Source organism: Lepidochelys kempii, chromosome 1 (assembly GCF_965140285.1).
Source record: "Lepidochelys kempii isolate rLepKem1 chromosome 1, rLepKem1.hap1, whole genome shotgun sequence".
NCBI classification, from domain to species: Eukaryota; Metazoa; Chordata; order Testudines; family Cheloniidae; genus Lepidochelys; species Lepidochelys kempii.
The window spans coordinates 192598268-192886625 of NC_136380.1; the positions used below are offsets into that span (position 1 = coordinate 192598268).

Here is a 288358-nt window from a genome sequence, read left to right on the forward strand (position 1 = left end):
CGTATCAAGCCCCGAGGGCGCAGTGCTTTGGGACACCGAGAAACTTCTCGCTGAGGGCATTGCAGTCGCGTGAGCCAAGAGGCGGGCTGCAATTTGGGCGGGGATGCGCCTCTTTGTGCCCGCCAGCTGCTGGGCTCCTGGCGCCCAGTGACATTAGAGGGGACACAACATGAACCCTTACACTCCCCCCTCCCCCCAGGAAAGTTTGAGGACGCTGCCTATGGAAGTAGCTCCCCGGGGGCTGGGGGGGGGGGGGGTGAGGTGGGGGCGATTTGGAGGTTGTGCAATTTGACCATGAGACATGCTTCATCAAACTTCCAGCGAGATTCAGCCGAGAGCCGCCTGTCGGCGCTTAAATCACAAACAATAAAAATGAGTCAGTTTCCTATCTGAGAGTTGGAGAGAGTTGATTGCTGTGAAAACGCATGGCAGATTTTCTCTGAATTGGGAGTGGAGTCAGACCTACAGGAAAAGGATGTAAGCGCGGCAGCCCGGATTGCACAGGAACCCGGCTTGTGTTTATCTGCCCTGCTTTCCACAGTAACTTGAGGACACTGAGTCAGTCTGTTTTGCATGCACTCAGGCTTCAGAAAAAAGCAGCTTTCCCGATGCTTCAAGAGGCACAGCACTGCTGTAACAGCTGTATAGTCTGCTGCTGCTAGGTTTGGCCAGCTAGGCTACTAACTGGTGGAAAGCTCAGTTGCTTGAACTACTAGCTGGAGAAAACACAAGCCAGGGTCCCAAGTTGAGGCCTCCCCTAAGGTAACATGTACACAAAGTGAGGCTAGTGACTGGATTGTGGCCATTGCCAAAGAAAACTCAGTTGGTACATTGTCAGGTTCACAAGTATCCTAAATTCTGATCTTGGTCCTTGCTGTGCGGCCTTGGCACTTAGCCTTTCACTGTTTGTTCCCCAATGAATAAAGAGGGGATAGTCATATTACCTACCACACATTTTGGCGGGGGGGGGGGGGAGCGGGTAAGGAAAGACTGTGAGGATTAGTGGATTTTTATACAGTATTTTGCAATGTAAAACAGTGTATAAAAGTGCTCACCATTACTATCATTTGCTGGGAATAGTGTTAGTTATGATCTAGCTCATGCCTTGCAATGTACAAAGGATATTTTATTTGGCTAAGACCATTACTATACCATAATATAAACTTTAAAAATCACTCCTAATGCCTTGAGTCTAGACTATGTACAATAGGAATGCCCAACGCACAATCCAAGGAGTCCTAAATGTGGCCCACAGCCATGCTGAAGTTCACTGGAGTTTATATAAAATGTAAGCCTTTTGAGATTGATTTCAACGAGCCAGAGCCCAAATCTGCTATTCCTCTCTGAGGTTTCTGTGAATGCCTGCTGGGTGGTTTTTTTTCCCCCATTGGTGTTGAACTTGGCCAACAGTTTTTGCTTATCTGTCAAACAAGAAAGTAGTATAAGTGATTAAAATAATAAAAACATGCTGTAAGCGGTGCTGCACACTCCATTGTACCCCCTTGTGTCAGGGCATGGCACTGCCTCAGGGCAGAGCAGCCTATGCTGTGAACTCAGTGTACAAATGTGTAAATGGTTGAAAATTAACCAACTCAGAATCCGGCCATTCACATCTTTGAACAAACAAACATAAAAGGCAGCTGTGCTTTGGCCCTGGGTTAGCACTGAGTCACAGACTCTCACCCAGCACGATTTTCTCTTGAAAAGCAGGCAAGGCTTCTTAACTGGCCTGTTGGATCACTACTGGTCAGTGTCATTTCCTGTCCCTTCCAGGCCTCTGGCAGACTAAATTGTGCTCGTATCCCAGCATGAGTGGGTTTTCCTTAAGCAAGGAATGTGCCAATGTCTTCAGCAGGGGGCTAAGATGGCCTGATAGACCCTATCATCATGTAATATGGACAAGGGCATGCAGTCTGCTAGAATCAATACGAATATTAATGTTGTCACATTCACAGGCTAATGCACCTATAGGCTTTCTTTCATTCTCACAAATTGGTTCTTTTTAAAAAAAAAAAAAAAAAAAAGAACCAGAAGTCTGTTTCTCGGTGGCAGAAGAGGGAGACAGTGAAAAATGTATGTTTTTTAAAGTAATGGCTAGTGCTCAGCTACTGTAGCGGAAAAGGCCATCAAAGTGGACAGATAGGTTTTAGGGTCCAGGGGTACATTTTAAAATCAATATTTATTTGGACTTTTAAAAAAAAATCAATAATGAATAAACTAACATAAGTAACAGAGCTTCAAATATTTAATCTAGTTTGAAAAGTGAACCCAAAGTACTGCTGTTTTGAGGAGGGGGAGGAAGGCTTGAATCAGAACTATACATTTAAAGTTCTAAATGGACCCAAGAGTCACTCCAGCTCCTTGTTAATCTCTTACCTGCTTTTGTTTCAGTTGTGATTTGGAAAGTTCTGTCTCAGTGCTGTGTCAACAGCAACATCCTATTCATTACCATGTGCACTCCCACTGTGAGTGCCCGCACACAGGTATTTAAAATCCACTATCCCTGCGTATGCAACTGTTCCCAGTAAAAGTTTACTTTCCATTATAATTCATGCAAGTAAAACTTAAGGGGCTGCAATGTTTGCAGAAAGTGTACACTACAGGGGAGCAAGTATAGCCCAAGTGAGTTTATAGTGAACATTCATGAAAGATGTTTTATTCAGTCATTTCTAACATTCTAGCTCATCTTTCTTCCAAGCATTAAGGAAACTTCTTGATACCTTTGTTGTAAATAAGGGTAATAGAGGGATCACTTACAACCATCTCTGGAGTGAAACACAGCAGCTGTTAACCAATGGAGATTAATAACATACAAGCGCTTAGTTCATGAAACAATGAAAACTGTATATAATGGATACTTCAGGTGGAACTTTGAGGCAAAATATGATTCTTTTATTGGAATTTATCCAAGACACTTGTCTACACTGCCCTGCCATTGGACAATGGAAGTGTGATTATCAGTGTGGACCTAAGTGCTTCTCTATAACTCTCCCATGTGAACTCTGCGGCCGCGAACTAAAATGTCTGTACTCCATGTTAATGGTGTGTTCCTCACACAGGACTATATTAAGGCAAAGTAGGAACCTTTTCATTCTTGCTCACAGCATCCACACTGGAGAGTTGTAGTGCAGCACTGCTAATCACACCAAGATAGTTAGAACTGCGGAGCAGTTTAGACACAGCCTGAGTGCTTGTCTTTGGAGGGACACAACCAGAGATGTGACTGCAGCATGTGTATATTACCTGAGGTAGCTTTGATCTAGCTTGTTACCAGATGGGCCTGTTACTTTGGGGTATGCTCATTTATTCGGGTTACTCTTCGGAAGGGTGCTGTAATTCTATTAATGTGCTGCTTACGTCACTTGTGTGTTCATATGGAGTTCTACTCCTTCCTTCTGCAAGTCCCCTCCCAATGGAGCTATCCTGCAGGCCCTAGGTTCCCCGGGGCTGGGTCCCTCCAGCCCTAGAACTAGATGAACCTACGCATGCACACACCACAAGTCTGAGCAGACTGGGTCAATCAGCACTCTTCAGCTGATCCCCTCATATGTCCTTGTGCTCAGTGAGCTGTGTTAAGCAGCACTTTTCAAGCTGATACCCTTATGTGCTCCTGGTCTCAATGGGCTGAGTTGAGCAGCACTCTCAGCTGCCCCCCCACTTATTGCTCCAATTTTAGCATGTCCCTATCCCACTTTCATGTTATAATTGTACTGATAGTAACCAACTTGATGAGCAAACGCCACAGTATTTTTGGGCACTACAGGGATCTTTTAGCTTAAGTAAAAGAAGCGTTGCTGAAGAGTAAACGGGAGAAGCTAAAGACACAAATGAGTAAAATTCAGAGAGCGAGAGAGAGAGAAACACCCAAATTAACCATAAGGGTTATTTATTGAATAATAATTGTAACCCTTCTGCCCGTCAGAGTTGGCAGCAACAAGGGCCGGGTTCAATATCTAGGGGTTCCATTCCAATAACACAATGCAAACCGGCTCGAGCCCCCACCCAGTGACCTGGGACAAATATATACTACCCCCGCTGGGCGCCTCCAAGAGGCAATACTTCCCCTCTCGCAAGCACATAGTCTGAGTGTAGCAAAAGTCTTTTAATAACAGAGAGAAACAATGTGGCATTATGTTGGGGAAACACCACCAACCGGATTCATAACACAACCCATGAGCAAAAACAACCCCACCCCAGGCAAATTGGGGCATGCCCTTTTCCCTTTGGTTCTTGAGTCCAGCAACCCCAAAAGTCCAATGCCCCAAAAGTCTCTGTCCCTGGTCAGGGCAGCCCCAGAGTTCGAAAGTTTATCGGCGGAGCTTTACCTCCCAACCTGGGTGGAAATGGGACGGGGATAAGAGGCACCTTACGTGATCTGAAGCTGACCGCCCCATAGCTCCATAGCGGCGCTCCGCTCCGCTCCACCAGCCGCCCCACGAACTCCTTCGTTCAGCTGCGCTCCGCTCCGCCAGCCGCCCCACGAACTCCTTCGCTCAGCTGCGCTCCACTCCGCCAGCCGCCCCACGAACTCCTTCACTCAGCTCCACGGCCCACAAGCAGCTCCTGCCATCCACACACTGCTCCGTGTCGAACTGCTTCACCAGCCGTCCCGCAAGCTGCTCCACAATATATCTTCAGGCTCCCCCACTACTTAACACAACACTCAGTGATTTCAGCTCTTAGGTGAATTCAGCTTATAGTAGGGGAGCCCCAGTGCTGGGGCACTGTCAGCCCAAAGTGAGCTCAGCAGCCTATAACTAGACTTCTAATGAAATCAAAATTAGCTCTGATATTCCACAGTGGAGAGAGGAGGAAGTGCAGTCAGCATGTAAGGCCCTCACCAAGGGGCCCATGCCACCAAGTATTAATACTTGTCCCCAGCCTATCTCCATTCACACAGTTTTGGAACCCATGACCCTTGCCTAGCGAGTGCTACTTAGATGATGGTGAATCCCTCCATCGTAACAAAAGGCCACGTACAGTTCCAAGCACAGTTCCCATAATCAGGGTAATAACAATTTATTCTTCCTGCCCCAATAACAGAGACACTGGGGATCCCACAGCAGCCAAAGTGACCATTTGGGCAGCTATGGTCTCATTCTAGGAGTGGTGGGTGTGTCTATGCAAATGAGATCTGCCCCTGAAGTTCTTTTCCACAACTTGCCACACCTCACCACCAGATGTCAGGGTGGAGCTCATCCTGACACTGCTTACATCATGATAACCATACAGGGAGAGACTAAACCAACATAACATCCATTATTAAAGGGTAATACCTGAGGCAGAAAGGAAAATGGAGTGGTGGGGGGGGGGAGATCTCATCACTCCATGAAGCGTGAACTGGTCGGGGTTCCCAGGTGATGGTAGCAGCTCAGGGTCCTGAAGATAGGAGACTGGCAGAGACCCCAGCACGATCAGTCAGGTGATGATGGAGTCCCAGTGGAACAGATGTAGAGTTTGAGTCAGAACCCTGACTGGAGGGTGAGTAGGGATTTTTGTAGAGAAAATACAATGGTTCCAGGGAGAACACTAGATTTGTTTATAGGTAAACTGATGACTCAAGGGTTTTCTTTAGGCTAGACAAAAGGAGCAGATTACTCTTGGCTCTGGGTGTTTTCTTCCAGAGAGCTCACAATGCAACTAGGCTGCTTCAGTATTTTGGATATCAGTTGGGTGTGTGCAGGCATAGGTTCATTAACATCTGGAGCAGAGATTCTCATGATGCAGTGCGTCCTTGCTTTTCTGGTCCAAGAGTTCAGTGCGGTTCTCCGTTCTGAATGCAAATTGAGATGTCTCCCTGTCCCATCTTTCATGCAGATGAGGCTAGGGGAGTTGTCTCTGTTTTCCATTCTGTATGCTAATGGAGATGTCTTAATCTTGTCACCCGTGTCAGGAGAGGTCTAGGTCTGTCTCCCATCCGCTCCTCCTTGCTCTCTGCAAGCTTTTTCTCTGATGGGTTTTGGTTTAAACAGAAGCTGGGGGTGGGGGTGTTTTTCATGAGTCAGACAGGCTGGATACTGCACCCTGGTTCCCCAAGAACACAGAGCTGACTGGTATCAAGCTAGCTCAAGTAACAAATGCCATGAGTGAAGTCATGGCAAGCCAGTCTGGGACCATGGGTATACAGCTTGTCTTGTGTGGTTTCACTGCTATTGTTAGTCGAACTAGCTAGGTCAAAGCTAGCTCAAGCTGCAGTCACACCTCCGATTACAGTGCAGACATATCTGGAAAGTTAAGGTGAATCAACTAAAGGAGTGGTTCTTAAACTATATGGCGGACCTCCTAAGGGAGGGGCAGGAGGAAATGTGTCAAGGGAGGTCCAAGCTGTGTGCTTTTATTAAGATCTGTGGCTGTGAGCCATGGGTGGCTGGGGTTCATGCAGAAGGGCTACATACACCCAGGAGGTGGGGATAAAAGGGAGAGCCAGAGCCTTGCCACCTGGGCTCAGGTTCTCCACGCACACCCACACTCCCTCATGGGGAAGTAGCAGGCTCCAGCTGTCAGCCCCAGGCTAGCAGCAGCAGCGCAAAAGGGTGGCACTCTGCCTTCAGAGCTGGTGGCAGTATAGGTACTTGTAGGGTGGGGGCTTAAATGACTACAAAGAAGGGGCAGGGGCGGGGGGCAGGATCAAATAAGTTTGAGCACCACTGAGCTAAAGTTATGAAGTAAATGCACATAAATAAAAGAGCGTTAACACCACCCCGGATATTTCACACGTGGATGTTTTCATTCAAGAGTAAAGTGGCCTTAGTTCATTGTAACTTAATCCATCTCGAAGGCACAGACTGATAGAGTGACTTGCTGCCTCACAGTCCCCTGCTCACACTCTTAGACAACACGCACACATAGCAAAGCAAAAATCATCCCTAGGACTGCTGTTTTGAAATAGAATTTACACACAGAGAAAGGAAATAAGTGAGTGCATTTACTTGATATTGTAGATCTAAGTAGGGCATCATGTATAGTCAGTCAGAAAAAAAATCTAGCTGTCAACTACTCTCAGATTATACACCTTATAAGTATTCCAGAATGAGAATGTCCACACATGGAATCAATCAGGAATATTTAAATCAGGAATAATTCCTTGTGTAAACAAGCTTTAAGAATCTACTTTTCTTGAAGCATCAAATACCATCAGTCTCTCACCTTTGTAGCTTTTTGCGTCCCATCCTCAGGGTCTCTACACTATGCAGTCAGTCCCATGTAACACTGATGACAAATTCACAAAGTCATGACCCCTTCAGTTAGCACCACACAGGACAGCTGGATTGGAGAGCAAACACTCACTATATACTCTTAGTTACTGAAACACGTTAGAATATTTTACGGCTCTTCATGACTGTTTGCTGAGAAAAAGTCCGCATTCCTTCTCCAGTACTTCAAGTTTGGAGTACCACTGTATTTAATAGGACCTTTCTGCGGACAAAAGCACTCACAAATTACACTGGTCATGGCGAGCTTAATAAAAACACCCAATAATTTATGTCATAATACAACAAAGTTCTACCAAGGAACAAGAAAAACAATCTAAATTTAAGTTCAAATCAATAGATGTGCCCCTGTAACTTGGGCTGAATCTTCCTCAATTTGTTACAAGAAAGCTACTGAAGTAAGTTAAGGGTAATCAAATATCATGCTGCAGGAGTCGAGAAAGGAATTCCATCCACCTCTTCTGGTGCACAGCTTTACACCATTAACTAGGTCTAGGTCCATTCCTGCAAGGTAGGGAGGTGGTATTGTTTTACATTCTGTGAATCATCAGATGTTGGCCACTTCTGGAGATGAATTCTGAACTTGAAGGCCAGTGTGTGGTCGGTTAGGGCAAATCCTACCTTCCACTCACATGAAGTTTTGTTCAGCTTCACAAAGCAATTATAGTGTCAATTCTTCTTCTACCAACTGCTCAGCTGGTAAAGTTTAGCTTTATTACGGAATCATTCTGATAGAGATTTGATTAGTTAACCAGTTAATTCACTTTCTGTCAATACTAAGTGGTTACATCAAAGTGTCTCCATCAAGATAAATAACTCAATTATTTACCACAATGAAATGGTGCCTTTCAGTGATCAAAGGAATTTCTGCTAACATTTAGGCTGGACATTGGTCCTCTTGAGTCACCAGATAGTTGATCCATTAATTTGGATATGGGTATCAGGGTCTCTTAATCAGATTAAGAACTCCATCCCACACCCTCCAGAATGAGCATGCTTCCATGTATGGGAGTGGGCAGATCTTAGGGCTAAGATTTTGTTATGGATATTTTTAGTAAAAGTCATGGACAGGTCACAGGCAATAAAGAAAAATGAATGGAAGCCCGGGACCTGTCCCTCACTTTTACCAAAAATATCCATTACAAAATGGGAAGCCTTTGGGCCGCTGTAGGGTGGCTGGGAGCTTCAGGGTCCCCCCTCCACCCAGATTGGGAGCTCTGGGGGTCCCCCTGCCCCCGACGGAGGGGGTGGGGGAACTGCAGCAATCCTCCTGCTGCCCATGGTGGTGGGGAGCTGCAAGGATCCCCCTGCCGCCTGTGGCAAAGGAGAGCAGCAGGGAGCTGTGGGGGTCCCGTTGCTGCCGTGGCGGCAGGGAGCTACCAGGTACCCATGCAGCCTGCAGGCGGCAAGGAGTTGCAGGGGTCCCCCTGCCTGTCATGGAGCCAGGAGCTGCGGGGTACCCTTGCCGCCGCAGCTCCCTGCCGCCACAGAGGGCAGAAGGACCCTGAAACTCCCAGCCGCCATGGAGGTCTTCCGCATCCTTCCTGACAAAATTGGAGCCTTACTGATGGTTCAATTAATCAAGCTTTGATACTGTACCTAACCTCACTGCAGGGTGTCACTAAGTTTTGTTGTACATGAATATCTTTTAGATATTTGGTAGCATGAACTGCCAGCTTGTAGGCACTCCAGTGACTGGGCTCCACAAACAGGTCTTTGGTCAACAATCACTCATGTCTAGGAGGTATGAATTTTCTTTGCTAGGACCAGCAGAAAAAGAAGTGGTTCAAATGTAGTAATTGGCTCAGAAAGATTAACTCAGTTATTCTTAATTCCAAATCTAATATATGGGCACAAGGTCAACCTTCGTCCCATTGGTAATCTTCTAGTCCATCAATCTACAAGAGTGCAATGAAATATAGGTCCACAGGTCTCACCAGGCCACGTTCAGCCATGTCAGTGGTCTTATTGGAGGTCCCTCTGTACTGTATGTCTGTCCAGCTGTGGCAGTTTTCTGGACCCCTGGCTTGTAACTATCACTATAGTATCAAAGTGCATCACAATCTTTAATGTATTTTATCATCACACTAGGTAGAGAAACACTCCTACGGAGTATCCGAGGCACAGATTAAGTGATTTGCCCAAGGTCACATATGAAGTCTAAGGAGAGCTAGGAGTTGAACCCAGGTGTTTTGAGGATAGGCTACTGTCCTAACCATTTGACCATCATTCCTTTATCAGTTTTGCAACCAGCTCCCAGGTGGCTGCCTCCTCTTCCCCATTCTCTCCCTGTGCCTCATTTTCTCTGGTCCCAAGATCACACTTCTATTTTCTAACCATTTTATGTAACACAGAGCCCTATATTAGGTTAGATACTGATCTGCATTCCTGCCTATGCAGAAATTACTTGTGACTCATTCCTTTCCCTCCCTCCAACTCATTCAGGTGAAATTGGGAGTAAGTTAATCAGTAAGGAGCCAAGAGGCATGACACAATATGCAACATGCCTCCATTGGGAAGCAGAAAAGATCATCACTAAACACTTCATCCTCTTTGTTTTGAGCGTTTTGTGTTTTAATTGAAGTGAAAATAAAAGTCCTCCAGAATGTCTATTGATGATGTGCACCATCCTACAGATCAGCTGAGGTGCTTTTGCTGACAGCCTTTAAATGTGCACTCATGAGGGAGGGTGGGAGATGGTCCCCCAAAGTGAAATTTGTTCCCTCTGGTAATTCAGATTGGTTCACTTTCAGAACATTTTGCAAGATTCTTATTTCAGAAACCCTGAAGTCTGGCAGCATCTAAACCTTGGTGTCATGTTCCAATCTTAGGCATCTTGTTTTTTCCCTGATAGCGGTCATTAAAAACAAAAACAAATACATAAATCAATCACTCACCTCCACCACTCTTGGTGCTTTCACAAACATCCAATGTATTAAAAAGCCAAGGACAAACACCCAGAATACACACAAGTGTCCCATGTAAAACTAAGACTAAAACAACACTCGGCCAAGGTAATAACCACCCACCATCTAATTACCTCACAGGTCTCAGCCCACCTCCTCAACAAAAGCCTGAAACAAATGCAGGCTCTGCCAGACCATATGGGGGAAGAGAGAAAGGAGCAGGAGCATTTCCTGTCAGCTTTCTAACTAGTTAGGGCTGGGGGCGGGGGACGGAGAAGCCAGCTTCTAACCTCTGCCCATTCTTTAACCAATTGAAGGACAAGGCCAACTTCTACAACTGGCATCCTGCTGGTATGTGAAGGGAAGACAATGCATGTAAAGCTCCTTTCCTGAACATACCTGGTCACCAGAGAAACCTAGTGCCAGGCTCAGATGGATCCTGTTCTTCTCTTCCTCTGTTCAGGGCCCTTCCTGCTCTGAGCATGGGGGACACTGAGACCCATTCCAGGTATAATGGGGTTACATAAGAGCCATTTATTTCACTGTTGTGGTTCCCACAATAACCGTGGGAATACAATGCAGTTTCCCATTCAACACTATTATATAAAACACCTTTGTAACATTGTCATGGATGCACCCTGGCTAACTGGTCCTTCCTTTAGCACTACTGCATCACTTGGTTATTGGGAACCCCCATCTGTGAGAGCAACAGGGTGTTCCTAGATACTCATCTTGCACACACAAGGACGAGGTCTGTTATCAAAGGGAAATCAGCGCTTACTGCAGGGTGTGTCAGCTTATTACTAGTGAATATTCTAAGGTACTTACCTCTTACAGACTTACAGAGACTAGCTTTTCTTGCTCTCCACTTTGTTCAATAGTTGAAGCTTTAAGTGGCAACATGTCAGCACACTCTAGTGAATGATCTTCTAGGGTCTACTTGCAGGCTGTGCAGATTGTGTACACAGAAAGTCAGTATATTCTTTCTGATCCAGTTCATACCAAGGGCCATGATTCTACACACTGTAAATGAAATTCTCACCGCCTAACATAGAATTCAGCCTAAAGGAAGCAATAAAATAATCCAGAATATCACAAGAAATTAAGACATGGCAACTTTTAACCAATAAGATTTTTTAATATACACAATGTTGTACAATTTTTACTTTAAAGGACACCGAAACCTGAAAAGGGAAGCGATGAATGGCTTCTCTTCCTTTCTTCGGACCTGGTTGCAAAATTGCATGTATATTTTTCCTAACCTGACGAGTTTTTGTTCCTCGAAACATTAACTCAGCACTCGTGAGCAACCTTACAACACCACAGCCGAGCACCAAGCGTGTGTGCATGCTGGGGGGGGGGGGGGAAGAGGGGAGAGAGCGCAGGGGAGAGAACCATTTCAAACTCCCTGAGGTTTATTCTAAGCAGTGAAAAAACAATTCCTTTGAAAATGATGAGAAATAAATTATCTTTGCAATGCTAAAAGTGTATATATTTTCAGCAGCTATGTGAAATCAGCCCACTAAAAGTAGTAGTTGCCAGTGTAAGCCAAATGATTAGGAAATATAAAAAGGAAAAAGGTCAGTAGTGGATCCATATGGTAACTTTACTTCTGAATTATTTAATTGTTAACTTGCTTTGAGGACTTACAAGTTTAATGGAGGAAAAAAGTGTACATGTACGTCGAATGCCTCAGCTTTACAGCTCTCTTCTTCTCCAAGTGGAAGCTCCAGCCCCCACACACCTCCTTCACTTCTAGATACACTGCCAAGTTTTCTGAAAGTTAAAATGCAGCAAGTTTCTGTTAAACATTACTTCATGCGTCTGGCATTAATGTAATAGAGGTCTGCATTGGGACAAGAGAGAGAAGGAATGAAAGCTGACTTCCTGGCATGCAGTGGAAATCCTGAGAAAATTGAGATCTGCCACTAATTTTAACAGCTGCATGACTGCTTCGCTCTATATAAATACATAGTTATACAGCTCTTTATTATACCAAGAGGAAAACACAGACACTTCAAGAGGCAAAAAAACCTAATTCCTCCAAAGGTTGCTGCTGTAAAGATCCCAGTTTACTACATGGTCCAACTGATGTGGATGCAGTGGCAAAATGAGGCCAGTCACATACATGAAATTAAGCAGCAGGGGGCTGCAACTTTTATTAAACTTTAGCACAGGGGAGAGGGTGCTACTTACCCATCACCCATCCTGTCCTATACCAAGCATTTAATTGGTTCCAGTGCAGGGGTTACAGGGCTCCATGCCAGGGGTGCTGGAACAATTTTTTAGTGGGGGTGTTGAGAGCCATTGAACCAAACTGTAAACCCTGTATATCAGTGATTCTCAAACTTTTGTACTAGTGACCCCTTTTACATAGCAAGTCTGAGTGCGACCCTCCTTATGAATTGAAAACACTTTTTAATGTATTTAACACCATTATAAATGCTGGAGGCAAAGCGGGGTTTGGGGTGGAAGGTGGCAGCTCGCGACCCCCCCATGTAATAACCTCATCACCCCTTGAGGGGTCCCAATCCCCAGTTTGAGAACCTCTGCTGTTTATAATGGGAACCACTTCAAGCCAGCTGGTGCAGCAGCATCCCAAGTTCCAGCACCTATGCTCCTTGCCATACAACCCTTAATTCAGCATGGGTTATTCTCAGTCTACCCCCAGGACTCAGCACTTTCTGAGTCTTAGCAACCTCCCCATATTCCCCCCGCAAGGGGGACAGAGGGTGCTGAGAAGTGAGGACCTTGGCCTGCGACGGCCACAGGATCTGACCTCAACTTGCAAAGGCCACAAGGTCTCACCCTATCCTGTTGGATCATATTAAAGACGTTCTGTATTAAAATCACAAATGAGTTTGATTCCCCATAGTTTAAATTCCAGGGTATGACTAATTAAGAGGTCTCTTGGTTTTCAGTACCATTTCTCTCCCTCTGTGTGTGAAACTTGCAAGCTGCTAATTGTGTGAGTACATTCTACGACAGAGTCTGTTCTCAAAGCAATTCTTTGTAACAACAACTACTCACACAGAGAGAGACTCAAAGCAATACTCTGTAACAACAGAAACAGCACCCAGAGACTCCCCACCCTTTTGTTGTATTCATCTCGCTTTGTTAACAATTGTGATTAAAATAGAGATAGAGGATGTATGTGGACAGATACTTGGTGTGGATAATAACTGAATGATCAGGGAGGTGCCAGCCTAAAAATCCAGTGTCCATCGGCTGAAGAAGGCATCAAGTGGAAATAACCAGAGGACCCCCGGAGGGCAGACTGGAATCCATCCAACAGCCTCAAGGATGGGAGAACCAAAGAACAAGATAACACCTGGCAGCATGGAGCCATCAGGAATGTGCTGTCTGCTGATTGATTCAGCAACAGCATGATGAAGCAATTCCCATAGACTGGCATAGGAAGAAATTCCTATAAAAATGGACTCTAGAAAGTGAGAACTTTGGGGTCTGATTCTGCAAACCAACTTCCAGGAGCATCAGACAAGGCCCTGCTCCCTCCTCATGTCCAGGCCACCTGGCCAGTGGCTTGGCATGAGCAACTCTAAAGGCTGGTAACTATGATAACAACCTTGCAGAACCTATGTGTGTGTGTATGTGTGTGAATAAATATGAAATTGAATGGAATATTATAGCTATAACTAACTGCTTACTATGATTCTTTCTGTATTCACAAAAAATGTGGCATTTTGCCTTTTCTCCTTTAATAAGTTCCTGCTGGTTTTTATTTTATTGGTATAACAATCCTCGGTGCCCAAGGCCCATCACCAAAATCCCAGGTCTTTTACCTCTGGTAACTGTTCATTTTACCCTTTTAACTGCACGGGCAACTGGCCACAAGTTGTGATGAATTAACAACTCAACCCAAGTACCCCAGTTAGGTACAAAGCACGTTCCTACTTAACCCACTGTGACTCAAAGGTGCTGCAAGGAAGATGTAAAACTCCCTGGTCCTCTGCCAATTGGACTATGAAAGAAAAAAAAATCCTTCCTGACCCCACCACAACAGGCTATTGGTTAGACCCACAGCATCTGTCAGGCCAGGTTCTCATTCCTAGTTCAGGGTGGGGCTTCTGGAATGGAGCCGAAAGAGGCTCCACCTGGTTCCCACTGCAGTTTAAATCCTGGGAGCTGGGGAACACTGGCCAATCAGCACCCCCTTCCCCCTAGCTAGTCAATGGGTACCAGAGACTCTGGTGAGAGAGGAGCTACCTGGTGTTCCTCAGTGAGTGTCTCCTTCTCTTGCTGCTGGGACTGTTCCCTTTCATCACTGGCCTAATCAAGTTCCGCCACCTGTTGAGGCATGTGGGTGGCATTTAGCAAAGCTGGAGATGTCAGTACAGGTCATAAGGTTGGGTAAATGCCTAAACAAACTATACTGTATACTCAGTTAAATAAAGCCAAAAAGCCTCTTTCGCACAATTTGCAACCTCTTGTATTCAATTTCTGCGAATGTCATTTGTAGTAATGTTCATGGAAACAGAAAGCAAATATGTATGTGAACAAATATTTACTAAGGAAGTGATACAGTAACCTCTCTGAAAGCTCTAAGTGAGCATGGGAATCATGCAATCAGGGAACAGAAATGATAGTATGTGATTTAGGTCAGGGGTTCTCAACCTTTCCAGAGTACTGTGCCCATTTCAGGAGTCTGATTTGTCTTCACCTTTCTTTCACCTCCACTTAAAAACTACTTGCTTACAAAATCAGACATAAAAATACAAATGTGTCACAGCAGACTAGTACTAAAAAATTGCTTACTTTCTCATTCTCTCTGTATGAAATTTACGTTTTACTGACTTCGCTAGTGTTTTTTATATAGCCTGTTGTGTAAAACTAGGCAAATATCTAGATGAGTTGATGTACCCCCCTGGAAGAGCTCTGTGTACCTTGACGGGTATGCATACCCCTGGTTGAGAACCAGTGATTTAGATGACAACTCACAGCACAAATGACAGATAGTGAATACTTGGAAGTCCCTATGATAGCAAATAGTTCTTTAGCATTTAATAAGAAAATATGGTTCCATAAACCATACATTGAATAATTATCAGTAACACATTTGTAAAGAGCAGAGTCTGTTTGTGAATAAACAAACATTTTAAAAGGCTACATTCACTGAGTGAATTGTTCACTGTGAACAGTTTGCCCAGCACTGCTGCTGACAATGGCTGGTATGACAATGTTCACATACGTCGTTCTTTACTCTAAACGTTAAAAAACAAAACAAACAAAAAAAAACAATTGTTCATTGTTCCCCTCTTTTCTCATTTTATGCCAATCTGTGTTCCCCCTGGTTCTCAGACACCATATGGCCCAAATCAGAAGTCATGTTGCAGTAGCCAAGATTCTTACGTATTGATGCAAAGGAAGGGAAAAATGGTGCTTGTACTTTAGCTTGAACCCTGTTTTTCTGTATAATAGATTATTGGCTGATGTTTCCATAGGGTAACCAATAGGTGCTAGGAAACTCATTTTGGAACCCCAAATTCCGATATTTCTATTTTGGCAAATCATCTGAATCTCCAGAGAGTCTTTCCCAGTCTCAAGGATTGATTGCCTATTGGTGCATTGGACCAACAAAAGCGAAGACAGCAGCTTATTTTCTGTCATGTTATCTTCAGTGAACTATTAGCGGATGTGTTATGCTGGAAAGTGTGAATGGTTGCCATCAGTCACAGACATGGTTAAAGTAGATATGTGTATTAAGTTCCTTTAATTCAGGCTAAATGGAAGGAGCAATTAAATGCCCTTTTATGTCACAATAGCTTAAACAATGGAAGCCACCATCCCTGAAGGCACTAGCCAGCATGGTCAGGCCTCAGCAGAATCTAAGGTATGTGGACTGAAAGGTTTCCCTGGGCACTGACTGCAAATACAGAGACTGGAGCATTGATTGATTACACCTCTGTGTGTCTGTGTGAGAGAAAGAAAGCAACCAGAAAGCAAGGAGAATGCTTCCAGACAGGAAGAGAAACAATTATGAACAAGTCCTTGGAAGGAAAATGAAAGCCAGAGCTACTTCTGGGCACAGTACTTACTGGAAAGGCAGACTTGGATTTCTGGACAAGGAAACTGCTTCCTATGTTTTACGTCTGAGTTCAGGGAAAGGGACTATTTATATGTAAATATAAATGTATATGTAAATTAATGGGATTGCACCAAAAAGAAGACCTGACACCTATCATGAATTTCTCCTCCTAATGGAAACAACCCAGCAGGGCCTTAAATATTGGAGAACTATTTGGGACAAAAAGGGACAATAATATAATTAACTACACTTTTGGCCACACAGTGATTTGCTGCTTTTTAATTACAAAGCCAGGGCCTTTCTTCTATCAGTTATCTCCCACTACTAAGTTCTGCACTTTTTCTACATTTAGTATTAACTTCAATAGGATCAGAGGCTCTGCTTTCAGCTTCTCCTAATTTTCCATTGTAATTGGCTAGACAGGATGTGTATGTATTTAGTATTACAGGAATATAGATTTTAGCATCTTGCATAGATTTTTGAATAAAGCGTGAGCTTCAAGATAGCCAGGTACTGGATGGCTGTGGGGAAAGACCGGTCTTCCCCCTTTGAGAGAATCTCCTTTTTAAAAACAATGGTGTCCCATGATTTTTAGAATATTGACAAATGCTACCAACTTTTTTTCCATATGCCTGACTACATGGAAGCGGAGAGGGGGCTGTGGTTAGGTGTATCTGGACTGGCAAAAAGCCTCAGGAACTGGTTAAGAAAACCGCAAAGCAGTAAATCCAGAGAAGCGTCCTCACATTTTATAATCTTCCTGTCACAAGGCATCTGAGAGGCTGCTACTAGAAAAAAGAAAAGGAGGACTTGTGGCACCTTAGAGACTAACCAATTTATTAGAGCATAAGCTTTCGTGAGCTACAGCTCACTTCTTCAGATGCATATCGTGGAAACTGCAGCAGGCTTTATATATACACAGAGAATATGAAACAATACCTATTCCCACCCCACTGTCCTGCTGGTAATAGCTTATCTAAAGTGATTTCCAGCACAAATCCAGGTTTTCTCACCCTCCACCCCCCCACACAAATTCACTCTCCTGCTGGTGATAGCCCATCCAAAGTGATAACTCTTTACACAATGTGCATGACAATTAAGCTGGGCTATTTCCTGCATAAATCCAGGTTCTCACATCCCCCCCACCCCCATACACACACAAACTCACTCTCCTGCTGGTAATAGCTCATCCAAACTGACCACTCTTCAAGTTAAAATCCAAGTTAAACCAGAACATCTGGGGGGGGGGGGTAGGAAAAAACAAGAGGAAACAGGCTACCTTGCATAATGACTTAGCCACTCCAAGTCTCTATTTAAGCCTAAATTAATAGTATCCAATTTGCAAATGAATTCCAATTCAGCAGTTTCTTGCTGGAGTCTGGATTTGAAGTTTTTTTGTTTTAAGATAGCGACCTTCATGTCTGTGATCGCGTGACCAGAGAGATTGAAGTGTTCTCCGACTGGTTTATGAATGTTATAATTCTTGACATCTGATTTGTGTCCATTTATTCTTTTACGTAGAGACTGTCCAGTTTGACCAATGTACATGGCAGAGGGGCATTGCTGGCACATGATGGCATATATCACATTGGTGGATGTGCAGGTGAACGAGCCTCTGATAGTGTGGCTGATGTTATTAGGCCCTGTGATGGTGTCCCCTGAATAGATATGTGGGCACAGTTGGCAACGGGCTTTGTTGCAAGGATAAGTTCCTGGGTTAGTGGTTCTGTTGTGTGGTATGTGGTTGTTGGTGAGTATTTGCTTCAGGTTGCGGGGCTGTCTGTAGGCAAGGACTGGCCTGTCTCCCAAGACTTGTGAGAGTGTTGGGTCATCCTTTAGGATAGGTTGTAGATCCTTAATAATGCATTGGAGGGGTTTTAGTTGGGGGCTGAAGGTGACGGCTAGTGGCGTTCTGTTATTTTCTTTGTTAGGCCTGTCCTGTAGTAGGTAACTTCTGGGAACTCTTCTGGCTCTATCAATCTGTTTCTTTACTTCTGCAGGTGGGTATTGTAGTTGTAAGAAAGCTTGACAGAGATCTTGTAGGTGTTTGTCTCTGTCTGAGGGGTTGGAGCAAATGCGGTTGTATCGCAGAGCTTGGCTGTAGACGATGGATCGTGTGGTGTGGTCAGGGTGAAAGCTGGAGGCATGCAGGTAGGAATAGCGGTCAGTAGGTTTCCGGTATAGGGTGGTGTTTATGTGACCATTGTTTATTAGCACTGTAGTGTCCAGGAAGTGGATCTCTTGTGTGGACTGGACCAGGCTGAGGTTGGTGGTGGGATGGAAATTGTTGAAATCATGGTGGAATTCCTCAAGGGCTTCTTTTCCATGGGTCCAGATGATGAAGATGTCATCAATATAGCGCAAGTAGAGTAGGGGCTTTAGGGGACGAGAGCTGAGGAAGCGTTGTTCTAAATCAGCCATAAAAATGTTGGCATACTGTGGGGCCATGCGGGTACCCATAGCAGTGCCGCTGATCTGAAGGTATACATTGTCCCCAAATGTGAAGTAGTTATGGGTAAGGACAAAGTCACAAAGTTCAGCCACCAGGTTAGCCGTGACATTATCGGGGATAGTGTTCTTGACGGCTTGTAGTCCATCTTTGTGTGGAATGTTGGTGTAGAGGGCTTCTACATCCATAGTGGCCAGGATGGTGTTATCAGGAAGATCACCGATGGATTGTAGTTTCCTCAGGAAGTCAGTGGTGTCTCGAAGGTAGCTGGGAGTGCTGGTAGCGTAGGGCCTGAGGAGGGAGTCTACATAGCCAGACAATCCTGCTGTCAGGGTGCCAATGCCTGAGATGATGGGGCGCCCAGGATTTCCAGGTTTATGGATCTTGGGTAGTAGATAGAATATCCCAGGTCGGGGTTCCAGGGGTGTGTCTGTGCGGATTTGATCTTGTGCTTTTTCAGGAAGTTTCTTGAGCAAATGCTGTAGTTGCTTTTGGTAACTCTCAGTGGGATCAGAGGGTAATGGCTTGTAGAAACTCATGTTGGAGAGCTGCCGAGCAGCCTCTTGTTCATATTCCGACCTATTCATGACGACAACAGCACCTCCTTTGTCAGCCTTTTTGATTATGATGTCAGAGTTGTTTCTGAGGCTGTGGATGGCATTGCGTTCCGCATGGCTGAGGTTATGGGGCAAGTGATGCTGCTTTTCCACAATTTCAGCCCGTGCACGTCGGCGGAAGCACTCTATGTAGAAGTCCAGTCTGCTGTTTCGACCTTCAGGAGGAGTCCACCTAGAATCCCTCTTTCTGTAGTGTTGGTTGGGAGACCTCTGTGGATTAGTATGCTGTTCAGAGGTATTTTGGAAATATTCCTTGAGTCGGAGACGTCGAAAATAGGATTCTAGGTCACCACAGAACTGTATCATGTTCGTGGGGGTGGAGGGGCAGAAGGAGAGGCCCCGAGATAGAACAGCTCCTTCTGCTGGGCTGAGAGTATAGTTGGATAGGTTAACAATATTGCTAGGTGGGTTGAGGGAACCATTGCTGTGGCCCCTTGTAGCATGTAGTAGTTTAGAAAGTTTAGTGTCCTTTTTCTTTTGTAGAGAAGCAAAGTGTGCGTTGTAAATGGCTTGTCTCGTTTTAGTAAAATCCAGCCACGAGGAAGTTTGTGTGGAAGGTTGGTTTTTTTTGCTTCTCTACAAAAGAAAAAGGACACTAAACTTTCTAAACTACTACATGCTACAAGGGGCCACAGCAATGGTTCCCTCAACCCACCTAGCAATATTGTTAACCTATCCAACTATACTCTCAGCCCAGCAGAAGGAGCTGTTCTATCTCGGGGCCTCTCCTTCTGCCCCTCCACCCCCACGAACATGATACAGTTCTGTGGTGACCTAGAATCCTATTTTCGACGTCTCCGACTCAAGGAATATTTCCAAAATACCTCTGAACAGCATACTAATCCACAGAGGTCTCCCAACCAACACTACAGAAAGAGGGATTCTAGGTGGACTCCTCCTGAAGGTCGAAACAGCAGACTGGACTTCTACATAGAGTGCTTCCGCCGACGTGCACGGGCTGAAATTGTGGAAAAGCAGCATCACTTGCCCCATAACCTCAGCCATGCGGAACGCAATGCCATCCACAGCCTCAGAAACAACTCTGACATCATAATCAAAAAGGCTGACAAAGGAGGTGCTGTTGTCGTCATGAATATGTCGGAATATGAACAAGAGGCTGCTCGGCAGCTCTCCAACACGAGTTTCTACAAGCCATTACCCTCTGATCCCACTGAGAGTTACCAAAAGCAACTACAGCATTTGCTCAAGAAACTTCCTGAAAAAGCACAAGATCAAATCCGCACAGACACACCCCTGGAACCCCGACCTGGGATATTCTATCTACTACCCAAGATCCATAAACCTGGAAATCCTGGGCGCCCCATCATCTCAGGCATTGGCACCCTGACAGCAGGATTGTCTGGCTATGTAGACTCCCTCCTCAGGCCCTACGCTACCAGCACTCCCAGCTACCTTCGAGACACCACTGACTTCCTGAGGAAACTACAATCCATCGGTGATCTTCCTGATAACACCATCCTGGCCACTATGGATGTAGAAGCCCTCTACACCAACATTCCACACAAAGATGGACTACAAGCCGTCAAGAACACTATCCCCGATAATGTCACGGCTAACCTGGTGGCTGAACTTTGTGACTTTGTCCTTACCCATAACTACTTCACATTTGGGGACAATGTATACCTTCAGATCAGCGGCACTGCTATGGGTACCCGCATGGCCCCACAGTATGCCAACATTTTTATGGCTGATTTAGAACAACGCTTCCTCAGCTCTCGTCCCCTAAAGCCCCTACTCTACTTGCGCTATATTGATGACATCTTCATCATCTGGACCCATGGAAAAGAAGCCCTTGAGGAATTCCACCATGATTTCAACAATTTCCATCCCACCACCAACCTCAGCCTGGTCCAGTCCACACAAGAGATCCACTTCCTGGACACTACAGTGCTAATAAACAATGGTCACATAAACACCACCCTATACCGGAAACCTACTGACCGCTATTCCTACCTGCATGCCTCCAGCTTTCACCCTGACCACACCACACGATCCATCGTCTACAGCCAAGCTCTGCGATACAACCGCATTTGCTCCAACCCCTCAGACAGAGACAAACACCTACAAGATCTCTGTCAAGCTTTCTTACAACTACAATACCCACCTGCAGAAGTAAAGAAACAGATTGATAGAGCCAGAAGAGTTCCCAGAAGTTACCTACTACAGGACAGGCCTAACAAAGAAAATAACAGAACGCCACTAGCCGTCACCTTCAGCCCCCAACTAAAACCCCTCCAACGCATTATTAAGGATCTACAACCTATCCTAAAGGATGACCCAACACTCTCACAAATCTTGGGAGACAGGCCAGTCCTTGCCTACAGACAGCCCCGCAACCTGAAGCAAATACTCACCAACAACCACATACCACACAACAGAACCACTAACCCAGGAACTTATCCTTGCAACAAAGCCCGTTGCCAACTGTGCCCACATATCTATTCAGGGGACACCATCACAGGGCCTAATAACATCAGCCACACTATCAGAGGCTCGTTCACCTGCACATCCACCAATGTGATATATGCCATCATGTGCCAGCAATGCCCCTCTGCCATGTACATTGGTCAAACTGGACAGTCTCTACGTAAAAGAATAAATGGACACAAATCAGATGTCAAGAATTATAACATTCATAAACCAGTCGGAGAACACTTCAATCTCTCTGGTCACGCGATCACAGACATGAAGGTCGCTATCTTAAAACAAAAAAACTTCAAATCCAGACTCCAGCGAGAAACTGCTGAATTGGAATTCATTTGCAAATTGGATACTATTAATTTAGGCTTAAATAGAGACTTGGAGTGGCTAAGTCATTATGCAAGGTAGCCTGTTTCCTCTTGTTTTTTCCTACCCCCCCCCCCAGATGTTCTGGTTTAACTTGGATTTTAACTTGAAGAGTGGTCAGTTTGGATGAGCTATTACCAGCAGGAGAGTGAGTTTGTGTGTGTATGGGGGTGGGGGGGATGTGAGAACCTGGATTTATGCAGGAAATAGCCCAGCTTAATTGTCATGCACATTGTGTAAAGAGTTATCACTTTGGATGGGCTATCACCAGCAGGAGAGTGAATTTGTGTGGGGGGGTGGAGGGTGAGAAAACCTGGATTTGTGCTGGAAATCACTTTAGATAAGCTATTACCAGCAGGACAGTGGGGTGGGAATAGGTATTGTTTCATATTCTCTGTGTATATATAAAGCCTGCTGCAGTTTCCACGATATGCATCTGAAGAAGTGAGCTGTAGCTCACGAAAGCTTATGCTCTAATAAATTGGTTAGTCTCTAAGGTGCCACAAGTCCTCCTTTTCTTTTTGCGAATACAGACTAACACGGCTGTTACTCTGAAACCTGCTACTAGAAAGGCCTCTAATTTCAGTTGTTTACAGATTGAATTTTTACTTACTCCATTTCTTACCTTTTTGTGGTCTTTTGTAATTAACCCATCTATACCAATCCTGGTGTGGCCCAAGAACTTCTTAATGCCAATTTACAAGCTGATGTGGAGCTGTACAGGTATCTTCGGATTCTGTTATGTACATTCTGGTTCACCAGAGACTGGCCTGTGAGGTCTCAAATGAAAGCCAGTGTAACACAGGTCATCAATATCATTGTGAAATGTATGTACAGGTAGTATGTAAGAAGTTATGTATCTGTACCAAAAAATGTTGTTCTTGAGCATATAAGGTAAAAGCAGGTCATCAGAAGATGATAGGACTTAGACCACCTCCTCCAGAACAGAGGTCTGAAAATTCTCTCTCTTGTTGGCATGTATATTAATCATTGTAAGCTAACACAATGGTTGCCCAAGGACTTGGGGGTTGGTGTATGCTTGTCGCTACCTACACAGAGAGAGCAAGGCCTGTGGAGGCCTGGAAGGCAGCGTTTTTCCTGCTAGAGGCTGGTGGTTTCAGGCAGCTAAGCCACAGCAGGCAAGACAAGACTCCTTCATGCTAAGGGCAAGTAGTGTTGAGGTGCCCCTCGGGAGCATCTCACATGGTCAGTAGCAGCCTGGTGCTTTTGTGCAGAAATTGAGACCTGGCGGAAGCTTATTTAACATCTGGGGCCTGATTCTGGTCTCACATCAATTAATGGATTTTGTGACAAAGTTCCTCCTCTGCATTGGTGGGTCCTGCACTTATTGGTGGATTTGCTTGCCTCAGAGATTCACCGCCGCCGCCCTCAGTTTGGCTGCTTTTGCTAGTGGCTCAAACCTGCCATTCACTCAGCTAACCTCATCACTGGCCAGCATGGGGAAAGGGAGGAGAACAATCCCCACAGTCTCTGCTGACCCAACGAGTGGGTTGGGGGATAGGCCAGGGACCTTCCCCTCTGATGTGACCCAGGTCACCTCCTCTTGTCTCAAATAGGGAGTTGAGGGGGATGGGGGGAACCCGGGCCCGCCCTCTACTCCGGGTTCCAGCCCAGGGCCCTGTGGATTGCAACTGTCTACAGTGTCTTTTGTAACAGCTGCGTGACAGCTACAACTCCCTGGGCTACTTCCCCATGGCCTCCTCCCAACACCTTCTTTACCCTCACCGCAGGCGCTTCTTCCTGAAGCCTGATCATGTTTGTACTCCTCAGTCCTCCAGCAGCATGCCTTCTCACTCCTTGCACACCCTCCCCTAACTGATGGGAGGTCCTTTTTAAACCAGGTGTCCTGATTAGTCTGCCTGCCATAATTGATTCTAGTATATTCTTAATTGGCTCCAGGTGTCTTAATTAGCTTGCCTGTCTTAATTGGTTCTAGCAGGTTCTTGATTGCTGTAGTGCAGCCCCTGCTCTGGTCACTCAGGGAACAGAAAACTGTTCATCCAGTGGCCAGTATATTTGCCTTCCAACAGACTCCTGTAGGCGCTGTCCGGGGTTCTCTGCTCGGTGTCCCCGTCCGGTTCCCTTCGTTTGACCCTTTGACCGCACTCCCGTCCCTGTTTTTCATTAGTTGTCCCCCGTAATTAGTTGGTTCTCCAGGCCCTGTGGATCTCCCCCTTAGGCTGGGGGGGGATCCTTTTGTAGTGGACGAGCTCTGCCCGCCCACGTCCTGGATTCCCAATAGGACCAGACTCCTGTAGGCGCTGTCCGGGGTTCTCTGCTCGGTGTCCCCGTCCGGTTCCCTTCGTTTGACCCTTTGACCGCACTCCCGTCCCTGTTTTTCATTAGTTGTCCCCCGTAATTAGTTGGCTCTCCAGGCCCTGTGGATCTCCCCCTTAGGCTGGGGGATCCTTTTGTAGTGGACGAGCTCTGCCCGCCCACGTCCTGGATTCCCAATAGGACCAGACTCCTGTAGGCGCTGTCTGGGGTTCTCTGCTCGGTGTCCCCGTCCGGTTCCCTTCGTTTAACCCTTTGACCGCACTCCCGTCCCTGTTTTTCATTAGTTGTCCCCCGTAATTAGTTGGCTCTCCAGGCCCTGTGGATCTCCCCCTTAGGCTGGGGGGGGATCCTTTTGTAGTGGACGAGCTCTGCCCGCCCACGTCCTGGATTCCCAATAGGACCAGACTCCTGTAGGCGCTGTCCGGGGTTCTCTGCTCGGTGTCCCCGTCCGGTTCCCTTCGTTTGACCCTTTGACTGCACTCCCGTCCCTGTTTTTCATTAGTTGTCCCCCGTAATTAGTTGGCTCTCCAGGCCCTGTGGATCTCCCCCTTAGGCTGGGGGGGGGATCCTTTTGTAGTGGACGAGCTCTGCCCACCCACGTCCTGGATTCCCAATAGGACCAGACTCCTGTAGGCGCTGTCCGGGGTTCTCTGCTCGGTGTCCCCGTCCGGTTCCCTTCGTTTGACCCTTTGACCGCACTCCCGTCCCTGTTTTTCATTAGTTGTCCCCCGTAATTAGTTGGCTCTCCAGGCCCTGTGGATCTCCCCCTTAGGCTTGGGGGGGATCCTTTTGTAGTGGACGAGCTCTGCCCGCCCACGTCCTGGATTCCCAATAGGACCAGACTCCTGTAGGCGCTGTCCGGGGTTCTCTGCTCGGTGTCCCCGTCCGGTTCCCTTCGTTTGACCCTTTGACCGCACTCCCGTCCCTGTTTTTCATTAGTTGTCCCCTGTAATTAGTTGGTTCTCCAGGCCCTGTGGATCTCCCCCTTAGGCTGGGGGGGGATCCTTTTGTAGTGGACGAGCTCTGCCCGCCCACATCCTGGATTCCCAATAGGACCAGACTCCTGTAGGCGCTGTCCGGGGTTCTCTGCTCAGTGTCCCCGTCCGGTTCCCTTCGTTTGACCCTTTGACCGCACTCCCGTCCCTGTTTTTCATTAGTTGTCCCCTGTAATTAGTTGGTTCTCCAGGCACTGTGGATCTCCCCCTTAGGCTGGGGGGGGATCCTTTTGTAGTGGACGAGCTCTGCCCGCCCACGTCCTGGATTCCCAATAGGACCAGACTCCTGTAGGCGCTGTCCGGGGTTCTCTGCTCGGTGTCCCCGTCCGGTTCCCTTTGTTTGACCCTTTGACCGTACTCCCGTCCCTGTTTTTCATTAGTTGTCCCCCATAATTAGTTGGTTCTCCAGGCCCTGTGGATCTCCCCCTTAGGCTGGGGGGGGATCCTTTTGTAGTGGACGAGCTCTGCCCGCCCACGTCCTGGATCCCAATAGGACCAGACTCCTGTAGGCGCTGTCCGGTGTTCTCTGCTCGGTGTCCCCGTCCGGTTCCCTTCGTTTGACCCTTTGACCGTACTCCCGTCCCTGTTTTTCATTAGTTGTCCCCCGTAATTAGTTGGCTCTCCAGGCCCTGTGGATCTCCCCCTTAGGCTGGGGGGGGGCTCCTTTCGTAGTGGACGAGCTCCGCCCGCCCACTTCCTGGATCCCAATAGACCAGACTCCTGTATCCCACTGGTCTGGGTCTGTCACAATTTACACTATCCTATAACTAGGTTGTGTGGTAAGAGAATCAAGTCCCTGTTGCTAAACTGAGCCCACAATTGCATCACTGAGTATTTACCAAGATTGATTCCAAGATCAAATGAACAAGACCAGGAATGATAAATGTTTCAAATAATTATCAGGTTTACTTTGACTTGAAATCAAAGAAACAGCAGCCACAAAGCCATGAACACATTTAAGGGCCCTAAAGCAATTTAACACTTATTCTGGCTGCCTGACATACAAAACTTCTAATTATGATTGTTATGTTTATTTTGAGGAGCAGTGCTCAGTATTTTAAAAAATGAAGAACAGTAATGACATTCAACAGGAGACATAACATTAAGTACTATGATTATGTAGCTGAAAATGGGGCTCATTCAATAACTGGACAGGAGTGTGCTGTATTTTAAAACATAACATTTATATTTGTGGCAGGGTTCCCAGGGTGCAATGTGAACTGTGGGACCACTGAGCCTTCCAAACTCACCAGCCTGGGTTGTCCCTCACATTGTGATGCTAATGTAAAGCTACAAGCCCCTGACAAGCACTTACACAGCCATCCACAGGCAGGGACACACCCAACTGAGTTACACAAATGATCTCCCCGCCATGCATGAACCAACAATAGAAAGGCTCCAGCCAGTTCCCTCAAGCTTCAGCCATACACTCCAGAACTGTACCATCTTACCTTGCTCAAGGTTCCCTTGGGCAGCGCAAGTTCATTAATTAGTTCACCACTCCCTCAGTGTGGAATGGACACACACTAGCTTTTGAAACCTGAGCTGAGATTTCCCAAGCACTTCAACTGAAACCACACTGTTTTAGGTAAAATATCAAAACAGATTTATTAACTACAGAAAGATAGATTCTAAGTGATTATAAGTAGCAGGCATAGAGATCAGAGTTGGTTACCTAAGAAATAAAAATAAATTAGCAGTCTAAACTCTTACTTAAACAGACTAAGCAAGATTTGAATCAAACAAACAGTCTTCCACCTTAATACATGGAACAAGCAGTTTACAGTTCCTTAATACAAAGACCGGACCTCCCTCCAGCCTGGGACCAAACTCCCTCATTCAAAGGTTTTGTCTTCCAGAAGATCTTCCAGGTGTTGAGGTGGGGGGAGGGAGGCAACTGATGATGTCCCTGTCTCTTTTTTTTATACCTTCTTCCAGCTGCTAGACAGACCCTTGCTGTGGTGTGGAGGTCAGGCAGTCCACCCGTTGGTCAAGCAGTCTCCATTGCATATGTGCCTTCTCTAAGGAGCCTCTGGGTTAGTGGATTCTTTCTGTTAAGCCATCAATGCCTGTCAGGCCCTCCTTTTTGCAAATGAAAGGCTGGCTGTGAGCATCTTCCAACCTCACAACATATTTCAATAGCACATAAAGCTCTACTTCATTACTTCATATACAATGATAGCACATACAATTCAACAGGAAATTAATGTTCAGCAGATCAAGACTTTTAAAATGATACCTCACAAGGCATTGCATCGTACAAAACACATCATAATCATAGGACAGTGGTGAATATGGGGATTTCAGGGTGCTATTCTGAGGTACAGAATGCCACAATATTCATCTTATTTCTCGTGGCAAATCTCTTCCCTAGCATGAAAATAGGACAATGTAAAGCAAGAGGAAGCTCCTCTTTCTGCTTCTTTTTTAAAATCAGTTCTATGAGGATTTACCTCTTCTCATTTTGGATTTCCTGCCTTGTACTCTGGGGAAGCAATAAGCCATGAGAAATAGCAGATGCTTCCTTGCTAACTTGTTTTCATATCAATAGGCCACATTCAGTCCTGGTGTAACACTGTTTAAGTCAATGTCTCATTCACCTGCCCTCAGCAAGATGTAGTTTTAGACTTGTCACAAGACATTTAATACTCACCCCATTAGTGTAAGTGAAACCCCTTTCACCTGATATTACCGTTCTGGAACAAATTAAAGAGGGTTAGATTAGCCCACGTTTTATTATGGAACTCTTTTTCTAGTTTCTTTAGCCAGGACCCTTGCATCGGGTTTTTCTTTTCAGCGTGACTGGGAAAAGGAGTCAAGAAGTGAAGGGAAGTGGATGACTGTGTTCAGAAAAAATAGGAACTGAGTTGAAACTTTTCCTCAAATTAAAACCAAATCCAAAACATTTTTAGACATTTGAAAACATCTCTCTTTTAAATGTGTTTCTGCACATCCTGCAAGCCAAGACTGGAATAAGAAACAGCACAGTCCACCTTCAGTGACCATTCATGGGACCATCCAAAATCAGTTGCTTAGTAGCTAGGACCATTAACTAAAGGTGGAATGAAATTGTGCTGGAAACCACATTATACCAAGGGGATACGTTAATGTGAGAGGAGCTGTCTATGGAAGGCATGGTTTGATTGTCTTTGTTGAGTTGGAATATTTGGTCAAAAAATGTTACTGCAATTATTGAGACCTAGCCAGCTGCTACTGGAACGCCGTTGAGATCCTCTTTTTAACAAGCTGTACAGAACCTACCTCTCAAATACGTCCAGATTCTGCCCTGACTTATAGTTTAACAACCCTGCTGATCAGGTGAAAGTTAAGGCAGAATTTAGCTAACTGGGGGGAACACTTGTGCCACAATCTGTTGATTTTCTCATGTAAAGAGAGAAAGTGGTGGTAGCATTTAATGAGATAGGGCTCAGTGTAGTGATAAGAGTGTGCAGGAAACTTTGTGAAAAGTAGCTCCCTGGTAATCTAAGAGCGGGGCCGAGATTAGTGGTAGTCAAATTGACTGAGCAACCTGAAAAAAAGGCAAACCTCCAAACCAAAGTATCAAGACTGGCTGTCCCAAATTCAGCCAAGAGAGTAGCACCCACTTCTTGCAAGGCTGGATTGTAGTATTGGGTTTTATCCTGACTAGGCCATTGCATTTAGTTGAAATCAATTTTCCTTTACCTCTTCTGGTGTGAAAAAACTCTGCCTGTGGAAGGCTCACTTGTTGGAATGTGGGTGGAAACAGAAATGCTACCATTACAGCATTGGGGAGAACGATAATATTGTTATCCCTGAGCAGTTAGCAGATGTTCAAGGCCTTGCGGGTCGTTTCTGTTCAGAGGAGAAATTGATGGATGGAGTCAGGTAATTCTTTAATACAATTCAGTTTATTTGGAAAGAATGTACAAAGTACTGTTTTGCTGAACACAGTAGGAATCAAACAACTGGGCACTCTTCCTTTGCTTAAAGTTCAAAGGCTCTTTTTAGCCCGTTCCTTATCCAAAAGCTTGTGCTCTCAACTTTTTCTCAAGGTCACACTACAAGTGCTTCTCTGCCTGTCCTTGAGGTTTCCTTGCTGTTTTACCTAGCCTCCCTGTGTTTGCATTCAGCCACAGTTAAACCCTTCCACTCACATGCCTCACATATCTATCCTGCCTTGCATGTGGCCTGTAGTTTGGGCGGTGGCTTCTAATGTTTCTGCTATCTATTCCATAAAGGGGTTTAATAGCTTTTTACATTCATCTTAAATGAAGGGTGGCTATTGCACTTTCCATCTTCAACAAGTTTTCATTCAACGTGCAGCATGATGTTTAACAAAAATCTATTCCAGACATGCATTTTGGTGTCCAGACAAACAAGTGTGATTATGTACCTTAAAACTGCTTTAACAATGAAGAAACTAACTAATGTCCACAGATTAACAAATTTCCCCCCAAACACAGAAACTGATTCCATATAGTTGATAGCACAACAGAAGAAGTCCATCTGGAGTTGTGACCCCTCCCTCTCTACCTTCATGGAAGAAAGAGGCCCTGCATTGAAAAGCTCCAGGGCCCCGCTTCTTCTGGCAGATTTCCTTTTAAATAGTCCTCTTTTCCTTAAATCTGCTAACAGCCTCTTCTCTCAAATGCCTGACTAGTCCAGGTGTGCACCCCCATGAAGTCCAAACCCCATGTTACACAATCAGCCCAGACTGATACCTAAAATGGTTTGGGGGAAATGGGCTAACAGCTCTCACAAAAACATCCTCCTATTTTGTATTTTTCCTGTGCCGTTTCCAGGCCACAGGGTTTTGGATAAACTTCAGATAAGCAGTTGAACTTTTTGATGCTTATCTAAACTACAGCCAACCCTCCCACAAGTGCTAAGGTTCTCTCATTGTCACTACTTTTCAGGCAGAAAATTAAATGGGGTTCAAGGTGGAACATTGTCCTTTGTGGAGGTAAGCAACAGTTATTCTGAGCACATTAAGAAAAGTGGTTTGCCTGGGTTTGTTTATGGACAGGAAACATCTGCTCTTTAATGGATGGCTCCCCACGAACATTCTGCTCTTTCTGGCAGTCTCACTTCGTTCAGCTTTTCCTGATGCTGCAGAATCTTTATACATATATAGATTTATCATCGTATGATCTAGTTTCAAGATCACTGAGCAATCCTTGTTTACACAAAGATCTGCAAGGAACAATTACAGATATCAGCCTGAACTGGAACAGGGATGACCTTTCATTGACCCATGTGGCATGGCAAACTTGTGGGTTTCTCTACACTTTGAAACATGCATTTGGCAAGCCAGCTGGGGCTTTGCCATGCAAAATAAGGACAGAGACTTGTTTTAATGCTCTCGGCCAAGACTGCTTGTGTGACGGAACAAGTTGTCATTCGATTACATGATGGGGACAGTATCCTCCTGCTTGATGGACTTGCTCCTGTTCTCTGTTGACAGGACATCTCTGCTGTAACCAACTTGGTAATACTGGTTACCCTGTGGCACCACAGGATCTCACAGTTCAGGAGAACTGCACCTGTATTTCCTTGCAGTGGTCCAGCAAGGGCACCTGCTCTCAAGCTTCTAGCTCTTCAGTCGTTGCCTCTCTTTGGTGGAGACCTGTGTCTCACTCAACTCTGACTATGGTATGTCCAGGCTGCACAGTAACTTCTCTTCACTGTGTATTTCCCAGCACAGACTGGCTGCCTAAATCTCTTCATAGATTGATAACAGAGTGATTGCTACAGATATAAGTTACCACACCGTTCTTTCTAAGCAAGCCCATTTTTATTCCTGGGGTAAAAGCACAACAGAGAAAGCATATTTAAAACAATAAAAGAAACTACATGCAGGCTAATAAGCTTACCAAGCTCACCTCCTTCCCATGGGTGTCTTTGTAGTTGAAAGTTCATCAGAGCTTCAGCTTAGAAGGAGCATCCAGTCTTATGAGGCCTCAGGAAGTCAAGTCCTTCGAATCCCCCCCTAAGGAAAGTGGCCCTCTGTGGACCGGGGAGTCCTGTCCATTTCCTGGATCAGAAAGAAGGCCCTGAGTTAGTGTAATCCCTGGTTATTTATCCCAAAGTCCTTTCTTTGTCTCTTGGACCCTGGAGAGCCCAGTCTGAACTAATATATGCAAACATTTCCAGGGGGTAGTTTCAAAGGTTGGCTTTGGAAGGTGAGAATTAGCATTCCTCTGACCACAAGTATTTCCTAAGGAAATCCACTTCACACATATTGTTCCAATAAAACCTTTGAAATTCCCCATAGCTTAGAGAGATTACATTAATCTTGTCTTCCTGCTAAATAAATTCCATGGAATCTCACAATAGTACATAAACATTTGCATTTTCAATACAGTGAACTCCAAAGATGCAGAATTTAATTCAGTAACATTTAACTTAAATCAGTGAGATTTTTCCAGGATGTCACAAAATAGAGTCAGTCTGTCACACAGCGTTTCCAACAGACCTAGGTCAACTGTCCACCCTAGAAAGGAAAATATTGGGGGATTTCAGTACACATGGAGATTGAAACTCTGAAACACAAGACGTGGATCTGTGTCATAATGCATATGCACAAGGGGGCTAAATGAAGCTTGCACAGGCACCTTAATTCTGGCATTTCCTAACTTTTGATTGCTTGCTTTACAACTTTAACTTTCTTCTAACAAGGTTTATTATAATATAATTGACTATTATTTCTTTTTAAAAGAAGTTGAAAAATCAGAAATTTTATCATGTGGAACCATATTGACATGCCACATTAATCATCAAAGTACTCCACTTAGGAAGGAACAATCAGTTGTACACATACCAAATGGGAAATGACTGCCTAGGAAGAAGTATTGCGGAAAGGGATCTGGAGGTCAAAGTGGACAACAAGCTAAATATGAGTCAAGAGTGTAAACACTGGTGCAAAAAAAGTGAACATCATTCTGGGATGTATTAGCAGGAGTATTGTAAGCAAGAAACGAGAAGTAATTCGTCCACTCTTGTCACGGTTCCTCTCCCACTCTGAACTCTAGGGTACAGATGTGGGGACCTGCATGAAAAACCTCCTAAGCTTATCTTTACCAGCTTAGGTCAAAACTTCCCCAAGGTACAAAATATTACCCCCCGTTATCCTTGGACTGGCCGCTACCACCACCAAACTAATACTGGTTACTGGGGAAGAGCTGTTTGGACGCGTCCTTCCCCCCAAAATACTTCCCAAAACCTTGCACCCCACTTCCTGGACAAGGTTTGGTAAAAAGCCTCACCAATTTGCATAGGTGACCACAGACCCAAACCCTTGGATCTGAGAACAATGAAAAAGCATTCAGTGTTTTACAAGAAGACTTTTAATAAAAAATAGAAGTAAATAGAAATAAAGAAATCCCCCCTGTAAAATCAGGATGGTAGATATCTTACAGGGTAATTAGATTCAAAAACATAGAGAACCCCTCTAGGCAAAACCTTAAGTTACAAAAAAGATACACAGACAGAAATAGTTATTCTATTCAGCACAATTCTTTTCTCAGCCATTTAAAGAAATCATAATCTAACACATACCTAGCTAGATTACTTACTAAAAGTTCTAAGACTCCATTCCTGTTCTGTCCCCGGCCAAGACGACTACAGACAGACACAGACCCTTTGTTTCTCTCCCTCCTCCCAGCTTTTGAAAGTATCTTGTCTCCTCATTGGTCATTTTGGTCAGGTGCCAGCGAGGTTACCTTTAGCTTCTTAACCCTTTACAGGTGAGAGGAGCTTTCCCCTGGCCAGGAGGGATTTCAAAGGGGTTTACCCTTCCCTTTATATTTATGACAACTCTATTCCACACTGATTAGGCCTCATCTGGAGTATTGTGTCCAGTTCTGGGTGCCACATTTCAGGAAAGGTGTGGACATATTGGAGAAGGTCCAGAGAAGAGCAACAAACATGATTAAAGGTCTAGAAAACATGACCTATGAGGGAAGATAGAAAAAATTGGGTTTGTTTAGTCTAGAAAAGAGAAGACTGAGAGGGGACAGGACAACAATTTTCAAGTACATAAAAGGTGGTTACAAGGAGGAGGGAGAAAAAATGTGTTTCTTAACCTTTGAGGATAGGACAAGCAATGGGCTTAAATTGCAGCAAGGGTGGTTTAGGTTGGACATTAGGAAAAACTTCTTATCATGGTGGTTAAGCACTGGAATAAATTGCCTAGGGAGGTTGTGGAATCTCTGTCATTGGAGATTTTTAAGAGCAGGTGTTCCTCCTCTGCCTTGGTGGGTCCTGCGCTTATTGGCGGATTTGCTCGCCTCAGAGATTCACAGCATCCCTCAGTCTGACCACTTTTGCTAGTGGCTCAAACCTGCCGTCCACTCAGCTAACCTCATCACTGGCCAGCATGGGAAAAAGGAAGGAGAACAATCTCAGCTGTCTCTGCTGGCCCACCTAGTGGGTCGGGAGACAGGCCAGGGACCTTCCCCTCTGGTAGGACCCACAGTCCAGGTCAACTCCTCCTGTATCCAATAGGGAGTTGGGGGGATGGGGGTTCCAGCCCAGGGCCCTGTGGATCACAGCTGTCTACAGTGTTTCTTGTAACAGCTGTGTGACAGCTACAACTCCCTGGACTACTTCCACATGGCCTCCTCCCAACACCTTCTTTATCCTAACCACAGGACCCTCCTCCTGATGTCTGATAATGCTTGTACTCCTCAGTCCTCCAGCGGTACGCCTTCTTGCTCCCAGTTCCTCGCACGCGCCTAACTGAAGAGAGGTCCTTTTTAAACCAGGTGCCCTGATAAGCCTGCCTGTCCTAATTGATTCTAGTAGCTTCTTAATTGGTTCCAGGTGTCCTAATTAGCCTGCCTGCCATAACTGGTTCCAGTAACTTCCTGATTGTTCTGGAACAGCCCATTATCTTACTCAGGGAAAAGGGACCTGCTTAATCTAGGGCTAATGTATCTTCCTTCTAGCACTCTCCTGTAGCCATCTGGCCTGACCCTGTCACACAGGTTAGACAAATACCTGTCAGGAATGGTCTAGATAATACTTAGTCCTGCCATGAGTGAAGGTAGGCCTGGACTAGATGACCTCTCGAGGTCCCTTCCAGTCCTATGATTCTGTGATCATCAGGGTTGGAACCTTTAGATCATAGCACAGACCGCTACCCACTTGAGCTAATGGAGTAACAGATACCAGTAGCAGGCTGTTATCTTTGACATAGACAACCCACTTGGGGTGATGGTGGTGGAACATACATATTGCTAATGGGTTTCACAGCTACTTTCTAGACAGCAGAGCAATGTTAAGATGCAGAAATCAGAACTCTGTTCCAGATTCTGTCTACTCTTGTTGTTACAACCTGCCAAACCCCCCTCCCCCACCAGTCTCTTTCTGCTCCCAAAACCCTCAAACCCTGCAGTCTGTTTCTCCCTCACCCTACCACCTTACTCCTCATCCCATTGCATTCCAATAAAGCTATTTCCTGAATCTTTAGCACATCTGGCACATAAATATCTTGCAATGCCAGTGCCATGCGAACGCCTGTTCTCACTTTCAGGTGACACTGTAAACAAGAAGCAGACAGCATTATCTCCTGCAAATGTAAACAAACTTGTTTGTCTGAACAATTGTCTGTACATAAAGTAAGACTGAGTGGACTTGCAGGCTCTAAAGTTTTACATTGTTTTATTTTTGAATGCAGTATTTTTTGTACCTAATTCTACATTTGTAGTTTCAACTTTCATGATAAAGAGATTGCACTACAGTACTTGTAATGGGGGAATTGAAAAATACTATTTCTTTTTTTACAGTGCAAATATTTGTAATAAAAAAATAAATCTAAAGTACATTTTGTATTCTATGTTGTAACTGAAATCAATATATTTGAAAATGTAGAAAACACCCAAAAATATTTAAATAAATGGTATTCTATTATTGTTTAACAGTGCAATTAATTGCAATTAATTTTTTTTAATTGCTTGACAGCCCTAATATGAACTCACCTCCCTGTGGGTTATATAGATTCATAGACTTTAAGGCCAGAAGGGACCATCGTGATCATGTAGTCTGACCTCCTGCACATTGAAGGCCACAAAACCTCACCCACCAGCTCTGGTAATAGACCCATAACCTCTGGCTGAGTTACTAAAGTCCTCAAACCATGCTTTAAAGATTTCAAGTTTCAAAAGAATCCACAATTTACTCTAGTTTAAACCAGCATCAAGTAACCCTTTATCAAGAATCCCTGTCCTCAAAATTAACTATTATTTTGTTAGGCCTGACATCAGAGAACCAAAGACTTTATCAATAGAGGTGTCAAGACTGCTTAAGTTCTGGAGTCAAAGCAGAAACTGAAGCCATTGGAAGGTGGAATGATTATACACCAAGTTCCAAGTCACACTGTGGTGGCATGAGTGTATTTGGATGCTTGGCCTCCATCAGCATATAAATGAAACAGTGCTCAAGTCCTAAAAAAAAGAAGTACTAGAACACAGTTCTGGTACTATAAGCAAAAGTACCAGATGTACTGGGACGGTGCTCTAGCTCCCCAGCAAAATGCTGGAATGTCATTCTGGCCCCTCCAAAAGCTGCTGGCACAATTCAAGGCCTGAAATTAAGAGTTACACACAGTTGTGACAATTGCCAGAAAATAAGGCAGAACAGTCTCTCTGACTTGACTGTTCTTGGGTGCACATTGTATGTGAATTAAGAGCTAGGTGCTCCTCTCAAGCTAAGGTGGCTCATTGACAACGCACAGCCAATTGACTTTACATTGGCCACAGGTCTTGAAAAGCAGCAAGCCAAGCCAGCACTTTTACCAACTGTTATATTTAGTTTCTATTGAGGAATAGTGACTTTAAATACTGATTATAAATTCCTATAGAAATGTAGCATTTCAACTATTATATAATCAGTACATGACAAGAACTGTATGATATGTCCAATAAATTTTTTTTTCTTAACATAGTGCTTAATTTTATGCAGAGCAAAAGAAAGGGAGATGAAGTTTTTAGGGAGAAATAGCTTGGGCGGGGGGAGAGATGAGGCTGGCTCCTCTGTATGTTTGTATTCCGAAGTTTTCCTATACTATAGATGTTCGTTAGGGTATAAATAAATCAAGGATTTTTTAAAAAATCACTGCACAAAAATGTACAGAAGAAAGTCCTTGCATCTGTTTGCATAGTGTTTGTCAAGGTTCCTTCCCCACTCTGAACTCTAGGGTACAGATGTGGGGACCTGCATGAAAAACCCCTAAGCTTATTTTTACCAGCTTAGGTTAAAACTTCCCCAAGGTACAAACTATTTTACTTTTTGCCCTTGGACTTTTTTTGCTGCCACCACCAAGTGTCTAACAAATATATAACAGGAAAAGAACTTGCTTGGAAAGGTTTCCAGCCCCCCCCAAAATCCTCCCCAAACCCTACACCTCCTTTCCTGGGGAACGCTTGATAAATCCTCACCAATTTGCATAGGTGAACACAGACCCAAACCCTTGGATCTTAAGAACAATGAAAAAGCAATCAGATTCTTAAAAGAAGAATTTTAATAGAAGAAAAGGTAAAAGAATCACCTCTGTAAAATCAGGATGGTGAATACCTTACAGGGTAATCAGATTCAAAACATAGAGAATCCCCCTAGGCAAAACCTGAAGATACAAAAAGACACAAAAACAGGAATATAAATTCCATTCAGCACAGCTTATTTTATCAGACATTTAAACAAAACAGAATCTAACGCATATCTAGCTAGATTACTTACTAAGTTCTAAGACTCCATTCCTTTTCTGTTCCCAGCAAAAGCATCACACAGACAGAGAGAACCTTTGTTTCTCCCCCCTCCAGCTTTGAAAGTATCTTGTCTCCTCATTGGTCATTTTGGTTAGGTGCCAGCGAGGTTATCCTAGCTTCTTAACCCTTTACAGGTGAAAGAGCTTTTCCTCTGGCCAGGAGGGATTTTAAAGGTGTTTACCCTTCCCTTTATATTTATGACAGTGTTGCAATCCATTTAAGATATTATTTCAATCAAGAGAGAAAAGGAGCCCTAAGTTTTTATGCAAGTGCTTTTAATGTCTACCGCCCTCCCCATACACATACAAACTTTCCTCTTTAAATATTTTTCTTAGTGTCAGGTACTTGACAGACTCATAGAAATCTAAGCACTAAGACAAGGAACTTTTCCCACGAGCATGACATTTGGACAAGGGTCAATTCTGTGGGATGGGGGAAAAAATATCAAGATTTAAGCACAGGTAAAAGGAAAATGACAAAAACTGTGCCAGACTCAAATGATCTAATAATTCCCTTCAAACAATTTAACACTGTTTAAATCTATTGACTTGAAGGGAGTCAGTCCTTATTTACATCAGTGTAACAGATCAGCATCTGGGTCAAGGCTGAATATAGTTGCATCTTCAGCTACTTATCTTGGGCCAACTGCATCTCTAAAGTAACAAACCCTATTGAAACTACATTAGAGATTAACCTGCTTTCCTGATTCCATGAAAGATTCTGTAGGGTAATGATATTAGCACCTGATCTCTTGACCTCAAACCAATTCAAAAATTTTGTCCCAGAAAATAAAGACATCCATGATGCACTGATTAAAAGAAAATATATTTTATTAAATGCTTCTTAGCCAGAAGAGATGCCCAGCACGGAATGTCCCTGGACACTGAACTCTGCTCTGCTATCCCCAGACCAAGGCTGAGGTGGTGTGTGGGAAGCTTGCACTGCTGTGTTATTTCTAGGGAAGAATTAATAGCTTTCAGTCACAAGAGATCTCAGTCCATTAACTTTGAACTGCATTAATTTCAGTCTAAAAATAAAATATATTCAGGAACAGTGGAAAACCAGTTTGAGGCAATTCATGCTCATGGAAGTCACAGTGTTTTGCAGAAATAGACTCCATTTATTGTTCAGAAAAGGAATTCACAGAAGCTGAATTCTAAACGTTTTAAAATGAGCTGTGCTATATGAACATGAGTTTAAGAAATGTTGGGAGGAAGTTAAAAAAGTGACAAAGATTCAAAGGCATAGGATAAATGTAGTGAGAGAAAGAGGATGGAATTGGAAGAGAAACTTTTTAAACCTGCCAAATCACTCATTTGGGATTAGTTTTAGAGCAGGTTTTTTTTTTTTAAATCATCCCAATGTACTGCCCATTCAAATACTACTCCTAAATGTACCTGGGCTTGTTGTTTTCACTGTGTAATCTTTTCTTTGTCCTTCCACTGGCTCCTGCTTCATCTGTGCATCAAACAAATGTCTTGCTTTTTCTTGTAAGATCTAATCTAGCCCTGCCATACCATGCCCTAGAATGCTGCACTGTATAGCCCTATCACCTACTGCCTTCTCTCTGCCAAAGCTCCAGTCCCAGCCTGTATTGCTTGCCAGTCATTTCCTCCCTCCAGCACCTCCAAACTTTGCATGAGAAAAGCTCCCAAAATTGTTTTATAAAGCTAATACCTTGACCGCCAGACAATACTTCCTCAAGACCCACCTCTGCTGTGAAACCTGCAAAATCCTGCTTGGCTAGGCTAGTGAAAGGCTCTGACTGTCCCTATTCTCCTTCCTTCCTCTTACTAACGTCCCCACTCTTGTAAATCCTTCTCACCAATACAAAAACCTAACAAAATCCTTATCAATGACTCAACTGTGCCAGTTCATCACCGTACTCATTTGCTTATAACATTATATCCCCATGCCCAACACTTCGTTTGTTTACCTCTGTTAGGTTGTAAACCTCTAGGGGCTGGATTGTCTCTTATCTGTGTTTGTACAGCATCCAGGCATAAAAGAAAGCTGACTCTTATGTGGAGTGGCTCATTTTGCAGGCATCCCTTCTCTTCCAGAAGAAAGCATACCCAGCACTCTCCTCAGTCAATCCTCTTCAGCAAACAGCATCTTGCTAAGTGCTGCAGTGTTGATACAGTATCTTCAAGCTTTCGAGCATCAGAGTGGTCCACTAGCAGGATGGTCAGTTTGATTTGGACAATCAAGGAATGCATGGACAGTCCATGCCGTAACATTGAGACAAAAGGAAGCCTTTTGAGTCCTGCTTAAGTTTCAACCACGTGAAGGGACACACTTCAGTCTTAGTAAGCGGGTTAGGCTGTATGGGATACACAATTTTTAGCCCCCCTCCTCAGATTGAGGTCTGCTGTGCTGTCCCTGAATAGAGCAGCCAAGTCGGTCAAGATACTGCTGAACTACAGTGTCACCCCAAGTCAACACAGAGCTACCAAAGTCTTGACTCACCTACACATAGATTAATGACTATGAATCCTAGCAGTGTCCATCTCCTGTCATTTTTGCCATTCCCCAATCACCACAGCACTTAGTGGATCATCAAAGGCTGTGCGGGAATTCATTTAAAGTCAACAAGCAGTTGCGCATCAACATGCACACGCTCTCAGACAGCAAAATTTCAAATGGCAGGGTAAAACCAAGACCACTGAAGGACTTGCTGACTGCAGGTTTGTTTCTGTAGTGACCGTCTGTCATAAATATAAAGGGAAGGGTAAACACCTCTAAAATCCCTCCTGGCCAGAGGAAAAACACTTTCACCTGTAAAGGATTAAAAAGCTAGGATAACCTCGCTGGCACCTGACCAAAATGACCAATGAGGAGACAAGATACTTTCAAAAGCTGGGGGGAGGGAGAAACAAAGCCTCTCTCTCTCTCTGTGTGTGTGATGCTTTTGCCGGGAACAGAACAGGAATGGAGTTTTAGAACTTAGTAAGTAATCTAGCTAGATATGCGTTAGATTCTGTTTTGTTTAAATGGCGGATAAAATAAGCTGTGCTGAATGGAATGTATATTCCTGTTTTTGTGTCTTTTTGTAACTTAAGGTTTTGCCTAGGGGGATTCTCTATGTTCTGAATCTGATTACCCTGTAAGGTATTTACCATCCTGATTTTACAGAGGTGATTCTTTTACTTTTTCTTCTATTAAAATTCTTCTTTTAAGAATCTGATTGCTTTTTCATTGTTCTTAAGATCCAAGGGTTTGGGTCTGTGTTCACCTATGCAAATTGGTGAGGATTTTTATCAGACCTTCCCCAGGAAAGGGGGTATAGGGTTTGGGAGGATTTTGGGGGGAAAGACGTTTCCAAACAGGCTCTTTCCTGGTTATATATCTGTTAGACGTTTGGTGGTGTCAGCGATAAAGTACAAGAGCAAAAGGTAAAATAGTTTGTACCTTAGGGAAGTTTTAACCTAAGCTGGTAAAAGTAAGCTTAGGGGGTTTTCATGCAGGTCCCCACATCTGTACCCTAGAGTTCACAGTGGGGAAGGAACCTTGACACCATCTCTTACACCAGTTGCCCTATTACTAGGCTAACAAACCTGGTCTGTCCAGCGAGAGCCCAGTAGCCAGGGTGTTTCAGACAAGATCCCTTCTATAGCAGCCTGAAGAGAATAGCTCACCAAATATACTACATCCTAAAATTTCTCTGCCTCCCACAAGTCCAACCCTCCTCCACATGGTGAGATGGTGGAAACAGGGTGAGTAGCTGATTGCCTTGTAACACCCAGCAAAATGGGTCCGTAAATACTAACTGAGGCCTTTGGGCACTACCATATAAATTACAAACAAGAAAACCTATGTTAGTAGTAGAGATGAACAAACAGTGGATTTTTTAGTTCAGAGGCTGAACAGAAAAATCCAAAAGAAAAGTCTTGTTCAATCTGAAATGAGTTTTTCAGTAAAGTTTTAGGTATTTTTCATCTCAAATTTTAAATTTGGCTACATTTTGAAAAGTAATAGCATTTACTTTCAAAATGTTGAAACATTGCATGTTGAAATTGTTGAAACAAAATTGAAAAATTTAATTTACAACATGCTCAGTAGAGACCTACCAGAGTTGAACAGCTAAAATCCCTGAAACTTCTGTCCTCACTGACCATGCTGCATCCCACAACGCTCCTGCTTGTGACTGTACTACACACGCTCTATCCCTACAGAGCAACTGAGCTCCAGCACAGGATTATGGAGACATACTAGGACTATAATTGCTGCTCCAGGCTGGGGTGGGTCTGGCCACCAGAACTGAGAGCAGGGAGCCTCTCTCTTCTGTGCTCCCCATGCTCCCACCTGTTGGGAGGAAGAAGCCAGACTCAAATGCAAAGGGGGTGAAAGCAGAAGCAGAAGGGAGGAAAAGGAGTAGCCTGGGTGAGGAGCCTGGTGATACCCATGAAGGGATGCGTATGAGAGAGAGAAACCATGCAACTGGCTGGGCAAGGAGACTGGGACAAAGAGCCCACAGGAGAAGGGGACACTGGGATGGAGAGCTGGGGGAGTAGAGAAAGGATGCCTGTACTGGTTAGGCTAGATTCCAGTAAAGACTGGGGGGGGGGGGTAAGGGGGGAGAACGACTTTGACTTATTTGGCTTTGAAGGTAAACAGTGAGATTGGGCAAGGAGCTGCAGGGAGGTGGGAGACTGGAACTAGCTGGAAGTGGCAGCCTGGACTAGGAGCTAGAGGGGGAAACAGATCTGACAAGGAGCTTAGTTGCAGGAAGAGACTTGGGACTGGCTAGGAAAAGAGACTAGGACAAGGAAGCGGGGTGGTGGGGAGAAACTGTGGTTGGATGAGGAGCCCAGGGAAAAAGATGAGAAGTCTAAGCTAGTGCTGGCAGAAGGAAGAGACGGGTCAGATGAGGAGCTGGAGGGGAAACCGGGACTGGCTGGGCAAGGAGAGTAGTACTGGGATTAGAGGCCAAAGTAAGAACTGGGACTGTGTAGACAAAGAGATTGGGAGTGAGACAAGGAGCCAGGAGCGGGACAGGTACAGGTTGGAGAGGAGGGGGCAGAAGGACTCAAGCTTGAGGGAATGGGCAGAACTGACTGTGGCCTCTAGTGTCTGAAATGGAGGCCAAGATTCTTGAATGTCACCACTCCTCTGGTGTCAGCAAATATCTGACTGTCCATCCTGCACACTGAAAGAGGCCTGGCCCTACGGCAAAAATAGTAAGTCATCATGTAATTAAAGACTGGCTCACAATGCATATGCACACAGGGGACTGAATTAAGGTTGCACAAGCAACCTAACTTCTGGCATTTCTTAACTTTGCAACTTTAATAATATTCTTTTAACTTGAGGTGGGCAATTTTTTTTTTTTTTTTTTGGCAAATAGTAAAAATTGCCAAAAAAAAAAAAAGTTTCTGGACAGCAAAACAATTTGTGGATGTGGCTGAAAACTCTCTGGAAATGTCAAAACCTGATGTTCAACATTACATGTAAGGGATATAACTTACATGTAACTAACATGGATGAACTTCCATGAAGAACGGCAAAAGGCATACACCTGACACAAAGGACACCCCTCACTACACCAAATTTCAAGCCCCTGCTCCAAAGGTAGCTGGTGCTAGAGCTGTTCAAAAGAAAGGCTGCCAAAATTTTTAACATGGGTCAAAACAGCATATTTTTATTAGCCTGGTACTTGGAAATGGCTGGGCTGTTTTGGCTGAAGTTTTAATAAAATAATAAAGCATGAGGCAGATACCTGGCATGGAACATTTCAGCCTAAACAATTACAGTTTGGTGAAGTATAAACAACTATAAACAAGGTCTTATAAAAGCAAGTGTCGGGTTCCCCTAATATTAACAAGTGCAATATAGTGCAGCGAAACATTCAGAATCTCAGTTCAGTCTGAAGGCTTTGTACGAATGTTTACAGGAAGCTCAGAAATAGATAATCCTTGACAAGTGTCACTTGTCTATTTTCCTTGACGTTACCCTGGCACCATTCCGGCTGTTGCCCTTGTTAGCTGGGTTCGACAAAGCCAGAATTTTGAGGGTGGATTTTGATTTTGTGCTCTGGAAAATGTCCAGTTCAACTTTCAACAGAAAAAAAAAGTATTTTATTGGGAGGTTGGTGTTCCCAGCTCCCTCACAAAAATGGCTCAAGGACAATGAAGCCAACACAGAATGAAATAATCTGAACACAAAGGGTTGAACTGGAGTTATGTCAATTTATCAGTGCCTCCAAGGTTACCTCTGTTCAAAGTAGAGGACAGGAACAGCTCTGATCTTGTTAGATCTTGAATAATCCAACAATGAGGCCTGAACTGTAGCAGTGACATGATTCTGCATGTGTCTCCAAGGTAACCTTTGTTGCAACCAGAGCCCATGAGCGGTTCTGACAAAAAAACCCTATAGGGATCATGAAATAAAGCCAAGAGGCTCTGTCCTTTTTTCAGACCTCTGAATGAGGCATCGTTCAATTTAAACAAGGGTGAGCCACACTGACAAATATAAATTTATCATGAAGCATGAGAATCTAACAAAAGAGGTCCAGAAAGATTACCTCTATTTAAACGGAGTGTAACTCCCTCCCACTGAAATTGAACTCAGTGAAGCAGTGCCCTGCTTGTAATAATGACAATTATGCAGGAGCTTTTGTATGGTTTTTATTACCTCAGCAGTGCAAGGCCCCCAGCTCTATTCACAGTTTATGCAATAGGAATGTTCAGTTGATCTCCTGCTCTGTTTGGCTGAGCACTTCTCAGTGCTCTATAATAAAGCTAGACCAAGCAAAACAAACATTCCCTTATGGGCATAAGCTACCTGTTTTGAAAGTATTATGTAATAAGCTACAACAGGAAGAGTGTTACTGAGCTATGGGTCCATTATAGAATGTGTGACCAAGGACCTGCATACAGAAATGACCCAGGAATAAACATCCTGCCATGGTTCATTGCTATTACATTATGGCCATACTCCACGCTAGCGTCTCCCTTCTCTTTCGCTCTCTCCTCCCACCCCCTTCATTCCTTTCTTCACCCTACCCCATGAACTGGGAACAGCCTCTAAGTGGGCAAAAGTTGAAGTGAGCTGTTTGCAAACAACCTATAACGTGGAAACTACTTGTCCAAACTATTCATTGGGTTATAATGTATAATAATTACAGTAAGATCATGGGAATGAGTCACTAACCAGAGCAGAGCCCAAATTTTCATTGAATATTAATTTATAATTTTTGAGAAGTTATTCTTGTATACATTGTTTGTGAAAATACTTTGTCAGATTTCAGCATGAAAGGCATAGAAAAGTCCATAAAAGTACAGATAAAGTCCCTTTCTGATTCAACAAGGACCCAATATACAAGACCTGGTTATGGATTTCAAACAAATCAAACATCATGATGTTCAGATCTTGCATTACAAATCTAGGGGGCCAGTTGCAAAATTAAGATCAGGATTAAGGTTACAAATACAATAACTCCTCGCTTAACGTAGTTATGTTCCTGAAAAATGCTACTTTAAGAGAAATGATGTTAAGCGAATCCAATTTCCCCACAAGAATTCATGTAAATGGAGGGGTTAGGTTCCAGGAACATTTTTTTGTCAGACAAAAGACTGCACGCAAACACACACAGTATAAGTTTTAACCAATATAATACTGTACACAGCAGTGATGATTGTCAAGCTTGGTTGAGATGAAGTCAGAGGGTGGGATATTTCCCAGGGAATGTCTTACTGCTAAATGATGAACTAGCACTTGGCTGAGCCCTCAAGGGTTAACACAATTGTTGTTAATGTAGCCTCACATTCTACAAGGCAGCATGAATGGAGGGAGGGGAGACAGCATGGCAGAGAGTGACAGAGACACACACCATGTGTGTGTGAGAGACGCGCATTTCCCCTTTAAGTATGCTGACCCCACTCCAAGTACATTGCCTTTTTAAGTACATCAGCAAGTTGAGACAGCTGCTGCTGCCAGCAAGTTCCCTCTATCCTGAGCCCTGTCCCGTCTCCACAGCTGCTCTGTGGATGGGGTAAAGGAGCGGGGCGGGGAGGGGTGGGGAGGGACACCCTGACATTAGCACCCCTTCCCCCCACCTTGCACAGCAAGCAGGAGGCTCCCAGGAGCAGCTCCAAGGCAGAGGGCAGGAGCAGCACGGGGCAGCGGGGGGCAGGGACAGCTGAACTGCCAGCAATTGATAGCCTGCTGGGCGGCTGCCGCACAGGGAACTTAAAAAGAAAAGGAGTACTTGTGGCACCTTAGAGACTAACCAATTTATTTGAGCATAAGCTTTCGTGAACTACAGCTCACTTCATCGGATGCATACTGTGGAAAGTGTAGAAGATCTTTTTATACACATAAAGCATGAAAAAATACCTCCTCCCACCCCACTCTCCTGCTGGTAATAGCTTATCTAAAGTGACCACTCTCCTTACAATGTGTATGATAATCAAGGTGGGCCATTTCCAGCACAAATCCAGGGTTTAACAAGAACGTCTGGGGGTGGGGGGGGGTAGGCAAAAACAAGGGGAAATAGGTTACCTTGCATAATGACTTAGCCACTCTCAGTCTTTATTCAAGTCTAAGTTAATTGTATCCAATTTGCAAATGAATTCCAATTCAACAGTTTCTCGCTGGAGTTTGGATATGAAGTTTTTTTTATTGTAATATATCAACTTTCATGTCTGTAATCGCGTGACCAGAGAGATTGAAGTGTTCTCCGACTGGTTCATGAATGTTATAATTCTTGACATCTGATTTGTGTCCATTTATTCTTTTACGTAGAGACTGTCCAGTTTGACCAATGTACATGGCAGAGGGGCATTGCTGGCACATGATGGCATATATCACATTGGTGGAAGTGCAGGTGAACGAGCCTCTGATAGTGTGGCTGATGTTATTAGGCCCTGTGATGGTGTCCCCTGAATAGATATGTGGGCACAGTTGGCAAAGGGCTTTGTTGCAAGGATAGGTTCCTGGGTTAGTGGTTCTGTTGTGTGGTATGTGGTTGCTGGTGAGTATTTGCTTCAGGTTGGGGGGCTGTCTGTAGGCAAGGACTGGCCTGTCTCCCAAGATTTGTGAGAGTGTTGGGTCATCCTTCAGGATAGGTTGTAGATCCTTAATAATGCGTTGGAGGGGTTTTAGTTGGGGGCTGAAGGTGACAGCTAGTGGCGTTCTGTTATTTTCTTTGTTAGGCCTGTCCTGTAGTAGGTGACTTCTGGGAACTCTTCTGGCTCTATCAATCTGTTTCTTCACTTCCGCAGGTGGGTATTGTAGTTGTAAGAATGCTTGATAGAGATCTTGTAGGTCTCTGTCTGAGGGGTTGGAGCAAATGCGGTTGTATCGCAGAGCTTGGCTGTAGACGATGGATCGTGTGGTGTGGTCAGGGTGAAAGCTTCAAAAGAAGCTACAGCATTTGCTCAAGAAACTCCCCGAAAAAGCACAAGATCAAATCTGCACAGACACACCCCTGGAACCTCGACCTGGGATATTCTATCTACTACCCAAGATCCATAAACCTGGAAACCCTGGGCGCCCCATCATCTCAGGCATTGGCACCCTGACAGCAGGATTGTCTGGCTATGTAGACTCCCTCCTCAGGCCCTACGCTACCAGGACTCCCAGCTACCTTCGAGACACCACTGACTTCCTGAGGAAACTACAATCCATCGGTGATCTTCCTGATAACACCATCCTGGCCACTATGGATATAGAAGCCCTCTACACCAACATTCCACACAAAGATGGACTACAAGCAGTTAAGAACACTATCCCCGATAATGTCACAGCTAACCTGGTGACTTTGTGACTTTGTCCTTACCCATAACTATTTTACATTTGGGGACAATGTATACCTTCAGATCAGCGGCACTGCTATGGGTACCCGCATGGCCCCACAGTATGCCAACATTTTTATGGCTGACTTAGAACAATGCTTCCTCAGCTCTCGTCCCCTAATGCTCCTACTCTACTTGCGCTACATTGATGACATCTTCATCATCTGGACCCATGGAAAAGAAGCCCTTGAGGAATTCCACCATGATTTCAACAATTTCCATCCCACCATCAACCTCAGCCTAGACTAATCCACACAAGCAGTCCATTTCCTGGACACTACTGTGCTAATAAGCGATGGTCACATAAACACTACCCTATACCGGAAACCTACTGACCGCTATTCCTACCTACATGCCTCCAGCTTTCACCCTGACCACACCACACGATCCATCATCTACAGCCAAGCTCTGCGATACAACCGCAGTTGCTCCAACCCCTCAGACAGAGAAGTGAAGTGAGCTGTAGCTCACAAAAGCTTATGCTCAAATAAATTGGTTAGTCTCTAAGGTGCCACAAGTACTCCTTTTCTTTTTGCGAATACAGACTAACACGGCTGTTACTCTGAAATAGGGAACTTAGGGGAGCTAAGAAGGGGGCTGCCGGTCCACCCTGGTTCCAAGCCTCCCACAGCTAGCTCAACCGGCTGCTCTTCCTGCAAGCAGTGGACAAAGCAGGCAGCTGCCAAACAACATTATAAGGGAGCATCGCACAACTTTACTGATCTATTAGAGAACATGCTTGTTTAATGTAACAATGAAACAAGGTTAACCGGGACGACTTTAAGTGAGCGTTACTGTACCCCAAATTTCCAGACAAGCTGATTTCTATTTCAGTCAAGTTATTTACTCTGCTGGGAAAATGCTATTTCTGAAGCATAAGAAGTGAAGAAGGAAGTCCAATTCATGCTGTCTGGAGAAGCCTCACTTCTGAACTCAGGGCAGTCTGTAAAATTAACATTCCACAACCCCACAATCCTGGAGTGCCTCCAAGGAGCCACACATTTTAACAAAAGATCACATAATTCTACCATAAGAATATGTTCATCTGGTTATTTCAAGTTATTTTCCTGTCCTTAAATGAACACTCCATCTGTTTTTCATTTCCTGACTGGGGGTGGGGAAAAAACACAAAGGTCTAGAAGCTACTGACCAAGGTAAACAGGGTGTTCTATATTTAGCAATAAAATAATAACAACAAAAGGTATAGAGAAAGAGAAAGGAAAAATACTCTCCAGGCTGGAGGAGGCACTGAGCATTAAGAGCTGGAGAACAGATTATTTATAGTGGTAGGGATTAAGAAGGGGTAATTTACTTGCAGCTGTAATTCCTGTGAAGCTTCAGCACAAGGGTTCATATATTAAATTGAAACATTTCCCTTTGCTGCTTGCTGTAGGTGGTGAAAGTGCATAGTGAAGTGAGGGCAGCTCTAATCATAGCAGGCATCTAAATGAAAATATGTGGTATTGATCAGTTTTATCCAGGGCAGAATTTGACGGTTTCTGCCATTCAATGTGACATTGTTGTGAAAACTGGCAAACCTGTGAATTTTATACACATTGGCCTCAATCTGCTATTTGATGAAAAAAATTGCCATTTATTTATTTCAAACAGTTTTGTCTCCCAACAAAGACTAGTTTCACATGAGAATTTGTCTTTCATATTCAGTTGATGTCCCCTCTCTCCCCCACAAAAAATTGTAGGCAAGAACAAAAAAGTTTTTTTTGGGGGGGGGGGAGGTGGGGGGAGAGAAGGGGCGTTAACTGTTTTTCATTAAACTCTCCAGCATATAGTTATTAATTGAATGGTCTGGAAATTAGACTTTTATCCAAATGTGAAGAGGTATCTACAGGTTTTACTGACTAGGAGAACATTCAAATAATTCTCAAACACTCATGGCTCTGAATACAAGCAGATCAAATGATTCCCACACGTCACAACAGTATGGCACAGTTAGGGGTATAATAGAGGTTTTACTCCTTCCTTTATTGGCCCCTTCTGTAGACAAGATCCTGAGCTATATGGGGCACTGGTCTGTGATATTGGACTACATGGACATTAACATGGCAGTTTTTAGGCAATGAAGGCCAGTTCCAGGGTCTTTTTTCTTCTTCTTTGTCTTACTAGATGCAGCGGTAAAATAAAATAATAATAATAATAATTAAATGGAACAACTGCTTTGGATAAACATTTTCTGTAAGTCATTCTGAACTCCAGCCATTTCAAAAGCTAGCCAGGAAAGCAGGCCTAGCCTGCGAATAAACCTGCATTTCTTGTTCAGAAAGCTGCTGGGAGTCATCACACTGTAAATTCTGTGGACGATAGCTAAAATGAAAACTGAAGTTATAAAACTATCAGCAAATACTGGACCTGACAACTCAAAGTGCTGGCCACCCTCTGACCATATTGTAATCTGTTGACTGGGCCCCTACTAATCAAAATGAGGAGGGCTAAAAGGCACTTCCTCCTTTAGTAGCAGCTAGAAGATATTTTGTATTTTAATTCTATTATTTTATTTGCTCTGGACATACTTTGTTTTAAGTAGCATGTTTCTGCTTCTCAGGACCCTATAATGATCTATCAATAAAAGTAAGACTGCTCTAAATAGCCTTATTTTAAAGAACATTCACCTCTCATTGCTGCTGAGAGCAGCAAGCTTTTCTCTCACACAGGAATGTCTGATGTAAATCAGGTCTGCAAAAGCCTTCGACTTTGTATGTTCCAGTATCCAGTATCATTGGCAGAAGAGGTCAAAACACAAACTAAGAGTCCAGATGTCCTGGGGTTTTAAATGACTGTATAAGTGCTGACAAACCTCACTGGGCCATGAAAAAAATCTCTGTTTTTGCTTCCTGACCACCATTCCTTCTTCTGCATTGTTAGGTGATTATTTCAAAAGCCAGATTATCCTCTGACGTGTTTTCCTTCTCTGAAACAAACATGCATAAAGCCACACAGAAGTAATCACACAGATTTATTACTATCGTTACTAAGTTAGAGAATGCAGAACAAGGATCCTTAACATAATTCCTAGCAAGATAATTTGTTACTACTTTGTCACTTTGATCATGTTGTGATTTAGCAGATTCCTTTAAAATTGGATCAAGCTAATATTTAAACCCTAATCTTTTCTCCCCGTGCCTGTGCTTCTTGATTTCTCTCTTTCCCTTGTATGTTATTAGCCTCATGACTGAGTACATTAATCTATTCACCATACAGTTACTTTATCTTCCTGTTTCTGTAATTTATACCATACCACATTGAATCTCCATGTAGACAAGCCCTAAGAAAGATTTTGTTAGATTAAATATTCTCCTCAGGTCTTTCTACCTCAGGACTAGAGCTGACAGATTTTTTTTCCAAGCAAAAAGTAAATGAACTGAAAAACAAATTTTCTGGGGAACCAGAAATATTTGCCAAACCCAATAGCTCAGTTATTTGCTCAGTCCTGCTTGAGACGGCTTGGCCCCAACACAAGATCTCCTTTCCCCAGAAAGCCTCTCCCATCTCCCTACTAACCAGATAAGATAATGTTCTATCTGCCCCAATGAATCCACAAAATCCACTTAATCCTTTCCAAGCAGAATCAACAGCTAATCACAAGATGGATTGTTTCAAACAAACACTGCCAGCCTATTATAAGTGGATAAATAAATAATAATCAACTATGAGGGCATTAGGGAAGACTGAGATGGAGATATAATTACCTGTGGACACTAATTACTCCATGATGCATGAATGTGTTTTCCGGTCACAATGTTTTCTTGCTTGTTAACCACATCATACAATACTACTCGAAGATCATGACTTCTTTTATAATCCATTGATTTATTTACCACCCAGGGTTTCAGAAATGGAGCAGACTAAAATAAGGGCACTTTAAAACTAGTCTTCTATGGGGTTGTTATATTTTGTTCCTGAAATGATCTATTAAGTTAAACTATTGCTTTAGAGGAAGAGCAGTTGCATGCATCATCACCAACCCTGAATTTAACGAAGAAGCCTTTAAGGCCGTTATGGCTGGCTATGTAACAGCCTACTCACACACAGCCCAAAAGTAGAATTCATCCTGAAATGTCTGTCATATGGGGCTAAACAAAGCAACTACTGCATGGTTAGTGGCATTTTTCTTACATGGGAAGATGCTTCAAGTAGTGCTGACCCGCCAAGAAGAACAGAGAGAATCTCCGAGGGGTAAATGAGGAAGAAATCAAGCTGAACACTGTCATACTATAGCAGAAAGAAAAGGGAGTACTTGTGGCACCTTAGAGACTAACCAATTTATTTCAGCATAAGCTGTCATGAGCTACAGCTCACTTCATCGGATGCATACTGTGGAAAGTACTCCACAGTATGCATCCGATGAAGTGAGCTGTAGCTCACGAAAGCTTATGCTCAAATAAATTGGTTAGTCTCTAAGGTGCCACAAGTACTCCTTTTCTTTTTGCGAATACAGACTAACATGGCTGTTACTCTGAATACTATAGCAGGGAAGAGTTAAGGTATATAATTATCTGCCTAACTGTACAATTTGTTCCTTAAATGTAGTAAACCTTTTCCCTGCACTATCTGGGGGGAGAGAGAGAGAGAGAGATCCATCTGCTTAGATTATACATTCCATTCTAGATTCAGCATGAGATATATTATGCTCTTCTACATCAGACATTTCCAAAACACTGTGAAAGCTGTATAAATATCCAAAAGGCTTGGGCAGGGTAAAGTTGCATTTTATTGGCAAATACTCTGAGGCTGAGTTTTCATTCTCGGGTCAGAACAGGGTAGGATCCAGCTGCATCACCCAAAGTATAATTGCTATGGGCTATTAAAAGGTTTAAGCTTGATTAAGAATGCTGTTTGGTTGGAATTTCAAATATTTAACCTTCAATTTTCAAAGCACGGCACAAGCACCAAGTCAACGTTACAGGAAGTTAAGTGACTAAAATCCATGCCCAATGTTGAACCTGTATCTCTCCTTGTCTCCACTCTTAAAAAGTTCCACTTGACTGTTCATTAAGGTTCACTGCCTCCCACCCCAAGAAGTAATGCTGTAAACAAGGAGTTCTCTTATACCTTAGCTCTTGTGAGAATTTAAGAGCTGTCAATTCCTTGAGGCTGAATAAGAGGTTGAGGGCCACATTCCAGCTGCAGGGCTATAATCCAGTATGGCCAGCTGGAGATCTAGAGCTGTGTTGCAGGATCCAAGAGGGTCCAGCTAAAGATCCAAACACCAAAATCCGGAGTTAAGAGATTCAGAGCTGGGGAAGTTCAGCCAGAGTTGCAGCATTAAAAGGCAGGTGTTATGTTACAAGGTGTTAATGGTTGCCATCAAGTGTGTCTATGGGCAATCACAGACCTTATTCAAGCTGAGGAGTGTGCTAGCTCTGACCCTAAGCACCCCTGCATTCACTCCCTACACAGTGTTGTAATCACCTTTGTACACAAAATTGCCTCATGAGGTATCATTTGAAAATTCATACCTTGCTGATCATGATGTGTATATTAATAGTTATAGATATAAGCTGGAATTATGACAAAAATGTGTTTAAACCAGGCATGTCAGGGAGAGTTGGTAAACAGATCTGCCTTGGACAAAGGAATGTGTATTTGATTCTCTGTCCAGCCTGGTCTTCAGGCAAAGACAGTGAAGGTCCATTTTTATGTATTAGGTAAACAAAGCTATTAAGCTATCAAGGGGGAAGAAAAAGCATGGAGCTTCCTTCACCATCAGATTCCATGTCACCTTCCTCACAGCTTGAATAAACTTTACGTCGAGGGCAAACTTGAGAAGAATCCATTCAAAGATTCACTGGACTATAAAAAGAAAGGGGAAGAAAGAACACAAAGAAATCAATACTTTGGGCTCCTGAAGGAGATCCTGCCTGAAGGGAAAGTAAACCATTTTGCTGGAAGACTGTGGGGGATAAAAAGTGTCTTGAACAAAGGCTGTATGTTGCTAGTTTAAGTTTTAGTTGCTAGAAGGCATTTCACTTTAATTTGCTAATAACCATTCTAACTTTATCTCTTATACTTGAACTCACTTAAAATCCTACCTTCTTTGGTTAATAAACCTGTTTCACCTTTCATCAAACAATGTTGTGTTTGAATTAAAGTGAATGTTAACTCCAGTTAATGTGGCAAATTGTTGGGTTTTGTCTCTTTAAAGGCACGAACCGACTGTATTATTTCTCTGAACATTTCAGGAGAGGACATTACAGAGCAGATAGGTTTGGGATGGTTCAGGACTGGGGGTGTGTTGGGGTCACCTAACATTAATCAAGTCTGGGAAAGATAAGAGTGGGTCTGTGATAACTGCTGGCAGGCTACTGTATTTAAAGGGATTGAGTCAGAGCTGTACAGAATACAGAACGTGAGTGCATGCTGGTTGCTGGCTGTGTATGTGTGTGTCCCCAGTTGGGAGCCAGAGCAGCAGAAGCATTTTGAGGCACTCAGAGTTATAATACAAGCAGTGACACAACCTCTTACTGGTCTGAATCGCACCGTGAAGTGTGACACTAACCATCTTCACTCAGACTCAATGGAAGAAATAGTTAAGTTCCTTTGTGGAGTAAGATAGCTGGAGATAACCAAGACCACCATCCAAGACACTGGACTGCATGCTAGGCCAATCAGTAGCTAAGCCACATGGGCTGAGGGTTTCCCCAGGGACTAGGGTTGCAAGTTTTGGTTGGATGTATTTCTGGAATTTTCATCACATGACAATCTTAAATTAAAGATTAATCTTTAATTCATGGGGACTCCAGGACAGTCCTGGAGGGTTGGCAAACCTCCAAGGACTGATTATAAATGGAGGTGCTGGGACATTGATTTGGCTGTAGATGAATGTGAAAAGAAACAGAAAGGAAGAGAAAGCTAAAAAAAGCCAGAGGAGCAGTCATGAGCATGGCCCTGAGAGGGAGCAGAGACAGAACTCCTCAGGGCACGTGACTAGCTGGAAAAGCAGGCTTGGAAACTGTAAGCAAGGCAGAAGAAAATTGCCTTATGTTTGTTCCTACTATTTTCAGAGAAATGGGACTTTGTGTATATTCCTAGTAAATAAACATGATTGCACCAAAGAAATACCTAAAAAACTAAATCAAAGTGGGAAAGGGGAGAGACAATCCCTCACAGCAGGGATTACTTCCTATTCCCAACAGAGTAGCAGACAAGCAAATTAAAAATAATTCACTATACATATTATCAAGCAAAACAAATTGGAAATTTGTCTCCCTCCCCTCCTCCCACTGTCACTGTGGCAGGGACTGTTTAGAGAAGGTGGAAGAGGAAAATATTTGTCTTTATATTCCAAGCACATGCAACAATTGCTGCCAGACCCTTCTACCCATAGTCCTATATTAAACATTAGAACATCATCTTTATGTTAAGGGGAAAATATCTCCACTCAGTCGCTACCACTAATGTTTAAAGGGACACTGCCAAGGTTGACATACTTCAGATATGCACACAAATTCATTAGAGTGTAAAGGGACCTGTACGCTATCTAATCCATCCTTCATTTATTACTGGACATTATTCATACTGCAGTACTGAGTCACTCCAGGTAGGTGGAGTCCCATTGTGCTAGGTGCTGCACACCTGCAAAGTAGAAGACAGCCCCTGCTCCGAAGAGCTCACAGTCTTGTTGAATAACACTTTCAACTTATGATTTAATATAAATGAAACTCTCTAGAGAAAGTAAGTCACTTGGTATAGTTGTGATTGTAGTGCGGGAATTTAGAGACTGTCTATAAGTTAATTGTGATATTTTAAAAAATGAAAGCATCTCATTGGGTTTGAATTCATTTGTAGGATCATATATTTAGTTATTTGCAAATATTTGGACAGCTGCCAGATATTCAGGGAAATGGTTGGGCACCTCAAAAGGTTAAGAACTTTATGCGAAAATTTGTTAAAGTGCATTTTTCACTATCCTCTAATGTTCGTTTTAAAGTATTTGAATAATAGAGTTAGGGAAAAGAAACTCCAGAACATAAATACAAAGCAGTTAAAAGAGAGGCCTTTTCAAACAATCCAAAGGATAAAAATTATTCATCCAAATGATTAAACAACAAATACTTCTGAAGACAATGAAGGTCAGTTTGCAATAATTTGCAAACCAAAACAGGGCTAACTTCATAATGAACATTATTTGTGATAATGAGCTGTAAGAGCACTCAAAAGAGATGACTGTTTTTGAATGATAATTTGTTAGCTGTCGCTGCAGCTCTGCATAATTATTTCCATTATTTCTCTGCATCACATTCCCAAGTCTTACAGAGACATTGCCTAATATGTAAATATAAATTGCTGCTTTTCTTACTGTCTCTTCCTTTTCCAAACCACATATATCTCCTGTACGCAGCATATTATTAAACCTTCTAGGAAGGCAAAAGTTAATAACTAGTTTCTCTATAGGAATACATTTTATTGTACCAGGGGATTTATTATCTGAAGTCAGACAGGCTGCAAAGTTGCGGATGAGAAATAACCCTTCTGTTATAGTAAACTGTTTTGCCAACTGTTAGGCACATGTGACTATAGATTTGAAATAATTTGCACAAAAACCAAATAGTTTTCAAATTAAAAGCTTTATTGGGCTAAAGCCTGCTTTAAATCCCATTAGAGTCAATGCTAAAACTGCCATTAACCTTTGTCATGATTCTCACTGAATTGATGTTTAAAACCATTTTGTTCCTATCTGTGCTTACGATTTAACACTCCCCCCCCCCCATTATAAACATTTCTCCTATTAAAAAGATGACTAATAGGTAATGCAATACTAAGCCTCCACACCACCAGTTTAAAAGCAGCATAGGACACTAATGACTTGCAGTTGTTGACACCAGATGGCTGGCCATTATGAAATGACTTCATTGTTTCAGTCCTCGTGGACACTTTGGTGATCACTACCATAACTAGCAGGCTCAGCAGAGAGGGTAGGGATTCAGTTGGTCCTGAAAAGACGATTGTGCTCACTCCTAGAGCAAGTCCTTGCAGGCCACAGTTGAGAACATTTTGGAGCAAGCACATTCTGTGTATGTTTGGAAATCAATGGAGGATTTCAGTCTTTGCTGCTGGCAAACCAGTTCTAAGACAGATTTGACATTCATCATTTTTAAAAGCTTTAATGAAATCTCACTAGTTAGCCAAGTGTTTGTCCAACTGTCAAGCGCTCAAAGGGATGGGGGGGGGGAAAGAGAAGTTTATGTGTCACCCAATTTTGATTGTGAACTCTATTCCTGCTGAAAGAAGTGCCATTATACAATACAGTACATGAAAAAGTATCAAAAACAAAAACCCAACACAATTTTTAGAGGCTAATTTTTGGTAAGTCCCTGGAGAGGAAAAAATGAAAGGTTTATGCTTTAACGCCGTTGTTTTGTTCCAACTTTATGGCTAGGTGGACAATGTGACAGACTGACAACATCCTGGACAAACCTTATGGAATTAAATATTACTGAATTCAGATTAATACCTTTGGGGTCCATTGTATTAAAAATGCAACTGTGTATGGATTATTGTGAAATTGTATGTAACTCCTCTAGGAAGAGGGAGATGCTAATGTAATTGCTCTGGTTACCAGACCTTGGAAGCCACCCCCTGGAAAGTTTTGCATACATTAGTTCAAATGGGATTCCCCAGGGACCAAAAGACAAAAAGGATTTTTTTGAATAAATAGCCTGATTTGAAATAGGCTCATTCTTCTTCCTGGTCCAGCAAATGGACAGGATCCTTGGTCCATGGAGGGCCACAGTCCTTAGGGAAGCTTTGGAACGACTGGGCGTACTGAGACCCATAAGAATGGGTACTTATTCTGAGTTGAAGCTGTGATGAACTTGAAACCACAAGGCAGCTCTTGGGTGAAGTTTTAATGGATTGCCAGAGCCTACGTTAAAGTTGGGGTGACCTCTGGTAAGGTTATTAGCATGTATGTAGATTCTTTTATTGTTTTAAATGTTTTCTCTGTAGTGCTTTTACCTTAGGAATAAAATAGGCTTGCATAGGAAATGCTGTCTGTACCTTATAACTGTGGGAAATTACCCTGTTATTGGTCTCTGAAGAGAAAGTAAGCAGGCCTGCTTAGGCAGAGTCACTTGCTGGGATATTACAGTATACTCAGAGGACTGTGCGGCCTGGAAGTAAGTCCGGTCAGAAGGGTGTTAGACGCATGTCTCCACTCAAGAGAAGTGACAGCTAGGGGAGACTGAAGCCGAGAAGCCCTGGCTGGACCACACAGAGTACAGGCTCATTTACCCTCAACCATGACACACAGAAACATCATTTTGTGCTCAGCTAGGCAAAAGGAGATCCACACTGAAGGCTAAATCCTAGATTTCTTCCTATGTGAGTTTCCTTGAGCACAGACTGTGTGTAGTGTGACTACAAGTCTCCAAGGTTTGGCCTCCTCTCTGGATTTAATTTGTATGACCTGGCTTGTCGGTGCTTTGTGTGCTGCAGTGTCTACCCATGTCTAGAGGGTGAATTATTAAGCAAGCAGGGTCATAGATTAGTTGGTTTGTTTCCATGAGTTATCTCTCCCTAATTTTCTGAAGCTGTTGGCACCGCACATAACTTTGCAATGATTCTTTTGATCCAGCAGAGCAACTATACCACCACCTGTAAGAAGCTGTAGTGCACAGCCATGAAATTAAGTGAAAGCTTGATGGCACCCCCTAGACTTCAGCTGGCTTTGTTTACATGTATCAACCTGAAACAAATCAAATCAAGTTTGGCATGGTTTGGGGTTTCTTTGTACAATGCTCGCACCGCTCAAATGACCATACTGAATCCAAGAAAAGAGTTACAGATCTTGCCAGCAATGATCTGAGTTTCACAACTGCTTAGATGTCAATTGTCCATGTTAGGAGAACAACAAAGCCAGCCACATTTTCTATTAACTGCCACTGGAATTGTTTCTTGATAAGAGAGCCAGATTTTGCAAGCCAACCCAGAGCTAGCACACACTTGTGTACTTATTTTTGCCTGCACAGTTGTTGCCATTTCATTCAGAAATGGTTTAAAAGAGAGAAGCATTGTGGTCTAGCCAATACGTTACTCTCCCTCTGACCTTTGTCTGTTTAGAACAGGGTCTCTTACAATTTATTTGGATAAACCTAGCACAAAGGGGCTTCTAGGCATACTGTTACACAAATAATACTTATTTTCATGCACCAATTCCTAATGTGAACCTACAGGCCTGCTAAATACTTATGCCAAAGTAGGCACATTTTAAATGTACAAAGACATCAGGCCTCACTATAAAATAATCTTACCTGCTGAATTAAACAGTAGATAAAGGACTTGGCACTGGTCTCCTTGGAGTGTAAGCTGTAGGCACAATCAGGAAGTTAGACATTTGAGGGTTAAAAAGACCTGCAAATGCAAAAATGCCCCTACAGTTATTCACACCTATAATGTTGTACCCACAAATAGCTGAGCTACCCAGTAATGCTGGACTGAAAGTTAGACCTAAAGTATCTGAGGGATTTTACCAATAATGTCTTGGCTCTATATGAAGCCTGACAGCATGTAAGTTAAACATTCATTTTCAGGGTTGTTTTCATCCAAGAATTATTTGACTTCTGGTTTAAGGAAAGTACCGGCGCATCACTCAGTTGGCCTCCATTACAAAGAACTTTGTCCATCCTAGACCTATACTAATCTCTGCTCAATAGAACCCTAGTGTTTTCAACTACTAACATTTAATTTCGGGGGGGAAGAGAGAGGGTTGAAAGAAAGCTGTATTTATGCATATATACATGCAAAAGAAACTTTTTGTGTTTGTGTGTGTGTCCATCTGTCCATCCCTCCTATTGCAGTTTTGTCCCTCATCCGAGCTGCAGCACTGAGTCTTTCCTCAGTGCTCCCTAATTCAAACATTGGACAAGGCTAATCACATTTCATGCTTCATGGTGTAATCCGATCAACAGAGGGGTTGGTAAAGAAACTCTTTCCCCTCTTCCACATGTACAACATCAAGCCATGGGATGGATTCATTAGAGGAGTTTTTCCACTGTTCTCTAAAGATTTGACTGTTAACCACCCCTGGAGGCAGGATTCTGGACTTAGACTCATGTCTAATGTGGTTCAGCAAAGCCTATGTTACTTTATTTCCCCTAGATTTAAGCTGACACAAAAGTACAAACCAATAGGAGAGTTACATTGTCTTGCCTTAAGCTGAACTTGATCAGCCAGAAGTGTATTTAAACTAACAGTTCAGTTCTTTAAAAGAGTGTCTGCTGGTTTTTTGAAAATTAATGACCTCTTGTCACAGATCTAGTTGTGCTCCCCCTCTTGGGCTCTCACCAGACTGCTGTGAGGGGATCCAAACACTGAATTCCCCATGAGCTTCAAGCATTCAGAGTCTGAACAGAGCCCAGGCACTGCACGTGGCTTCCGGTGAAAATGGCAAAAGACCCCACATAGATCCAGGGCCGGCTCCAGCATTTTTGCCGCCGAGCGTGACATGCCGCTACCTTCCTGCTGCCCCAGGCACCTGCTTGGTTCACTGGTGCCTGGAGCCAGCCCTGCATAGATCAGCTCCTGACATTTTATAAACTTCCGGTCCCTCTGTCATGTGACTCCTAGATCAACCTCTGCAGGTGATTCCAGACCCTTGGAAGATGACATCATTGCTATGTGACCTCTTCTTTGCAATCCAGTTCCCCCAGGTGGGAGCCAACCTATTCTCTAGGATGTTTTTATTTGAATGGAGGACCATTCAGATTTAATGATTCTGCTAGCTGTGGATCTCTACCCTCTGGAAGAATATCAATCCAACACCGGAGGTAAAAGGAGAACAGAGAAGGCAAAAGGCTGCATATTCAAAATGAGGCCTGTGATCGACACAAAAAGAGATTTAATAATCTCACATACAATTCAGAAGTTATACGGACAGATTCCCCAAACTGTCTCACCTCCATTGGCCAGAATGCACTAGGAGAGACACTTTGACCACCCTAGGAACTCTTGAAAATGCTTTTCTTGTACATGGATTTTAGAGCATTTCAGATTATGATTTGGCAATCCTTTTAGGACATTTTAGCCTTTGCCCTGTGCTTTTGGATTCAAGTTCCTTCAGCCATTGGCTTTTGACAGATGCACTGTAACATTTTCTCTCCAGAGGCCATTCCACCTCCACCTCCTGCTCCTTTTCTATCACAAGAGTGATTTAGATGCTTTTAAAACTGTTATTGTGGAAACAGAAAGTTCTGTTTTTAGAAACATGACTGTAAAGTGTCCTATACCACCCAAAATACCTGCCATAGCTGCTGGCCCTCGACAGCTCTGACAGACTCTGTGGGTCAGCAGCTCGGGAAGCTCTCTGTTCTGAGGGAGTACTTCCCCATCAATACAGTGTGGAATGTCTCCATGGCTTTAGGAGACTGTGCAACACCCATTCAAAATGGCAATAGCTCTTCAGCTGTTGCCGGTTAGGCTGCAGTTGTAACAATAGCAAAGCATTCTATTAATATGGCAGCTGATGTGAATAATCATATAACATATGCTCATCTATGCCGACATGGAGGGAAGGATTTGGCAGGAAAGTTCAAGCTTAGGCAATTCCTATGTTAGTGCATCACAGAATTGGAAGATGGGAAAGGCCTGTTATGTCATCTAGTCCACCCACCCTGACAGTGCATTATTGGTTCCTGTAATGTAGTCTTCACTGCTCCATCTAGTCCAGTTTTAAATGGTCTCTGACAACAAAGCTGACATAATTTCCCTTGAGCGACCACTCCACAGCCTAGGGCATTCTTCCTGATATCCTACCTAAATAATCTTTTGCTCACTTTCATCCCATTATTGCGAATTATCTCACCTTGAGACTTCCACAAGAACTTCTCTCCAGCTTGTCCTATTCACCCTTCATATCTTCCTCTCCTTCAGTCATAGTTGGTGTTGTGTTTGTTGCTCTTCTCTCACTTTGTTGCAGTTTTTGCCATCTTTCTGTTACCTTTGGAGATAGCACATAAATTCCACACAATAGGATTACCAGGATTCATTCTCCATGAAATTTATGTGCTGCCTCCACAGAGCATATCTAATTTTGCTACTTAAATCCTAGCACATAATTGATTTTCATGCCAAAGTTTCTTGGCCTCAGTGAGCACTTATGCTCTGGAGAGCCCTTTATAACCAAATAACTAAACAAATCACTTCAGATTGCTCTGGTCTGAACAGTCCATTGTTACCACTATTATTCTTTATCTTGAGGTGGCACCCAAAGGCTCCAGTCACGATCAGATTCCCATTGTGATAGATGCTATATGAACACACAGGTAGCTGTGGTCCTGCCCCAATACAGTTTACAATCTAATAAGCCATGACAACAAGTAGACACAACAAACAATAGGAGGGAGGGGAGATGAAGGGGAGGGATGAGGGAGATGTGAAGCAAGTATTAGTGGGAAGATCACATTTGCATTGGCTAGGTACTTCCACAACTTGATGGTTCCAAGTCAACTGAAAGGTGTGTTGCTTGCTGCTCTTTCATAAAAACAAGTGAATACATACACGCTGGCTTCTACCTTCAAGGCGGATGTAAACTACTCAAGTATTGAGAAGAAATGCCCAGTGCTGCCCTGCCAGTAGCAACAACAGAGAGTGGGCATGCTGTAGCATCCTCAGCTAAAGATATTGGGCTTAACAGGCCAGGAATCCTCAGCATGGATAAGGGAGGTGCACTTTGCTGCTCCTCTAAAGAAGAACAAATATGACTCTGTCTGGTTCTTTTGGCTGGTGGCAGATATGGTCTCTAGGTCACCATTAAGTGGACACCCTACCTCACTCACACCTCATGCTCACAGTGTGTCTGATGCACAGGCTGGTCTGTTAGCTGCCAACCATCTAACCTAGAATTCAATATCCTGCCCTACAGGTTGTGTAACTGCTATGCAATTAACTGCCTGGTGGGCAACACTTGACCATGGTGGAAAGAAGTGGTTTATATTCTCCATCCCTCTGCCTTGTGTACCAGGGCAGGATTTAGTCCATAAATTTAAAATAAAGAGCATCCATTTAGATTAAACAGAGTTCTACCTCCTACCGGACAGGCTCAGGTATCTAGCACTCTGCTTGCTTAAGCTCTAAGGAGCCATAATGTTCGTTGTGTTTGTCCTGCACACACTGCATAGGGACCCCCGACAAGAGGGGGCTGAGTTCCGTGCACAGTCTTAGTGGTGACCTCAGCCTATTCCAGCTCCTCCCCAATGTGGCAAAAGTGATGCTATCAGGATGGGGGAATCTCTAGAAGTACAGAGGTGAAAGCTAGATTTTCCCCATAATTCCTAAAAAGGACACAGAATATAAAAGTCATATATATAATTCGTCTCCCCCACCAACCAAGCTGCAGGTACGGCGAGTACCTGGAGAAATGGAAATTGAAACTAAATGTTCTTTTGAGGGTGGGACCACCGGTTACAAAATGCATGGGAGGCAGGTACAGTAGCATATGAGGACTTTGACTGCATTCAAGTGTGTTGGATTTTTTTTTTTTTTAACTGTGTGGTCTCAGCTCACTCCTTCACTGATGCTACCACCTGTTTATATAGCAATCCCCTAGTTTACTAAAAACTCTGATTAAAAATTCATTTTTGTCATTATTGATGGTGTTTGTTTACTTTTTGTATTTCACAGGCAATGAAACCAGGCTAGTCCTTTTGACTCTTGCTTACAGTCTTTTTCACTTTGTGGGTGTGCTGTACAAAGTCAATGTTGATTTGTTTAGGTATCCAGTGTTAAAGGGGTATGTTCAAAAAAGCGGGGGTGGGGCGTGGGAAATGAATAGAAAACCATTTCTAGTCATATGAAGGTTCATAACCCCAAGTCTCCCTTTTTCAAATTAAGCCTCAGTTTTGGACCTATACAGTAATAACTAATGCAAAAACAGAAAGCTGGCACATGTGAAATATGCAATATTGTCTGGCATTCAAGTGGCCAGAGATTGGCTCCAATTCAAGCATTTTTACGCAAGATGAGAATAGAGGGAGGAAAGTAGCTCTCAAACTCCATTGGAGAAATATGCCCTTTCTCAGGCCCTAATGTTTTTTCTCCACACTCAAAATCCCAGAATATTTTTCTAGTCTCCTGGGGGCTGATCCACTGGCAGTTGTGGGTGCTCAGCACCTCTCAGGAACTGGCTCCTAGTGATTATAAAATTAGGTATGTAGTTCAATGAGCTCTGATTCCCACTTCAATTCTCATCTCTCACTATTAATTTCCCAGCAGAAATATGTTAATTATTTAATCTTCTAATCTCCTGATTTTTCCATCCATTAAGACATTCCTCCGGCACCAGTTCACTCATGTTCTACTTGTATTTTAAGCAAGTTGAGCATAAACTGAGGAGGATTGTGAATTAGAAGGAACCATTAATAAAAAAAAAAAAAGATTACATCCATTTTGCCATGGTGCTAATTATTTACTGTTTAAAGGCCAGAGCTTGGAAAATGCCAGTACATGCGTATATGCCACACCAACACCTCTCCATAGCTATTTTTGTTCTCTAGAGTCTCAGCTATCATTTTAAAAAAGTCTCTAGCTGTTAAAGTTGCAAAGAAACACACTCCCTCCCCCATCAAAAAAGGTGAACCAGGTGTCACCAATGTACAGCGGAGCCTGAAGAAACAAGAACTCCGAGAAGAGTGAACTGTTGCCTTTTTCTCAGAGAAAAGTTTATTCCGAGGCCCAGTGATGATTATTTAAATGTTAACATGGCTAACCATTTCATTCCTCATATAGGAAGGGAGGGGGAGGGTCACAGCTCTGCACAATTCACTGTGAGGGACATCTCCATTTGGTTCTGCAAGAGGGTGGTGTGTGTAAGATACCGCCACTTATTTCCTCCCCACCCCAATTCAGAGGTGAAACAAACCTAAGGAGTCTAGAAGAGTCCTTGGGCATATGAATCTCCACTGAGGTGGAACAGAGCCCAAGGAGCCTAGGAGAACCAAGCATCAAGACAGTCCTGTTTTAAATATTGGCACAAGATACAGTGAGCAGCATCAAATTTTCATCACTCAGATGGGCAGAGCACATTCAGTGGGTGGAACTTGGGTAAGTCCCACCGCTATCCCCCACCCCACCTGACCCCATCAAAGGCTAAAAGTGCTTTATCATAAGATTAACGTCACTATCCTTGTCTTCAGACATCTTCTCTGGCTCCCTTAGTATTGCATTTTTTCATGTTTCTTTAGGCAAAATTGCCATGTCTGACCCTTACAATTAAAAAAACCCCAAGACACTGAATGAACTTCTTATATTAGACACCGAGATTCCCTCATAACTAGAGCTGGCCAGAAACCTGTATTTTCATAGAATCATAGAATACCAGGGTTGAAAGGGACCTCAGGAGGTCATCTAGTCCAACCCCCTGCTCAAAACAGGACCAATCCCCAATTTTTGCCCCAGATCCCAAATGAATTGAACTCGCAACCCTGGGTTTAGCAGGCCAATGCTCAAACCACTGAGCTATCCCTCCCCCCATTTGCTTTGGTCCTATCAAAACATCTTGAGTAGATAATGTCAAATAATTTCATTTCAATAAAAATGATGTCATTTTGATAAAGCAAAACATTGTTTCAACATCATTTTGGCTTTTCTGTGATATTCAAATACTATTAAATTTTTTGTTTTAATATAGTAAAAGTCAAGAAATTGACACGACAAAGTCAAAATGAAAGGTTTTACTTTATCAAAATGACATTATTGAAATTAAATATTTTTATCTTAACAAAACAAATTGATCTGACATTATCAAGAAGACTTGAGACCGTGTAAATGAATCATTCTCTTTTCCCGTAAAATATTTCACTGGAAGAGACACTGTCCCATGAACTATTTCAATTTTGACACAACTACACTTTTTTGGACAAATCTGCTCCATCAAACTTTTTTCCGTCAGCTGTAGTTGTAACCATAGTTAATGTGCCATCATTAACTTGGTGTTGCTCCAGTGCCATATTCATAGTTGCCACTTGAGGCCAATGGAGTCGAAGCCAGGTTTGTTTCAGAACCTCAAGCATTGTGAGTTTTGTCCCTTACACTGTAGCTATGTCTACATTACACAGCTTTTAGTGACTTGACTGCATTGCCAGAGCCGGGCTGCTAGAAGTCACGCAGTGTAGCTGCTGTTTGTTGGCTCTCCTGCCGACAAAAAACTTCTACCCCCTGACGAGCAGCGTTTGTGTTGTCGGCAGGAGCGCTCTCCTGCCGACAATGCGCTGTTCACGCTGGCACTTGTTGCTGCAAAACTTTTGTCTTTCGGGGGGTTTCTTTTTTAACACCTCTGAAACACAAAAGTTTTATTGTTCAATTGCCAGTGTAGACATTAGACTATGAGTACAGCTGACTGATGGCTATTGTGTCTGACTAAATATAGCCACAGTCTGATATTCCTAAACCTGTATTATTGTTTCCAAGGAGAAAGCATGTTTCCCCCTCCTTCTGCTCATTTCCTGTGTCCATCTCTCTCAATTTCAAAAATCCCTATAAGGCATTGTCCACATGAAACTATTCTAGAAAAGCTATTCCACTTTAAATTCACACTCTACCATTAATCTGAACTAACTTTTATGCGTAGACAAGCCCTAATTCCCTTCCCTCAATCTACTTCCCACCCTGTAAGACCCCACACTGTAGCAATCCTCCTTCCATCAGATAATTCCTTCAGATTCATTCCAATTGTTTCTCCCATTGTGGTGCTTTCTGCTGTCGCTCTCTGAGGAGCATACTGATAACTCAATCTGGATTGCTTTCTCTCCAGTGTCATCCTTTGGCTGATATCAAGTGGCACTGATGGGCTGTGGGGATGGAACTGCTCCCATCACTCCATTAGATGGAGGGCATGTAGAAGGATAATAGATACAGGATACCTATTAAGACTGCCTATGATTAGCAGCAGTGCTGCTAGAACAAAACACTGAGACTTGACTTGAAGGGATTTGAACCAGGGCTCAGCAAGGATATTTATGTCCAATGATTTTGTATGAAAGCTTCAGTGGTTTTTTGCTAATAAATATATTAAATGACAGCAAAGAAGCTTGCATGTTATAAAGGAACATTGACAAGGTATCATAAAAAACCTCTGGGCTATAGATGAACACCCTTTCCCATTTTCTCCTAAAACAAATGCTTCAAACATAGCTTCTCATCATAGGTCAAATGTTAAAGGGAGGCACATTCCACCCCATAAATATTTTAGCTGTTAAGGCACACGTTTATCAGAGGCAGAGAGGCACTTTGGTCTGCAAGTGCTTTCTCCAAACAAATTCAGAGGAGGAGTGGGTTTGATGGCATGCCTTAAACATTCCAGAAATGAATCCAAGCATTGTCTCACTGCATCTCAATATGTGGGCACAGCCAGGCTGCATGGAGAAAGCCTGGCTAAGTGTCTCCAGATACTGAGAATGTGGGTTGTGCTCACAAACAGAAAAGAGGCAGCACATATGGAGAAACTGAAATTCCAGAGAGCTGGTAACTGAAGTTCACTAAAAGCCCACTGGGATTACAGAGGTGGTTTCATTTCTGATGCACAGTTTGACCCTGTGTGAAGTAATGTATGTGCCACATCCCAGTTGCTTTCCCACTTGTCAGGGTTCCCTCCCTGCTCTGAACTCTAGGGTACAGATGTGGAGACCCACATGAAAGACCCCCTAAAGCTTATTTCTACCAGCTTAGGTAAAAACTTCCCCAAGGCACAAATTCTTTGCCCTTGGATGGTATGCTGCCACCACCAAGTGATTTATCAAAGAATCAGGAAAAGGACCACTTGGCGTTCCTATTCCCCAAAATATCCTCCCAAGCCCTTACATCCCCTTTCCTGGGGAGGCTTGAGAACAATATCCTAACCAATTGGTTACAAAGTGGTCACAGACCCAAACCCCTGGGTCTTAGGACAATAGAGAAATTAGTCAGGTTCTTAAAAGAAGGATTTTATTTTTTAAAAAAAGGTAAAAATCACCTTTGTACAATCAGGTTGGAAAATAACTTTACAGGGTAACAAAGATTCAAAAACAGAGCAGAACTTCCTCTAGGCTTAGTTTCAAAGTTACAAAAAAACCCAGGAATAAACCTCCCTCTAGCAAAGGAAAAATTCACAAACAAAACAAAAGATAATCTAACATGCCTTGCCTGGCTTTTACTTACAATTTTTGTAATATGAGAGACTTAGGATGGTTTATGGGAGAAGGAGTTTTTGGACCTGATGCTTCTCTGCTTCCCAAGAGAACACACACAACAAAGCCTCCCCACAAGATTTGAAAGTATCTTCTTTCCCCATTGGTCCTTTTGGTCAGGTGCCAACCAGGTTATTTGAGCTTCTTAACTCCTTACAGGTAAGAAGGAATTCTAGGCTACCCTTAGGTGTATGGTTATGACACGACCCCTGCAAACATATACACCCCAGAAAGCGTGAGAAGATGTAGAATCGGCCTAAAACGTAAGGTTGTCTCTGGATGGAATGGGTAGTTGGGGGACCAAAAAAAAAGTGAACTTCACAACAGCAGGAGGAAGCCTTTCAGTACTGGATGCATGATGAAAGTTTTAAAGACGAAAATCCAAGGCTCTTTCAAACTGCACACTTAGGGCATTCTCACCTTCAACCATCCAATGCTCTTATCTAAATCTGACACAGGCTAGAACACATATTTCAAGTTAGAAATTGCTGTGGTGTATGGTGACACCTGTCCTAAGCAGCTACCCATTTGTAATAGCAATTTGCCTTCAGATGACAAAAAGAATAATGGGAGCACCAGACACGCCTAAATTTCATGGCAAAAATTTCCAAAAGCAGTCATTGATTCTACATGCACAACTTAAAATGCCTGGAGTATCATTTTTAGCAAGAGCTGAACCATGCATAATTCAATTTGAAATCATTTAGAACTTCAGATGTTCAGCAACCCCTGAAAATAAAGATGTGGCAAAGTGGGGCACCTAAAATCAGTGGCCACTTCTGAAAATGTCTCATTTGCCTGCCAAAGTCAACATATTAGTAATAGAATCATAGAACTGGAAGGGACCTCGAGAGGTCATCTAGTCCAGTCCCCTGCACACATGGCAAGACTAAGTATTATCTAGACCATCCCTGGCAGGTGTTTGTCTAACCTGCTCTTAAAAATCCCCAGTGATGGAGATTCCACAACCTCCCTAGGCAATTTATTCCAGAGTGGTTAAGCACTGGAATAAATTGCCTAGGGAGGTTGTGGAATCTCCATCACTGGGGATTTTTAAGAGCAGGTTAGACAAACACCTCTCAGGTATGGTCTAGATAATACTTAGTCCTGCCTTGAGTGCTGGGGACTGGACTAGATGACCTCTCGAGGTCTCTTCCAGTTCTGTGATTCTATTACTAATTGGTCTCATTTGCATGCCAAAGTCAAAATAGATATTATACAGAGCTTTTCATCTGTATATCTCAAAGCAATTTATAAAGGAGGCTTAGTACCATTAACAGTCAAAATAATAACATCTTTGTAATGCTTTATATTTTCAAAAAAATTTGACATATTTGAATTTAAAAAAGTTCATTTCAAAATGAATTTTTCATTTGGTTTCATTTCTGTTCTTGGAAATATGGGTTCTCTGCCCCAACCCTTTATTTGTTTTTCCTCCCCTTCCTTTTTTCAAAGGAAAAGGTGGGGAAATAATTTTTTAAATGAGAAAGTGAGGAAAAACAAACATTTGATTTGCAAAAATTTCAGAGCTCTCTGTGGAAACTCACTGTTTCCCTCAACTTCTATTTTTCAAACTTAAGTTAGCTGTTTACATTTTAAACATTTAAAAAGTAATATGATCAAAGTAACCAGTTAATAATAAAAGCTTGATTATTTGGTTTGTCCAGTCTAGCTTTAAATCTTCCTTTTATATAATTGTATCAGTCTTAGGCCCAAACCTGGTCTCACTGAAGTCAACCAGAGCTTTGCCATTGATGTGAACGGCATAGTCCCCCCATTTTGATATAATTGCTCTCTGGTTACCTAGTTTGACACAGAAGAGCTGCTGCCTTTCTTAACTTACGAGACATTGGAAAACTGTATGCACCTCTGCCAGAAAAGTGATTCATTTGTTATTAACGCAGCCCATATTTAGCAATGTGTCTAAGACATAGAAAGCATTTACTTTCTTCTCAACACAGCTCAACCCCAGTACAGCTGAATCCCCGGGGATGCTGGATTCCATTTTGTATGTCCAAATAAGGGAAAGCAAGAATTTTAAAAATGCAAACCTGGCCTGAAACGCCCCCAGCTCCAAGAAGCTATTTTTAGATTTTGAAAAACCTTTTGTTGTACATATGAGGATGCTGCAAACCTTTGATTTTATTACTCTCCCCTGCATACCCAACCTCCAATATATACTGTAGCATGTGTGTGAATTTTATCCAGTCTATTGGGATAACAGGGATGGGGATAGGGAACAATAATGAAAATTGTAAGATCATACAAATCAGTGGTGCAACCACCGTACTTGTAACTCAGTTACCATGTTGCATTCTGGTCTCCCTATATTAAATAAATAAATAAATAAATAAATTCAGAGGGACTGGTTCACAGGCAGGTGTTGAGTGATTTGAGGCATAACATCTTTCATATGGAAATAGCTTGAGATGATTAGGAGTGCTTAGCTTAGAAAAAGAGTCAAATCAGAGGGGGACACGACAAAATGTTTATCAGTTGTGTTATCATAGTACCTAGGCACCCTAGTCATGGACCAGGCCACATTGTGCTAGGAGCTGTACAAACAGAACAAAAAGATGGTCCCTACCCCAGGGGACTAACATCCATTTCAGAATTTTATGCTGCTGCCCATCCTAGTATCTTCAGCGCCTCCATGTAAAAATAAATAGCAATTGCCAAGTTCCTAGTGGTCTCCACGGAGTATCCCTTTTGGGGGTAAAAACTCTGTTTGGGATTGGGCTTTTGATTTTTGAGATTTTATTTCATTCTTTTGGTGTGTGGTTATTGGCTAGAAGGCATGATGGGAAGGCTTTCTGGAAGAGAAAGGTTTTGCAGCACTTCCTAAAGACGGTCAGACATTGGATTCACCTGATCTCCTTGGGAAGTTTGTTCCATACCTGGATCCCCTCAACCAAGAGTGGCTTATCCCTAGTTCTCAGGCACTTTGTCCTGGGCTCTGTGATCAGCATTGTCCCAGAGGAGCACAGCTGTCGCAGTGGGTCATAGATCAAAATTTGGTCTTTAATGTAGCTGGGGCTTGAGTCATTTATTGCTTTGAAAATTAGAACCAAGTCCTTAAAATGGCATCAGAAACTCCCTGGCAGCCAATGAAGGGACTCCTGAGCACAAGCCTGATGTGCTCACAGAGGCCCGAGACATGGATGAAGTGAGCAGCTATATTCTATATGAACTGGAGCCTCTGCATTGCCTTGACGTTCAGCTTTAGACACAGTAAATTGCAGTAATCCAGCCTGATGGCGATGAATGTATTGTGACTGTGCCCACGTCTTCATCTGTGAAGAAGGGACCAAGTTTCCAGCAAGCTGGAGGTGAAAGGCACTTTTAGAAACCAGTGCTACCTGGTGGATCTCAAAGCTTCCCACCACTTTCATGGATGGGGGCTATACACTTTCAGTGGGAGAGGGACATAAGGTCTCAACCAATCCTTCAAAGGGTTTCCCCTTTCCAGCCAGCACAACTTGAGTCTTGGGTTCAGTATGAGCCAGCTTTGAGCCACTCTTCATCCAGGATCTAATTTGCTGTACACGTTCTGACATTTTAGTTGTCTCACTTTCTTTCTCTGACTGGTCTCATGTAGTTATTGAAAAGAAGCAGGAATAGTACTGATCCCTGCAGGACCTGGCAGGTGAGGACCTTTGGAGAGAAAGAAAAATTACCCATCTCTGCAATCTCAGTTATGCTGAAAAGGAACAATTGCAGCCATTCTGTAGCATTGGGCCATCCTCTCCTGCTGTGTCCTGGTAGCAGACATGTTAGCCGTACCTTGTGATCCACTTGGTCAATGTGGATGGTACAGGGAAAGAGCATGAGCACTTCTTTTCGACTCTCAAAATAAAGAACAAGTTCAAGTTCAGTGAAAAAGAAGGGTAACAAATTTAAATATGACAGGGAAACAGTCCTTTCCACATAATGCACAATTAGCCTGTGGAACTGTTTGTCACAAGGTATCATTGAGGCCAAGAGTTTAGAAAGCAGTTGGCTAAGTATATGGACAAATTAGAACATCCAGTGTTACAGGGATTCAAAACCCAAACTGAAAAAACTTCAGCCAAAGCCATGAAAGGAACTACACGTTGCTGCTTCATGGCATACGTTCTAACTAATGGGAGTTAGGAAGAAACTTCCCATGTGTGTTCTCTACGGACTCCTGAATTCTGTGGTCTCCCAAATCCAAACATAGTTTTGGATTTGAATGGTGCCAGTGGCACTATAATGAACACAAGAGCTGCCATTCTGAGTCAGACTATGGTCCGCTTGCCCGGTATCCTGTCTGCAGCAGTGGTCCATTTAGGGAAGTGTATTGAACAAGGCAGTTGATTCAACGGGAAGATAGAGGTGGATCACTTCAAGCCGAGTTTTGCACCACCTTCCTGAACTTGGGGAGTGTGATGGGGACTCACATTGCTTGTAGTCATTTCCAAACTCCCACTACTTGCTTTGGTGTGGGGTTCCATCTGACAGACTTTGGGGAGGCAGGAATTCATCCAGAAATCATTCCTTTTTCTGTGAAGAAGTGAGAGCAGTGTTGTGTCCTTGCAGCATCAGCACCAAATGCCCTTTCTGGCAGCCTGCAGTCCCTTCTTGAATTGCAAACCCATTGTCCAGTAGGGAGAACTGGCAGCAGGAAATAGGGGCAGGATTTCCTGTTTGCTTTCTGGCCATCCAGGGATTTAGACAAGTAGAGAGGCCAACTTCTCCTGTCTGCCCATCCCCAGACATTCTCAGGTCTGCTGCTGATCTGTGGAGTGGGAGCTGCACAGGGCAGGTTAAAATACATACCTCCGTGCATGGTTTGTGTCCATTTTTAGCCAAAGGCATAGAAAACATGAGTATTTCATGTAAATTAAAATGCGCAAAACTTAATGTGAAAGGAACAGAACAAGAGGCATCTCCTCCCTTCTGTCCCAAAGCATGTGGATGTGGGGGTGTTTACTAAAGCTGTGATCAGTGTTTGTTTGAAACTAAACTTGAAACTGCACAAAACTCCCCTGGGTTTTGTTACAAAATTTTGAACTCTCATCAAGGTCATGTGAAGATTCATAAGCAGCCTGGTACAATGTATGCCTTTGTATCAAACCTACATGAAACTTAAGGCTTGAATGAAGTTTTGCTTTGTGATTTTAGGTTTGTGTAAGCCCTAACTCAAAGCAAAACTCAGGGGCTGAATTGAAACAGACATTGCTGTGAAATGGGTTTTACACAGCTTTAGTCATTCCAGCCACTGTTATCTGAGTTGTTCTCTTGGTTTTTGAAATTGGGTTGTCTGGGAAGTAGTAAGTCATGCCAATAAGTCTAGCCCACGACTTAAAATTGCCCTGTGTGGCAATTCTGGTCTATATTTAGATTTGATGTGTGAGAACCAGAAGAATTGTAGGGTCCCATCTGTGACCAGCAGGCTCCTCAGCTTCAAAGACCTAAACAGGGTTGGCCCAGGTTACCTGAGGTACCACTTCACCACATGTGATCATGACCTCCCACAGCAGCTGCTTCCTGCATAACAATGCAACTGCTAGTGTAGAGAGAAACCGGCATGGACAGCAGATAGAGCTCTCTCTTCAACTGGCCCAATCTGGAACAGGTAAAGGCAACAGTGACCCTCAGCTCCTTCACAGCAAATTACAAAACCCCTTCTTTGACCTAGATTTCTCATGAGAACACCACAGAACAACATGAATGAACCTCCAAGGAAACCAAACCAAACCCAAAATACAAGAACAACAACAAACCAAACCTAACCCTGCTGGCTGGAGAAAAAGCAGATAAATATATCTTTGTGCACACTTTATAATTTTGGGAGGTGCTCAGATACTACAGTGACACTGGCTATGTCAAAACTTAGAAACAAATAAACCTTTTAAAAACTTGTTATGGCAGAGCCCTAGTCTCGTCGCCCCATGAAGGCCACGAGTGGCAATATTGGTTTATTGGTTTGCAGCCAACAGCTTAAATATGTGTTTAACAGTAAGCAGATGCTTAGGTGCTTCACTGAGTAGGGGTAGGATTAGGTTCCAGTTGAGCATGTGCTGAAGTACCTGAGCATAAAGTGCTTTGACTTTTTGTGAAGTATCACAGTCTGGCAGAGATCTGGCCTTCCTCCAATCACTCATTATATTCAAAAGCAGCACGACATGCTCTTCAGCCATGTCACCAGGGTGAACCAAAACCCCCAGCACATCCCGCTCTCAAATTCTTCATGGATGCACAAAGGGATGCATGCCCTTATCCAGCTTGGCACCATCCATGGGGCTGCCTCAGAGATTAATGGATTCTCAGGACAGAGCCAGAGCTGGAAACTTCATTACATAATGTCTAAGGCAACACCATCAACCATGGTCACTCTGGCTGGCACAATGGCAGCCAATAGACTATGTGTGTTCGATGATGAAGTACTTAGCTAAATCAGAGCCTTGACAAAATTCCCCTCATTAAAATGGCTTATATGCTTGTGCCATCTGTATTCAACTAGGGCCTAAACACAGAATCCAATCCAGCTCTTAAGTTACCCAGAGTCAGAGAGTGATCAGATGTAGGTTTTTGGTTTGAACATTACAGAGGAGATAGTGTCCAAGGTGAACCTCAATATGTTGGAATTGATGACGTTGCTATGGGCCCCTCTCTACTTTGCACATATTTAATGGAGGCTAGTCATCCCCTATCTCTAGACTTGATTCCCTCTAGCTCCTCCCATTCCTTCTCTGCCATATTAAGCCTTCTAGTTTGGAATTTTCACTGGACACTGGGGTAACCTTCCCATTGCTTCCCTTCCCTTGTAGCATAGTCACTATCAGATTCCAGTTCTTAAAAAGAGACAGGGCGTGAGATGAAAGTATCAGTGGAAACCGCTAAAAAAGCATGTAACGTGGGAAAATTCCAACTATATAACATTGTAGTCAAGACACACCAAGAGAAAGGAAATCAGTGAGAGAAACAGGAAAGAAAGAATAGAATAAAACCTAAAGGAGACTGATGTTTAGTTTTATAAAAGGTTTGTTTTTAATGACTTAATGAACGTTTAGTTGTTCCTGGCAAAGAACAGCTCAGAGCTTTTCTAGCTTTGGATTTGGAGGAGATAATAACCCTCTCTCCAAACCTGTATGCCATGGGATGTTACAGATAGATCACACTTGTTCTCTTTTTGAAAAGCTGACAGGTATACTCATTTGCTTCTGTTTACTGAGCCTCCCAGCTTGCTTGCAGCTTAATCAGTACACACTAGCTGTTTGCAAAACATATATATACACACATTTTTATAGTTTCCAACAAAGCTATGACACTTTCAAAAGAACATTTCTGCAGTTTCAACCCATAAAGAATTTTTTTTAAAGTTGCAATTGAGAGCTTCCTCATCCAAGTGTGGTCACTTCTGCCAAGTCAACACAAAATATACAATTTACATTTAAGATATTTTGCACCATAGCTTTGGTTTCAGAATTTTAAAATGAAATGCTGGAGGTTGGATTCAAAATAAGAAAACAAAGCACATTTTCATGGTTAGCTGCAAAGATGAAGGAGAATATTACTTTGCATCTTACCTGAAACTGCCCTACAAAATCATCGGACAGGCATTTTATCAACCACTGAGCAATCTGTTCTCATGGCTTTGGAATGTGCATGAGGGTTGTTGAAATCATTTGTTTGTTCTTACTGCTATATTGAACACTGTAGCACTCTCTTCTGGGATTTGCTGAGATTATGTATAACATTTGTTAGTTTTTCATTCTCAGGATAAATACCACAGTTAAGGAAAAACAAAATTTGAAACAAAGTAGTAATAAATAATGGCATTTACTGAGCTCTCCTAAATGTTTGTAAGGGGAAACTCATTAGTCAAATAAAAATAAAAACACTATATAGCTGGCAAGTGCTGTTATTTATATTCAAACTGCTTTGTGAAGCCTCATCACACCCCTGTGAGGTAAGTACGTACTAAACCCACTTTGAAAATGGCAAACACACAGGTGAAATGACTTGCCCATGACCCCACAGTGAGCCATTGCCAGAGCAGGGATCAGAATCCAAGCTGTCCGGAATCTCTGTGTTCCAACCATTAGATCACATTGACAGTCTCCTAACTCTTTTAGGAGGTATACATTCAAGGGCAGGTGAAAGAAAGGATAACCAGCTAGATCTTGTAAATATCTTCTGGACATACTAATAAAATTCAATGAACTGTGTTACACACAGGGTCAGAGTCTCTAATCATAATGACCCTTCCTGGCCTTAACAACTATCCATCAGTCTTTGACTCTAAGGTCATAATACCAACAAGCACAATGGCCCAAATAACAAAGCCACTTGTAGTTTCTCTATCTCCCCCAGGTGCTTGTCCAGACAATATGGGAGAAGCTTCAGCCTCTAAGATGCAATCAGCCACCTGTCACCAACCGGCACTTAAATCTCTTAACAAAACACCCATTTCCCAAAGCTGTATTTTTTGAAGATGTATGTTTGGATCCCGTTTCAATTAGTTTTTATCCCCTCTATTTTCCCCTCTAAAAGGTTTTATTGGGGCAGATGTAGCCTCCCTATTCAATGGGTGCACTACACACTAAACACTTCTTAAACATGATTTTAAGTTGTCGTCAAGCGGGACACAAACCACCTACAACAGCAACCTCTGCTCCAGCACCGAAACCCTAATCCTGGCCCATGAGGAGGAGAGGCCTTGGGAGGTAGCCCACTACTCACTCATCCCGCCTTGGCAGCTCCTGCCCGATTTGGCTGGTCCCAACTGCCTGCTCTGGGAGCTGCGACTTGGCACATGGAGTTGAAGCACCACTCAAGTTTGGCACCTTTTGTTTCATGATTTCTGCAGGTGAAACTGAATCCATGAGAAAGCCACTTCTGGGTTTTGTGAACCTTTTCTATCCAATTCAGTGCTTAGAAGTTCTTTGGGTCAATACCTGAGTCCCCAACAGCTGTCTGTCTGCTGAGCTACTCTAGAAAATGGCTAACAATGGGCTCCACTGCACCCTTAGGATCAACACATGAAGGGTACCCTCTCTGCAGAATCGTTCTTCTCCATTCTTAGAAGTGGTCACTCTCCACACTCATCAGCAAGCTGTCTAGGGGTCTGGATACCTCCACTGGGAACTGGGTGGGAGGAGTATTCATCTTTCCATCCAGGAGCCAAGAGTTGGTCCAGGTGTAACAGAGGGAAAAATCTGAAGAAAACAAGCATCATGGGGCTAATTTGGGTGATGGGAACACTATTACTGATAAGAATGCATGGGACAGGAATAACCCAGTGGAAGGCCAGCTTGAATTAGCAGGGTTTGCAGTCAATAGATATACACACATTATAAATGTATATCCCTTAAACTAAGCACATTGTACTGAAATCATGGAAAACCCATGAGATTGATTTTTTTTTTTTTACTGACCCTTTTCTGAACTTCATGAGTTTGTTTTTAATTGGAAAAAGCCTTTCTGCCCATAAGTGGAACAAGTTACTCCATACTGCTCCACACCCTGCCCAGCTTTGACCAGGAGAGAACAGTTTTGATGGTGAGAAGAGAATTCTGTCACAATGGGCTTTATAATCCTTGGCTTCCCTGTTTACCCCAACAACAGGGGTGTCTATTATTATGATTAGCACCATTTGTTAAGTTGCTTAGGCATTAAACACTGACTAAGCAAGCCATTCTGCTTTAGGCTGTTGTATAGGAAGCATTATTTTTTTTTAAATGAGCTCATCTTTTAAAGCTTTATAAACTGTCCCAGCTGATCCACTCCTCAAGTGGAGCAAATCCAAGATGGTGGCTTGATTTCAGCCTTCTAAAACCCTTCAAATATGCTCCACTTAGTGGCCCGGCTGCTTCTAAAGCAATCGCACTGAAGTCAACGTGCGGGTGGCAGGGGGATAGTGAACCTCCCACGTGTAACAGAGGGTGCCTCAATGTTCGAAGACATCCTCAGCTTTTCCAAATTGGGTTCAACCAGGCCTCAAAATTACCATCCAAGGCTCAGTTCCTTGCAAAACCTTAACCGCTGCTGCTGCCGCTAAGCCAACATGCTTCAAGTTACTCATCACAAGGAGCATTTAAAATGGAGGATGCTTTTTGTTCCCTGTGCCTGCAATCTTGAATAGCGCTTCAGTGTGCAGGCCAGCTAAGGTATGTCCAAACAAGATAAGCTAATAGCCTAGGGTCACAAATGGAATTTAACAAATATCAACTCTTTTTTTTTTTTATAACAGATTGGAAGATAATGAAAGTCTGGAATATCTGACCTAGGATTGCTAGCAAACCAAATAAGTGGATGTTTGCCCCTCAGGGAAAGTATACTATGAACGGAAAAGTTGTTCAGATGCTGCCTTTTCACTCCCAGGTACTTGTAATAAAAGTAGCATGAGTCTTTGCATTTTCTACCGCCACCCCCCTTTTAAACTGAATTTTAGTGCTGATGAAAGGTGATGGCTTGACATCCCAAGAGACTGAGGTACTCTATCCATAGAAAAGCACAGGGAGCAACAGTGCATATTATGCCCCCAGGTACTCCACCAATGTGCCCCATCTCTAGGAGGAAGCGCCTTAACTTCTGTGAAGCTGCAAAATGGCATCTGAAGTGAACAATCAACAAAACCAAAAATTGGGGGTGGGGTAGGGGGGAGAGAGAGAGAATCTGAAAGTCTGTGGATTCAAATTAAATTCACCTATGCTGTGTCCTGACAAGGCTAATTATTTAGTGGGCTGGTAGAAATGCTTTTGGAACTAATAAACCATTTTATCCATTGGTCCTGGACCAGTGAACAATGAAAAAATAATCAGCCCCTGAAAGATTGTCTCAGTCTGGAGGCCGAACATGTAACTGACTTTATTAGAATGTTCCAGGGAATGTGTCCACACATGCCAGCTTCCCCTGAGATGGGAAAACATCAAGAGCAAAGCAATAATGACCGCCACTGGGCAAAGGAATAGGTAGACACCTCCGGGCTGGTGCTGAGAGACCATCAGCCAGAAACTAAAGGAAAAGGCTAAAGTCCAGCAATTGCTCTGGAATGGGATTATGAACAAGGAAAACCTCCTTCTAGTAAACTTCCTTCTGTCATATCAGGGACAGAATTAGTTTAAACATTCTAGCAAAAAAGAATTAGGTGGGCTGCCTTTGAATGTCGTACATGGCAATAACTCCCAGCAGACAGCATCTTTAACTTACACCTAGGATGCAACGTTCCCCAGCGTGACAATCAGGGTCCAGGCACCTCAAAAGTTTACTGGACTATAAGGAGGGGAAGAGAAACCCTTAGTTATCCATCTGAAACGGGGTCCCTGCAGGGCCCTCCTGGCTCCTGCCCCCACTGGGCTCAAAAAGTCACATAGAGACCTTCTGGTGCAGTGCTCACCTAATGCTTTTATTTACAGGGTGTGTTCCCACCACCTTTCCACCACACACATAGTCCCCTTCTTACATGTAGTCCACTGGCCCGAGAGAGGGGGCCAGCTATCTCTCTCTGCTTCTCCTCACTGCCTTTCCTCTACTGCAGCATCCCTCTTTCCAGCTCCTTCCCCTGGGGCTCTTATCCAGCCCCAGCCTGATGAGACAGCAGCTGTTCCAACTTCCCCAGTCAGTGCCAGGTGATCTACCCAGCTCCATTTTACCTCCCTTAATTGGAGCTGGAGTGACAGATGGTTGGCTAAGCAGTTTTCTGCTTAGCACCTTGTCACAGCATCACTGAGGGGCAGAGGGGAAAGCACCCTTTGAGCCTGTGAAAGTTGGATTCCCTATTCTGGAGGGCTAGAGATACTATAACCTGATGTAAATAAGAAAAGTGCTTAGGCAAAAGGTTGTCACTTGCTAAGATTAAGTTTTAGTCACTGGCAATAGTTTCTAACCATCAGAGGAGTGAAGTTTTGGAATAGTCTTCCAAGGGAAGCAGTGGGGGCAAAAGACCTATCTGGCTTTAAGATTAAACTCGATAAGTTTATGGAGGAGATGGTATGATGGGATAACATGATTTTGGCAATTAATTAATCTTTAAATATTCATTGTAAATAGTCCCAATGGCCTGTGATGGGATGGTAGATGGGGTGGGATCTGAGTTACTACAGAGAATTCTTTCCTGGGTATCTGGCTGGTGAATCTTGCCCATATGCTCAGGGTTTAGCTGATCACCATATCTGGGGTCAGAGGAAATTTTTCGCCTTCCTCTGTAGCATGGGGCATGGGTCACTTGCTGGAGGATTCTCTGCTCCTTGAAGTCTTTAAACTAAGATTTGAGGACTTCAATAGCTCAGACATAGGTGAGAGGTTTTTCGCTGGAGTGGGTGGATGAGATTCTGTGGCCTGTGTTCTGCAGGAGGTCGAACCTTAAATCTATGAAGAGTGTTCTGGTTTGTTTTTGAGTTTTTTTGGTAACCATAACTGTCTCTTTTTCTTTTGCTTATTATCACTTAAATCTCCATGATTTATTAATAATAATAATTTTCATTTATTTATTATTTAACAATAATTATTTGTTTTATTACAAAACCATCTCAGTGCTGTGTCTTAAAATGAAGTGTGAATCTTCAGCTACCCTAGCAGTCTGATCAAATCCACACAGACACACCCCTAGAACCCTGAGCAGGGGTATTCTATCTGCTACCCTAGATCCATAAATCTGGAAATCCTGGATGCCTCATCATCTCAGGCATTGGCACCCTGACAGCAGGATTGTCTGGCTATGTACACTCCCTCCTCAGGCCCTATGCTACCAGCACTCCCAGCTTTCTTCGAGAAACCACTGATTTCCTGAGGAAACTATGATCCATCAGTAATCTTCCTGAAAACACCATCCTAGCCACTATGGATGTAGAAGCCCTCTACACCAGCATTCCACACAAAGTTGGACTACAAGCCATCAGGAACAGTATGCCCGATAATGTCATGGCAAACCTGGTGGCTGAACTTTGTGACTTTGTCCTCACCCATAACTATTTCACATTTGGGGACAATGTATACCTTCAAATCAGCGGCACTGCTATGGATACCCGTATGGCCCCACAGTATGCCAACATTTTTATGGCTGACTTAGAACAATGCTTCCTCAGCTCTCGTCCCCTAACGCCCCTACTCTACTTGCGCTACATTGATGACATCTTCATCATCTGGACCCATGGAAAAGAAGCCCTTGAGGAATTCCACCATGATTTCAACAATTTCCATCCCACCATCAACCTCAGCCTGGACCAGTCCACACAAGAGATCCACTTCCTGGACACTACAGTGCTAATAAACGATGGTCACATAAACACCACCCTATACCAGAAACCTACTGACCGCTATGCCTACCTACATGCCTCTAGCTTTCACCCTGACCACACCACACGATCCATTGTCTACAGCCAAGCCCTACGATACAACCGCATTTGCTCCAACCCCTCAGACAGAGACAAACACCTACAAGATCTCTATCAAACGTTCTTACAACCACAGTACCCACCTGCCGAAGTGAAGAAACAGACTGACAGAGCCAGAAGAGTACCCAGAAGTTACCTACTACAGGACAGGGCCAACAAAGAAAATAACAGAACGCCACTAGCCATCACCTTCAGCCCCCAACTAAAACCTCTCCAGCGCATCATCAAGGATCTACAACCTATCCTGAAGGATGACCCATCACTCTCACAGATCTTGGGAGACAGGCCAGTCCTTGCTTACGGACAGCCCCCCAACCTGAAGCAAATACTCACCAGCAACCACACACCACACACCAAAAACACTAACCCAGGAACCTATCTTTGCAACAAAGCCTGTTGCCAACTGTGTCCACATATCTATTCAGGGGACACCATCATAGGGCCTAATCACATCAGCCACACTATCAGAGGCTCATTCACCTGCGCATCTACCAGTGTGATATATGTCCTCATGTGCCAGCAATGCCCCTCTGCCATGTACATTGGCCAAACTGGACAGTCTCTATGTAAAAGAATAAATGGACACAAATCAGACGTCAATTATAACAACATTCAAAAACCAGTTGGAGAACACTTCAGTCTCTTTGGTCACTTGATTGCAGACCTAAAAGTGGCAATTCTTCAACAAAAAACTTCAAAAACAGACTCCAAGGAGAGACTGCTGAATTGGAATTAATTTGCAAACTGGATAAAATTAACTTAGGCTTGAATAAAGACTTGGAGTGGATGTGTCATTACACAAAGTAAAACTATTTCCCCTTGTTTATTTCTCCCCCTACTGTTCCTCACAGGTTCTTGTCAACTGCTGGAAATGGCCTATCTTGATTATCACTACAAAACGTTTTCCTCCTCCCGCTCCGGGCTCTCCTGCTGGTAACAGCTCACCTTACCTGATCACTCTTGTTACATTGTGTATTGTAACACCCATTGTTTCATGTTCTCTGTGTATATAAAATCTCCCCACTGTATTTTCTACTGCATGAATCTGATGAAGTGAGCTATAGCTCACGAAAGCTTATGCTCAAATAAATTTGTTAGTCTCTAAGGTGCCACTCGTACTCCTTTTCTTTTTGATCTAGGCTCTGTCTCATTTGGAGGTAGCAAACTTGGTGATTCTTTGAGTGTCCAGTGAGAGGGACTTGACACTGCAGGGAGATGTCTCTGGGGAACTTGGGAACTAGGTTCACTGATTGTTACCTGCAAGACAAGGTTTGGACTGTCAGTCTTGAAGAGTTTGCTGGCAAGACAGATGAGCAAGACAGATTAGCAGCAGAAAAGCTCTCATCTAGTGAGGCTGAGTGGGGTAACATGGTGGCTCACGATTTTGGGTACCCCAGGCAGGACGTCACACCCAGAGAGGTGTGTTCCATTTGCATACAGAGAAAGGGTGTGGCAGTGGAAGACCAGACAGCTAAATATTCCTATACCCCTCATCACCATAGTATCTGAGCATCTGTCAAGCATTAACGAACAATAGCCTGGTGAGCTGGGCAAGTAAGTTATCCCCATTTTGTTTTTAACAGACAGGGACCGGGTCAGATGTACCTCTAAACATGACGACACCCTATCTAGCTCAGTTTACAGCGTCAAAATCTTTGCATGGCTGCACATCTCCTCCTCCTTGTCCTTCTCCTGGAAAGAGCAAATCCTGCCTGCCAACTCCACAGGCACAACTAATGTGGTTTCACTGAACTGGTATGAGGGAGGCAGGATGCTGGGAGCACAGGTGGGGGCCTGCACCTTCTGGGACCTTCAGACCATAGGGCTCCTTCTACACCATGCAGGAGTGTAAAGGGCCTAGGGCAGTGCATCTGTGAGCATGTAGATCCACTGGCCTGAAGAGGATGAGCATAGCATAGCAGACTAGCGGAGGGAAGAGGATTTCACGCCCTTCCAGCCTGTGTCTCCTATAGAGCACGCTGCAAACAGCCAGCACTGGGGGCTGAAGTCTTCAGGCTCATCTCTTATGAGCTATCTACATTAGCACTATTTGCAAAAACTTAACACTGGTGTTGCCACTGATTTGGGGCCGTATACCCAATACAAGGCTCTGGCAGCTGCTTGTCAGAAGGTTTAACTAACTCTATGTTAAATAATCACTGGAAGCCAGCGAAGCCTTCTTTGCACAAAGACTCCCATCCACTCTAGAACCAGTGGGAATTTTTGTCTCAGCCTGAGCAGAGTAAATGTCCACTTAGCTGCACGGAATACATTTAGACTTTCACATCACTTCTCAGTAAGCAGAGTTTCGCTATAACAGAGTTCACTATCAACTGGTTTCATGGTGCATAAAGATAATATATTTAACCCACATACATTATCCTTCAACCTTGGAATGGAAACAATCAGCCCCAAGCCAAGTGAAGGAGAGAAATGACAGCAAAAAAACAAAAACAAAACAAAACAAAAAAAAACAAAGACAGACTGAAAAACATAAGATGAGAATCAGTACTGGAGATCATTCCCCTTTTGTATTTAAAGTCTCTAACAAGTACTTTTGAATTGTCTGAATTCCAGAATAAGTTTCCAGATATCCCAAATCACTGTACATGGAATCCTAATTTTACCAAAAATACTCCTTTCAGACACAGTATTGCTAAAGCTATTTCCTGGTGACAGTTTTTTGAATCTGTAAAACCATATCGAATATTGTTAGAGCTCAGTATTGCTTTCACGTGCCTTTTAAAGAGCTGGGAGAACAGTGAGGAAGGAACCCAGGGCATATTGTGGAAATAGTCAGCTATGCGTGTGGAGTGAGGAGAATAGTTTTCCATCTGATCAGAAATGCAGTGGAACTAAAAGGATGTTTTCAGCACACTTAAGCTCAGTTCTGTTTTCACTCTGAAACTTGAAGCTGGGCAAGATTTGCCTGTTTCCAGGTTTGGTTGTCAACATTTCTCACAGCTCTCCAGTGATTATATCCACATGTGCTTATTTGTCCAGCACACCAGGATGAAGGCATCTTCAGAAATAGAAAAACCTGTCACTGCATAAATATGCTTGTGGTGTGATGTTGCAGCTAGTGTGGTGGAAGAGTATGTTTCATTCATTCTCAGACAATCTTGTTACTAATAACTAACTAATCATTTTCTTCCACAATTACTTTTGGAGGCCAAACATGTCAAGTTTTAGCCTACAAGGAATTTATCTTATAGTTGAGAGGCATAAAGTGGCCATTTGAAATCCAAAGTTAGTAGGGCCAGGATAAGTGAGATGGGTCATCCAGTTTGTCTTTTAATTACAGATTGTGCAGAGCAACCCAAAAGCTCATTCCCACTAACCTAGCCTTAGAGCTTCTACTTGAGTCTAACAAAAATTGAAGCTAAATAAATTTACAGCTGTGTGTCTGTGAGTGGTGGCTGAGCAAACTGGATACAATTAACTTAGGCTTGAATAAAGACTGGGAGTGGGTGGGTCATTACACAAAGTAAAACTATTTCCCCATGTTTATTCCCTCCCCCACCCCCACTGTTCCTCACACGTTCTTGTGAACTGCTGGAAATGGCCCACCTTGATTATCACTACAAAAGGTTCTAACCCCCCCCCCCCCCTTGCTGGTAATAGCTCACCTTACCTGATCACTCTTGTTACAGTCTGTATGGTAACACCCATTGTTTCATGTTTTCCGTGTAAATAAAATCTCCCCACTGTATTTTCCACTGCATGCATCCGATGAAGTGAGCTGTAGCTCACGAAAGCTTATGCTCAGATAAATTGGTTAGTCTCTAAGGTGCCACAAGTACTCCTTTTCTTTTTGCGAATACAGACTAAGACGGCTGCTATTCTGAAACCTGCTAATTAAACAGTGGTCACTCATACTGACCAATGTATATTCATAGATTCCAAGGTCCAAAGGGATCATTGTGATCATCTAGTCTGACCTCCTGTTTAACACAGGCCATAGAAATTGCCCCATATCATTCCTCGAGTCTGTGTAGAAGACACCAAGCATGTTTCATATGTATTACTTGAATTTTAAATGTCATGTCAGCGACAGTTGCAAGTCTTTGCACGTACACCTTACCTCTGTACACTAACTCATTCCATGTAGACTTTCTGACTCACTAGACCTGAATCAAAAGGTATGTGCAGTATGTGGCAACAAAGGCACTGGACTCACATATAAGATGAGCCTGTAAATTGGTGTTGTGTTATACAGCAGCCTCTCTTTCACAATCATCATCTGACTAACCACAATCGTCATCTGACTAACCACAATCGTCATAAAAGTTCTTAAGGTGTGTTCATCATTTCTCTTCTTTCACGTACAGACTTCTTGCCTAAGGACAGAAAATAAAAAACAGCCCCAGAGTAGCAATGGAAGAGACACCCTGTATCAGTTCTGTGTTTAAATAGGGTCGAATATTATTTCATTTCATAACAATGTTATTTCAAAACAGTAAGTCAACCAGGCTGGTTGTGTTATTCATCTAATATTTGTTTCATAAAAAGTACTACTGGGTATTAATTCAACATTCAAGTTGATAAATCATGCTCTGAATTTTTAGCAAATGCCCAAGTGTGGTTGAAATTTCCTCCTAATTTAGGAGACCTGGATTCTACTCACAAGTCTTCTATGTGAGTCCATGTGGACAACTCTCCACCTCTCTTCCTCATCTAATAATGGGGATAACAATAATGCCAACACATTTGTGTTAAGTTCTCTTAACTCTATGGATGTAAATGTATAAATACTAATATACCTAGGTATTTACCCAATAATTCATTCTCTCTCACCTGAACACCTTGCATTGTGCTATTGTGCTTCTATCAAGTATCTCCATGTGCTTTATAAGCATTATTCAATTAAACATCATGATACCTTTGGCAGGTACGTACCGTTATCCCCACTTTCAGATGGAGAAAATAAAGTACAGAGAGGGGAAATGACTTGTTTAGGTTACCTAACAAGTGGCAGGTCAGGGGTCAGAAGCCAGGAGTCCTGACTCCCAGTTCTCTGCTCTAACCACACTAACACACAGCTTTACATATAAAGTAAACCTTTTTAATTTCAGAGCATGGGGTAATTAAATTTAAAATCAACCTTTTTTTAGAACAAGTCTGTGAGCCAGTAACTTTTTGACTATCCTGATCATTCTTCTCAACTGTTCCTGAATATAGATACAAGTTCACCTGCACTTGATGCAGACACACTTTGTTACACATAGTGTGGAGCAGAAATGCATGTTCATGAAACTCAGGTAACTGATAAGCATATGCAGGTTTAGATTAGGTAACTAATCCCACATGGTAACATGTAACTAAATCCCATGTGCTTTAATTTTTTTTTTCTTGTGCTGCCCTTCGTTTTGGATTTTGGCAAAATGAGATGTCTGCTCCCAATTACTCCATTTCAGCTCTTGGTTAGGTTTCAATCAAAAAGCACAGTCTCATGTGAATGGTTGACCTCTCACCTGACAGCAACTGGAAGAATCACTAACAGTAAGTGTTACTCAACTTCAGAGATTTCCAATATTTTCCTTACCTCCAGGCTACATGTGGAATGAGAACAGCTGGCAATCACACCCCAGGTTTCAAGTTGGCTTTCCTTCAGACAATGTGAAGTGTGCACCCGCCCCAGCTAAGGCCTGTGTGCTGCAACCTATCTTAAGTGGCAAGTATTTCAGCCATGTGTAATTCAGGAATGTGGTCTTGTTTAAACAGCCAACCACAGGTTTATGGCAACAGCAAAACCTTTTTCCTCAAGGTAAATATAATTTCTTACAGAACAAACAACTTTTTTGTAGATTGGTTATATTTTTAGTAAAGTTTATCTATATTTTTCTGACATGTGTGTGAATTTAGAGCTGCTGAACTGTGTCAATCTGACAGGCACAGAAAGCCATGTCTACTGTCCATCCACAGAAGAAATACAGGCATCTGCAGGGCAAGTTCTTCCCCCCAGTGTGCCTCAAAAACCCATTCTGGAGGAACACCTTTAGGAGTGAAAAGATAATTAGGTTGCCATGGGCTATTCAGTGACTGACCTCTCTGCTTAGAAGTGGCTAATGCGATACATGGCGATCTCACTTGACACGGGCACCCATTCACTGAAAATTAGATTAAGAATGCCCCTCCCCACCAATTTCATTTCAGACAGGCCTCTGTAGCAATCTATTCAGTCACTATTAACCCATCCTGGACTGTAACCACTTACCACAAGGTAATAATGACAGGTTTCAGAGTAACAGCCGTGTTAGTCTGTATTCGCAAAAAGAAAAGGAGTACTTGTGGCACCTTAGAGACTAACCAATTTATTAGAGCATAAGCTTTCGTGAGCTACAGCTCACTTCATCAGATGCATATCGTGGAAACTGCAGCAGACTTTATATATACACAGAGAATATGAAACAATACCTCCTCCCACCCCACTGTCCTGCTGTAATAGCTTATCTAAAGTGATCATCAGGTGGGCCATTTCCAGCACAAATCCAGGTTTTCTCACCCTCCACCCCCCCCCACAAATTCACTCTCCTGCTGGTGATAGCCCATCCAAAGTGACAACTCTTTACACAATGTGCATGACAATCAAGTTGGGCTATTTCCTGCACAAATCCAGGTTTTCTCACATCCCCCCCACCCCCATACACACACAAACTCACTCTCCTGCTGGTAATAGCTCATCCAAACTGACCACTCTTCAAGTTTAAATCCAAGTTAAACCAGAACATCTGGGGGAGGGGGGTTAGGAAAAAACAAGAGGAAACAGGCTACCTTGCATAATGACTTAGCCACTCCCAGTCTCTATTTAAGCCTAAATTAATAGTATCCAATTTGCAAATGAATTCCAATTCAGCAGTTTCTTGCTGGAGTCTGGATTTGAAGTTTTTTTGTTTTAAGATAGCGACCTTCATGTCTGTGATTGCGTGACCAGAGAGATTGAAGTGTTCTCCGACTGGTTTATGAATGTTATAATTCTTGACATCTGATTTGTGTCCATTTATTCTTTTACGTAGAGACTGTCCAGTTTGACCAATGTACATGGCAGAGGGGCATTGCTGGCACATGATGGCATATATCACATTGGTGGATGTGCAAGTGAACGAGCCTCTGATAGTGTGGCTGATGTTATTAGGCCCTGTGATGGTGTCCCCTGAATAGATATGTGGGCACAATTGGCAACGGGCTTTGTTGCAAGGATAAGTTCCTGGGTTAGTGGTTCTGTTGTGTGGTATGTGGTTGTTGGTGAGTATTTGCTTCAGGTTGCGGGGCTGTCTGTAGGCAAGGACTGGCCTGTCTCCCAAGATTTGTGAGAGTGTTGGGTCATCCTTTAGGATAGGTTGTAGATCCTTAATAATGCGTTGGAGGGGTTTTAGTTGGGGGCTGAAGGTGACGGCTAGTGGCGTTCTGTTATTTTCTTTGTTAGGCCTGTCCTGTAGCAGGTAACTTCTGGGAACTCTTCTGGCTCTATCAATCTGTTTCTTTACTTCTGCAGGTGGGTATTGTAGTTGTAAGAAAGCTTGACAGAGATCTTGTAGGTGTTTGTCTCTGTCTGAGGGGTTGGAGCAAATGCGGTTGTATCGCAGAGCTTGGCTGTAGACGATGGATCGTGTGGTGTGGTCAGGGTGAAAGCTGGAGGCATGCAGGTAGGAATAGCGGTCAGTAGGTTTCCGGTATAGGGTGGTGTTTATGTGACCATTGTTTATTAGCACTGTAGTGTCCAGGAAGTGAATCTCTTGTGTGGACTGGACCAGGCTGAGGTTGGTGGTGGGATGGAAATTGTTGAAATCATGGTGGAATTCCTCAAGGGCTAGACAAGCCATTTACAACGCACACTTTGCTTCTCTACAAAAGAAAAAGGACACTAAACTTTCTAAACTACTACATGCTACAAGGGGCCACAGCAATGGTTCCCTCAACCCACCTAGCAATATTGTTAACCTATCCAACTATACTCAGCCCAGCAGAAGCACTCTATGTAGAAGTCCAGTCTGCTGTTTCGACCTTCAGGAGGAGTCCACCTAGAATCCCTCTTTCTGTAGTGTTGGTAGGGAGACCTCTGTGGTTTAGTATGCTGTTCAGAGGTATTTTGGAAATATTCCTTGAGTCGGAGACGTCGAAAATAGGATTCTAGGTCACCACAGAACTGTATCATGTTCGTGGGGGTGGAGGGGCAGAAGGAGAGGCCCCGAGATAGAACAGCTGCTTCTGCTGGGCTGAGTATAGTTGGATAGGTTAACAATTTAACCAGTCATTTAATCCCTTCCCCGCTCTCCATCTTCTGTATACTCAGTTTTATTAAAATCCGGAAACTGCAAGCTACTGGTAAAGTACCTAGAACAGGGGTGGGCAAAATTTTTGGCCTGAGGGCCACATCTGGGTATGGAAATTGTATGGCAGAACATGAATGCTCATGAAATTGGGGGTTGGGGTACAGGAGGGGGTGAGGGCTCCGGCTGGGGGTGTGGGTTCTGGCTTGGGGCTGGAGATGAAGGGTTGGGGGTGCAGGAGGGTGCTCTGGGCTGGGACTAAGGGGTTCAGAGGGCAGGAGGGGTTGGGGCACAGGAGGGGGTCAGGGGTGCAGGTTCTAGGTGGTGCTTACCTCAAGCACCTCCCAGAAGCAGTGGCATGTCCTCACTCTGGCTCCTACATGGAGGCGCAGCCAGGCATGGCCAATGGGAGCTGTGGGGGCAGGGGCAGCATGCAGAGCCCCTTGGCTGCCCCTATGCGTAGGAGCTGGAGGGGGGACATACCACTGCTTCTGGGAGCCATGCAGAATGGGGCAAGGCCCCGACCCCACTTCCCAGCTGGAGCACCAGAATGGGGCAAGCCCTGGACCCCGCTCCCCGGTGGGAGGTCGAGAGCCGAATTAAAACATCTGGAGGGCCGGATGCGGCTCCCGTGACGTAGTTTGCCCACCCCTGACCTAGAACAAAAGAACAGCCATACTGGGTCAGACCAGCAGTCCATCTAGCCCAGTATCCTGTCTTTCAGTAGTGGCCAATGCCAGGTGCTTCAGAAGGAATGAATGGAACAAGCAATCATCAAGTGATCCATCCCATCGTCCACTCCCAGTTCCTGGCAGACACCTGCAGACACTGAAAACAGACTTGTGGGGAAGCTGGCTTATTCCACACACTGAATACCTCCCACAAGTTCAGAATGAGTGAGCAGAATCTAGATCACTAAGGGCTAGTCTACACTGGCAATGCCTGAAGCGCTGCCGTGACAGCTCTTTGACGTGGCTTGTGCAATCATGGCAGAGCTCTCCCAGCGCGCCAAAGAAACCCACCTCCACGAGGGGCGTAGCTCTCAGCGCTGGGGCACTATTTACACTGGCACTTTACAGCGCTGAAACTTGCTGCGCTCAGGGGAGTGTTTTTTCACACCCCTGAGCGAGAAAGTGGCAGCGCTGTAAAGTACCAGCGTAGACAAGCCCTAAGACTATCATGGAGGGTACCAGTAGGGGGCTCCTTCAGATCAACCAGGGCCCAAGTTTCAGAGTCATTATCGTTTCATTTTCAACTGGCGTATGAGCATGGTGTTTTCTTACCCGTGCTCCAGCAGCTGAAGCTACCTGAATCTTCAACCAAGAAGCCGAATGGGAAAAATGATCCTGCTTCAATTCCAAACAGTACCTGGAGTTCATGCATTGGCACACAGTTCTTCCTAAGACCCAAGTTTAATTGAAAATGGTTATTATAAATGTAAGCACATGTTAACTGAAGATTGAGCAGATAAATGCTCACACACCACCCGCAGGCCAGAAGGTATTGTGTTTTCAATAATGACCAGCTAATTACTGGTAGATAATGTGGTACAGCACATCTAATACACAGGCCTCTGAAATCACTTGGGTTGTTTTCTGCTTATCTTACATGAATATTTTATATAAAAGGAAGCTAGGAAACTAAAATCTTTATATCATTTCGTGCAAAAAAAAAAAAAAGCAATCCCAAACAAAACACACCAAACAAAGCAATCAAAACTCAGAAAATTGATTCAAAGCTTGATCTCTTGTGGGTCAACATAATAAACTACACTGGCCACACAGTAAGATTAACAACAAGATGAAGTTGCCAAAGTTTATTTTCAGGGTAAAACCTCCAATCCAACAATGATAATTTTTGAGTAAAATTAAAAAAAAAAAACAAAAACAGCTGTCAGCCCAAAATTTATTTGCTCAGTTAAAATGAGGCATTAGTGGTTTTACAACACACACGATTGAATTAGGCAGATGGGTAAGGTCCATGGTGCCAAAAGAGAAGGAGAAGAGAAATTGCATAAAACAGTCACAGAAGAAAAGAATGAAATAATTATTTTTTTCTTGGAAGATTTAAACAAAATATATTTACAAAAAATGACTAGAAAATGCATTTTACACCAAGCAGAATCCAGGCTCTGCCAAAAGTATCCCTGTTAGACACAAACAATACTTGAATGTTCCATAATATATTGTTTTTAATAAGACAGAAAATGTAGCAGTTCAATTTCAGAGAGATGCAGACAGCAAAGAAATATATCAGAAGGCTGACAATAAATAAGAGAAGCACAATGACAATGGATAAAATACAGTACACAATTTCACTAGATTGTTCTGAAGTTTATGTTACTGGTCTGGTCCCTAAGGTCTATCTATATTTTCTGTCAAAATATGTGAATATGTGTGGATAGCTGAATATGTGTGGATAGCTTAATACGTGTACTTCTCCCTCCCCTCCCCCCCAAATCTCTTCTTTCTCAGCGTGGTAGGGAGTTAAAATAGGGAGCTAATAGGGAGCTAAAACAGGGAGCTAATAGTCCTAGGGCATCACTGAAAGGTATTAAAGTACACAATTCTGTATACTATGCTCTAGATTTATGAGGAAAACCTTCATTTCTGTTTGACTAATCGTATAGCATGTATCATGTTCTGCCGTTTTTTTAAAGTAAATCAGAATTTGCAGGCAGGCCCAGTTGCTCAGTGAATATAGCTGCCCACTTCCTTGACCCTTCATACAGCATCACAGATGCCAGGCTCAGTCTCTGAAGAGAAATACATTTTTCATTGCTCTTACATGCCCCCTAGTGATAACTAATTTGAGACAGAAGTTAACACAACCCTCTTGTCAACAGCCAAATTCTGTAAATAACGACCATGCAACAGAAGGGGGCTTAAATAAGGGGAAATGGAGGCCTGGAAGGAGGCAGGACTAAGTGGTGTAAGCATTTAATAGTCTTATGCACATTTCATTTGTCTGAAAATAGGGCTGGGAATCTCACAAGCACAAAAGTTTCTCAGATTTCCAACACTTTCAGGTTTAGATTGTCAGATTACTGAACAAAGAAAAGGAGGACTTGTGGCACCTTAGAGACTAACAAATTTATTTGAGCATAAGCTTTCGTGAGCTACAGCTCACTTCATTGAATGCTGCAAGTCCTCCTTTTCTTTTTGCGGATACAGACTAATACGGCTGCTATTCTGAAACCAGATTACTGTACAGTATTTCACTTCTCACCCAAACCAGAAAAGACAGAAATGAGAATTTCCTTCTTCTTCTTCCCCTCCCAAAAAAACCCCAACCAAACAAGTTTTAACTGAGTTCAAATTTTGGGTAAAGTTTTAGGTTATTTCTTATTTTGTCCAAATCAGTTCATCTGTTCCTGCTAAAAACTCCACTCAAAATTGCCCTAACTTTTGCCTCGGGGACTGATCCCTTGGTAAAAGTTTTTGGTTGAATTAGGACAAGAAAGAGTAAACTCATATTTCGATACCTGAGGCTCAGTAAAAATAAATAGAAATATACATTCTGTATAGCAAGGTGACAAGTCTGATTCTAATACACCACACAACACACTCTCCTATCAATTTTCATTTGTAGTCTATTACCAAACTAAGTCCTATAGTTACACACTAACAAAAGTGTCTCCTGTTTGTTACAACATGTATAGGCTATCCCTACCTGTAACACACATATGTATAGAAAATAAATACATGACAACACTAGACAGGAAGAAAATCCAACTTTGGATCTAGGCCCAGATCCAGTCTCTATTATGGGCCAAACCAAAATCCTGGATCCAAAACATCCTTTAGCTTTGCTACTCAGGCCCATCTCTAATATGTACACACTCTGACACATTAATAAAGTGCCTGAGGTGTGACATCCCAGGTGCCTATTGTCTGTGACTAACATTGCATCTGTCTTTATGAGTAACCCCTGAGTGACACAGCCACGAATGATTTAGGGCAGTTGTTCCCAAACTGTGGGCCATGGAACATTGGTGGGTCTGCAAGAGCTAGTTAATCCCATGGCGCTAACTCTCCTTGTTTCCACTTGTGGACCCCCTTTCAGAAGAATCTAAAATATATACTTTCATAATATTTCTTTTCCTTATATGTAAATGCTGTCAATGCTTCAGGCATGTTAATAGGGAGGTGGTCTGCGCCATCAGGAAATGCCAGGAGAGAGGTGACCTATGTCTTAAACAAGTTAATAAACTTTGACTTAATAAGTCTCACCTCATGAAGACAGTGATAATAATATGTCTATCTATGTACAAGTGCATTGCTTTTGATGGTTTTGTTACACAGATTCTTATTCTTTAAAAACTGCATTTCATTGAAATATTATACCCCGCACAGCTGCCAGTAACATTCTATGAAACTTTTTATACATAGTTCTGAACAGAAGAATAAGTCAAACACAAAACACTATTCAGTCCCTTTGTGCCGCTGCCTCTCCATTGTTTGCAATGAACTTTCACAACCCAGTTCAGGGCATGAAGTGATTGAAATAATAAGGTAGTTAATGGAAGACTTATGCACAAACATGCACACACAGCCTTGTGGAGCTTCTTTTCTGCGCTCGGCTGCTCCCTGAGCACCCACACTGTCGTCATGGTGGCAGCTTTCGCAGCAGTTCTCTTGTGATCATGCTGATGTTTTACCTTTTTACAAGTGAATGTTAGTGCTTTGTAAAGATGCAGGATTAGAAAAGATGCAGCCCTGTACTTGACAGCTATATACCCACTAAAACACATACACAACACGGGCAACGGGGGTGCAGGCTTCCCTCACACTGCCCCACCAGCATGCCTCAACCCACTTCCAGAGAGGCAGTCTCAGTGTTCAGCCAAGGGTTTACTGTCAGCTGTGATAGTGGGTTTTACCACATGAAGACCTATCCCCTGGAAACCACCCAATCCCTCCACACAGGGCCAAACATCAGCCAGATATTAGTGACATTTCTATCACCATGGATTCAAATAATTTTCCATTTAAAGTTTCTTTTTGCCATGCTACCATCCTTATGCCTACACTCTCAGTAGTGCTTCGTACCCTGTATGTCAACACAGAGCAGCCAATAGCACATAAATCCAAAAGTTTCTTGAATACATTAAAAACAAACAAACAGAACCTTTGGTTCCCACCATCCACTTTTCTATTTAAATAAATACATTAGGAGGGCTAACAACACAGATCCATTACTTTGAATACTCTATAAAAATATTACCTATCTAAGCCTGATAATTCTCTTTTGAGGTAGTTACATACAGTACAACAGATTAGTAGATTAAGAACTAACACAAATACAAGATTATACATATGCTTGTGTGCAGTGCTTAAATTCAGCCAGAGCTGTCCAGACCAGAGCTCTGGTAAGTATTTTGAAACCCCCTTGGAGTTTTTATAGCATGTGGGGAGGGGAATGGGAGTTGGGAAGAGGGGGTGGGGGAGGGGGGGGAGAAGAGCCTCTGGGAAATACTCTGAGAATTTAAACGCTGCCTATATGTAATTCAGTCATTTAGTGATCATGCAAATATTTTCTTCATTCCTGTTTCATTTGCATTCACCCTGCATGAGTTTTGCTTTGAGTTCTGTGCTCAGACAATCTCTATATCTAGAAGTGGGCATAAGCCACAAAGTATAGACCCCAAAGTTTGCTCTGATTGTGGGGTTTTGACTTGATCTACAAGAGAATTTGGGCTAGCTGCAAAATTCAAATCTCTAAGTGAAACTCAGTTGAAGCCATCATTCTGCACATGACTTGGCATTAAAAATAGGGCTGGTCAAAAGACATATTTTCTACAAAACACTTAAAGGAAACAAAATATTTATTTTGTTTGAACTATTTGTGCAATTGTTTTAGCTAAACAAAACCTTAAATTTGTGGATTTTGTTTTAAAAAAAATATTTACGCCATCTTCTCTCACTTTTTTTCCCACTAGAAAATGAGGAAAAAGACATGGTGATAGTGGGCGGCGGGGGAAGACACAAAAAGTCAACCTTTCAGTTTTTCATAAGAAAGGTTTAGCTGGAAAAAACATTTTGAACAGCACTAATTAAAACCATGCAACACAAACAGATAAATCATATTAAAGCTTGTTAAGAACTTGACCAAAGTTCCCATGTGGAAGGTTTGCAAACCTCTAGGTGAACCCAACTCTATGTGGTTTAGGGCATTAAGTATAGAGCCACCACCATGGGAGAAACAGCATGGAAAAAGCTGCAGCTACTATCCGACTGGGTGAGGGAGCCAGAGGTTGAGGGGATGGTCAGGTTGATAATTTTTTCCTAAACTGTTTGTAAAAACAATCACTTTTCTTATAAACAAAATAAACTTAAGTCTTAACACTCGGAAAGACTGTAAGAGTGCATTAGCTTCATGGGATAATCAAAGTGCTGAATTTATTTTGGACATCAGTGCTGCAAAAGAGTAACCTCCTCATGCTATGATGTAACATAATTACACAATGTTTTGAACTGTAGATCAGAGGCTTGAGTCTTAAGCTTTCCAGACTACTGTACCTCTTTCAGGAGTCTGATTTGTCTTGCGTACCCCCAAGTTACACCTCACTTAAAAACTACTTGCTTACAAAATCAGACATAAAAATACAAAAGTGTCACACAGCACACTGCTACTGAAGAATTGCTTGCTTTCTCATTTTTACCATATAATTATAAAATAAATCAATTGGGATATAAATATTGTATTTACATTTCAGGGTATAGTATATAGAGCAGTATAAACAAATCATTGTCTGTATGAAATTTTAGTCTGTACTGACATTGATAGTGCTTTTTATGTAGCCGGTTGTAACACTAGGCAAATATCTAGATGAGTTGATGTGGCCCCTGAAAGACCTCTGTGTACCCCTAGCGGTACATGTACCCCTGTTGAGAACCACTGCTGTAGATTAACATGCCCTGACAATGCAACAATGTGAAGATACAAACTTTGCGATGTACCATCATAGAATCACCCAACCCTCCAGCTGTTTTATTTGTCTGGATTTGTCTTGAAAGCAGCACGTTTTTGTGCATAAGTAGAGTACTACTGTGGCCATAATGAAAGCTTTGCCCGTTGCTACTTAATGCCCAAACCTCAGGGTTTCTAGTCTACTGCCAATGGAAAGTCGTTACTCTTAACATGAAGTGTGCTAACAGAGCCCTCAATGTTCAGTTGAATTGTTCAAAGTTTTCATTACAGAGTGAGCTCGTGAGCCAACACATTTCCCTGTTGCTCTAGAATCTAATCCTTCATTTTCAAATGTCTCTAGCCCTCATGGCTCAAAAGATAACCTTTACATTATGAGCTGAGTGCGAATTTATCCAGTGATGTCTGCCTGACTCAACAGAGGGCCTGAGATGTCTCCTCTCAAATCTGTTAACTTTCCCTAATTCATCAGTGGAGTGTCAATGCTGAAACATAATTTAAAAATAAATATTGGCAACATTTTGCTGCCGATCAAAACAAACAATTAAAAAAACATGTATGATCGTGTAATGAGGATCAGCACAATTTGTGAGTGGCATCTTATTCTGCCATCACAAGTGGGTACAGCTTGAGAGAATTCTATCAGTTATTCCCACCTCTCCACTCCCTGCATCCCAATTTGCCTCGCAGAGGAAACGCAGGTTAGGAACTCAATGTCTCAAGTAAGCTACAAACCTCACAGTGACTTTAGGGTGCATTTTGAGCAAACTTGGGTAGGTTCAAGTTTTTGGGCACAAAATGATGTGAAAAACGACCAGATGCCAAACAAAAAATAGCAATTTTTGCGGCCCCCCCTACCCCCCAATGAAGCCTAGGGAATGAAAAACCAAGTGAATTGAAATTGAGGTAGGAGGTAAGGTCCACACGAATGAAACCACCGAAGTTTTGACTAAACTTCATTTTACAGTTTGCTACACTGTGTCTCAAAGCTACATACAATGAACAAAGCCTGCTGTGTAACTAATGTGCACATAGCAGCCTTTTGTGCAGAGCTTCCTCCCACCCACAACCTTTCAAGAAAACTCAACAGATTTTTTTTCCCCAAACTTAAGTAAAGTGCATCTGCATCCTGCTCTAATGGAAGTCCCTTAAAATAAGAGAGAGACTGAAAACAAAATTTTGGAGTCAAAAGCCCCTGAGAGTTATAAGTTTAAATCCAATCTCCGCACCTCGGGCTCATCTCTATTTAAACCACTGAACACAGTGTAAAAGCTTCCCTCTGAGGTAGCTTCCAGTACGGCATAAGAGATACAATAGCAACTGGTAGCTGAGACCAGCACAGCTCTGAGTTATGTAGCAAAGTGGAGGATCGTTTTTGGCTGGTCTGGTAGAACTGCTCCCGAGGATCAACACCAATTCTTAGCCTGACGCACAAGATGAACACCCACAGGGAGTCTAGTTGCCGGGGAAGACACCGCTGCCAGTTGGTTACATCTGATGTAGCGTCCGGCCTCCTACTGCCAGGCAGACAACAACTTGCTGTACTGCAGCAGATGTGTGCATAACAGAGTCAGCGGCACTCGGACACTGCTTAGTGTTCAGGTCAGATCAATGCAGCAATGGATCCTGATGTGAATGATTTTCAGCACGTTTTCCTCAGAAACTGGGTTTTGTTTTTTAAGAAACAAAACCTAAAACACCTAAATTGAAAGCTGTTGACATGGATGAAAGACTCTAAATCCTCCTCTCAGTGGATGAGCGCTGATCTTAGAGTGATAGAACAGTCAGGATTTAGTCACAACTCGGTGCCCTTCTAAAAGGAGGTCATTTAATGCAATAACAGTGGCAGCAAAGTCAACCAGCTCCACAAAGTCTGATGTAATTATGTTAACGCCCATAACGCCTGGCTTCTGTCTCTTTACCCAGTTCAAAATCATAGGCAGGTTCCTAAAGAAAAAAGAGGGATAAATATGTTAACCAATATAACACACTGGTATGGAAGCACCTTGATTTTGCTCTACATGTAACATTTTGTCTATGAATAGCATGTTTGCACAGTATCTTTTAACCCCAAAGTAGCAAACTAAATATATACTGCATCCTTAAAATGCAACCACCTCTGGGGAGAAGGGTGGCAGAAAACAGCACATTGCACAACCATTTTGGGGCAAATGGTGGGGAATAGAAATATTGGCCAAAATCACCCATGCAAACCACTGCTCTTACAAGACATACTATAGGATTCTTAAAAAGAAAAGGAGTACTTGTGGCACCTTAGAGACTAACAAATTTATTAGAGCATAAGCTTTCGTGAGCTACAGCTCACTTCATCTTATGCGCTAATAAAAATGTTAGTCTCTAAGGTGCCACAAGTACTCCTTTTCTTTTTATGGATACAGACTGACACGGCTGCTACTCTGAAACCTGTCATTATGTATAGGATTCTTCAGGACTTCATTGAACAATTAGGACCTCAGAATTTAAGGTCCTGCAATGGTTTCTTTGTTCTTGTTTTGTCTGAGTATATACCAATCTGGAGGCTTAATTCATAGCAATAGGTTTTGCGTTATTACTTAAATCATAATAATTAGAGATGAATGAAATGATTTGGATTACTAAGAAGTGAAAATATTTCCAGTCATTCCTTGAAAAGAACTTGAACCAAGGGTTTGCAGAAGTTTTTGTTCTCCTCTAACACTACAGCAATGAGGTTTCCACAGGCAAAAGACAGAAGTAACTAATCCTATGAGGGCCATAGTGTGCCTGTTGTTTTACAAGCAGATAGAAAGACAAGCTGTCTGCCCCTTGGCGCTAGCAATCCCGAGAATAAAAATAACAACCCACAAAGGAAGTTATCAGTAAAAAAAAAAAGAAAGAGATAAAGGCAAAAGAGTAGTTATTCTCATGAAAAGCCAGTCATTTGTAAATCATTATTGATTAATTTCAAATGTTTCTTCCCCATTAGTTAGAACTTAATGGTTTAATACTCATGTTTAGAGCCAGCATTATCAGAATCAGAAGGCAGAGGTCCATACAAAGTTGTACAGCCAAATTGAATGTACAGAATAGGCAGTTCCCATTCAACTGTGTCTAAACACTGTGCATGTGGCTGCAAGCAAGCTTTAACTTGTGAAGTATCTGGACTCTGTTTTTAACTGTATATCATTTCAAGCCTTCAGTGTTTAAGCAGAACGTCTCAGTGACTTCCTTAGAAAGTTGTGCTTAAAACCTGATGACACGTTATGGATCTATTTTTGAATTATTGTTGGAACAGATTTTAATATTTGAATTATTGTTGGAAGGCCTCAGGGAAGTAACTAGTTTTAAGGAGGGATTTGCTCCACATGAAACAGACATTATTAAAGCTCCTGGAAATGATTTGAAAATTAACTTACTGATGTTTGTGAAGTGTTTTGAGGATGAGAAGGGTCATGTGAGTTTTGAGACATTCTTATAATATGCACATTTAATATATACTATAGAAGAACCACATTGTATCCATGCGAATTAAACACTCTATTAAGTATCTTCAGTTAAGATTAAGAAACAATTTTAAATTTGTAGAGCTTTATTCCTTAAAACACATGCCTCTCTTAAAAAAGCAAGGTGGGTGAGGTGATATCTTTTCTTGGACCAACTTCTGTTGGTGGGAAAGACAAGCTTTCGCGCTTACACAGAGGGCTTGTCTTGACATACAGCGCTGCAGTGGTGCAGATGTACGGATGCAGCTGCACGGCTGTAGCACGGAGGTTGTCTACACTGTGCACCTTACAATGGCAGCAAAATAAAACCACCTCCGGTCTGCACTGGCACTTTTAGTCGTTAAAACGTTTTACCATTCAGGGCATGTTTTTCCACACCCCTGAGCAACGAAAGTTTTAACGACAAAAGTGCCAGTGTAGACCGGAGGTGGTTTTATTTTGTTGCCTTAGTGAAGACACTACCTATGATGAGGGTGGGGGGTTTTCTCCCATCAGCGCACGTACTCCACCTCCCTGAGAGGTGGCAGCTATGTCACCGGGAGAAGCTCTCATGTTGACATCATTCAATTGAACTGGTGGAGACAGCACGATGTCAACGTGAGAGGGGGACAGTTATACCAACTTTAGTCTGTAGTGTAGACTAAGCCAGAGGTCTTCTTCAGGTCTGGGAAACGTACTCAGAATGTCACAGCTAAATAGAAGATGGAACAGATTGTTTAGCACAAGTAGTTGACGCTCAAGGGACCACTGAAGGTGAAGTGGCTTGTTACCCCTCTAGTCATAGGGAGGCAAAGGAAGGAGAAACAGCTGGGGTGGCGGTGTTTGTTGGTGGGTTATAGGTTGTTGTGATATGATTTTTAGTGTCAAGCAAAGTTATGAATTTAAGCTCCCAGGCTCGTCCTTTTTGTGAAAAGTGTTCACCCATAGGTGATGTGATGTTTTTGTCTTTTATCATTTTCCTGTGCGAGTTCATTCAAGAGACAACACACCTTTCAAGATCCATGGGTCCTACACGTGCCTATCACAATACATGGTGTACCTCATCCAGTGCATGAAATGCCACAGTAGCAAGTACGTGGGTGAAACCTGACAATCACTATGCTCTCATATGTTCCACCTTGTATGTACTTGCGACACTCTGAGTAAGTTTCCCAGACCTGAAGAAGAGCTCTGTGTAAGCTCGAAAACTTTTCTCTCTCACCAACAAAGGTTGGTCCAAGAAAAGATATCACTCACCCAACTTGTTTTTTTAAGTGTCATGTGTTTTCAGGAGTAAAGCTATACAAATTTCAAATTGTTTCTTAATCTTAAAGATATTATCTCACCCACCTTGTCTCTCTAATATCCTGGGTCTGACAGTGCTACACATACTCTTAAAGAAAGCATTTTAGCACCATCTAGTGTTTAATGTACAAAAACCAAACTGCAATCTTGGAAAACAGAGGAGGTTCAAAATATTTGGATCAGATTACTTGTATACTAACATTATTTCATTATTTGGCTTTAGACATTATTCCGTCAGACTAAATTCTGTGGAGAGGCAAGAGACTGGAACTCCACGTCCTAACTTCAACCAAAGGAACTTCAGAATTTCTATTATGTGGATGTTTTAGATTCCACATAATAGAGGAGGGTTTTTAAGAAAAAGCCTTTGAGGAGGGTTTTTAAGAAATAGAATCACAGAATTGTAGGAATGGAAGGGGCCTCAAGAGGTTTTCTAGTCCAGTCCCTTGCACTCAAGGCAGGACTAAGTATTATCTAGACCAGGAGTGGGCAAACTACTTTTTAAGCCAGCCCACAAGCTCCTGCACCCCCAGAGCCCACACCCTCAGACGGAACCTTCACCCCTTCCCGCACCCCTACCCTAGCCCTGATTCCCCTCCCACCCTCTGAACCCCTCGGTCCTAGCCCACAGCACCCTCCTACACCCCAAACTCCTCTTCCCCAACCCCACCCCAGAGCCTGCACCCCCAACCAGAGCCCTTACCCCATCCTGCACCCCAACCCCAATTTTGTGAACATTCATGGCCCACCATACAATTTCTATTCCCCAATGTGGCCTTCAGGCCAAAAAGTTTGCCCACCCCTGATCTAGACCATCCCTGACAGGTGTTTGTCTAACCTATTCTAAAATACTTATAATTATGGAGATTCCACAACCTCCCTGGGCAATTTATTCCAGTGCTTAACCACCCTGATAGCTAGGAAGTTTTTCCTAATGTGCAACCTAAACTTCCCTTGCTGCAATTTAAGCCCATTGCTTCTTGTCCTATCCACAGAGATTAACTAGAATAATTTTTTTCTCTCTCCTCTTTCAAACCACCTTTTATGTACTTGAAAACTGTTAAGTCCCCCCGCAGTCTTCTCTTCCCCAGACTGAACAAAGCCAATTTTTTCAATCTTTCCCGATAGGTCATGTTTTCTAGACCGTTAATCATTTTTGTTGCTCTCCTCTGGACTTTCTCCAATTTGTCCACCTCTTTCCTGAAATGTGGCGTGCAGAACTGGGCACAATACTCCAGTTAAGGCTGTATCAGTGTGGAGTAGAGCAGAGGAATTACTTCCCATGTCTTGCTTACAACACTCCTGCTAATCCATCACAGAATTATGTTTACCTTTTTTTTTCCCCCAACAATGTTACACTGTTGACTATATTTAGTTTGTGATCCATTATGACCCCCAGATCCCTTTCCACAGTACTCCTTCCTAGCAGTCATTTCCCATTTTGTAGGTGCGCAATTGATTGTTCCTTCCCAGACGGAGTACTTTGCATTTGTCCTTACTGAATTTCACCCTATTTACTTCAGACCATTTCTCCAGTTTGTCCAGAGCATTTTGAATTTTAATCCTATCTTCCAAAGCAGTTGCAATCCCACCCAGTTTGGTATCATCTCCGAACTTCATAAGTGTACTCTCAATGTCATTATCTAAATCAGCGTTTCTCAAACAGGTCCGCGAGGGCACTCCAGGGGGTACATGGGCCCTGCTGATCAATATAGGCTACACAATGTTAATATCACACAGCAGAATCATTTGGGTCTGATCCTGGGAGATGAGGGGCCCGGTACCCGCCGTTTAAGTTATTATGAGTTACAAGGGTGCAGCAATTTTCAAGAACAGGCCCTTTATTAGTTATCTTATTTATGGATAAACCATGTAGCCACAATTAAAACTGTATTCATCTCCCTCCTATTATTCATCTCCCTCTTTTTTTTTTGGTCTGGAGAAGCAAGACACATTTAAGGCCAAATCTTGTCCTATGAGTGTGCAAGTGTTATGGAAATCACTGAGGTTGGTATGCATATAACCCAGAGCAGATTTTAGTCCACAGAAAATGAAATCTGATTTTCATGTTAGAGATAAGCTTGTTTTTCCTTCTCACTTTAAATCAAGAAGAGTTGAGGGTACTTATTTTCTCTAGAGACACCACTTCAAATTGCTCTCTGCTCACAAAAGAACATGAATTTGGTCTTGCATTTTGTCAGCCAAATGAATAAAAAGCTTTGCACTTATGCTTGATATATAAATCATGAACCGTTTCCCCAGCATCCTTTGTACTTATGCTAAAATAAATTGTATTAGTAGTGTGTATGAACTCTGTCCTTGGGTGTATGTAGGAGCTGTCAGGAATCAGATGCATGTTTTGTTAAGGCCTACCAAGTTGCACCAGGTGCTGGTACTGAGGAATAAGGATGGTTGATATGAGGTCTGAAAACTAAGTTCAAAACAAGATAAGAAACTGGTCAGAACTGGGTGTACCCTACTTTTGTCGTAAACAAGGGCATTATATGAGCGAAGTGAGTCCATACTTCCGGAGCAGATTGACTGCTGTGAGACACTGCTTCCCAGATTGGATTGGTAAAGTATTAACCCCTTCCCTGGTGTGTTGTGCTGTATGGTCTTCGACTAATAAAGCTGGCTGAGCCTTATTTGATATCTCATCAATCCTCTAAATTTGAACCCTAACAACATGTTCTCTGTGGGTATTTACACATAAAGGGATGGTTTATGTTTTAGCTTAACTGCAGGGAGTGAGATGCTTGCAGTCATCAAATATAAGTAACAATATATCCTGAAAAATCAGCTATTGGTATGGTGTTAATAATTCAAGCACAGGCCTGGTAGTTACTTGCTTATTCATTGTAACTTCAAGGTAAAAGTTTCAAACAACGAGCTGTGGAACCAAGACAACTCCTTACCTGTGAACAAGCGTATTTTTTAGGCCACGGATTAGGTGCCGTGCAATAGTTTTGACCCTGGGTGTGAGAATAGCTTGAGAAACATGAAAAGTTCCATGTTCAGCCCGCTCCCCAAGAGTGGTCTCTAAGAACTGTAATAGCTTGTGCACGTTCGTTGTGTTTGCCCAAGGTGCTGGCATTTTATTCCCTGGCCACAGGAAGGGATATTCCTGATACAGAGGGTAGTGGTAGAAAATGAGAACCTAAATAATGGAGAGAAAGATAGAAAAGGATGCAAATTAAACTGAATCACGATGTTTTGGAACCAAATTTTGCACTTACGTATACCTATGCAGTCCCTTTGAAATCTGAATACACCTGTGTATAATCTGGTGAGAATATGGTCTCCTGTCTTTAAACTAGTACACTAAATACAATTAATTCACTGGAGTGTTGCCATAAAGGATAAAGTCATTTTGATTAGTTGCAAATTCAGGACTGTGTAGCGTTTCAAGTGTCACTAGAGAAAAAGGAGAATTTCCAGTATGAAACTGAAATCACATTCCAAAATGTTTTACTTAAACAACATTCCTCTAATTTTACTCTTAATATTTGTCAGACAGCATTGCCAGAATTACTTTTATCTCAGGAAAAGGATGGTGGCAAGTTAGGAACTAAAATACTGTGTAACTCAATTCAAATTAACTTGCTGTGATATACTGGGCTGGCTCATATACTGGCGTTCCACTGCCATTTACTGGATGGAACACCAAAGACAAAGACCAATCTCATTGTCTGCTATAACCTGCACTGTGCCTTCTGGAGCTGAGATATGTTTTATTCCTGGTGTCATATGAAGTAGCAGTTTATGAGAGTCCTGTGAATATCTGGGAAAGGTCTTCAGATCCAGAGTTAAAAATTACGTTTGGATTCTGCATTCTAGTTCAGGCCAGAAGGGAGTTTCAAGGCAGATACATGCTGTTTGTTTCTATATCTGGATCTGAACATCCTAGAAGTTTATAAAGAAAATGGATCTAGAGCCACCTCTAGCAAATCTGGATACCGAGTGTTACATCCCAGTCTGTTCGTTTCAAAGTGTCACATGATTTATTGAGAGCTAAAACAGAACACCTTTCATTATCTGATTTGATAAGGGGTTCTTTGCCTTAATCAGGTAGAATCCTGGAAGCAGACTGAAGAGGACTTGCCCAGAGGAATTCCTCAAAGCATGACTGCACACACATGACTTTATAGTTTTGGAATTAAATGGAAGCCCTGGGAGCCTTTTGCTTCAAGACTGCACATTAGAGAGCTGCAATTAACAGACACCATAGTCACCAACTAAAGCTCACTCATGCACTAACATGGATAGAACCCAGACTGGTTGCTCCTAAAACACAGATGAGATAAGAGACTATGCATTAGCTTTCTACAGAATTAAAGTTTTTATTGTTTGTGTGGGCTAGTTACTGGAGGACAATGTGTCCTCACAAACACCAAGCCAACACTTTACAAAAGATCAACTACCATATGCAAGCTTGTATCTTTGTTGCTTATTTGTGAATTCCTGCATAATAGAGCCCTGACCACTAGATGCCACCATAATATAAAAAATAAAATACAATAAAATAAATAATAATAATAATATGCTTGGAACCCTAGTCAGACACTCTTTATAATTCAAATTGTAACATTTTGGGCTTAGACTCATTACATGTCCTTTCCCCACCTGCTGACTCTTCTCCCAAAGATATTGCAAGGTCACATTTTCTACATATTCCATTGTGCAAAGTTTTGATCCAAATGCTTCCCGGATCCTGTTAATCAGGTATATGTGGTGCTGGTCTTCCATGGCATAGAAGTGATTGAAATCCAAGAAGATGGCTTCTTTGGGGTGCTGTGTGAGGAAGGTGTTTATCTCCATCAGTCCATCCCATACTTTGATGCCAAACAAGCCATGTATGAAGTAGATCTCCTGTCCCACTTCTCCTGGTTTGGAAGATACACGCAGATCAAAGTAGCGGATCCCACCTTCCAGCTGCTCTTTGAAGGTCAGGTTTTGAGTCACTGACCATTTTTTCATTAGCTTTTTCACCAAAGAAATTTTAGCCAAACGTTTGATTGCCATGGCTTGATCAGGTCCCACAGGAGATTTCTCATCAACCCAGTAGCTGAAAGAATCATGTGATCCTAGAGATAAAAAAAAAAAAAAAAAATTAGTCATTTTAACGTTATAGCATTGAAAATAATATTTCATGTGGCCTATATGGAAAAAAGGTCTGGACAGGGATTCAGGAGATTTGGGGTCATCTCTTGGCTCTGACACAGGACTTCTTGTGTTACCTTGGGCAAGCCACTTCATGTTTAAGTCTCAGTTTCCCCCATCCGTAAAATGGGAAGACCACTTCTTTTATCTTATCTATTCATGTCTGGGAGTTTATGGTTACAACTGTCTCTTAAGATGTGTTTGTACAGTTCCTAGCATAATGCAGTTTAGATGCTAATAGAATGTAAATAATAAATAGCCATAGTAAGGAGACTCCTCTGTCCCATTATCCTCTCCTGTGTTCACACTCCTCTGCCCATCAAAGGAACAAGCAAGCTACCTTCACAATGCTTCCACTGTGCTGGCACAGGGGTTTGAATCTGGTCTTGTGCTTGTTGAAGACAGCACTGAGCACTAGAATGAACCGAGATTCTCTTTTTATTCTCTATTTATTCCTTGCCTTACTATCATAACTCTCTACAGTTACTTAAAATTACACTTGACTGTGGGGAAACAAGCTAAGACACCAGAGCTCTTGGTTAACCTATGGGACAGAGACCTCAGACTGTGGCTGGGTGAAAATCCTTGCAATACACTGCCAATGAGTCTTCGCTCTGACCATGATGAGTCGTTTCCAGGCATCAGATGACTGAACTGTCTCCATGCTCAGCTAGTCCTTGGCCTTTCTGCTAACACTGACAGGGACCAGGTCGTGTCAGTTGTAATGATATTGTTTTGTGTGTGTGGATACCTCTATTCCAGGAACAGGACTGAGAGTAAGTTAATTTCAAACAGGCCACTACACAGGCTTTCTATTAGCAATGACTTTGGGTCACTACTGACCTTGTAATGCAGGAAGGTGACTAAGAAATGAAAGAGTCCCTCTCTCATCATCAATCACCTGACCACCTGAGCCATCATCCTGCTGCCCCGCCCAGTATCTGCCCGAGAGATGGTAATGTGCCTGTGACACAGGATGTCAGCCTTATGGACACATGACGGAACCTGGCAGGGAAGTCATGCACAAAATAATGCTCATGAATAAAGCTCCACCCGTCTAATAAAAAGGTACCAAAAAAGAAGTAGTAAGGAAGAATCAAGAAAAGCCCATTGTGGATTATGTCTCCCTAGTTACTGCTTGCAGGACATACAAGAGAAGAGTAGCTGGGAGCCCCTGAAGAAGTCCTGACTTGATGGCAGTGTGAAGCACCCAAGGGCAGGAAGGATGATCTTAATTGGAGCAGTAACTTTGAAGGGAGGTGGGGCCAAGAATGTAGTCCTTAGAGGAGACCCTGGAGTCCCCAGTCAGAGGCAACATTAAGCAGAACTGGGGATAGAAGTCTGTCTGCTAAGACTCCAGGTTTAGCTAGATTTCCAACATCCATCCCAGGGAGCTCTATCCTGGCCAACATGCTAGAGATTTGCAGACACAATCTTTCCTCGGTAGTCCCATTCCGGAAAACAACTAAGGGGCTCTAGCCTCTCCTCTCCCTGGCTCCTTCTACTTTCCCAATTAACAGCTTGCAGCTTCTCTGCTGGGCTTCACCCACTAGCCATTTTCCTGGAGGAGACAGAAATTCCTACTCTTAGGGCAGGAATTGAAGGAGCAAGCTACATCCAAATAGCCCTGCTCCGACTGCCAGTCTGAATCTCAGGAGATGCTGCCCTACAGTGCTAGCTCCGTCAGCTCCTGCTGTCCATTTTGCTGAAATATAGGGAGCATACGCTGACTCCACCAGACTACATAATATTCTAGCATATTACAGCCAACATCCCCTTACCTCCCATCTCTCCCCTCCCTGAAAATCCAGAAATTCCCCTGCCATCTCCCTGAATACTCCTACACAATCTCCTTGTCTGATTCTTTTTTTCCTTCCTCTCTACCTGTACTCTGTAAAAATTGAATTAAGGTTCGAAATTTGTTTTTACAAAGACCCCTCATGTGCCCTATTTATTAGATAAGCATCCCTTGTGTGTGTGCGTGTACTTACTTGAAGACTAATAGGTTTCCTGTCATGCTGCAGCATCAGAGCTGTAAATGAGATTATGATCTCAACAGGATTACCTTGTTAGGGTTATTAAATCCATGTGGAAGCACATACTGTTCACAAGTCAAACATCAGTTTGCAAGATTCCAATGCACGCCAACAGTAATAAGCGTGAGAGGTTCCCCTGCATTATGTAACTCCACACACAGGTGTGTGTGCAAGAGGGGGAGGAATCTCTCCTCCCCCATCAGCGTGGTGGAATAAGGGAGAAGAGAGGCACGTCATAATTTTGCAGTTTCAAGAAAACAAAGCTATTTTGCTTTGCATCCCCTGAAGAGTGAAAGGTTGTTCCCCACAAGTCTAATCATATATTTTATAGTTACAACACCCTTATCCCATTGCAGATTGCAGTACTTAACAGGATAAATGCAACTAGTGCAAGACAAAGGGGTGTTTCTCATAACTGGAAATAAGTAATGGCATCAGAATTATGTGTTTTTCAGTCTACCTCCATGCATGATGGAGGTGTAAACATGGAGTTGCCTCATGTTTCATAAAGCACAGGAGCATCTAATCCAACCCAATCCAATCCAGTGCAAGCACTCATATACACCTACAAAAACATTACTAAACAAGGAAATTCTGTTGAAGGCTGGCAAGTATGTTCACAATTAAAAAAAATCAGTATAGGAAATATTGAAAACTTTTTTATGATTTTTCCATACGTGCTTCAGAGACTGGATTCTCCCAACAGCTAAGATGGTGAACTGGAGAAGATTTCCCTATAGTAAGAGAAGTTCTTTCATGTCGCTACGTTAAAAGTTCCTATGTCTATGACTTAATGAATGCTAGTAAATGCTTTGAGACTGGATAAAAGACCCTCAAGTATAAATTATTTTATACATAAAAAAATTAAATAGGATAATAATACCTAACCTCAACCTATAGATCTCAAAGTGCTGTACTAAGGAGCTAAGTATTATTATGATCCCCATTTTACAGATGGGAAAAATGAGGCACAAAAAGGACAAGAGACTTGCCCAAAGTCTTTCTGCAGACCAGAAGCATAGTAGAGAACAGAACCCAGGCCTCCTGAAACTCAAATCACTACCCCTCCCCTGTACTGTGCTGGAGAAATACTCTCCTTGTGAGGCATTTTGTGACACCAGATGTTGTTAGTTAGTATTCCGATTACAACAATATTATAACTGCTTTGGTGCTGCAGCTTTAATGAGAGCCTCATTGCCAAATACCCCCTAGATGTCAAGACTTAATTTGGAATCATAGGAATGCATAGGTTATGAAATACAATACTGGAACAAACCATTTAATCATCTTTCTAGTCCAGATTCCCGTCTCTCCACAATCAAAGGTTAGATACGTCAGGGAAAACTATACACCCTCCCCTGTCTGCCTGGGCATTCAAATTCCTTCCTGACACCAGATTGTTACTCTGATAGATAGATAGCACTTGTAATTTTATCCTAGCAAGTGCAACTGTAGAGTCATGAACACTTTTTCACTTCGACTATGCCAATTCCCAAGTTAATTGTGTGTTAAATCTATTGCCTTTATTATCTTTCATTATTCAAGAATGTTTTTGTTCTATTTTCTTTGTTTCAGTTGTTAAGAAGCAGCTTTTTCGCTTCACATCTGGAACTTTTTTCCTTACATTTTTCATGTTCCTTAAAATCGTGGGGTCAAATTACTTAGTCAAATCAAGCGAATGCAGTAACGTTACAAAAATTTGGCATTTTGTCTTCGACTTAATTTTTATTTTCACTGTTTTGTGTGGGTTATCAAGAACTGGACTTTAATTATTCATTTTTCTTGTTACTGCATAAGAGTGATAAGAAGAGAATATTGTAGAACGGTTAGAACGTGGTCTCTGGAAGCAAGAATTCTGGGTCCTATTCTATTAATGACTTCCTGTGTGACCTCAAGCATGTCATTTAACTAATCTGTACTTTACCCTAACAGGGATGTTGTGAAGATTACTGTGTGTGCAAAAGCCTTTGAAATCTTCCAATGTAAAAGTACAAAATATATTGTCAACAAACTGAAAGAGATATAAAATACCCTTCCCTAGACAAAAGCATATCTAACGTCATCCCTACTAATCTAGTTTTCCCGGCAGTGAGATATGTTAGGCTGTGGACCAGTCTAAATAAGTGATGGAAACCCCTTTTCTCAGGACTTTTAGAACTAGGCTGGACTTAAACACCAGACAATACTGAAGGGGAACAGTGCTGCATTTTCAGGTGAGTGGACTGGATCAGCAGAAGGATTTTTCTCATTGCTGACATACAAGGTATGAAAATTAAAGAACTTTATGTGTAACATTTCAATGTGTAGCTGGCTGGGTCCACAAATGGGTCCACCGGCATATTAACAGCATTAAAATGTCAATTGTGGACTCTGGCGTTACACTCCAGGATTACCTTAGCTGCAATGACGCCAAACTTCTTAGAGCAAGATTTTTCTCTCCACCTAAACTACATTTGCCATTTATAATCAAGAAAATATAGATTCAGCACAAAACACAATAAAAAACAAAAGCATCTGGAAATACACCAATCAGGCTTAAAAAGTAACAGGTCTGGGAGCATCATGGAAAAGCTATTCTAGAAGCAGCCAAGGAAAGAACAATATTCCGCTATTTTGCAAGGGCCAGCTCTGCTTTGTGCCGGCCATCACGTATATTGAATGAGACAGAAGCACCCCTGACAAACCCCAAAGGCTTCTGGATACAGGTCATTAACAATCCAGATTTTCTAATCAAAAGATTAGCATCTTAAAACATCTTTACTAATCCACACTGAATAGCACATTTGACTTGCTTATTACCTCCCTCCCCTTCTCTTGCCTGGTAACAACTGCCATCGCCATGATATGATCCATATGAACTATCTAGATAAGCATGTCTGTTTTTGAATAGTATTCTAACAAATTCCTTAGTTAATTGTAATACAGCAATTAAACGGGGAACATACAGTCTAGTAACTTAAAGCTTCCTAGAAATGTGTAATTTCAGTATCAGGCATAAGGTATTATAATTAGGGGGGGGGGAAAGTTGTTGAAGAAATAGTTGTCCAAGACACAATACTGTACGTTAGCTTTCTTTTCTACCACACCAGCTCAAATCCAGTCCATTGTTATTGGCTGTCAGCTGTTGGATGGCCTGTGCCAAATTGATTTGGTGATCCTGGTCTAGTACTTAGTGTATTGCTGTAGTATCACAAAAACCACCACCACAACTGGCTGTCTCAGCAGAGCAGAGCAGGACATGGAGGCTACATGACCTTAAACATGGACTGAGGTTCAGTAGGGAAGTGGTTTGCAAAAAAACACTGTTGTACCCGTTTGGTGAGTGAACAGAGGACTTGAATCTTGGAGTATTTTTGGCCCTGGATTCTCCTTGGAAAACACAGTATCTGTGTCTTGTTAGCCTAGGCCAGAGTTTGAAAAAACTCCACTTGCCTCTCCAGCGTATCAGCTCTTTTCATTGCAAGAGGAGAAAATGGAATATTTGGTACCTGTGTGGTTAATATCTTCCCCTGTTCGTGAACTCTGGGCAGTGCCTTTGCCTGCATGGAACTCAGAAAAAGCTCAGCTTTGTTGCTAGGGAATATTAGGGTCAAGCCATGTCCCTCACTTGTGCCCACCAGCCCAGTTCATTCTATGATTTAGAAATACTTCAGCCAAGCACTAGTAACTTTTAACTCACAACTTTGTCTGTGGGCAGATTGTCTCACAGGTGAAGTTAAGTGAGAAATCCAATAACGTCCTGACTCCCAGTTAGAATAGCGGAAACAGAAATGCCAGGAAACTACAGGATTTCCACACTGGATCGTAACATCTCTCCACACTCCGTGGTGGGAAATAATGAACAGTAAGCACTGAAGTTGGAATGAAAAAGAAGGCGGGGAAGATTAATTTGTGATAGAATTAACCCTTCTCCCTAGGAAATCATCCGATATACTAAAACATTTGCTAGGGAACCACCAGGTAAAGCACTTTCTTACTAAACGGACCCTCCGGGAACAGTCTGCAGTGGTCAGTAACTATGCCGATAGGGGATTAGTTGGCTGCTTTACGTCTTCTGCTTCCTGTAGTCAGAGCTCTTTGTGCCCAAGATGCTTCTAAGCAGTGTGTGGTGCTGGGTTCTTATTCTCTCCAGAGCTTGCTTGTTACATACTTTGGTTATACAGCTTTTTATTTACCGGGTCAGGAATACCTTATGCTGCAAGGTCTGGACCCTACTGAAAAGAAACCAAGATGAATGCTGACTCTCTTTGTTTCAGTGTGTTTCACATAGCATTTAAGGTGCTGTGTGCCCATTTACCTTGCAGTTAAGTCTCTTTTTGGGGTCCTGAGATGCTGAACACAAGGAAGTATTATTTCCAGAGAGACATAGGGAAAGTAGAATTTACTTTCATGAGGAAAGCCTGTAATGTTCTGGGGACAACCTTGTCTTTATATAAATTGCTACAGGACATCTGTACTGAAAGAGCCACCAACTTCTGACACTTGCTTTTGGGATTCCTGAGTGGCACCATCGCCAGGAGTCAGCCAATGGCTCTTGTGACCCATGTTGCCAGCAGAGATTTTGGGCTGGTGGGTTTTTCTGCTTCTGACTACTTATTAAGAGGTGTTAGGTCTTAGAGCAAGGGACCTGATTTTCATCCTAAGACAATGGGTGACCGTGCAATATGTGACCTGCATTTCTATAGAGGCTAAGACACAGTTAAGACCTATTGGGGGTGTGGCCGGGGGGTGGGGGGGGAGGGGAGAAGAAACACTGGACTACTTGGAAGAGGTGTTTTTGCACAGGGGAGATTTTTCAAAGACTTACTTCTGAGCTGGTTGAGGTAGGTTTTCATCCTCTTGTGAGACCCTTTGGTCTGTATTAATTTTGTCCACTGAGTCACCACACTGTTCAGTGGAAAGGGACATGTATGAAGAGATACTGCACTGATCCAACTTTGTGCTCTGACACAGTGAGGGCCAGCAGGCTATGATCAGGCATGGCAGAGTCTGCCCTACCTCAGATACATAACAACACTAAGAAGTTCCACAGTTCCTTCCAGGCAGTTCTGCCACTTTGTGGTAGCCTACAAGGGAGGTACTACACCCCAGGGCCCAGGGAAAACAGCCTCTCCTTGTTTTGATGCTCCACAGAAAGAGAGGAAGAGCTAGTATAACATCTTACCATTGCCCTCCAAAAAGAATAAAGGCAGAGTTGAAAAGTAAGGTGGGAGAAAGCAGAAGCATTGAACTTTTTTTTTTTTGGATTATTATTTCTAGCAGGGGGACTTCTTACACCTGGTGTTTCCTAATAGCAACAATGCTGTCCTCCTGCCTCAGACTTCCAATTAGACCAAAGCAGTGTCCATCACTGACAAGCTGGAGGTGATGTTATGATCCAGAGATCCTCGCTTTCACTGACTACTTTCTCATGAGCACGCATTTTTTGTCAGTTTTTCTATCCTATTTTTCAAGCTTCATGTAATCTGTGTAGCTTAACACACTAATTTATACTCAGTCAGAAAGAGAAAAGGAGTACTTGTGGCACCTTAGAGACTAACCAATTTATTTGAGCATAAGCTTTCGTGGGCTACAGCTCAAGCTTATGCTCAAATAAATTGGTTAGTCTCTAAGGTGCCACAAGTACTCCTTTTCTCTTCGCGAATACAGACTAACACGGCTGCTACTCTGAAATCAGTCAGAAAGGTCTCATCAACATGGGAATTGACACACTGGATCAGACTAATAGCCCCGTTAGTCCAATAACCTGTCTCCAACTGCAGCCAATATTAGCTGCTAATAGAGAAAAGTGCAAGAAACCCCACAGTAAGCAGTTATGGAATACCCTGGCTACTAGGAAAGGCTCTTTTTAAGACCTACTAATCAGAAGCTGGTGTCCAGCATTTCATATCAGGTTTTCATCACTGCTGCGAGATTATTTTCCTCTAATGGATGATGCATCATTGCTTGGTGAATGTCCACTGAGTTGGGCAGGAAGCCAAGGAATGGGGATTTAAGAAGTTAGCCTTACATCCGCTATTTTTAAGTTTTTTTTCGATCTCATATGCTTCACCTGTCACACGAGTCCAAACTTTAACCCAACAGGTGGCCAGCTCAGCTGTCTATGCACTGATTCAATGACATGATCCCCTCAGTCAGCAGCCTATTCCATGAGGACTCCTATAGAGACCCGCTGCAGTTTCAAGTTGCTCCTTCCTTGCATGGGGCCACAAAGTGAAGGCCACCCACTTCTCTTTGGGCGCCAAATTTTCATGGGGCATGAAAGGTCTCATAAATGAAATAGGGAAACTGACAGAGAAAGTGACTTGCCCCAGGTCACAAAGACAGAACCCAAATCACCTGTCTCCAAGTTTTCACCCTAAAAATTTAACCTGGCTTCCTCTTAACTAACACTTTCATTTCACTTAGCCAGTTAAGACACAAGTCACCCAGGCAACTTTTGGTCAGCAATTACACAGGCATCAAAATAATCTTGGCTACACCCACCTTTGGGAGGTGCTGAAATAGTTGTGCACAGTTGCACCCATTTAAGGTATGTCATGCACATCTCATTCTGTGAGCAGCATATGAAACTGTGACCTCTTTTTCATGATTTCATACATTCAGAATTTGAAACTATTTCTCCTTAGCAGCTTCTTGTGTATTCAATAAACCAAAGTACAGCCCTTCATGTTCTGTGTAATAGATACTCACTTTATTATATGTGGGGCTGGTAATATTGCCTATTAAGGTTGCTTGACACTTTCCCCATTGTAAGACCGTTCATAATATTGCCACACTTTAATTGTTGGGGCTCGGTTGTCTATATCAGGTTGAACATTTTTTGGAAAATTTCAGCCAAAATTGTTCAGCCACTTCTAAGAATGCAGCTAGGGAAAAATACATAGTTTTGCGCATGTTAAAAGATTCCAGAAACTTTTTCTTTTAACTTGGGTGCCTCCATGCTTTAGAGTGGGGCCTTGAAATTTGGCAGGAGATGGCCTTTTTGACAGGGATGCGCCTTTTGCCCTCCTTGTGAAAAATCTCCTGAAACTGGGCCAAGTTATAAGCCTTTTAAAAAAAAAATCACATGCTTATTAGAGACAGATTCTAGCAGCTAAAATCTCTCACTGAACATGCTCCATCAGCTCACAACTCCATTGTGTGGGTGGACTGAGCTTGTGCTATTCCCGCAGAACGATTGAGCATGCTTCTTCCAATCCAGGGCTAGTATAGGGGTGGAGTCAGACTGTCCATGCAATGGCTGCTCTAAGTTGGGCCCAGGCACTGGACCTAAGAGCAGGGACCTCTCTCTCTGGTATTCTCAATGATCTCCCTGCAGATATCCAGGCAGCATGGAGGAGGAAATCACATGATTAGAATGCAGAGGAGGCAGGGAGAGTTGGACAGTCTGGTGAGATTGGAATTGGAGATGGGGAGAGAGAGAAACTGACTGAGTAGCTGGGCAAAGAGCCTGGAAATAGGAGCCTGGAGAACAGGGGAGGCTAGAAACTGGTAGGGGATGGACAGAAGGGCTGGGACTGGGTGGGCAAAGAAACTGGCACTTAAAGGCTATCAGAAAGCATACATACACATGAAGGAAGGAGTGCTGGCAAAATAAGGTTGCATAAGCGACCTTAATTCGGCCATCTCCTACCTTTTGAGTGCTTCAGTTTGCAATCTTAGGAATGTTCTTTTAATGTATTTTTGTATGTGTAATTATTTATGTAATGGCGTCTCTCTAAAGATTCCAACCCTGCCTATGGTTCCTAATCAGGAATTGAGATCCGAGTGTGTTAGGTTCTATCCTTGCCCGCTAACCTTAACCTGGCCTCCCACAATACACCTGAAATAAAATTTGGAGGCTACCTTCAGCAATCAAGTTTGACTAAAAGTATTGCTTCTTAGGATCTGTCTCTCTCAGCCCTTTGAACAGCATTCTTTACCAGTCTCCAGGTGCTGCATAAATCCTAGCATCAGTCTTTGGAACAACCCAGTCTGCCACTATGATTAGCACTGAGCCATGTTATGGTTATTTTACATGCTTAGAACCAGGATCTTGCTCCTCTGGTTATCCCTGAATGCATGTACAAGGTAGAGAGGATTGAGACAGGAGGCACACAGTCTTCTCCTCCTAACACAGCGGAAAAACAAAATCCTCATGCTTCTTCACTTCAAGGAGCAGGAGAGTCATAGTGAAGTCCAAGGCGTTACACATACCAAACACTAAATACATGGCTGAGGCACATCGAAGCCTTGCACACCTCCAGCCCATGCACCAGCCATGGCAGGACCATGGCACACCTTCAAAACCAGTAACTGAAGAGCTGCCTTCTCATCTCTAAACACAATGCCTGCCTCAGCATTCTGCAAGCACAATGCCTCCAGCGAGTACTACGTTTAGTTCAATTTACTAATGAGTAGTTTTGGCACGGTAAAGAAAGAAAAGCATGCAGTAGCACTAGAAGTGTGTCAAAATTACAAGACTTAATATTTCCTCTGGGTGGACGAGCCACACCAGGCAGGAGATACACCTCCCAAGACATGGTGCTTGCAGACGTTACATCTTTCCTGGTAGAGATCACGAGAAGTTACTACGTCTGTGAATTCCATGTAGCCAGTGCATTCCAAGCACAGCCCTTCTAGCCAATCCTCTTTCTGCAGCACAATCATGACTACTCCATGCACTTATATGGGAAAGGCTTTGATTTCCCTCTAATACCCCAGTGCATCTGTAATGGGGTGTATTCAGCCTTTGTGAATCCCTGATAAGGCCCTCACAGTCCTACTATACCCCACTGGAAGAAGCAGTGAGGAAAAGAGCAGTAAAGGTCGGTCCTCCAAGTTTGCTGAGAGAGGACTCTCTGGAGAAACCATTTTGGAAGGTAGAGAGACCTGGCCTGCCAAGGGCTAGAGGGACTAGCAACAGCCAATCAGGGCTCTGCTGGCCCAAATAAAAGGAGTTGCCAGGCCTTAGCCACGCAGTTCTTAGCTGGGATCAGGGGCATGAAGAAGAAAGCTCTGGCCAAAGGAGACCAACCATTAGACAGAGTTAATGGTTCGCTGAATTTACACAGCTGTGATTGCAAAGAGACAAGGACCTGAGGAGTCAGCCCTGAGCTAGGGTTGGCGCTAGAAGCACTTGGGAGGAAGAAGCCCACGGAAATAGCAATGAAGGCTTGAGGTGGCTGCCTTGTGCAGAGTCCCTGAGTTGGAACCTGGGAAGTAGGCAGGTCTGGGTTTTGCCCTGCCACAGGTGAAGTGGCAAAAACCCCTAAAAGGGGATAGAGTTTATTTGGGCACCTGAACAAAGGGCCTGAAGACCCTAGCGAGGGAAAATAGCTTGTTTATTTATTGGACTCTTTAATAGCCTGGAAGGGGTTCACTTGGACTTTGTGAGTTGGCCAGAAGGCCAAGCCACTGAAGACCCACAAAGGTTGATCGGCAGCCTGCAGGGAGTACCAGGGGCGAGAGGATGACTGTGGTACTGTCCCCCGTTGCTAGGAGGCACTCAAGAGCATCCCTGCTAGAGAAGCCATAATTTGATTTAGAAAGCAGGTAAATAATTATCAGGAATGTAATTTTTAGGTTAAAATTCTACCAGTGCAATAGAAAAAGATACTGCAGTTAATGATCACAGTGGCATTGGGCTAAGGGCACAGTAGGTCTTTCCCATTTGTAATTTCTATGAAACCAAGTCTACCTGCTAAGAATGTCACTTTTCTGAGCCAAAGCATACTAGCTGGAACACAGTTAATGCCCTAGTGCCTCATTCTCTAGTCTAAGGTATCACTCAAACTCAATGAATCTCCCAATCTAAGGAACGAAACAGTCATCACTTTTGCTCATTACCATGATCCAATGTGTGGAAGGCTGGACGAACCAACTAATCAATAATATTTCAAGTGAAGATCTGCCAGCTTGCTTTGCTGGCTCCTTGAACAATGGGGACAGCAGTTTATCATGATATGAATGAGTGTTTAGGACGGCAGGGGAAGAGAGTAGTGAGCGTCAGGGAATAAACAGAAAGTTCAGCCTGTCCTAATAAAAAGAATTGGGTCAGTCTGATGAAACTGGGAAGCAATGCTATAGCCAGCTAAACCAGGGGTGGGCAAACTGTGGTCCGCGGGCCGGATCCGGCCTCTCAGGGCTTTGGATCCGACCCGCAGGATTGCCCCCCGGGGTGCCGCAGGCCCCGCGTCGCTCTCAAAGGTGGCCGGCACCACATCCCTGTGCCCAAGGGGTGGGGGTTGCAGAGGGTTCCATGCATTGCCCTTGTCTCCAGGCACTGCCCCCCGCAGCTCCCATTGACCAGGAACGGGGAACTGTGGCCAATGTGAGCTTCGGGGGAGGTACCTGGAGGCACAGCAAGGGCAGCACGCGGAGCCCCGTACCCCCCCAGGGGCCACGCAGGGACGTGATGCCAGCCACTTCCCGGAGCAGAGCGGCACGGGGCCAGGGCAGGCAAGGAGCTGCAACCCCTCCTGCACCCTGCCTCCCAACTCCCTGCCTGCACCTTGCACCCCTCCTACACCCCAACTCCCTGCCCTGAGCCCCCTGCCGCACCTCTCCTGCACCCCAACCCCCTGCTCTGAGCCCCGTCCTATACTCCGCACCCCTCCAGCACCCCAACCCCCTCTCCTGAGCCCCCTCATAGACCCCGCACCCTTCCTCTGCTCCAATCCCTTGCCCTGAGCCCGTTCCTGCACACTGAACCCCTCCCACACCCTGCACTCCCTCCCGCACCCCAACCCCATGCCCCGGCCCTGCATACAATTTCCCCACCCAGATGTGGCCTCTGGCCCAAAAAGTTTGCCCACTGCTGAGCTAAACCATTCCACTTATGCCCTGAAGCAACATGGTTAATCCACCTTAAACCTCTTCTATTTTTAAAGATAGTATTTATTGTTAAAACTCCGGATATTTTGTGTTCTGTATAAATGTCTAATCCTTTTTTGAATACTGTCAAGTATCTGAGAATTGAGCTCCACTGTTTAACTGTGTGTAAAAGTATTTATTTTTATACATTCTGAATGTTCCAGTTATCAGTTTAATTAAACATTCCTTTGTTCTTGTCAAAAATTTCCATCTGCCTTCTCTAAAACGCTGAATACAAGCAGTCCCAAAAGCTAGGGTGTTGGGGGGGAAGGAGCAAATGCACTCAAATTAGGTACCCCCTTGATTAAAAAAAAAAAAAAAACATCAATGAATTTCTGGTAGCACGTACTCCATGAAGAGACCTGGACTTTACTGTTTGGCTTGATTTCTTTCTAGAAGTATGCTTGTGAATGTAAATATGACATAACTGGAATATGTTTTATGCTAGATATGCCACGTAACATATCTTTGCAAAGGTTATGATCTACTGAATATATTCATCCTATTTGTATGCACGTATCATTTTTATATCTGAAGTTATGAGCGTTGGCTCTCTGATTATATTTAAAGCATTTACTGTAGGAAGCACATAAGACAGATTTGATCACCATCGTCAGAAGGGGTTATTCAAGTAATTGAGAGTACTTAACTAACAATGGACTTTGAGAGACGCCAATCCAAATCTGAGCTTTCCTGGGAACTTTCAAACTAACATGTAAACAATAACATCGGCCTGCAAAAAGCTGAATCATTCATAGACATGTGACTTACCCAGGTGGCTAGAGGCCCCATCTTGTGGCTGTGATGTTGCACAAGAGAAAGACTATATAAGGCCCTAGAAGCCTCTCCATGTTGTCTTCAGCTGACTCAAAAGATAGCCTCTCCACACCAAAGAGATGCCCGAAAGAAACTGGAACATAGAACAGTAACTATGGGGGTGTGAGTGATTGCTGGACCCAGACTAGGAGGAAGTGTAGTCTGTAAAAGAAGCTTATTGGAACATCTCTGAGGGTGAGATTTACCTGCATTTAGTTTCCTACTGTATTAGGCTTGGACTTGCGTGTTTTATTTTATTTTGCTTGGTAACTTACTTTGTTCTGTCTGTTATTACTTGGAACCACTTAAATACTACTTTTTTATATTTAATAAAATCACATTTACTTATTAATTAACCCAGAGCAAGTAATTTATTCCTGGGGGAGAAAACAGCTGTGCATCTCTCTCTATCAGCGTTATACAGAGCAAACAATTTATGAGTTTACCCTGTATAAGCTTTATACAGAGTAAAATGGATTTATTTGGGGTTTGGATCCCATTGGGAACTGGGTATCTGGGTGCTGGAGACAGGAGCACTTCTTAAGCTGTTTTCAGTTAAGCCTGCAGCTTCTGGGGGACGTGGTTCGGACCTGGGCCTGTGTTTGTAGCAGGCTAGTGTGTCTGGCTCAACAAGGCAAGATACTGAAGTCCCAAACTGCCATGGAAAATGGGCTCAGAGGTAGTCCCAGCACATCAGGTGGCAGTTCACAAGGGGATCTTTATGACCCAACCTGTCACACCCTGTCCCCATCTCTCCAAAAAGAGGAATGGGCAACTGATTTTTCCAGTCAAAGGGGAGTTACTCTTCCAAGGCAGCTATTCCTCAGCAGCAGCACATGGAGCAGAAATATGTATTTCTCATTTAGATTAATAAAGCCCCCCTCAATGTCAATATTAGTCAATATTCCTTAATGAACCCAGTCGTTGCTGTCAACTGCAGGAATGTTGATCCATGAAGTGATCCTTTTCTTACATGCTGCTGTTGACTTGCCTTGGCTCCTTTAAAGATGATTACACCAAAACTCTATTTCACACAAAAGTTTGGTAGGATGGAAATGGAAACAACCATTTGTCAAGTGTTGCTGTCCATTTGCATTTTCAACTCTTCCCTTCCCTTCACACTCCTTCCCAGTCTTCTATATTCACAGGGTACATAACAGGCGACTGTGTCTGTCTATTGACTTTTGCCATCACGAAATCTACAGTGTGAAGGTTGCAAGAAAGACAGAGAGTCTTTCTTATGATCAGGAAACGTACAGCGTGTTGGGATTTCCAAGCTTACCATCATTAACTTTTCTGGTTCCTCTGCTGCAACTACCATGCTGCCAATATCCATTCACTACACTTGACTGAAATTAATAGACAGTTATGACGTATCCGATACACTGATTAGCGCAGCACGTGCACATTCTGCCTGCAACCTTTGGCAGGCACATGTGCCAAACACATCAAAGCAGCATCTTCATTGTCGTTAGTATTATTATCGTGTATTACCACTGCTACAGCTGGTTAAAAATTAGAGTTTCTGTCTCCTGAGAAATTTCTAAATTTGTTTTTGTCACATACTGGGGTGAAAATTTTGGGGAAAAGATTTGTGGAATGGAAAATTCCAGAGAATATGGATTTGGAAGTGTCAAAATATTTTGTTTGGAGGTTTTTGGTAAAATGACACATTTTGGTTCTTGATTGTCACAATGTTTTGTTTTGGGTCAGTTCATCAGTGAACTGCATCTATCTGAGCTGCTCTGGTGCTTCATGGGAGTTGCAGTTAGGTGCCGCATGTCCAAGTGGCTTGAGACTTCATGGGTTTGCATCTCCCAGAGCATACACCAAGGGCTTCCCACGAAAATGTCTAGAACTTCAATGAATTTGCCACAATATACATACTGGAGAAATTATAATAGCTTTACAAGACTATTGCAAGGAACTTGACAGTGCTGCACTTGAGCAGAGTCCAAAAATGAAATATCGTAAGGAAAACCTATACCACTAAAATCTTCACAGCAGATGTTTGCAGGTAATAAATGTGGCTGAAAGGCTCTCCATACTCAGTGCAGCCTAGTGGATAGAGCACTGGACTGTGTCTTAGGGGACTTGGGCTCAATTCCTGGCTCTGCCATTGGCCTGCTGTGTGACCTTGGACAAGTCACTTTCCTTCCTTGAACCTCAGTTTCTCCCTCTGTAAAATGGGGAAATTGATTCTGACCTGCTTTGTAAAGTGCTGTGGCATCTACAGATGAAAGGTGCGATATAAGAGCTGGATTATTAAGTACAATGAGACTGTGCAATTGTAAAATAGGAATAAGAGACGATATTTTAATGGCAACCATTATACTTGAGTCTGCTGAATATAAAAATTGAGCTGACTTACAATTACATTGTGACCTTTGCTCTACAGAACAACATAAGCAGTCTCTACTATAAAGCATTCATATTGAATGACTAATTAATATATGCAGTAGGGATGATTTTTACATTACTCATCAGTATTGCCCATGGCTAAGCACAGCATAAGCATTAATAATTAAGTATCACCCCAGCCTGCTTCCAGCCCTATTTAGTAACATGAGAAATATCTTTCAAAAGTAACATTAAAGGTAAGGGTATGGGAGCAGTAAGGGCAGGCAGTACAGATAAATACCAGTTCTTCCAGAGCTTGTATCTCTGTTTGAAATTCACACCTGTTCCCATATCTGAAACAGATATCAATACTAGAATTCACCTTTACAAAACCTGACTTGATTAAATATTTGGACTCCATTTTAGACATTGCCAGTACTATAAAGGTTTAGTTCCTGAATGTGTTGTTTACTATTATTTCTTTCTCGATTTTTTCCCATCTGTTTTACAAACAGAATCCATCTACAACATCTCTCGCTTGGACTAGAGAAGATGACTAGCTTGGCTAGGAAGATGACAGATGCACTGTTTACATAAACGTCTAAGCACTAGTTCGCTGTGACAGATGGGGTTATATTACTTGTCATTCAGAGGTATTTGCACAGCCACCAAGCATCACTGAAAATATTTTTCAACTCCAGGTTTCATTATTTTTAGCATGAATGATTAATTCATTTGAAAAATACTTCACAAAAGTAAATTATTAGTTGTTCTCTGTTTTAAAAGCTTTCAGATCATTCGGGAACAGAAATACTAACTTGTGACTTGGGCAGCCAAACACACAATATGAATAGTGGAAGCAAATGTTGTATGACCTCACATGTAAGCCTAAAGTTATTTGGACCAAGTGTCTGGCCAGTACTTATGAATGACTGATAAATTTGAAGAAAGCCAGGATTGACTAATGAACTCTTCACAAAACCAGAAGGGACTAAGTTCAGACTGAGATTTCTGAAACAGTTTAAGGGAGCTTGCCCCCTGCCAAATCTCACTGAATTTCCACAGGATCCGAGCACCCAACCAGAGCGCGGCACAGGACTATTTCTTTAAAATCCCATTCCCATCCCGCCCTGCAATACTCACTCCCACCCATGCCCACATTGTTCCTTGCATTTTTATCCTGCACCCTCCTGCAAAAACCTTAGATCCCGCATATCCCACCAGACAGACAGATTCCCCCATGCTACTTTTTAAAAAGTCAGTTAGTGTGTGTGTGTGTATATATATACACAAAAAAACCCACAGGAATTCAGACACAATTTTACAACCAAAAGAAAAAAAATCTTGCTTAAACCATGTAAAAATATAACTCCTGTTATAATAGACATCAAATCTCTTTCTATCCCTTGTTTAAATTTAAGTATTAAAACCTTTATTTAAAACAGAAAAACTTGCTTTACATTGCTGAAATTCTATTTCTGAAAACTGAGGAGAGATTTAGTGTTTTCCTGCAAATTACTGCAGGTTTCCCCCTCAAGCCCACCTGCACATAGTACATTTTACTTGGATAACGAGAACATCCCAGAATTGTCATAATAAATATCAGAACAACAAATGATGTTGCAAGTGATACAAACTCATGCTTCAGGGCATAAACCAACTTCTACCTATTGGGGGGATTGGAGTAAACTTTCTGTGAGGGCATGTTACTATATGATAATCCTCTGAAGCAGGTGGTACTGGCTATGGTCAGCAATAAGTACTAGACTTGATGGCACAGTGGTCTCAACAATTCCTATATAGCGTTCAATCGAAAGACTTAAGTGCTAGACTGCTTCATTCCTGTTTTACTACCTATAGATGAGAAGTAGATCCCAAATTGAATGTTAATTGATCGCAGAGATTTAAGGTTCCTCAGTTCCGGAAGGTGTTCAGACACAGGCATTACCCGAGCAGAACAATGATTCATCTAGTCTAGCACCCTGGCTCCACCAGCGCTGGATGCTTCCCAGGGAAGGTCACTCCCTCTTCAATAATTTACCCTCTTGTGTAATAATACACCATAGAGGTGCGTGGGAGGAGAGAATGTTTCTTGACCTCAGCTGGTGATCAGCTGACCCCGCCTCCCAGCAGAAGATGGTAAATAACCCCGGAAATTAAATTTTACCCTAATCACACACCTTGCAGTCAGTGGCAACCAACGCTGGCAATGGTTGTTTCAAACCAAACAAAATTAAAAAAAAAAAAAAAAACCCAACAAACAGAAACAACCCCAGCCCAGCCTAGGGAAGGTAATTTGGGGGTACTACTCAGATCTCCTAGAGCTGGGTGATGAAAGCAGTGTCACTCGCACAGGGGTTTTGTCTTGGGGTGAGCCCCCCAAAAGAATCGGCTGCCCTCCCGCAACCCGCAGGTGCGTTCACACCGCCCCCTCCCAGCGCCCAGAGGTTTGGAAAATGTTTCTTTTTAACCAAGCAGTGCAGGCGCCCAAACTTGTCCCGAGAGGAACAGCAAACCCCCCGACCCGGAACCCCGTGCGCTGAGCAGTTCCCAGCCAGTCCCGGGCAGGGCACAGCGGGAGGCGAAGAGCCGCTGGCGGGGCGGGGAAGGGGCGCCCCCCTGTGCAGCACCGAGCGCGCCCCAGGGCCGACATCCCTGTCCAAGGGCAGCATCTCCCCCGCAATGCCCCCGGCCCGGGCACGCGTGGCGGGCTGGCTAGCGCGGGACATTGGCACCACACTGACCCGGGGGGGGCTTAACCCGCGCCCTGTCCCGTCCCCCCCCCGGGGCACCTCACGCCCCCGGCTGCAGCGGGGGGCGGCTCATCCCCACGCCGAGCTGCCCTGGCTCCCGGCGGCGGCGGCGCGCAGAGAGGACGCGTTACCTGGGATGGCCAGATGGGCCAGCGGGAAGGTGCTGAGGGCGGGGGCGAGGGAGCCCATCCAGTCCGCGTTGCTGCCCTCTGCCCTCCTCCCGCCGCTTCGCTGGGGCTGCGAGCTCGCCGCCAGCCCGCTGCCCGCCATCAGCGCCCGCCGTGCCGCCCACCCTTCGCCTCTCCCGGGGCGGCCCCCGGCTCCTGCCGCCGCCGCCGCCGCGCTGGCTGCGCGCAACTTCGCCCCGCCCGGCCCCGGAGGAGCCCGGGGACATGCCCTGCCCGCGCCTCCCCGCCGGCAGAGGAATCACGCGGCGGAGGGGCCGGCTCCCGGCTTGTGGGACAGGTGCTCTGCCCCGCGCCGGGGCCAAGTAGAAAGCCGCCGGGCCCGCGGGCAAACATCCTCCAGCTCGGCCCCGCCCCAGCGAGAAGGCGGGAGCAGCCTCGCTGCCCTCGCCCAGATCAGCGTTGCGGGACAAGTTGGCCGGCGATTTGTCAAGGTCGGACTGAACGCCAGGGGGGAGGTTTGCCTCCGCCCCGCGGCTGGAGGGCCTGAGGCGTGGCGGCGGGTCCCCCTGTCTTTTTAAAAGCACCAACCGGTTGTCGATCAACCACCAAGTACAAGCGCGGGCTTTAAGGAAGAAAGGGGGGGAAAAGTGGCTCTGACAGCACAACTTCACATCTAATAAAAACATCTTGGTAAGAAATCTCCAAACCTAGGAGAGAGAACCTGCCCAGGGGAAGACATGAGCAGAGCGGTCCTGGGGGTGGGCGCCAGAAAAATGCTTTATTGGTCAGTGCTGCAACCAGGGGTGTCTGAATGTCTCAATTTCAATCAATCTTTTTCGTTTCTAGGCGGGAGGAAAGGGGAAAAGTTTCTCAGGTAGAGGCTGGCATTTCTGGGAAAAAGAAAGAACCAAAAAAAAAACCCCCTCCCTTCCACACCCCCCAAGAATGAAGAACACCATTTTGCTCTCAGAAATAGTAGGGATTACTCCACTGGTCAATACCCAGTGATTAGAGCACTCACAGGGGGTAGTAGGAGGAAGGATAGAGACTCAAACTCAGTTCTCTGGTGTGAAGCAGGGATTTGAGCCTGGATCTCTAACCTCCCAAATGAGTGGCCTAACCCCTGAGTGATTGGCTATTCAGGGATGGGTTGGTTCTTTCTCCCTCCCTCCCTCATTTTTTTCATTACAAACTTCAAGAGGGCTTTCTTTCATCCCATTGCAGAAAGAAAAAATATTTGGAATCTCAGATTTTTGCAGGATAGGAAATCTTGCCCAGCTCTCCTCATAACAAGGGAAAAGAAATGACATGGTCCCATGTCAAATTGTACTTTCACTGCACAGTTTCAAATAATAAAGTATTAATCCTTCTTTTAAATAGTGAAATAGATGCAGACACATTCAAGGTACAAACTGAAGTGAGCATATCCATCTAGCTCATGGAAGAGCATCTGATACAACTTCACATTCCTTTTGGAATTAAACTTCCCAATCCACAGTGGGCATAGCCACAAGCTGCCATAATGCAAATACCTATTGATACTGACATTAGGATCAGAATCACTTACACGTACTATATGCCAAGGGCCTTTGGTCCATCATTTACCAAAAGCTTCATCCTTTTATTGTCATTCCCCCCCAGGGCAGTAATTATTCTCTGAATATTCAACCGTGAAACCCACTCAACTGTCTGAGGAGTCCAAATACCTAATACAGATGGAATAAATGTGCATAGATCAACGTACAAGGGAGGAAATAGTACATCTAATATAAAATTCAAATGTACTATATTCAGATATCAAACAGGTACATTGGTACATATGTGCAGTAATAGGGCTATTTGGTCTATCATTTTGTAGCTTCAGGAGAATGGGAATGAATGAGGCAAGACCACCCTGTCTTACACACAACAGTTATTTAATGCAGCCATAGCCCTCACACAGCAGTACCTGCATCCTCGAGATCAGAGTTGGCTACAGGCAGCCCCACACTCAATAACATTGCCTTCCACACTTTCCATTTGCAGAGCCTCTCTCAAACCACACTCATCTGCTACACAGCTGGGTGGGGAATGGGAAACCTATAAGAGAAAGCACATAGCAAATCATTTTATAGAATTTCTATAGGCTTGTCCTCAGTACAAAATTTTATATGGTTACAACACAACTGTGCAAAGTTGAATCAACTTGCATGATACTGATCAGGACTCTGATCAGCATAGAGTAGACTAACCTGTGTTTAGTATGATGCAGCACAACTAGCTAACAACACTGTCTACAGTGCCAAAGTCATGGTCAGCATTGTGTTGGCTAACTCAACTCTTCATAATTGTTTACTAACAGCATACATTTTTAATAATGAAAACAAGGCTTATATGGTCACAAAGGCCTCCATGTCCATTTCAAGCCCCACCTCAGCCTCAATAAATCTTTTCAGACTTCAAGAAAGCCTTCATTTCTGTGGGCACAGTAAAACATACCTCCAGAATAACTCGTATCATAGTGGAATCAGTTAAAGCACTGCTAAATTTAAATCCTTAGCAATTTTCTTAGCAGCTGTTAATATGAGTCTGTGTTAAAGAGTATTGTGCTGTATAAGCTGGGTAACAAAGAAATATCTTTCTTGTTAGCCATCCTGCTTGGCTTTCTCATTTTCAGATCCAACTGAGTTATTGCAACATGTCTTAGATACCCTTCCTGGCTGTCCTCCCAGATCATCTTCCAGAGCCTCTCTTGGGCCTGTGATAAAGCAAACTATTTCCAAAACAAGAGGCAAATCCTAAATATTGTATTATTCCTCAATATCCAGGGCATCTAAGTAGACTCTTGCTCTCCCCTCAAGAACTTATCCTTTAGTCAAATTGGAAGCAGCATAGCCTCCAGGGAACAAGCACAGTCTAGAATTCACCAATTGTTGACCCTAATGCCTTTTCTACCATCTCACCGCTGTGTGACCTCAGGCAAGTCACAGTTTTCTGCGCCTGTATCATTGATATAGTGCGTACCTAGCCATTATCATGGGATGGAGTTGAGGTTCACTTAAAAATACTTACATAATGTTTCACATTCTCTATATACCAGACACTCGGCCAATCCTGCAGTTCCTCCACTTAATACTTGTAACTTTTGAGATCTGTCACCATTTCTTCTTCGTAGTCTCTCATGTTGCCACAGAGGCTCCTAAAAAGCCTCATGTAGCCTGAATTCTGAAATCTGATCCCCAAGGATTACATTTTTTTCATTGGTGCTGGTCATGGCATCTTGGAGGTCAGCCAGGTGCCTGTTTTCTGTAGAGTACTTGCACTCTGCTTCATCATCTCTGCCTTTTTATTTATTTATTTATTGCTGTATGCATATTTGGCAAATCTGCGTAGAGATGCACATTTGGCATATCTGACAGATTTAACTCCTCATGCAGCAGGACCCAGACGCTCGATCGAGTATGTTGTAGGACTTCTTTTTCTGAAGGGCACTGTGCAAACAGCAGGAACAAATAGAAGTCAGATCCCACAGTTCAGAGTCCCAAACTCTTCTCCTGCAAAGATGGCTTGTAAAAATGGGCCTAATCAGGCAGCAGTAGAAAGCAGGACCTTTACTTTCTGGATCGAAGTTGCGTTTTGCACAACTTAAACTTGTTTTATATAAGTTTTACAGTGATTGTTACTATTATTTGGTCTCTTAGTAAAGTAGTGCACAACATGCCTGCTTCTCCTTACTGTTTGATTCCTCCTCCCGTCCCAGTGGTAGCGGAGGCCTAAATAAAAAGAAGTCATTCTTCTGTAGTACATTTTAACATCTGCATGTTTTTCTGACCATCCAGCTATTGCAACGTCAATCAGCAAGGGGAACAGTTGCATGCGAAAAAAAGCTGACCCCACACAGCGTTGCCCCACGACTGGTCAAATAATGCCCGGATAGTATAGCAATAGGAATAAGCAACACTTTGGTTCCTCTTTTGCATCGGCTCAGCAACAGAACTGGAACAAGAACCATCATTATCTGGGCATTAGCTGGGCCAAAGAGGGAGTGGTGATCAAATCAGGGAGGATGTCAGCAGAGACAGATGTAATCTTACCCCAATTGGCACCAAATAAGAATTCTAGATTTGCACTGCCATTAAATTTAAAATCTACTGAGCCAACTGTGAACTTCTGCATGCTCCCAAGGCCTGCAATTATCACATTACAGCTTCTTGTATGCTTGCTCATACACCACATACACTGGATTCCATCTGTATCCACAAAAAAGCAATGGCCCTGAATCAGATCTTACTCACACTGTTGTAATTCTATTCAATGGAGTTACCCCAACATACAGCAGAATGACAGCAGAATCAGTCCTTACATTACTGCTGCATTAAGGTTGTGTAGTTAAGCATTCATAAATCAGGAAATGTGAACAGTAAGATTGCAGCTGTCAAGATTGCAGCTGCCCCCTTGTCCACAGACATTACGATGCAGGGTAAAATTTAGGGTACAGCTACATTTCAAGCTAGGTGTATAATTCCCAGCTCAAGGAGAGACATACTCATACTAGCATGATAAAAATAGAGTGTAGCTGTATCAGTGCAAGCAGCAGGAGGGGCTAGCTGCCCCGAGTACAGGCCTAAAGTCTCAGATAGGTATGCAGCCAGGGTGGCTAGCTTCTCACGCTGCTACGACTGCACTCTGTTTCTGGTGTCCTAGCTTGACCAGAGCTAGCACAGGTATTTCTCCTCAAGTTGGAAATCACATCTCCAGGTGTCAGCTAGTCAGTACAACTGTGTAGAAATTGGTGCAGTTTCCACACCAAGGGAGAGTAAAGGAATAACAGTATAAACCAACTAACATGAGAGGCTAAAGAGTAAGGGCATGTCTACACTGGCAGAACTACAGCACTGGGAGTTACCGCGCCGCTCAGAGAGTGCTGATTGGGAACCACTGTTGTGTGTTCACGCTGTCAGCTGCCTGAGCAATAGCATGTTCACACTTGCGACACTTGCAGTGATATTTGGAGTGGTGCACTCTGGGCAGCTATCCCGCAGAGCACCTCTTTCTCTTCTGCTGCTAAGAGTTGTGGGAAGACTGAAGAGGTAGTGGGCCATCCTGGGTCCTGTCCCAATGCCCCGTGATGTATTGCTTCGCATCCCAGCAATCCCTCTACTTCCATCCGCATTTGGCACCATCTTTCAACATTGCGCGCCCTGCCTCTTCAGGCTGCAGGAATAGATCCCGAACTGTTGTTCAGTATGCTGCTCGCTCTGACCAACACGTCACGAGTGGCAGCGGAGTTATTCCTTAAACTACAAAGGCAAGAGGAGTGTGACATTGATCTCGCCATGCGTAGTAACTATGGCACGAGATTGCTTGTGGCATTCACAGAGGTGCTGACCACTGTGGAATGCCGCTTTTGGGCTTGGGAAACAAGCACTGAGTGGTGGGATCACATCGTCATGCATGTCTGGGTTGATGAGCAGTGGCTGCAAAACTTTCGGATGAGGAAAGCCACATTCATGGGACTGTGTGATGAGCTTGCCCCAGCCCTGCGGCGCAAGGACATGAGCATGAAAGCTGCCCTGCCGTTGGAGAAGTGTGGGGTGATTGCACTGGGGAAGCTGGCTACTCCAGACTGCTATCAATCAGTCGCTATTCAGTTCGGAGTGGGAAAGTCGACCGTTGGACTCATGTTGACAGAAGTCTGCAGGGCCATTAATTGCATCTTGTGCCGAAAGACTGACTCTGGGCAACATGTGTGCTTAACGTTGTTGATGGCTTTGCACAAATGGGGTTCCCTAACTGCGGAGGGGCGATAGATGGCATGCACATTCCAATTCTGGCACCAGACCACCTAGCCACCGAGTACATTAATTGCAAGGGGTGTTTCTCAATGGTTCTCCAGGCGCTAGTAGATCACTGTGGGTGTTTCACAGACATTAACGCAGACTGGTCCAGAAAGGTGCATGACACACGCACCTTTCAGAACACGGGTCTGTTTAGGAAGCTGCAAGCAGGGATTTTCTTCCCGACCAGAAGATCACTGTAAGGGAAGTCGAAATGCTCATTGTGATCCTGGGAGACCCCGCCTACCCCTTAATGCCGTGGCTTATGAAGCCATACATGGGGCAACTTGACAGCAGCAAGGAGCGGCTCAACAACAGGCTGAGCAACTGTAGAATGACTGTGGAGTGTGCTTTTGGCCTTTTAAAAGCTCGCTGGCACTGCCTCTATGAGAAGCTGGACCTGGCCGATGACAATATTCCTATGCTTATAGCCACATGCTGTACGCTTCATATTTCTGAAGGGAAGGGTGAAAGTTTCACTCAGGGCTGGACCGCAGAGGCTGAGTTTGACCAGGGCTATTAGAGGGGCGCAGCACGGGGCCATAAGGATCAGGGATGCCTTGGGGCAGCAATTTGAAGTTGAAAGCCTCTAATATTTGTTGCTATGCTCGGGAGGTGCAGTGCTTGTAATGCTAGGAGGTGACTGGTGCAGACGATGCAATACGTGGGTTTAACATAATTGTGTGCTGCTTTACAGGGCTCTTTTTGCTTTCAGTTAATAGAATAAAGATTGCTTTCAAACCAACACAATTCTTTTATTCAAAAAGAACAACTGGAGGAGAGAGTCAAACAAACAAACAAACCAACCAGTAGTGAGGGGGATGGGGGAAGGGAAGGTCCCGGGAGGAGGAGGAGTTCCAGGACAACTAAAGATTTGTGTATGTCCAGGGATCATATCCAGCCTTTTCCTTTGGAGTACAATGCAGCAGATATTGTGCTTCACCAGGGCCAAACTGCAGAGGGATGGGTGTTGAGTGCAGTGGGTAGTGGGAGTCCGCAGGGCTGGACTGTGACAGGGCAGGAGTGGAATGCAACAAGTATAGACTGGAGCCAAGAGGTTGATAAGAGTGTGTTGGCAGTGTCTGGGGGGAGCATGGGAAAGAGTTTTGCGACAGCGGCTGCAGGGGAGGGAAGGCATGGAGCTGCTTGGTTTGAAGAGCTAGTACAGTATTGCCTGGAGCTTGTCTGCTTGGCGCTTCATAATGTTTAAGAGCCGCTCCGTGGCTTTGTTCTGGTGCACTGCATTCTCCTTTTGGTCCCTCTTCTCGCTGTCCCGACACTCCTTCAATTCTTGTTTTTCGGCTGCAGAAAGCATCATGACATCTCACAGACAGTCCTCCTTAGTTCTTGTCACGGTTCCTCCCCCACTCTGAACTCTAGGGTACAGATGTGGGGACCTGCATGAAAAACCTCCTAAGCTTATCTTTACCAGCTTAGGTCAAAACTTCCCCAAGGTACAAAATATTACCCCCGTTATCCTTGGACTGGCCGCTACCACCACCAAACTAATACTGGTTACTGGGGAAGAGCTGTTTGGACGCGTCCTTCCCCCCAAAATACTTCCCAAAACCTTGCACCCCACTTCCTGGACAAGGTTTGGTAAAAAGCCTCACCAATTTGCCTAGGTGACTACAGACCCAGACCCTTGGATCTTAAGAACAATGAACAATCCTCCCAACACTTGCACCCCCCCTTTCCTGGGAAATGTTGGATAAAAAGCCTCACCAATTTGCATAGGTGACCACAGACCCAAACCCTTGGATCTGAGAACAATGAAAAAGCATTCAGTGTTTTACAAGAAGACTTTTAATAAAAAATAGAAGTAAATAGAAATAAAGAAATCTCCCCTGTAAAATCAGGATGGTAGATATCTTACAGGGTAATTAGATTCAAAAACATAGAGAACCCCTCTAGGCAAAACCTTAAGTTACAAAAAAGATACACAGACAGAAATAGTTATTCTATTCAGCACAATTCTTTTCTCAGCCATTTAAAGAAATCATAATCTAACACATACCTAGCTAGATTACTTACTAAAAGTTCTAAGACTCCATTCCTGTTCTGTCCCTGGCCAAGACGACTACAGACAGACACAGACCCTTTGTTTCTCTCCCTCCTCCCAGCTTTTGAAAGTATCTTGTCTCCTCATTGGTCATTTTGGTCAGGTGCCAGCGAGGTTACCTTTAGCTTCTTAACCCTTTACAGGTGAGAGGAGCTTTCCCCTGGCCAGGAGGGATTTCAAAGGGGTTTACCCTTCCCTTTATATTTATGACAGTTCTTCTTGGCCGCTTTCTAATTCTGCGCAGCTGTTCAGCTGGCGATAACAAAGAGGGAAGCTGGGCTCCCAAGGTCATCTCTGTGAAGTTTAAATGCAACATTTTAAAGAAGCAGTATTGTTTGCAAACACAGAGAACACTGATTCAGTGATTTAAAAACACAGCCAGTAGTCTCACACCTGTCACTAACTGGCTGACCCCAGTCAAGCACAAATGAGCCACAAGACCCCCAAAATGGTGAATAGCTGCAGGGGCAGGGGAAATCACTCTTCCCAGTCTCTGCTGTTCACTGGGCACGTGGCTCTTGGGGAGAGCCAGCACTGGGTGGGTGGGTTGGGCGGGTGGATGATAATTATTCCTGTCCCTCCAGTTTTCACAGGATGTGATCATTATGGAAGATATCTTGCTGCTGAGGGTGAGCAGGGAATCAAGGGAGGGTCTTCTCTAAGACTGCGGCTTCCACCCTGGCCTTTATGTGGCTCATCTGTGTGCAGCAATCGCCCCCCCTGCCCGCACGATGGCACAGTGGTGTGGGAAAGTTTCCGTTAATGGGGCAAAAAACAAAGGAGCTCTGCCGAAGAACCTGCGGCAGAGCATTGCCCCGTATCTTCACAAGATTTTTTTGGAGATCTCGGAGGGAGATTCCCATGAACTGAAGGAGTCAATCAACTGCCTGTTCCACCGCTCAGACTAGGCACGCAGTGGGAGACGAGCCGGCTTTCTGCTACCCTCCTGCCCCCCACCAACTAGCTTCAGCGATTCCCCAAATCAAATCCACTTACCAGGGGCCTTCTCTCCTGATTGTGTGTCGCCAACTTCCGACACCTGTGACGGGCTAGGCTCCTCCAGGGTCCAGAAGATCAGCTGCATGCATCTCTGACCTCCGAGTCATCCTCTGCCTCTGGGTCCCCCTCCCCCTCCACATCCTCATCCAAGATTTCCTCCTCTGGGCTCGGTCCACTCTTGACTGGCATGTGAGCCCCCGAAGTATCCACAGGGGTCTTCGTAGTGGAGGTGGGGTCACCTCTGAGTATCGCGTCCAGCTCTTTGTAGAACTGGCAGCTGGTGGGCGCAGCACCGGAGCGGCGGTTTGCCGCCTGCACCCTGTGGTAGGCGTTCTGCAGCTCCTTCACTTTTACCCTGCACTCCAGTGTGTCATGGCCCCTTTCTGTCATGCATTGTGAAATTTGTCCACAGGTATCATAATTCCTATGGCTGGAGTGCAGCTGGGACAGGACAGCCTCCACTCCCCCAATGCTGATGAGGTCCAGCAGCTCAGCATTGCTCCAAGTAGGGGATCTCCTGGTGCGTGGAGCAGGCATGGCCACCTGGAAAGATGCACTGAGACCACTGCACGCATCACCAAGCAAACAGGAAAGGGACTTTCAAAATTCCCAAGGAATTTAAGGGGTGGGGATGACGGTTGGTCATATGAATGCAGGGCAGTAGAGTTCAAGCCAATGACCAGAGAGGCGAGATCAGGCATTGTGGGACACCTCCTGGAGGCCAGTTGCAGCGCTGTAATCGACCAAGGTGTCCACACCTGCACCGCAGCGCTGTAGCCCCTGTGCAGAAAGCTGTACACCTCTCGGCGTGGTTTTTTTTTTTTTTTTTTTTTTTACAGTGCTACAGCTGCGCAGTTTCAGCACACTAAGTGGCTTGGCAGTTTGAACACCTCGGGAGTTACAGCACAGAAAGCTGCTTCACTGTGCAGAAATTTGCCAGTGTAGCCAGGACCTAAGATAGACCACTTTATTTTATCTCTGCATAGTCTGTGGCACTTGCAACATCTTGCCCCTTCCACTTGCTCAAGATGCAAGATTACCAACCTATGTTCACTCATTACTTTAGCACTTACTTCACCTTTGTCTTTGGCTCTAAGAATATGTCTACACTATAGAGACAATAGCAGCATAGCTAGGTCACTGTAGTTACGCCAGCATTGGCCTGTGAAGTAGACTTAACCTATACGAATGGAAGGGGTTTTTCCATTGGTGTTGGAACACCACCTCCCCAAATGACTCATACTTCCATTGTACCATGTAGATATGGTAGTTATGGCTGATGGTATAGACACCACCGACGATGGCAAAGTAGAAGTAAGACTGTGTCAAGTGTCTTCCACTTAGACCATGCACAAGTGGGCAGAGAGATGACCATAGTTCTCAATGGTCAGCGAATAAAGTATGAGTTACACTCGAGCTATCTAGGCCTCATATTGGATGGAACTCTCACCCTCTTACAAAGATAGTGACTAAGGTCAAAACGCGCAACAACCTGCTCGGAAGACTGGCCAGAATGACATGGGGCACCAATGCCCAAATGTTACATACTTCAGCTTTGGCACTCTGTTTTTCAGCAACAGAGTATCGCACCCCAATATGGGCTCACTTGTATCACATAAAGATGATCAACATACAACTTAATTCCACCATGCTTATTATTTTAGGTACAATTAAATCAACTCCTTTACCATGGTTACCAGGTCTCTGCAATATTGCTCTGCTCAGAGTTCAGAGAGAGGTAAGTATAGCAAAACTGATGGCGAAATTGCATGATATGCCACATCTACCGTTAATTAAAGACTTGTTTAATCCCTCATGTTGCCCGTTGTGGTTGTTTACCAGTTGAGGGATTTATGGTAAAGGATGCATGGCAAGTAGGTCAATGTGGGCAGCCACAAACATGACACATATTGTTGAGGACTGCAAAATGACTCAACTTCCTGGAGATCTTTGTACCTTAAACATCATTGATAAGAATTCTGTGGCTTCGCTTGACAAGATTGCATATGCCAAATAAATTAATTTTTCAAGTAGATTGACAAAAATATGATCATTTCTAGGTGTTAAGTATTTAATTGTGTGAAAAAATAATTTACAGCTGTATGTATTCACACAGCAAACTGATCTAAGACTCTCCTGCATCCAGGAGACAACAGAAAGCATGGGTTTAGGATCTAGCTAACTGTGTATTGCAGCCCAGCTTCCCCTCCAGTTGAGGTCAATTAGTATATTTGTCATTGACTTTAAAAGGAGCAAAAGCAGGCCCCAATATCTCAGCACAACCCCTATGCTATTCCAATCACCAATATTTTTCACTGAATTAAGGCCATAGAATTGCAGATGCTATCAAAGCTCTGAACACAGAGAAGATTTTCATGTGGCTGCATCAGCTTGTCCAGTACTTTTCTTGGTAGTTCCGTTCATTTAATTTGAGTTTGTCTTCTGTAATTCATCACTGCCGTTCACCCTCCCATGCCCCTCACTCTTTGGTTTAGCATCTATTTGGCTATCAAATGCAGCTATTTGTTTAAAGTAAATCATTAACTGTGTAACCTGTTTTTTTTTTTTTTCATGACGGAAAGGCTTTCTGGCACCAGAACGGTCTCTTCATGTATCTGTATAGCACTTAGCATAACACAGCTCTCATTCTTATTGGGACATTTGGATGCTACCATAATATCTATGCGATTAAAATAAATAAAAATGGAAAAACGAAATGTGGGTTCCCATGGATTCCACAACTCCATCCTTTGCTGAATAGTTCTGCTCCAGAACCTGTGTTTTCCTTTGTCCAAAAAGGTTGTTTCCAGAACTTACTGTGGCAAAAAATCATTTTATAAATATGAATGAAGTGTAACTGGTGCAGAATCATATCTTTGAGTTTAACAGCCTGAAACAACAGTATTGAGAGGCATGGACTGTCCCATTCATCTCACTAGCATATTCATTTTGAAACCTAAAAGGTGAGACTTTAATGGTCAGCACTAACTGCTTCACTGGTTATCCTTAGCAGAAACACCAAGTGTCATTCTCCCACATCTAAATCACCTCCCGTACGTACCAGATGTCAGAACCCAACGTGACCTATTCCCTTGCCAAAATCGCTAGCTCCCTCTGGCCCAGAAGACTTCTACAATTTATTTGTGTGCGCTCAACACAGAAACTTGCAGCAGTGACATTTATAAATTTAGGCCAGAGTTGAAAAAACTACTCATTATCATCATCTTCCAAGGACCAGTCCCGCAAACACACTTACACATGCTCAACTTGAAGTCAGTGAGACTAAGTATTTAAAGTTAAACTCATGTTTAAGTGTTGGCAGGATTGATGCCTAAACAAACATTACTAGGGATATTGTACTGATTTACACTAGCCATTTTTGCAGAAAGTTCAGTAAAAACTTGTATTTTTTCTTTTTTCTGTAGCTGCTATGGAATTTTCGTTCAGCTGCAGTGTGTGCAACAGAAACCAGGGTGGCCTCCTGACAGAATTTATATCCAGTGTGCCACAGATTATCAGGACTTCAGTGCTTGAATTTAGATGTACACAAAAGGTAAAAAAGGATACCTATCCCCATGGAGCTGGCGACCCTAGACATAGGTTAGTGCCCTCAAAGGGCAGCAGTACAACTCTACATTATCAGCAAGCCAGGCAACTTAAAAACTTAAATCTCCATTCCTCTCTCCTGCTGACAATTCCCCCCAAATGCTTGGTACAAAGATTAGTTTTGCAGCATACCCTGAAGGTCATCAGGCTGGGGCTATTTCAGAGTAAGGGGAATGTATGTTTTTCACCATTGCCTAAACAAAAAAAAGTGAATGGTTTCTATTCAAGTTTTCAGAAATAAAAAAAAATAAAATAAAATGAAGTAAAATTCACTCCCAGGTTGACACCAAGTATGAAAAATTTAAGCCAAAATTATGAAAAATTCAAAGTCTATGAGCTACTGAAAATAGAGGTTTCTAATGGAAGATCTGCTGCAACCCTATCCTCGTTGTTTTCTGTCACACTGACATTATAACACGCATCCCATTACTCAACGAGATGAATAGCTGTTATTAGGGCTTTCAGTCAAAGTGTTTCAAGATGTACATGTTAGTCCTAAATCCACAGCACCATGCTAATTCCAAATCTTTACATGCATTTATCATCAGATAATAGATCAAAATGATTATTCAACTGGCTTCTGCATCATCCCAGTGTTTTAAAGGGACACTGCTACCCTTAAAAAGAAAAAAAAGCAGGATTCAGCAATTTATGTAAGTATACTGAACTCTTCTAAATTGTTCATTACCATTTTCACCACTGAGTGCGATGCAATGGAATTATTATTTCATACTGAAGTATCAGACACCGTCCTTTTTAATGCATAGCAGACACCATTGATTTTTTTAAAATTTGATTCTTCAGTTATAGTAGACCAAGTTACTGTGTTCAGTCCCTTTACATATCAAAACGGAAAAATACTGTGACTATCACAGAAACTCAATTATTTGCAAAGGCAATTGTGAATGACAATGTTTTTTGTATTGGCACTTTTTATTTATTTTTTTGCATTCATGCTCTTCACTTCTATTTATTGCATTGTATAAAGTGCACATCCTTTATTTTCCTTTCTTTCAACCAAAACCTAATGTTTGGGACTCAACTACATGACAGTGCTGTCCCTTTAAATACAGTATTTACGCCAGATGAGAATGTTTCCAGTTATGCTTCATGCTGTGATCAGTTTGCATGGAGAAAGAACTCCCACCAAAAATTAGTAAACCAACAAGACACAAAGAGGATTTTTTTCCACTGGTTAAAATCTTATTAGGATGAGTCTGCCTCGGAGAATCAACAACCAGAGAGAGACACCAGATGATGAGGACTTGTGATTAAAGGGCCTAATCCTATGTTCTTTAAATCAACATAAAGATTGGCATTGGCTTTCAAAGGCTTTGGATCAGTCCCTAAAGGAATAATTTTAAATATGGTGTGATTTTAAAAAAAACTATATTAGAACATATTTCTATAGGATTAAGCTAACAATATTCCTCTGCAGAACTCATAGGCAAACCTGTTCTTGGGTCACTGCCCATAAGACTCTTGGGAGTGCCAAACCTCAATGAGTGAGTCACAGTCCACATTAACTTAAGTATTTTCCCTGACCAAACAACAATTTGATTTCTCTTTTCAATGCCCCTCCTCCTGTGCTTTCTCTACACCTGACTCTTTCTAACGTCTGCTTGCTCGCTCTGATAAATGAAGGCTTAAATTCTGGAAAAGGCCTCATAAGAGACCCAGTACAATGGGCTCTTTAGGATTTGTTTCGCAAAAGCAACTTCTAAACAAGGGCTTAAAGACACTATTGGAACAAGAAAGTGTTAGCTAAAATAGAAAGTTACTTTCTAACTCTGTGTTAAGATGAGCTATTTCTTCAGAAGTTGATGTTCATTAGCAGCAACCATTACACTTATTAATCCAACCCTGGGATTCTTGACCAGACTGCATTCTCCCACAACCTGCTTCCAGGATGTGGGAGAAAAAACACAAGTTACAAGACAGAGAACATGGTACAAATAATAGAGGTGCCTTTTAAAGGAACAATCCAAGTCTAATCTACCTACAGTACAAAAAAGTGCCTTTTAGATGTCACACTGAAAGCCATTTGAGAGGCATATAATTTAGAGTGATACAGAAGGTATTAACAGAGGATTAACACTTGTTGGGATCATTTGAATGTAAAACAATAACCAGATTGTCCTCTAAGCTCTCAGCTGTCTCACATAAAAGCCCCTCTCTGATCTGTGGAAACAACTGAAAGGTTTGGGAAATACATATTTTGTGTGCTCTAAATGACAGAAGGCTGGAAGGCTTGGCTACAGGTGGCTTCCAGTAATTTAATGTGATCAGGGAAAAAATATCTAGTCTTGATAAGCACAGCAATGAGCAATGAGATACAATGGCAGTGGCAACTCTAATGAAGGTCCAGCCGAACCCCAGTAAAGTCTGGAAAGACTCCCACTGGCTTTAGAAGATGCTGGCTGAGGCCCTAAATACTGAAGATAGAATCATCAAAGAACCATAGAAATGTAGGACTGTGGGACTTTGAGAGGTCTTGAAGTCCAGCCCCCTGAGTTGAGCCAGGACCAAGTAAACCTAGACCATCCATGACAGGCATTTGTCCCACCTGTTCTCAAAAGAACCTCCAATGATCCTTATAGGTAAAAAGTTGATCCTAATATCTAACTGAAATCTTCCTTGCTGTAGATTAAGCCCATTACTTTTTGTCCTGCCTTCAGTGGACATGGAGAACAATTAATCAAAGTTATCCTTATAATGGCCCTTAACACATTTGAAGACTTATCAGGTCACCCCCTCAGTCTTTTCTCAAGACTAAACATGCCCAGGTTTTTTAACCTTTCCTCACAGGTCAGGTTTTCTAAAACCTCACCAGCGTCAAGTGGAGCGAGACAACTACCTTCTGTGTCTTACATAGGACACTCCTGGTAATACATCCCAGAGTGATATTTTCTGCAACTGCATCACATTATTGACTCATTATATTTGTGATCCACTGTAACCACCAGATCCTTTTCAGAAGTACCATCACTTAGCCAGTTATTTCCCATTTTGTGGTTGTGCATTTGATTTTTCCTTCCTAAATTAATTATTTTGCACTTATCTTTATTGTCTCTAGCTAAACAGAGAATCTTGTTTTGTTTCTATTCTTCAAACATAGAATTTTTTTATTCTTTTGAACGGAAGTAAACACATACATTAACATAAATACCTAGCTGCATGGCTTCAAAGTACGGTGATCTTAAACCTATGTGGTACACATTTTTTGGAATGACAATATCTAGGGCATGACCTAGATGTACCTAAATCATATACGTACAAAAGTAAATACAGACAAATACAAGCATCAGAGGGGTAGCTGTGTTAGTCTGGATCTGTAAAAGCGGCAAAGAGTCCTGTGGCACCTTATAGACTAACAGACGTATTGGAGCATAAGTTTTCGTGGGTGAATAAGCTTACTGGACGAAGTGGGTATTCGCCCACGAAAGCTCATGCTCTAATACGTCTGTTAGTCTATAAGGTGCCACAGGACCCTTTGCCGCTTAGACAAATACAAGTAGCAAACTGCACCGTCTAATTATCACTGTCTTTGCTGTGCAGGTTGCATTTTATAATGTATTTTTCTTTTTCAAAATGAACTCATTTTAAAGTCTTGTTCAGCTTTTATCCTACAAGTTCCAAGATTTTGCCAAGGAGTGTAATTTTATAATGTAAGTATTATAAATACTTTGCACTTATAAAGCACCTTCTATCTGACAATCACATAGCTGTTTACTAACATTAGGTAAACAAGGCTTAATACTGGAAATGCCAACTCACACTTGCATAAGTTGGAACTGGTCACACGTCCCACTGATTGTGGCATGTGATGCCCGGAGTAAGTGATGTGGCTGGGGCTGGTAATTAGATACTTCCTTTCTCCTTCTCCCCAACCTTCTCCCACCACCCCCACAAATAAAGTATTCCTAACATGATTGGTGACTATGAGCATCCCCCTCCTCCGGAGGGTGCCCTTTGGTGTTCTACTGAAGGAGTGAGAAGCCACAAGCTCTTCCTTCCTGCTATCCCTGCTGCTCAGGTGTGCTGCTGGTGAGAAAGGGGAAAGGAAAAACATCTGCCACAGAGGTTTTTTGTTAAAGTAAATCAAGACCAGAGGAGTTAACTGGTGGACCAAGGGCAATGGCCATGCATGTATCCATTATGCTGCCCCTTGCCCATGTCCTTCCATTGTGATGGCAGGAACAGACCACCTAGATCATCAAGAAGATATTTCAGTGTTAATGCCCATTTGCTCCTTACCTCTCTCAGCTCTGCCTGCAAACATGTCAGTTCTGGTGATGTGGACACTTTTCCACCTAGTAGACTGAGTCTACTCAGGACACTTCACATACGCTACTGAACAGTGATCCTATGGCCACTAACAGCCAAGTCTGAAGTGACAACTGAAACCTAGAAGTGAAATTTATAAATGCCAGAGCTGACCTCTTGAGTCATCCAGTCTCTCAGAGCTATTCTAGCTTTGTGCTAGAATAAAATGGTGATACACAATGAGCTGACTGATCTTATTCAGAAGCCATGTCTTCATTTATGAAGTGAATAGCTGACATTTGTAATTGCCTTCTCTCTCACTAGACTGTATTGGAGAAACATTATATAGTGCAAGGAAGGAGACTCTAGAAAATAACTTTCTTAAAGCTGAAGGACCTATACTGTATATTTATCTGGGTTTTGGACCAAATTTGCATCTTATGAGTTTCATACTCATCAATTATTTATCTGTTTTTGAAGGAAGCTTTGCATCAAATATTTTTCATACTCATCAATACCTTTTCAACAATTATTTCACCTGTGGCCAACAAAAATTTAGTAAGGATGTTCATCATTTTATTGTTATGACTGTACTAACCAAAGAATTAAATTTACAGCTATGGAGCCACCTTCTGGTAGCAAGGGGGCATTACACCCACATAATATTTCTTTTACAACTTCAAGTCAAATAATAAAAAAAAAGCTGTACAGGGTAACAATCAAGATGTGACACAAACCAACCTCATATTATGAGGGAAGGAACTCTATGGGAAAAGACACCAGGGGCATAGGTATATGCATATAAATAGACATATCAGTTTGTGATGGCACTCATTTTTCTCTCTGTGTGGCTGAATAATGAGTCTTGAAAAGAAAATAGATAATGAAAGGGGAAAAAATAGGAAAATACATATTAAGTTTCAGAAAGCCTTATGATTACAATGAACTCATGGGACTGGGTTCTGACACGGGTGTCAACCTGGAGTAATTCCATTTTCTTCTTCTGAGTGTGACCTGGCAACATCTCAAACAGCCCAGGAAGGTTGAACCAGTTCAGGACTTGGACACACTGAATTGCATTCATTGCCTCCAGAGAGGAGTGCTTTAATTCACCCAGTTACAGCAGCATCCAAGTCTTCCTCCATGACTTGCCCAGGCACTTGCATCCTTGGGAAAAAGGTAGCTCACAGTGCCCAGGACAAAGTTCCTGGGAGCTGAAGGCAGAGCATCCTTGGTTTAAGAAGTTTGGCTATTGAAATAGCTACATGAAAAGATTGTCTAAACCAGAGTCTGACCACCTTCAAGGCAGACAACAAGATCCCAAGTCTCTGAGGAAGCTTTTCTACTATAAATGGCAAAATGATGATCAAAACTACAATTACTCCTCAAGCAGAACTTCCTTTAACCGGGGAGGGGAGAAGAGCAGAAGACTGCATGAAGACCAGCACAGATATTGCTAGGCAGATTTATGTCACAGGGAAGCTCTTCTATATGGCAGTGATGGGTGCTATGGAAAACCCTGTAATAGTTAGGATTGGGTCAAAAACCTCCAAGGAAAACCCAGGGAGGTACCAGAAATGAAGTTAGTTACAAAGATGGTATTCTTCCCTCTAAGCCTTGGAGATAACAACATCTTTTGGGATCATTTATTAAAACCAAGGTAGTGACCACTGGCAGCCACGGAAAGTTCCTTGCTAATTTTTTACTAAGCTTGCAGCTGTGTCCCAGCTGCATTCCAACGTGGATTATTTGCCTTTCTATATTTTCCCTAGAGTTGTAAGTGGATGACATTTTTCTTCATTTTTTGTCGTGAACTTTATGTAAATGGTGCTGTGCAGTTAGTTATCTGCTATGTTTTACATTTCAGATGCATTTCAGTGGTGGAAAAGCTGATCCCTATTCTGTGCATGTGAAGTTTGTAAAGTTCTTTGTGAAGAAAAGTGCTTGCTATAACCCTCAGATATTTAACTAAAAATGGACAAACACAATAGCATACTCACGTCTGAGATTTTAAAGGGAACAGTTTCTTAATTTCTTTTTCCTATCAAATAACTCATTCATTTAAAGCTATGAGGAATACAACAGCATTTGTAAACTCCATGACACTCATATACCACTTCTATTGCAGAAAGTGCTGCATATCCCATCACGAAACCAGCACATTATTTTCAACTTTACCATGTCTGAATTTAGCTCTTTGTGAAACACACACTTTATCATGATGGCATTTCCTTACATTAATTGTACTGCTTCCAGTTGAAGCCTGACTTTGTACATGTCTGAAAATTGTTTGCAATATTAAAAGATATTTAGCAAATACAAAAAGTTAAACCAGTTCTCAGCAGGATTCTCCCTGCTCACATTTACAACTGTGGAGTGAAAAATAAAGAACCTTGTTCCTTTTTTCTTTACTGAGATCAATATATTTGATATATAAATATACTTCAGAAAATATTTTTATCTTTGAACAATTGTTATTTTCAATAGCTATTGTCCCTGGAAGCAGTCACTGTTTCTATTATTATCCCCTTGGATTGTTATGCATTTCAGTCCTTAGGTCTCCCATTCAAGACGGCTCACTAGATCACCTGACCTCTCCTTGTTCTGGCAGTTTCAAGATATGCAGCCAGGTCTTCTCAGCAGATCATGTCAGAAGGAAACAGCAGCCTCCTTTCATATCAGCCTTTCCAAGTGAGTCCACGTTGGATGTCAGTGATGATATATGTGGACTATTGCCCTACTATAAATGCTCCTGATCTTTAGGTTTAGCATTGACTAACCTCATTGTAGATCAGTATTTGTATCGTAAGAAAGATTATAGTTTTTTTAAAAAAACCCTGTTCACTCATGTGTCAGAAAGCTTCCAAAGTATTACCAAGACTGTGGAGTAATTATGTCTGCCATATGCTTAAAGTGCTCATCATTATAGGCATACTAAAATAAAATGCTTCAACATTTTTTCTAGGCAGATTAATGAAGTGACACATGCATTAATCTACTCCCATTATTAAGACAGCAAATTCCCAGCTGATCACCCAATCCAAGCTGAGCACCTGTAATCTCCAATGTGCTGCAGTTAGACTTCAGTCTGTCAGATGAATGCATATCTAAATGGATGAGAAAGCATACACAGGAGTGCTTTGCTTCTGACCTTGTCAGTTTAAAATAGTTAGGATTGGGTCAAAAACCTCCAAGAAAAAACCAGGGAGATACCAGACCTTGTCAGTTTAGAAGTTTGACTTTAAATATGGGTCATTTAGACTGAACTCCAGCAATCTGCATTTTAAAAGGCTTACACAGTTATGAGATTTAATATTCTTCAGAGATGGCTCAGGGATAGTCCAAGAAACATTACAAATTTTCCAGTTCATGGCAGGATGGGGTAGTTCCATCAGATTCTAGCATGGATGTGTACTTTATTGGAGGTGGTGGCGGCTTGAAAGATGGAGGCCTGTTCATACTAGAATAAAAAAAAAATCTTTGAAAACACAACAGCTAATGATGTAAAAATCAATATAAAGTTATGAGGGAAAATGGGAAGAGATGTAAGGACAAAAGGTCAGAAATAATTTTGGCCTCATTCTTCTCTAACATTCTGTAGGGCTCATGTCTGTTCTCTCACCTACATATTCTACTCTACAGCTCAAAACCATGTTCTGGCATCGATGCAAGCTCTCTTGTGCACAGAGGTGGGGGGCTGGGGACAACACACATCTTTTACAACTTGAAGTGCTATGGTGAAATCCAAAACCTTTGGATAAATAAAGAAGCAAGCTGTTGCTTGCATTGATATCTGGAGACACATTTACAAAGATTTACAGCTGTGCATGGAGATTTACAGGCCTCCATAAAGTGAAAGCCCTGTCCCAAAATGTTAACAATCCAAGGATAAATATAATCTTACTGCAGTTAACTGCAAGTTCAGAATAACCAGGGTACGTTTTAAAGGGGTTTAGTTTGCTATCCCTATATTTCCCCAAACATTTAATAAGGAACTAAGCTCTCTTATGTGGAATGTTAAATTGAAGCATATTGAGAAGTGAATGGGATTAAGCTTCAATTATGTATTTCACACAACTGTATGTCTGTACTTGTTCATTTCTATCCATGTACACGTACATCTACAAAATAAGGTAATTATCTGAACTTCATTCTGAAACTTTGGGCTGGAATCTACACTAACATCTCTATTTCTGCTCACCATTTTTTATACTAATACTTACATTTCTTTTTGGTACTGACACCACTTTCTGATTCCTAAAATGATTAGAAAAGAACAAAACAGAAGCAAGAGTGCTACAACCGCAGGCCAGGAGAAGCGAGGATTCTCTGGTTTCTCCACGATGCCTGAAAAAGACATAGAAAAAAGCCATAATTCAAACTCCAGTTCACAAGGAAAAGCAACATCCTGCCAAAAAACCCCAAACAAACAAACAAAAAGGAATTTCTATTTGATTTCATTAAGTAGGAAACTCCCTCACCCACACATCTATACAGCAACCCCAACCTGTGTAGGATTGCCAGCATTTTCAAATTTAGATGCATCAGTTTAAGCACATAAATCCTAATTTAGGCACATAATTAAGGGGTTTCATATCATAGCTGCTGAGATTACAACTCCATTCAAAGTCAACTGAAGCTGCAAATACTCAGCACTTATGAAAAACCAGACTACGATTTGAGTGTTTTCTTATAAGCACTTACGTTGAAAAAGTTTGGCCTATACTTTTCCCACTGTGTTTTAGAAATGCTATAAGAATGGGAAACCAACATAAACATGTCACTAGGGCTCCTGTCTGCACCAAAGTGCAGAACACAGATCTAGTTTTCCTAAGTTTGCCACATGCCCATTAGAACTGGTTAAAATATTTTGAATAATTTTTAGGCAGAGATGATGTGCTGAACAGATCCTCCATGATGCTAACCACATAGAGATAGCCCTCAGAGAATCCGCTCCAGGTTCATGCATGTTGTGGGTGTTTTAGTTAATTCTACAAGACTTCCAGTGCTGGTGAGTGCATTCAATGAAGCTCTAACTCTTTAACTTAATACTGAGTCTTACTGAGCTAACTGAAGGCGCCATACAACTTAAGGCAACACTAGCATTGCAGAGTTGCCGCTTGAAGCAAAAATTTGGGCCTGGCTGGGTACAAGTTATGAAGGATGGCAGCTGGAAAAGCCCTCTTTCACTTACTGTGGGCCAGCGTGCGAACGCATTATTCACCTTGTTGAACAGCTGCTTACCGTGCTAGTCCATTTGAGTCAACTCAACTACTCGTGTGACTGACTGCTCATAGAATGTGCGTGGAAAGTTCACAGCCTGGCCTCCCAACTGCTACTGTAACTCAGCGTTCTTTTTCCTTTAGCCAACAGCAGCAGTAGCTCTGCTCACTGTGCTCCGAGTAGAACTGGCAACCCTAATGGAACTTTTCATTTACAATTTTTTGGAGCACTGGTTTGTATGACGGTTACAAGGGTACAGCATCCTGACATTCCTGCCAGAGATATCACAACCACAAGCTCAACATCATCACATTACCACCAACTAATGAAAAGTACCGCATCGTCATGGATTTGAAATAAATCCGTGATATTTTAGCATGGAAACCATGTTGTCAGTCCACTAGTAAGCAAAGGGGGGGTAAACACCAGTAACACACTGATATGTCTGTGGAATTCTATAGGTGTGTCATGTTGTTAAAAGTTGCAATGCATGACATTTCACACATTAACACCATCTTTCGGTTACAGGGGGCTACCCACAAGTAGCATGCTTAGTATGCTCTTTTGCTAAAGATATGCCAGGATAGAAATACCAAAAGCAGCTGTGATTATCTGCATTGCGGAGACATGAATGGCCAATAGACCTCCATATACAGCCCTGATTTGACTGGGGTTTTTTTTTTGGTTTTTGGTTGGTTTTCCATTACCAGTGCAACTACCTGAAGCTCCGAGGATTACTCCCTCAAGTTCTTGCATACCTACAAATATTTATGAAGGAGAGAGTTGTGAATGATGGCTTACCAGTACCATTAATCAATTTCCTTGTAGTTGATAAACCATCAAGTTTCGTAAATAAAGCTGGATCAACCATTGTGCTGGAGGACAGATTGCCTAAAAAGATATAGACAGACAATGTAAACAGTGTATTTGATTTTACTGAGCTTGATGTTTAGAAGTCACTTAACCATATATAAAAAGAAAAGGAGTACTTGTGGCACCTTGGAGACTAACAAATTTATTTGAGCATAAGCTTTCATGAGCATCCGATGAAGTGAGCTGTAGCTCATGAAAGCTTATGCTCAAATAAATTTGTTAGTCTCTAAGGTGCCACAAGTACTCCTTTTCTTTTTGCGGATACAGACTAACACGGCTGCTACTAAGAAACCTAACCATATATAAGGAGGGCTTGTGGTATCTTAGAGACTAACAAATTTATTTGAGCATAAGCTTTCGTGAGCTACAGCTCACTTCATCGGATGCATTCAGTGGAAAATACAGTTGGGAGATTTATATACACAGAGAACATGAAACAATGCTGCCACTCTGAAAATTAACCATATATAGTTCAAGAGAGCCTGAAAGAGCTTAAAATCAACTGCCAGAATCTGAGTGCCCACTTTCATTTAAAGGGACAAAGCCAACTTAAGTTTTGACCTAAGATCTAAATTTGATATAAACAAGGGTTTATACAAGGAGTTACAAATGTTAAAAACCTCCACTAAACATTGACTTTAGTCACACAGAACTTCTGGGAGAGAGGTAACCATTTCACCTTCTCTACAGATGGAGAAATTGAATCCAAGAAATATCCAGTGACTTACCAAAAATCACAAAGTGAGTTTGGTAGCCGAGCCAATAATATAACCCCAAGTACTGTGTCACAACTACAAAATCACCTTTCATTGCCTTGTGAACAGTTACATCCCCTTCCCATCCCTGCTAGTTTAGCCACGCTACACAAATTTGTGATTGGTACTACCTTAGGATTTATTGTCATTTTTCTGGACCTGCCTCCTCAGTTAATCACTATTCCAAAACAATGGATAAACAATTAACCACACAACGGCATGCATTCTAGATCTGCCCAAACACTTACGGTGTGGCAGAGTTACATTCTCCCTGGAGAGCGTTGTATTCACGTTGCTCTGTTGGGCTGCAGTAGTAGGGTCACTCAGTCCTATATAAAAACAATGCATTTTCAGAAGTTACTTTACAAGCCATTACTGCCACATTAGGCTTAGTTGCACTATTTTATGTCCTTTTCTCTTCTGGACTCTGGCAGTAAACAAAATAGCAGACCAGCCTAAAAAACGTAGGTATACTGTCTGGTGCCTAAACCTAATATACTCAAATATAAATTCCATTGTAATACTTAGTTGGCAAAATATGGTTGTTAATTCCACAAGAGCCATATGAACTCCCTGTGGGAGATTAAATAATTGAACAGATAAAAGAAAAAACAATGGCCCTAGCTTTACATGAGACTTCCTGGTTCTCACCAGAACAGAGAAGTCAAAGAATTTTTTTTAATAAGTTAATCAAATAGTGTGCATCTTTTTAAAAATTCAGTTCAAGTTCTAGATGGAAGTTTACACCAGTTCTTATTTTATCCAAACATAGTAAGCGCTTAATTACCATGGGCATGAGCATGATATGAAAAAACAGAGATACACATCTACTGGGAAATCTTAATTGCTCTATATAGCAGCTTGAACAGCATTATATATTTATTCTTATTAGTGTTTTCCATTTATGTTATGGCAGCCCATAGAGAGGACTCAGCTGGGATCATTGTGCTAGACACTATGCAAACTCAGACACTCCCTGCCCTGAAGAGTTGCAATCGAAGTACACAAAAACAAATTAAGAGTAAAAGAATGAAGTATTATTATTAAAATGTCACACACACTATAGATAAACAGATGTGGTTAAAAAGGAAAATATTTGATACAACTTGTTTGCATTTTTGTTTTATTTATCCACGGTTTAGCTAAAGCTTTTGTCGCTAGGGCTTTATCCTACTCAGGTGTCTCATGAACTCATTGCTTCTCTTTGCTTTGTTTGCGTTCTCCACTAATATATTTAATATGTTATAACTACCCTCTCTGCGTTCTGGTTCTGCTCAAGGACCTACCTTAATTTTAACATTATGCTCAACATTATTTGTAAACATCTTTAGTTTCAGTTTTGGTGCTGAGGAAAGTTCCTGCCCTGACAGGCCTGGAGACTCAAGTCCTGCATATAATGACACATATAGCTTAGACAGAAACAGCTTCCTCTCAACTGCCCTGCCAGTGAGCCACAAACCTGACATGAAACCACTGATCACCATTAGTGGTAAAAGCACAGTTCAGACTCCAAGACCCTTTTAGTGTTTGCCCTCTCTGTTAAGGCAAAGCTTGGTCAATTAGTGCCACATGGAGGGCAGGGTGGGGTGGTGGTTTCTGAGATGTGTTGTCCTGTCAACCATAAACTGAAATGTGACTCATTTTGCAAGGCCACCAATGATACCAGATAAGGAAACAATTTATAGTCACAGCTGTCTGGAACTAGATTTAAACCAGTGACTCCACATAGCTTTTGAGACACTCATGCCTTGCCCTTCTGATCCAATACCTCAATACTCCTTATCATCACTACACAGAAACTCTTTAAAATATTAGTTTTAGTCTCTTTTGATGCATATATTTTGTTAGCAAGTAATTTCCCACGTGTGCTGTATGAGACCTTCTTCTTTCATGCTGGTGAAGTCCACAGACACCAACCACAGGAGCTTGAGTTGGGATGTGTAAGGTGGTGGTGGAGAGGACTAGGTAAACATGAGGTTTGAGTATTAACTACAAAGATGATCAACCCAATTCCAACTCTGGACTCCTGCCTGTGGCCTAGCGATTACACTTTGGAGTAGTCACGGCAAGCAGCACAATGTGATGCTACCTGTTTTACAACATAGTTTGCACCCAGCTGCAACATGCATAAGTTCAAATCCATAAACCTGAAGTCAGTGGGCGAGGGAAAGTGTGGGTTCATGTGCCAGCTGTTCACCCAGGTCATTTTTAGACAGAGGTTTTTGTTTTAAGTCTCTTTTTTCTAAGTTGCTAAGTTCTTCTAAAGTGTGTTGAAATAAATCTATTGGTGGAGGGGAAAGCAAAAAAAAAAAAAAAAAAAAAATCAATCGCATGAGGAATTCCTGTCAGGAATACAGCCCCATGTGCGTCCAATATCAGACTTTGCATTATAACACAAAATAACATTCAGGAACATGTGTCAGAAACAGTTTTGGTGTGAGCAATCAATATTAGCTTGTTTGATCCTAATAGTTTTTGTGTGAACCATTACAAACAGAATAACATGCCATTGGGGATTTCTTCTCACGGCTTGTAAGGCAGCACTTATGCCTCAGCCTTGCAAACATTAATACTTGGAGACTGTCTGGCTCAAGAGAATGATTATGAACTAGGAAATCTTTTGAAACCACATCACTGGTCTTTCTCTGACTAATGACTGAAAACCATTACCACTGATGGCCTATGAGAAATAAATTAGGGGAACCAATCTATTTTTATAGGCTCTATATTCTAATATTTATCACCACGAGTGTTGACACTCAGCAAAACAATCAATGGTTTAATGGTCAAATTGAGATTGAGCTATTCTCTGCCATTGGAGAGGATTCCCAGGTCCCTCTAGATTTGAAGCACAATGTTGGATAAAAAGAACAAGGAGTACGTGTGGCACCTTAGAGACTAACAAATTTATTTGAGCATAAGCTTTCGTGGGCTAAAACCCACTTCATTGGATGCATGCAGTGGAAAATACAGTAAGAAGATATATATATACACACACATACATACATATATATACACACACACACACACAGAGAACATGAAAAAATGGGTGTTGCTGTACCAACTATAACAAGAGTAATCAGTTAAGGTGAGCTTATCAGCAGGAGAAAAAAAAAACCTTTTATAGTGTTAATCAGGATGGCCCATTTCCAACAGTTGACAAGAAGGTGTGAGTAACAGTGGGGGAAAAAATAAGCATGGGGAAATAGTTTTACTTTGTGTAATGACCCATCCACTCCCAGTCTTTATTCCTAATTCCTAAGCCTAATTTAATGGTGTCCAGTTTGCAAATTATTCCAATTCAGCAGTTTCTCGTTGGAGTCTGTTTCTGAAGTTTATTTGTTGTACTATTGCGACTTTTAGGTGTGTAATCGAGTGACCAGGGAGATTGAAATTTTCTCCAACTGGTTTTTGAATGTTATAATTCTTGACATCTGATTTGTGTCCATTTATTCTTTTATGTAGAGACTGTCTGGTTTGGCCAATGTACGTGGCAGAGGGGCATTGCTGGCACATGATGGCATATATCACATTGGTAGATGTGCAGGTGAACGAGCCTCTGATAGTGTGGCTGATGTGATTAGGCCCTATGATGGTGTCCCCTGAATAGATATGTGGACAGAGTTGGCAACGGGCTTTATTGCAAGGATAGGTTCCTGGGTTAGTGTTTTTGTTGTGTGGTGTGTGGTTGCTGGTGAGTATTTGCTTCAGGTTGGGGGGGCTGTCTGTAAGCAAGGACTGGCCTGTCTCCCAAGATCTGTGAGCGTGAGGGATCGTCCTTCAGGATAGGTTGTAGATCCTTTGTGATGCGCTGGAGAGGTTTTAGTTGGGGCTGAAGGTGATGGCTAGTGGCGTTCTGTTATTTTCTTTGTTGGCCCTGTCCTGTAGTAGGTGACTTCTGGGCACTCTTCTGGCTCTATCAATCAATCTATCTGTTTCTTCACTTCAGCAGGTGGGTACTGTAGTTGTAAGAATGCTGGATAGAGATCTTGTAGGTGTTTGCCTCTGTCTGAGGGGTTGGAGCGAATGCGGTTGTATCTTAGAGCTTAGCTATAGACAATGGATCGTGTGGTGTGGTCTGGATGAAAGCTAGAGGCATGTAGGTAAGTATAGCGGTCAGTAGGTTTCTGGTATAGGGTGGTGTTTATGTGACCATCTCTTATTAGCACTGTAATGTCCAGGAAGTGGATCTCTTGTGTGGACTGGTCCAGGCTGAGGTTGACGGTGGCATGGAAATTATTGAAATCATGGTGGAATTCCTCAGGGGCTTCTTTTCCAGGGGTCCAGATGATGAAGATGTCATCAATGTAGCTCAAGTAGAATAGGGGCGTTAGGGGACGAGAGCTGAGGAAGCTCTAAGTCAGCCATAAAAATGTTGGCATATTGTGGGGCAATGCGGGTACCCATAACAGTGCCGCTGATTTGAAGGTATACATTGTCCCCAAATGTGAAATAGTTATGGGTGAGGACAAAGTCACAAAGTTCAGCCACCAGGTTTGCCATGACATTATCGGGCATACTGTTCCTGACGGCTTGTGGTCCATCTTTGTGTGGAATGTTGGTGTAGAGGTCTTCTACATCCATAGTGGCCAGGATGGTGTTTTCTGGAAGATCACCAATGGATTGTAGTTTCCTCAGGAAGTCAGTGTTGTCTCAAAGATAGCTAGGAGTGCTTGTAGCGTGGGGCCTGAGGAGGGAGTCTACATGGCCAGACAATCCTGCTGTCAGGATGCCAATGCCTGAGATGATGGGGCATCCAGGATTTCCAGGTTTGATTATGATGTCAGAGTTGTTTCTGAGGCTGTGGATGGCATTGTGTTCTGCATGGGGCAAGTGATGCTACTTTTCCACAATTTCAGCCCATGCATGTCGGTGGAAGCACTCTATGTAGAAGTCCAGTCTGTTGTTGGGTAATTTTGCACTGGTGCTCTAAGCATTCAGTTTCCAGCCTCCTTTATCCAGAATCTTTTATTTAATGAAATCTTACAAAGAAAAATATAATCAGAGAGATAGGTGTCATCTACTTACGCTGTGTTGTTTCACTCTCACTGGAGGCTGTGGTGTTGGTATAGCCTTGAACGTCTGTGGTAGAATCAAACCGGCCTGTTGGAAAACAAACCAACAGTTTGCAAAAGTTGTGCTAGAAAACATTGTTGTACTTACCATTCCTCAGACCCTCCTCCTGGTCTCCTGACTGGATAATGATTAATGTCTGTTTCATCTAATATCAACAGTTTTGGTTAATTCACAGACACACATGATGATAAAGAACTGGATGGGGCTTTCTTTACAAAAAACTAAAGCAAGGTTTGGGGTTTTGTCATCAAGTAGAAACACAGCATGAGTTTAATGAAAGGATGATTCAGGTTTGTAAACATTTCTAAGGAATCTAGTCTGAGTTTTGAGAAAATCTGAACTGATTTATCATTTCAATGGGAAAGCAGTTGAAACTTGGAGGTTTTAATTGAATTTTGGGGCTTGTTCAAACCTGAAGCCAAACATATGTGAATCAAAACTGTGGAAAAAGGTTCTCTGCATGAACACCTATGAAACAAACCCATGTTTTATCCAGCTCTAGCAAGATGATGTTTTGAGGTAGTGCCAATCAGGACCCTCATGAGAGCCAATTCCAATTCTCCATTTAACAGTTCAAAAGGAATCAAGTAAAATGCTGAATAGGCTAGAGCTGAACCAGCTATTTATCAGGCATTGACTCAGGCAGATAGCAAGCAATCCTCACAGATGGCTTATTTCAGACTTGCTAAAAATGTCAATCCTTCCTGACACCTGTCTGATTCTGCAAGAATGGCACTAAGTCATCTGAGAATGTTTGCACGCCTGAGAAGGTGAGACAAAGCTATTACCTAACACTCAGAATGCAAGTGTCTCCATGTGCTGCACACGAGGGATTAACATGAAAGCTAAGCATGGAACAGGCTGCCCTTGCAAGAGCTCCAGTACTGCCCTCTCACAGCCTTCTGATCTATTTGTGTGCACTCTCTGCTTGTATCAATTCCCTTACACCAGCTGTCTCCTGGATTTTCATTAAGAGTGCTGTGAAATAAGAAGTTGAATCAAACAACTTTTATACTAATGAGGATTGAGAGGGCAAATCCTCTGCTCACTAACTCAGCTGCCTCCCGGGGGATCTTTTGAAGAAGCCTATGGTGACATTGGCGTGGAAAGAAGTGTGCGAGTTAGTAGAAAGATTGGAGCAGTGTTATGTAGAGCACTGGGTCACCCAGACCCTGTCTATTGCGCAACTATAATTGAGTCAGGGGAACCAGTTACAACACAGTTGTTCCCTGTTTACAGGAGATAAGACATGCCAAAGTCCTGTTTACACCACAGCTTTTTACCAATGACCTGAGCCAGTTATAACATGTCCGAACTAGGTTGGCAGACTTATTTATATTTGTAGTGTAGCTGAAGCTTTATTTGGGTGGCAGACATTTATATTTCCATATTGCAAAGCAAGCTAAAAGGTTTTCATTTTATTTGAGACAAAAGGAGGGTGAGGTAATATATCTTTTATTGGACTAACTTCCTAAGACAAGCCGGATTTAAAAGAAAAGAAAAACAATCAATCACTTTTGCCCTATGTACTAAGTGCCATCACAGATATGTAGTGTCTGCCCTTCTCTGACGTCTAAGATGACAGAAGGCCAATGCCCACAGTACAGCTGACACTGCGCACTGTCTGTATTGTAATATACAAATATATTTTCATTTGTGAGCCATGACTATGGTGTTGCTCTGAGGAGGAAGATGAGATTAGAGTAGTCTGTTACACTGACTCTTTTCCATGCCCCGGGGGTTGCCATTCTTCACAGCATGTGGTTTATCTTTCGTGTTCTGGGTTGTTTCATTTGTGCATGATTATATTATGTGCCAGTAAGTCTACAGCCTGTTGCTAGCAAGGGGAGAAAGAATGCCTGCCTAATCCTGGATCATACAGGCTGCTGGAGGGAGAGACAGACAACTGGGCCTCATAATGCAAACAATCCTCAAAAAGGGCAGTGTTTCGATTACTAGAGAGGCACTCAGTACTAGGAAGGTCTTTGCTATTCCAAACCATCAGGGCCAAACCACATGCAAGAGGCTCAGACCTTAGTCTGCTTTTGATTCATGGGACTGTCATAGAGTTGTCAGGTGTACACCAGGGACATTTGTTGTGAGCTAATCCCACCAAGGTAGTTTGAGTAAAACCCGGCACTACACTTTCAACTAGAGCTGGGTGAACAACAGATTTTTTTGGTTCAATGGCAATTCCCAAAAAAGAGGGGAGGGGGGCAAAAAGGGGGGGGGGGAGAACAGTTTAGGACCAAACACATTTTTTCAATCTGAAATTAAAAAAATGCTCAAAATCAATACCAAAAAAAATCAGAAAGTTGAAAAGTTAAGTAAAATTCAAGGAATTTTTTAAATGAAAAATAATTTCAAACAAAAAATCGAAATGCTTCATTTTGAAAGTGTAGAAATGAAATCTTTTGAATTTTTTTAGTCTTTTTTACTTAAGCAGTTTGGCAAAATTAACACAAATTCGTGAAATGTTTTGGAGTAACTGATTTTGCTTTTTTTTTTTTTAAACCAAAAAAAGTTGTGAAAAATTTTACCCAGCTCTACTTCCAGCTGAGTCATATTTCATCATGCAAACCCGAGTGTCAGCAAGGCCCACTAAGACTGCCACAGACGGAAGAGGGGAAATCACTAAGTTGAGTCATGCATTGTAAATATTTTATTTCTCTGAGCACTCTGTGTATGCTCTGGTGCTGCAACACTTGGTTTGAGCTTTCGGTATCTGTAATATCATCCCATTTTCAAATATCTTTTTAATTATAAAAACATGTATGCACAGTATTTTTGCTCAATTCGCTTTCTAAAACTGATGCATATTTTCTGAAACAAACACAATACATGCTACTACATCATAACCGTAATTTCTCACATCAGTTTATTCTTAAACTGCCAACTACCAGATTAGAGAGACAAGGTCGGTGAGGTAATACCTTTTATGGGACCGACTACACTGCAAACTACCAGATTGTAACATGGTGTGAAATAGGATTATACCTACGGTGTAAATGTAAGTTAAGTGTATTTTTGCCAAAAAATTGATGTCAGTTATTTAGTGTCCATCTGTATTTAATTTGTTTCTTTAAATTCCTGCAGCAATACAGAAAACATTTCAGAGACAAAAATGAGGCTGAATCTTTCTTACTTTGTGCAGTGGAAACAGATTCAGAGGTTACTGGACTTGTGAAGTTTAGGCAAGTTGAAGATGTAGTTTGAAGTCCTATGTAAAACAAATATTATGTGATAAGACATTTAGTTCATGGCGTGCTTAGTATTAATATTATAGTAGCACCTAGAGGAACTAACCAAAGTCAAGGCTATTGTACTAGGCTGTTGTACTAGGTCTATTGTACTAGACTCTGCTCCAAGTCCATTTAAGTTTAAGAGCAGATGCATTACATAAATGTAGAAAATTAACAGGACAGTCAGAGAAGGAGGCTGTGGATAATAATAGAAATACTCTTTTGAATAGGCTAGCTGAGTGCACTATTTTTAGGTATCTAAGGTTGCTAGGTTTGTGTGTGTTGTGAATGCTGTATGCTCTTTATTCCCACTTTCGGTCTAGTCAAACAAGGTCTTTGCAGTTCTAGTCTTGACATCTTGGATTACCAAGCAGGTCTGATGTTTTCCAAACTCTTCTAAAAGGAGAGGCAGGATACAATAATTGATACCGATGAACATTATACCATTATCTCTAAGCTTGTTTTAGCCCAGGAATGGTGGCATTATTAATTAGACCTACTAGGTGGTCACTACAGAAAGGCTTTCCTTTGTATAACACTATATGTAGTCCATGCTAACATATGTGGATTACATATCCATGAAGTTACAACAATGCAGTCATAATCAATTGAAACTTCTAAGCAAGTATTGATGGATTCCTGTCAATTAAGAACCACACATAAAACTAATTTTACCAACGAACAGTCATGTTGTACCATTTGAGTTAGGGGATGCAGAATTGGACCAAAAGGGAAAGTGAAATTAAGAAACTTGGCAGTGAGGGTAGGAAGTTCATATTTATGACATGTCTGGTGCATACATTAGTATACTGAATATGGAGCACATGGCTCATATTAATAGTGAAGATGTGCAGTTACGATGTTGAGTGCAGGGGTAGTTTTAACTCGTATCAATGATCTGTAGTAGTAATACAATTTTTGTAAAGTATTTTACTTTATTTTTTAATTCAGTAAATGTGTGTAACAATCCTATTCAGTATTCAACACAACATTCTATTTTTTTTTTAACCTCTCAAGTAAAAGTGATTGAGAATTTTTCCAAGATTTGTGTCATGCCTCCTCTGACTTAGCTAAGATCATAGCCAATAGGAGAAGGGCCAGACTGAAAAAAAGCCCTGAGGATTACACCATTTCTCAGTGTGAGCAGGTACTACTAGAGCATGAACACATACTGAACATGATTCTCAGTCTTGCCTCATTGTGAACCTGATGCATAAGCACAGGTCAAGTAAGAATCTATTAGCAGAAAAATAGGATGAAATATTTTACCTGTGGTAGCCATGATTGTTGATGGAAGTGTTGAAATTCCAGGATCTATAAGCAATCAAATCCAACAAGGACTTTTAAATGGCTTTTTCAGTATAGCAATGTTATTTATTATGTTCCTGAAAATAGAGCCACTAAGGCTTCCAAAGGCACAAGGCAATTTACAAAACCTCACACTGATCTGTCAGAGAAATCAATATGATCAGAAGGCGCAGACACACATAAGCAAGGAAAAGCTGAAAGCCCTTCTTCTCTTCATGCCGTTCTAATAGGTGATTATGGGGGAGCATGCTAACAAGTAAACAAATGTGGTCAACCTAAGGGTTGTGTGCAACGTTGCTACAGATATTCAAACCCTCTGACATCAACACTTGTTTTGCAAACCTTAGGCCAGGTTTAAGTATGTGTTCTACAGCTGGGTTGATGCTATTGACCAGGTTCTACAGCCAGAACGAGTCCCCTCTCCTTTCCCCTGTGTATTCTGGGGACACCAGAAGGCCACTCCCCATTGGAGTCTTCCATGCACCCTTGGAGGGGCAGGCCACATCCAGCATAAGGAGAAGCCCAGTGGGAGGGGAGTAGGCCACCAACATTCCCTGGATATGTCCAAAGTAAGCATGATGTCCTTGAAACAGGAGGGGAGGACCAACTGCTGCGAAGGGGAAGAGGATGAGGGTTCTTTTTCTGTATGACAAGAATCTTCAAGCAGGGGCTGTGCTGTTGAAAGCTCCCATCCACAAAACACTGCAGGTTCATGTGCCCACAGTAACTTGGACTCTGTAGGGTTTGTATAATTCTAGTGAATACCACGGAGGGAGGGGAATCATTCAGGCTGCTACAAGGATGCATAACTAGGAGTAAAGCCTTGAAACTGAAATTCTGATATATACTGCACAACGCACTGCACTGTATCTGAAAAAGGCACTATATGTTAGCTAATAGGAGACAACAGGCTTCTCTGCACAGATTGAAGTTTCTTCTTGTTTCATCTGGTACTTTTTTAGCTTCCAAATAAGGAGAGATTAAAAATACTGGGTCTATTCATCTTTGAAAAGAGATGATTGAGGGGGGATATGATAGAAATCTGTAAACTCCTGAATGGTGTGGATAAAGTGTATAAGGACGTGTTATTTACCCTTTCACATAACACAAGAAAAAGGGCTCACTCAATTAAGTTAATAGGCAGCAGGTTTAAAACAAACAAAAGGAAGTACTTCCTCACACAACACTCAGTCAACCCGTGGAACTAATTGCCAGGGGATGTTGTGAAGGCCAAAACTATAACTAGATTTAAAAAAAAAATAAGTTCATGGAAGATAAGTCCATTCATGGCTATTAGCCAGAATGTCCAGGAAGCAACCCCATGCTCTGGGTGTCACTAAGCCTGTGATTGCCAGATGCTGGGACTGGATGACAAGGGATGTATCACCGGATGATTGCCTGGTTCTGTTCATTCCCTTTGAAGAATCTAGCATTGGACACTGATGGAAGACAAGTTATTGAGCTAGATGGACCATTGGTCTGACCTAGTACGGTCGTGCTTATATTTAATATAACCCATACCTGGATTAGACCAATAACTTAAATAGCAGCACTTTTCATGACCATTTAAGTGTTCACTGCCTCTCACGCCATTGGCTTACAAGGGCACTGGACACATCTTTCTCCAAGGTCAATCTGCACTGAGTCTTCTGTATACATACAGACCTACAAAGACACATACATATATACACACATGCAGATCACCCAACAAATCACTGAAATGTAGTCATCTCTGGTGTGGAACACACTGGAGTATTTGCTCCAACAACACTACTCAACAGCAGCTAGGCTCGGGGACATGAAGAATAATCTGTCAGCTGAAACTATCAGCAGAGCTGACAGTGACAGAAAGCAAGAATTTGGTCAAAAAGGACACCTGAATTAACAAGCAGACTGTTGTGAAATATGCCATCAACTCTTTAAAAATCAGAAGTGTATAGGACCTTGGTAGTGTGTCTAATCTGAATGAGGTATTGTTAATAGCACAGTAGCCGCCTAATGTTCTTCTAAGGCATCAGTTCAATACTGAGAGCCACCTATTCAACTGCCAACCCAAACTTCCAGAAGCACCTTCAGTGTTCCTTAAAAGACCTCCCATTCAAAGAGTGACTAGGCTCCCTTCTGCTTAGCTTGTGAGAATTAGCTATGATAGATCACAGCTCAAAATGGTGCAACTATGATGGTAGCACCATGTAATGAGGCCTTCGCCTGCCCTCACAACAAATCAGCCAGAGACCCCCTCTGAGTGCAATCACCAGTGCTTTTTATTTTCAGTGTCATCTCCCACCACCTTCTATTTACAGTCTGCTCCAAACTAGCAACCTGGGGGACAGCTAGCTTCTCCAGCCAGCAGGGATGCACAGCTTTTGGCTCCTCCCTTTCCTTTCTCTTCCCCCCTTTCACTTCCTTCCTGCCAGCTTTATATAGCCCCCTGGCTAATGAGGCCCGCAGGTGCTTCTCTTCTAGCAATTAGGCATAGCATACTCAGCCAGCCCCAATTAATACTTCTTAATTGGAGCTGGGCTAACAGGGGCCTGGCTCAGGACCTCCTGGCCAGCACCCTGTTACACTCCACAATTAAGTCTTTTGTTATTTTCTGAACTTCTGATAATTGCACAAAAGCAGAGTATTCTAACTATGCTGTTCAGTCCATTCAGAAATGCTATGGCAAGTTTGGGTGCCCACTGTTCCAGCAGGAAAACAGAGCATTAGAAACTTGTGCACGTATACGGGCGCACCGGTTGGAAAACAAACAACATGACATTAAATGTAGTGAAGAATAATTTATCTTACCTGTTGTAGCTGTGGTTGTAAAAGCTGGAAATGGCACTTTGTTATATACAGGGCCTGGGAATAGGCAAATAAAATCAGTTCTTAAAGAAGACAATAAACTTGTGTTTATAATAAGATCTTAAAAATAATTCACTTGTGTTGTGCCACAAGGTGAAAGCCCCTCTACACATTGCAGCGATCTCAGTACCACTATGACTTTTCCTTTTTAAAAAACTCATAAGTTTTTGCATAGAGGAGCATTATGTTGGTATTAGTAAATCCTATAGTCAAGTTTGGAAATCCTGGATTTGATTGATTGTTGATACAAATTCATTGTGGGGCTGACGTTGTCAATATTTGGTGTTTGCTAAAAGAAGACTACTTTTAAGATATACATATGACAATCCCTCCACACACTTATTTCCTCTTCAGAAACCATTCAAAATGGCTGAGATTTGAATATTGACACGTAAACATTCTTCACTGGGAAGCACACCCATAACCAAATGTGACCAACTCTGGCTGCAAAGCAGCAAAGTCATTAACATTTTAAAGTTAAGACTGGACATACATAGTAGGAGTGGTCACTAAGGAATGAATCATGTCCCCATTGCAGTGACAAATACAAAGTCTGTGCACTAGGGAGGAACGTGGTTGGCAGAGAAAGAGTGCACATGCATCTGAGTGCCAGTGGACTGCTACCCCTTCCTCAATTATGGAGTGGGAAAAGAGGTGCCCCACAGCCATTAAAGCAGTGGTTCTCAAACTTTTGTACTGGTGACCCCTTTCACATAGCAAGCCACTGAGTGTGACCTTCCCCCCCTTATAAATTAAAAACACTTTTTTATACATTTAACACTATTATAAATGCAGGAGGCAAAGCAGGGCTTGGGGTGGAGGCCGACAGCGCGCGACCCCCCCAAAAAATAACCTTGACCCCCAGTTTGAGAACCCCTGCATTACAGCATCCCCGGGAATGCAGTTACTCTCTAGGCTGCTATGACCCCATGTCCATGAAGGCTTTCAACTACTTAATGCAGGGCAATTTCCCATTCAGCTCCCACAATAGTGGAATACAAGGTACCCATCTGGTGTTAACGGAATGCAGAGAGGGCTCCATGCATCCTACCCATTGGTTTGACTGTCTTCAGAGCCTTTTTCATCCCTTACTCTCACTGCCCATAATAATCTGGCCTTAACTCTGAGAAGTTTGACTTTCCAGACAGCTTCACTGCGCAAATGCATGCCTTTCCCCAGGAGTGCATATTGAAAAATGCTTGTTAATAATAACATACTGGTGCCTTGTAGCTAAGCCAGTGTATACTTAGCTGAAGACTGTAGCAGGCAATGGTGTAACAGTAAATGGAATGAGTTCCCTTCCACATGTGCGGAAGCCAACTTTTTTTTTAAGCTGTTGTAGTTTATATTTGACAGATCCTTAGCGCAGTTAAGGTCTTACCTTGAAACTGTGCACGCAGTATTGCCTGACTCATGCTCACGTAATTTCTATACATACAATCTTGTATTTCCCGGAGCCTCGTATTTTGTTTTTGTTTCTGTTACTTTAAATTACAGAAAGGTCAATGCGTTCTGTGTTCTGAATATTTTAGATTTCAGATGTGTCATAATTAAAGATGACTTACCAGAAGAAATTACTATTTCTCCAGATGAAATATTGCATGTTTTATTCCCCAGGAAGGGAAAACTACACGTACACCAGAAAGTCTGATTAATGGCTGACTGGTTTGTACTTTGTATCTTCAGTATTGATCTCAATTCATAGAAACCTTCACCATCTTTTAGATTTTCAGCTTCAAGAGATATTCCTAAAAGTAAGATGGAAAAGCCATTAGTCCTTCTTTTATGCCCTGTCCAATAAATCAGAGCTGTGTGAAATGCTAGCTCTGAAAAACACACTCATACAGCTTAAGGTTTCTTAACTCAGATCTGGTATAAAGGTTTAATCCGATAAACATGACTGTTCCAAGTTATCATCTCCATGAATGGAATTGCGGTATGGGAGCCATCACTGCTGGTCAGCTGTTCTTCACTGACCGTAAGGATGTTCCTTCTGCACTGAAATGGGTACCCACAACCCTCCACCCAATTGCAGCACCAATTGCTTTTCTTTTGGCTTATAAGAATATTATTTCTGATTAACATTTATTACCTCCAAATTGGTCTTTAAGAATCTCTCCATCTGCATACCAGGTGAGGTTCGGCATGGGAAATGCCTTCCTTACAGTACAGGTAAGACTAGCCTATAGGATAGTAGGAATAAGTCAAGTTACTAGTCAAAACATTTCTGACATGATTTGCGTTAATATTCATTACAAAAATAATAATAAAAAAATTGTATGAACATATTGGCCATTCCCATTTAGTAAGAACCATTTACTTCTCTTTTAGGATGATGATGTTTCTTATCTAGTTCATTCTATTTCTACACTAAAAGGTAAGATTTATCAAGCTCAAAGGACTGCTAAATAGAATGTATAAGCATTTCATCCTCAATATAGATCTTTGAGTGAAAGCTGGGAGGATTGAAATTCATTATCCAATTCTGTTAGTGGCTTGAGAGAGATGAGATGGTGTTCTCAGTACTGTTCCTAGCAGATAGATAGACATCCATATTTTTAAAAAACCACATCATTTGTAATAGTCTGGATTCTCAGGGAAGTTTAGGCACAGCCTCCTTTATTTCAGATATCCTGATAGGTCCTCAGAAAGTCTTCCTGGCAAAGGATGTGTCAAGTACATAGAACTAGCTACCATAGAACTGGGCACACGGATGCCAAAGATTACAGAGACACGCATAAGCCTATGTGTTGCACCCTACGTGGAATAACAAAGGACAGAGCATCCTTACTCCCAAGCATATGACGCATTTACCCCTAACTGGGTTTTGTGGCAGCCAACAAAAGGCAAAGGCTGGGTAGACCTGAAGATCGGACTAACCTCTCTCTAGAGGGGGGGGCCTCCACATTGGGGCACAGACATATCAATGGACAGTGAGCATGTGAAGCCTCACCATGCCAGTGCTGCCTGTGTGTTGCACTAGATTAATTTTGTTTTAACATTTTGAAGTGCTAAAGGAAGCTCAGCTTTCTTCTACTTTAAAAGTAAGAAGTTTGTTTTATTATGGGGTAGTCACACACTACATGTCCATCCCTTCTGAAGAAAGCAAAGCATGTCAGTTGACTCCAAATGCATCACAATGGTTACAAACCACACATTAAGGATGGAGATTGACATATTTTTCTTGTCATAAGTCATCTCTGAAATCATGCTGTAATTGATTTTTTTCCTTCTGTTCTCCCCACAGCCCTTTGTCCTTCCTTTACTATGATCTCATTTATCAGTGCTTCTTAATGGCAAGTCCCAATTTGCTGTGCAGACTGGATTTTATTCCTTTTGGGGGGCTAAAACAGAGGAGGAAGGTGTTCAGATATTTGGATGAGGAGAAGAAGAGTTAAAATCTCTTGAACATAAGCAGAATAGTGCAAATGAGACTGTGGTATTGAAAATTCAGCACTGAAATAGGTCATGGGGGAAATTATGACAGTTCTATGCTCTGTGTCTGATATATGGCTAATCTGAAAGCAGGATGGATGTGGTTTATGTCGCTTTTGTCTGCTGATAGCCTTTCATAGAAAAAACAGACTTCAGATCACAGAACTTATTTCAGGTGTCTACTGATCAAAAGACTAAATTTGGCTGGTCAAAAACTATGCGGACAGATTTCATGACAATGCTGTCACCAGTTGGTCATCAGGCGACTGATCCATTTTATACTAAATATGATCTGAGCTGTAAGATTTGGGTAAAGATTCTGAACATCCATAATTCTGAGTGTATTTCCTCTGCTTTGGGTCCCTCTGCTGATAATGTAAGCCATGTGCCCAAGCTACATTACTGTTGGCAGAGGGTAGTGATAGATGGAGAAATGAGAGGTGTGCCTTAGAAACTCAGCAGGGCTGCCATTAGGCAATGAGTGTGGCAATTTGAGACACAGGATGCACTTTTCAAATAGAGATTGTGCAAAGGTGGTATTGTGTCACCTCTACACGGACACCTCCACCTTAATCTTGGGGGTAGCCAGGGCTGGTCGGAGCCCAAGAGAAGTTAGAGCAGCTAAAGGGCTGTTTCAAGTTGCACTGGCTGGTAAAAAAGCCCCAGGGGGACTGTTACATAACTGGAAACAACTTGAGTGCAAAGTGGAATTTCAGCATTACAGCTCCTTTTAAAATATACTGATTCTACAGCCACTTTTGCCTAGCTGTGCTCAGTGACATGGCAAAAATGCTATTTCATGTCTTTAGGCAGTATTACTCCCAGCAAGCTCGTGCCTGCAGTTCATACAATCAACTGGCTTTCCAGGAATCTATCCATGCGGGAAGACAATCTCCCTGCCTCCTTCCACCGTCAGGTAATAGAAGGAAATGTGATTGGCTAACACAATAATTGAGTTATGAGTTTTCTATAATTGGAACATAGCTGTTGCAAGGACCTACGGTTTGGCTTAAAATCTCGTAGCTGGGGAAAAACAGCAGCCTTATCTCAATCAATCAATCTAGTGACAATTTCATCAGGCAGGCTTGCTGAAATTCTTCTTTGGCCCAACTGGCCCACTAGCAAAGGATTTGGTTGTGCATTTTGTCTATTTTTCACAAGCTTACTGGTTCGGTTATGTCCGATTTTGTTCATGCTCATCTCCCCTTATCCTACGCCCGCAAAGGCCATGCACAATTGTTCCCAACAGTGAACAACAAACTTTGGTATTTTGCCTCATCTCATTTTTACCCTACCAACAATCAGTTTTAATCAACCATTAGTAGCTAATTATTCAAGTGATTTGGGGAGCTTCCACCAGTTCCCCTGTGAGGCTGTTCCACAGCTGAATAGAGCTCTCTGTAAAAACATTTTTCCTGATAAACAGTCTCAATTTTCCTTTGTTCAGTTTCTTATCACCAAAACTGCTAGTAATACCCCCTCGGATCATCCTCAAAAACTCCCTCCTTGATGCATATGAAGGTGCAGTCAAGCATCAACATACTTACTCCTGCAAAAATGTTCTGGGATCTTTTACAATCAGTAGCAGGCAATAGTTGTGCTTGATGTCTAGTTTAAGCACACAGCTCCAAACCAATAAGCTGGTTCATGAATAGCTCAGATGAATGAACATGAATACTGAACTTAAATCACTGATGTGACTTCCTGTGGTCCCTGAGCATTCTGTCAATTTTAAAATCACTCACCTCCTCTATGCTCCCATTGGAACTATTTTGGAGGGCAATGGAGATTTCCGGTTTGGCTGAAAAGCAAATAAAATACATGTTAACAAAACTTACAGCAATCACCAAAGTAATTTAGCTTCTTACAAGAGTCTTAGTATTGTTTTTCCTAAAATTGATACCAAGATCAACATATGCCTTTTTATAATGACATGTGTGGTTAGTACACACTAAATACTGAAGAAGAGGGGAAGAGGCCGACACTTGTAATTGCTACTTCTAGTATATCCTAAGATCTGTATCGTATCTTACTGTTTTTAATTATCCTAGTATCGGAGACATTTGTACCCAAGAAATTAGTTCATAACACCTTATATACAGAATGATGATGGTCATAGCCACAGGAGGAGGAAGACTAGGAGTATTTTCTTGCCGTCAATGTGTTTCATTTGAGTACAGGTGACTATACTAACATGAGCTTGCATATATTTTTAAGCCTGTCTAAATGAATTTTTTTTTCTTCTTAAAACAAGTTGCTGAACGATCATTCAAAAATAAAAGGTGCATTCTGACACCAGTGAATGTTCAGGTCACTAATAATGTCTAAGGACTTATTAGTTTAGTTACCAACCCTTCAGACAGATTGTGGCTAGTGAACAATGAACCTCAAAAGATTTGGACTAAACCCCCCAAAATTAAATGCTTATCTCAACCTTACCTTACTCTCTAGCCCTCTTTTGGCTGCAAAACTGGACTAGAAATCTCAGGTAACCAAGGGTTTCTTCTGAGAATTTCGGTTCTTCCTATTTCCTGCCGACAGCTTTCCAGATTTCAGCTGTGTTGCCTTTGCTCTCTATCACAAAATGTTTGCCCAGGTCACCTCTATAGCACCACGGCACTACTTCACTGAGGAATTCTGCCCACATCTGTCTGTCACATCAGAGTAATGCAAAGCTGTTCTGTTCAGATCAATTCATCCATAACTGTGGCTTTCTTTCGTCACATCTTATTGCTTTTGGAATCTTTGGCATGTGTGTTCAGTTTTGCTGACTTGTTTTACTTGGACTGGCTCAGGTTTTAGTTTCAGGGGTTTGGGTGTTTGCTTGTGTTGTATGTGACATGTTGTGGGTGTTATTTGTGGTTTGTTGGGTTTTTTTGGAGGGGTTCTCGCTATTGTCTCCAGATACTGTACTGGAAAGCTGGTGCTTTCAGATATTCTGCTTCTTACCCAAGCTTTAACTAGGCAGCACAGCGGAATGAACAACAATGGGCTGGGAAGAAAACAGCCACACTTTTTCAAACCTCAGAAATGTTGAATATTGGATGAAGATTAAGCCAGAATTTATTATATCTTAGCCATGTTTGCACACTCCTCTTGTATGTATTTATTTTAAATCACAGCTGGATAATTTTTTCCCCAAGTCCATGTTGGTTTCTGGCCATGCTATTTTCTCCATTTCATGATATGTTTGGTGCACAACTATTCAATCCTGCATCTACGGGAAAAGGAATTGGAAGATCTAAGGTCTTTTCCATCTAACTTCTAAGCTTCTATTAATTGTTTGGCATCCATTTAGCTTTCTAGGATCTTTACAGATGTTTTGGGACCAGGAAGAATTCAGTATCTAGCACAGTGATTTCTGCTGTTGGACTTGTCAATCATTGGCAAGTTGAGACTTGAAAAATAACAGTTCTCACTAACTTAACTCAGCGCACTCAGTTTGAGAAAAGGCATGTTCACTAAGCACATAGTTCCAAAAGTCTTCTGTTAACCCCTGCCTCATAATTGCTTATTGACGTTTTACAGGGGGCTAGAAAAATCCATCAGGTCCCTGACTTTGCTTTTATATCATATCTTACTTGAACTGTAACATAGACCCAATATAACACTTAATTGCTATCACTGACTCTTACACACAGGGTCACAGTCTCTACTATGCCAAGTTAAAACGGGACACAACAGTGAGATAGGGAGGGCTGTTAGGGAGAAAGCTACAGCTCCCTCATTCTCTGTCCAGCTCCAGTGCAGTATCCATAGCGGAGGGTCTGATGCAACCTGAGATGGCTAGTTGTCATCCCCAAGTGACCATATGAGGTCTGAGGACTGCTGAATCGGTGTGCTATGGGCACTCCCCCTGCTTGCCCCTCCCCAGCCCCAGGGGAAAGAGAAGCAAGCTGCAGTCCCTGTGACCTGCACTCTATTTTCCTTCTGAACATGTGTGACTAAGATTTGAGAGACCTCAAGTCATCTTCTGAATCCCCCTCCAACCTTTCTGCTGACTGGGGACCAGGAGGGGAAGAGTGCCCAAGACAGAAGCTATATAAGGCAGTCCAATTGCTAGGGATTGGGCTGAGGCTACTACAGGGCCCTCAAAGAGCATAGCATAGCACAGCAAAAGGTTTTGGTTTGTCTAGTTTGTGCTGAAGTCTGCTCTGCTTCTGCCCCCTCCCATTTCCTGCTAACCATGCTGGTGTACGTGTCTCTGTGCACAGCCACCCCAACACAAGTTTACATGAACAGCGAGCAAAGGATATTAATGTCTAACTTATCATACGCAGAACAAGGGGCTATTCTAATTGCAGTGGTTTCAATACTTTTCAGTGCTCAAGGGTCTATCCAGATTACACTAATTATTTGTCAAACGTCCCTTTTTAAACTTAAAAGCCATTTCTGACTCACACAAGCGCAAGAGGAAATCTCAGACCATCAGCTTCTATTTTTGTGTCTCACCTCAGCGTGTGACAGCCCCAAAGAGTTTCCTTTTTCAAAAAATATTGCTTCCTGCTGAATCTTTGCATTCTGGGCATCAGCCCAGTGTGAGATGTGTTGGAGACTCCTGAGAGCCGGTGGTTATATAATGGATATGTGGACAGCCCCTCCACTCGCTGCTCATTCATTTTAGCAACCCTGGAGTTGTACCTTCCAAGAGTCAGTGGACTATAAGCAGATTAATCACTCTCACAACTCCCCAGGTCTTTGACACAGCAAACAATGCTGTCCACTTGTACTTCAGCAGTTTCCAAGCAGACTTCCTACACTATTTGAAACAGAACAGAGCAAGATTTGATAAAATAGTTATATGGGATGCCTCATTTTGTGGGTGCCCAGTCTGTGACAACTCAAAGGGTTCCGATTTTCAGAGGGTGGGTGGATCAGTAATTTTCTGAGAATCAGGCCCTTTTAATGTGTTTCAGGTGAGGCATAAAAAAAAATGACGCACCCAAAATCACTAGTTACTTACTAAAATCTTCGCCGTGATATATAATTGAACTGATCACAAGCCAGTAAGGGCTACACTTTTATATGATCTCAGTAACAAGGGCACAATGAGCTTGACTGTGAAAGTGCATGAATGCCCAACTGTTACCAAACTTGCACATACAGATGAGCTACTTACACACCTGTTTGCATGTTGACTGTCTATTTGTATACCCAGTAAGGTACTTTCCACAGATGCTTTCCTCAGTGTTGCAGGTGCTGGCACCAGATACTGGAAATTTGGCCTTAAGTGTTTGTTAAGAAATGTGGGTTTATTCTCTGAAGTAATTCACAAGAACAAAATGGCTGTCTGCGTAGCATGAATCAGAAGTCTTTATAATGCAAAAAAGGAAGAGTCGTCATAAACTGCTTACCAAATACTTTCACTTTGGTGATGTTCGTCAGGATTCTTTCAGGATGGTACATCACACGACAAGAGAACACCTTGCCATCGTCAACCATTTTGATTGGGGAAATCTTTAGTGCATTGTCTGGACCTAGCTGAATTCTTTCCTTATACAATAGGCTGTAAGTCTTATTCACATCCTGGTGGTAGAACTCTTTGATAAGAGTTGTTTCTTCACGTCCATATTCCCCCTGTTTAAAACACAGACAGATATTTCTTCCAGTCACAAACTCCTCCCTCCCTCCCTCACAACCATTTCCTTCTCACCTTCTTTGAGTCAAAGCCTCAGGGATCAATCTAGGGTTGCAACATTAAGCTTAGCACTTTTCATATAGCCTTTTCAATTCCTGGATCTCCGAGCGCATCACCGAAATGGTCATGATCTCCATTTTACATATGGAGGAAATAGACACAGAGTAGCTGGTTGACGAGCTTATGATCAAGTCTTCTGAATTGTAGTCCTGAGGCTTAGACAGGAACCATACTGTGTCCTTCCCACCTACAGCTACCCTTCCACACAGTGTTAGGCAACTTTAGCACATTTAAGACTAGAGAAAAATTAGAGACTTCTCTTAATCTTTTGATTTTTTTTTTAAATTTCTAGTTGCACCCGACTAACTGAAAAGCTGAACTTCATCATCTTCTTTTGACTCCTGTTTGCCAGAGCTAGTAGCAATGCCTAGAGTTAAGACTGAGTCCCTTTCTCTGTGCGTTTGTACACATACAATCTCAACATGTGCCATATATTTGCACATTCTGAAATGCAGAACTTTTGCTCTTTTTTTCCAATTCATAGTTTGAATTAACATCACCAAATATAAATTAGCACAATATGCAGACTTGCCCTACAAAATTTCTAAGTTTAGGATAAATGTAGTACAAAGAAGAGGAGATCCAAACTGATAGCCAAAGGGGACAGAGCCACTAGAGAAAATAAAAGTTATGCTTATATTTGAAGGTCAGATTAACAAAGACACTATCAATTCGAGCTTTTCAAGAGTAACAGGTGCCAACAGATATAAACCTCAAAAAGAGCAAACAAGGTACAGAAATTAATGAGCAATGCCAAGGACATAGTTTGCTCATCTTCATCTCTGAACTACTGAAAGTAATTACAAGACAAAGTTGGAAAAAATACAGAGATTCCTGCGAAAAGTAACTGCAATGCAAAAAATAACTTGTTCAGCTCAAAGCCAAGAGCTTCTAAATTTGTTTTGTATGTGGTTTCACATGTCTAAGCAACTGTTTGAGAGCTGTTTTGTTCTCCCCATTTTCAAATTGAAAGTTAGCAGCGAGCAAAAATACCCATATGTAGTCTCACATTCTATTTCTGAAATCACCAGACACATTACTTATCAAACAACCAGGAGCAGTTCAGATAACCCTGAATGATGTTGAACATTTGGTAGTGCTCAAACAAATTAAGAATTTAACAACTTTAAAAAAAATGATGCAGAGGGTTTTTTGGTTTTGTTTTTAATTTGGTCATTCAATTTACCAATTTCACTACCCTTTCCAACACTCTTTTTAGTTTCATTTATTTTGTGAAAAATTAAACCACCATAGCCATGTTTTTTCTTTGTTTTCAAACACACCGTTTCCGGTGAGATGTATGCTGCTTGTCAACTGTGGAGACACTGCATTTCTAGCTTTTCCTCCCTGTTGTCACAGTCTGATGTTTTCTCAGGTACTGAAATTAGCTATACCTTTTGTCTAACAAACCTTTACTTTAACTGTTTGCAGTCCCCTGTGCAAAGTATAACATTTCTATTTGCTATGTTTTTTCCTTACTTTTTAACCAATAATGGAGGGTAGTTATACTTACCATTAGCCATTTCAAAGGATACTTGGACAAATTTACAGAAGTCATGTTCTCAAGGCATGGAATTTCCAGTGTTTCGTTTAATAGCACTTCCACCACCCCATAGTGCTTCTCATCTTTTACAATTGTAGCAAAAAGCAAGAAGAACAAAGAAAATGATTAGCACAATATGTGGTGTGCTCTAAAACAAAACATGCATTGCTCTGCTGTTCCTATGCTATTGATTCCATAGAATAGGCACTATTTAAAAAAAAAATTGGTTAAAATACTTCCAAAGCACAATAATCTTTTTAAGACTTATTTGCTAACTGAAAACCACGGTCCCAATTCTGCAAGCAACCCTATACCTGAAAGTTCCATTGAGTTTAACAGGAATATTGTAATGGAGTACTTGCAAAAGAAATTCCGCTAGTTGTAGAATCAAGATTTACTCTCAGAAGGGAAACTTGGAAAGGAGGGGGAAAAATGAGTTTGTTCCCTTCCTTCTGAGACACGTAAGAGTCTGAAATTTCCAATTTCTTCTACTGGAATAAACCTTAACACTAATTTTCCCATCTTTGGTACTTTTCATCTGAGATGCTCAAGGAGCTTTACAAACATTGACTAAGCTTTGCACCATCTCATGTGAGTGAAGTATACTCCCTGTTTTACTGATGAGGAAGAGACACAGGCATTAAGCGAGTTGATCCAGGTCACACAGACAGTGGCACAGCTGGAAATGGAGCACAAAACTCCTAAAACCCCATCCTTTTTCTACCATTGAGTCTCCTTTTTTGAAACAATCATGCTGGGTTATTTTCCTTCCAATAACGTCTTTGCCCAGGAAAGTTTTGTTTAGTAATCACACAACAAAATTTAGATATGGATGCAACAGTCTGAGCGCACATTCCCTCTCCCGTAACAGCAGTATGCTTCAAATAGTAATAACTAGGGCTGTCAAGCAATTAAAAAATTTAATCGTGATTAATCGCACTGTTAAAGAATAATAGAACACCATTTATTTAAGGTTTTTTTGGATGTTTTCTACATTTTCAAATATATTGATTTCAATTACCACACAGAATACAAAGTATACACTGCTCAATTACTATTTTTTATTACAAATATTTACATGGTAAAAAACAAAAGAAATATTATTTTTCAGTTCACTTAATATAAGTACTGTAGTGCAATCTCTTTACTGTGAAAGTGCAACTTACAAATGTAGAATTATGTACCAAAAAACTGCTAAAAAATAAAACAATGTAAAACTTCAGAGCCTACAAGTCTACTCAGTCTACTTCTTGTTCAGCCCATCGCTCAGACAAAAAAGTGTGTTTACATTTGCAGGAGATAATGCTACCAGCTTCTTATTTACAATGTCACCTGAAAGTGACAACAGTTGTTGCATGGCACTGTTGTAGCTGGCGTCGCCAGATGCGCTCAAGATTCATATATGCCTTCATGTTTCAACCACCATTCCAGAGGACATGTGTCCATGCCGATGACAGGTCCTGCTTGATAACCATCCATAGGAGTGAGGACTGATGCATGTTCATTTTCATCATCTGAGTCAGATGCCACCAGCAAAAGGTTAATTTTTCTTTTTTGGTGGTTCGGCTCTGTCATTTCTGCATTGGAGTGTTGCTCTTTTAAGACTTCTGAAAGCATGCTCCACACCTCGTCCCAATCAGATTTTGGAAGGCAATTCAGATTCTTAAACCTTGGGTTGAGTGCTGTAGCTATCTTTAGAAAGCTCATATTGGTACCTCCTTCACGTTTTGTCAAATATGAGGTGAAAGCGTTCTTAAAACAAACAACATGTGCTGGGTCATCATCTGAGATTCCTGTAACATGAAATATATGGCCAAATGCAGGTAAAACAGAGCAGGAGACATACAATTCTCCCCCAAGGAGTTCAGTCACAAATTTAATAAACACATTTTTTTTTAACGAGCGTCATCATCATGGAAGCATGTCCCCTGGAATGGTGGCCAAAGCATGAAGTGGCATACGAATTATTTAGCATATCTGGCACGTAAATACCTTGCGATGCCAGTTTACAAAAAAGCCATGCAAATGCCTGTTCTCACTTTCAGGTGATATTGTAAATAAGAAGAGGGCAGCATTATCTCCTGTAAATGTAAACAAACTTGTTTGTCTCAGCGATGGGCTGAATAAGAAGTAGGACTGAGTGGACTTGTAGGCTCTCAAGTTTTACATTGTTTTGTTTTTTGAGTCCAGTTATGTAACAATATCTACATTTGTAAGTTGCACTTTCACAAGAAAGAGATTGCACTACAGTACTTTTATGAGGTGTGACAAAGCTCCTCCTCTGCCTTGGTGGGTCCTGCGCTTATTGGCGGATTTGCTCACCTCAGAGGTTCACGGAAGCTCTCAGTTTGGCCACTTTCATGGCTCAAATCTGCAGTTCATTCAGTTAGCCTCATCACTGGCCAGCATGGGGAAAAGGAAGAACAATAATTCCCTGCAGTCTCTGCTGATTCACCTAGTCGATCAGGGAACAGACCAGAGACCTTCCCCTCTGGTGGAACCCACAGTCCAGTTCATCTCCTCCGGTATCAAGTAGGGAGTTGGGGGGATGGAGGGAACCCGGGCCCACCCTCTACTCTGTGTTCCAGCCCAGGGCCCTGTGGATTGCAGCTGTCTACAGTGGCTCCTGTAACAGCTGTGTGACAGCTCCAACTCCCTGGGCTACTTCCCCATGGCCTCCTCCCAACACCTTCATTATTCTCACCACAGGACCTTCCTCCTGATGTCTGATAATGCTTGTACTTCTCAGTCTTCCAGTTGTACACCTTCTCACTCTTAGCTTCTTGTCCTTCTTGCTCCCAGCTCCCCGCACACACACCACAAACTGAAGTGAGCTCCTTTTTAAACTCCAGTGCCCTGATTTGCCAGCCTGTCTTAATTGATTCTGGCAGCTTCTTGATTGGCTGCAGGTGTCCTAATTAGCCTGCCTGCCTGAATTGTTTCCAGAAAGTTCCTGATTGTTCTGGAACCTTCCCTGTTACCTTACCCAGGGAAAAGGGACCTACTTAACCTGTGACTAATATATCTGCCTTCTATCACTCTCCTGTAGCCATTTGTCCTGATCCTTTCACAGAGGTGAATTGAAAAATATTATTTCTTTTATCATTTTTACAATGCAAATATTGGTAATAAAAATAATAATATAAAGTGTGCAGTGTACATTTTGTATTCTGTGTTGTAACTGAAATAAATATATTTGAAAATGTAGAAAAACATCCACAATATTTAATAAATTTCAATTGGTAGTCTATTGTTTAACATTGTGATTAAAAGTGTGATTAATCTCAAATTTTTTAATCACAATTAATTTATTTAATTAAGTTGGGCTGTCGATTAATCACAGTTTAGTAAAAACCAAGTGTCTGCACTCAGCTTCTTTCCCTGCATTAATTTTCCACCCTAGTGTCCCCACTCAAGGCTGAAATACAGGCATTAAAAGGTAGAGCAATTCTATAACTAACTAAATACAAATGTGGATTAAGAAATACCATCAAACACAAGCTGCTTTTTTTTTTTTTTTTTTTTTTTAAAGCTGAAGCTCTGCTCTGATGTACAGAGGTCAGACACCCATGCTGGTTTTATCAGTGTCCTTGGATATAATTCCTGTGTGGTGCTGCTGGATTGTCTGCAGGACCCGGTGGGGTGGATGGGATTGCTGAAGGTTAACTCCATTTGCTCTTCACAAGGAGACCTCAGAAGGTTCTGAAGATTCACTGCTCATCCTTCCTGAGGCTGTGCAATGCAAGGTCATCACACCAGGTGCTATTCTGTTGTCTCTCTTGTTCCCCATGTATCAGGGGCCACTAAGAGGGGACTGACATATTTTAGTCTGCAGTATCAGTGAACAGACTACTGTCAACTCTATTGCTTCTCTTAGATTCTGTTATCTTTGCATTTGGATGAAACCCAGATAGTTTAGGATCAATCCAGGCAATACAAAGGCAATGCTGGTAGACAGGAAAAAGCATATTGTAGAAATGATAGGGATAAATCTGCTCCTTATACTTTGGTATATCATCACAGACTCTTATCTGTTCTGACGACAATGGCCCACTGAATCTTTATGACTAATCACGGGGTTTGCAGTTCTCCATTCTAGTAAGGATTTTGCCCATTTATCCATGCCCTTGTCACCTCCAGGCTGATGAATGATATACAGTTTACTTTGCAATGTCTTTGAAGGCCACCTGGAAATGTTAGCTAGTACAAAATGTGGCCTTCTGCCTTTGCTATGGGAAGGCAATAGTGCACGCTGACTAGAAGCTCTTCAGCTCTAGAACTAGATTCCACTAGTAGATTCATCAAAGCCTACATCTAGCTCACATGATAGTGTGCTAGACTAGTTTTTTGCTTTTCCTCAGTCACAGGTTCTTAATCTACGTGGGCTTTCTGTGGCTGACAGTTGTCGGTAATGACAACACTCAGATCTGGAAGTGAAGCGCAGCGTTACAGGTGGCGAGCAGCCCTTGTCATGAAGGCTCTGATTTGCAACCCTCAGAATATTCTGCGGGAAGCTCAAAAGAGGAAGCAGTTGTATGTATTTCAATGCGGGAAGGATCACTCCAAATGGTAAATGTCACTATCACTGCATTACAAAAGAGCACTGATCAGCTTTGCACAATAGTCCAGAAAGGGGAAATGGAGTGAATCTTTAACTTCTCAAGTACGTAGTACGGCAAAACCTTCTGGGTGAGTCAGCAGATAAGTTACATGTCATGCAGCAGGCTACAGGTGGTGAGGTTTAAGTAAGGTCAGTAGACAAACAGGAGAGCTATTTAAAAGATAAATTCTTGACACAGGAGGTATTTTTGCAGACTGCCTCTCCGCATTCTCACAGTTCTGTGTCAACAGCTCTATTTTCCCTGCAGTTCTTTGATTCAGTTCTCTAGTAACAAACTGTCTGCTACGGTCCTATGTGATCGCCATTCACCCTTTTTGTCTCCCTTAAAATATACATCGGAAATAGGCATATTGATAAATGTAGTAATATGTTTGGTTTGCTCTGGTAGGGGGTAGAGCACCGCTTGCTGGTTTGTGCCATTGCTGCAAAAAGCCAGTTCGAAACTCACTGAACGTGAACAATAGTTGTCCTCAATTTAACCTATGTAGAATGGTAATGCTAATGCTGGGCAGGTCTGCATCAGCAAGGAGAAAGGCTTCATTTCTTTAAGAAGGAGAGAGAAAACCCAGCACAATTAATAAGCTTATAGTCAAATGCTCCTCTAGCGTATTCCCTTCATTTCCTCCACCCAGTGCTCTCCACACTGTCGGGCTGTACCATAGCCATGGCACGGAAGCAGAACTTTCTGTCTCACAAGGGTGTCAGAAGTGCCCCTCGGCTATAGCACAGAGTGCTGTTGCAGTCCTTTTCACAGTGGCTGGTGGATTTATAACCTCTAAGTTTCACTCATTCATTATTAACATTCTTTATAGAGGCTCACTTCTCTTTCCTAGCTTATTTGATCTGTCTTTTACTGTTAGTCAAATGGCAAGAAGATCCCTAAAGAAGAGACTATGCGGTAACTCCAAGGAACCTCCTGCGCCCACGAGTTAAGATGGAATTTTCTTAATGAACCAACATTTGCTATTTCAACCCTAGTATTCATATCTTTGATCCAGAGCAATAGTTTGTCCGTGTTTGTTTCAGCAAGTTCATGAGGATGGGTTTCTTGGGACTGGTCAGCCCAAATGTAAGTCCATGAAAATTAAAAACAAATGCGAGATACTCAAAGCCACATTCTACATATGTAATCATTGTAACAATTCCACGCTGGAGACTCCGAGTTTCAGCTCGCACATCGCAGCGTATGTGCCTTTTTGGTAAAAGATCTAACTTAGGGCCAAATTCTAAAGCTATTGAGTCAACAGTATTTGCCCTTAGGGCTGGTAGGTGGCCCTTAATGCAGCAGCTGCCATTCTGTTTTGTGGCTGTTTTCTATCCTATGCAAGGACAAACATGTCACTATCTTTTACCTTCCCTATACCCTTCAAACACTCCTGAAAGCCTGCATGCACATGAATGCAGTACACAGGAGAACAAGTACAACAAAACACGTAGTGCCCAAGCAATGGCAAATCACTGTCATTTTCCCTGTTTCATTTCTGTAGTTTGTTAAATACTCGAAATCACATATGTCAGTTGTTTTTTTAAGCAACCAAGAAAACCCAGCTGATGTGAACAACTAAATTCCTTCCTAAAATGAAAATAGTGCAGTTCCTCATTTTTTTCACGTTATCTGAAACCAGGCAAAACTAATGTGATTTCTGATTTTCATTCAAATCAAAAATTTGAGCCAGGTTCCATAACCTTCCAGCAAACTGGACCAAATTTCCTAAGCATCATATTCATGCTTCTGGGTGGAAATCAGGTGGAACTCATTAACCTCATATGGCTCAGAGATGAAACTTGGCAAGTTCAGCAGACTTTAGTTTTTGAGCTAGTTCAAACTCAGGAGTGGTATGAATTCATCCAAAGCAAAACTGGAACCTCTGCATACCAAACCTACTGACCTTCAACAAAACACTTCTCAACATGAACTGAACTGCCACTCGCATGCAGTCGGCCAGCCCTGCCTTTGCTTCTACTATTTATTCGCTGTTTCTAGGAAGCCTAGTGCAAGTTTGAGAGCTGGCTCAGAACAAGTTTGAATCCCCACTTCCCAAACCTACCCTTAAACTGAAGAAATTAGCTACCCGTAGACATTGCAGCCTGGTGCTCAAGGACACCCAGCATTAACAACACACACATCAGTCTACGGGAACTGAGGATGTTCAGTCCTTCTATTTATCTGTCTCTTTCCTAATAATTTCAACACACAGAGTATAGTATATTTGAAAGACCGGTGTCCTCCATCCCTAGGATGTTGCATGGCCCAGCCCATTTCCCAGTTACCATTCTCTGCCCAGTATTATCATTGTTGTCCCTAATGAACACACATCATCCTTCCTCCCTGTCACTCACCTGGTTCCTTCCATCAACTTGCTCCAATATTCCTGCCCATAAGTTAAATGGTGCTATGCTCCTCACCAGGCAAACTCTTTACATACGGTAAGGCAAGGCATACCAGGCTGTCAGACAACAGCTAAACCAGAGATAGCAAAGTGTCAAGGCAGCAGCAGTACAATACAAGTGCAAATCTGGAATCACAGAGCAAATTGAGCGTAGCCAGGCAAAAGTATTCACATCATTTACTTGTTCTGTTTTTCCCCCTAAGTGTTACCAAAAAACAATAGGGATCTTAATATCACTTACCTTCTGCCTTGATACTAAGATTAATTTCCGCAGCCTTTGTCCCATATGGGTAGGTAGCAAAGCTACACTCATACTGCCCACTGAGTGAGACACTAACGTTACTCAGGTGTAGACTCCACTGATGGCATTCCACCTGGTTTGCTCTGGCAACATGGGAACTCCAAGTCTTGCTAACGTCTACCCAGCAGTGGTGGGGAGTCTCACTGAAAGCCACTGAATAGTTATAATCAGTCTTAGAAAAAGGTAAGTATTTAATGCCATATATAGGGTGATATACAGCTATTCTACTGGGTGGCGTATCATCAATCTTTGACCATTGTGTTTGTGAGACATGGATCCCATCTCCGCTCAGAATGCTGCATTCCAGAGTCACATCACTGCCAGGGAAAGCATGGACTGCTTCTGTCTTTATAATGGTGCCTTCAAGCTCGCCTTAAAAAGAAACAGAAAAACTGTCAAGTCAAGCAATGCTTATAAACAACCCCCTTTTAAATCTTCCTATCAACTCTGTTTGGTGCCTTCACTAGAAAGAGACACCTATATAAGAAGAAGCTGGGGCCAAAAATACAATAGTGCAATATTAAGTAGAGTGAGAAGGTTTAGCAGTTGACGGAAGTAGTAAATCATGAGTACAGATTCCAGAAAAGGAACTGGAGAAAAAAATAAGCAGTGGCTCAAGCAGCTTGAACAGGATGGGGAGCGCTCATCATACTACACAAAGAGAAAGGGGAGCTTTCAAGTGATATGTAAAGCAGAAGCCAGGACTGCTTATTCCACAGGTCTCTTTGCAAGAACCAAGAAGTAGTGAATCCTGCTTGCTAATTCTGTTTTGCGCAATTGCATTCTGCCTTTTTCAAGTACTCCTGCTGTTTCAATAGGAAAAGGTGTTCTTTTACATGGACCTTGCTAGACAGCTTCTGCATTCCACTGTGGAGGTTGTATTTCAATGTTGGAGCAAGCAGCTTCCTCATGTATGGTTTGTTTATCAGTTTGTTAATTTTCTGAGGCGCTTTGAGGTCCTTTGTGCACCATATAAATACAGAGCTAATGCATTTGTGAAAGGAAAAGAAGTTTTCAGCCTGTTTTTAAATAGTTGCTGCCACAGTGAAATTGACCTTTTCTCTTTCTTTTTCCTCCTGGGGGAAAAGAACTCTGTGATCTATCTCCACTGTTTCTGTTGAGTTCCAAGAGACATAGCATGCAGCATATTCATAGGCATGAAGTTCCCAGGTAGCTATCAACTGATGACGTTACACAGAGCAGTCCCCTACAGCAGAACTCCACTGAACCAAACAACAGTACCATACATTGATCACCGTTTTATCTGAAGTATTTGGCAGTCACAAGAAACTTTCAGAAAAAATGGATGTGTATGAGCACCCTCAGGCGTAGGGCTCACTCCCCCTTATCATTCTCTTTAGCCTCTCCCCATCTTTAAAGAACACCTTGAAAATTCTCACGATGCGTCCCTCCCCCCCCTTCCCAAATGGTGTAGTTACAGTCAGAGCCAGAGATTTATGACATCTCTCTCCTAAGCTTTTTGTTCCTCCCCACACACTGCAGTCAACACCCTCAAGTCATTTTATTCATTATGAATTTTTAAAGGGAAATTGAAATTTGATTTTATGTTATATGTAACCATGTCAGGAATGGTCTAGATAATACTTAGTCCTGCCATGAGTGCAGGGGACTGGACTACATGACCTCTCGAGGTCCCTTCCAGTCCTACGATTCTATGTTCTAGAGTCCCCTAAATGCCTGTGCAGACCAAGGACATATAATGTAGCAGTGAACTCATTTGTCATTTATGCAGCACTAATAGTGCTCTAGGAACTATATTGACAGCTATAAAGCCAAGATGCAGGCCCTGAAGGGTTTACAGTCTAATACCCCAGTCCTTGTGGGCAGTTCTCTGAACCCACCAGCACCTCATTGCAGAAAAACTGGTTCTCAAATAACCAAAATATGAAACCAAGTGAATAGAGCATGAAAAGCAATGTGACTGAATAGTCAGGTTAAGTGTACTTATCTCCAGAATTTTAATACCCCCCCCCATCATGTACATCCTTTACAGTAAAATAAAGGGGCATAAGGTGGACAAGTTAAGATTTAAGTGGAAGATTTGCCTAAATAAAAATCTCAGTACCTGTCCAGTATGATGACTGATCTAAGACCTCTACTTACTAAAGGCATCTGTTATATTCAAGAGGTAGCATCACTTAAGTAGTTTCCAGACAGATAACTCGCAACGAAAATTATTTTTAAAAGCACATATTAAGATCAAAGAGCCACATCAAGCAGGAATTTGGGATAAATATTTTAATACTTCAACTTTTTTTTAATTAATTGCTTAACAGCACCAAATTGATGGAGTCCATTTTATTTAAAAGTGTCCTGCAGCTCTCTCTCTTCTTGGCACTGGAATCTTGCCAATTGTTTTAAAAATTCCAATTTAACCCAACATTAAAAAAAAAAAGATGCCAGTACGTCCATACTTAACCCCTTTTCCTTCAAGATGTTCCACCCATTCAAAGTATCGTGCAGCATGGGCAACTCAGACACTTAAGTATAAAGTTGAAGGACTTTGTTGGCACCAGAATAAATCGGTATGCACTGGGCATGATTAAATTTAGGCTGGAAATTAAAAGAAACTTTCTAACTATCAGAGGAGGGAGGTTCTGGAACAGCCTTCCAATTGGAGTTTTGAGGGCAAACAACCTAAGAAGTTCTGAGAAGGAACTTGATAAATTTATGAATGGGATTATATGACAGGGCTGTCTGTAATACTAGGGGACTGGACTAAATGACCCACAAGGTCTCTTCCAGTTCTGTTTTCCTCAGTGGTCTGATTTTTATTAGGGCAGAACACCTGTAGCTGCAGAGAACTTTAATGGGAGTTTAGCCTGGATAAACAACAGCAGGATTTTGCCCTAACTTGTGTTTTGTTGAGATTTAATATGGACAACTGTTTCTCTGTGTGCAATATGGATTTTCATTAGTCATTTTACCTGGCTTTTTTTTATTTTTACCATCATCGATTTCTCTTACATAAGTAGGAAATTTCCCTGACCTGCTCCATCTATATGCAGCCATTAATAAACATAATCAGATACATCTTGCAGTTCCAATTAGGTACCTGGAACATCTTTATTTTTTGAATTGGAAATTGGACTCAAGCCACAACATTCATACGCACACTCGGCCCTGGATTTTAAGTACTCCAAACTTCAGGATGCACAAAAGAAGCATTGAGTTTCAAGCCCCACTCTAATTTTTAACAAGGCTGGTTTTGATTAAGCTCCCCTGATACAGACACAGTTGCTCTCCCTTCTCTAAAGTCTTATTCTAATATTCAAAATGCCTTGCTCTCGGGGTATATCTACATAGGTGTAATTCCCGGCTTGAGTAGAAATATGTATACTAGCTGTGCTTATCTAGCAGTCTAAGAAGAGCAATGTGGCTGCAGCAGCGTGGGTAGCAGCTCATGCTAAGTAGGCAGCCAGGGGGTCCAGGTGGGACTGTACTCAGTCAGCTAACCTGAGCTGGTGTACTTGCTACCATGGTCATATGGCTCTTTTTGATGTGCTAGCTTGAACAGAGCTAGTGTGTGTCTGTCCGTCCGTGCTGGGAATCATACCTACCAGCTGCTGTAGAGACATATGCCCAGCAACAACCTTGTCTTGCAAGCCCGTAATACAGTGCACAGATGGGAAAAAATCTTTCCAGGATTTCCAAGCAGTCAGTATCACGGTTCTGCAATTAATGGTCACATTTCGGAGGGGAGGGGAAGAGGAAGTTAAAAACCCACATAGTTAGGAGGGAAGGTCATTTCTAAAACATATATTCTCCTAAAATGAGTGAGTTCTTTGCAATGAGAGAAACTGTGAAACTGGCTTACAACTTTGAAGAAGCTGGCTTGCTAGTCAGTACTTCTAGTTAACATTCAATAGTAGTAATTTGTATCTTACTGTAGCTATGAAAAAGTTGCCTTGAAACATAAAATCAATGTTAGTTTGATTTTTGCCTTAATGTGAAATTTAAAACAGGTTTTTTCCAAATTAAAGAAGCTCAGTCCATAAAACACTTACTTACCAGCAACATGATGTGTTAGGATGAACAAATACAATGCACAGGAAGGCCACCTTTTCTCCATCTTCATCGCTTGGTGTTACATTAACATTTCCGTAGTTGTCTTAGTGATTGCTGTAAATGAAGCCAAAACAGTCTGCTTTACGCAAACACATGTCTGATCAACCCAGACACACCACTCCAGCATGGCTTCAGAGAAGGGCAACGTCAACAGGAAACTGAGGTTTTCACATCTGGTGTGGTAAAATTAGATCTTTACAGAAAAAAACCTTTAAAACCTTTCTGTAAAGATCATGGCTGATTTATTCAAAATATAAACCCTAAATGCTCTCTGAAAATCTATCTAAACTGTAAATTGAAAACCACATCTATTCTACAGCTCACATACAAAACCCAATGCATTGTCTCATTCTCTATACAAAACTCCAGAATGGACACAGTTATTAAGATAAATGTAAACTTCTTGAAAATAGCCTAAGTGTTTAAGAAGTGTGTATGATGTGCTGTATAGAGCAGGGGTGCATTGTAACGAACAGGAATGCAACTATTTGCTGTGCAGTGCACTCCTACATTTTTAAGAACCCATCAATGAACAGACAGAAATTTTGTTCTCAAAGTTAATTCAACCTGTCAGGCCCGACTGAGAGGAGCAAATTTTACTATTGATGAACACCTCTGTACTATAATGTTAATGGATTCCTCATGATGCGGAACACAGTTTGGACTCAGTGTAGACCAGAAAAACTCTGTTCAACATTGTGTGAGCTAACAGCATCTGTGTTGCTAAAACCATTACTGTTACTACTGCTAACAACACAGTTGAAATCAATGGAACTACTCTAATCTGTAAAGATCACTCCTGTAAGTAAGGGCTTGCAAGATCAGGCCTTTGGAAAGCTCTTCATGGCAGAGACTCCATGTTTATTTGTTCTGGTAAGGTCCATATGCATCTACAGCACTACATAAAATATCGGTGAATCAATCTATTTGTCCATTCTTCTGTGTTTTTTCCCCACACATGTGCCTCCAAAGTAGTTTGGTGTACAACCCACATGCTACATTCACTGGTCAGAGAATTAGTGCATTGGGGTATTTCCAGTTATATTGATCGTTTTGTTTTTGTTTTGTTTCCTGTTTAATTATTTACCACAGTATCACAAGCTGCAGAATTGTGGGTGAAAGTTCTAATTAGTATGGTAAACCCTGTGCAACTTATAATCATGCAGACGGAGTTTGCAGTGTTGTCAATTGTCAGCTTCTTGAAAGTTACAAATGTTGCACTTGGAACATACAGAGTGTGTAAATCCTGTCCCCATTTACACAGTGTCAAAGCAGCAGAAATCCCACAGGACTGTCCCATAGAGCATTTGTAAAGCCATAAACCAGATGTCCTGTTGCTGGTGAAGCACCCCATTACAACATGTTTTGGGTTTCTGGGAGCAGGCAGAGCATCCCTATTGTTTACTGCTTCCCTCACCAATTCACATTTCCCAGTCTGCCTAATCACATTTTGGTAAGGTCCATGCCTTTTATTACAGATGGGGACACTTGAGCTTTGTCTACACTAGACAAGTTTCCCACCAGTTTAACTAAATCTACTTAAACTCGTGCAAATCCCTAATATAGGTGCACTTAAGCTGTTATAACCCTTGTGCATAAACAATTTATTTTAAATTGGTAAATTACCAATGAAAAGAAATACAAATTTAGCAAGGTTCAAGCACTTTAAATACATTTATATTAGGGTTTGCACTGGTTTAGCTAGATCAATGATACTAAGATTGAGGCTTGGGAGCTCAAGTGGCTCTTTAATGTGTCTCCTGTGGCTCTTTGTGGCACATGGTGTTAAAACACTGTGATTTAATTATTAACCAATATAAGATATTAACCATTCAGGATGCTTTTACTGTGTTATTAACCAATTGTAGAATACTTGGTCAGTCATTTTGTGGTGAGAATATTATATATATTTTCTCACTGGACAAAATGACACAGTTTTAATATCATGTGCTGTAATATATATAAAATAGTAAATGAAACAATGAATTCACACTACTGTGGCTCTTTTGGGTAATGCTGATAGCTAATTTGGCTCCTGAACCACTGAGATCTGATACAGTATCCTTACGAAGGGACAAATTTCAAAACAGAAATGAGAAAAAAATATTCTAGCACTACCAGTTTCTCCTCCAGTAATTTTGTTCTTCCCCTTTCCTTGTGTGTTAGATTAATTGTTGACATTCTTTTTAATACATGTGGCTGTTCTTCATTAAAAAGAGTTTGGGTGTTTTTCCTGCTTGTTTTATGGTGTAAAAGCAAACCCTAAGCTGGACATCAGAGCTTGAGCTTCAGTCTTAGCCCAAATTAGTGGTCTTCAATGCAGATTCACGAGACAGACTGACAACATGCTGGTTGCTTTGCACAGGGGGCCTAGTAAATAACTCAATATATGCTGAGGACCAGTGTCACTTTATTTTATGGCAATAGGGCTCTATTTTCACAAAAATAATTGAGCTGCACACTTACAGTCGGCAATTATTTATTTTATACACAATGGCTTTTTATATGCAGTTCAAGGTCTATTTTTTAGGAAGTTTAGTGCACTGGTAATGGTTTTTCAAACAGAATAAATTGGTTTTGAGGCTTTTCTTCTGCTCATCCTTGGATTACTTTTTCTAAAATGACAACAAAACAGCAAGACAGAAGCAGTTTGAGTACCCCTCACACAAAGGCAATATCTGCCCCTATTACCAATCAGTGAAATTGTGCTCTAGATGAGCCAGAATCTGGCATCCCCATTCCTAAACATAGGCCATTGGGGGATAAATCTTTGCTTGTAACTCCAATGCCATCTCTTGTCCTCATTACTTTAAATCATGACCCCATCCTTAAGACAGTTGTGCTGCCACATGGTAAATGTCATGGCTATGCTCGGAAGCAATGAGGTGCTGTATGACCAACAAGACATATTCAAACCAGAGTTTTCAGCAGTCATTTGGAAGAAGCAAAAATGCACACTCACATGTGCACTCCCCAGTTTCCAACTCAGGGAACAGCGGCAACAGATAAACTGCTGACTTTTCAGCCAGCTGCAAAAACAAGATTCCAAGACAAATCAACTTAATTTCAAACTTCTGAGGGGGATCAGTGAATAGAGTTCTTCTATCTGTCCCTGCTGAGCAGTTCCCAGAACAAACTTTTGAACTACTGGGGGAAAGGCTTTTGTGTGACATGCCAGAAAAAACCTCATATGAGAAGCTTTTATTGATCTAAAAAACATACATCACAATTTGAAAAGACAGCACAAGGACAGTATGTTGTAGGAAGCACCCACACAAAGGTCACTGAGCAGCTCTTAGTAGTCAGTAGGCCATTTGGCCTGACCTCAGAGTTTGCTCCTCAAATGAGAGATGGTCTGACAATGTTACGGTTTTATATTTAGTTTCATTGGTTGAGTGCCGTGACTCAGTATTCATGTTGTGGCTTGCTGATGTGCAAGCCATTTCTCCCCAACCTGCCTCCAGATATCACAAGTCTTTACTCTGAACACAACGTCCCATCCACAGGAACGATAGATCAACATCAATAGGTAACAACTGCTAATGTAATCTACAATTATATCTGAGATGAAAAACTTGTCTCCATCTACTAGCTGTATCCCTACCACCAAGTGCTTCTTTGTAATACTCATGAACAGAGAGCAGGAAAACCATCCAAAACAACCACCACCTTTTAACAGAAGGGCTGTTTCCCCCAGGAGGGAAAGCGCTCTGCCATCATATCATGTAACATTGTGAGAACCTGTAAACTTTCGCAAAGCTAAATAAGCCTAGGCTATCAGACTGAATAGAATGTTTCCGCAGAGGTGAAGGCTCAGTAGATGGTACATTGGAGATTGTCAGCAATGAATTTCTCCATTGGAGATGCAGCTCCATTGGTGCTAGCCATACACAGCAAGTGTCCTTGTGTAGCAGTCGAATTTTTTATCATTAAGCAGAATTTTACGTCTGCTTAAAATCAGCTCTAGAAGACCCAGTGGCAGGTCAGTGTACCTTAGTACCAAGCAGTCTTTGAGCTGCACTGCTGGTAGTGCAAGGTTGCAAGATTAAGGAAAAGCCTGTGTAGATAAGGCTTGAGACAGTGTTTTTTTTTTTTTTTTAATGTGGGCAGCACAGCATGAGGGGGACTCTCCAGCAGTCTTTTGGAGAAGACTTAAGACAAACATACTGCAGCTGTTCATCATTAAAGATCCAACTTCTGTTTTTGTAAGAATAGGGATGTTCGCCCCAGTGCCTTGTCTAAATTCCAGCTAGGGACATTACTTTCTGCTTCTTTGAATTCCTTCTGCAGTTCCACCTGGGTCTCCTAATTTTCTACAATCTTTGCCTCAAACTTAGTGTTGCCCTGTTTATGAATAGTTACTGCTTTCCACCACATAGGTGGGATCATTTCGATAGTGGTTGGACTGTATAATGTGCATTTCATTCTGTAAAGCACTTTATGTAAAAAGGTGTTCTATGAATGCAAAATATTTGTACTTTCAGGCACCCTCAGAATTCTCTTATGTGGATTTAGCATTTGTCCGACATTTTCTGAATGTAGGAGACCAATTATTATTTGCAGCCACTAGATGGCACTGACAATTCATATCCGTACATCACAACTCGAAAAACTCAAATTCATCTCATCCACTTTATGACAGTAAGTGTATCCAATTTTGGGGGGGGATGGCTGTAGGGGTCCTCTAATTATTTTCTGCAGAGGCATTCACCACCGAAGCAGGCATTTTGAATGATAAAAATAACTTTTTCCATGGAAGTCATGCCGGTCCCCTCCATTATACTTCATGTTCACAAAAAACCTCAATTGCAATAGAATTCTTCTCCCTCAATTACAAAAAGCAGCAACCAAGAAGAAAGAAGAACTGCAGTCGGTCCCACAGAAAAAGAAATCTTGAACTCTAGAGACAAATTCAATTATTCACAAAGAGAACCTTTTCAGAAATGCAGGGGCCTGAGCTAGTCCTGCTGGAGGCAAGGAATGATTACCCTTGCAAACTAGCGTCCTCTAAACACTGCTTAAAGAAAGCACTGCTCCCAGATGAAAAAGCAGTATATACTTTGAAGCAGGAATTTCATTAAAAAGTAAACTAACCTTTTAGGTTTCCTTGATGTTTAGCACCAATATTCCTACATTGCCACCCTGTTTTGGTTTTGAACTTCGTTGAAAATAGTAAAATCTACTGTTATCAGGCAACTTTCAACAAAGCAACTCACTGGGTTATGATTAAAGGGTGACTCAGGCAGTTTAGTCTACTGGCATAGGACACTGGGACGAGAGTGAAGAGACCTGGGTTCTATTCCTGTTTCTGCAACTGGCCTTCTGTGTGACCATAGGCCAGTGACTTTACTACTCTGTTTCCTCACCCAACCTTTGTGCATCTTGTCTATTTACAGTGTTATTTCTTCCGGATAAGGACTATTTCTCACATTCTGTGTGCAAATTGCCTAGCACAATGGGGCCTCTATTTCATCCGGAGACCTTTAAGAACCATCCTCATGCAGATAAAGTTAAAAGTCATCTTCATTTCAAAAATAATTTTTGCAATGGCAACTTTTGTTTTTGAAGCAGAATCATATTTAAAAATATATATTTATTTTTCACTCTTTTTATTACTATTATTTCTTTCAGACTGGATCATGAAAGCAGACTCACTTTTGCATATAATAATTTCCAGGCTGGCCTGCACAAGTTCAGTGCACTGGTTGCTGACACAGTAGGGTCAAGTTTTTGTTTTGTTTTTTTGAATACTGTGTCTACTAGAATTAAAGACAAACCCTTATCCCAACATTTCATTTGGCCTTTAGTCCTGTAGAAGCTTGAGGCCAAATTAACCTGACAACGTCCCTTTAATGAAGTCCCTTAACCATCCTTATGTATCTGGTAAATACTGTTTTCTCCACTGTAGAGATTGGGAAGCTGGCACAGAAGTGAATTGATTTGTCCTAGGTCCCAAATCAAGCAAAATAGCAATGCTAGGACTACAGCTCAGGAATCCTGATTCCCTGTCCTGTACTCTAACTGTTAGAAACACTGCAAGTTATCTTAGTGACTTCCTGGATTAAATAAGGGCCGTTTTCAAGACATTACTAGAAAGTATGATCATTGTGGGAAAGATCCTTTCTGCAATGAATTAATCCGTTAGTCAGTTTGAGGCTTTACATTTCATGACATAGCAAAAAGGGGAACAGCAATGATGGTCAACAAATCAAAAGATGAGCTGTCTCTAGGGAATTCAAGCTATTAAGGAACTATATATTTAGCCTTCAGAGTGAAACACAAATGTCCAAGTGAAAACAACTAGCTTTCTCACTCACACCACAATCAGCTCTGGATCATCACCTTCTCCCCTGCCAGAACCAGCAGAAATCCCTAAACACTGGATTGCAGAGTACAGCTGACAGGAAAAGCAAATGCTATTTAAAACAAAAGAAAATACCCACAACCACCACCATGCACTAACAAAGAAAAACTACTGCGACAGAGTCAGACAGAGGGTTTTTAGGAAATTAAGGACTGTAAAGAGCCATTATTTTCCAAGGCAAACTAGATGTCTGAAAGATTAACCCTGCCTGTTCGTTGCTGCTTCTGCTTCACCTGTGGCAGAACCGTGGTGTTTCTTCTTGTTGCCCCTCCACCAGATGCATGTGTTTACATGCACATTCCATTCCCTGACCACCCCCCATCTAGAAGAAACATCAAATTAGAAGAACTCAGCCACATAAGATTGTTTGCAGTATTGTTCTTGTAGCTGTGTTGGCCCCAGGATATTAGAGACACAAGGTGGATGAGGTAATATCTTTTACAGAACCAGCTTCTGTTGGTGAATAAGCAAGCTTTCGAGCTACCCAGAGCTGAAAGAGAGCTCTGCGTAGCTCAAAAGCATGCCTCTTTCACCAACAGAAGCTGGTTCTGTAAAATATATGGTCTCCCACATAATATTGTGATAGAGATGGCTATAAAAAGCTATTTGTTAGAAAAGGGTTAACCACTTATAATGTCAGTAAATACAGTCATGTTGAACGACAGACTCTTTTAGAGGGTAATACCCTGTATTTCCCACCACGTTCCATGTGAAAAGATTAAGTTTCTAGCATTTATGATTTTGAAGAAAAATCTTCAGATGGTCATTAAAAGCAGTTATTTCTGGCTGAGTCTGAAAATGTCTTGAAACAATAGTGCTAAGAGGGGTGTGGACTGCTTCTGTTCATTTCAGTGGGGAACTCAAGACCAATCTTGACATTTTAAATAATCACTATTTCACTGTTCATCAAAGCCCATAAAGAAGGATGATCATATCATGCATCTTTCTACAGTGAGTGGCATCTGTTTCAGCTATCTCAAAGGTGTGGAGCTTTGTTTGGGAGCAGAACTTGGGACAGTACCACTTTTCCCCCGATTCGATCCCTCGTCCTAGATTCTATTTCCATCTCTGCCATTGACTTCTTTATGATTTACTCAGTGCCAACATTGTGTTATTGACCTACTGATATACCTTGGGTAAGTGATTGCATGCCACAGCTTCCCTTTTCTGATTTCCCCTCTTTCTTGCAATTGCTTAACCTTTGCAACATCACAATATTAGTAAAGTATTTTGAGATTTTTTATTTGAGAAGTTCCATTTCATCATCCTCTCCATTTTACAAATGAATAAGTTGAAGCACAGTAAGCTTACGGGATTTTCGAATGAAACATAGCAACTCAGTAGCAGATGCAGGATGGTTTCTAATTCCCAATTCCAAAATTTATCATAATTGTTTATGCAGAGGAGATTCCCGAAATCTTATTCCCATATGTTGAAGCCACATTCTGTCCCTTGGAAAAAAAATCACACCGTAAATTAACTTATCTCTTACGGTAACTGAATTTTAAAAAGGAGCATCTTGCAAGACCTTCCTTAAATGCAGTAAGCTGGAGAACTGCACTATGAGCAAGCACAGAACAAAATGACTATTTAAATATAATCCCACATTTTAATCACAAGCAAGGGGGAAAAATCTTATTGCTGAACTGAAATAAGTTGATTTGCTGTGAATCAGATTTTCAAAGGGACACACACACGACAGGGGAAATGGAATACATGAGGCAAGGAGAGACAGCTGCAACAAGTAATATTTTTCTCTTAAAATTGGGCAATTACACAGAGTCAATTTCTATAACAGATGTTACAACATGGTAAAGAGCTTATTAGGGAAAAACACACCATGGATTTACAAGGGACTAGTTTAAAAGCCCAACAGATTGGTCTGTAGGAGGAGTAGACCAGAATCTTTTGGGGCTAGCTTCACTGACATTAATGAATACACTAGAGGTGCATTTGGCCTGTGATGTTTAGTTTGAAAAGAGTTGATTGTGGTCATTTAGAATGCTAGAAAAGTATTTGGGCTGAAGATCAGTGGAACTGACCAGCTGCTCAGAACACAGGTATAATATTAGAAGTCTGATTTAATATCTTGTTCTACGAGCAAAGCTTGTGGCTAAACAGGAAATAAAACTCATCTATCCTTATTAGATTTGGGCTATAATCTCATACCACTCAGATATTGGACTGAATTGCTTTCATACTGCTACCAGCAGCTTAAGGGAACAATGCAATTGTGGCACCAGACAACTCAGCAGTGGTACAGTTTAGTTGGACTGCAAAATAGACTGTGAATCTAAAGTATGCTCATGTTTAGTGGCTTGAACAACAGAAATATCAAGCAAAACCTGCATGAGAAACAGATAAGATAGACGAGTATTTTCATCAGTGATGATAAACAAAAGGAGCGTCATCTAGCTATGCTACAGTATCTATATTAAAACTGGGTGCAGCGAGTGTTGTATTTCTTCTTTTCCTCTCTGCTCCCTGTAGGCAGGCAGTGCTATTAAAGAAAACTAAGCCCAAAGCACACCAGCAACTGCTTTCCTTCTATATGTGTCAGCTAAATTCTCCTTTGACCTCAGTGTTGAATTAACGAATTTGAACCAAAAACCTGAGACTATCTTCTTCTACAGCTGTTCTGCATCGTTTGGCCTGATAAGACACAGACTCAAACTTGCCCATTTTATTTTTAGGCTATTCCTTACAAAGGCAACATTTGCAATTCCATTTTTTAAAAATTATTTGTGTTATAGAGTAGCAAGTTGTGTTTTAGACTCAGGTAATATAACATCTTTGAGTCTGATGATGTAATTAACAAAAAAGATTTGACATGCCAGAATAAGGCACTGTCTCTTGAATAGGAGAACAGTAGGAATCCAGAAGTGTAGAGCAGAAGTCAACAGAGGCTGTCTAAAGGAGTTGTGCACCCAACTCCACTAGGCTCCTGTGAATATCCCCGCCAGAGCAAACATGTAGAGAGGGCAGGGGGTATATCGAGGTTCACACATACCCTTTAAACTAAAAATCCTACTTAACAGCTTCCCACCCTATGCATCTCCTGAGCTGTGACACCAGAAGGCAATACAAGTAACATGTTTTTATGGAAAAAAAATCAGATAAATCTAATCTGGGACCACCAGCACTAATCTTCATTTCTGTAATTTCGGGAGAGTATGTTGCATTCTTCATATGCAGCAAATGTTGAATCCTTGCTTAAAACACAAAATTCAACCTTAACTATACAGCTGTGGCTCATGTCTCCATAATATGCCACCTGCAGAAAGTAATAAGGGCCCTGTGAGGAAAAGGAATCTGATATCCCAAAGCAGACTGTGGACAATAAGTAATAGAAGTGCTTGACTAATTATTCCATGACTAATATGATTTGTAAACTATAACCTGAATATAAAGATAAACCTTCTGGACTTCTCCTTTTTGGGTGAGCAGCTAGCTAGCCCAGAAAGTTTGAGGAAATTCACCCCTCGTAAGACTTTACCGTTACCATATTGTTTCCCACTTACATGTGAGTTGAAGCAGTGGGGCTACTCAAGTAAGGAACTCCCCTTCCAAGTCTTGGACACACTAAAATGGCCAATAGTCCGTGCAGATTCACATATGCTACCTTCACACCTTTAAATCCTAATCTAGACAAGACCTTAGAGAACCAATAACACGGTTCTCAGAAAAGCATTCTTGTCTACCCTGGGTGAGGGGCATTTTCTTGTTAATGCCATGCTAATCACATTAACACATCAAAGAATCCTTGTGGCACCTTAGAGACTAACCCATTTATTTGGGCATAAGCTTTTCTGGGCTATAACCCACTTCATCAGACGCATGGAGTGGAAAATACAGTAGGCAGGTATAAAAATACAGCACATGAAAAGATGGGAGTTGCCTTGCCACGTGGGTGATCAGTACTAATGAGGGCAATTCAATCAGGGTGGAAGTGGCCCATTCCCCTCAGTAGACAAGAATATCAACAGAGGGAGAATTATTTTTTGTAGTGACCCAGCCATTCCCAGTCTTTATTCAGGCCTAATTTGATGGTGTCAAGTTTGCAAATTAATTCCAGTTCTGCAGTTTCTCGTTGAAGTCTGTTTTTCAAGTTTTTTTTTTTTGTTAAAGAATGGTAATTTTTAAGTCTGTTATTAAGTGTCAAGGGAGATTGAAGTGCTCTCCTACTGTTTTTGAATGTTACAATTCTTGATGTCTGATTTGTGTCCATTTATTCTTTTGCGTACAGACTGTCCAGTTTGGCCAATGTACATGGCTGAGGGGCATTACTGGCACATGATGGCATATATCACATTGGTAGATGTGCAGGTGAACAAGCCCCTGATGGTGTGGCTGATGTGGTTAGGTCCTATGATGGTGTCCCTTGAATAGATATGCGGACAGAGTTGGCAACGGGGTTTGTTGCAGGGTTTGGTTCCTAGGTTAGTATTTCTGTTGTGTGGTGTGTAGTTGCTGGTGAGTATTTGCTTCAGGTTGCGGAGCTGTCTGAAGCAAGAACTGGCCTGTGTCCCAGGGTCTCTGAGAGTGAGGGATCATCCTTCAGGATAGGTTGTAGATCCTTGATGATGCACTGGAGAGGTTTTAGTTGAGGGCTAAAGGTGATGGCTAGCGGCGTTCTGTTACGTTCTTTGTTGGACCTGTTCTGTAGTAGGTGATTTCTGGGTACCCTTCTGGCTCTGTCAATCTGTTTCTTCACTTCCCAGGTGGGTATTGTAGTTTTAAGAACACTTGATAGGGGTACCGTAAGTGTGTGTCTCTGTCTGAGGGATTGGAGCAAATGCAGTTGTATCTTAAGGTATGGCTGTAGACAATGGATCATGTGATGTGGTCTGGATGAAAACTGGATGCATGTAGGTAAGTATAGCGGTCAGTAGGTTTCTGGTATAGAGTGGTGTTTATGAGACCATCACTTATTTCCACTATAGTGTCCAGGAAGTGGATCTCTTGTGTGGACTGGTCCAGGCTGTCACTAAAACATGGCTGTCACTAGTGATTTCCAATGGAGTGTAGACAAGGTCTAAAGTTCGGCGATTTATTTGCTAGAATTTTAGCAAGCAGGATTTAGCATTGCACATTCAAACACAAGAAAGGAGTTTTGTCTGGATACAAAACAGGGTTCTCAAGACCAATGCCAGCCCCATCTGACCTGCCATGTCTTTGGGAAGCAGTCAAGTTCTGTCTTGCGGTGGGAGAGGATGTAGGTATTTCCTTTCAAGAGACCAAAATCAATTGATCTTTCCTTGGTGGTGCTGGAACAGAAGACCAGGACTCTCAAGGCAGATTATAAACACAACTCCCTCAATTCACTTACTCAGGATCTGCTAGAGATGGTTAGAGCCTCATTAAGTCAATTAATATAGATGGTCAAAGTGCATATTTTGTATGACGAAGATTATTATTATCATCAGCAAAGCAGTAAACGAAGGGATCAGCTGAGGACCTATAGCTTCTGTGACCAGAGAAAAGGCCAGACTGTCCCTTGCATTTCCACGTGTAGAGGGAAAGCTGGGTAGAGTCTGAGGGTGGCAAAAGGGGTGCAAGTGGCAACGTTAGGGTCTCATTTTGCTGCTCACAGGTCCATGAGGGGGCCAGGGCCGATCTCCACAGCATAGTTGCCTTAGCAATGATGCAAGAATTATGCAGTGTAAAACTACTGCCAGTATTATCTTACTTTGGTGGCCCTTCACAAAGCAAAACTCACCCTGAGGGGGATGCCTGAGGGCAGCAAAGAGCTGGGATTGCAAGGGAACATGCTTCTTGTGGCAGCCCTGCTGTCACACAAAAGAGGGGCTGAGAGTTATGTGGAGACACTTCACATCAATGGCTCTGGTTTTTGTGGACATCATGAGAGCCATGGCTTCAGGGGCCAGCCCCACTACCTGTTCCGTAGGAAGGACAACTCCCCCTACCCTCCAATAGTTTAGTTTAGAAAAGTGTCTTATATCAGTCTCCTGCCACATATCTCAGTCAGTCCTCCCTAACCTGCATTTCAGAGATGTCAATCATGGATGCATCTCTTCAGGCTTTATGGCTCCTTTGCCTGTCACAAGAGCCCATTCCCCACTTTAGAGTTGGGGGAGCTGATGAATATGCTCAAAACATCTCTGGCATCATCCTCTGGAGCCACATGGTCACATAGGTCTATCAGGCAAGGCAGTGTGACGGACCCCAACATTCACATCCCTCCGATTCCTCAGGGCCAACAGTCAGGAGAAGTGGGTCTTGTGGGTGCAAATTTTAACATGTATGAATAGGTAGATTCTGTCATCTTTTTAAATGCTTGCATAGCTTTCTGCCACTTCAAATTGCAAATGCATGTGTATACATATGCAACTTTGCATATGGAAATAGGGTGCTGAAAAATAAGCCCTTACCATTAATCGAAGCTGTTCTTAGCAGCCTGATAGAGAATTTCTTCAATGTGATTATCATCTTCACCAAGTCCCTGTAAATAAATTTCCACCACATTATTTGCAGTCTTAAATCTTTTTTTAATATTTTCTTCAAATAATAATTTCTACATTCTGTGAAATCTACATAGGCTTAGTCAGCAGAAATATCTGCTGACCAGAATGCTGGGAATGAAATGTACAAATCACACTTTTGGATCTGAGGCCCAAAACACAAGGCCAATTTCCTATGCTGCAGGTCTTTGAGGCAGTGTCTTCATACGTCTTATGCATCATCCTCTCTATTTGAAAAATGAAGCCATATGCAGCCTTGCCAAAGGAAGAGGCGATTAACATTGAACATAGATCGAATTCCCCTACAGGATTTCAGAGCAAACAAGCTGAACTCTGACCCAGAGAGATTGGAATGAGTTTTAGAATGTTATCATATTCCACGATACAGAGTTAGATGGATACTGCTGAGTGAATGGCAATCTTTTCTGACAGAACCTACTTCCCCCAGTAAATAGAAGGTAAATATGACCGAATGAGGAGTGGCAATAATGACAATCAGTACCTTGCACTATCAGACCCTGTAAGTCAAATGGTGCCAGACTAGCCTTTTATTTTCCCTTTTGGTAGGGTCGTACATTGACTATATTCAGTCAGTCACATCAGACACAAAATATTACTGACCTTAGAAAGAAAGTTTCAAAATAGTCTCTTGACAAAAGATAACTGATGGACTGGATTCCTCTCTTGTATTTCGGTGAAATATGCCCCTGACATAGCCTGATGAATGGCTGTAATAAACACAATGGGCAAGGGGAAGAGCAAAAACTCAACTAAAGTAATCGTGATGCACCAGCCAAAGAAAATGGCATGTCAGGGAGACTTGCACAATGACATACGTGACTGATGACAGCTTAAGGCTAAAACTGATGCCAACACTCATCCATCTGGATAAATATCAGTTGCAGTTATCAGTGCTAGCCAGTGGAAAGACACAATTGGAAAAAATTTAATTTGCCATGTCCTAGTTATCAGACTCTCTGAAGTGTGGTTCCTTTTTAAGGGAACAAGCGGCACTTGTAAAATCTGCATCTCATTTTTTACATTCAAAATGAATTGCAGGCACCAATCAGAATGCTGTTGCCTCCTTGCCCCCCCCCCCCAGCTACCTGATTTATACCCCCAATATGAACAAGGTTGCAGGTTCAAGTATTCAGATCTGCACCCACAATCCAAAAGCAGGTCCACAATTGCAGATGCTGGTGTTATTGGCTTAATTTGCCCAGGGGCAAGAGGGGAGTCACCTTTTCCTCAATTTGGTTCAGTATGCAACTAGTGAAAACATATTTGTAATCCCCCTCTCCAACTTTATTCAAGTACTGTCTTAACTTCTTTTGCCTCCCACCTAAGCAACCACCCGGGTCTCCCAAACCAGCCTGTGGCAGTTCAAAAAGAGATCTCTATCTCAACTGTTTGTAATTATCAGTTTCAACTTGCTGTCTATAAAACTTTGAGTAAAATCCTTCCTTACAATCCCTAGAATCCTTTGCATTGGCTTCAAGATTTAAAAAGAAGGAACACAGCTGAAAGCAGTTGTTCTAAATAGCAAAGACCTCTTCTGACCATGAACCCATCCAGGTTCAACACCAATTTGGATCTCCTGTCTGCTCAGTGATCCCTTGAACATGAAACTCTATGCAGTTGCATAGGTTGCCTATGCATAAGCCCCACATCATCTTTGTATTGTTGATCACTTCCTCCATATATTAGCCATTAGAAGACCCCCCCAAAAAAGAGTTGTTGGATTGACAACAAGAGTTGAAACAATTGCTATTACACAGGTCACAAAACCACAACATTTTATCCAAAGCACCCTGCATTTTGGTGATTTGAAAAAAGTGTAACCAAGATCCAAACCACCCCAGCCTTGTTCTCAAACAAGGAATACCTGACAAACAGGGTTTTGCAAAACCAAAACATATCCTAATGTGCCGACAACTTACACTGGCCAAAACTGAAAACTTTTATCCCAAGTCCCTGAACTCTGGGTAGTAAAAATAAAATGCAATCCATAATCCAAATGCCCTGGGTACAACCAATTTCCCCACTGTCCCCATCAAATCTCTTCTTACAACTTATGTCAGCATGTGAGCAGCTGCTTCTGTGATAATTTAGTGCCATGATATGAATCTCTTCAATGCACAACAAACTAACTATCAGGGAAGGAAACAGTGAAAAAAATTGAAGGTAGACATCCCTCATTACCATTACTTCTCCTCACATGAACACAAGAGGTCTCCATGACAGCCTGTCCTCTTTGCAAGGTCAGAGCTCAGCCCTGAATTTTTAGACCCGAGTGAATTCACCATATGATGAATCTTCAGTAGGCAAATTAAATGAGAATTTCAGATACCTCAAAGACAAATCACACCCATGCCATTATGTATCTAGTTGAAAATCCACCAATGTCAGTGTTATAAAGACAACACCTCTGAAATGTTGTTTCTAATCAGTACTTCAGTGAAATGTCAACAGGTAAGACAAGCATAAGGTTAAACATTTTTCAAGAGACAATCACATTACCTAACACTCCTTCCACAATTCAAGTCAAGTGTCTCAAGAGCACTTGAACACTGCCAACACTATTACACCTTCTAGTTTGAGACTCTTGTTTCTTTCAGTAGCTCTGTTTTAGCTTTTAAGGTTCTGCCTCTTTCATTTATGGATGTCTCAAAGATTTATGAATTGTTATTCTTGAGAAACAAGTATTAAATGGAAAGTCTTCAAGATCAAAGCACTTCCTCTGCAGAACAAGTAGTTAAAGCAGCAGCAACATTAATTACATAATTAATGTTCAGAGGGGAGGGGACACAAGCTTGAGCCCACAGCCCAGTGCAGCCTGCAGGTGCTTTTATGCAGAGGCACAGCCCCTAGGGCTTACAGGTCACAGGTTGCATCTTGCCCAAGGCAAAGATTAACAATGATAGCAGTTGGCTGCTGTTGGTTCTATTTTGTGGAAACTAGGTGCAATCTTAAGGCTCTGGCTCAATTCTCTGTGGGACCTGTGGCTAAAGAAAGACAGTTTAGGGTGTATCTACACTTTGAGCTGGAGATGTGACTACTGTCCCAAGGAGACATAACAACACTAGCTCTGATCAAGCTAATATGTTAAAAATAGACCATAGCTGCAAGAGGCAAACTGCCTAAATGTGTACTCACCTGAGATGCTAGGCATGTACTCAGAATGGCTAGCCCCTCCAGCTGACAAAGCTACACTCTGTTTTTATCACTCTAGTTCAATCAGAGCTAGCACTGGTATGTCTCCTCTAGTTGGGAATCATGCTCCCAACTCGAAAGTGTAGATGTACCATTAGTTATCATTTTCAGCTGATTTCTTAGAACATCTCTCTCACATGATCCACACTTTTTTTGAAAGCCTCTGGGTGAGGATTTAGGCTTACTCCCAGATACCAGTACCTTCAAGTAACCCAGCCAGGTTGAGTATTGACTCAATACTCTGTCCTCAGCTTTTCCTTACATTATTGCAGCCTGAGGAATATTTCATAAAAACTGCATGGGTGGGTTTTTTCCATCTGACTGCTGGGGAACTTGTGTGTCAAAACCTTGCTCAAAGGAAAGCACACTTTCTAATGAAATGTAACCCTTCTGCCTGTCAGAGTTGGCAGCAACAAGGGCCGGGTTCAGTATCTAGGGGTTCCATTCCAACACCACAATGCAAAACCAGCTCGAGCCCCCACCCAGTGACAAATATATACCACCCCTGCTGGGCGCCTCCAAGAGGCGATACTTCCCCTCTCACAAGCACAGAGTCTGAGTGTAGCAAAAAGTCTTTTAATAACAGAGAGAAACAGTGTGTTGGAGAAACGCCACCAACAGGATTCATAACACAACCCATGAGCAAAAAACCCACCCCAAGCAAATTGGGGCATGTCCTTTCCCTTTGGTTCTTGAGTTCAGCAACTCAGAATCACCCAAAGTCCCAAAAGTCCAATCACCCAAAAGTCTCTGTCCCTGATCAGGGCAACCCCAGAGTTCGAAAGTTTATCTGCAGAGTTTTATCTCCCAACCTGGGTGGAGATGGGGGGGGGGGTTAAGGGGCACCTTACATGGTCCAAAGCTGATGGCCCCACCTCTCCATGGGGCTCCGCTCTGCCAGCCGCCCCATGAGCTGCTCCAGGCATCCGACAAGCTGCTCTGCTCCACCAGCTGCTCTGCTCGCCGTCCTGCAAACTGCTCCACCATAGATCTTCAGGCTCCCTCACTACTTAACAACACTCAGTGATTTCAGCTCTTATTCAGTTTCGCTCTTTTGTGATTTCAGCTTGTAGTAGGGGAGCCTCAGTGCTGGTGCACCATAAGCCCAAAGTGAATTCAGCTCAGCAGCCGGTAACTAGACTCCTAATGGAATCAAAATTAGCTCTGATATTCCACAGTGGAGAGAGGAGGAAGTGCAATTAGCATGTAAGGCCCTCACCAGGGGGCCCATGCCACCAAGTATTAATACCCATCTCCAGCCTCTCTCAATTCACAGAGTTTTGGAACCCATGTCCCTTGCCTAGTGAGTGCTACTTAGTTGATGGTGAGTCCCTCCACCATAACAAAAGGCTAAGTGCAGTTCCCTGACCTTGAGTCCATAATCAGGGTAATAACAATTTATTCTTCCTGCCCCAATAACAGAGACACTGGGGATCCCACAGCAGCCAAAGTGACCATTTGGGCAGCTATGGTCTCATTCTAGGCGGGGTGGGTGTGCCGATGCAAATGAGATCGGCCCCTGAAGTTCTTTTCCACAACTTGCCACACCTCACCACCAGATGTCAGGGTGGAGTTCATCCTGACTCTGCTTACATAAACATTTTATAAATTTTCTCCAAATGAAGCACATAACTCATATTATGAGTTAATAGCCCCTAATAGGCTAACAATTTCCTTAGCAACAGGCAAGAACAATTCTTTATTCTCTTTATCAACAAAGCATTTCTAATCATAACAACAAAACTTACATGTCAAAGGCACCTAAAATCAAGGTTGCCTGTCCAAACATTTCTTTTATTTTCACAGTGCATTCAGTTCTATTGAACAGTAACTCCCTGTCACAAACTCCCATTCTGATAGCAAAACTACAAACTTCAGCTGCACGGCCTTGCCTCTCAGGGTCCTAAAAACTATTTTTAGCTAGCAGTGGTTGAACATACAAAATGGCTGACTGTGGTACTGTCAAGTTCTGGGGTACATGCAGGAACATCAAATTCCAGGGTTCCACCTTACTGCAGTGACACTCAACCAGCTCATTCTCATCCTTTTGTTGGCTACACACTTGGACAGCAAGTAAAGGGCATTCTTCTGGAAGTGATGAAACATGGAGGTAAAGTGAAGTCATCTACACACTGACAGCACTGCTGGCCAAAGCACCTCAGCATCTTCCCCAATGGCCTCTTTCCCACATTCAGCTGGAGGTGACAAAAATGGACCTCCTGCATCCAAGGGCTCTCGTGATCAGGAAGCACATCCTCAGAGAGGAGTCAACAGAGCCAACTCATTAAAGAACCTGAACATGACTTCTGGATCTCACAAGCATGTCACTCACATTGGCACTGGTCAGCTGCATTAAAGGCTATTCAGAGGGCTATTGCTACTATCTTGGACACAAGAATACTTGTTTTCATATATGAAGCAAGAGTGCTTTTTTATCTAATGGAGAAAAATTAAAATAGTTTATATTGTAATCTTACAACAAATCTTTTCCTAACGTCTCAACAACGGTCAAGTAGGCCTTACTCTGGCCCAAGCTATGCACAACACCCTCTTGCTTAGCATAGGCATATAGTCACATCTGGACTGGCAATTTTCTGATTTTTGGTTCTTCTACATTAGTTGAGGTTTCTGGCACTGCTCGCCTTTATTATTAGCTAGATTCTGAACAGTCTTGAGACTCATTTCTTCTTGCTCTGAGGTTAGTCAGAAGGGGAACATGTACTTCTTTAGTGATTTCTAGTCTTTGCCTGTCTGTCAATCTTAAGTTTTAATTCCTTTTCCTTTCAAACAGTGTAGATGAAGTATTTTCTTCCCACTGGTTGCCCAAAGTCCTCTGCCAGGTTAATACCTTCTACTTTAGTAGATCACTCAGAATTATTTCCGATTGAAGTCTTCAGTTGTGATCCATACAAGGTCACTGCAACTTTCTTAGGGTAGTATGTGCTTGGTCTAGTATTTCAGTGAGAATTCATGTTCTCAGACACTAGTCTTTCAAGATGTACTATATTCTACACCGGATAGTCTGTAGAAGCCTTTTTTGTACCTTGAATCCTCTTTCCTGTCTTTTTCAGTGTGTTTCTTACCTTTAAATTATTGCCCCTTACCAAACCCGAGAGCAATTCCATCCCACCAGTTTTAGAATCTTATTTCTTAACAAAATTATTAGGTTTCTCCAGTTAATTATCTGGAAAATACTAGAACCTGTTTTTGTTTTACCACAGAGCTCTTGGAAGTAAAAGCACACTATTTCCTCAACAACAAGAAAAAAAATCACTCAAATATTTATTTTAACACACATTTCAGGAGGACTTCTTGCAGCTTCTCAAGAAATAAAAACATAGTGCAAGCCAGTTGGTTATTTAATTCTGGTTTTGACTAAACTTTTGCTCAGTGCTGTATACTGAAAAAAATCAAACACACATATTTGGATTTCCTTAATAGAAAACTTTACAGGCAAGAGAGATACCAAATAGTAAATGATCAAGATAGCAGCAGCATCCCTTCAGAAAAGAGCAATCGACTCCTGACACAAACAAACAAAGTCAGACCACACACTGCAACAATGTATCATATTTCACATTGATGTAAGTACTTCTACCTAACAGGAAAAAAGGAGGCACCTGGTGTTTTAATTAACTTACACTCAAGTAATTATCCCTTGAGCCACTGTGGAAAGTCAGTATCTAAATCTAGATATGCAAGCACCATCAAATCCAGCTATCATAAAAAGTTTGCTTGAGTACACACTGGGGCATACTCCCAGACGTTCACCTCTGGAGTAAACTTTGGTCTCATCCTTAACCTTATGGCAGCAGCAAGCAGGCGTGTTGCTGCTGGCACTGAGTGCTAATGCATTTTGCAGTGCATTAGACCTTAGCATCAGACAATGACAATTCTCAATTCCAAGAGTTAATAAGAAAAAATGTGTTTCCAACAGGCACTGGTGTACTTTTTTCTGCCTACATTTATTCAGTCAGTACTTTGTCCTGGTGGTGGGATATGGTTACATTCTATTACTATAAATTCAATTGTTTGCAAATTCTCTCTCACTTTTCTGTCCTCTGGCGATAGAGCTACATTTAGAGTGGGCTGTCGTTTGCAATTGCTTGCCCTCCTTTTATTGATGGGTTCCCTGAACATCTCACTGAACGTTTTATTCCATTATCCTTTCTTAATGTCTTTTCATTTCCTCAAACACAGCCAGTCACAGTTCTATCCAAGAGAGCATTTTATACCAGCAGGTACCAGCTTCCCCCCCACCGCCACTGTGGGGGGAAATAGCATACAGTGGATTTTTCTTTTTGTTTTCTTTTGAGTGATTCACTCAACATTCACATATTAAATGTTGTGTCCTTGGAAGTCCTCCTTCCTATTTCTAATGTCTCCTCTCAAATTGCATGAACACAGAACACGTATGGATTGTGCTTTTTTTAAAAAAAAGTAGTCCTAATACCAGCTCTTTGCTTTTTTTTTTTTTAATTCATGAATGTAAAAACAGGGCCTACCAAGAAATGTAATTGATGGTTAAGGCAAATTGTCAGCTGGAGTTGTATCACGGTTCCGACTGACATCTTTCAGGAATACCTTCCTACTACTGAAGAAGTCATGTACTACCAATGGATTTAATTTTAAAACACACATCATTTCATTTGCTTGCCAACCTGTAGGCATCAGCCCTGCACCGAACAAATGATATAGCAGTGAACAACTTTATTTATTTGTCATGTGTGAAGCTTCTGTAAGAACTGCACCACAGCTAACAAGCTTCTTTAAGATCTAACTGCTTATGCAGTCAGTCAAACAGCATTTTTTAGACATCAGTAGCACCTTCTTTTGATTTCTTATAGTATTGTATCTATTATACCTCTGGGTTTGGTCTAGTACTCAGAGTTCACAATGGGTGCTTAATGTTTATAAGCCTCAATAATTAAAATGTAAATTTCCATTAACAAACAGTATTAGCCCTTCAATGGCAGAGGAACTTCAATATACCTTTTCACACTCTTGTATGAGGGGGTCCCATTTTGATATTTTCAGGGACCATGCTATTTTTTCATTCATCCTACTTATGTTTCTTAACTCAGGCCTTCAGTCCGACAGTGCTCCAGGAGGTATGTTAAACTTCAGATAAAATAAGAGAGCATTTTAGGGCAACTCAGAACTGAAACTAACTTCAAGAATTAGTAGTTAAAGTCTGCTTTTAAATATCACTAAGAACCTAGATCAAATTCAGCATTCTGTGAGCACTCAGAACTTCCCTGAAATCATTATGAATCTTGGACGCACAAGAATTGTTGTGTCCATCTCTGAGTGAACCTTTTGACTGAAACGAAAACAGCAGACTTCCACTACGTGGGAGTTAAATGAATGAAAGGCCTATTCATGGAAAGTGCACAGGTTCACAAGGCACCCAAAATAGCAACAAACCCAATTTTAAGGTTAATTGATCATCAGTGCAACTCAATAATTTTTTTTTTTAAACATGGGCACCACATGGGACAGAGAAAACTGTGCAGCCACATAACTTAGCAATGAAGCCTAGATGTGAAGATTAATTTCCCTTAATTGCAAATATTGACTTAGGCTGTTTACAATTCAGTAAAACTCAAACTATTTCAAAGTCATTGCAAGTATTGTTACATACTTAAAGAAGTTGTCATCATCAGAAAGAGCTTAATGCTGTGGAGCTATCTCCAAAATGTAAAGGTTTCCTTTTTAACTTGTATACTAATGGAAGATAATGTTACAGGTGTAGAAAAAGGTTTTTAACCAGTCAGTGTGTGTTACATTGAATAGTATTGCTCCAGACCTCAGTGTTAACCTATGAGAAAAAAACAATAGCAACGCCATCACATTAAGATTTTCAGCCTATCAACAGGACGGTGAAATAGGGCTACACATCGAGAGCTCCTCATGTGTATATTATTGGGAGGATTTATTGGTGTTGATATCCTCTGATGGAAGACATGGTTTCAAAGTATCATTCCTCACCATTAGGGTATTTTTATGCCATGTACATTAACCTGTTCTATAAATATTTCTATTGCTCATAGTGCCATTCGTACTGAAGACGGTGGAATGCACACCTACAGCTTTTATCCTCAGGGCTGAACACACCATTGCCAACGCCAAGCTTTCTGAAAAGTGAGAACAGCTTAAAAAAGCATATTTGCTCAACAGATTTTAGGTTCTTTTTGTTTGCTTTCAGGTTTTTGAGTGCCTGAGTCCCCTTTTAAATGTTTTCTCTGGAACCATGAGGGCTTGAAACTTGATGACAGCCCAGATGCTTACTAAGTCATTCAACTCTGGGTGCTGTGGCTTTAAAGAACTCCAGATAAGATGATGAGACTTGCACTAAAATCACCAGAGCTGACAAAGCTGCAAGTAGGACCACATCGCTCAGGCTTAATGTGCAATAATTTGCGTGGTCTGTTTTCAGAATCAGGCAGGTCAGAGCTGGCTGAAGCTCGACTTCTGCCCCAGGAAAAACCCAGATTTGGTGACACAAACATTTTGTGAATTTGTTTCAATTGCAAATTGTTCATTTTGAAATAAAACCAACCATCCTTCATTGCCCCTGCCCACAAATGGAAATATTTCTACATATTTGAAACACAAATTTTACTTTTTGGGTCCAAATAACTTTTCATTCTGAAACTTCCTTTAACAATAAAAATTCAAAAACATTGAAAAATGCTCAAAATCAAAATGAAATGTTTTGTTGCTGAAAGAATGAGACATTTTCTTTGGCTCAAAATGATACCCCCGCCCCGCCCCGTCCCAACTTTTAAAACTGCCAGCAAACTAAAAAATACATTGTTCTCTCAGCTCTGGTTGGGAGGCTATTACAGGGTTCTTACTAGGTCCAACCCTACAAGGTACTGAATGCACCAAGAAGCTCAGCACTTCTTGGTTGGAGGCCTAAACAGAAACACCCCTTTGACGGAATGTAGTGATGAGCATGTACACCCACAGGATCAATAAGTATTTCCACGTCAACTATTTGTTTGATTTTTCAGGGCTGAAATTGGCTGAAATCATCTTCTTGACATGGAATTAGCGATTACTTCATTCTTTTTGCTACAGAAAAAGCAATGCATTTCCTCTGTTTTCACTACATTTTTAGTACCCTTTTGCTTGAACTGAAAACCTGCTGTTTCACCTTTTTTGCTCTGTATGAGTTAGTTCAGGATGGAAGATTTTCCCCCTTTCTAAATAAAATATGACCTAGCATATTATGCAGTTCTAATCTATTTTGGCCTGCTATCTTTTTTTTTGGGGGGGGGGGGAGGGAGGGGGGATGGAGTGTAAGGGGGGTAAAAGGAAAAATTAATTCAACCGTATTTGTGCGGAGCAATATCACCACATCGTGTGGTTTAAAATCTTGCAAAGCATTTGCAAGAACCTTGAACCTTGTGAATGTAGGTTCAAGGGGAAAGTGCCTTTCCAATTGCATTTCCCCCCCAACAGGTTTTTAATTTGCCTTGTTTATAAGGTTTCATATTATTTAGCATAGCAATAAAAATCAGTGAAGCAGCTAAAGATTGCAGTCTTAGGCCTAGCTTTGATGAATCTAATGGATGGCACAATATTACTGCTCTGCCTAATTGAAAGTCATTCACACTTGCTACAGTTTACAAGGCAGCATTATAGTATATTGTGTATTTATGAATAAACAATTTTATTTTATTTTACTTCTAACTTCTGCTTCAAAGAAGTAAGAGCAGACTAAGACACTGGAAAACATAATTCAGATAAAATGGGCTAATATGGCAAGAGGTTGCAATTCAAAGCTGAGTACTTGGAATTGAGTTCAGGTAGTAGTAATCTCAGGTGAATGTGAACTCTGTAGTGAAACTGAATGCAGGTACCAAGTTGTTTCAGTGTTATTGCAACATGAAAGTTTCAGTTCTGATTACGGTTAAACTCTGCTGTAGTGAAGTTTTGACTTGGGGGTGGGAGGGGAGAGTCCAGTTAGGTCACTTTTAGAGGGTTCCACTTTACTTCACTTGCAAGGGAGGCTTTGTAACATGTCTATTAATAATCTTCTGATTAATGAAAATCTTGTTATCTGCATTAAGTTCAGTCAAAACAAAGGGCTAGCTATTCAGAAAGGTCCTTTGTCCTGGCTGTATTAGATGTCTATATTAATTCTGCTGTCAAAAGAAGTCAAGCTATTTCTCCTATTTTTCCTTGTTCCCTAAAGTAACACGCTTCACATTCAGCCATAAAAAAGTGTTTTTTAAAACTTAAGGATTATCTTGGCCTTTCCCCCCCACCCCCTTTCTTCTCTTATGGCACACGTTTATTTAAAAAAGCAAATTTATTCCAGTGAAAGCAATTAGATGGATAATCCTAATGTCAGAAACCAGTCATTTACCCACATAACAAAAACAATACAAGAAGCAGAAATGCAATCACTGCTACCACTTCCCACCAGTGAGTTTCTATCCTGACTTGAACTAGCCACTTCTGGAGACTGGCAGTAATGTAATGCTAAAGTATATTATATGAGTCAGCCACTTGGTGGCATTGTGTGTAACATACCTTATTTAAGGAAACTTCATCCATGAATATTATACTGAACACTTCTGGTGTCTCTGTCCGAGAAGGAAGCTCTGAAGCCAATTAGTTATGGATACAAGAGCGTAACCTGCTATTAGCCATCCTGCACCCTACCATGTACATAACACTAGTTAGAGAATAATTCAGTCTGGGGAGCACATTCAGTTTGTGACATGTCTCTTAGAGAGTTAAAGGGTGCCACTTAATTCCCATGGTACAAGGCTTTCCACAATGTGCCTGCCTTCTAGAAAGGATTTGACTCTATCCACAGCATCTGTGAACCTAGCATCTTCAACAAGCACAAAAACTTGCATCAATATTGAAATAATATTTAAAATACTGCTGGCCTATATCGCTCGTACGGTGACCAGACAGCAAGAGTGAAAAATCGGGACAGGGGATGGGTGGTAATAGGTGCCTATATAAGAAAAAGCTCCAAATATTGGGACTGTCCCTATAAAATTGGGACATCTGGTCACCCTAATCACTAGACACATCAAAAGTCCATTTTATTGCTTGTTTGGAAGCCAGTAAACCAGATTCTTCATGTGGATTGAGCTTTTGTCACATACCAAATAAATAAATAAAAAAATATAGACAATGTTTCTACCCGAATAATGATGTTGAGAACTGTTACACCTGTAACTGCAAGACTCTATTTGAACAAATGCAGCTTGGGACATTGTTCAATCTTTTGTCCAAAGCAACTGAGAGAGTTGTCACACTTTAACATTAAGTTTTGGATCTCTGCTTTACGTTGTTCCAAATTCAGGCCTGATATATGTAACATGATTGGGAATCACCAGATGGTGAGTGCAAATGGTCTTGCTACTTCTGTTTATTTCTGTACACGAGTTGGATTTTTAACTTCTTATAGTCAGCTGTACCACAGCTTGTTTCAGTTGCTGAGTGTATGACAAGTAGAAAGTCTGTGCTACTTGCATTTCTATCGCTGACTGAAATAATTTTCTTCAGAGTAGCGGCTGCCTACAAGTTATGCTCCTGAGGAACAAAATTGGTGCAAGGAGACAAAACTTAATTAAAATCACTGGAGTCACATCAAAGCCGTATTTGGTTCATTGGGTGTATCAGAATTTATCAACAGTATGTTGCCCCTTTTTCACCCAAGTGGCTAGTCAGATTTTGAGAGCCTAGAGATGCTCCAGTTGGAAGTAGATATTAATGGAGTCAGGTGTTTTGATACAATTTTGTTTATTTACAAGGAATGTACAAAGTCCTGTGTCTCTGCATGCAGAAAGAACTAAGAACAAAAGGCGTAGTTTCTTAACTTACAGCCCCAAGTCTCTTTAGCCAACAGATCCAAAAGCTCGCTCCTTAGCCTTTTCCAGAGTCATGCTGCACTCAACAGCTACTGCTCAGGTCTCCTGCTTTTTGCCTCTCAGTTTCTTCAGTCTGTTCTCAGTTTCTGTGCATTCTGCCTCCCCCAACTCCCATCTCTCTCTCTCTCTCAATCAGGAACAATACTCAGCAAAACTCCCTCCCTAATCAGTCCAAAACTCCTGGGTGGGTTCACATAACCCTTTTGTCTTAGGTAAGGACTTAATTTATCCTTACAACTATGTTGATTGAATGGTGAGTGAGTTCACACCCATCCATCTCAGTGAAGTTTTAACTCAACCCATAACAAGGTTTCACCCAGCTCATACCAAGGATATAGAAAATCTCAGGGCATGTCTACACTAAGCAGCTTTTAGTGACAAGGCTGTGTTGACACATCCTGTCAAAAGGAAATTCGATTTGTTTGGCATGATTTGTTCTTGACAAACCCATGCCGTCTATTACTTATCACTTTATTATACTCCAGGTTTGAACAAATTGATGGTTTAATAATTTGTTCCAGGATCTTCCCAGGTATCGAAGTTAGGCTCACTGGTCTACAATTTCCCAGGTCCTAGTTTTCCCTTTTTTGAAGATGAGAATGGCAAACATAGTACCTTAGTCCTCCAGAACCTCATCCATCCTCCGTGAGTTCTCAAAAATAATAGCCAATGGTTTAGAGATTACTTCAGGTAGGTTCCCCAAGTACTCTAGGATGCATTTCATCAAGCCTTGTTGAGTTGAATACATCACACTTATCTACATTTTCTTTAACTTTATTGTTGAAGATACTAAATCACTTCCTCTATAGTTAAATCCACACTTTAATGATTAAGTTTAAGGGCACTTAATCATTAAACAGTAACCAGTGTGTGCATTAGTACTTTTACACTTTATACCAATGGTGAACACCTAGGTCCCGATAAGGATGGGATTTCCACGGTGGATATTGCATAGAGTTAATAATTAGCGACGTTATGGCCCATTGGTTGAAATTACCACAATAATTTGTTGTCCATAACTAAACGGTAAACCAAGCAAGATAAATAATATTTTAAAACAGTGTGAATGCATGGAATTGCTTGGCAATTATTTCTAATTAGTCCAATTTATTGGATTACCTGCAACTGTGTCCTAAAATAAGCTTAAAAAGTTTAGTCCAATATCTGGGATATTGTCTCTTATTATTTTATTGATCTACTTGATACATTGTTAATGCTCAGTGCTGTGAAATAATCCTAAAAATGATCAATGAAAGCTAATATAAAAACATATTAATTAACTCCTGTATTAGTAAGGTTAAGAGTACCCAGAGGCTTACAAGGATTACCCTGTCAGCCAGTTAAATCTATAGGTATGTGGCAAACTGCCGACACTACTTTGATGGGTCTCACGCTTTCTCTTCTTGGGGAGGGTTCAGGGCACCGTTTCTCTCCCCTGAACTGGGGTATTAACTGCCCCACTAGTGTCCTAGAGGAGGGAAGTGGAGAGGGAGGGACCTGGGCCCGCCCCCTACTCTGGGTCCCAGCCCAGGGGCCCTAGGGATAGTGGTAAACCGCTTGAACTAGCCATTCCTTCCCCTGGGCTACTTTCCTCTCCTGCCCTTCAGCTTGTGGGGCTTCCTGCCCTCCCTCCACACAAACCAGGTGTCTCTTTACCTAGGGTCTTGGTCTTCTTAACCCACCGCAGCACTTCTCCAAACTCTCCTCTGCTTCCCTCCAAACTGCTCTCTGCTCCAACACCAATCCACTCTGCTTCAATTCCTTTCCTTGTCTGATTGAAGCAGGGGGGTTTTATCAGGTGACCGGCTTCAGGTGCTCTAATTGGCTTCAGGTGCTTTAATTAATCTATAGCAAACTTCCTTCCCTCTCCAGGGAAGAAGGCTCCCTTCTGAACTCTCCTGCTGCCCTCTGGCCTGGGCTTTCCTTGCTTTTTGCCCCTGCTTTAGTTCCCCCCACCCCCCCCGGCAACCGGGCCAGATGCTTTTTCTTCGGTTTTTTTTTTTTTTGCTGTATTTTTTTTCTGCTGCCGTTTAAGTGCTGGTTGCCTGCCAGCTTGCCTGCCAGCCCCTCCACTCCTGCCCTTGGACGCTGCTACTGCTTCAGCTGCAACCCCCGGAGGAGGGGGAGGACTGCCGACCCATTCCCCAGAGGAGGGGAATGGAAGCCCCCAGACCCAGCCGTTTGCTGTTTTTGTGGACCCGCAATTAATTGTCTTCTTATCTGCTTGGCATTTTTGGAATGCTCCACAAAGACCGGGAGAGAAGACAAAGACATTGCCCAGGGAAGCTGCAACAACCCCCCCTGCCCAACCCCCAAGCCTCCCCCCCCACTGCTGCCAAAACACCTGCCACTGCCCCCGCTGGGGCATTGGCAGCCGGAGGCACCGGGGCAACTATTGCCGCTACTACGCCCACCGCCCCCCCAGATTCTAGGAAAGCCCCCCCGGTTAGCCAGAAAGGCCAGGGTGCGAAGAAGGGGAAGGGCCTTGCCACAACCACCAAGCCCTCCATGGCAGAGGCTGCCCCCACCGCTGTGGCCTTGTCATCGACCATGGCGTCCCTCCCCGCTGTTCCCTCCACCAGCTCTGCGAGCGTCCCTCCCCCGGCCCCCAGGGCGTATGCCCGGGTGGTGGCAGCCCCTCCCCGCCTGCCGCCTCGTCATCTCGCCCACCCACCACCTCCGTTACCATCAATAGCGGCCGAGGCCCCTTTCCCACCATGACCAGGAAGCATGGCGTCCGTTGCCTCCTGGTGCCCGCCTCGCCCCATGTGGAGACATACGTGCAGGCGTTGGCGAGGGTGGTAGGACCCACAGCTATTGTGGCGGCCTCCAAAATGTACGAGAAGGTCATCTTTTTCTTAGCATCGGAGATTGCTGCCCAGGAGGCGGTGGAGAAGGGGCTGGTGGTGGGGGGGGTGTTTGTCCCCCTGGAGCCGCTAGAAGACCTGAGCGTGCGCCTAGTCCTGACCTCCGTCCCTCCTTTTCTACCCAATGCCGCCCTGTTACCCGCTCTCTCCACCTGGGGGAAACCCGTTTCTGTCATCAGCCCTCTCCTGTTGGGCTGCAAGGACCCCACCCTCCGTCACGTCCTTTCGTTCCGCCAGCAAGTGCAGCTTCTGCCGCCGCCGCGTGATGGAGAGGCGCTCGAGGGGTCCTTCCTAGTCCCCTACCAGGGACCCCGCTTTTGGGTCTACTATTCCACAGGAGAGGCCCGGTGCTACCTCTGCCAATCAGCAGGGCATGTCTGAAGAGACTGCCCCTTGGCCCAGCAGAGAGGGGCACCCGAGACCCCCGAGACCCAGCAGGACATCGGCTCTGTCGTTGCCGACACCCCTGGCCGCCCGACATCTGAAACCACCTCTCCTGCTCGATCCACCACTGCTCCTGCCTGGGCCCAGGGGACACCTCCCCTACAACGCCCAGACAAGCGAGGGAGCCCCGCCCTTGCTGTTAACAATCCAGCAGAGCCTATGGAGGAGGGTGCAGCAAAGATATTACCAGGTATAGGAGAGGGCCCGCCCCAAGGAGAACCCCCCGCCCCTCATGCTGCCTCACCGTTATCCCCCCGAACCCCTGAACCATCGCCTCTGCCCCCCGACACGACCCCTGCTAACCAGCCCCCAGATGATGCTATGGAGGGCTGGACCCTAGTCCAGGGAAAGCGAGGCAAGCGGAAGGCTCGAGCTCCGCTGCACCCATCCAATGCGGAGGCCCCCCGGAAGACCAGGAAGGGAGGCACTGATATAGAGCCTTCCGCTATGCCCATGAGCGAGATCCATCCGTCGGTGTCGGGAGGGGAAGACAAAATAGCACTGGAAGGTAGACTCTCCCCTCCACGGGAGACCATCCCCTCCGAGACCCCTGAGGAAGCACCTTCTGCCCGAATATCACCCGAACCGCTCCGCGAACCCTGAAGCGACTGTTGTAGCGGGCACCAGAGGGGAGACCCCCGGGGTGGCAGAAGACGACCTCTCCTTCATGTATGAGGAGATCGAGGCCCTAGGTTTGACCCCGGTCACCCAGGGAGAGAATGACCTACTGCCGGCTGGCCTCAATCTGGGCAACCTTACCCCAGTCCCCCTTTCCCCATGCTCCCTCCCCCTAACCGCCTTCCCGGGCGAGCACCCTGCAGAAGGTGGTCCACCCCTTGAGGCCATGGCTGCCAAATCCACCACAGAACCTGCGCCTAGCATCACTGGGAGCCCCCTCCCCTCAACCCTCGAATCTGCTCAGGAGGCACCATTTTTCAGCTGCTTGCCTCCCAAAGCCCAGAGCCTCGCCTCTGCCCCCACCCTTGTCCCTGCCCAAACCACCTCCTCCTGCAATGCTATTGCCGCCCCTGGGGTTATTTCTTTCCCGTTTTTTGCAGATCCCCCCCCAAGGAGCAGCCTTTGCACTTTCCTGCCGCGACCCATTAAGAGCTGCAATTTTTCCTCCGCCATCCTCTTCTATCCCAAGGCTTGAGACGGACCTAATAACTTTAGCCTGTCAGACGCCCCATCAGTGGTCTGCACCCTGCCTGCCCACCTCAGTGGACCACGAGGCTGCACCAAGAGCCCCACCAGGGAATAACCCGGAAATTGCAACCCCACCCCCCCCATGAGCTGCGAAAAGCATTGCAACAGTTTTTAGAAGACATCCGTGGCTCCCGCAACAGGGTACAGCTAGCTCTCCAGCTATGGGGGGACTTCAATCAAATCCTCCAGGCCACAAGGCCCTTATAAAGGAGGGTAAAGGGAAAGGAAGGCACGGTGCCGCGGCCTACGGGAGGGCCCACAGCTTCCGTGACGATTTACTCACTTACGGGATGGGTCACAGATTGTTGCGCGACCCACCAGGGGCTGCGAACACCCCCGCCAATAAGGAACCCCCACCCCCCCAGCCCTCCGCATGACGCCCCTCATTATTGCAACTTTGAACACCAGGGGCAGTAGGATGGCTCTCCGCAGGTCCCAGGTGCTCTCTTCCCTTTGGGAAGGGGGGTACTCTGTGGTTTTCCTGCAGGAGACCCATACGGATCCGACCGCCGAGGACAGCTGGCGGATGGAGTGGGGGGACGGGGTCTACTTCAGCCACTTCACGATTCGACAAGCTGGAGTGGCGACCCTGTTCTCCCCCAACCTATGGCTCGAGGTGCTAGGGGTCACTGAGGCCATGCCGGGCCTCCTGCTGCATCTCCGAGTCCATATGGAGGGGCTCGTGGTCAACCTCGTTAACATCTATGCCCCGACAACGAGCCCGAAGCGGCCACAATTCTATCAGCAGGTGTCAGACTTCCTCAGCTCCCTAGATTCTCACGAGTGCTTAGTCCTGGGAGGGGACTTTAACACCACCCTCCAGGAACAGGACCACTCAGGGGCCAAGCTGAGCCCGGCCGCTGCGAACATTCTCCGAGAAATAGTCGAACATCTCTCCCTAGTAGACGTCTGGCATGACCACCACCCAGATGACACTTCCACGTTCACTTTTGTCCGGGTGGAGGCCTATCGGTCACACCACTCTCGGTTGGACCATATTTATTTATCCCGTTTCCATCTTTCACAGGCCCACTCCTCCAACATTTGGCCGGCCCCATTTTCCGACCATCATCTAGCCACCATAACAGCCTCCCTCCGTGCAGAGAGGCCGGGACTGGCCTATTGGCACTTGAACAACAGCCTGTTGGAGGATGAGGGCTTCTTCTGGGAGTTTTGGCTGGCCTGGCGAGAGCAGTGGCGTGCCTTTCCCTCGGCGCGGCGATGGTGGGATCTAGGGAAGGTGTGCGCCAAGCTCTTCTGCCGTGACAACACCCGGGGCACCAGCCAACGGAGAAATGCAGCGATAGAGCAGTTGGAATGGAAAGTCTTAGAGATGGAGAGGCATCTGGCCACCAGCCCCGAGGACCCGTTCCTTTGCGGAGCGTGCCGGGAGAAGCGGGAGGAGCTCCGGGCCCGTGAGAACCATCGGGCCCGAGGTGCCTTTGTTCAATCCCGCACCTACCTCCTTCAGGAGATGGATCGTGGCTCCCGTGTCTTCTACACCTTGGAGAAAATGAGGGGGGCCAAGAAACACGTCACCTGCCTTCTAGCAGAAGACGGCGCCCCCTTCACGGATCCGGTGGAGATGTGTGGGACGGCCCGTGACTTTTACATAAGCCTTTTCTCCCCGGATCCGACCGATCCTGGCGCTTGCAGGGTGCTCTGGGAGGAACTCCCCACTGTCAGCGTGGGCGACCGAGACTGACTAGAGCTGCCTCTCACCCTGGCTGAGTACTCGGAAGCCCTCCGTCGCATTCCCACCAATAAATCTCTGGGCATGGACGGGCTGACCGTGGAGTTCTACCGCGTGTTCTGGGACATCCTTGGCCCAGATCTAGCCACTGTCTGGGCTGAGTCTTTGCATGGCGGGGTCCTCCCTCTTTTGTGCAGGAGAGCAGTGCTCCCCTTGTTGCCGAAGAAGGGGGACCTCCGCGATCTATGAAACTGGCGTCCCGTCTCGCTCCTTAGCACAGACTACAAAATCGTAGCAAAAGCAATCTCACTGCGGCTAGGGTCCGTGATGGCGGACGTGATCCACCCAGACCAGACCTATACTGTCCCGGGTCGCAGCATTTTTGACAACCTATTTCTAGTCCGAGATCTTTTGGAACTCGGGCGTAGAGATGGTCTGTCGTTCGCCCTCCTGTCTCTTGATCAGAAGAAGGCGTTCGATAGAGTGGACCATGGGTACCTCCTGGGCACTCTGCAGGTGTTTGGATTCGGACCTCAGTTTGTGAGTTTTCTCCAGGTGCTGTACGCTTCCGCGGAGCGTCTGGTTAGGCTCAACTGGACCCTGACTGAACCGGTCAGCTTCGGGTGAGGAGTATGGCAGGGGTGCCCCCTCTCGAGCCAGCTGTACGCTCTGGCGATCAAGCCCTTCCTCTGTCTCCTCTGCAGGAGGTTGATGGGGTTGGTGCTGCAGGAGCCGGAGCTGCGGCTGGTCCTGTCGGCGTACGCCGATGACGTGCTCCTCGTGGTCCAGGACCCGGGCGACTTGGCGCGGGTGGAGGCTTGCCAGGCCATCTATTTGGCAGCCTCCTCCGCCCGAGTCAACTGGGTCAAGAGCTCTGGCTTGGCGGTGGGGGACTGGCGGCAGGTGAGCTCCCTCCCACCCATGCTTCAGACCATCCGATGGAGCGCGGGTCCACTGCTTTACCTAGGTGTTTACCTGTCTGCCACGCACCCTTCTCCACCGGAGAACTGGCAAAATTTAGAAGGTGGGGTGATAGAGCGGCTCCGGAAATCGACGAGGCTACTCCGATGTCTCTCCCTCCGAGGGAGAGCACTGGTGCTTAACCAACTAGTCCTGTCCACGCTCTGGTACCAGCTCAACACCCTGGTCCCAGCCCCGGGTTTCCTGACCGACCTCCGGACATCGATTCTAGAGTTCTTTTGATCAGGAATGCACTGGGCCCCTGTTGGGGTTCTTCATCTACCCCTGAAGGAAGGAGGGCAGGGACTGAAGTGTCTGCACACTCAGGTCCGCGTCTTCTGCCCTAAGCCCTGCAGAGGCTCCTTTATAGTGCAGGTAGTTCGACATGGAGCATATTGGCGCACACCTTCCTGCGCCGCTTCCAAGGGCTCCGGTACGACCGGCAGCTCTTTTATCTCTGTTCGAGAGGTTTTCCACAAGACCTCTCCGGGCTGCCGGTCTTCCACCAGGACCTCCTCCAGACCTGGAAACTGTTTTCAACGACCAGGTCTGTGGCGGCTATCGTGGGAGCAGATCTCCTCGCGGAGCCCCTGCTACACAACCCCCAGCTCCGAGTGCAGGTGGCAGAGTCCCGCTCGGTGCGTCAGAGTTTGGTTCTGGCGAAAGTCACGAGAATCAGAGACCTCCTGGACTACGACCGGGGAGACTGGCTGGATCCCCTGACGCTGGCTCGGCGCATGAGGCTCTCCAGACCTCATACCCCCCCGGCGCGTACTTCAGGAGGTGAAGGCCAACTTGATGCCCGCTGCTTGGGCTTATCTCAACCGAGCCCTGTGCGAGGGCACACCCCACCCACCCTCTACCCCAGGTCCGCCAGACCTTTCAATTGGGCTCCTACCCCATAGATCCCAACAAACCCCTCACCCCTTTACGGCAAGCTTCTAAATCGTGCCACGGAAATATCTATACACACTCATGCTTCACCCTTCATGCCCACACCCTGGTGTCCTGCCCCGATACAAAGTGGCGGGACCTCCTGCCACCTTTGGAGGGTGAGCAACCCCGGTGGGCCAGCCTGTATTCCACCTTGGTCCCGAGGCCCGTCAGGGACATCAGTTGGCGGCTCCTTCATGGAGCTGTGAGCACGGGCACGTTTTTGACATGGTTCACCCCCATCCTGGATACTTGCCCTTTTTGCAACGTGAGGGAAACCCTGGCGCACGTATATTTGGAGTGCACCAGGCTGCAGCCCCTGTTCCGGCTCCTCACAAATCTTCTATTATGTTTTTGGTTGCATTTTCCCCTCACCTTTTTATTTATGCACTCCCCATCTGTGGCCTCACAAAGTCACGGGATCTTCTAGTTAATCTCCTCCTAGCCCTAGCTAAAACAGCCATTTATAAAACCAGAGAGAGGAGGTTGGCCAATGGAGTTTCCTGAGATTGTAGGGCCGTTTTCCGATCCTCAGTACATTCATGTATCCGGGCGGAGTTCCTCTGGGCGGCGTCCACCGACTCTTGACGCCTTCGAGGAGCAGTGGGCACTGTCCGAGGTTCTCTGCTTGGTGACCCCATCCAGTTCCCTCCGTCTGATTCTTTGATTGAGGGGAAGAGTGAGAGACCCCAGCCCCAGCTGTTGCCACTGTGGATACCGTCATGACTGTCACCTAGGAGGGGTCCTATCACACGTGGTGTACATCCCTCCCCACCCCCAAACCGCCCACTCTGCAGCCGTGCCCATCTTGTCGGGCACTCTCAGGGGAGGGATAATCAGTGACACTGGGCATGGCACTAGGTAACTCGAGGGGGTGGAAGACCATGAGTATTGAGGAAGCCCCCCCGCTCTAGGCCATCAGGTAACTCAGGAGGGTGGAAGACCACATGTGTCGAGGAAGCCCCCCCTCTCTGGGCCCAGGCTAGCCTGAACACTTCTGCCTCCTGAAGGCTGCTGTGTTATACCTTGTGTTTGCTTTTGTTTTGTTGCATAGTTTTGCTTTATCCTTTTTGGTGATTCCTTGTAAGTGTTACACAGATAAAATTCTTTTCTGCTTTAAAAAAAACAAACCTCTCCTGCTGCCCTCTGGCCATGCTGTATCACAAGGTACAACAAACTTACCCATTAAATTACCATCTTCCTTATCCTCCATCCCGGAACCTTACACGGTCTATATAATACTACCATAATTGTTCCCAAGTACTGCAGAGTATTTCTAAAACCTAGAAATACCTCTTTATTCAATACGTAGTCTCAAAGCCACACATGGTACATAGGTATCTATTTATAAGTTTAAGAGGAACATCATAGACACACAAATAGATATTAATGTATTTGCACATATGCATGCACACCCTATTAAACGAAGCTCCCTCTTTGATGAATAATAGTTTTGGTCCACGTTCTGCATCACTTACTCAGAGAATTGCAGGATACCCAGAAGAGGATAGCCCTCCATTAAAGGGGTTATGACCTTATAGCCTGCAGCTTTACCAACGTTTATTAAAACAAGACAAAACACTGAAATCACAGCAAAGAAAACACCTAATAGCTCACACAAATACAGACTGAATCTTCAGTCTAACACTACAGTAGCAGAAGCTGAAACAAGACGTATCCATATGGTTCTCTTACTATAACCTCAAATCACCCAGCCTGGAAAACTAAAGCCAAGATTGAGTTAGCACAGATATACTAATATAATATTATTGGGGCTTGCTGATGTTATGGCAACCCCAGCTATTTTTATGTGCTATTTGTCTAGTATTTTCATTCATTTGAAATGGTATTTATTGTTCATACTGAGCCCAGTACAGATGTACTCCTGGTACATTATCCAGCTGGCTTTACAGATTGAGGGCTATAACAAGTAGTTGAAATACATTTTTACACAAAACTTTAAATAAATACTTTAACACATGGAGCATTATACAGAATAAATGGTATCTGGGTGCAGCATTTGAGTTTTAATGGAATTTGTTTCTATTGCTCATCCTGTTGAATTTGTTACCCCATCTTCCACCCACTTGTTTGTCTCCTTTTCTTATGGATTGAAACTCTTCGGGGCAGGGACTGTCATTGTTGGTGGGGCTGGCAGCGCCACCTCTGAAGGTAGCATGACAATGAGACTACGTATTATAAGACAATGTTTTCAGTTGCTTATAATTTGGCCAAATTTTAACCATTTAGACTGAAATCTTCCATTCCAGATGTTCGGAAAGTTTCAGCCAGAACAGCTCAGCCATTTCCAAGGGCAAGGTTAAGGGAAAATACATTGTTTCACAATGTTAAAAAAAAAATCTAGCAACTTTTTCCTTGGAGTAGCTGTAAGACCCCCATGCTTTGGAGCAGGGACTTGAGAGTTGAGATGGGATCATTGTGTCAGGGATGTGCCTTTTGCCATTCCCATGAAAATCTGAGACAAGTTGGGCAGAGAGCGGGAGTTGCAGGGTAGTGAAGGGAGGCTGGGACTGGTTGGCTGGGGAGAGAAGGGGAAGAGGAGGCTCAGAATGGTTGGACAAGGAGGGAGAGCAGCACAGGCTGAACTAGGAGTTGAGAGGAGGTGGGAAACTGGGACTGGCAATCAGTAGGAGGAGAGTGGGAAAAGGTGGAGAGGGCAGATAGGTCTGATGAGAAGCAGGGTTGTGACAGACTTTGGCTTTGTCTACAAGAGCACTTTTGTCGGTCGGGGTGTAGGAAAAAAACCACACCCCAACCAACATAAGTTTCACCAATATAAGTGCCATTGTGGACAGTGCTATGTCGGCGGGAGACACTCTCCCACCAACATAGCTACCGCTGCTCATTAGGGGTGGCTTCATTAGGCTGCCAAGTCAATAGCCTACTTCACTACACAACCCTGAGTCATCCCCAGAGAAAGTCCATCTTGTGCACTGAATGAGACAGAAACCCGGCCAAAAATAATGTGATAATGTAATTATAGACTATCATAATGCACATATATAAGGGGGGGGGGAGAAACAAAATAAGGTTATACATGTTAGTTACTTGAATTCTAACATTTCTTAACTTTTGAGTGCTTGACTTTGCAAACTAAATGTTCTTTTAACATAATTGTTTAGTGTAATTTATTATATATGTTTGTACAGCACCTAGCATAATGGAGCCTAATCTGGTTGAGGCTTTTAGGGACCTACTGAACAACAAACCTGCCCCCCCCCCCACACACACACATCACATTCAGGATGACTGGCCTAAATTCATTTATTAGTTGCAACACTCAGGAAATATGTGTTAATCACAAACTCATGGCACTAAAACCTTTATGCCATGTCATTTCTCTGTCAACGGAAGGGGATTAAGGGAAAGCAGAAAAGGCACTCTTATTCCAGAATAAGCATGACCACCCTTGCAGTTAGCTTGTCTGATTAGTTTTCAAGTGTAGACAAGCCCTTGGTGCAAATAGTTTGAACAGAGGCGGTAATTAGCCCTCCATAGGGTATATCTATGCAGATCCCGCAATCCGGACTATGGTGGGCTATGATTTGCCTGCTGCACTGTAACTGCCCTGTGTAGATCCTCTGAACACAAACTAAAAGCTGCCTAGTTCACATTAACATCACCCTGTTTCAAACAGGAATGCACTAGCCTGAACTAGGTCCGTTTTACCTAGGGTCTACGTGGAGCAGTTACAGCACAGCACACTAGTGCATGCTGCAGTTTACACCCCTCTAGTATGAGCTGTGCCGCCACGTAGAGAAGCCTACAGCCAGTTGTGTATTTCAGCCAATAAACTCAAGGCCTGGTTCCCTGCCTCAAGAATTCAGAAATCGGGGGGGGGGGGGGATTAAGGCAGAGATCCAACTCTTCTGCTGCTTGCCACAGCTCCCTGAGAAATACATTTACGTCACAAGGCGAGCAAGAGAGCATTTCTTCTCAGGTGAACTGGGCTCCTATGCAAAAAACAAATAGAAACAAAATCTTGTATGACTAAGTGCAACATTGCTGCCTGATGATTCTGACTCAAAAGCATTACAGTCATAGGGGATTCAAGAAGATTTATATGGGCCTACAGTCTCCATCTCCAAGCATACACCATGTCTGGAACCACAGATTCACAAATACAGAGTTGGACTACTTCTGCAACAATACGCTCTCCATGGAGTCTAATTAACTCCCGTTACCTACCCTCTCTAAACCTATTCCAAGCTGGCTGGTGAACTACCCCATATTTGGTCAGTTCTACTTTGCAATGAAAGAAGGAAATGGCAAAAGGTCAGGGAGCAAGGTCATTATAAATGCTGGGCTACCAAAAATCAGTGACAACAAGATGTCGACCTGCCTGACACCACCTGACTAGAAATCCTCACATGAAGCCTCATTTAGTCTGCCTGATAGACTAGGGATAGACACTGAGTCATTGTTTGGTTTGTAATCTGCGTGGGAACCAATTAAATGCCTGGTATATGAAAGCGGGGGGCAAGTAGCAGCATAGTGCCCCACCCAATATATAATTCATAAAGTTGTGGCCTGACATTTAAACCATCCTATGTGCCTCTCATTCATTCGCTTGCTTCTCCTGATCAATCACTTCATTTCTCTTTACCTCGGTTCCCTGTCTGGAGCTCTCAGATAATATTTACTGTTTTTCAGCTTTTACCCTTATAATCTTGTCCATTTAGATTGTAGTTTCTTGAAGTTGGGGACTTTCTTTTGCCTATATACAGAGCCTAGCTAATTGGGATCCTGACGCTGGTTGCAGCCTGTAGGCAGTACTAGAATACAAGGAATTTGAAACATCCTGGAAAATCAATACGCTTGGACTATTTCAGGCCCTGGGAGTCAGTATGTTCCAAAGCAGAGGGGATATTTCTCTGCCAGCAACTATAATCTGAATCAAGCAAAGGGACTCCAGGTAAACCATCTGCTGATTGCAATCTGAAGCCAATATTTCTGGAGTTGCCAATTGAGGCTCCATAGGTACAACCTCTTTGTTATGGATGAGGTATATTGTACGCTCCCCAAAATGACAGCACTTTCAGTAGTGAATGAATTTTCAAGTCAATCTGTTTCTGAGTGCAATTAAGAATGAGTCCTTAGAGAAACTGAGCATTCTACATCTGACTTTTTTTTGTCCCAAATGATTTCCACTCAAGTGTTTTCTATCTAAAAAACAAGCAGCAAATTGAATCTTGAGTACATGCAGTCCAATGGGTAGCTTTTGGGAAATAATTTTTTTCGGCGTAAGTGGCTGAAGAATATGATTCTCTTTCAGAGCCACTGATAAAGAATTGCTCTCTTTCAAAATGGCCAGAATTTCCTACAGTCCTAGATAGACCTGAAGCCACAGTTTGCCCTTAGCAAAGATGGCTACTGCCTCCATCCACTAGCTCATCACAGTTCTTCTTTCTACCCCCTTACAACGTAGCCCCTCCCCATCTCCCTCAATGGGAACTCTGTTTCACTAAGGTTCGGAACAATGATCAGCTTTGCTAAGTGTGCATCTTGGCTTCCCTCTCAACGAGAACAATAGTATTAGCACTGACTGTGACCACACTTCCTTCCTTTTCTAGTTACAGTGGTTAATAGTTTCCATGCTAATTTCAGTTCCCTTACAGGCACAACTTTCCGCAATATTCCCCTTTGAAATTGTATTTTTTCTTCCTGTCAGCCCAAAGACAACGTTCTCCCCTTTATTACTCCTGGGTGAAGGAGAGCAACATAAGCAGTTTTGCAATGGGAGGGCTAGACTATTCGGTATTGCTAATCCCCTCTCCCGCTGTCACAAATCAGATATGGCTGAATGCAAACTTCAAACTTGGGGTCCCATCCTGATGTTTTACTCATGTGAACAGTCCCATTGAAGTCAAAGTATTTCTTCTTGTGAGTAAGACCTTGCAAGCTTAGGCCATGCCCATGTTAATAGGCCCTCATGAGTAGCACAAGATAAAAATGAAATGCTTTAACCTAAGGTGACAAGACTTGAGAATGTAGAAGTTGGCATGTGCAGCAGCAACTTCTGTGACACTATCAGCTGCACAGTTAAAGATGGATGCTGTGCACATGCATGCATGGTTTGTTACCTGCACATTTACCTTGCTGCAGGAATTTATTTGGCTGCTGACGCAGGAGACTGTAAACTCAAGAGGTTGAACAACTTTGGGGCAAGGGATACAGAGATTTAAGTGCAGGAAATTGCTTTTCTCCAGACTAAGAAATATACAGCCACCTTCGTAACTCCAAAAGCCCATTTGCTCCAGAGTGGGGAATGTACAAGTCACAGCTTGCTTTGATGACTCTTGTTACATGCAACCTATTGGTAATACGGTATGATAGCCATTCCCAACCCATCTGTGTTCCTTTGAAATTATAAGGGCTCACATTGGACTCTGGTGTCAGCTCCCGGTCATTTTTAGATGGGCAGAACCAAGTTAAACGTCATGATCCTGCGATGTTGAATGAGCAAACTGTCTGATGGAACTGTAGAGACTGGAAGGAAGCCACCAACTGCCACTTAAAACAGGTGTCTTAATGTTGGAAAGAAGATATACTAGCCTCTTTCGAGCAGAGAACAAATTAGTTAAGGGAAAATGGCAGGTTATTTGGAAAGGAATGGGGGTGGTGGAAGAGGGTGTGAGGAAGCCATTACAGGTCTTGTGGCTGGAAGGAAGAAGTACATGTTGTGAGGACTTTAAAGAGAGTCAAGTGGCTCCATTTTCATCTCAAACAAGGTGTTCTGATCAGCACCCAAATGCCAGGCACTTGACTAAACCCAAATCTCATCTCTGAAACTTTGAATTTCAACCGTAACTAAATGCAAATTGGAATATAATGGATCAATACTGTATTAACATAAAGAACAATTAAGCACAGCACAGTTAACTTGCAGACATTCATGAAACTGTAGTGACTTTTGCTTTAAACCATGGCTCAACCCAATGTAACTCAAAAGCAGCAGGTTTAATACAAACAAGAGGAACTACTTTTCACAAAATGCACAAGTCACCTGTGGAACTCATTGCCATAGGATGTTGTGATGGCCAAAAGTATAAATGTAGTCAAAAAAGAACTGGATAAGTAGAGGGAGGATAGATTCATCAATGGCTACTAGCCAAGATAGTCAGGGACACAACTTCATGCATGGGTTGACCCCAAATTTCTGACTACCAGAAGCTGGGAGTGGAAGACAGGGGTGGATCATTACACAATTGCCCTGTTTAGCACACTTGCCCTGAAGCTCTGATATAGGCCACTGTCAAAGACAGGATACTGGGCATGATGTTGGCCCAGAGTGGCAACTCATATATTCTTACATAAACTTGTTCTTTGACCCAGTTACTCGCACTAGAATACATGCAATAATACTGTATTTGAGTTATTAGTGGTTGTCTGCTCAGCTTAGTTTAATAATACTTAATGGTTTATAACCTGACCATACTGACCCTTCTCCGCCTTACCTACAAACCCATATGGTTAACAACAAGCCCTACTGACCATTTGTGGTAGCATCCTTATTACAGGGCCCCCTAAAGTTCTCATCAGTTTAATTTAGTGTGGATATCCTTCCCTTAGGGCAAATTCTTCATTTTCATAACCTTAATTTTCCACTTCTTTGCCAGTAACTCTCAGATCTGTCTCTCTGATAGAAAGCCAGCATATTTCAGTCAAGTAAAGGTAACTCTAAGTAATTGCCTATGGGACATATAAAGCCTGAGTGAGTCTAAACTTCTTCATTTAAAATCTAGTAAAAATGAGCTGGAGATGCTTAAGACCAGATCCCAATATCAGCCTTAGGCCAGGGCAGTTTTCAATTTATTTTGAGACATTTTAAGTAACACCTGAAACCAGAGCAAAGATCGTCTCTTTGTGGGTTTTCATTCCCAGCTGATTTGAGAGTAGCATGTTATTAGGCAGAGTGTGCAAAGGACTTTGCGTTATCATTCAAAAGATTTTAGTTCGTCAGGTCTGCAATTAGTAGATTCTAAGAAACCCAGCCACACTTATTTTCCCTAGGAAAGACTCCAGTAATGCCCATCTGTTCCCATAACACATATAATATGATCAGCAATCTTTGTCAGTGTCAGGGTTCCTTCCCCACTCTGAACTCTGGGGTACAGATATGGGGAGCTGCATGAAAGACCCCCTAAACTTATTCTTACTAGCTTAGGTTAAAACTTCCCCAAGGCACAGATTCCCTTCTTGCCTTGGGATCGCTACCACCACCAAGTGATTTAACAAACAATCAGGGAAAGGACCACTTGGAGTCCTATTCCCCCAAGCCTATGCACCCCCTTTCCTGGGGAGGCTTGTGAATAATATCCTAACCAATTGGTTACAAAATGATCAAAGACCCAACCCCCTGGGTCTTGGAACTATGGAAAAATCAGTCAGGTTCTTAAAAAGAAGGATTTTATTTAAAAAGAAAAAGATAAAAGAATCACCTCTGTAAACTTAGGCTGGTAGTTAACCTTACAGAGTACCAGGAAATTCAAAGAGCACAAAGGAACCCCCTCTAGCCTTAGTTTCAAAGTTACAGCAAAACAGGGAAAAACCTCCCTCTAGCAAAGAGAATATTCACAAGTTGAGAAAACAAAGGTAAACTAATATGCCTTGCCTGGCTGTTACTTACAAGTTTGAAATATGAGAGACTTGTTCAGGAAGATTTGGAGATCATGGATTGATGTCCAGTCCCTCTTAGTCCCAAGAGCAAATGGCCACAGAAAACAAAGAACCCAAAACAAAACCTCTGCCCCCCAACCAGATTTGAAAGTATCTTTTGTCCCCATTGGTTCCTTTGGTTAGGTGCCAACTAGGTTACTTGAGCTTCTTAACCCCTTAAGGTAAAGAGGAATTTAGGCTACCCCTATGATTATGATAGTCAGTATATTCAAAATTTGGCTGCTCAGGTGCCTTGTCATGAAAAGAAGTGCATGTCATATTGTACCAATTTCTACATCCTTACACCCGCTGCAAGTAAATACTTGCTTTCAAGATTATGGTGCTGATGTGTAAAACCTTCATAGACAGGGCTTTGATTATATCTTCAAGTATATATCCATGTACAGCCTGCCTAGATTAACAGTGATCTGGCAAGTCTCCCCTTCTGAGTCCTGATATCCATGGACACAGAATGTTTGGGGCTACAGCTTTGTATCTTTATGATCCATGAGTTTGAAATAAGTTTCCTTGTTTTGTTTGTGCATCAAAGTACTAGCCTTAATTTTTCCTTTCTGTAAAATGCTGGCATTTCTCTAATGTCCTCCATTCATTGTATTACCTTTATTAGATAGTTTCTATCATTCTGTAAACCCTGTGCCAAATTCGTCAGTGACATATACAGTCACAACTTCTGATGTCACGAGAGTGCTACCCACTTACACCATCAATGATTGGTCCTGACTACATAAAAGGCACACCACACAAAGTTACAGCAGAGAAAAACCCATGACAGACACAAGCAACACATGGTGAGACAAAGCTCACTCTTATTTTCAAGATGAACACAACAAACATGGATAATTAAAAGGTTAAACAATTAGATCAGATTACAGTAAATGAAGTATACTCCCCAGTGCCCTCCTTATCTGCTTCCAAATACGGATCTTAATTGTTGTGAAATGTGTTTACATCAGCGTAAACTTAATAGCATCTGCATTGACCAATATAAAGTCAGAATCAAGGGAGAGCTAAAATTAAGAGCAAATTGGCCTTGTACTTAAATCTTCTATTTTAAATTTCTCAATTGTAATGTAATTGGACCTATTGGATATTAACTCTTTTCCCTTTTCTACCAAGTACACTAAATGAAAAAGGAAGAGTCTTTCCTGTCATACAGGCTTTTATACTCAAATTTACTTCAAGGCATAGGTCATCATTCATCATAGCTTGGATTGCTTCTAGTAATGCTGCAAGCATTTTACAACAAGGCAGCAAAAATCTTGATTATTAGCAATTCAGATTTTAATCTGCAAGGCAAAACCAGAGAAATATCCTTTAAAGAGATAATTGCTATAGAAAAATAAGCAAACAACCAGCCTTTCATTTGCATGTGCAAAAATGGTTGATGGTTAGAAGTGTATTGTTGCACTGGAGAAGGTTTCAAAGCTCATTTCTTTCCAATGCTGTACTTAAAGTGATTTATTTCAACCGTGTGAATGAACCTTTCTGCCCCCATGTGAAAAGTAGGATTCACATGAAGGAATTAATACTTCAAAAACTGAAAAAACAGCAATGAACGGAAAGAAGGATTTTTCTATCCGAGATGGTTTCCTAAATCCACCATCTTTGCTTCTGTGAATTACTTTGTCTGTCAAAATGCATTACACAAACCGATAGCTATTTAAAAGCCGGAAATTAATAATAGCTGACACTTCTTTGACTTCTCATGCAGCGTGTCCTGCGCCTTTCATTTTGTAAGCAAGCTTGGATGTGTTTTCTTTTGACACATTTTTAGAAAACATCATATCAACCACTGGGCCAAGCTTATTCATCCTGTACATACAGGTGCAATATTAACTTCCCTCTGCATGTTTGTGGCAAAGGGAGAAGCTAGAGTTACCACCACCACCACCTTCCTTGGGCGTTCTAGCCAACAAGATGGAGGCTCTGACAGCTTTAGATCTAAATTTTCTAACCTGACCAGGAATGCCTCCATTTTTTCGGGCGCTCAGCTTGACCCCACCTTCAAAGGGGGCCTGATTTTCAGAGTGCAGGTGCTTAGCACTTAGTGAAAATCTGATGTCTAAGATTACTCCAGCCTGCACTCAAAGGTAGTTTCATTTGAAAATGTAGGCCCTTGATTGTGGCCGATGGGTCCTTAGTAGCCACATCTGTAAAGGCAGCTTAACAGAAGCACTGATGCAGCACATTCCAATCACCACGAACACAACTTTTTCTCAGGGATCATTAGTACTTTTTGGGCTGGGATGGCCTCTTACACCTGTGACCTGAGGTGCCTTAGGGCAGCCCACATGGAAAACGCCAGGGTCAGGCCAGGCTGCAAAAAGGAGAGCAGATTCTCCCAAATCTAGTGGTTAACACTTTTCTTAGCCCTGGTCTACACTGGGGGGGATCGATGTAGGTTATGCAACTTCAACTAGGTGAATAACGTAGCTGAAGTCGATGTACTTAGATCGATTTACCGTGGTGTCTTCACCACGGTAAGTCGACTGCTGCCACTCCCCCGTCAACTCTGCCTGCGCCTCTCACGGCGCTGGAGTACAGGAGTCGACGGGAGAGCGCTCGGGGGTCGATTTATCGTGTCTAGGCTAGACACGATAAATCAATCTCTAATGGCTCAATCGCTGCCTGTCAATCCGGCAGGTAGTGAAGACATACCCTTAGATTCACCAGCAGTGGTGAAAGTAACACAGAAGACTTACCAGTATGGGAGAAGCAGGAGTGAAAACAAAATGGAGATGATGTAGTTGCCTTTTTATATCCTTTGTCCCAAACACAAGCTCACAGCACATGGGTATGGAAAAATACTTGGAGTCCCCTGTCCACAGGCATGTCCCTACATGTCCTGCTGACTCAGAGGCATAGCCCCGGCTTCACTCAATGGGTTAATTGTACCGCTGATTGCCCTTGATAGGCCATCAAGCAGGCTGGCTAGAGCCAATGTGAAATCTGTCTGGGGGTGTAACCCAGAAACATAGCACAGGTTTGAGATACAAATATACCACACATACTTATAACTCATGATACAAAGATGATAAAAACATATAAACAAGATGATCATATTTAGCAAATCCTAACTTTTCCACTGATACCGTGCATGACATATTTTGTAAGATTTATTGCAACTTTGTAATATTGGTATCAATAATATTCTAAATGGTCAGCCGTATTCCATATAGCATCACAACACCTTTCTCCCAACACAACAGAAGCTGTGGCATCTTTGGGCTACTGTCCCCTCCCCCTTGATCCTCTAATAATAATAATAATTATTTATTATTTGCATTACCATAGCACCTAAGGACCCTAGTCATGACCAGGACTCCATTGTGCTAGGTGAAGTACAAACACAGAACATAATAATCTACTCTGACACCGCAAGAGTGTGTCTGGTCTATTTTTTAGCATTTTTTTGTGCCACTTACAAATGTAATGTATTTCCTCATGGTTCTCCCCAATCCCCAAACATTTCTTGTTTGTAGCCAGAACAGTTTCAAAGAATTGTTATTTACTCCAATAGTAAATTAGTCGCAACCTTATACAGTTCTTACAACTAAACAGGTGGAAATCTTTAATGATTCTTTAAGTGTCTAGCATAGCACTGAAATATGATTCTTAGCCCAGATTCCATCCATTGCAATGGAAGATTCCAAACCAGCTAACTGGGACAGAGAATCATGTATATTCACTAAAGTTCTATATACCAGAAAAGCAGTGTAGACATTTTTAAATAAAAATGCAACTCACCTGGGTTTTAGATTTCATTGCCACACTACCCTGGGTGTAGTGATAGGTTCATGGAGCTTCACAGACCTTACAAAGATGCACTCCAGTTTACAGATTTGCAGCAAAAAATCAGTTTTGGGGGTGTCACTCAAAACTCAGAATCTGGCAGCTTCACTTTTTCTTTGAAGCTCTGGGTTTGTGCAAACTCACATGGTACAAAACAAACAAAACCCTTGTACAACACTCCTGCAGAATCAAGCCTGATGATTTCTGCATAACCAACCTACTCACACACGTGGCCTCTACCTGCCCCACCTTCTGCTTCCATTTGAAAGGGCCTCCAAGAATTCTACAAAGACCTGAAGGAACGGCTAACAAATTCTGCTCAATTCCTCCTTATTCCCCCAACAACTATTAACTTTAAGTAACATATTTCAAACATTTGCCACTCTCACTTTTTGTCTATAATGGGACAGCTACTTAACATGTCAATCAGACACCCATCTGTGCATTGTTTTAAGTCAGGCTGGGCCAGTGCATCTTTTCATGCTTCATTTTAAAAAAAACCAACACTGCTGCCACTTACAGAATTCATGTTTTTAAAAAATCTGATTAACATTTTACCTTTCTTGCTCATTGTCAAGGTTCCTCCCCCACTCTGAACTCTAGGGTACAGATGTGGGGACCTGCATGAAAAACCTCCTAAGCTTATCTTTACCAGCTTAGGTCAAAACTTCCCCAAGGTACAAAATATTACACCTTGGACAGGCCGCTACCACCACCAAACTAATACTGCTTACTAGGGAAGAGCTGTTTGGACGCGTCCTTCCCCCCAAAATACTTCCCAAAACCTTGCACCCCACTTCCTGGACAAGGTTTGGTAAAAAGCCTCACCAATTTGCCTAGGTGACTACAGACCCAGACCCTTGGATCTTAAGAACAATGAACAATCCTCCCAACACTTGCACCCCCCCTTTCCTGGTAAATGTTGGATAAAAAGCCTCACCAATTTGCATAGGTGACCACAAACCCAAACCCTTGGATCTGAGAACAATGAAAAAGCATTCAGTGTTTTACAAGAAGACTTTTAATAAAAAATAGAAGTAAATAGAAATAAAGAAATCCCCCCTGTAAAATCAGGATGGTATATATCTTACAGGGTAATTAGATTCAAAAACATAGAGAACCCCTCTAGGCAAAACCTTAAGTTACAAAAAAGATACACAGACAGAAATAGTTATTCTATTCAGCACAATTCTTTTCTCAGCCATTTAAAGAAATCATAATCTAACACATACCTAGCTAGATTACTTACTAAAAGTTCTAAGACTCCATTCCTGTTCTGTCCCCGGCCAAGACGACTACAGACAGACACAGACCCTTTGTTTTTCTCTCTCCTCCCAGCTTTTGAAAGTATCTTGTCTCCTCATTGGTCATTTTGGTCAGGTGCCAGCGAGGTTACCTTTAGCTTCTTAACCCTTTACAGGTGAGAGGAGCTTTCCCTTGGCCAGGAGGGATTTCAAAGGGGTTTACCCTTCCCTTTATATTTATGACACGCCCCCCAAATCTCAGCTAGGGTGAAACACTGGCTGGGATTTCTTCCTGGAGCTCTAGGAAAACAGAGTTAATAAGACACATGCATCTCTAAATATACTACCAAGTACATAAAGACTAACAATATTTTCCACATCTCAAGGACGATTTTAACCAGTTGATTCTGGGAAACTTTCACGGGAGAGTGCATCAGCCACTTTGTTAGAAGCTCCTGAGATGTGTTGGATGTCGAAATCAAAATCTTGGAGAGCTAAACTCCACCGAAGAAGTTTTTTGTTAGTTTCTTTGACAGTGTGAAGCCACTTTAGTGCAGCATGGTCGGTTTGCAGGTGGAAACGCCGTCCCCAAACATATGGGCGTAGCTTTTCCAGAGCGTAGACAATGGCATAACATTCTTTTTCAGTGACTGACCAGTTGCTTTCCCTCTCAGACAGTTTTTTGCTGAGAAACACTACAGGGTGGAATTCTTGATCAGGTCCTTTCTGCATTAAAACTGCTCCCACACCACGCTCGGATGCATCTGTGGTTACTAGGAACGGTTTGTCAAAGTCTGGGGCCCTTAGTACAGGGTCAGACATGAGTGTCGCTTTAAGCTTGTTAAAGGCCTTCTGACACTTTCCGGTCCACTGAACAGCATTTGGCTGTTTCTTTTTGGTTAGGTCTGTCAGTGGGGCAGCGATTTGGCTGTAGTGCGGTACAAATCGTCTGTAATAACCGGCCAAGCCTAAGAAGGATTGAACCTGTTTCTTTGACTTTGGGACAGGCCACTTTTGGATAGCATCCACTTTGGCCTGTAGGGGGCTGATAGTTCCTTGACCCACCTGGTGTCCAAGGTAAGTCACTCTGTTTAGGCCTATTTGACACTTCTTAGCCTTAACAGTTAGTCCTGCCTCCCTTATGCGCTCAAGGACTTTTTGTAGATGTTCCAGGTGGTCTGCCCAGGAATCCGAAAATATGGCCACATCGTCAAGGTAGGCGACTGCATATTCTCCTAATCCCGCTAGGAGACCATCTACAAGTCTTTGGAAAGTGGCGGGTGCATTTCGCAGCCCGAAAGGGAGTACATTAAATTCATACAGCCCGAGATGTGTGATGAAGGCTGACCTTTCCTTGGCAGATTCATCTAGCGGTACCTGCCAGTACCCCTTGGTTAAGTCCAAGGTAGAGATGAACTGGGCCCTTCCCAGTTTCTCTAATAGTTCATCTGTGCGTGGCATTGGATAGTTGTCTGGGCGAGTTACAGCATTTAGCTTACGGTAGTCCACGCAAAAACGTATTTCCCCATCTGGTTTGGGAACTAGAACCACTGGAGATGCCCATGCACTTTCAGAGGGGCGGATTACACCCATCTGTAACATATCCTGGATCTCCCGTTCTATAGCAGTTTTAGCTTGAGGAGACACCCGGTAAGGTTGGACCCTAATTGGGTGAGCATTACCTGTGTCAATGGAGTGGTATGCCCGTTCAGTCAGTCCTGGGGTGGCTGAGAACGTTGGCGCGTAGCTAGTGCACAGCTCCTGGATCTGCTGTCGCTGCATACGCCCAAGGGTCATGGAGAGGTTCACCTCTTCCACACCACCAGCACATTTCCCTTCGTAGTAGACACCTTCAGGCCACTCAGCGTTGTCTCCTCCCTGGGCTGTAAACTGACAAACCTTTAATTCTCTGGAATAAAAGGGCTTTAGAGAATTAATATGATACACCTTAGGCTTTCGGTTGGAGGTGGGGAATGCTATGAGATAATTAACAGCTCCCAGGCGCTCCTGGACCACGAATGGCCCTTCCCATGATGCTTCCATTTTATGGGCCTGGAGCGCCTTTAAGACCATGACCTGGTCTCCTACTTTGAAGGAACGCTCTCTGGCATGTTTATCATACCAGGCTTTTTGCTCTTTTTGAGCATCCTGTAAGTTTTCTCTAGCAAGGGCTAAAGAGGTTCGGAGGGTGTTTTGTAGGTTGGTTACAAAGTCCAGAATGTTAGTTCCTGGAGAAGGTGTAAATCCCTCCCATTGCTGCTTCACCAACTGCAATGGCCCCTTAACCTCACGGCCATATACAAGTTCAAATGGGGAAAACCCTAAACTGGGATGTGGTACAGCTCTGTAGGCAAAGAGCAACTGCTGCAATACTAGGTCCCAATCATTGGAGTGCTCATTTACGAATTTACGTATCATGGCCCCCAAAGTTCCATTAAACTTCTCCACCATGCCATTTGTTTGATGATGGTAAGGAGTGGCAACCAAGTGATTTACCCCATGAGCTTCCCAAAGGTTTTTCATAGTTCCTGCCAGGAAATTAGTCCCTGCATCTGTGAGGATGTCGGAGGGCCAACCTACCCTGGCAAAAATGTCTGCTAGTGCCTGGCACACACCTTTAGCCCTGGTGTTGCTTAGAGCTACTGCTTCCGGCCATCGGGTGGCAAAATCCATGAAAGTCAGTATGTACTGCTTTCCTCTGGGTGTCTTTTTCGGAAAAGGACCCAGAATATCCACAGCTACTCGCTGAAATGGAACTTCAATGATGGGGAGTGGCTGGAGAGGAGCTTTGACCTGGTCTTGGGGTTTTCCCACTCTTTGGCACACCTCACAAGACTGGACATAGGTAGAAACATCCTTGCCCATTCCCTCCCAGTGGAATGACCCCCCCAAACGGTCTTTGGTCCTGTTCACCCCAGCATGGCCACTAGGGTGATCATGGGCTAAGCTCAAGAGCTTGGCCCGGTATTTAGTTGGAACTACCAACTGTCTCTGAGGATGCCAGTCTTCCTGGTGTCCCCCACAAAGAGTTTCCTTGTATAAAAGTCCTCTTTCTACAACAAACCTGGATCGATTAGAAGAGCTGAGAGGCGGTGGGTTGCTCCGTGCCGCCGTCCAAGCTCTCTGGAGGCTTTCATCTGCTTCCTGTTCGGTCTGGAACTGTTCCCTTGATGCTGGAGACATCAGTTCCTCATGGGATTGTGGACCTAGGCTTGGTCCCTCTGGGAGCGATATAGGGGATGGAGCTGTTTCTGTTGACTGTGAACCGCTCTCCGCTGGTGCACTATGTTGGGATTCAGGCTCCGGCTGAACCTCTTGTGTAGGGTTATCGGCTGCTGCCAGTTCAGGTTCGGTGGGGCCCTCTGGTGTTGAGGTTGCAAGTACTGGATTCAGTGCTGACACGGGGTCTGGTGTTGGTTGTTCGGCTGGTTCCGGTTCTGGGACTGGTTCCGTCTGGGTCTCTGGGACTGGATCCACTACTGCTGTTGCAGACATTGGCCTGGGGTCCAGGTCCATCACCTCTGACTGGGTCCTGATAGAAGTTTCCGGAACAGAGCTAGGCCTCACGGCTTGTTTAGCCTGGTTGCGGGTGACCGTTCCCACCCTCTTGGCCTGCTTCACATGATTGGCCAAGTCTTCCCCCAACAGCATGGGGATGGGATAATCATCATAGACTGCAAAAGTCCACATTCCTGACCAGCCCTTGTACTGGACAGGCAACTTGGCTGTAGGCAAATTGAAAGAGTTGGACTTGAAGGGTTGAATCGTCACTTGGATCTCTGGGTTGATTAAATTGGGGTCCACTAAGGAAGCATGGATAGCTGACACTTGTGCTCCGGTGTCCCTCCACGCGGTGACCTTCTTCCCACCCACACTCACAGTTTCCCTCCGCTCCAAGGGTATCTGGGAGGTATCTGGGCCTGTGGACCTCTGGTGTGATTCCGGTGCAATGAACTGTAATCTGTTGGGGTTCTTGGGGCAGTTGGCCTTTACATGCCCCAGCTCGTTACACTTAAAACATCGTCCAGCTGACGGGTCACTGGGGCGAGGAGGGTTGCTGGAGAACGGGGTGGTGGGACGATAAGGGGTCTGGAGGGTTCTTTGGGAGGTAGGTGGGGCTTTGGGCGGCCCCCGGTAATAGGGTGTGGTCTGGGGTGGTCCCTTCTGGTCTCCGCTCCAACTGCGACCAGTTTTCTTCTTCTCTGCCACCTCCACCCATCTGGCTCCAATCTCTCCTGCCTCAATTACAGTTTTGGGTTTCCCATCTAGGATGTATCTTTCTATTTCCTCAGGAACACCCTCTAAGAATTGTTCCATTTGCATTAGGAAGGGCAAATTTACTGGAGATTCAACACTTGCTCCTGATATCCAGGCATCCCAATGTTTTACAATGTGGTAGGCATGTCGGGTAAATGACATGTCTGGTTTCCACCTTAGGGCTCTGAACCTCCGACGAGACTGCTCGGGTGTTATCCCCATTCTGACTCTCGCCTTGGATTTAAACAGTTCATACTTGTTCATGTGTTCTTTAGGCATTTCAGCTGCCACCTCAGCTAAGGGTCCACTGAGCTGCGGCCTCAGCTCTACCATGTATTGGTCAGTAGAGATGTTGTACCCAAGGCAGGCCCTTTCGAAGTTTTCTAAGAAGGCCTCAGTATCATCACCTGCCTTGTAGGTGGGGAACTTTCTGGGATGGGAAGTGGTACCTGGAGAAGGATTGCTAGGGTTTGTTGGTATATTCTGCTGGGCCTTTATCCTCTCCATCTCCTCCACATGCTTCCTCTCTTTTTCCTTCTCCTCCTCCACATGCTTCCTCTCTTCTTCCTTCTCCTCCTTCTTCAGCCGCATGAGTTCTATCTGTCTTTCATGTTCCCTTTGTTTTTCCTCAGCCTGAAATTTGGCTAATTCCAGCTGTAGTCGAGCTGAGGATTTGGCCATTTTAACCTCTCTGTTTTTAACTAACTTTACACCCGAGGTTTAGAAATAAACAAACAAAACTTGGCTGTAAAATTTTGCTGTGCTGGAATAGAATACCTATTCTCTGATAGTGATTGTCAGCCTACAGAAAAAGACAATTCCCTTGTCTCTGCTCTGGGCCCAAATTAAAGCAAAAAACCTCCAACTACTTGGAAACCTGCTTACCCAGCCCAAAGAAGAAAAAAAAAAATTCTTTTCAAACCTGTGCTCCTTGTAAAACAAAAAAAAAATCAAAATCCTAAAAAAAAACCCTGCCACTTTTGTCTCCAGGCAAATGGGTAGAGCACACACCCCCTATTTACTTTTAGGAAGAAAAGAAAAAAAAAAAAACCTCTGGGTTGGAAGACTGTGAATTTCCCTGCAGGAGTTAAGTACCCTGCCTCCAGGCAAAGAAAACCTGCAATTCACAAGAGAATCCCCTTTTGTCTCTGCTTGGCCACAAAGCAGAGAGAAACCAAGCTGCTTTCAGTTTCAAAGCTGCCTTCTGGACTTCCTAAAAATTCCTTTTTAAAATCTGTATTTCTAGTTCAAAAAATCTCAACTGGATCTCAAAATGATTTCAGGTTAATCCCACCACTGTGCCACCATGTCAAGGTTCCTCCCCCACTCTGAACTCTAGGGTACAGATGTGGGGACCTGCATGAAAAACCTCCTAAGCTTATCTTTACCAGCTTAGGTCAAAACTTCCCCAAGGTACAAAATATTACACCTTGGACAGGCCGCTACCACCACCAAACTAATACTGGTTACTGGGGAAGAGCTGTTTGGACGCGTCCTTCCCCCCAAAATACTTCCCAAAACCTTGCACCCCACTTCCTGGACAAGGTTTGGTAAAAAGCCTCACCAATTTGCCTAGGTGACTACAGACCCAGACCCTTGGATCTTAAGAACAATGAACAATCCTCCCAACACTTGCACCCCCCCTTTCCTGGTAAATGTTGGATAAAAAGCCTCACCAATTTGCATAGGTGACCACAAACCCAAACCCTTGGATCTGAGAACAATGAAAAAGCATTCAGTGTTTTACAAGAAGACTTTTAATAAAAAATAGAAGTAAATAGAAATAAAGAAATCTCCCCTGTAAAATCAGGATGGTAGATATCTTACAGGGTAATTAGATTAAAAAACATAGAGAACCCCTCTAGGCAAAACCTTAAGTTACAAAAAAGATACACAGAAATAGTTATTCTATTCAGCACAATTCTTTTCTCAGCCATTTAAAGAAATCATAATCTAACACATACCTAGCTAGATTACTTACTAAAAGTTCTAAGACTCCATTCCTGTTCTGTCCCCGGCCAAGACGACTACAGACAGACACAGACCCTTTGTTTTTCTCTCTCCTCCCAGCTTTTGAAAGTATCTTGTCTCCTCATTGGTCATTTTGGTCAGGTGCCAGCGAGGTTACCTTTAGCTTCTTAACCCTTTACAGGTGAGAGGAGCTTTCCCTTGGCCAGGAGGGATTTCAAAGGGGTTTACCCTTCCCTTTATATTTATGACACTCATCATTAATCATGAACAGTTATGTAGGTCACTAGATGTCTGCTGCAGCAGGTAAATAAATTCTGTTATTTAGCCCCACAAGTGCCAAGTATCAAGACTCAAATAATTGAACCACTGTGGCAGAGAGAGAGAGAGAGAGAGAGAGAGAGAGAGAGAGAGAGTGTGTGTGTGTAAGGAAAAGTAAATAATAGGGAGAGATGTCTGTATTTTCGCTTCTTCCAACCAGTCTCAGAAGCTCTTTGTTGGCTTTAAAAATTACATCAGGACTTAATAGTTATGGCTTTCAGTTCCTTTGTTCTTTCTGGGGTGTAGCAGTTCCAGAACTAAGTTTAAAAAATGGATGGTACATTCCCTTTTCTAAATTAAATTGTCTATGTGGAGCCATTTACTAATGAATCTTATGCATGCCACAACCACATCAGGCTTCTATAATGTTACACAAGTCCCAGCTGCTTAGGGACTTTAAAGAGAGAGCACCACCTGCCAGCCTTAAAAGTCTATTCCATAGCATCTGTTAAAACAGGAGGTCAACTTGAGGATAGCCATAAGAGGCAGAAAAAGATAGGGCTCCAGTGAGAATACACAATCTGTAGTAATCCTCCTTTATGAAGCATTCAAATCCATTAAGGAGCACAACCCCCTGAAGCACTGCACATCCAAGACATTGCACTATTCAGTGCCTTCTAAAATAACTCTACGTACAACCAAAAGGTAATTAAGAAAGTAAACCTGAATTCACGCTAAGCAAGGGGTAACAATATTGCTGATAAGCCTACCCAAGGCATTTCAACAGCTGCATCATTCATTGCAAATGACCATTTAATATTATGCTTGACAGGCCACACCAGCTTTGCTCAATTGTCTTGAAAACATAGCACCAGGACAAAAAACTCTACCTGACCATTCTTTACCTAGACCATTGAAAGAAAAGATTTTTTTAGTTTAAAAAAAAATTACTCATACAGGCATGTGGCTAGTAGAATTATTTAAGGGTATGTGGGCTTGTGACACTACACCGTGTATTTGTCATAGTGATGTTGTTATAATATGATTATGGCATAATTATGATGCATTTGGTACAAGATGAATCATGTAAGGTGTCATTAGAAAAGTTCTGATTTGCTGAATATGATTATGCTATTTGTATGCATGTATCATTTTTTGTATCTGAAGTTAGGAATATTGACTAGGTATCTGTATTTCAAATGTGCTTACTCTGGAAAACATCCACAGCTAGCCTTTCAGGTACAAAAATGAAGAAGCCAGACAATGCTCATCAACAAAGACAATGGGCTATGGATGAGTTTAGCCTTCCTGTAACATTTCAGCAGCCTGTAAAGTAATGGCCGCTATGACTCAGCAAGGTCATGTGACCAGACCACATAGATTCATAGATATTTAGGTCAGAAGGGACCGTTATGATCATCTAGTCTGACCTCCTGCCCAACGCAGGCCACAGAATTTCACCCACCCACTCCTGCGAAAAACCTCTCACCTATATCTGTGCTATTGAAGTCCTCAAATCGTAGTTTAAAGACTTCAAGGAGCAGAGAATCCTCCAGCAAGTGACCCATGCCCCATGCTACAGAGGAAGGCGAAAAACCTCCAGGGCCTCTTCCAATCTGCCCTGGAGTAAAATTCCTTCCCGACCCCAAATATGGCGATCAGCTAAACCCTGAGCATATGGGCAAGATTCATCAGCCAGATACTACAGAAAATTCTTTCCTGGGTAACTCGGATCTCACTCCATCTAATAGCCCATCACAGGCCATTGGGCCTATTTACCATAAATATTTAATTACCAAAACCATGTTATCCCATCATACCACCTCCTCCATAAACTTATCGAGTTTAATCTTAAAGCCAGATAGATCTTTTGCCCCCACTGCTTCCCTTGGAAGGCTATTCCAAAACTTCACTCCTCTGATGGTTAAAAATCTTCGTCTAATTTCTAGTCTAAATTTCCTAGTGGCCAGTTTATATCCATTTGTTCTTGTGTCCACATTGGTACTGAGCTTAAATAATTCCTCTCCCTCTCCAGTATTTATCCCTCTGATATATTTATAGAGAGCAATCATATCTCCCCTCAACCTTCTTTTAGTTAGGCTAAACAAGCCAAGCTCCCTGAGTCTCCTTTCATAAGACAACTTTTCCATTCTTCGGATCATCCTAGTAGCCCTTCTCTGTACCTGTTCCAGTTTGAATTCATCCTTCTTAAACATGGGAGACCAGAACTGCACACAGTATTCCAGGTGAGGTCTCACCAATGCCTTGTATAACAGTACTAAAACCTCCTTATCCCTACCGGAAATAGCTCTCCTGATGCATCCCAAGACCGCATTAGCTTTTTTCACAGCCATATCACATTGATGGCTCATAGTCATCCTATGATCAACCAATACTCCAAGGTCCTTTTCCTCCTCCGTTACTTCTAATTGATGCGTCCCTAGCTTATAACTAAAATTCTTGTTATTAATCCCTAAATGCATGACCTTACAATTCTCACTATTAAATTTCATTCTATTACTATTACTCCAGTTTACAAGGTCATCCAGATCCTCCTGTAGGGTATCCTTGTCCTTCTCTAAATTGGCAATACCTCCCAACTTTGTATCATCCGCAAACTTTATTAGCACACTCCCACAGGATACTGGACTCCATTTTGGGTACTTATATTTTTTCACAAACTGGGTGAGAACTGAGTTTGGAACAAAGGGTTCCGGCCATAGGCTGAAGCTATATAAGGTGGGGTGTGACAACATCCAGTGGCCTCACTCCCCATACAAGGACACTCCTGGAAAAACCTAAGGAACAAAGACAGAACTAGGGAAAGTGCTGGTCCCAGGCTAAAAGGAAACCTGGTTGACTGCTTGTATCATCGGCCAGGGTGAGAGATTGTTAATTCATATCAAATCTTTCTAGTATTTTAATCTTAGTTTGTGGTTTTGTTTATTTACTAGGTAATCTGCTTTGATCTGCTTGCTATCACTTAAAATCTATCTTTTGTTGTTAATAAACTTGGTTTTTGCTTTATCTAAACCAGTGTGCCTTTGAGTGAAGTGTCTGGGGAAAAAAAATCTCAGCTTGGTTAACACAGGCTAGTTGCATATTCCTCTCCACATTGAGAGAGGTGTGAACTATTTATGATCTTACATTGTACAGATCCCTGTGCAGTGCAATTCAGCATAATTTTGGGTTTATACTCCAGTGGGGCGTGCATGCCCGGGGAGCTGGGAAATTGGCTGGTGTCTGCTGTTTGCACTCAGGGAGCTCAGTTTGGGTGAGTGGTGCCACCTGTTGTCGTGTTGGGTGATAGGCCCTGGTAAGGCTGTTTGTAAGTCTCCAGTAGAGCAGGGTCAGCCCAGCTGTGTGCCTTAGAGGGGCAGAATGGTTCCCACAGCTCCCAGACTGCACCCTAGGGGTGACAACCCATCATGGGGCTCAATGAGACAAAAGCTCTGACTGGCCAAATTTGCTAAAGAAAGCAGATTTGGATCACCCAAGTTTTGCAAATGTGTGTTGCTTCTAGTGTATTATTTTGGTCAAAAAAAAGGTAAAATGGTTAAGTGTCAAAATGGTTCATTTCAACATCAAAATGAAACATTTCAATTTTTCAGTCTAGATTCACAAGGGAACATAGGTGGTTAAGGCATTCACCTAGGACGTAGAAGACTTTGGTTCAAGTCCTCACTCTGGACCAGAGACTTGAACCCAGATGCCAGGTGAGTGTCCTCACTACCAAGTTATGGACTATTTTGAGAATTGGCCTCTGCCCCAAATCCGAACTTCCAGTCAGAGACAAATGAGAGATGGAATTCACTGAGAGGGCCACAGCAAAAGGAAAAATAAAACATTCTGTTTTTATTTTTTATGATTTCTGGCTCACATCTGTGAAGAGTCTGTAGGAGAACATGGATAAGGTGGTGGCTTATTAGTACAAGGAATTGTCAGGGTGAAGGGAAGGCAGGGAGAAGATGATGAATGGAGCCCAAGGACTGACTGATAGGTGGAACAGCTGGGGGATATCTCATCACATCTCTTTTTGTGTAACTTGATGCACAAATTTGTGATTTCCCATTTGCAGTTCTCTGTGACAAACTTCATGCCTTACCAGAATACCTTTGGGCTGTCAGTCAGTCAAATAGTTGCCCTTTGTGTGACTGTTAAGGCTCCAATATGTGAATGTATTGATCTCTGTCTGACACCTAGCTCCATTACTGTTCCTAGAGATTTCCCTGTTCCACAGTATATTATTCACAGAGATTTTTCATGGCATTGTTCCATGGAGGATATTTGTAAGAACAAACCATTCCTTTCTCTTGTCAGCTTATGGTGTGCTTCATCTCCCACTATCTCAGAAAGTGACAGCTTGATTATAATGTAATTACCTTTTTTTTAGTGAACTCAGTGCATAATTTTATTTCCAGATGGGTTTATGCTGCTTCTATTTAAACTCATTATGAATAAGAGGCCTGCATTGGAAAAAGACAATGTTCACAATTTTCTTTAAAAGGTGATCATTACAAGGAGCCTAAAGCAAGAGAAAAGTGTCCACTATTACATTGTTGAAAAGATCAGTTTCTTAAATCAGAAAGTGTAGATGTGTTTGAGAGCCCTTTAAGACATTTATTTGGAAATTGCAAAAATAAGTAAGTGTTTCGTTTTCATTGCTTGGTATATTGTAAAAGCTAACATACTGAACAGCTTCAGTGTGCAAGGCAAAAGTAATGGCACAGAAGGGACCAGAGTGAGGAAGTGCATTGCTCAAAGCGGGGATAGTGCCAACTCAAGATCAGTAAAATTTAAATGTGTTTTTACTCAGAGAAAACCCCCCAAGCAGCTCGTTTGCAAGTAAAATGGTATTTGTTGATGGTAAGAGCTGCATGCAGATACATTTTGCCAAAGCATGCGACAAGAAAATGCATGTAAATCAATGGAACTCTGCAGCATAAAGTGTGGTTCTTCTCTGAAAACTGACTCACTAAAGTGGCATCCTAGGGTTCTGTGTTTATTTCATTTCAGCGACTTCAAAATCAAATACACTCAATTCATAGGTAAGTGAATGACTAACTGCTACAAAATCAAAATGGAATCTTACAGTCCAGGTGTGTTTTCTTGCTCATCAACAGCCCCGATAGATTCTACGCTTGGTACTTGCATCACTTACAGGATTATTAACTATGAGCCAGGAAATAATCCAGCTTCTTCTCTGTAAACCATGTTGGCTGTACAGTGTTAACATAAGTCAAAAATAACAAAAAAAGTCATGAAAGTGAGCCTGAAGTCCCAGGCGGAGATCATTAAATTTAGCAGAGAGGTAACATTTTTAGTAGAGCTGGTCAAAAATTTTCTGAAAAAGTATTTGTCTGGGGGGGGTGAGGGGGACAATGCTCATTTGAGTAATTCAAATGGTTCATGGTAATGTATTGATTTCATTAACATTTTCAATGGGAAATTATCAAAACAATTCAACTTTTTTATTTTTTTTTTGTATTTTATAACAGTTTAAATGTTTTGGTAAGGTTAAAAGACAATATTCTGGAGTATTTCACGAGAAATTCTGAGATTGCAATTTTTCATCTTGATTTGGCACAAAATGAAATCTCAAAATTCTTATGGGATAGGAATTTTTTTTGTTTTAAACCAGCTCTAATGTTTATATCATCCTTTTCCTTAGTCAAAGAGCTTGACTTGAAAGAAATGCTTAATCAGAAAATATCATAAGTGATTTGTCCCCCAGTGGAGTAAATGTCTCAGGAGATGAATAATAGGGTATCTTGGAGCCTGTGAGCTTTAGGTCCCCATTTCAACTCCTGTCTATCTGGCATAGTGACTGCTTGACAATGACATTTGAAGGTCACCTAAGGAACAAGAAATGAACTGGAAGTGGATCATTTTAATATGCCCACATCACAAACAATTTCCCATCACAATCTTTATAATTGACATCTTTGTCATCTCAGCACTGATATCAAACAGAACACACCATTTACACTCACCTTTAGTGATGACAGTCCAGATCGGAGATTCTCTGCTTAATGCCACCTTGATCAAGAAGGGACCTTTTGCTCCTTGCCTGCCTCTCAGATGTCAGATGGCTCTTTCCCCTTTCAGAACATGCTATGTTCAATTTGCTTCAAAAATACCTTCTTAAAATGAAGAGCATTTTATTTAGAAACCAAGTTTATTCAACACAATCCTATAGATTCTGGCCCTATCCCTTTCCTTTGCATGGTTTAGGCCACCTATCTAGTCTGACTAGTAACCAGAATATTCCCACCCTCTCTAGAGTAGTTCATCCATCATGTCTCATGGGGCATTTTTAACCAGTATTTAAAAATTATTCCAGTCATGCATTTCATCTTATTCTATTGTCCTGCCAGAGACCTCAGTGTATGAGCTTAATTATTCATCCGTTGGGGGCCTTTAGCTTTTCTACTTCCATGCTACCACTCCAGTACAAGTGAGTTCCCCCGCCACATCACTAAATAGAGATCATCACAAAATGGTTCATTTCGTCTATGAAGCAGGAGTTACTGACAGATTAGGCATGATCAGTAACACACCTGATGTACAATTTTATCAAGAAATAATATGATTCTTAATAAGAATTGGATCATCAGACATTCCGTTAAAAATTGTAAGCGGGAGTTTTTTCCCTCCCATAACTTTTCAGATGACTAAAAGCTCTACAGTACAGGAACAAAACAAATCGTGCATCTAAAATATAGAGGAAAGGAAAAAACATAAAACCCTGAAAGAAATTGACATGTGACAAGTTAGCTGTCCCTGGGGTATTGTGAGGATTCTCAAAGGAAAAAGCACCTCTCATAATTACGTAGTGAATCATAAACCACCAACTTCAGAATCGCCACAAAAATGCCTTGAAAAAGACAATTCAGAAAAGTTTTATTGAAACCAATTATTTACTTACAGGTCCTTGCTCTTTAAGCAAGTAATTGGTTTCCAAAAAGATTCTTCAGTCTATGCTTTCCAAAGACATTTTTGTGGTGAGCTTAAACTTGAAGTTATTTATTTGTACATAAAGGAACCTATTCCCCAACCTCCTCTTTAGTCTCATCAGTTGTTCTTGTAGATGGAGTGTGGAGTGTCAGAAAACCATCTCTTTGTGGAGACCACCCTCTTTTGAAGCGAATGAACTGAATGAGGTCAGATGGAGTTCAAGTATCTATCATTCATGGGTGGTTTTCAATTTCCCTTTAAGAACGGTAATAATTAGATTAGACAAGGCCCAAATGCTACCCCTGTGGATTGCTGAAGTCTCTCTCCCCCGCCCCCATTCTCTTTTTGACTCATCAGCATTGACTCATGGCAGTAATTAGAAGTCCTCACATCAAGACCCCTCCCCGATATTTACAAGTGGGGCTACCAAATGCAGTTCAGGGATTCACAGGGTTACCAGGCTGTGGAGAGTACAGGTCCCCATCTGCAACACTCGGAATGGTGGTTACAGATGGGTGCAGGCAGGGTCGAGACATAGCTGGAACAATCCTGCTGCCCAGAGCCTCTGGGACCCCAAACTCCGCAACAGAGACCCTTTCCCCTCCCCTCTTTGACAAGGTCACAAGGATTCATGTGGCACTCATCCCAGCCATGTGATTTTGGGGAAGATATAAAATCAATTAGAAAAGTCAAAATACAAGTTTGTTCAGACTTTTAGAAAGTAATCACAGATTCAGAGGAAGACCTATATATACACAGCTAAGTGTTATAAAAAACTGAAGCCCACAGAGCAACTTCAAAAGCAATGTAAGCAGGAATTGCTGCTCAGAGGGATAGGGAAGGAACAAAATGCGGGCTCAGCCAGAGATACCCCTCCCTCCTCTCCGCAGCATCCCCCAAACCTGGAGCCACACAGGGAAGAGCCCCTTACTGTGGTGGCACAAGGGTCCACACCGGGCCCTCTCTCTCCACCCATCCTATTGTCTTGGGGAAAGACATTGCAAGGAGGCAGTAGTGGGAGACTTGAGCCGAGGGGAGCAGCTGCAGCAGCAGTTTAAGCAGGGGCTGTGGGACAGTAAATGTGTCACCAAGCTAGCTTCTATAGTTTTCCTGCTGACATTCTTTTCCTTAGGCTGACTGGCTCTTTGCTCCAGCCCCCTCCCCCATTCTTTCCTCAAGCTGCTTCACCTCAGCTTCAGTCTGCCAGCCCTCTAGGCTCCTGTCCTCTCTTCTCCCCTGCACTATTTCACTTATTCCCCCCAACCCCCCTTTATTCATTGTCCCTCACTCGATCTTGGTACAGTCCCTAGCACAATGGACCCGAGTTCTGTGTTGACCCTTTGGCACCACCAAATATCACCAGTAGAGCAGGTCCCAAAAATCCTGACAAAACAATCTTTAGTCAGAATTTGCCAATTCTGCAAAATTGAAACATTCCACAGAGACTGTGAGATTTCGCTGAAGGTCTGACAGAACCCTGGCTGAAGAAACCTGCCTGCTGGGCAGATGGCCCCAGGGCTGGGGACCCCGGGGCTTCGAGGTTAGCCCACCAGGCAGCTTGCCTTAAAGTCAGGACTCCATTCCCTTTTTTAGAACTAAATCAAATTTCCAAATCCTCCTCAAAATACAATCATGTTCTTGGCCCAGCTGTAGTCACCCCCACAAAAAAAGAAAGTGAATAAAACTCATGACACAACCTAGAGCAGTGGTTGATAGGGATAGCAGGGAGCATCAGGAAACTTCAGCTTCTTAGCATGTATGAAAGAGACCCACTGCAACTAACTACCAAAGGAAGCAGTGGATTCTCCATCTCCTAATGTCTTCAAATCTAAACTGCATGTCATTCTGGAATATGAGCTTTAGCCAAACACAAACTGTTTGGCTCAATACACAGTAAATGGGTGAAGTTTAGTGACCTGTGATATACAGGAGAATAGATTAGATGACCAAACGGTCGCTTCTGTTCTGAAAAACACACACCCGTGAGACACACCATACCTCAAAGTAGCACCCTGCCAACTCCCATATTCATCATTTGCACATGGTTATGCTATTTCATACAAAGAATGCCTGGTAAGGTATCATACAAAAGGTCATGATCTGCTGAAACTCATTGTTCTGTCAAAATATGTATATAGTATGAAGTTATGAGATTTTGCTAGATGGTTGTTATTGAAATATGTTATGAGTCTGGGAGACGCCCACAGCTGGCTCTCCAGTGGCAACAAAGGAGGTGACCCCACCCAGTCAGGCATCAAACGATCATCACCAACCATTGACCAGAAGGGGAATTGTAAACAAGAGATATACAGGTTTCAGAGTAACAGTCGTGTTAGTCTGTATTCGCAAAAAGAAAAGGAGGACTTGTGGCACCATCCGATGCACATGATGAAGTAAGCTGTAGCTCACGAAAGCTCATGCTCAAATAAATTGGTTAGTCTCTGAGGTGCCACAAGAGATTTACAATTCAGTAATAGACAGCTGCACAAGCACCACACAATGGGCTTCCTCAACTCTGTGACTCAGCAAGGCCCACCAGGACATGGCAGGGCCAGTATTTTTCCAGAGATATGAACTGAGAATATAAAATAAGGGACAGTAGCACCATGAGATCACCTCTCTCCTCCGCCTTGTATCATAAGGGCAACAAGAACACTAGGAAGACAGACTTGAAAAGGGGAGATTGGTCCCCAGCTCAGAAGGGAATTCAGCCTGCATATTAAGAACTATAACCTGCTGGCTACATCTAGTGGGGTGAGAAAATCTGTTTGATTCAAATTAACTCAGTCTGATACCGTTTAGGATTTAGAAAGTGTGTTTACTTTTTATTTTCCTAGGTAACTATCACTTATAATCACTTAAATTCTCTCTTTTGTAGTTAATAAACTTATTTTAATATTTTATCCTTACCAGTGAGTTTGTCTAAAGTGCTTGGGGAATCTGCACAGATTACAAAGACTGGTGCATGTCCACTATCCTTTGATGAAGTGGGGAATGAATGAGCTTGCAAGAGAAAGTCTTGAGCAGTGTAAGATGGTGCATTTCTGGGGTGCAAGACTGGGGGGATTTGCTGGTGTTTCCCTGTGTATGGTTCACAAATGGCTTAGACTGCATTTATGCAATTTAGCTGGGTGTGTCCTTGCATGTTGTTGTTGACTGAGTGACCACAGCATCTGGAGAGGTTACCTACTTTTCATTAGCAAAGCATCATGAGAGACAGCCCAGGCTGGAGAGTTAAAGGGGCTCAGCAGTTTCACAGTTCCAGATTGTACCCCAGGGATCCAATCACCCCCATCCCACAATGAATAAGCAGACCTAAGCACAAGTTCACTTGATGGGGGTTGGGTGCTGGGATCAAAATCTTAAAATATTCTGGCAAATTTTTCAGGATTTTTTTTTTTTTAACTCTAATTTTAAATTTTCTCCTTCAGCTGTCTGAATTCCAAACATGGCTGTTTCGTGCTACAGTCTGAATGGGAAACTGACTTGTATAATTCCTCTTTCCCAGGTGAGTGAGATGTAAAACAAACAAAAAGGCATAACTGGTTAGAAGTAGAACAGAAAGTCGTATCTAAATAATCTCTGGTGTTAGTAAGCATTATGAGCAAACATCTTCAAAACAGGCCTCTGAATTTCAATGTTATTTTAAATTTTCCAGTCTGGGCCAAAGATTCTTCAAACCTCCAAAGCTTTCTCTTGGTTTTCTGGTATAGTCCTATACATATTAAGAAATAGAGAGTTGTTCCTGTACTTATAATATAATAACTGGTGTCATCAAAACAAGACACGTTGGAGTGGTTTCCACAATTACTTGTGATTGATTTATCACTTGGTATAAATTTATTTTTTTTCAGCTTCCTTGCTCACTAATTGATTTTTTTTTTATTGTTCAAACTTCGATTTCATTTTATAAAACAGATTAGAATGGTCATTGCTTCATGCTGTTTAATCATTCTGCTGTGTAATTACGGCTACTGTTGTTTTATATCTGTTCTTTATTAGCGGTACTTGTTGCTATGTATTTTAGACATTTAATAATCTTCTAAAATGGTCATTTGGTAATTACTCAATATCAGTTTAGTAAAATTTTGAGACTTCTGGCCAGGTTGGGTGCTCTAATACTTGTTAATCTCTGTCTGGTTGATCTCCTTTTTGTTTGACTGTTGATATGTTCTGTGTATGAGAGCCCAGTCATTATTTACGACCAACGATTTTTGGTGTCATCCACAATTTTATCAACAGTGACTTTATGTGTTTATATTTAGATAATTGTGTTATCATTTTAACAACTACAAAGCTCAAGGACCAACATACTTGTTTTCTGTTTGTTTTTTCCATTGAGTAGATAGTTTATTTTAGCATGGTAACCTTACACCAATATCGAATGGCAGCATTGGTCTTAATTTCCAAACTTAACCAAAAGCTTGGAATTTAGATCTTCACATAAATCCAACAGAGGATTCCAACCTTGTTTACCTACAGAGCACATGTAGCCTGAGCAGCACAAGCTTCCCCCACAACAGCTCACTAATGAACATCAACGCTGATCAAAAGGGGACACCACATAGTGGGAGACGGTAGCTCAGACTCCAGCCCTTTAATTACATGTCTCTTCTGCTGTGACTGGCAACCAATTTTAATAGTGCTTGTGAGCTTGCTGCACATCATATGGGTGACCTAGCAGCAGTAGTGACTTAAAGATGTCACCAGAGGATGACTATGGGTGGATTTAAACTGCAGAAGAAGTGGTAAAAAGCTGAATACACCATTGGCAAGACCCTGGACCATGTAGGCCTCTGGTAGATCAATAAGTTTGCTGTACACTGGGAGGGAAATAATTTACATTTATTATTTTTCTTTGTAGTTATTTATCAGTATAAACCTTCATGGATTATTTTACATACATCTGGTCAATTTTACACAAATATTTTAAACTATCTTTTAAAGGTCCATTTTCTAAATAAAATACTAGATGGTGGAAGGCACAGTAATGCTAGTCAGTAGAAACCTTAGCCATGCTGGAGCTGCTCTGCTTCTCCACACAATAAGCACCGATTATGAGCACCACAGCATGGTCCATGTTTAATTGCTTGAATCCAAAATGCAGACTGAGATGATGATTGATTTTTTTTAATGTGCTGCAACTTAAAAATTAATATCAGCCACTCAAATGTTTATTTATCACTACTGATGTCTTTGCAGTGGAAACTCTCTCTTCAGAAGCACCTGGGAATAAGTGAAAGGTAGAAAGGATCAGTTCCTGATTGCATCTAGAGAAAGTCACCATTACAGCTACAGGGTCACATGGGAAAGCAGTCAGTGCAACATCTTGAGCACAGTCTGTCTTGATCCTCATTAACATTTTCACGCTCAAAAGCTCAAGATGGAACTGAAGGAAATTCAGCTCTTTCCAGTCCATGCCCTAAAACATTTAATGACCAACTCCAACAGTAAGAACAATTCATATGAGAGACTAATAAGGGGATAATCAAGCCAGTGAATAGACAGAAAGTGAAATATGAGAAACAGTCCCAGACAGATAAGGTTTAGACTTGTAATTTGGCTGAACACTTCACATCTAGAAAAATATACAGTCTCCAGATGCAATTAAAGCATCCTGCACACACCTGGCAACTGAACTGATTGAAGATTTGAAAGAAACAAAATTAAATTCTTCCTAAATACCGGGCTGTAATGAGGCGGGGGGAGAGAAATAGTCAGTTGCAACAATACTTAATTGCTCTGTCAATTCTTACAAGCATCTTGGATAACATTGACTTTGCTAAAGATGTCACAGTCAGACTAAGTTCTTCAGGGTAGGGACTATGGGTAAAATTTTAATAAGCGCCCAAATGACTTATCTGTAGAGCTAAGCAAAAAAATTTCAGCAAATAGTTTATTCAAACTCCAAAGCATCTTGAGTAGTTTGTCCTGCTGTCTTATTGCTATTTCACAGCCACTTGCCTGACTATTAAACCAAGTGGGAGCTCCCTCATATCCCATTAAAACTGCATTAAGCAGAGCAGTTCAATATTTCAGTGATTTATATTTTCCAATATGTTAAACAGTGTTAAATTTCAGCCTTTCTGCATAAATGTCTAACTCCACTGGACTTCAAATTGCACTTGCTTGTTTTAGAGCAAAATTTGGGTCATAAAGTTCAATTTGGAGACAGCTTACAGTAGGCTGTATTAGGCTGGGCTGCCATTTGAGTCAATGGCAGCTTGGCCTGAGTGAGGAACTCATAACCAGGTACAGTGTGTCCAGGTAAGCCCTAGAGCTTTCAGGATGCACTGCTGTTCCATAATTTTATTTAGGCTGCATTATATACAGATAGCGTGCAAGATAACAAAATAGTATTGAATAGACTTTCACAGTGTGAACCTCTTGCCACTGATTCAACTGTAGTCAAAGACAGTACAATCTTCTGGTTAAAGCACTGGATGGGGACTCAGGAGACCAGCATTCAGTTCCTGGTTCTGCCTCAAACTTTCTATGGGACCTTGGACAAGTCACTTCATTTATCAGTACCACAGTGACACCCTCATCTTAGATAATAATTTTTTTCAACATTTCTTCCTGTCATCCCTACTAGACTAAGGTTCTCAGGGCAGGAACTCAATACATATGCATGTGGTGCAGACAAAGTGTACTGTTCATACAATATACACTTTATACTATGGGCCCTTCTCACCCCTTGAGAAGCTACTATGATAGTAATTATTAAGTGGCAAAACTATCCCTGAAAGCAATGGGAGCTGGTTCAGGCCATCATTCCCAATAACTTGTCAAAATATCAATGCAGCAGTGCAGCCTATTTGTACCTTTACAGTAACATTTTGAAACTAACTTATTAGCATTTGCAGTTCAGTATGTTCTCTCTGTTACACATTTACATCTCAGTAATTGAGTTTGCCTGACAACCTGCAATTTCACAAATCTTTTATAATTATGGTCATTAAACTTTATTTGCCTTTTTTTAAAAAAAACACAACACAACTTGTTATCAGGATAGACTATGGACTGTTGATTTGATATTAGTGTATTCATTTCTCCACCAAGCTTTTCCCTCTCCTTTTTTGCATGCATTCAGTGAAGACAGTTGTAACTTTACAGTGAAAAAAAAATATATGTCTTCTTAGAGTTGAACTTAGCTCTGGTGTAAACAGACAACTTCAATGGGATTTGCTAAATATGACAGTGCTGTGATAATGGGATCAAGCAACATGGCTTATCTAAAAGGAGAGACGACATCTAATCTACAAAACATTGTTCTAGAACTCAAGAAAAATCATATGGTCAAATTCATGCTAATAAGAACCCAAGGCACACTGGGAAATTAGTTTTGAAAACTAGATTTTTGATCATCATTTCCAAGACACTTTTCAAGGTGACTTTGTACTGTTTAAGTTTGTTGAGCTTAACATGGTACTAGAAAACTCTTTGAAGAAATGCTACATACAGCTTGGATAGCTTCCCATAGAGTCAGGAAGTAGAAGACTCATTAACTTTTTAGTATGGGCTTATCTCTACTTCATTTTATTCTATTTCCTTTGTTCATTCTTTTTGTTACTTTTTGCTCCTAGGTAGAGCTGTAACAGGTATCATGAATTTACTGTGTAATAGACCATGATCTCGCTCACCTTTAACTATATATTTTAGATAATCCAGGATTTGTTATTTGCCTGCTTACCTGAGACCATCTCTGCTAGTCCTTGCCACCAGGAGAGAGCAGAAAACTTGGTTCCATACCCTGCACCTCACCTCTTCGTTTGACTTCCAACTTTATCACTCCCCACTGCCTGTGCAAGCCAAGAGCCTCAGCTCCAGGCTGGAGAAGACCGTACTGGCCAGGCCATCACCTGATCATGAAAAGGGAAACATCTCTTCCTTTTCTGGTCTTCTGTTTCCTCTGTGTTTCTCTTTGGTTAGAAAAATTCCAAAGCCTCCAAGCACTACAGTAAAAATGAATAAATACCAACCATCAAGCAACAATTGTAAATAGTTTAACTTTTCTATTGCATCATTAAAGGGTTAAGAATGAACAGATTTTTTTTTTTGTTACTTGCTGTTTTCCTCTGCATGTAAATAAAACCATCTGCATAATATATTTATTGATTAAGGAGTAAAAAGCCTTAGGCCATGAAAAAGAAGCCTGGGGTTGTACTAGTTATGAGGTGCAAAAAGTAACCATGCCTAATCAAATTAAGCTACGATAGTCCTTTGTGGAAAAAGTACAACCTCATCACCTCACTAGTAGCACGGAGAAGCATAGATGTTCTCAAAAGCATGTATATCGTTGTTTATTTTCAGTGGCACTCAAAAAGTCAGGTTGATCTGCCTTGAATCACAGTTCATACTTGGATAAACCATTCTGCAAAAAGCTAAATATCCTCCAACTCTGAAGAAGGGAACCTAATGCAAGTAGCAACTGTGTACTCACTTCTCCCAGTACGTCTTTCTAATTATGAACCGAGTACTGGAATAACTTGAGAAACTCCTATTCTGAAAGCAAATGAATACAGTAGGAACGGAGCCTCAGCTAGTGTGCTTTTTTTGATCATTTAATGCCAAAGGAACACGAGAGGTTGTTTCTGTTGTTCCTCATGTGCTACTTCAGTCATTTTTAGTCTCTTAAAGTAACAGAAAAAGAAGTTTATTTCCCAGGAAGTTAAATCTGTGATTATGTGTAATTATCTGAACGGACCATTTTGTTGTCCTCCATTTCTCTAGTAGTTAAGAGATTGAAAGCTGTTTGGGCATAACTTTGCAATTAATTCTTTGTTTTAGTATGTCAGCAGCTGAAGATCAACTCTGGCTAAAGTAGCACAGCAGTGTGGTTTCAAGTCCACCTGCTGACAAGACTGAGCATAATCTCTATGAATACAAGTGGTAGTGAGACATCCTGTAGGCAGAGTTATCTTCTGATGCCGAGTTATCACTAGGATTCCATGATGATGTTCTCATGAAGCCATGACCCATAGTGACTTTATATACACACACACACACACACTACATGGATCTTTATACATGGATCTTTATATCTAACCTCCCCTTATCTTTAATTCCCAGCGACACCATGCCACTTATTCTTATCCAGATCTTCCTCTAAACAATTGCTCCTTTATTTCACCACCACCACCAAGATTGCAGGAAGGACAGGGTTAGGGTAACCAGACAGCAAGTGTAAAAAATCAGGACGGGGTACGGGGTAATAGGAGCCTATATAAGAAAAAGCCCCCAAAATCAGGACTGGCCTATAAAATCGGGACACCTGATCACCCTAACAGTGGTTCTCTTCTCTTCCTGAGTCTGTTCTTCCCCTACTGCTGCTGCTTCTTTGTTGTGGCCTGTAGGCCACAACTCCCGCAACTGGAGGAAGGAGGTTTTGCCGTCTTGTTAGAGCAAGTGGATTTCATACTAAACGGAAGCAGCATTGCAATGGTGAGAGCTATTGCAGTGAGTTTATACTACTGCTAGCAGCAGGTGGTCAGCTCTAGGGGGACCCTGTGATTTTCCTCAGCAGCACATGTATTTGTTAATTAAAGCCAATTTTCAAAGTGTCCCCTCAGTGCTCTGTCAGGCCTGCTGTTACCACTTGGGAGCCCCATGTAATTAACCATCATAAATGGAACACAGAATTAGGATTAATCTAATTTTACTCTGCTTTCATTTATACATTTTGTGTTACAGTGCCCCTGCTGCCCCCGATGGGAGAGCCCGTCACTGATTACAGCACTGTGCACTCAGACTTTATGTTCATGGTGGTCCTGAGGGCTCAGTTTGTAAAGGGAATCCATAAAACACAGCACGCATGAGACACAGCCTTTCCACCTTTAGCCAAACAATTGGTTTCTGTGCATAGCTGTGTTTCCAGCAGCACTGAAGAAGGCAGACCCAGCACAACTGTGAAGCCAGAGCGTTTTCTTGGTGAAGATGCACAGTGTCCCACAAATAGCAGACAGCTGCCTTAATGTGTCACGACAAGTAAGCTATGATACAGCTCAACACTTACCATGCATACACATCTCTACCACTTGTGAGTAGTCCTGGGACACACCATTGGAGACATGCTCCCTCATTGGAGATCCAGGATACCATGGAAAGAGATTGCTGCTGTTCCCCTGACAATTTAAGAAGCAGCAAACTTCCCGTTGAGATGAAGCCACAATGTGACCTTCTCCCCCTCCTTACCTGACAGCTAGCAGCCTCTGCTTGTACTTTTCACTAGAGTTAACAGATTGAGAGCCACTGAAGGGTTTCCAAAAAAGATCTAAAACACAGTATTCATCCCTAATATCTCAATTTAGGGAATACATTCAGCCATTACACATTTCCCTGCTGTACCTCTTATGCTGTGGGAGCTCCAGTCAGAATACCTTCAGCTGTGTGCCAGTCGTGCACTAAGGGGCCCTGGAGGTATGTACAGTGTATGAAACAATTCCCTAAGGTCATATCCATAGGGTCACATATAATGCCATTTAAAGGGACACACATTGAATTGGGCAGTAGACGCATTGAACTCCCACGTAATGTACAGTCCTACCTAACCAAATGGCTGAGCAAGTGGTTACTCTTCCTTATTAAGAGAATTTTGAGCCCTGACCAAGCCAACTTTCACCAAGGTCGTAGCACATGCAACCAACCACACTGGCCTGCTCATGAAGGTAGCATGGGTCTTGCTACCTTGGCTCACAGGTGTCATTGAACTGTTCCTCCGCGATAGGCAGTTCAGAGTCCATATGGGGGAGAAGACGAGTGCTTGGAGATGACAGAGCAATGGGTTACCCCCGGGCTCTGTGCTTTCTCCAACCCTGTTCAACCTTTACATCAGTGACCTGCCAACAACAGAGTCACGAAAGTTCATTTATGTAGATGACATCTGTTGCAGTACCCAGGCCTGGACGTTTCACGAGCTTGATGCCACTGTAAGTCAGGACATGGTAAAGTTAGCTGACTACTGTAAGACTGGCACCTCCAGCCAAGCATCATAAAAACAGTCTCCAGTTAGTTTCATCTTCATCACCCCAGCGAGAACTGAGTGTTTATCGGAATGGTCAGAAGGTAAAGCACGAAGTAGAACCAGTCTATCTAGGTGTGACCTTAAACCTCACACTGAATTACCATGCCCACCTGAAAAAGACAGCAGCTAAAGCTAAGACATGCAACAATCTTCTTAGCAAACTGGCAGGATCGTCATGGGTGCTTATGCTCCAACTTTGCGGACGTCAGCTCTTGCCATCTCATATTTGATGGTGAAGTACTGCACACCAGTTTGGAGTTGATCATCATACACCAAACTGGTGGACATGCAGTTACATGCCGCCTTACGTATCATCTCCGGTGTCCTGCGTCCGACTCCACTCCCATGGCTTACAGTTCTGAGCAATATTGCTCCTCCTCCTATCAGATGAGAGGTTGCCACTGGCAAGTTACTGGAAAAAGTACGCTCCAACCCAAGCCTGCCACTGCATGACCACCGTTTAAAACTACCAGCTGCACGTTTGTGGTCACGTCGCCCATTACGGTCTCATCCTCCATGCCAGGATGTTAGGGTGGAAACACTGTGGCGAGAGGAAAGGATATCTGTTATAATCCCCAACCAGTCCCTCATCGCCAACCCCATGATTCGCCCGCCTGGTTTTGACCTGCCCCATCGCCAACGGTCCCTACTGAACAGGTTCCGGACTGAGTGAGGTCTCTGGGCAGCCAACCAGCATCGCTGGGGCCTTCGTGAGAGCCCGTTGTGCAGCTGTGGCGCACTGCAGACGATGATGCACATAGCTGACGAATGCCTGTTGCCTAGGTTTAGCGGTGGCCTAGAAGAACTGCATCATGCCACTGAAGATGTAGTCAATTGGGTAGACAACTATGCACATGCTAAATAAAAATAAAATAAAAGAGAATTGCCAAGATAAACTGAAGAGGTACCCATCCTGCTGGCCAAACATACAGGTGCTAGTGGCTTTAGCTTGATTATGATCATAATCACATGAGTTAATTCCTGACAGTTTGTCACCTGTGGCCTTTCAGAACAAATCTACTCATCAACATGTTTAACTTGCTGACCATCTCCGATAAGAAGAATGCTGGAAAAAAAATCCCCAGGAACATCTAGACATTGCAAGCCCATTTTTCCTTCAAGCTAAACTCTTGGGGATTTGGAAGGTTTTAGAGGAAGTGCCAGAATTTTGAACTTATCAATGACTATCAAAAGGCAAGAGGAGGGGGAAAAAATGTAGTGACAAAATGGGACCATCAATTGGATCTTCTTCTCCTGGCAATTTAGATTTCACTCAGCTGGACTTAAAGAACTGTTTCCTTTGCAGAGACTGCTCCTAGCCTCTCAGGAATTGCTAAATTTTGTCTGCTAGTATTTGACATCAGAAAATGTATCCTCAAATTTGTGACCTTTGAATATTTCTTTTCCATACAACTGACTGTTTACCCATTCCAGCTCCTCAGTAACCTTTTCAGATACAGTTGTGCTTCTTCAGATAAAACCATCAGATCTACCAGCAGACAGATTAAATTATGATATTTTAACCTGTAGAGTTATCTATACACACACCATGTAATCATGGCAAGCGTAAAGTCTCTTCTGATGCACACAGCTCACCTTTAATGCTTCTCCCCACATACTACTACAAGCTGCTCTTTTTTTTTCCATTGGGAACACTGCTCTCAGATGTTTCCTATGCTACTCAGCTTCCATAACCTTGTCCATCAGAACTGTGACCAACTACAAGTCTCCCTTCACCTGAGATAATCTTTGACCAACTAGGCCTTTATACCAAAATAGGCAATTTGTTATAGTTACTTTGTTTGGCAGAGCAGCTGCTTCTCTTTGACGCATTGGGGCCATCTTTATCCTAATTTGTGTTTAAAGTGTTGTTTAACAAATTAAGATATATCTACCAGATAAACCAATGCATGTTCTGTACTCATTTTGGGCTCACAACTCTCATTAACAGCTGAAGCTTCCCACACTGAGAAGGAGCACCATAAGCACAATACCTTCTCTGTGTCAGATGGAGAGAATTTTTGCTGTATACATTTAGAGTACAATGTAAGTGGTCCAAACATTTACCGGAACATGTTGTGCAAGCGTTATGTTTTTTCTTCTTTGAAATACCTAGCAAGAAAAATGTGTTTGGTCATTTAATTCCCAGATTTCATTCAAATTGGTATATTTTGTCTGCAGCACTTGTGAAAAGGTCAATTAATATCAAACCTGAAAGAAAGGAAAGAAAGCAGCGATCAAAATCCTTTGCAAACACTAAATTACCATTCACTTTCTTTGGCAACTCAATATAGAGGCTTGTTTATAAAAGAGGAATATAAAAAGTTGAGAATTGCCTTATGATTTCATCTAATATTTCTAAAAGGATAGGGACTTACTAATACAGAAATCCCCTTGGAGAACCTTGCACATATACACTAACTGTACAGTTAGGTAACATTTTCCCTCCAGTACCATTAAAATCTATCAAGTGTCTGAAAAGTTTCCCATCACCATGTTATCTGAGCACCTTGAAAGCATTGTAACAAAAGATCTCACTGTTCCACCACTAAATGAACCAGCTGTGGGGTAGCTTTTGACCCCTATTCCACATTAACACACCTGTTTAACATAGTAAGTAAAGCATACTTCAATCAAAGAGAAGCCAGGGTGAAGTCCAGATAAGAAAATATGAATGATTTAAGTTGCAGTTTGGCCCGGCCACCAAGACTCTTGCAAATAAAAAACAGCCATGGGATCTTTGAATACTCAACCTTTGTTTTAAGTCATTAGAAAGACTAAAAAGTGGCAGCTCTGGGCTTGGGAAGGAAATTTCAGCTCTAGAGCTGTACTTCTCTGAAATAACCAAAATTCACATACAGGGTTGGATATCAGGCCATTTCCATTATTTAACTGGCAAAGATATAACCTTAGATTAACTGTTCTTGTTATGTTCAATTTCTCCTTTGCAATGACTTAATCTTGGGTTACCTGCCTCTAAAGCTTTAGAGCAAGACAGCAGGTTTTACTTTTCTTATTCTCAACTGCCTGATATTGTTGGAGAGAAACACTTGAGTTTTGCTGTCTTTTGGAGTGCAAAGTCACATCCTTAAAAGTGAAAAGAAACGTCTGAGACAGCTGGCACTTCTCTCATTGGAGGAAATGTGTGAGCCTTTTAATTTAAAGAGACATTTAAAGATTGAGAAGTTGCTGCAGGGATCCATTCACAAGCAGTGTTTTGGATATACTCTTTAAAAGGATTGATTCCCCTTAGCCATATTCAATCTTGGAAAACTTTGTTTTCAGTGGAAATACATATTTGAACAGCAAGGTTTAAATTTGCTGGTGGGGACTTGCTTCCTTAGAGAAGACAGTAAGATCTGTCAAAGACATGTGCAGCACTTAGATATTGTGGTGATAGAGATTTCAGAAATGCTTACAGAAAGACATTTCAGATTGAGGCTGCAATTTAGCATGGTGGATTTCTCAAGTCCCATGAAGCACAATCTGTGTAACCACCATGTTTTTATGTGGTGACACTGCAGGGTGTATCTGCATAGTGAGATAACTAAAGCAGTATTCTTGGTACTATGTATGTAAGATACCCCTCCCCCCTCTGGAAAAATGAAGACAATCCTGCTGATTTACAAGTATGGGTTGAAACCTATGTCTGGGAAACAAAAAATTGAGGTTATTTCTGGCTGTGCCAGAGACTTCCTGGGTAACCATGGACAAGTCACTTAGAGTAAAGATTTAAGAAGTACCTAAGTGACTTCGGAGTTTAAGTCCCATTTTCAAAAGTAACAGGCATTTTAAAAAACATGGGTCAGGTACAAAATGACTGGTGAAATTTTTAAAAAATGCCTCAGTTTCCCCATCTGTAAAATGAGGATAACATTTTCCTACTTCACAGGGATATTGTGAGGATAAATACATTAAAGATTGTCAGCGTTATGTTCACAGCATACACACACACACACACAGGAAATGAAATTAAAAATACTACTCTCACAGTAGTGGCAGTGTAACACTGCATTTATTAGAATTCAGAACACTAACACAGAAGGCCCCAAAACAGAAAGGAAAAACCAGGCTGCTCCCTAAGGCAGAGAAGCACAACTCACCGCACCTTGCTTTAATCTGGCTCTTCCCAGACTAGCTGTACTTACTAGCCTGCAAGCAGGACCTGGAAACCACATCCCCCTCTCTCCCCAGCCCTTAACACTGCATTTCCAACACTGGTCTCAATATGCCACACTGAAGGGCTCAGACACTGCAGAAATGAGGGCCCTCTAAGTAAGAGGGACAGAAAGAGCCAATAATGGCCTATTTAAGGCCACCATACTGTTGAAACCTGAGAATCCCCAGGGTTTAGAGCCCAAACTATTTGCAGGTCTGTTAGCTTAACAGTACTGATCTTGTACTTGTGTGCATGCTTGGATTTGCTTTCTGTTATGGAGCACACAGGAGAAGTTATCATCTGAACCCTGTATTAATAGGCAATGGAGTTGTCATTTTCCAAATCAAGCTCCAACCCACTGTTTCCGAAGCATCTAGTGTATTATTTCCTGTCTCCCTCCTGGGGAAGTAAATTGGTCTTCAGTCTCAAGCATTTGTTCATTTACCTTCGCCTGAGCATCTGTGCAAAGGGAAGCAAAGCTGGGGATCAAACCAAACTTGCCAAGGACCCAGTAAAGCCTTTAGAACCTGTTGCATTTACGTAGTTTTCAAGATGTGTGAGTCATTTATAAATTATGATGTCCTTTGAGAGCCTTAAATAAAAGGTGCTATAGAAATGTCAATCATTTTAACTCAACTGGGAACAACATGGAAAAGCCAAGATAATGCCTAAATCTCAAGTTGTGAGGAACAATTTAGTTTACTGTCTTTTAGTAAGACTAGAGTTTTAGGTAGAGCAGGTAACATTCCAGAGAAAAGAGACCTCAGACAAATTTTAAACCAATTTTGTCTAACTTTATATACATTTTTTGATTAATCCCTAAAGGCCTTTCACCTCCCTGTCCCCTTCCCTTCCCGTCCATTCTTTCTTTCGTATTTTTGAAAATCGATTTTCAATAAAAAAAATTGAGGTCTGCTAATGCAGATGGAAGTAACTGTGCTGGTAGGAAAAAGACCAACAATTCAGGGACATAACATGAGCAACAGTAAACCAGGAAATCTAAGTGATATTACATGAAGAGTAATAAAATGGCTGAAATACGTTGAAGACATATGAAGTTAGATATCAATGACTCCAACAAGAATTAGTATTTAAATAGAGCTTTTCATGTGTAGCTTCTAGGGCACTTCATACATGTGGGTAAACCTGGGAAAACAGAATAACTGTTTAAATGACCCCCGGTTGGAAAGCATGTCAGCAGCAGAGATGGAACAAAAAACTCTGGCCTCATAGCTTCCAGTCTTGTGCCCTGTTCACCAAATGAAACTGCCACCCCCAACTGTTAAGTTTTGTAGAAAAGGGAATTTAAGGTGTTGCCCCCTGCTCTACACCACTAGATTCTCCGCTTCTCTTGACAAGTGAAATCTCTGTGCCTTCTTGGCTGTGTTAGTTCAGCGGCTGAGATGTTCAGAGATCCGACAGAGGGTAACAAGAGTAACAAAAATGACTGTACCAGCCCCATTTCTCACAAACCTGCCCAAGACCTGGTTGCTGTAAACCCAATACTGTTGTCCAATAATTTAGGCCATCTCTGAAAGCCTTAACAGAGTGCCCAGACACAGCATTTAATTAGTGTTTCAATTATCATTTAAATGTTTGCACATCTAGTTCAAAAAAGATCAGGCAGCTGAATTTTGAGACAAGTGGCTGTGTCAGTGATTTCCCAAGAGATGGTTTATTTGAAGGTTAACAATTCAAGCAGAGGGTTCTAAAAAGCAGTTAATCAGTATAAATACTTTTGGCTGCAGACATTGCCCCTGTGAACAAGTGTCTAGTTCCTTTGATCTTAATGAACTAAAATGTATTTCATGCATCACAGCAGCTGGCTGGTTCTAAGCTGCAGTTACCAAGTGCAGAGAGGTCACATCCCTCTAAACAATATCTTGTACTGGCTAGGTTGTGATTGTACTGTAGAAAATTAGCAAGATGATTCACTAGAATAACTGTTACACCAGCTATTAACGTAAAGCAGCATGTGCAATAAAGTTTTAAAGGAAAAGTTTCAATGAACATAAGTCTGCTTGCTAAAGGCAACAGAACCATAGATTTACAACAACTGTTACTGATAATACTTGCTATGGGCCCTTTTGTCTAGTGAACAAAAAAAATCTCTACCTATACTCACAGGAAGGTCAAGTGGACAAAGGGTGCAGGGGAAGTAATCCTATCTTTCTGTGCTCGACTGTGTGGCATCTTCTGTTTGGTGGCCCAAGAGACTATTGGGTCTACTACTTCTAGAAGCTGGGAGAACATTCCTTCAGTTCAAGCAGTAGGGACCTGTATTTTTGGATTTGGAAGGACTAGGGTTCTAGTCCAGGCATGCTAAGTGTTTAAGAATTAAACAGTAATTCTGTGCACTACAGCACATAAATTCATTACATGCTGGGTAGCAAGGAGTGTCCCAATGTTCCCAAGATATTCCACAGATGTTAGGAAAATTACTTTCTATTTTTTCATTTAGCAGGCTTTGCCTCCTATACATAGGTAGACACTTGTTTAGCTGCCTGCAACCAGACTAATTAGACTTACAAAAGGAACTGTTTTCTCAGTCTTCATAGACAGATTTATCAGTCAGTTTATCCAAGGTATTCAGAACCAATAGCTTATGTAAGGACTGTGCAGCACAATGAAGGAATTGAGCAGAAACAGCATTAAGGCACTATTCTTCAAATCATCTTTCTACATTGATCTGCACTAATGCCCTGTGGAGGTAGGCAATTACCCCTATTTTACACAAGAGTGAATGGAGTCAGAGTGAATGATTCCAGTTCTTACAGTCAGAGACTGGCTTTAAAAACTTCCTGGCTCTCAGTCCTGTGTGCAAGCCACTAAGACCCCAATTCTCAGCCCTGTGGTCCTTACACCCTTCTCTCCAGCCTTTTATTTGTCCTTATCCCCTTAGGTCAGGGGACTTCACACCACCTTCCCCATGACTGGTCGGGGCACCCAGGCCCACTCTCCACACTAGGTTTCAGTCCAGAGACCCTACAATGAGCAGCCAAGGTCTGTTTTGCCCACCTTGCCACTGCTTACCTGGACTCCTTCCTACCATTAGCCATTTCTCAGGCCTTTTCCCCAGCACCTTCTTCAGTTCATTGTAACACCCCAGCACCTCCCAGTGGTCCAGTTCCCACCCTTGTATCAGGGCCAACCACAGGAGCTTGCTCCAATCCTGTGGCCTACAGGCACCTTCCCCACTCCGCCCCTCCTCAGCTCTCTCCTTACCCTGCAGGAGCTTCCTATTGCTGATAAGTCTCTCCACTCTTCAGAGAGCGACGGCAGCCCCTCTAGCTCCAGTCCAAACACCCCACCTCACTGTCTACTTGGCTTCACTGCCTCTGGCTTTCTCCTGCCTCAGAAAAAAAACTCACCTCTCCCCCCAGCCTCTCATGCTTCCGCCTGGCTAGCCCAAGAGCAAAGTCCTAGCTACCACTCTTCTGGGTCTCATCCCTGGTTTTTTCTCCACTTCCCTGTGCTCCTTCCTTTATGAAGACCCAGCTCCTCTCCAGCTGGGTTTGTTCATTTATGCTTAACATGCCTCCAGGTGCCATCCCAGGGGCTTACCGGGGCTCAGGCTCCTGTTAACCCCTGGTTAACCAATGTGGTATTTAGACACCCCATCACAAGCTCATAATTACCAGTTGTGCTTTTGCAAGTTTCCCTTAAAGCCAAAGATTGATATTTGATTCCTGACATGCGCATAAAGTTGTGGGTATCCCTGAAGCCTGGCTAAGGGGAGAGGCATTTTATACTTCACACTGCATGGAGCTCTCCGGGCTGCTCTGTGCGCCATTGCTTAGGCATTACCGGCAGACATTATAATGGAGGAGATTTTTAGTTCACTCCTTTCAACAGTTCACAAAAAAATAGTTGCTCTTCTTCAGTTTCCTGATCATACGCTAAGTTAATGCGGATACACAATTAATATTTCCTGCTGCTGGGCAGGAGCTAGTACCCAGGTAAAGGAAATATACCATGTTGAGTGTGAGCAGAAGGAAACAGATACAGGCAGTGTGAGAAAACCTGGCCACGAATTCTGACCCCACAGACCTTCAACATTCCCTGAGACAGTAGGAACAGCCTCAGCAGCTTCTCAACAAACCAAGTGGGAGGCAGGATGAAATGCACCAAGTTCCCCGCACCCTCAAATCTTTTGATGGAGATTGAAGATCCTGGCCCACTCTGCTGAAAAAAAACACTACTGGCTAGAAAAAGATGCACTGAACACACTTTAAGAAGCCAAATGACAGCAAGATACGATAGCGAAAAATACGTTCCCAATCGCACTATAGTAATGGTAGCCACAGAGAAAAGGGACTAATTCCTCAGAACACATTTTATCTTTCAAATGATATCAAATGCTCTAAACACCGTCCTTTCTTAGCTTCATTTCATGGCGTGGCTTCTTAGCCTGCAGTCACACAGATATCACACTATTATTCAAGCAGGTCCGAGAATTGTCCCTTATGCTTCTGGGAGCAGAAATGTCTGACATCAGATTTATTTTTATCTTGGGGGTTGGGGACAGATAAAAGGTGGTGGCTGTGTGAGTCATTGCCACCCACTCTTCCCACAACCACCTGTTAGCGACTCTGGGGAACCTTTTCCACCACAAGTCTTCAGGTTCCAGTCTGCATGGGATTTTGGATGTGAAGGTGAAAAGTTATGAAACATCCACATCAGCGATCCCTGGCAACCCCATGGTTATGTGAGCACACATCTAATTCTGGAGTGAAACTCTGCATCTCCTACTGGGCACCATTGCAGCTGGGACTCCATCTGAGCTGGAAGTCAGACCATGGAGACATGCCTCTGAAAGAGAGGGAGAGGTGTACATCAGCTCTGATCCCCTGAAATCCACTCACATCTTGGCTATCACTGGCAAAAGAGGCCATTTTTTGACAGTATAAGACTGAAAAAACCAAGAAGCCTGTATTTGCCTAAGTCTCTTCCTTTATGTGAGTTTATTCTGTGCAGGGGATGTTTTGGCTTCAAAATGAATGCATCCATCCTGTTAACACTTGTCAGTACTATGGAAGGCATGCCTGGTCTTCCGTTTTTATATCTATTACACTAGGCTGTAATAGCAGCGCTCAGCAAACACAATGTATTTAAGGGTGAAAGTCCATTCTAGTCTCATACTACACAAAGCATTACAATATTTTGGACATCAGTGCTAATTAAATACCATAAGTGGTGTCCTTATTGAGAACCTATGCCCAGCAGAGTCATACTTGGACCACCAGACAATGGTCAGCTATGGCACCCACTACCCACTCCTACTCAGACGGAAAAATGTGGACATCAACTGCCAAAGACTGGAAGTGCCAAATATTAGACTTAGAACCAATTTCTTTTTAATGGTACAGAGAACAGATGTCCATATGTTGCAATAGTAATATAAATATCAAGCCCATTATTTCAGTTGCCAGGAGTTTGGATTGTGACTTTCAGTTTCTCAACAAAGAGAACGCGTAGGCAAAGCACAGATGGGGAAACAGTAAATCAACAGGGGAAAAAAATCAAAGTTATTGCCTTTCTGTGCAAAAGCAAAAGGAAATAACATTTCTGAAGGACTAAGTGAATTCCAAATGAAATGAAGTAGCCGTTTGTGCTGTTCATTGTTATTTCTAATTCAAAAGGAGTCGTGGATGACAGTTCTCCTTTTAATTAAGAGGGTTTAAAGGGCCTTAATCAGAAAGAGTTAATCTTTAATGTTTATGTGGAGATGAGTCTCCTGCTTCTAGGAAAATATTATATTTTTTCTCTTTTTAAACAAACAAACATATGGCCTGATCCTGCAGGATGCTGAGCATTTCCTGGCCTTGGAGTGCAGGGTACACAGCACTCCTCTGGAAATACCAAGTACCTTTCTTGGTTGGGTCCATGTACTGTAAATTTGCCAAAGATTATGACACCAAGATTGAGAAGGAGATTTTTCAAAGCACTATAGAGAGCAAAGGTGGGCTTTTCTAAAACACCTAAGTGACTTAGGAATGCAAATCCCCTTCAGTGTCACTGGGGTGACGCCTAAATCACATAAGTGCCTTTGAAAATCCCACACCAAATTCACAAGGTTCTGTCCAGAAGATTAAGGCCAAAACTTGCAGTTCTTATTCAAGCGGAACTCACTGAAGTGGGGTGCGGTGCTGGGGTGGGGGAGATGGGACGACAGTCCTGCTTGCATGAAAATTGGTGGAATTTTAAGTGTCAGACCAAAACTGATGATTGATCATTCTTCATTTGGTATGCAAAGGTCTCAAGTCCACACTGTTGAGAGAGCTCATGGGGAAGGTAAGGTATGTGTACACTGCAGTTGGATGTGTGATTGCAGCTTGGGCAATCTAATTAGTACCACTAAAACTAGCAGTTAAAATGCGGTGGCGTGGGCTGTACAAGCCCTCCCTGGACCCTGAGTACACACTTGTATTGCTAGACTGTGCAGGATCCACACTGGTGCGTCTTCCCTGCTGCTTTAAATCATGCTAGCTAGATTAAAACTAGGGTGGGTATGCCTACTCCAACTGCACTCATACTTCCAATTGCAGAGCGGACATACTGAAGAGAGGGGGAGTGTAGAGAAAACCCCAAAATAAGGACCATGAGGTTTCGTTTTCTCCTCTCTTCTAAAACAGCGAGTGGTTTCTTTGTTAGTTTTTAGTTGCATTGTCCAAAAAAAAAAAAAAAAAAAAAACCCCAAAACACCTCCCTCACCCCCCACAAAAGGCTATTTCCCCCAGACTATAAACTTATCCTTTACAGTCTACCAGTGCTTGAAATTCTACCAGTCCGAGAGGAAGGCAATGTGTCTTACAGGCACTCTGATTCAGAGCCATTCATCTCAGAGGGCAAGAAATCCCCAGCACAGCAGGAGGAATTTGCCACTTTTTCCCTTGCAGTGGCAGTCTTATTGCTGTAAAGGTGAGGCGAACAATGGAAAGGGGGATTTTTTCCTTTTCCAAATTTGCGAAACCTCAAACACAATTTAGTGTGCGCATGGGAACACTCAGAAGGATTTTGTAACGTACCAAGTCATCCAAAAGAAAAAACAAAGCGGTGAGAGGAATGCCAGCTGCACTATTCTGTTCCACGTAAGAATGAATCCATTGGACTGTTAATTGACTTGAACCTTTACCCACAGCATGAACACAAATGAACTCCCCACAAAATCTATTCTGGCGATTTTAGTTAAGACCGTGTTAATTTCTGGATTGGCCAGAGCTGTGACTGAAAATAGAGGTGTTTAAGTACAAAGAAATCTGTTCTCACACTAATTGTCAAAGCGAGTGGAGGCAGGAAAAAGGAAGGAGAGGAAGTATGCTTTTGTGGTTAAGGCACTGGCACTGGAATGAAGAAGATCTGTTCCTGGCTCTACCACAAACTTGCTGGGTGATCTTAAACAAATCACTGTGGACCAAAGTTTGAATAATGCCCAACACTTTCAGCTATGACCCCAAAGTTTTGAGTGCTTCTAGAATTTCAAAGACCAGCACACACACACAAAGGGAAGAAGCCTCTACACGGTATTTTTAAAAAGCTATTTGACTGAATGCCCTGCTGGAATGGACCCAGGATTAGCAGCGAAAAAAAGATGAAAGTGTTCTGTTTTAATCAACAAAATACCAATAGGGGCAGCAGCAAAGGAAGTTTTCCATGCACAGCCCTAATACACCATCTCTGCTCTGTCCTGGAATAACAAGCTCCGGGCAACAAGGTAATGTCTTCTCCATAGCCCATTCAGTCCTTGGTTTCTCTGCTTAGACTGCCAACAAGCAGGCCACTTAGTGCCAAATGTAAAGGCATTTTTAATCATGTTGACACCTACCCCTTAGGAAATGGACTGAGGCCATGGACTCATGGCATAGAAATCTAGTGATAACTCCTTTCCATCTGTTTCTGACTTGAGCCAGCCTTGAGCACTGACCTAGATGTGCCATGTTTTCCTTTCAAAAAGTAACATTTGGCTGAGAAACTAGAAGAAAGTCAAACAAAAAAGAAACCTGACAAAAGTCCCACTCACAGATCATTCAGTGTTGTGTTTTGAGTAACTTACACTAAGTGAGACTCCTACGTAGCTCTTTCCTGTGTTGCTTGGGTATTGTCCCCCCTGAGACCACCACCTGACCTTGGTTTTAATTACATTTCCCCTTAGACTGAGGAACCTGGCAAACAGGCAGGACTCAACAGATTTGTTCAATTTCATTCTCGGGTATTTATATGGCCTGCATTATCCCAGCGGCTGAGCACCTCACAATCTTCATGCTTCCAAACATCCCTAGGAGACATTATTCCCATGTTACATGTCATTAAGGCACAGAGAAACCAAGCAATTTGGCCAAGGAACAGGAATTCTGTCACAAAGCAGGGAATCATGTCTTAGACCAACACCCTAATCCCACCACAACCCTGCCTCTGTCTGTGACTACCCTTCTCTTCTATTTATCTTCCAGGCAATGGATAGATTATTCCCAAAGCAAATCTAATGACAACCCGCCACTTAAAAAAAGATCCATTATAAGGGTTAAAAAAAATATATATAGATTCTGTGAATCCCATTCATTTGGATGACAAGCTCAGTCATGAGCATCAGATTCGTTTCCTCTATTTTGCTTCAAAAATTGGCCTCCATATTTTCAAAGCCCCTCCCCTACTCATCCCCACATAGATTGATTGTTAAAGTAGGCTGAAAGGATAAAAATACTTCAAAGGAAAACATAAAAGTGCTATTTCTAAACCTAAAATATCAAAGTCTGCATCAAGATGCAAAAGGTAAGTCTTTGTCAGATGTTTGGGATAGAAAATTCCACTCCATTAAGAGAATATGCTTCTGTGTTTAAATAATTTCTTGGTAGATATTGGTTAGAAATATATTTATAATGAGGATATTAATATTCATACTATATATATTTATTTTTATGAGTCATGAATCACAAGTAGAGACGCAATACTAGAATTATTATGGGGCTTCCATTACAAGAGCTGCATTAAGCAGCTTGCTCACTGCAAACTCGTTGGACGCTGGTTGACTTTGGATTAGGTCAAAGCAACGATCTGTATAATTATCAACCCTTCCCTATTGCCTTCCATCTCCCACTTTGGGGAATCAGGCTTCGGGTGTCCAGATTTTTGTTTCAATATATGCCACTCTTGATAAAGTGATACTTGAGTATTAAACAGAGGAGGAAAGCTTTCAGAGGTAGGTTAATAAATGTTTAAGCACAAATTTTCAGTATTTATCTGGGAGCTAGTATGCCACATTAACAAAGTGGCTGATGCTTGTTTATTTCCCTAAATACCTAGGGTCCAGACATAGCTGTGACTTTCATTAGATATGCATCATGCCTTGCATAGTTAGTTACAAAGAAATAAACATTTAGCATGGTAGCAACCCTACACCAAAACGAGACAATTATTCACTATTAATGTGCATTTAACAGCTTGTGAATCTTTTTCTATAACTCCCTCTGTATGCATTTGAGTAGACTTGGCTTTCTCTTAGCTTATTGTGGTTCCTTCTAAGCCACAATGACTTGTTTAGATCTTGAAGGTCATAGCTTCAAAGGACTGCACTACAATCTCAGTAAGAAATACAGAGAGGCTTTAACAGCCTAAATAGAGAAAAAGCAACGCAAGGGAGAAGAGTTTACATTTCCAAGGATTTACATTTATCACTAACTAAAATACTTGAAATTTCTCCAACAAAAATATGATCTAGAAATGCAAAGCTCCACAAACACCCTGATGCCTCAGCACCCCCAACATGCAGTATATTTTACACTCCTTTTTGCTGGTGGGCAGAATGAGGCACTGAGATTAAGTTGCCTGAGTGGCAGTATAAGGGACTGAAACAGCTCCTGACTATCAGTCCCATGCTCTAACCATTAGACATCAAATCCTTATAGCACTGTAGCTGTGCTCTCCATGCAAGGCTATTTAGTTTTTTTTTGACAATTTGGGATACGACACCGGTTTATGCTTTTCTTATCAAGAAAATGGGAGAGGCTTTAATTAATATGATTGAGACACCAAAGGTTATTTTAAAACAACAACATAATTCCAATATTAGAGAGAGAACTTTGCTGTTCCTGGCAACTTGTTTTGGCCCCACTGATCAATGGAAAAAGGCACTTTCTATTTCTGAAACAAGATAGGTGAGGCAATACCTTTTATTGGACCAACTTTGCTGGGTGAAAGACATGCTTTCTAGCTACACAGAACTCTCCTTCAGATCTGGCTGAAGGACTCCTCTGCGTAGCTTGAAAGGTCATCTCTTTCACCAACAGACGTTGGTCCAATAAAAGACATTACCTCACCTACCTTGGTCTCACTAATATGCTGGTTACAACAACACTGCAAACTTTCTGTTTCTGTCTAATGATGATTTTCAATCTATTCTGGGCAGTGCCTAAGCTAAATCGGAGCCAGCCTATCCAAATTCAATCAGCAGCTTTTTAAGTTTAGAGGCAATTTTTTTCTGGCTGGAACAAAGCTGCTAGGGCTGCAGAAAATAAAACAAAAGCCCCCTTTTGTGGGGTCAATAGGCAATAAAATATCTGTCAGTGCTGTCCAAGGTACTGCAATAGATCTCTCAGTCCTCTCTAGAAGAATCAATACTAATATTTCTTTGTACAACATGGCTAGATATAAACATAGGAAAGCCTTAACTGTAGGCAGGTACAGAGGGAGGATTAAGAGGCAAGCAGCCATTTTGGAATTTCAAAAGTCTGGCTCTCTTTTTCAAGCCACCATCAGACAAGAGAGACTGTCTCCATTCTGCCCTACCAACGTCAATGTCAGTCTGGATTTTGTCCTCTGTTCTTACAGCCATGGAAGTCCCATTGTAGGCTCCCAGTGCTCCCTGCCAGACCTCTTATTAACTGTCTGTGCCTGAGCTGAGGCTACTTGGCCAAGCAGCACTCAAGACAGTAAATGGAAATGACAGGAAGAGACAGCAAATGCGAGTCTTAGAACTGTCTCACAACAAGAGTTCCTGTAGCCAACACTACAATCTGAGGACTTGGGGGCAATTACAAAGGCAGTCACACTGGAGCAGGCCAATGTTCAAGCCAGGGCTGCAGCAACTCAGGCACTACAGGCAGTGGAATGGCCTAGTAGGTCAGGTGCATTATTGAACTCTTCTCTGTCCGGCAAAGAAATCCTTCCCTTTCTCCACAGCTGCAAAGGTACAAGCCTCTTTCCTGCAGCAGAAGCAGTTTGGTAAGGCATTTCTGAACTAGTTCTCTAAAACTGTCACTGCCTCTGGGACACATGCTCATGGTACCTTGACTGTTTCTGACCTTCTCTTGGGGTTGGTTTCCAGCTAACATTCTAGCCTGCACAAACATGGTGGCTGGGGGAGCCTCTAGTTGACTGAGCAATGAGGTCAGGAGAGGGACCTGATCACTTTTTCCCTCTTATCACCTTTTACTTTCTTCTGAAGGTCAATAGTCCAAGTCCTTCCTGCCTTTCCCCATACATCACACCAATCCTCTGCCACTTCCATTTAATGGAACAAATGGACACTGCAATTGCTATAGCAGCAGGAGCCAGTACAAGCCCTGCCAACCTTCTTCCCATCCTCAGATGGCACCAGGCCTTAATGGTTACATTTTTTCCACCCACCCACTCAGTAGAAGTGAGGGGAGTGTCAGTGAAAGCCTATGGAGGAACCCTCCCTTTCCGCACAGCAGCCATTACTGCTACAGCTTTCACCCCCTTAGGGAGGGTCAGTGTGAGTAACTCAAGTGTGCTTCAACCACTTGTCCAACCCGTCCCTCCTGCAGACTTCCACTTTCACTATCCCACAGTCACTCTGCCCTTTTGCCATTCTCAACCCCTCTTCCTTCCCTCGGTTTCCCTTTTCCTGGCTGCCAGCACGCTGTTTCCCAACTCCCAGAGCACATACATGAGCAAATAATTCACGTACCAACCTTCACTATGACCATTGCTTCTTGTATCCTTTCCCTCCACCCTTAGTCTTTGGGTTTTAAAACCTTTGGGACAAAGATTGTCTTCTTATCCATTTTTGCTTCCTATAATATAATGGGACCTCAAGCCTGATTGGGGTCATTAGATACTACTGAAGTAATAAGAATTAAGTAATAATTATTTTTCAATAGAGGGTCAGATACTTAAAAGGAGAGAGCACAAATGAAAATACCTCAAATGTGTCAACTCCCAATTAATTAGTACCCTTCTGAGAGCTGGAGAAAATATCTTTAAGGCAGCACTGCATTCTGAAAAAGCTTTTTGGTTTTTTTCTCCTGAGTGTCTGGGGAGTTGGAGAAAGAAAACTATGCTGGCTTCAAGGCTTAACCATGCATTAATTACTAGGAATGAAGAATTTCAGAAACATCATACACATTTACTGATTGCACTAAACAAAAAAATTTTTTCTTCTTCTTCATTTTTGGTCAGTGTTTCAGAAACCCCCCAAAGCAGCAGAACTCTGTATTACAACACTGCTGCATTCAGATTTGCTTTATTTTTTCAAATACACATTTAAAACATCTCATTGCCACAAGGGATCTGAAATGAGGCTTTTCCATGAATATAGCACTACACAAGGCTGGCAGCACATTTGGTGCTATAGAATTATAGAAATTTAGGGCTGGAAGGGACTTCAAAATGTCTTCAATTCCACTCCCCTGCACTGAAGCAGTTCCAAGTAAACCTAGACCATCCCTGACAGGCGTTTGTCCAACCGGTTCTTAAAAACCTCCAGTGATGGGGATTCCTTAACCTCCTTTAGTAACCTATTCCAGAGCTAACCTATCCTTACAGTTAGAAAGTTTTTCCTCATATCTACCTAAATCTCCCTTAAGCCCATTACTTCATGTCCTACCTTCAGTGGACATGGAGAACAATTCCTGTTCATAACAGCCCTTAACATATTTGAAGATGGTTACCAGGTATCCCCCTCACTCTTTTTTCTCAAGATTAAACACACTCAGGTTTTTTTAACCTTCCATCATAGGTCAGGTTTTCTAAAATGATCATAATCATTTTTCTTGCTGTCCCCCGGAATCTGATTTGTCCATATCTTTCCTAAAGTGTTGCATGCAGAATTAGGCACAGTACTCCTGCTGAGGCCTCTCCAGTGCCAAGCATAGCAGGATAATTAACTTCAATGTTTTATATAGAACACTCCTCTTAATACACCCCAGAATGATATTAGTCTTTTTCACAACTGCATCACACTGACTCATTTAATTTGTGATACACTAGAATCCTCAGATCCTTTTCAGCAGTACTACTGCCTAGGTAGTTATTCCCCATTTTGTAGTTGTGCATTTGATTTTTCCTTCCTAAATAGGAAACTTTTTACTTGTCCTTGAATTTCATTTTGTTGAACTCAGACCAATTCTCCAGTTTACTTTGAATTCGAATCCTGTCCTACAAAGTACTTGCAACCCCCTCTTACTCCAGAGATTTATAAGTATACTCCACTCCATTAGCCAAGTCATTGATGAAGATATTGAATAGTACTGGACCTAGGAATGACCCCCCACTAGATACATACTCCCACTTTGACAGTGAACCACTGATAATTACTCTGAGTAAGGTCTTTCAATCAATTGTGCATCACCTTATAGTAATTTCATCTAGATCATATTTCCATAGTTTGCTTATGAGAATGTCAAGTGGGACTGCCAAAAGCCTCACTAAAAATCAAGATATATCTACTGTTTCCCTATCCCCTAGGCCCGTAACCTTGTCAAAGAAGGAATTTAGATTGGTTTGACATAATTTATTGGTAACAAATCCACGCTGGCTATTCCTTATAACCCTATTATCCTCTAGGTGCTCACAAATTCATTGTTTAATAATTTGTTCCAGTATCTTTCCAGGTATCAAAGTTAGGCTGACTGGTCTATAATTCCCTGCATTCTTTTTGTTCCCTGTATAAAGATAGGTACTATGTTTGCCTCTCTCCAGTTCTTTGAGACCTCACCCATCTTCCATGAGTGCTCAAAGATAATGGCTAACAGTTTCAAGATTGATTCAGCTTGTTCCTTAAATACCCTGGGATGAATTTCATCAGGCTGTGCTGACTTGAATACATCTAATTTATCTAGAAATTCTTTAATCTGCTTTTTTCCTATTTTGAATTGTGTTCCTTCCCTCTTGTTGTTAGTATTAATTGTGTTGAGTATCTGGTTACATTTACCTTTTTAGTGATGACTGAAGCGAAAATAAGCATTAGCCTTCCTGATGTAATCTGATATTAGTTCTCTTTCCCCACTGTGTAGAGGACCTACACTTTCCTTCATTTTTCTCTTTCTCCTAATTTATTTGAAGAACTTCTTATCATTTATGTCTCTGGCTAGGTGTAACTCATTGTGTGCCTTAACCTTTCTGATTCTGCTCCTATATGTTTGTACTATTCTTTTGTCCTCCTCTTTAGCAATTCTTCTATATTTCCACTTTTTGTAGGACTCCTTTTTTGATTTTCAGATAATTAGCTCATGGTGGAGCCATATTGGTCTCTTACAATTCCTCGCTTTCCTTCACATCAGAATGGTTCACAGTTGTGCTTTTAATATTGTCTCCTTTAAACTGCCAGCTCTCCTGAACTCCTTCATCCTTTGGATTTTCTTCCCATTGGACATTACCTACCAGTTCTTTGAATTTGTGAAGTCTGTTTTTTAGCACTCCATTCTCCTTATTCTGCTGCTCTCACCTCATTTTTGTCCTTGGAAATCACAAAATCTATCATTTCATGATCACTTTCACCCAAATTGCCTTCCACTACCTCCCTCTTGGTCAGAATCAAGTCTAAAATGGCCATCCCCCTTGGTATTCCCTCCACTTTCTGAAAAACAAAGCAAAAAAAAAAAAACCTATTTGCATACATTCCAAGAACTTACTGAAAATTGTGTTTTGCCATATTACTAGCCAACTTTTCTGGCTAGTTCAAGTCCTTCATTACTACCAGGTAGTAGGATTCTGATATTTCAGTTATTTGTTTCAGAAATACCAAATCAACATCTTCCTGATGTGGTCATCTATAGCAGACCCCCTACCATGACATCATCCCTATTTTCCCCTCACTTTATCTTTACCCAGAGACCTTCATCTAGCGTGGCTTTCACTACCTGGACCTTAGAACAAGTGTATATGTTCTTGATATCTAATGCAACACCCCCATATAAGCAGGGAAGTAAACACTGACAGCAGCAGATTCACATGGCTATGATGTAGCCAGGGTGGCATAGAGAATGTACTTCCATCTTGAATGATCCTTTGTAAGTCTTCATCCTTCAGTAGGAATCAGTATATGAGGGTTTAGGCTTCTTAAACCCTCAAAATTGTAGCTTCCAAACTCATTTATGGTCAGCCTCATGCTCTGTTTTCTTCCACCTCAGCTCTATAAACCTTCTGTAAAAGCATACCACCTTCTTCATTAATGATCTGGATAATGGGATGGATTGCACCCTCAGCAAGTTTGCGGATGACACTAAACTGGGGAGAAGAGATAGATACACTGGAGGGTAGGGATAGGGTCCAGAGTGACCTAGACAATTTGAAAGATTGGGCCAAAAGAAATCTGATGAGGTTCAACAAGGACAAGTGCAGAATCTTGCATTTAGGATGGAAGAATCCCATGCACCGCTACAGGCTGGGGACCAACTGGCTAAGCGGCAGTTCTGCAGAACAGGACCTGGGGATTACAGTGGACGAGAAGTTGGATAAGAGTCAACAATGTGCCCTTTTACCAAGAAGCCTAATGGCATATTGGACTGCATTAGTAGGAGCATTACCAGCAGGTCAAGGGAAGTGATTATTCCCCTCTATTCAGCACTGGTGAGGCCACATCTTGAGTATTGTGTTGAGTTTTGGGGTCCCTACTATAGAAAGGATGTAGACAAATTGGAGAGAATCCAGCGGAGGGCAACAAAAATGATTTGGGGGCTGGAGGACATGACTTATGAGGAGAGGCTAAGGAAACATTATTTAGTCTGCAGAAGAGAAGAGTGAGGGGCATTTGATAGCCTTCAACTACCTGAAATTGGGGGGCGGGGGGAGTTCCAAGAGGATGGAGCTAGACTGTTCTCAGTGGTGGCAGATGACAGAACAAGGAGCAATGGTCTCAAGTTGCAGTATGGGAGGTCTAGGTTGGATATTAGGAAAAACTATTACACTAGGAGAGTGGTAAAGCACTGGAATGGGTTACCTAGGGAGCTGGAGGGATCTCCACCCTTAGAGGTTTTTAAGGCTTGACAAAGCCCTTGCTGGGATGATTTAGTTGGAGTTGGTCCTGCTTTGAGCAGGGGGTTGGACTAGATGTCCTCCTGAGGCCTCTTCCAACCCTAATCTTCTATGATTCTGAATGCTGGACATGACCCTCTCTACTGATGCAAGACTGCAACTTGCCAGAATTGTTTGTTTCTCTTCATTCATGAAAAAAATGATCAAACTAAAGAGTATTCCGAATATGTCATATCTTTTGACATGGAAAACTGTTTAGTTCCCTCTCCTCATTTATGTTTAATGGCCACATTTCTACTCCATGTAACTGAGTTGTCATCACTATTGCGCTGAACACTCATATCTTCGTTGTCAGACAGCCCACCAAACAGAGACCTTCGAATAAGTTGAAATGCCATTTGTGCAAGACCAATTTGCTATGCAACTTCTTTGCATATAGAACCACATGCTGTCAACTGACTACGCAGATAGATAAGACTATTCACCCATTCAATGTTATGGCCATCTACATGCAGCATCAGAAGATCATTCATTTCCATTTTATATGAGGCATGCATAGGTTTGGTTTTAACACCATTCATGTTAAGTCCCATAGATTCTGTAGTTTTTCACAGCTCTTCTAGGTTTAACTATAGCTTGTCAGTAGTCTCTCCAAATAAGGCAATACCATCTGTATATTCAAGATCCTCTAAAAATGAATCTTTAAATGTCAAAACCAACCGAGACTAAAGTAGAAGGTATGTCATCTGATAGTCTATTAGAATGAATCCTTGACATACTGCTGATTCTACTAAAAAACAATCTGTAATATAACCATTGACTCTCACATAGCTAGACATACTACAGTACAGTTCTTCTACTGGGCATACAAAATCCTCTGACACCCCATAGTGGCATAGCAGCATTCACAGTGCTGATCAATGCACGGGGTCAAAAGCAGCTGCAATGTTAATTTCCTTTTGTCTCACTAAGTTCTACATTCCTTAGAGCATATATAACATGGATTGTAATCGACCTGTCCAGAAGCCACACTAGTTGTGTCTGTTCAGTCGTATGATCATAAACATTTGCCCTGGGAGTTGCAGCAGTGTTATTCCCCTATAATTTAATCAAGCTGAGTAAAGTCACACAATATTGCTTAACCCTTCTTTTTGACCTGAGAGAAATCTCAAATCTGTCTATCATGCTCTCCTTCAGACAGCATGCTGAGCTGTGCTATTGGGTCTGCAAGGAAAGAGCGATGGAGATGTCATGTCTCTGGTGGTAGTCATGGGAGGGGACTCTTTTTAAATATTCATTTTTAAAAAGCGTTCTTTACTGAAGCTGCTAGACACAGAACAATCAGATGGTTGTTTAGCTCTTACACCAACAGTAAATACAGTGTACAGCTTAGTTTCAAAATACATGAGCTCCCTATTTCCTACAGAAAGCAGTATTGTAGTGTCCACTCACACTGCTGTAAAACCTTGTCTGTACTGATGGTGTCATGTGGAGTACTTATAGTGAAACAGACTGCTTCCACACTGTGATGTGGAGCTATATGCTGCAGTGAAAGGCTCTGGCAAAGAGAGGGAAGGGGAAAGTCTCGGGCACCAGGGAGCTGCCCAAGTCTTTCCCTGCTGCCTCCCTCCTGCCAAGAAATGGCTCTGGTCACTCCTGTGGCGGGGAAAGAATTCAGCAAAGGGACCCTACAATTCTAAAAACAGCCATCTAGATGTGGGAGGCAGTGCTTGGGTGAGTCGGCCATCATGTATATACCTTAAGGTTCTGGCATGTTTCTACTTTACTCTCCTAAGAAGTGCCTCACCATCTACACTGCAATTTATACTCATGCTAGGGGTGTGTGCAGTGTATATACTCTACACACCACCATAAGTGGAGACGTAGCCGAAGAGAAAGGGGATCCCAGAACAGCCTCTTCCAAAAGAAAAGCCTGTAAACCCGGTGGTCTGAAGCGATAGAAGGTAAAGGGTTCACTGTTCGTGCCTGTTGGGCAACAGAGGAAAGAGCAGACAGAAGCTCAATCAGAGAAGGTGCTTTCTCCCACCATCTGTTCGTGAACAGTGAAACTACAGCTACAGAGAGCTCATTTGCTTAAGCTTTCTACCCAGACATTCTCCAAGTGACACTTCAGTGACTCATGAGAGCTGTACACAAACTCCAAATTGGTTGAGAGTGGGCTGAGAGAGAAGCAGGGTAAAGGGGCCCCTATCTTATAGCAAGGAGTACATCCCCGGCAGTAAAGTGTCTACTCAAGGAACCTGTATACCATCTATCCCCCTCCATGGAAGACTTGGCAAAAAAAAACCAAAAAAACCAACAACAACAAGGCTCTTGGCAAGCAGCAGCTTTTCACTTAAGCTGCAGATGGCAGCAAAAGAACTGAGTAAACTTCAGTGAAGCACCTCTCCCCAGCCCCAATAAAGCTGAAAAGCCTAGAGTAGGGTGAGGTGCTGGAGCCTTAGACTAGGCAGCACTTTCCCTAGGGACAGGAGAAAGGCCTGCTTGAGGGTCTCCCAGATTCTGGAACTATGTTAATCACTGATGCCAAACTGTAAGCGGAAAGAGGAGATGTGTCAGAGGGACCTTGGCTTATCTGATAATTGACATTGGGGAACTGGAGTTCAAGAACTACTGCCAAAGACACTGGGAGGTGGGGGGCAAAAGTGATTTATTTTTTTATTCATTGATTTGTTATTGCAGTGTTTGTACCAAGGTGATACTATGTTCCTGCATCCCTAAATCAGTTTTTTCTTGCTTCACATGGAGACTCAGTGAAGGGAAGTATTGCCTGCTTAGGTCAGTTTTTTCTAGATATTTAGTTTTTTCTAGATATTTAACCTGATCCTTGATGCTGCCAAAACACCTGAGGGTTATAAACATTATACAATCCAAAAACAGCTGTCGTACTATATTGGAACCCCAATGGGCTAAGTACAGAGCAAGTCAAACTGCATTTAAGTAATCTATCAGGTCTACAGGGGATTTACTGGTTTAAATGCTATTTGCTGATATCCATACATATCAGAGGAGCAACAAACCAAGTATTTTTCATTGAGAATAAGTCTAGTTTTTCAATACAGTTGAGTACAGCTTCCACTTTTAAAGTAGTGTCAATGATGTCCAATTCCTTCGTAAGTATCAGAGATCCAAACAATCCAGTATGCTGGAATAGGTCAGCACTCATTTTAAGTACATTGTTTTCCAAGTACTACAGTAACACAATACTACTGCTTCTACAACATGGTAAAATAACTACTGATACATTGATCATAATTATTTCTAATACAACAGTACCACAGGGTAGACATAGCACATCTGCCCAACTGGAATGGTTTCCTGAGAATGGATTCCATGCAGTGCTTTTCAGTGACCTCAAGAAATGGATAAAGGGCATACCATCATCCATTTAAATGGCACACTTAGCCTGCCAGCAAGCTAATTCATTAGTGGTACCTGAGTATTTGATGGAAACAATGTGCCCACTCTGACCACTTTCCACTCTGATCAGTTCAGGTTGTCATCCTGTTATGTTACAGTTGTGAAATATGTATTTAATTTGTAATGCTTTTATATAGTCCCTATTTTGAAAGCAATTCATGAAAACTTCAGTACCTCCTGGCCTAACATATTCCTAGGACACTTTGAGGATCAAGGCAATGGCTTATTTGAGAGGGTTTTTTTTTAAAATCAGGTGGAGGGGGGCAGCTACAGGACATCCAGTTAAGTGGATTCTATTATAATATTGCACTAAGTAATAGCAAAATGAACAGCAATTGAATCTGGGATAATTAAGATGTCAGTATATCAAAGCACAGGAGAAATGGATCACACTAAGCATTTCTCCTAGAAACAAATACAGATGCTAACAATAGAGCAGACACCAACAATAGAGCAGATACCTTATTCAGTCCAACACCTAGGCAAGAAACCTGGGAGCTTTCAACAAACAACTCAAGGTTATTGCAGTAGCTAATGATACTAAATGCACTTCATTTTACTCATTTATGTCTATCGGTCACAACCTCCTCTTGTTTCTTGAAGAACTAATTACAGAACTGAAAATGAATGCCATTGTTTCACAGAAGTAATATAACTTGCTAATATTCGTGATTTCTCTTAGTCCATGTCCTTCATACATTTAGCTTGAAGGATTTAAGGAAACCAGATAGTACCTAAATACCAGCATACAAAGCTTATCAGACTCCAATCTGATCATGAATTCTGAATAAGCCAAGAGAAAGCCTTCATTATAACAGCTTATTCTTTAGGGTTTTTTATGCTGTAGTCATCCATCCCTAAAATTCATTTTGTTGCTTCAGCAAAATATTGTTTGTATGGGAGAAGACCAAGCAAATTTATCTCCACCCTTTAAAAAGAAAGTGTCATGCTTACTTTATCCAAACCACATTTCCATTCTCTATAAAAGTCTCATTTTAATATGAATTGCACCATCACCCCTTAAGTATCATGATGCACAGTTGACCTTGATCCAAAGCTTTAAGATCTTCCACATGGTAGGAATTGCACACATTTTTACTTTTCATCAGTGGCTTCATTTTTTAAAGGAAAAACAATCTTATCTGGTAGGATATTCAAGAATTAGTTATATAGCAACCAGTAAGTTCTTGCAAACATACAAATAAATCAAACGATTAAAAACCCCCAAATTAGTAACTAAGTATGTGTGTGAACACCAAGGTAGTTGCTATCATTTCCACTGTATTTTACATATTTTAGCTATAAAACCCAGCACTTAAGTATCTAACTAGTGTGTATACCAGTGTGACAAGTAGCTTCAGTAAGTGAGATGGATGTCATGCCCAAAGATGACAAATTATTTAAAAATGTTAAGCCAATTAGTTGAGAACACTTGCTCTGCTCCACTTACCTTCCAAGCTTTGGAATCAGTGTTCTATGTTAGTAAATGGTCCCCTGAGTGTTCTCCCTCTTATTTAAGCTGGCTCAGACATTCTGTCTTTTTCACCTACTGACCTATTTACTTAACGTAATAGAATAAATATTCTATGTTCATCTTAATGATCTGATTACCTCCCTAATTCTATCCTCCAAGAAATGAGGCCTCCCTCCCAGTGTTAATTATTCATGATAGGTCAGGCCTCAGCTACATTCCCCTGCTTCCATCTTTCTGTTCTGTATTCACTTTCATTTAATCTGCCTCATGTTCCGGTCTTCTGTGCCCTCTTTCTCAAGATCATTACCCAGCAACAAATGTCTCAGAGCACAGTAGTCGTAATTATTTGAACCACCATTAATATTAGGCTCAGAAGTACAAACCAGGTGGTGCAAGCACCCTCCACCAGGGTCCCACGTTAAAAGCTTGCTCTACCTTTAAAGCATCTTTTGGTAATTTTAACTTTGCTTTTATTTTAATTACATTATGACCAACTGGTGCAAAACAAAAAAATCTTTCCATTTATCACCACAGGAAATTTAGGTGTGAAACAGAACATAGGCCAATTGAAATACCATTCCCTGGCTCCATGCAAGAAATGGTCCTCTTCAGCCACCACACTGTACTTGTCACCACCAGCACAGGGAGGTTTTTTACTTTACTAGCATCCCAGCATCTGAACTGTACTGTGCAATTTGGACACTGCTCCCCCAGACTAAACCCACATGCTGGCAACTTGGTTTGTAAGACTTTTCACCTGTACATTGTGACAAAGTTCCTCCTCTGCTTAGGTGGTTCCGGTGCTTATTGGCGGATTTGCTCACCTCAGAGATTCATGGCTGCCCTCAGTTTGGCCACTCTTGCTAGTGGCTCAAACCTGCCGTCCACTCAGCTAACCTCATCACTGGCCAGCATGGGGGAAACAGAAAATCCCCACAGTCTCTGCTGAGCCACCTAGTGGGTCAGGGACAGGGCAGATCCCTTTCCAATTTAGGCTTTCCCTTCTGGTGTTTCTCACAGACCAGGTCAACTCCTCCTGTGTCCAATCAGGAGTTGGGGCAATGGGGGGAACCTGGGCCCACCCCCTACACCGGGTTCCAGCCCAGGGCCCTGTGGATAGCAGCTGTCCACAATGTTCCCTGTATCAGCTGCGTGACAGCTACAACTCTCTGGGCTACTTCCCCATTGCCTTCCCCCCAGCACCTTCTTTATCCTCACTGCAGGATCTTCCTCCTGAAGCCTGACCACACTTGAACTCTTCACTCCTCCAGAAGCACACCTTCTTACTCCCTGCTCCTGGCATGCCCCCCTACTAACTGATGAGAGGTCCTTTTTAAACCAGGTGCCCTGATTAGTCTGCCTGCCATAATTGAATCTAGAAAGTTCTTAATTGGCTCCAGGTGTCTTGATTAGCTTGCCTGCCTTAATTGGTTCTGGAAGGTTCCTGATTGCTCTAGGGCAGCCCCTGCTCTGGTCACTCAGGGAACAGAAAACTGTTCATCCAGTGGCCAATATATTTGCCTTCGATCAGACTCCTGTATCCACTAGTCTGGGTCTGTCACAACATGTACATGTCAGCCAGGTATAAACAGCAGTAAGAAGGGCCTTCCGCCTAGACCTTGCATTATCTTGCAACAGTATTTCAGGGAGGAAAACCAACATCTTCCACACCATATGAGTTGTAATACTTTTCACATTTCACTTCATGGTATTGGACCCTTGTAATAATTTTCTTACCTTGTACCAACTAGTATTAACTCCCTTGTATCACATTTTACACTTTTCTGTGGTGATAAAAGAAGGTGACCTTCTTTGTTCTATATCAGTTAAGGCCTCTTTTATATAGCCTATTTTCCCCACATACAGCACATGCCATTGTTTTGCCTTTTACATTTCAGGATGAGAATTAACTTTAACGTGTACATTAAAAAACATACATTGACGACATCATTCATGTAAAACAGTTAAAAACTATCAATGCATTCGTTGCTTTTTAAAATACAATACTTGAGATGCTAATTCTATCTGAAGCCCTTGTTCATGAAGTGGATACAGTGCTTCTGCTGCTCACTTGTGTTGAAATACTTGGTTATAGTCCAACAGCATCTCTGTCAGCTTGGTTTCACAGAGTGACATACCCAGCAGCTCAGCTGCCATGTCAAGTGGCCACCAGTTTTGCTGATGCCCCACTTTGGCAGACCTATGAATTTCAGAAGTTTATTTTTTTTGGTCCATCAAGTCCTTTCAATAGTTTTTAACCATATCTGACAACACCCCAGTGACTGCCGATTGGTGAAATTCAATGACACTTGGCACATAAGGAAATGTTTAATAATATTTAGTTTATTAAACAGATTTTACCTTAAGCCATTAGTTGGATTTGTTTCCAGTCTAGGGTATTTCAATCTTTTATATATTTGCTTAGTTTTAATACAATATTCTTTTTCCATTTACAAAACACTATAATGTAGGTTTTTACCTCTTAATAACATTTCCTTTGCACTACAGTTAAACAGAACTTTTGGATAAGCATGTTAATGGTTAAACTCCATTTTCTATATTCACTGATCTTTCTTGGTGCTGGGTTGGTTCTGCTCCCAAAGCACACAGCCATCTGAAAAAGAAAACAACCTATTGTGGCTCTTCTTTGGACCCTCTATAGGATTTTAATTAAATACCTTATCTTTCATTTATTTTACTCCTTTTACCATATGCACTACATGTTCCAAGTGAATGCACCTTCCTTCCATAGTGCATACCTTTTATTTGCAATAAAATCACATTAGCAATATTAATTTTTACATCAAGTGTAACTCTTTGATTTGTGCTTGAAGAGTTTCCGTGTACCTCATCAATGCACTTGTCTGATCACCCAGAGCCACCTTAAGGCTAGGTGTTCCTAACATAGCTACTCTTGTAACCATCCCCTTCCCTTCCTGTTACTCCAGAGGTGCACTATCCCTTTAATTTTTGTTCTGTCCTGCATCTCTTTCAGCTGCTGTTTCATTGCTACAAAAGGACCGGAGCTTCTTCCTACTCTCCTAGTTCTGGCTTTCCCTGCCACAGCACAACCATGTCCTCTAGTCCTTATTTTAAAAGAGGTGGAACTTCATAAAAGTCTTGAGGTAATAAAGCCAGATAACACCAGCTATTTGCATTTGGTTTGGGGGGAGATAATAATTTATTAAAGACTATCAGGAAACATTGGCAGCTGCTCAAAAAGTGTCTGTCAGAGTTTTTCAACTTTGATTGAAAAATTCAAATGGGTTTTTAGTGAAATCTTTTAAAAGCCAATTCATTTTAGACACAAAAAAGTGGTTTTACAATCCAGAATTGTTTGTTTAGGTCCTTAAAACTTTGCATAAACACCACAAATGTATTTGCATTTCTTTTAAATATTTTGCTCAACACCCATTGTGTTGGTTAATTCTTTTTTACCCAGATTACATTCCCTGATTGTACATCCAGAGGCAGCCAAGTTCAAATGGAAACCCCTATTTTCTTTTGGTGATTTTAACTAAATTGCCTGTAGTCAAATCATTCAACTCAGATTATGTCTCTTCCTTTAGCAGTCATTTACAAGTATTTGTTTACAGACCTTCCTGGACATTCTATAACAGATTTGAAAGTAGCTATACTTGAACAAAAAAACTTCAGAAACAGACTTCAAAGAGAAACAGCAGAACTAAAATTCATTTGCAAATTTAACACCATTAATTTGGGCTTCAATAGGGACTGGGAGTGGCTAGCTCATTACAGAAGCAGCTTTGCCTCTCCTGGAATTGACACCTCCTCATCTATTGTTGGGAGTGGACTACATCCACTCTAATTGAATTGGCCCCGTCAACACTGGTTCTCCACTTGTGAGGTAACTCCCTTCTCTTCATGTGTCAGTATATTTATGTCTGCATCTGTAATTTTCACTCCATGCATCTAAAGAAGTGGGGGTTTTATCCCCGAAAGCTTATACTCAAATAAATCTGTTAGTCTTTAAGGCGCCACCGGACTCCTTGTTGTTTTTGTTTACAGACCGTTTCTTTGGGAAATGGGCCAATGTCCCTTCAGAATGGTCTCCTTCACCACTTCCCAAGGAGTCCGTAGGGATCTCCTTTAGATTCAACATCCTCCTCCAGGGGCCCAGAAACCCCCTAAAATTTAAACTCTTCCAATGCCATTGCTAAACTGTTTGGTTGCAATCCTTGACAGTAAAGATACATACATAACAAATAATGCATTATCAGCTCCAGCGGAATAGATTTGAGTTGAGACACAACACTACTAATGTTGGGATTCCCTTTAAGACCTTTTCCCACTTGGCTTTTCAAGAGCACCTTGTCCAGTAATGTGATCCAGTTCTCCGGGACCCAAAAACCCCTCAGTTTGACTCCAGATTTCATTGATCAGGTTCCTGTATTTGGCATAGAGCAAAGCTACACTGAGTTGATCAGATTCAAGCATAGTGGGTGGGCAAAGGGCAAACTATATATTCAAAGTTAAACAGAAAACTTCTACCTTTATATTTACACATGGCATTGCATCGCGTTTTCGAACTGGCTTGGTTACTTTGCAGGAACCAATCCCTGTGGAGCATGTTCTGTCCATGTGCTATTCATATACAACCTGATCTTTACATTCCAGGTTTATCTTGTCCATTGTTAATAAATGGTTCCTTGGTTGTTCTCCCTTTTATCTTAGCTGACTCAGACATTGTCTTTTTTTTAAGTAGACATTGTCTACTAATCTATTTACTTAACTTATTTAGCACAAACATTCTGTTTTCATCTTAATGATCTGTTTACCTCCCTAATTCTATCCTCCAAGAATTGAGTCCTCTCTCAGGTGTTAATTACTGTCAGGCCAGGCCTCAGCTACAATATCCCTTTCTCTTTCCTCAAGAAAAGCAAGGCACCTCCTCTCCCTCTCCCCTCCAGAGGTTCCCCACTGAACAGTGGAAGCAGTCATGACAGCTTGGGTGGACAGAATCCAGATCCCTGCAATATTCATGAAGTACCAGCTTCACCATTGCACTTGGCTCTGTTCCTGGCTTTTTCTTCTTTCTCCCTTCCCTGAAGATTCGTGGTTCAAGAAAAAGAAGCCATGAGAAATCCCTATTGATATTATCTGCGTGGTAAGAGGGGTCTAAACAGGACTCACTTGACTTAAGTGTGCCAATCTGCCTCACCTCACAGCAATTGAACCCCCCGCCCACTTGTACCAAATAGTGCAGCATGCTATGCTGCAGCAATGGTCTCTTTCAAATCTTCGTGTTAAATAATATTCAACCACAGGAAACAAGCTGTCAGCTAATGACTCACTACGCACTGCAGCTGTGCCACTGAGGCACTGTAAGTGTAGATGAGCATTAAGTCGTTCCCACTGAAGAGATTTATCTACTTTACCACAACCACCTTTGATTGTTACTTAAAAACAAAGGCTAGAATTACTGCTGATACTACATTGTCCCCTCAACTTCCAATTACAAGCATCAGATTAAGACAGTCTTCTAGGACTCAAAATATTGTGGTAAAAACAATGTGGTTAATTATGCTACTTTATCGTCGTGTTTAGCAAGAGCTCAGTATTAGTAAATTAGACTCAAGTCTTGTTTATTGACTGCTCATCTACAGCATTGTTACAGAATTGGTTACTCTACAATCTCCTCAGTTCAATCCTTCCCTGATGGCCTGAAGACTACAGCCCAGTATGATGGTGCACTGTCTGAAAGCTTTGATATCTGCAGTGGGGGTCAAACACAGGGGTATTTGGGCACCAACCCTCTTCAGTATATTCTTCTCGCTGCTCTGCTCCTTTCTCATGTTTTCTCAGCTAGCACTTAGGGTGTTTATCTCCATATGAGGTCAGATAGAAAACTCTTCAACAATGTATGTTCAAGAGCAAAAAGGCAAGTGAAACACCTGGTGATAAGAGAGCTACTTCATGCATGTTGCAGTGTTCATTGCACACACTGAAGAGGAGCTCCCACTATGCAATAGCTAAAGATGACACCTTGTGCCATAAGCATTATGTTGACTGCTCCAGAAGTTTTGATAGCTCACACCATGCTAGAAATAGTGCACAAGTTCTATCTAAGGTCACCTGTATCTGATAATTTGTCTCTAGATGACAAGCTTGGTTCTCACTTCAGACAGGTAGCCACCACATTCAGCCATCTGACTAAACAAGTGTGAGGTAACAGGAAACTGACATTCAACACCAAGATACATATCTGCTATGTGTGCATTTTGAGCATGCTGCTGTATGGTGGGGAGTCCTAACTAAATAGCTAACACTCCTACTGTCTTTGCAATAGTCTAAGTATCAAGTAGGAAATCAAAGTTCCTGACATCAAAAGTACTTGAGAAAACAAACTTACTAAGTTTCATTACCATTCTCAAATACAGATGTGTCTATTGGCTCGATCATCTGCCCTGGAGGGATGATGGGCCATTCAAAAGGATCTTCTGTATAGCGATCTCCAAGTCCACTGAGATGACCTAGGCTCAGGTTCAAGGACAGTTGCAAGAGGGACTTGAAAACTTTTATCAGCAGTGCAAACTGGGAAGATGCAGCATGTAAAAGGCTACAGCGACAGAGGGCTGTGCTGCAGCAGGGAGTCAAAGAGGCTGAAGAGAGGTGGGTGAGAGAGACAAAAGCAAAGAGCGTGAAGGGGAAAGTGCACCAGGCCTCAAGCACGAGTAGGGAGCCAGCTTCATCTGGACTTACACTTCATGCCTGCATTATCTGTGGCAAGGACGGTCACCCAAGAATTAGACTTCGTAGCCACATGTGATGCTGCAGTAGGACATATAGTAACCGAACTGCTTTGGTGCTTGCACCATCATCTTTCAAGATGGATGCTTGCCACTGCTACAGCATGGCCTGCATTAGTGCAAGCTACTTACACACATCCCCTACAATGTGTCCTCTTTTATTATCATACTACCACATTTTCTATCTCTCTCGCTCTCTCTGGTGCTTTGGATAGCAATAAGGGCTGGGTACAAGTGACACTGCCTTTTTCTTTATGACTCCCTGGCTACATCCCAATTCAATCAAATAGCTCACCAAAAGCACACTAGGAACCCTTAAAGGCTCAGTCTGGACTACCCCTTTATGCTTGCCATGTCAACAACTGATGAACTCACAACGAACTTACAGTCTAAGTGAAATCAGAGGTTGAAATCACTGAAGTAGTGATAAAAACATGAAAAGGCAAGTTGATTACTATCAGCAACCAACAAACAATAATGAAGTGGATGAGGTTTTATATGTTCCAGACATATACAGGGATCATATGAAGGTGTTCTATAAAAGCCTTTACCAGAATGAGTTTAGGATGATTTCACAACTCCAAACAGTGGAACCGTGACTGCATTATACAAGTCATCCCACATCAGAGCTAACACAACCTTTCATACCACACAACCTCCATCAAACACTATGTGGTATAGAAAAGATATTTTCCAGTATTTTCAAGGGGCCTTTATTTTTATTTATTTAGAGCACATCAACCTACATGCACCTGACAACTGGATTGATTTAAATCAGAATTATTTTAAAAATAATTAAAAGAAAACATAGGAAATATAATGGGAAAATTTTGTCTTTTACCAGAAGCACCCAGATTATTCTGGATTTGTGTACAACTTCTCCAGGATTTACTTCAGTACAAAAGCACTGGACCTTGCTTGTATAGGTTTCCCAGCATCGCAACAAAATGCAAGGTGGAACAGATTGCTTAGCATAAAGAGCACATATTCTAAGGGACCATTCAAGGCAGAATAGCCTATTAACACCTCTGCAGTTATAGGATAAAAGAGGGGGTTAGTGGGTTACAGATTGTTGTAATAAGCCATAAATCCAGTATCTCTGTTCTGTCCATGATTTTTAGTGTCTAGCAGAGTAATGAATTAATGAAGACTAGTGATTTTTAGTGTCTGTCTTGAATGGTCCCTTACAATATGTGCTAACTATTTATGCTAAACTATTCCAGCTTGCATTTTGATAGGACTCTGGGAATACCATTCCCAGAACTGAAAAAGAACTCTGATTGGAAAGCTTGTCTTTCTGACAAACAGAAGTTGGTCCAATAAAAGATATTACCTCACCCACCTTGTCTCTCATATCCTGGGACTGACACAGCTACAACTACACTGCACACATCAGAACATTTGTTCCAACCGCCTTC

The 288358-nt window shown here is 42.6% G+C and overlaps 2 protein-coding genes across 3 annotated transcripts; both read right to left on the minus strand.

Moving 5' to 3' along the window:
• Positions 1–90465: 90465 nt before the first annotated feature.
• Positions 90466–124940, minus strand: PLCXD2 (phosphatidylinositol specific phospholipase C X domain containing 2). Its single transcript, XM_073306102.1, has 4 exons — positions 124466–124940; positions 104996–105456; positions 103288–103529; positions 90466–97553 (listed from the first exon to the last, which is right to left on the minus strand). Exons 1-4 carry the CDS (start codon positions 124602–124604, stop codon positions 97391–97393), a joined length of 1005 nt encoding a protein of 334 aa, XP_073162203.1. The 5' UTR covers positions 124605–124940; the 3' UTR covers positions 90466–97390.
• Positions 124941–141757: 16817 nt separating this feature from the next.
• Positions 141758–195395, minus strand: CD96 (CD96 molecule). 2 transcript variants are annotated; one of them, XM_073306111.2, is made up of 16 exons: positions 195372–195395; positions 182559–182669; positions 178467–178898; positions 171185–171297; positions 169328–169550; positions 165719–165774; positions 162631–162721; positions 162104–162286; positions 160482–160535; positions 157650–157694; positions 156284–156358; positions 153091–153165; positions 148311–148391; positions 147236–147325; positions 145435–145558; positions 141758–144671 (listed from the first exon to the last, which is right to left on the minus strand). In XM_073306111.2, the coding sequence occupies exons 2-16, from the start codon at positions 182623–182625 to the stop codon at positions 144563–144565; spliced, it is 1818 nt and encodes a 605-aa protein (XP_073162212.2). In that variant the 5' UTR covers positions 182626–182669; positions 195372–195395; the 3' UTR covers positions 141758–144562. The 2 variants fall into 2 exon arrangements, with proteins under 2 accessions (XP_073162212.2, XP_073162230.2); XM_073306129.2 differs by lacking the exons at positions 156284–156358; positions 195372–195395 and having other exon boundaries at positions 182559–182715.
• Positions 195396–288358: the final 92963 nt, after the last annotated feature.

Bases quoted from the DNA above. Each gene is read 5' to 3' on its own strand.
- PLCXD2 (XM_073306102.1), bottom strand. From the start codon at position 124,604: ATGGCGGGCAGCGGGCTGGCGGCGAGCTCGCAGCCCCAGCGAAGCGGC. The intron at 105,457-124,465 runs GTAACGCGTCCT...TTTTATCTCTAG, and splicing joins GGCCCATCTGGCCATCCCAG to GATCACATGATTCTTTCAGC. The intron at 103,530-104,995 runs GTGGGGAAAGGA...TCCATTATTTAG, and splicing joins TTTGGGAGAAGAGTCAGCAG to GTTCTCATTTTCTACCACTA.
- CD96 (XM_073306111.2), bottom strand. From the start codon at position 182,625: ATGAAGATGGAGAAAAGGTGGCCTTCCTGTGCATTGTATTTGTTCATC. The intron at 162,722-165,718 runs GTGAGTGATTTT...ACTATCCTATAG, and splicing joins CCAATGGGAGCATAGAGGAG to GCTAGTCTTACCTGTACTGT. The intron at 145,559-147,235 runs GTAAGCCATCAT...TGTCTTTTTCAG, and splicing joins GAAATTGATTAATGGTACTG to GCATCGTGGAGAAACCAGAG.